General features: G+C 43.1%; 1 protein-coding gene across 2 annotated transcripts; it reads left to right on the forward strand.

The window, feature by feature from the left end:
• The first annotated feature begins 15306 nt into the window (after positions 1-15306).
• Positions 15307-209931, forward strand: LOC140209696 (synaptic vesicle glycoprotein 2B-like). 2 transcript variants are annotated; one of them, XM_072278089.1, is made up of 13 exons: positions 15307-15422; positions 130126-131028; positions 158118-158298; positions 162089-162240; positions 175353-175486; positions 177130-177219; positions 177832-177942; positions 180924-181012; positions 185540-185704; positions 186747-186880; positions 195806-196012; positions 198936-199095; positions 202834-209931. In XM_072278089.1, the coding sequence occupies exons 2-13, from the start codon at positions 130491-130493 to the stop codon at positions 203015-203017; spliced, it is 2145 nt and encodes a 714-aa protein (XP_072134190.1). In that variant the 5' UTR covers positions 15307-15422; positions 130126-130490; the 3' UTR covers positions 203018-209931. The 2 variants fall into 2 exon arrangements, with proteins under 2 accessions (XP_072134190.1, XP_072134191.1); XM_072278090.1 differs by lacking the exons at positions 15307-15422; positions 130126-131028 and adding an exon at positions 154172-154238.
• Positions 209932-288358: the final 78427 nt, after the last annotated feature.

Below are 288358 nucleotides of genomic sequence, written 5' to 3' on the forward strand. Positions count from 1 at the left end.
TGGCATCCCAATGACTCCACTCGGAGTTAAGGGCTTTCTTCTCCTTCATATTTGGACATAAGAGGTACTGTAGATGCTGAAAATCTAGAGCAGTACACACAATGTACTGGAGGAGTTCAGCAGGTCAGACAGCTTTGATGGATGGGAATAAACAGTTGATGTTTTGGGCCGAGATCCTTATTCCCGATCATAGACTTGCTGAGATCCTCCAGCAGATTGTGTGCATTGCTCTGTATATTTGGCCAGAATTGGACTGTGGTGTCAGAAGACAAGAGGACATGGCGCATGTAGGCAACATTATCAATGAAGTGGACATCTTGCAGCGATTCACAAAAGCCTTCCAGGATCAGAACCAGGCTAGCTCAGCTGCTGAACGCTGTCATCCTGCATCATTGATTTTTACCTTAAAAATGTCTGAAATACGAATCTCAAAGTCAAAGTAAATTTATTATGGAAGTACGTATATCTTTCCACATACTACCCTGAGATTCATTTTCCTACAGGCATTTAGCAGGAAAATGAGGAAATACAATAGAAGGGAGGCACAGTAACACAGTGGTTAGAACAACGCTTTACAGTACCAGCGACCTGGGTTCAATTCCTGACACTGCTTGTAAGGAGATACTATGTTCTCGCCATGACAGAGTGGATTTTTTCCAGGTGTTCACGCAGTCTAAAGACCAACTGGTTCACAGGTTAATTGGTCATTGAAAATTGTCCTGTAGTAGGCTAAGATTAAATTGGGGGGTTGAGGGTGGCTTGGTTTGATGGGCCAAAAGGCCTCCTCAACACTGATATAAACAATAGGAATTCTGCAGATGCTGGAAATTCAAGCAACACACATAAAAGTTGCTGGTGAACGCAGCAGGCCAGGCAGCATCTGTAGGAAGAGGTGCAGTCGACGTTTCAGGCCGAGACCCTTCGTCAGGACTAACTGAAGGAAGAGTGAGTAAGGGATTTGAAAGTTGGATGGGGAGGGGGAGATCTGAAATGATAGGAGAAGACAGGAGGGGGAGGAATGGAGCCAAGAGCTGGACAGGTGATTGGCAAAAGGGATATGAGAGGGTCATGGGACAGGAGGTATCTTTTTCTGCATTTTATATTTGCACAATTTGTCTTCTTCGCACATTGGCTGTTTACCTGTCTTTGTTTATGCAGAGTTTTTCCACAAAACTGTATTTTTTTATTAATAGAAAAGCTATGAAAAACTATACAAAACCAAAGATTAACGACCAATGTGTAAAAGAGTTCAAACTGTGCAGATTAAAAGACTAGATCGGGTGGATGTGGAGAGGATGTTTCCTATGATGGGGGTATCCAGAACCAGAGGGCACAGCCTCAAAATTATGGGGTGAACTTTCAGAAAAGAAGTAAGGAGGAGGAGTTTTTTTTTTAGCTAGAGAGTAGTGAAACTGTGGAATGCTCTGCCATAGACTGTGGTGGGGGCCAAGTCCATGAGTACACTTAAGGCGGAAGTAGGTAGTTTCCTGATCGTATCAAAGGATATGTTGAGAAGGCAGATGTATGGGGTTGAATGGGATCTGGGATCAGCCATGATGGAATGGCAGAGCAGACTTGATGGGCTGAATGGTCTAATTCTGCTCCTATGTCTTATGATCTTATGATCTTGTGAAATAATACTGTGAACATGACAGCAGAGTCATTGAAAGTGAGTCTGAACACTAAAATGGGGCTGTGCAACCTATCTCTGCATTTTCTGTTCCTGTTTTCTCCCCACATTAATAGCCTGTTGAACATCAGCGCCGGACTCCGGAGCGAAGGTTCCCAAGTTCGAACCCAGTCGGGCCGCTCCCGGGCACGCTTTCCATCCGTGCCGGGTTGAGTGTCGAGCTCGCAACTCAGCCTCATAAAAAAAATCTGCGCTGTGAGAGGATGTGGGGGACCACTCACAGAATCTTTCCTCCAAGACAACCACTTGAAAAAGTGGTCGCCAAGGCTCTGGCAGAGTATGGCTCACGAAACAAAAATAGCCTGTTCGGGAAACATAATACCTCAGATACAAAGTTTGTTTCCATTGGAAAGGTGGTTTTGTTGCATTAAGTGTAATGCAGTCGCCATTTAACATTACAAAGGAGATGATGCCTTGCTTCTGCAGCAAGGCAGGGAGAAAGCAGATGAACATTATTCTCTGAGAGGTCAGGTATGTCTCCGCTGATTATGCAGTGATGATCACCTCAGTCGTCAGGGATCAAGTCCACGCTGGAAACATGGTTGTGACTGATGAAATGAGTTTGCACACAAATCTGTCAACAGATTTACTGACAAGCTCAGGTTCATTCCCACTACCTCACAAGCCACTTAAGAAGTTATAAATCGGTGAAGCATTCCTTAATTGGTAGCTGATGGTCTCAAATATAAAGCACTTTTAACCGACTAGAAAGCAGAAAAGATAAGACATAAAATCAAAATAAATAAATGGACAAGGATGCATGGATCTATATTTAGGAAGCAGCTTGCTGCATAATCCTCTTTCAATGACTTATCCAGCCATAGGATTAGGCAGCTTTAGGTCCATATAAGAGTTGTACTCAATATAATGATAGATTGGACTCCAGCACGTATGCAAAATTATCAGGGGCTGAGATGTTTTGTATTATTTATTTTATTGAAGTATTTTTTTATTTGCACGATTTGTCTTCTTTGCACGTTGGTTGTTTACTATTCTCTGTTTATGCCAAGTCTTTTTTTCCATAAATTCTATTGTATTTCTTTATTTCGCTGTAAATCTCTGCAAGAAAATTAATCTCAGGGCAGTAATATGGTGACATCCCCTCTGTGGTCACTTCATTAGCTACGCCTGTATGCCTGCTCGTTAGTGCAAAAATTGAATCAACCAACCACGAGGCAGAAACACAATGCATAAAAGCATGCGGGCATGGTCAAAAGATGCGGTTGTTGTTCAGACCAAATATCAGATTGGGGAAGAAATGTGACCAAAGTGACTTTGACCGTGGAATGATTGTTGGTGCCAGATGGGGTGTTTTGAGTATCTCGGAAACTGCTGATCTCCTGGGATTATCATGCACAAGTTTCTAGAGTTTACAGAGAATGGCATGAGTAACAAAAGAAACATCCAGTGAGCGGCGGTTGTGTGGGTGAAAATGTCTTGTTAATGAGAGAAGTCAGAGGAGAATGGCCAGAGTGATTGAAACTGACAAGAAGGTGACATTAACTCAAATAACCATTGTTACAACAATGGGGTGTAGAAGAACATCTCTGAACAAATAACATGCCAAAACTTGAAGTGATGGACTACAACGATAGACCATAAACATACACTTAGCAGTGGCCACTTTGTTAGGTACTGGAAGTACTTAAATGAAGTAGCCAATGAGTGTATATGTACTTTGATAATATATTTACTTTGACTTTGAAAAGCACAATGCGTCTTACTCACAGCCTAGCAGCTTTAGAAGCTATTAGATTATTAATTTTCTTCCTCCTCACTAACAAGTAAGGAAAGACTGAGAAAGAATAATGTGAGAGCAGTCAAACTACAGACTCTCCTCTGCTCTTCTGGCTGACTGAGTTGAAAAATGTTACTCTCGTTAAATTAGAGTGAGGCAGTGCAGAAATAAACAGCAATAAAACTTTCTGGGGAAGTCCAACAGCTATCAGTTAATGAAGAAATAATTAATGTTGGCAGTAAAGTCCTCACATTTCTATGCTTTGATGAATAATTCGATGAAAGTGCGCTCACAGCAGGAACAATACAGTGGAGTTACAAATCTCAATAAACGCATCTCTTTTTTTTGCATTGGAGAGATTAAAATGGATTTTGAGTGATTGAGTTTATGTCTGTCATAGAAATAAAACTTTATCTTTTTATTTATTAGTTTCTGGATAAATTCCAAACACATTTTAGCAATGACTGCACATTCAGGACCTTGCCTTTTGTTTTCTTTCCTTATTAATTTTCTTTACTTTTGGGCATAATCTGGATGGATGATGGTTTAAATCATATTAAGAACAACCATATTTTTTAATTGTCCTTCATGAAGATTGTAACGTTGGAAATGTGAGCTGCTGTTCTCCCACTCTCGTTGTAGGAGTGACCTCTCTCTCCATCACTGGAGAGAGAGAGCCTGTCTAAGATAACAAAGTGTTGGATTATGGACTGTAGTTTTGATGAACTCTGGATCAAGGTCTCTTTGGAGGCTTTTACTGTTGCTTGCATGGTGGGGGTTTGAGGGGTGGTCAGTGCTTTTGCTGGCACGAGTGGGGGTGGAGGGAGGGGGTATCCAGAACCAGAGGGCACAGCCTCAAAATTATGGGGTGAACTTTCAGAAAAGAAGTAAGGAGGAGGAGTTTTTTTTTAGCTAGAGAGTAGTGAAGGGTGGGGGAGAGGGGCTTCTGGGCTTCAGTGTTTTATTACTCATTCTGTGGGGTCTCTTGTGGATGTCTGTGAAGATTACGAATTTCAGGTTGTATACTTTATACATTCTCTGATATTAAGGAACCTAAATCTAAACCTAAATCACGTCAAAGGAGGGGGATTCAGATGAAGAGTTAAATGAATAAGTTCCTCATGGTGCTTTGCCCAAAGTTCAAAAGAGCGTCCACTCTTTTCCCCCCAAGAACAAATCCGGTCATCTAGAGATGTAGTGGTAGTGCAACGCTCTACGGTCACAGTTACAAAATTGGGGTTCAATTCCTGCTTTGTAAGGAGTCTGTGCATTCTCCCATTGAACGTGTGGGATTCCTCTGGGTGCTCTGGTTTCCCTCCACATTCCAAAAGAAGTGTGGGTTAGAGGTCGTAAGTAGTTGGCGTGCTTTGCTGGTGCCAGAAGTATGGCAACACTTGCAGGCTGCCCCCAGCTCATCTCAGGTAGTGTTGGTCGTTGACACAGCCGACACATTTCAATGTATGCTTTGTTGTTACAATGTACATGTGACAAATAAAACTAATCTTTCTTTTCCTTTAAAAGCAGAAAATGCTGAAAAGACTCAGCAAGTCAGTCAGCATCAGCAGAAAGAGAAGTAGTGTTAAGGTTTCATCAGTTCCTCTTATCTACATTTCCAGCCCAGGGATTTGTGTCAGTAACTGCTGACAATGGGCGCTAAACTGCGACAAGGAACGACACAACATCTTGCTCTTGGTATGAAAAAAAGACTTCATGCAGAATTTTTCATGTGCTTTGGTCTTTCCAAAGCAGTTTACAACAAGGTGCTTTTGTAGTTCCCCAATGTTTTAAGGCAGTGAGTAATTAATTATATTTGCAGAATGATCCCAGTCTTTCTCCACTGTAGGAAAATGACGTGGACGACGATAATAGGGGTAATTTCATGTGAAGATTGATCAGGGTAGAAACCATTACTCCAATATTTATACTGCAACCAACACCGATCACTGGATAAATATTCATTATTACATTGTTGTTTCCAGATCGACTTTGTATGGTATCACAACGCTTTATCATATTTCCTCATTTCAAAGGTTGCTGGTCTATTATGAGGCTGTGACGAGTGCTATAGAAATTTGGGGACAATGGAAGTCAAGCATGGTTCCTGCTCGAAATTGCTGTTTAGAATCTTACTGTCAAATACATGTGGGGGGAAATTGTGTGAGAGCAGGTTTGGGTTTAAATATTGACGTAATTGGCCTAACATTTATAAACTGTTATTCACGTGTCATTGACTTCTGCTTCCATTTCCCTTCACATGTCTTAACATACCTTATAGTCTCTTCCTCCCTTTGCTTCTTTAGTTTTCCCTTTATGCAATCGCACCAGTCGATTCAAAAACTCCTTGTACAGGTCAACCTTCACTAATCTGACTACCTGTAATCCGGCTCCTTTGATAATCTGCACTGATTTCAAATTTTCCGTGCAAATGTAATTTCAAATTTTCCAGGCCACTATGCCAATCTGCTGCACATTGTTTTGGTCGTGCTAGATCTGTTCACGTGTTGGTGTGCTCTTGTAAGCACAGACAGGCGATTCCCGCTTGTTTTCCTGCATTCATTAATATCATTTGCGTGAGGCACGGCCGCCCAGCACCCGCCTGTCTCACCTGTCAGTGGTGGGGGAGCGGTGCGCGCTGGGTCGGTCCGCCTTTTCACCAGCCTGCCAGCAGTCGCGCACTGCCCTCCGGGGTTTTCTGTTTCATTATTATCTAACTTGTACTGATTTACACGAGTCACCTCTTTCTCCCTTATTAGGAGAGAGAGAGAGAGAGCCTGCAGCATGTCGAACTATCGGGTGAACAATGTAGTCTTCGGGATAACTGCAAGTCTGAGTCTTTGCTATCGCTTAGCTCTTGCTTGAGTGCTGGTAGTGGGGGCACCTTATTTTTTAACAGTGAGGAGGGGGGATTGTTGCTGCTGCTTACGCGTGGGAGGGAGGGTAGCGGGGGGTGGGAACTTAGGGGTTCTAACATTTAAATGTCATTCATTCTTTGGGGCACTCCTCTGTTTTTGTAGATGGTTGCAATGAAAAAGCATCTCAGAATGTATATTGTATACATTTCTCTGACATTAAATGAACCTTTGAATCCTTTGAATCCTTTGATGTTTTAAAGGTATAATGAGGCGGTTAGCTATTGCTTAATGTGATCCTTCTATAATTCGGCATTTTCACTAATCCGACACTCCTCAGGTCCCAATGGTGCCGGATTATAGAAGGTCGACCTGTAGTAGTGATTCCCACTATTGTCTCTGCACAAGACTTATTGCAACTATGTACATAACCACTTTCAAAGACCCTTCATCTCATGTTCTCGATAGTTATTGCTTAATTATTTATTATTATTTTTTCCTCTTTCTTTTTGTATTTACAATTTGTTGGTTTTATTTTGCACATTGGTTGTTGTCTGCCCTGTTTGGTGTGGTCTTTCATTGATTCTATTGTGTTTCTTGTATTTATTGTGATTGCTTGGAAGAAAATGAATCTCGGGGTTATATTTGGTAATATATATGTACATTGATAATAAATTTACTTTGAACATCGACCTTTCGTACATGGAGAAGCATCTACTTTATGAGGAACCTCTGTCAAGTCCATGTAAAAACCTGAAAGAATTGATCAGATGCTCAGTTTTAGCACCAACGCATTTTGGAGAAATTAAATACCGCAGATAAAAACTTTCAGGACTCATTGTCTTTTGGAATGAAACTTAATGTCAGAAATGCTTTTTGGTTGAGATGCTAGAATGATCTCTAATTATTGCCAGGGGTTCTTTTCTAAAGAAGTTAGTCAGGATTTCAGACCAATACTTTTCCTAAGTGATGGTACCACTGACAGTGCATCCCTCTCCTGGTCCATTAGGGTTCAAGTCTCTGGAATGGAAATTAAACCAGAGGGAAAAAGTAGTATAGATGTCTCCCCAGGGATCCTTGATTGATGAGGATTATTCCACCATTTGCCCTGGGACCAGAACATTAGTGCCACCAAAAGAAGGTGTGACAGTGCTTCTTCTTCCTGAGAGGTTGATAGGGATGTGAGGAAGGCATATGGTGTGTTGTGTGTTACCTTTCATTAGTCAGGGAACTGATTTCAAGAGCCATGAGGGAATGCTGCAGATCTATAATCTATTCGGCAGTCTGAGGTGCTGACCTGCTTCAAGCAGTCTTCAATCATACTGGTGTCTAAGAAAAATGTGGTAACCTGCCTTAATAACTATTGTCCAGTAGCACTTACAAACACTCTGATAAAGGGTATTGAGAAACAATTTACTCCTGCCTGAGAAGTGACTTGGATCTGCACCAGCTGGCCTACTGGCACAACAGGTCCACAGCAGATGCCATTTCATTGGCTCTTCACTCAATCCTGGAACATCTGGAAGCAAAGGTGCATACAGCAGGATGTTCTTTATTGACGGCAGCATGGCATTCAATACTACCATCCCCCCCAGAACTAATCAATAAGCTTCAGAACCATGGCCTCAAGACCATCTTGTGCAATTGGATCCTCGATTTCCTCACTGGCTGACCCTGGTCAGTTTGGATGGCAACAACATCTCCTCTACAATCTTCATTAGCTCAAGCGCACCACATCATTGTGTGCTTAATCCCCCGATCTACTTGCTTTACACTTAGAACTATATGGTTAAGCACAGATCCAATGACGTATTTAAGATTGCTGACAACATCACTAACATTGGCCACGTCAAAGATGATGATGAATCATCATAGAGGAGGGAGATTGAAAATCTGGCTGACTGATGCCACAACGGCAACCTCTCTCTTAATGTCAGCAAGAGCAAAGAGTTGATTATTGACTTCAGGAGGTGGATACCGGAAGTCCACAGCCTGTTCTCATCGGGGGATCAGAGGTAGAGAGGGTCAGCAACTTCAGATTCCTCAATGTTATTATTTTGGAGGACCTCCCCTGGGCCCAGCATGTAAATGCAATTGCGAAGAAAGCCCAGCAGTACCTCTATTTCCTTAGAGGTTTGCGAAGATTCAGCATGACATCTAAACTTTGACAAACTTCTATGGAAGTGTAGTGGAGAGTGTGTTGACTGGTTGCATCACAGTCTGGTATTGAAACATCAATGCCTTTGACCAGAAAATCCAACAAAAAGTAGTGACCTAGTCCATCATGGATAAAACCATCCCCACTATTAAGCACATCTACACGGGGCACTGTCACAGGAAAATAGCGTCCATCATTAGGGACTGCCACCATCCAGGTTATGCTGTCTTCTTGCTGCTGTCATCAGGAAGAAGGTACAGGAGCCCCATGACTCACACCACCAGGTATTACCCCCCCCCCTCCCCACCCCGCCACCCATCAGGCTCTTGAATCAGAGAGTATAGCTTCAGTCAACTTCACCTGCCCTGTCACTGAACTCTTCTCACAACCTATGGACTCACTTTCAAGGACTCTTCAACTCATGCTCTCCATATTTTTAAATTCTTATTTGCATAATTTGTCTTATTTTGTACATTGGTCGAGTGTCAGTCTTTGTTTATGTAGAGTTTTTCATAAATTCTATAGTATTTCTTCATTTCCTGTAAACGCCCACCAGAAAATGAATCTCAAGTTAATATACACATGGGTCATAGTCATAGTCATAGCCATACTTTATTGATCCTGGGGGAAATTGGTTTTCGTTACAGTTGCACCATAAATAATAAATAGTAATAGAACGATAAATAGTTAAATAGTAACATGTAAATTACGCCAGTAAATTATGAAATAAGTCCAGGACCAGCCTATTGGCTCAGGGTGTCTGACCCTCAAGGGAGGGGTTGTAAAGTTTGATGGCCACAGGCAGGAATGACTTCCTATGACGCTCTGTGTTGCATCTCAATGGAAAGAGTCTCTGGCTGAATGTACTCCTGTGCCCACCCAGTACATTATGTAGTTGGTTGTTTGTCCATCGTTGACGTTGATGAAGACCTCGACACCATTATGATGGTGTCGAGACTAGCGCGTGATTTGGATCAAAGTGAGGGAGAGTTGCGCAGCGTCAACCTCACTCTCTCTTCCGAATTCCCATCTGGATCCAGTGGCAAGACAGAGCCTAGACGGCTGGAGATGGGACTAGGCGCAATGGATGACCAGGACGTCTTCTGTGTCTTGTCCTGCTCTACACGTTCCACGACACTTGCAGAGACCGCCTTCTTGACTGTTGGACCTTCCACAGATCTCGTCCGCTCAATCCGCCGGAGTCTGTCTTCACATGCTGGGATAGACAACTCCCTATCACACCGAGGGTTTGAGACCCGTCGGCTACCCTCACCTGGTTTAGCCGGCTTGTCGAAGCCGTTGCCCGGGGTGTGGCCGCTGTCGCATGCAAACAGCTACGGGGTGCCACAGGTGAGAGCTGAGTGCCAGGTGGGGACCAAAGGTGGACTAACCGCCCTGAAAACGATGCGACATGTTCCCCCACCAGAGGTGCAACCCCTCCCTGACACCCCATACACCCCATACATTATGTAGTGGATGGGAGACATTGACCAAGATGGCATGCAACTTAGACAGCATCCTCTTTTCAGACATCACCGTGAGAGAGTCCAGATCCATCCCCACAACATCACTGGCCTTACGAATGAATTTCGTATTTTGATACTAAATTTTACTTTGACTTTGACTCCCAGTTGGAAAGTGGGAATAACAACATCTAGACCCTTTGGCCATGTTTTAAAACTTTGATGAGGATCTTCTGAAAAATAACAAGCAAAACACTGGAAGCTTCGATCCTCATTATAACAGCAAAACTCATTGTGCTGGTTTTGACTGCTTATCATTATTCCACCAGAACGATGTGATTGTCTTCCTCTCTTCCCTTTCCCATCCACTCCCCCCTTCCAATCTCCCATCAGATGATGCACATGATTTACCCGGGTGCTGAAGATCAGGCCATTGGCAAACACAAGTGATGTTTTTCAAGAAAAGGGAGCAGCAGTGTCAATAAAGTGAAGAGGATATCATTTGTCTGTCATATTTTCCATGCAGAAGCAATCAGAATCAGGTTTAATATCACTGGCATATGTTGTGAAATTTGTTGTTATGTGGCAGCAGCACACTCCGATATATAATAATAAAAACTGTAAATTACTGTACGAAGTGTATGAGTCCTGCCGAAGGGTTTCGGCCTAGAACATCGAATGTACGCTTTTTCATAGATACTGCCTGGCCTGCTGAGTTCCTCCAGCATTGTGTATGCGTTGCTTGGATTTCCAGCAACTGCAGATTTTCTCTTGTTTGTAATAAGAAGTATGTGTTTGGTTAAAAAAAATAGTTAAATTATGTATGTAGCCCCCGGCCAGCCTCAGGGTCGCTCATCTCGCTGTTATCCAGGGAAGCAGCCCTCAGCCCGGCCAAACTGGGTAATTAGTTTGTGTGGATGCTGTGTGATGTACCCCACCCCGCCCAAATAACAGACAATACACTAGATATGATTAAATGAGTTACAGTTTATAGATATTACTGGAACTATATAATTAATAGAGAACAAATATAAAAAGAAAATAAAAGACGACACACTTAACAAAGTTCAATCTCTTCGTGCACAAACAGTTGGAGCTCAGGACCCTCCTTCTTCACCCTGCGTCTCCCCTCGGACCAACAACAGTGGTCGACCAGACACTCCACACGAGTCCACCTCCATCTCCTCTCCTCGCTGAACACCCTGGACCTTGGACTCTTGCTCGGGGTCTGACCCCGCTAGTGGACTCACAGCACCTGGTCCATCCTCCGTCTCTCTCTCTCTCTCCTGCCTTCTCCCAAAAACCCGCGCATCACACTAACTTACAGACACACAGAAAGAATAACATCTATCCCGTTTGGTTTGTTCACCCTCTTATCAGTAACATGATCCAAACAAACTGCTAGTGGGAGGACTTTCTCAGCAGTTAACATAACAAGAAGCCATTTCAATTGTAACATAACAAAGAAGCCATTTTAATTAGACTACGCAGTAACATAAAAGAAGAAACCCCTTACATGTAAATGAGTAGAGAAAAAGAGAAAAAAATTAGTGAGGTAGTGTTCATGAGTTCAATGACCATTCAGAAATCTGATGGTAGAGGGGAAGAAGCTGTTCCTGAATCATTGAGCGTGAGCCTTCAGGCTCCTGTACCTCCTCCCTGATAATAGTATTGAAAAGTGGGCACGTCCTGGATGATAGGGGTACTTAATGACGGATGCTGCCTTTTTGAGGTATCACTCCTTGAAGATGTCCTGGATGCTAGGGAGGCTAGTGCCCATGATGGAGCTGACTAAGCTTACAACTTTCTGCAGCTTATTTTGTTCCTGAGCAGCGTCCCCCTCCCACCAATACCAGATGGTAATGCAGCCAATTAGAATGCCTCCACGGTACATCTGTAGAAGTTTGCAAGTGACATACCAGATCTTCTCAAACACCTGACAGTGCTTGAGTAAAGAGGGCGAGGTGAAGAGTTTCTCAATGACAAACAGCCAGTGTGTTGTTATAGTGGGCTGTACACTATTTGGTTTGAACTCCACTGAGTTAACTCATCTCTGCCTGGTACTACTGTTAGGCTCAACTGGAGTACAGTGAGGAGAGAAAACCAACCAGACATCCTATTCCCTTTTATAATCTTGTCCGTCTCGTTGAAGGTACATGAATACTGATGGCACAAAAGACGAGGATAGAGATTGCGAGTGAAAGTGTCAGTGTCAAAGATGTCAACAAGATGTAAACAAAGGGAAAACATCTCTTTATATAAATAAGTTGTGTGTAAAGTCAACGTTGTATGAAAAAATATACTGAGTGGCCCATTTATTACATATCTTCTGTAACTGAGAGGCCACTGAGTGTACGAATGTTCATTGTTTTCTGTTCCTATAGCCAATCCACTTCAAGGTTTGATGTGTTGTGCATTTAGAGATGCTCTTCTGCACATCACTGTTGTAATGCGTGGCTATTTGAGTTATTGTTGCCTTCCTGTCAGCTTGAACTAGTCAGGGCATTCTCCTCTGATCTCTCTCTTTAATGAGGTATTTTTTGCCTATAGATCTGCGACTTGCTGGATTTTTTTTGTGTTTTCGCACTATTCTCTGTAATGGATGGTGGGGTGGAGATACGTCTCTACCAAAGGAAATGTAAGATGCTCCTTCCCACTACTAGCCTGCCAGTTCACCCTTGGGCAAAGTGTAGCACCTGCTAGCCACCCACCGTCGGGGTCACATGAAGCCATGGGAGCAGATGGTGGATGGTCATATGAGCAGCTGGTGCATATCACAAGTCCTGGTTATGCGACCACTGACACCAGGCAGACAATCTCTCAAGAGTATCGATAATGGCTGGGGTCACCCACCTTCTAAAGGCACTGCCCAGGAGAAGGCAATGGCAAACTACTTTTGTAGAAAAATTTGCCAAGAACAATCATGGTCAAAGACTATGATTGCCTACGTTATATGACACGGCACATAATGATGATGAAGATAATGATTCTCTGTAAACTCTAGAGACTATTGTTCATTTAAATCCCAGGAGGTCAGCAGTTTCTGAGATACTCAATCCACCCCATCTGGCACCAAAAATCATTCCCTGGTCAAAATCATTTAGATCACGTTTCTTCCCTATTCTGATGTTTCTTCTGAACCTCTTGATCATGTCTTCATGCTTTTATGCATTGACTTGCTGACATAAGATTGGCTGTCTTCTTCTTCTCCTTTTGTGCAAATAGTGGCTTCCACCTACCAGCAAGGTGCATTACCACCACTCACTGCAATGGGGTATGACAGGTGCCAAAACAGAGATCAGATCCTGCCTCCCAAACCTGTTTTAATTAAAAAGTTCACCAGGGCCCTACATGACTTAACGGTCCCTGCCTCAGGTGCTAGAATATCCTGCGCCCTAGGCACCCCAGATCTACACAATAATTGCTTAAACTGCTTCCCATGTTCCAATGAATGTCTCTGGCACACTATGATCTCACTTTCATCTGTCTCTGGTCCCTTACCAAAGTCACACCGTGCATCCCCATGCTTCCGATCTAGTGCCAAAGTGGAAAGTAAGCCCATATTTTCAAACCTAAACCGCCAACTACACATCTTCCCTCCTATTCCTTCCCAAAAGGTGCCTCCACTGAACCGATGGAACCTAATAGCAATGCCACCTCCCTGTCCCACTGCTATCCCACAATTTTGGCCATTTTCCAATATACGATTAGCTAATTGGATGTTTGCATTAACGAGCAGGTGTACCTAATAAAGAGGCCACTGTGTGTATATTATTCTGCTCCATCAGTTAGATATAATGTTATCCCAGACCTATGTTTCTGTGTTGCTGCTGCATTAGAGGTTGGTATAATTTGGAGAGAGTGTAGGTTTACTGGGATGCTATCTGAATTAAAGAGCAAGAGTTGTAAGGAGAGGTGAGACAAACATGGATTGCTCTCTCTAAAGCTTTGGAGACTTATTATAAAATCATGAGGAGCATAGCTTTTGGAACAGAGACAAGGTTCAAAGGTTCATTTATTATCCAAGTATGTATGCAGCATACAACACTGAGATTTGTCTTCTCCAGATAGCCACGAATCAAAGAAAACCATGGAAGTTGTTCAAAGAAAAACATTAATTTCCCCCCTCCGCATGACCCAACCAAGAAAAGTTACAAACCGTGCTAACTGGTAACAAGAAAGAATGGTTATACAATTTTCAGCACCCCCCCATGAGAAAAAAATGTGCAAATGGCAACAAGAGTATCAACCCCCACACAGAAAAACAAATTGAGTGAATTGCAAGAACATCAAACCCCAACACCCCCCCAGCCCCCACACCCTGCAATAAAAGCACTTACACCAAATTAAATTGCTCAAATGGTGACAAGAAAGAACAGGCAAAAACATAAAATATAAAAGGTATAATAAACTCAGAAAGATTCCAGTCCATTCCATAAACTGCAGAAATTTGGGAACATCCCCTGACAGCCTCGAGGGAGAGAGACACCACTCGAACTCAGGCAGAGGAGTGAGGGAGATCGGCTGTCACACATGACATCTTTAGCCAGAGGGTGGCGAATCTGTGGAATTCATTGCCACAGACAGCCGTGGAGGCCAAGTCATTGAGTATATTTAAAAAAGAGGTTGATAGGTTCTTGATTAGTCAGGGCATCAAAGGTTACTGGGAGAATGTAGGAGAATAGGGTTGAGAGGAAAGACAAATCTGATGAAGTAGACTCAATGGGCTGAATGGCCTAATTCTGCTCCTATGTCTGATGGTTTTTTAAAAGTGAGAGTGAGTAAGTTTTATAGGGGATGTGTAGGGCAATTTTTTTTTATGCTGAGCAGTTGGTGCCTAGAACTGCTAGAGGTGGTGGCCAGAAACAGCCACCATCATCCCAAGTGGAATTTATTGTCAGCAGCATAAGTACATGACTGCACAGGTGTAATGAAAAACTTACTTGCAGCAGCATTACAGACACAAAGTGGTGTCTAACAGGCTGTTGGGTAGGCAGGGAATGGAGGAATATGGGTGATGTGCAGCAGAAGAGATCAGTTTAATTTGTCATTATGCTCGGCGCAGATACTGCGGGCCGAAGGGCCTGTTTCTGTGCTTCCCGTTCAAACTCCACCCTACATCCCCACTTTATGCAGGTGCAATCTAGATTGCAGCATTTGGGGCTGTCTGCCCGCGTCGAAGGAGTTAAATGTGAATAAGCCTCTCACTAATATGTGAGTTATGTCAACACGCTTCGATACAGCGTCCTAGATCTCCTATTTATCTTCCCGGATCAGTTGTGGAGCTCGCATCCTCTTTTCCCTGCCCTGCCTCCTCCCCTCGCTCCTCCTCCTCCTCGGCTGTTGCTTGCGGAGGCTGTGGCGAGAGTGACCTAGCAGAGCGGATTCCGCAGTCCGGGACTCGGGTCGCTGGCTGACCTCGCCTGACAAGAGCTTTATTACCATCCCCACTCGACCATTTTTAGTCCGTGCGGCCAAGTCCGTCTGATCCGAAGTGGGAGATGCTGTCATCCTGTTTATTGCGGTGAGTTCGCAGCTGCCTCGGGCTATTTACCACGTATTGTACACTCGAGTTTAATTGGGAGAGATATATACATTTTATTAGGTTTTAAAACAGGACCTCTCTCACTTTAAAACTTAAAGAGTTAGAATAGAGGATGCTAACTTGCTTTATGAAGTGTGCGATTTAGTAGAAAGGTCCAAGAATTTATTTCAGCGGCTGACAATTGTATTCTATGATTGAGTTGGAAAAATAAGCCTGGAGATAAGCGCATAACTATTTGTGGTGTGTTCCTCTGTAGCAATACATTTCAGATTGGCTGAAGACGCCGTATTCCTCACGATAGCGGAGGGTCACTGAGGTTAACTCTGCTCTATTACGCGCAGACTGCAAATAACAGGTGAAGTTCGTGGTGGGAAGCTGTCCTTGGGATTGGATGCAAGACCGTGTGCGGCGGGACCTCAGTCACTGACTGCAGCACAACCCACGCAAGGGGGAACCTCATTCTCTTGCGAGGTCCCCCCCGCCGTTTTCTGCAAGTCAGGGCGCAAATGCTTACCCAGTGCGAAATTGTCGCTTACCGCTTTGGAGAAAGCCGTTCTCCCTTTCTGTGCAGAAGACTGTTCAATGAGCGAGCCAGCATAGCGCAGGAGGATCACAGAACGGTGCGGATGATTTTGTTCCTAATTCATCCCGGCATGAACGTACACTCACTGGCCACTTTATTAGGTACCTTCTGTACCTAATAAAGTGGCTACTGGGTGTCTGTTCGTGGTCTTCTGCTGCTGTAGCCCATTCACTTCAAGGTTCGGCGTGTTGTGCGTTCAGAGATCTCTTCAGCACACCTCTGTTGTAAGGGACGGTTATTTGAGTTATTGTCGCCTTCCCGTAAGTTTTGAACTCGTCTGGACATTCTCCTCTGACCTCTCATTATAAAGGCGTTTTCGCCGACAGAACTGCCGCTCACTGGATGTTTTTTTTTGGTTTTACGCACCATGCCCTGTAAACGCTAAGAGACAGCTGTGCGTGAAAATCCCAGATCCGCGTTTTCTGAAATACTCAAACCACCCCGTCAGGCACCAGCAATCATTCCGGGTCAAAGCCACTTAGATTGCATTTCTTCCCCATTCTGATGTTTGAACTGAACCTTTTGACCATGCCTGCATGCTTTTTTGAAATGAGTTACTGCCAATTGTTTGGTTGATTAGATATTTCTGTTAACTAGCAGGCGTACGTAATAAAGTGGCCACTGTTTGTAGGTGTGGCATTAAAAGGTGATAAAACTGTTTATTTCCTTTAAGGAAGAATATCAATGTTTATTAAAGAGAAACATGCTTAATGTTTCATTGGCTTCTTCACAAATGCTAACTGACCCCCTGAGCTTTTCCTGCATTGTTTTGCTTTTGATAGAGAGCATTTGCAGTATTTGGATTGGGACAAATATTGATTTTCCAGTTTTGCTAATTGGCCCATTGCTTCACCCCACCATCTCCAGTCCTATACACAACCTAACGTGCAATGAAATACTGGAAGTACTCAGCATGTCAGGCAGCATTGTTACTCTGGATTTCCAGCATCTGCAGAATCTCTTGTGTTTATGATGCTATACATAGGCTTCTTACTTACACCAATGAACTGCACTAACAGCATCATCTTGTGCTTAAACATTGGAAATAAAATCGGGAAATGTTGCAAATACACTGCAGTCCAGGCAGCGCCGGTGGAGAGGGAAGCAGCTAATGTTTCAGGTCAACCACCTTTCATGAGTCATTGAGGAATACAGTGTCGAAACAGGCTGTTCAGCTCAACAGGTCCATGTTGACCACAGCATCCTCCCTGTTAGTCCCAGTTGCCTAAATTTGGCCCATAATCCAACAAACCCCTCCCTCTACGTACTGATTTGAATGTTGGAATTGTTCCTGCCTCAACAACTTTCTCTGCCACCTATTCCAGGCACTCACCATCCTCTGGAAATTACCTCTCAGGTCAATTTTAAACCTTTCTCCTCTTCCAGTGAAAGTTCTGTGACATTAACTCTGAGTCCTGCTCCGTAGATGCGTCTGACACTGTGTTCAGTTTCTATATTTATTTTGTGTCTGCTACAGCTGTAGTTTTCTGCTTTTTGATTAGGGTGGCTGCTCATCCAGGCATGGGTACAGCTCTGATATACAAGCAGACCTGGCAGTGGTCCCACAGATGTGTTTATTTATTCATGGGCAAAGCCATTTATTGTCCTCGAACTGAAGGCTTTGCTGGGCCATTTCGGGGAATATTTAAGAGTCCTCAGCATTGCTATGGGATTGCAGGTCACAAAACTCAGATTATTCAAAGTACATTTGTTATCAAAGTACATACAACCTTGAGATTCATCTCCTTAAAGGCAGCCACAAAACAAAGAAATCCAATAGAACCCATTTAAAAAAGAAGGCCATCAAGCACCCAATGTGCAGGAAAAAAAACAAATCATGCAAACAATAAAAGAAAACAAATAGCATTCAGAACTGAAGCTCATGAATGTGATGAAGCTAGTCATCACTGCAGCCTATTCAGGAGAATGTATTTGAAGATAGATATAGAACATATACTGTAGGCTCTCCAATCCATAATGCTGTGCTGAACTTTTAATCCAATCTAAGACAAATCTTACCCTTCTCTCCCACAAAGCCCTTATTTTTCTGTCATCCATGTGCCAGATTGAATATGGGCAGCAGAATTATTTTTGTTTCACTGAAACATGCAGGATTTTGCAAAAAAAAGAACAACATAAGGGCGTAACCTTAAACCCAAAACTTGCAGACTGCCCCAAGTACGTCTCAAACTGTGTTGGTTGTGGATGCAAACAAAACATTTCACTGTGTATTTTGATGTACATGTGACAGATAAAACTAATCTTAAATCTTGAAGCTGGGGTCAGCAGAACGTCAACAACATTGCAGTGTTTTCTTGCCACTGTCATGAAGTGTTAGCCTAGAGTGGGCTGAAATTTTGTCTTGATTCAACTGCTTCCAGGATTCTTTCAAAGATGCACAGGCCCAAGGGTCTGGGTTCTCTGTCTCTGTCTCTCTCCAAGAGAGAGCAGATGGCACGTTAGTGGTATTGTGGATAGTGTAGAAGGTTGCTGTAGATTGCAACTGGACATTGATCAGTTGCAGAGCTGGGCTGAGAAGTGGCAGGTGGAGCTCAATCTGGAAAAGACTGAAGTGATACAGGTTGGAAGGTCGAACAAAGTCAGAATATAAGGTTAATGGCAAGGTTCTTAACCTCAAAGTTGCTGTGCTAGTTGACAGGGTTGTTAGAAAGGTGTATGGTGTGTTGGCCTTCATTAGATGGGGGGATCGAGTTCAAGAATGTGAGGTAATGTTCCAGCTCTGCTTAGACCACACTTGGAATACTGTGTTTGGTTCCGGTCACCTCATTATAGGAAGGATGTGGAAACTTTAGAAAGGGTGTAGGGGAGACTCACGAGGATGCTGACTTGATTGGAGGGCATGTTTTATGAGGATAGGCTGAGCAAGCTGGGGCTTTTCTCTTTGGGGTGTAGGAGGATGAGAAGTGACTTGACAGAGATGTACAAGCTAAGTGGCAGAGATAGAGTGGACCGCCAGCACCTTTTTCTTCAGGGTGGAAAAGGCTAATACAAGGGGTTATAATTTATTAGACATCTGTTAGGGCCAGTAGGTGTACTTGAACAGCTGTTGCCAATACTGCATTAACTTTGTACCTCTGGCATTGTTCAGAGATCTCCGCATGAATGCATTGTCAAGACTGCAGCTGTGTCATGTTGCAGGTGTTGAACCAGGCCACCATCTGAGCCACGCCTAAATATTTGGTGTTGCATTGGGTTTTATGGTGCTGCATCAGCGCTGTTTTCAGACCTATGCCACTTGGCCAGTGATGCAGTGACCTGAGGATTTGGTAATCCTGAGGGAAATAGGTTAAAAATTGCACCGGGGTTCAGGGAGCTGAAATGTAATTAATTACATAATTCTGTAATTAAAAACTAGCACCAGTAATATTAGCAGTGAAATAATATCAGCACTGGAGGAAGTCTGAAAGAGATACTCTAAGGGAGTCATAAACACAAAAGGTTCTGTGGATGTTGGAAATCCAGAGCAGCACACACTGAAGGAACTCAGCAGGTCAGGCAGCATCTATGGAGAGGAATAAACAATTGATGTTTTGGGTTGAGACACTTCAGCAGGACTGGAAAGGAAGGGGGAAGATGCCAGAATATGAAGATGGGGGAAGGGGAAGTAGTACAAGTTGGAAGACAGTAGGTGAAGCCAGATGTGGTGGAAGTTAGGTAGACGGGGGAGGGTGATGAAGTGAGAAGATGGGAGGTGATAGGTGGAAGGGCTGAAGAAGAAGGAATCTGATAGGAGAGTGGACCACAGGAGAAAGCGAAGGAGGCATCTGAGGGAGACGATAGGCAGTTGAGGAGAAGAGAAAAGATGAGTGGAGAGCCACAATGGGCAGCGAAAAAAGAGAGAAGGGGGAAGGATATGAAATTATGTTGGAGGCTACCCTGAGGGAAGGGGGGGGGGTTGCTCCTCCACCCTGAGGGTGTAACATCGTGGCAGTAGAAGATGCCGTAGACTGACATGTCGGAACGGGAATAGGAGGGGAATTAAAATGATTGGCCACCAGGAAATCCTGCGTGTTGCATATGGAGCGAAGGTGCTCAACAAATCTGATATCATTCTCTCTCCCTGATCTCTCGTGTCCTGCTGACTTGTCAGTGTTTCAGGATTAGCAGTGGCAGAGGAGACCATGGGGGGACCTGAAGATTTTGAGAGCTCTCCAGTCTGTTCTGCTTGATCCACCAGCAGCGAATTGTGGAGAACAGTTGCAGGTCTAAACTGCTTCTCAACTGGTGGGGAATGACAGTAGGAAGGAATTGGAAGTTGTACAGAATAATCCAGAGAAAAGCATAAAAAAATCTTTCAAAAATGCTTCCTTAGGGAAAACTCCTGCAAATGTGTAATCAAGGATTGTGTCATTAATCAAAAGCTGACTATTCCTAGAAGCTGGCAAGAAAAAAGTGCCTGGTTAAGCAGTAATAAAATATGGCTATCATCTCTCCAGAGGAAACCAGTTACTTTCACATGAAAGGCATCAATAGTACCTTTCAAGAATGTTAAAGTGGCCTAGAGCATAAACGTGTACTCTGGTATAATGCCTCCGGAATTAAGGTAGTATAATCAAAATGCATATCGACAGTAATGTGTTTCAGATTATTGTACCCAGTAGATAAAAACACAGGATCTCATTGCAAGTAATAGATTTCATGCTAAACCATCAATGCCAATTTCCTTTAATGTGTTGGAGAACAAATAAAAGAAAGCTTGTATTTATGTACTGCTTTTCACAATGTATTGATCTCCTGAAGTATACTCCAAGCAAGTGATGTAATATTTGGAACCGTGCTAGGAAATACAGCAGTCAATTTGTGCAAGCCATGCTCCCATAACCAGCAATCTGATAATAACCAGATAAGATGCACTTGTGGTGTTGATTGATTGATAAAGCTGGGTAGTAGGCCAGGGGCAATGCATTTGCTGTTATTCAAAGTAATGGCATGGGACTTGGGTTGCCCTGAGAAAGCAGACAACTTGAGAGTGATGAGGATAGGGCAGTGGTTGTTGTCTGCACAGATTTTAGTAAGGCATTTGACAAAGTCCCTCATGGGAGGCTAATCCAGAAGATTAAGATGCATGGGGTCTGCATTGAATTGGCTGTTTGGATTCAGAACTGGTTTGCGCATAGAAGACAGAGGGTAATGGGTGAAGGGATTTATTCGAGCTGGAGGTCTGTAATTAGTGGCATTTTGCAGGGATCTGTGCTGGGACCTCTGCTGTTTGTGATGTATATAAATGACCTGGATGAAAATGTAGATAAGTGGGTTAGTAAGTTTGTGGAAGATACCAAGATTGGTGAAGTTGTGGATGGTGTAGGAGACGGGTAAAGAATACAGCACAATATATAAACGTTTGTAGATCAGTTGCAGATATGGGCACAGAAATGCCAGACGAAGTTTAATCCAGATAAATATGTGTTGCCCCTTGCTAGGGAAAATGCAAGGAGATGGTACACCGTTAAGGGCAAGATCCTTAACAGTGTTGCTGAGCAGAGAGATCTTGGGATCCAAGAAGGGACAGAGTCGTCTCTATTTCCTGAGGAGACTGAGGTCCTTTAACATCTGCCGGACGGTGCTGAGGGTGTTCTACTAGTCTGTGGTGGCCAGTGCGATCATGTTTGCTGTTGTGTGCTGGGGCAGCAGGCTGAGGGTAGCAGACACCAACAGAATCAACAAACTCATTCGTAAGGCCAGTGATGTTGTAGGGATGGAACTGGACTCTCTCACGGTGGTGTCTGAAAAGAGGATGCTATCTAAGTTGCATGCCATCTTGGACGATGTCTCCCATCCACTACATAATGTACTGGGTGGGCACAGGAGTACATTCAACCAGAGACTCATTCCACCGAGATGCAACACTGAACGTCATAGGAAGTCATTCCTTCCTGTGGCCATCAAACTTTACAACTCCTCCCTTGGAGGATCAGACATCCTGAGCCAATAGGCTAGTCCTGGACTTATTTCATAATTTACTGGCATAATTTACATATTACTATTTAACTATTTATGGTTCTATTACTATCTATTATTTATGGTGCAACTGTAACAAAAACCAATTTCCCCCGGGATCAATAAAGTATGACTATGACTAAGTTCATAGCTCCTTGAAAGTAGCTACACAGATCGATAAGGTGGTTAAGAAGGCTTATGGAATGCTTGCTTTTATTAGTCGAGGTACTGAGTTCAAAAGTCAAGAGGTCGTGTTGCAACTTTACAAAGCTTTGGTTAGGCCACATCTGGATTAGTACACAACAGTTCTGGTTGCCCCAGAATAGGAAAGATGTTGAGGCTTTGGAGAGAGTGCAGAAGAGGTTAACCAGGATGCTGCCTGGTTTAGAGGGCATGTGCCATCACGAGAGATTGGATAAACTTGATTTGCTTTCTCTGGAGCAGTGGATGCTGAGGGGAGATCTGACGGAAACTTATAAGATAATGAGAGGCATAGATGGAGTAGACAGGGAGTATCTGTTTCCCAGGGTTGAAATGTCTAATACCAGAGGGCATGCATTGAAGGTGAGGGGGTGGGTTCAGAGGGGATGTGAGGGGTCAGTTTTTTTTACTCAGAGAGTGGTGGATGCCTGGAATGTGCTGCCTGGTATGGTGGTAGAGGCAAATACATTAGAGGCTTTTAAGAGATAGCCACATGGATGTAAGGAAGATGGAGGGATATGGACATTGTCTACGTAGAAGGGATTAAAGTTTGGGTGATCTTTAATTTGTTTTTTTTAGCTGGTTTGGCACAACATTGTGTGCTGAAGGTCCTGTTCCTGTGCTGTACTGTTCTATGTTTAGATTACATCTGTTTGCTGGTGCAGAATTAGCCACATGGTGTCAGCCCACAACCTAAGAGATGAAGAAGAATATGAAGAAGACAACATCAGGCAGGAAATAGTGATCAGCTTGTATCTTCAAAGCCTGTTATTTGAAGAACTGTTTGGAGAAGGTTGTCAGTGGTTTGTAGACAAACCACAGGGAGCAGGAGATGGCTAGAAAGAAGGACGAGATAGATCATCTGGTTAAGTGGAGTGGCAACAAAAAGCTTCCACTCAACATCAGTAAGACTACAGAGTTGATTGTGGACTTCAGAAAGACTAAAACGAAGGAACACACACCAGTCCTCATTGTGGGATCAGAAGTGGAAAGAGAGAGCAATTTCAAATTCCTGGGTGTCAACATTTCTACTGATCTGTCCTGGGCCCAATATATAAATATGGTTACAAAGAAGGCATAGCGATGGCTATGTTTCATTTGGACTTTGAGGAGATTTTGTATGTTACCAAAGGTACTTGCAAATTTCTACAGGTGTATCATGGAGAGCATTCTAACTGGCTGCCTTCCCATCCGGTATGGGGTGGGGGACACTACACAGAATCGAAATAATCTCCAGGAAGTTGTAAACTCAGTCAGGTCCATCTGGGCACTGGCCTCCCTAACATCCAGGTATCTTCGAGGACCAATGCTCCAAAAAGGCAGTATCCTCATTAAGGACCCCCATCACACAGGACATGCCCTACCATCAGGGAGGAGGTACAGGAGGGTGAAGGCACGCACTCAATGATTCAGGAATATCTTCTTCCCCTCTACCATCAGATATTGAATCCATGAACACTAACTCACTACGTTTTCCCCCCTTTTGCACTATTTAGTTATCTCTTTAAATATACTGTATATATACTTGCTGTAATTTAGTTATGTTTTGCAATGTAGACCATAAGACATAGGAGCAGAATTAGGCCATTCGTCCCATTGAGTCTGCTCCACCATTCAATCATGGCTGATCCTTTTTTCCTTCTCCTCCTCAGCCCCAGTTCCCGGCCTTCTCCCTGTAACCTTTGATGCCATGTCCAATCAAGAACCTATCAAGCTCTGCCTTAAATACACCCAACAACCTGGCCTCCACAACTGCAGGTGGCAACAAAGTCCACAAGTTCACCATCCTTTGGCTAAAGAATCACTGTTTTGAAATGGCGCCCCTCTATCCTGAGGCTGTGGCCTCTTGTCCTAGACTCTCCCACCATGGGAAACATCCTTTCCACATCTACTCTGTCTTGGCCTTTCAACATTTGAAAGGTTTCAATGAGATCCCCCCCTCATCCTTCTGAATTCCAGCGAGTGCAGACCCAGAGCCATCACATGTTTGTCCTATGATAACCTTTTCACTTCTGGGATCATCCTTGTGAACCTCCTCTGGACCCTCCCCAACGCCGGCACATCCTTTCGAAGATCAGGGGCCCAAAACTGTTCACAATACTCAAGGTGAGGCCTCACCAGTGCCTTATAGAGCCTCGGTATCACATCCAATGTACTGCTGTGGCATAACAAATTTCATAATGCATGCCAGTGATATTAAACCTGATTCTGAAGATTAATAAAAACAGTGAGTGTCAGAAATACTCAGTAGGTCAGGCGGCATCCAATGGAAGAGAAATGGAGTTTTACCTTTTCCATATGTCACCTCTCAGTTTCTCACTTCATCCCACCTCCCTTCCCTCTCACATGGCTTCATCTATCACCTCTACTTTGCACTTTATACCCGCTTCCCCCCACACTCTGATTCTGGATTCTTCCCCACCCCCCTTTTCCAGTTCTGATGAAGGATCTCAGGCTGAAATATCAACAATTTATTCCCCTCCATGGATGCTGCCTGACCTGCTGAGTTCCTCCAGCATTTTGTGTGTGTTACTCTAGATTTCCAGTATCTGTAGAATCTCTTGCGTTAACAGTTTCAGGTCAAGAACCCTTCAACAGAGCTGGGAAGGAGAGAATAGAAGCTGGGAAAGGTCAGGGAGGGGAGACAATCTCTGATAAAGCCAAAACCAGGATGACCATGGTGATAAACTGTAAACAAGGTCATCTGTGCAATGAGTGAATGGGAACAGGTAGAGAACATAGAAGCTTGATTTCAGTAGCACATGAAAAATATATTTACATTTAAAAGATTATTGGATTTTGGGTGTAAGAATATTCTTTTCAAAGGCTTTTCCTGATATTCATTTGTTTCTCATTTCACATCAGTTTAGAGCAGATTTTCAATGTTATCTCTCTTCAATAAATGCAGGCAGATTGCACTTTGGATTTGAGTGGCGATTTGGATGGAAACTTCCATCAAAATTTGGATGGGTTTGGGCAGTGATTTTTTTTTATGCCCATTTCACATGGCATTCACCAAATGTAAAATCTGACATCCATAATATATTAATAATTATAATATATTATCATATCAAAAAATAGCAAGTTCTCAGACTTCAATTTCTTTATTAAAATGTATTGAAATTACATTAAAACGAGTTAATAGAATATTTACGAACTGTGTTGTAGTATAATAGGGGAGTCTAGGACCAGAGGGCACAACCTCAGAATAGAAAGATGTCCCTTTAGAACAAAGAAGAGGAGAAATTTCTTTAGACAGAAGATGGTGAATCTATGGAATTCATTGCCACAAATGCCTGCGGAGGCCAACTCGTTAGGTTGTTGATTAGTAAGGTCACCAAAGTTCATGGGGAGAATGGGGTTGAGAGGGATAATAAAACAGCCATAACTGAAGGGATGTGCAAACTCAATGGGCTGAATGGCCTAATTTTTCTCCTTCGTCTTATAATCATATGATAATTAGAAACTTAAGATTATATTCAAAAACTTCTAGAAAGTATTCTTCTGTATCTTTATGGCCAGAATTTTAAGACTCTCCTCACAGGCCTGTAAACAATATCTTGATGAATAAATCAATTTAGGAACACGTCAAATCAAGTTTATTGGTCACATGGTGAGGTAGAGGTACAATGCAGCAGCATCACAGTGTAGTATATTCAAAAAGTACACAGAGCCTCTGCTTTACACAATAGTGAAGAAACCAATTGTGTAAAACAAGACATTATAGTAATAAACACAATTAGAAACAAGTCCATGGTAGTGCAAGAAGTGATTTGCAGCGTTCTGTTGTTGAGGTAGAATTAAGGTTTTGCAGGTTGCTTCAAGAGCCTGATGCTTATCAAAGTGGAACTGTTCCTGAGCCTGGTGGTGTGGGACTTCAGGCTTCCATGTCTCTGGCCCATCAGTAGCAGCAAGAAGGGGCATGACCCAGATGGTGCGGACCTTTGATAGATGCTGCATTTTTGAGGCAGAGACTCGTGATGCTTTTAGTTAGATCCAACTTTTGAGACTATGTTTTATTAACAAATCAGAAGATTACAGTAGCTATCTTTGGTTTCGGTGATTTTGGGGAAGTATGACTAGATTTAAAAAAAATAGTACGTCCAGCAGTTCCTGCTCATAAACACACAAGATTCTGCAGATGCTGGAAATCCAGAAGAACACACACAAAATATTTGAAGAACTCAGCAGGTCAGGCAACATCTATGGACATAAATAAAGAGTCTGATGAAGGGTCCCTGGCCCCTAAAATCAACTCCTTATTCCTTTCCATACATGCTGCCTGACCTGCTGAGTTCCTCCAGCATTTTGTGCTTGTTCCTGCTCATTACCCTTTTGAAACTAAGGTCTATCCCAGTCAGTTGCTAAATCGTTGTAAGATTGTAATTTGTTGGTTCAAAATAACCCATCGGTTGATGTTGAAAATTGCACAGTTGTGGGATTTTTTTTTCCCCATTTCAGCATACTGTATTGAGTCTGTGTGCAGTTCTGTCCTTTGCATCATCCCTTACTCCCAGGCATCCCACCTCTCCCATAAGTTCCTGGAGTCTCCTGCAAATTGATGGTGCTACCTCCCTGAAATGAGATTTTGCAGGGTGGGATGTCTGTACTCCCATATGTTCATACATTGCTTATCCCACTTGCACTTTGTTTTACTTGCACGTGTCCTCCTGTGCATTTCAGAAATGTCAAAAGCATGGACTACTGTGATTAGTAACTCCAATCCCTCTGTTCTGAATTTTGCAGTAATCCTGAACCTGTTGCTATTTCCTTTTGCTATGCTGTGAGTCTGCCAACGACTTCAAAGATTCAAGATTCGACAATTCAAAGTGCATTTATTATCAAAAAATACGTACATTATCCAACTTTGAGATTTGCTTGCCTACAGGCAGTTGCAAAACAAGGAACACAAAAGAACCCAATTTAAAAAAAAAGACCAACCCCCCCAGTGCCCACAGAGAAAGGGAGAAAAAACACAAATCAAATCATGCAACTGATGGAAATGAACAATGGCAATAGCATTCCAAACCAAATTGAGTCCTTCGATCCAAATCCCTGGAGCAGTCCCGAGTAGGCCCAAAGCCTCAGTATTCAGTTCATCATATTAGTGGGGCAAATCACTGCAAAGTTCACAGACACGAAGCACAGCAACTGGGGGCAGCCTCACAGCCTTACCGTTGTGGAGAGAGGAGCCCTCAGACTACCAAACCCTCACTAATTTTCATAGAAGCACCGTAGAAAGCATTCTTCTAGGGTGCATCACAACCTGGTATGGAAGTTGTCCTGTCTAAGACCAAAAGAAGCTGCAGAAGATTGTGAACGTGGCTCAGCACATCACACAAACCAATCTTCCGTCCGTGGACTCACTTTACACTGCACGCTGTCGGAGCATTGCTGCCAGGATAATCAAGGACACGACCCACCCAGCCAACACTCTTCGTCCCTCTTCCCTCCGGGAGAAGGCTCAGGAGCTTGAAGACTCGTACGGCCAGATTTGGGAACAGCTTCTTTCCAACTGTGATAAGACTGCTGAACGGATCCTGACCCGGATCTGGGCCATACCCTCCAAATATCCAGATCTGCCTCTTGGTTTTTTTTGCACTACCTTACTTCCCATTTTTCTATTTTCTATTTATGATTTATATTTAAAATTTTTAGTATTTACTAATTTTAACTTTTTAATATTTTTAATATTTGTAATTCAGGGAGTGGGAAGCGCAGAATCTAATATCGCTGTGATGATTGTTCTAGTACCAATTGTTTGGCGACAATAAAGTATAAAGTATAAAGTATCTGGGCCAGCGTTTAAATTGTCTGACCCTTGCACTAAGACCTGGCTTCACCGTGGCAAATTGCTCTGGGCCTAGATTTTGCTGCCGAAGGAGCCGTTCTTGACCTCTCCATATCAGCTTGGAACAATCCACCCTCACACCCAGGCCAGCTGGACAGGCATCAGAACTCCTCTGTCCTGTCTTCTCCCCTCCAGGTTGTTCACCCCAACCAGCATGGCTCCAACTCTAAGTGCATAGATTTTGCAGTGTACCAGCAGGGCACAAATCGCGAATTTGCTCTGCCTTCACTCATCTTTTCATTGTTTGTGGTGATAGCTTACCACAATTTACAACAAAACAAGCATTATTAATAATGTTTTAAGGTTGAAATCCCAAAGCTGCTGTCGGCAATCCATCCCTCCTCCAAGGTTATGCTTTTCCAACCAAGGGAACTCATTTGAGCTGATGTGAATTAAGCGATCCGTAAATTAGTCGCACTGGAAAACACCCTGAAAATATTTTGCTTCAATAAATTTGTAATGGTTTCCTAAAACGTAATTACTGCTTAACAAACTATATGTACCTAACAAAACAAGTATATCCATGTCTTGCATCTAATGAATTTTACAAAATATAAGAAACTTTCCAGTTTTATTTTCAGATACCTTTTGCTTATAATATGTAAGCTTCTATCTTAACCATATGTGAATGTATGAAATGTTACTTTGGAGGGTTAACTGAAATGGTGCTCCTTTGCAGTCTGAGATTTCATTAGTGAAGTTGGATGGTTCTGCCAGTTTCATGATTTGACAAATAATACAGTACACACAAAATTATGGAGGAACTCAGCAAGTCATGCTATGTGGGGGAGGGATAAACAGTCAATCTTTCAGACTGAGATCCTTTATCAGGACTGGAAAGGAAGGGGGAAGAAGCCAGAATGTGGTAGGCCGGGGGGAAGGAGCATACCTGGCAGGTGATAGGTGAAACCAGGTGAGGGGATGGTAGGTGGGTAGGGAAGTGGGGATGAAGTAAGAAGCTGGAAGAGGTAAGGGACTGAAGAAGGTACAGGTCAGTGGACCATGGAGGAACAGGAAGGAGGAGGGGAAGAGGAAGGAGATGAGAGGGGGAGCAGAATGGAGAAGAGAGAAAGAGAAATGGAGGCCAGAGTGAGAAGTTACTGGACTGAAAAAATTGATGTTTGTACCATCAGGTTAGAGGCTACCCAGATGGATTATGAGGTGTTGTACCTGCCAGCCATCCAGCTTCCCCTTCACTTGGTCCCACCTATCACCTGCCTGCCTGTACTCCTACTCCTCTCCCACTTTCCCATTCTCGCTTTTCCCTTTCCAGCCCTGATGAAGGGTCTCCCCTGGAAACATTGACTGCTTCTCCGCCTCCACAGATGCTACCTGACTGCTGAGCTCCTCCAGTATTTTCTGTGCGTTGCTCTGGATTTCCAGCATCTGCAGAATCTCTTATATTGATCATATCACAGCGTCCAAATGAACTAATGTCAGGTAGCATCACAGGATTCAGAGAAAGAGAAACATTCTGTTGGAAGAACTCAGTGGGTCAAGCAATATCTGTGGGAGGAAATTGAATTGTTAATGTTTACAGTTGAAACCCTGAATTAGGAGGGAGAAAGAGAAATCCCTGTCAGAGAATTAAATGATTCTGGGTCATTATTTGCTTTGTGTACATCATTATTACCCTACCAGACCTTAGAGTTTAAAATTCACTGTGATTAATGTTGTGAATTTACAGCCATTGCTTGAAATGTCAAAAATCAATAATGAAAGTACCTCAGACCATAAGACATAGGAATAGAATTAATCCATTGGGCCCATTGAGTCTGCTCCACCATTTGAGAAAAGCTGATTTATTTTCCCTCTTAACCCCATTCCGCCCCCTTACCTTTGCCCTATCAATCTCTGCTTTCAATATACCCAATCACTTGATCTCCACGGCCACTTGTGACAATGGATTCCACAGATTCACCACCCTCTGGCTAAAGAAATGCCTCTTCATTCCTAGTCTAAATGGACGTCCTTCTATTCTGAGACTGTTCCCTTTGGTCCTAGACTCCCCCACCACAGGAAACATCTTCTCTATATCCACTCCACCCAGGCCTTTCTATATTTGATAGATTTCAATGAGATCCCCTCCTCATTCTTCTAAACTCCAGTAAGTACAGGCCCAGAGCTATCAAGTGCTCCTCATACTTTAACACCTTCATTCCCAGGATCATTCTTATGAACCTCCTTTAGACTCTCTTATATAGTTTGCTTGTTGTTAATGATGTGTTCCTTTGTTCTTTGAGCCATGTCATGTGATGTGGGTGATCGTGGTCTATCCCTGACCATGATTGTTCATGGCAAATTTTTCTACAGAAATGGTTTGCCATTGCCGCCTTTTTGGCAGTGTCTTTACAAGAAGGGTGACCCCAGCCATTATCAATACGCTTCAGAGACTGTCTGCCTGGCGTCAGTGGTTGCATCACCAGGTCATGTGATATGCACTGGCTGCTCATATGAACATTAACCACCAGCTTCTATGACTTCATGTGACTTGATTGGGGAGGGGAGGTGCTAAACAGGTGATACGCCTTGTCCAAGGGTGACCTGCAGGCTAGCGGAGGGAAGGAGCACCTTACAACTCCTTTGATAGAGGCGTATCTCTACCCCAACACCCCGAATGATGTATTACTAGACCATATTACTGCATGCAGGAAATCAATTTGATAAATAAAGATAAGCTCTCTGTTTGGAGTTTGAATGTTTTCCCTGAGAATGCAGGGGTCTTTCCCAGTGCTATGGTCCTCCCTACATCCTGTAGATCTGGAGGTCGGTAGATTAATTGACCAATGCCCCTGCGTGTAGGTGAGAGGTTAAACTTAATGGATGGTAGTTGATAGGAATGTCAGGAAAATTAAATGAGATTAGTATAGGATGTGTGTGAAGGGCAAATTAGTAAATGTTTGGTTAACAAAAATCCAATGAACCATAGCGCCTGTTTCTGTGATGTATGATTCTAAATCTGGAAGCAATAATTCCCAGTCAGTAGCCTGTACTCTGTTGTACTGTTCTATGTTCTAGATGGATTACATACAAATGTATCTGAAATGAAATTCTGAGCCAATACAACAAGGGTTAGTGTGGATCAGTGCAAATGGGTGCTCAATGGTTGGAGGAGACCTGCTGGTTTTGAAGTGTTATTTCCATGCAGTATGACTTCATGACTCTAAGTGGGCGGGTGCATGGAACGCCTGTGGGGTTGGTGGGGGAGGCGGATACATTAGGGGCATTTAAGAAAGTTTTAGGCATATGGACGATAGAAAAATGTGGGAGGGAAGGGTTAGATTGATCTAGTATGTACGGAAGGGCCCGTACTATGCTATACTATTCTATGTTATATTTATTTAGAGACATCAGCCTCTTCCTATATTGGTTCATTTGAAGTTCCTCTGACATTTGGCCAGTCCCTCAGTGTGCATTGGAAGAGGGTTCAGTTACTTGCTTCTGAACTGAAGCTAAGAACCATGCAAAATGTGACAGAAAGAAAGATGTTCATGATTCATTTTGGATTTTTTAAAAAAAAAGCACCAAAACCGGTGGAAACGACCAAAATGACATGTCACCGAAAACTTTGATGAACTTTCCTGGATGCATAATGGAGAGAATCCACACAGGTTGCATCAGGCCTGGTATAGAAACACCAATGCCCGGAAATAGAAAATGGTGGATACAGCCCAGTCTATCAGAGGCCAAACCCTCCCTACCATTGTGCACATTTACATGGAGTTCTGCCACAAGTAAGCAACATCCATCTTCAAGGATGCCTACCATCCAAACTAGATCCTCTTCTTGCTACTACCATTGGGCAGGAGACACAGAAGCCTCAGGACCCGAACCACCAGGTTCAGAAGCCGTTACTACCCCTCAACTGTCAGGTTCTTGAACCAGAGGGGATAACAGCACTCACCTTCACTCACCACAGCACTGAGCTGTTCCCACTGAACTGGACTCACTTTCAAGGACTTTTCATCTCCTGTTCTGGATATGAACTGCTTATTTGTTTTGTTATTCTTGTCTCTTTCTTCCTTGTATTTGCACAATTTGTTGTCATTTGCACATTGGTTGTTTGTCCATTTTGATAGATGCAGTCTTTTATTGTGTCTTTTGTATTTACTATGAATGCCTGCAAGAAAATGGGAGGTATATGGTGACAAATATATACTTTGATAATAAATTTACTTAAATTTTTAATTTCACAGCAAAATTCTATTATCAAAGTGCCTATGCTGTATGCTGCCATATATCACCTTAAATTTCATCTTCTTGCCAGCATTTACAGGAAATTAAAGAAATGGAATTTATGAAAATCAATACATAAATAGAAACTGACAAAGAACCTTCTTCCTGATGGAGCTAGAAGAGAGCATGGCCCTGGTTATGGGATCCTTGATGATGGATGCTGCTTTCCTATGACAGCGCTCTATGTAGATGCACTCAATGGTGGGGAGGGCTTTACCTGTGATGGACTGGGCCGTATCCACTACTTTTTCTGGGATTTCCCCTACAAGGCCAGTTGTGTTTCCGTATCAGGCTGTGATGCAACCAGTCAGTATACTCTCCACCACATATCTATAGAAGTTTTTTCAAGATTTTAGACGTCACGCCAAATCTTCGCAAACTCTGAAGGAAGTAGAGACACTGGCTTGCTTTTTTTTCATAATTGTATTTTTGTGCTGGGCTCAGGACAGATCCTCTGAAATGATAACACCAAGGAATTTAAAGTTGTTGACCCCCTCTATACCTGATTGCCTGATGAGGATTGGTTCAAGGACTTCTGGTTTCCTCCTCCTGAAGTCAACAATCAGCTCCTTGGTCTTGCTGACTCTGAGTGAGAGGCTTTTGTTGTGGCACTGCTCAGCAGATTTTCATTCTCCCTTCCATATGATGATTCATCACCACCTTCTATTCAGCTAATGATGGTGGTGGTGTCAGCAAACTTAAATATGTCATTGGAGCTGTGCTTAGCCTTACAGTCTTAAGTCATCATCTATCCCGATGGAGATTGTGGAGGAGATGTTCTTGCCAATCTGAACTAACTGGGGTCTGCAAGTAAGGAAATTGATGATCCAGTTGCACAAGGAGGTATTGAGGCCAAGGTCTTGAAGCTTATTGATGCGTTTTGAGTGGACAATGGTATTGAATTCTGAGCTGCAATTGGTGAAGAGCATCCTGATGTATGCGTTTTCACTGTCCAGATGTTCCAGGCTTGAGTGAAGGGCCAACGAAATGGCATCTGCTGTGGACCGGTTCTGACAGTAGGCAAATTGGAGCAGATCCAAGGCACTTCTCAGGCAGGACTTGATATGTTTCTTCACCAACCTCTCAAAACATTTCATCACTGTGAATGTTAATACTATTGGATGATAGTCAATGAGGCAGGTTACCATGTTTTTCTTGGGCACCTGTATAATTGAAGCCTGTTTGAAGCAGGTGGGTACCTCGGACTGCTGAAGTGAGAGGTTAAAGACATCAGTGAACACTCCAGCCAGTTGATCAGCACAGGTATTTAGTACTCAGTCAGGTACCCCATCTGCAATGGATGATTTCACTGGGTTCGCCCTCCTGAAGGATACTTTCCCATTAGATTAGATTATGAGGACACGCAGTCCTTTTTTATTGTCATTTAGTAATGCATGCATTAAGAAATGATACAATGTTCCTCCAGAATAATATCACAGAAACACAAGACAAACAAGACTGAAAAACTGACAAAGACCACATAATTATAACATTATAGTTACAACAGTGCAAAGCAATACCATGATTTGATAAGAACAGACCATGGGCACGGTAAAAACAAGTCTCAAAGTCTCTTGAAAGTCCCATCGTCTCACGCAGACGGAGAAGGAAGAAAAACTCTCCCTGCCATGAGCTTCCAGCACTGCAAGCTTGCAGATGCAGCACCCTGGAAGCACCTGACCACAGCCGACTCTTGAGTCCGTCTGAAAAGTTCGAGCCTCCGACACTGAGCACTGAGCACCATCTCTGCCGAACGCTTCGACCCCAGCCCTGGCAACAGGCAACAGGCAAAGCCGAGGATTTGGGGCCTTCCCCTTCAGAGATTCTTAATCGCACAATAGCAGCGGCAGCGAAGCGGGCATTTCAGAAGTTTCTCCAGATGTTCCTCCGTGCTTCTCACATCCGTCTCCATCAAATCAGGATTGTGCACGGCATCCTACTTACAAATACGATATCATTTCGGACGGCCGCTTGTGCTGTGTCACGCCGCCATCTTCTCCTCCCCTCCTCATTAGTCTCAGAAACTGAAATCACAGGGTCATTGGGGCCTGTGGGAGTTTGTGAAGGTGGCTCCATGTTTTGATGGTCAAAATGAACATTAAATGCATTGAACTCATCTGAAAGCAAAACCATGTTATTACCTATGTTAACAACAGGAATTCTGTGGATGCTGGAAATTCAAGCAACACACATCAAAGTTGCTGGTGAATGCAGCAGGCCAGGCAGCATCTCTAGGAAGAGGCGCAGTCGACGTTTCAGGCCGAGACCCTTTGTCAGGCAACTTTGATGTGTGTTGCTTGTTATTACCTATGTTACTTGGTTTCACATTGTAAAAGGTGATAGCACTGAAGCCCTGCCACAACCGTCGAGCATCATTCAGTGACTCAAGTTTGCTCCGGGATTTCCATTTGGGTGATCTCGCTTTTTTTTGGCAGCAAAGCAGTCTCCCAATCTGTGTTGGGTTTCACCGATATACAGGAGGCCACATCTGTGCTCCCAGGATCTCCCAGTGACCACCCATTTTAATTCCACTTCCTATTCCCATTCTGACATGTCAGTCCATGGCCTCCTTTACTGTCATGATGACGCCACTCTCAGGTTGGAGGAGCAACACCTTATATTCTGTCTGGGTAGCCTCCAACCTGATGGCATGAACATCAATTTCTCAAACTTCCGATAATGCCCCCCCACCCTCACCATTCCCTTTTTCCCTCTCTCACCTTTATCTTTTTACCTGCCCATCACCTCCCTCTGGTGTTCCTCCCCCTTCTCTTTCTTCCATGGCCTTTTGTCCTCTCCAACAGATTCCCCCTTCTCCAGCCCTGTATCTCTTTCACCCATCAGCCTCCCCGTTCTTTACTTCCCTCCTCCCGGTTTCATCTATCACCTTCTGCTTCTTCCTGCCCATCCCTCCACCTTCTATCTCTGACTCCTCATCTTTTTTTCCCTTCAGTCCCGATGAAGGGTCTTGGCTCAAAACATTGACTGCACTCTTTTCCAAAGATGCTGCCTGACCTGCTGAGTTTCTCCAGCATTTTGAGTGTGTTGCTTGGATTTCCAGCTTTTGCAGATTTTAGTTTGCTTTCGATATCTGTTGCAAATCAGTCAACATGCCAAAGGAAATCAGATAAGTTAGAAACAAAACTGAACCTTTTTTTAAAACCTTTGTGCTCTAAATCCCATGATTTTGGACACTGTTCAGGATGATATTGAAAGGTTAAGAATTGTTTTGATCTGAAATATAGTGTTAATCACATAGGTAAATGTTATGGTCTCTTACATTTGATGGGGACTGATATCCATGTGAGCAGATTTGCTAGAGCTGTTGGGGAGGGTTTAAACTAATTTGGCAGGGAGATGGGAACCAGAGTGATAAGTCAGGGTATGGGGCAGCTGGTGTACAGGTAGATGCAGTGGGTAGAGTTCAGGTGTACAGGTAGATGCAGTGTGTAGAGAGTCCGGGTGTACAGGTAGATGCAGTGGGTAGAGTTCAGGTGTACAGGTAGATGCAGTGTGTAGAGAGTCCGGGTGTACAGGTAGATGCAGTGGGTAGAGTTCAGGTGTACAGGTAGATGCAGTGTGTAGAGAGTTCAGGTGTACAGGTAGATGCAGTGTGTGAAGAGTTCCGGTGTACAGGTAGATGCAGTGGGTAGAGTTCAGATGTACAGGTGGATGCAGTGTGTAGAGAGTCCAGGTGTACAGGTGTAGTGAGAAAGGGTAGACAATTTATAAGGCAAAATTGCAGTCAGTTGGAAGGGTTGAAGTTGTCTTTTTTTTAATGCAAGAAGTATCAGGAGCAATGGTGATGAACTTAGATCATTGGTCATTATCTGGAACCATGATGATGAAAAATGGAGGGCTATGTAGGATGGAAAGGCTAGATTGAATTTAGATTTGGGTAAAAGGTTGGCACAACATCATGGGCTGAAAGGCCGGTCCTGAGCTGTAATGTTCTATGTTCTAATGGTCCTTTGCCAACCTTTCATCTGCATTTACAATATTGACTTCCTTTTTATCTTTTCAAAGTCTGATTTGAGCAAGTTTCTCCATAACAACTTGTCGCCTTTACTCAAGTGTGCTCTGTATGTGGTGGTCTTTAATGCAAAAACCTTCATTTCACACTCTCCACCCTGCGTGTTATCTGCATGTCTGTGCTTGATACTTCATAAAAGGATGCAGCATTCTCTGTATTACAGACCCAAGTGTAGAACCCAGAACAGAGCACAGGGAGAGTTGTACTTGAGTGCAGGACAATCTATGCAACCTTAAGCCTCAGAGTACATAGATCACTGATGTGGAAGCAGCTGAAATCCTTCAGACTTTTACCTTGTTAGCAATAGCCCAGACCACCAGTAATTACTTCATCTTATACAAAGAATACACAAGAACAGAGAAATGTCTAATGTGAAAGCCTTGCAGTGCAGTAGGCTTAAATATGTTCATACTACAGCGACTTACAGGAAAAAATATAAATGATCGGCATTGGAGAAGTAAAACAGGTTAGGTTTGCCAATTGACCATATTCTAGCTGGTGATTTGGATGCCTGGCACTGCTCTTGTTGAAGGTAGGCTTAGTTGGAAAAATCTTGTCATTTTGTTGTACAGAATGGATGCCATCCTTGTGCCAGTCCCTGAGGGATGTTAACATGCATTTTAAGAGGACTAGACTATAAAAGCAAGGATGAGGCTTGCTGAGGCTTTATAAGGCATTGGTTAAATTGCACTTAGACTACTATGAGCACTTATCTAAGAAATGATGTGCTGGCATTGGAGAGGATCCAGAGGTAGTTCTTGACAATGATCATGGGAGTGCAAAGGTTAATATATGAGGAGCATTTGATGGCTCTGGACCCATACTTGTTGGAGTTCAGAAGAATGGGGGGGGGGGTCTCATTGAAACGAGCTGAAAATTAAAAAAATTAAATATATTTATTGAGGTACAGAAAGACCCAGATAGAGAGGGTGTGGAGAGGATGTTTCCTGTAGTGTGTCAGTCTAGCACCAGAGGGCACAGCCTCAGAATAGAAGGATGTCCCTTTAGAACAGAGATGAGGAGGAATTTCTTCAGCCAAAGGCTGGTGAATCTGTGGAATTCATTGCCTCAGATGGCTGTGAGATCATTGGGTATACTTAAAGCAGAGGTTGATAGATTCTTGATTAGTAAGGGTGTCAAAGGTTTTGGGTAGAAGTCAAGAGAATGGGTTTGATAGGAATAATAAATCAGTCATGATACATTGGCAGAGTACTTGATGGGCCGAATGGCCCAATTCTGTTCCTTTGTCTTGTGGTCTTATGCATGATAAGGAGAGATTTAGAGAGTGGAACTAGTTACCTAATTCTAGGTGCTGTCACGAGCGCAAGAGCCAAATAGGCTTCTTCTTTGGTCTGTGACCTTTTGCTATTCCAGAATCATAATGCTGCTTATTATCACCGTGTCATGCACAATGAAGTTGGTTATTTTGCAGCGACAGTACGGTGCAAAGGCATAAAAGTACTACAAATTACAAATAAATAAATCGTGCAAAAAAAGAAGAAATAAGAAAGTAGTGTTCATGAGCTCACGGACTGTTCAGAAACCTGACGATAGAGGGGAAGAAGCTGTTGCAGAATTGCTGAGCAACACACACACAATGCTGGAGGAACTCATTAGATGAGGTAGCGTCTATGAAAAAGAATGAAGAGTTGGCTTTTTAGACTGAGAATCTTCATCCAGGCCAAAAAGTCTGTTTATTCCTCTTAGCAGATGTAGTCTGATCTGCTGAGTGCTTTCAGCATTTTATTTATCTACTTAGAGATACAGCATGTAATATGCCCATCTGGCTCTTCGAGGCACACTGCCCAGCAACCCCCGACACCCTGATTTAACACTAACTCAATCACGGGACAATTTACAATTAACAAATCTGGTACATCTTTGGACTGTGTGAGAAAACCAGAGCACCCTGGGAACACCCATGCATTCCATGGGGGACAGAGGCTCCCAACCTAGGGTCAATGGGGCCCCTTGCTTCATGGCATTAGTCAATGGCATAAAAAACATTGGGGACCCCTGCATGGGGAGCTTGTACACACTTCATACAGGTGACACTGGGATTGAACACCGAACTCTGATGCCCTGAGCTGCAATAGTGTCAAGCTAACCAGTAATGATACGGTGGCTTTTGTGTTACTCTGGATTTCCAGCATCTGCAGAATCTTTTATGTTCCTGAACTGCAGAGTGTAGATCTTCAGGCTCCTGTACCTTCTCCCTGATGGTAGTAATCAGAAGAGGGCTTGTCCTGGATGGTGAGTGTCTTCAGTGATGAATGCCTCTTTCTTGAGACACTGCCTCTTGAAGATCCCCTTGGTGGTGGGTAGGATTCCATCAGGATAAATGATTCTATAATTCTATATTATTCTAAGTGGTTCTTGGAGATTCTATGATATATCATTCTATGCAATTTTTGCGATTTAATGAATCTTTAGGTTCTTATGGGGTTCAGATTTATTCAAAAATGGAAAATGCTGGAAACACTCAGCAGGTCAGGCGGTATCTGTGGAAAGGGGAAGAGAGTTGATGTTTCAGGTCTAAGACTTTTCATCAGATTTGGCTGTGAACCTGATTTTTCTTTCAACAGATGCTGCCTGGCCAGCTGAACAGCTCCAATATTTTTAGTTTTTATTTCAAATTTCCAGGATCTGTTTTTTTTACTTTTCAATTGGATTCCATGAATTTGTGTATTTGTATGAAATTCCTGCATGACCTCTCTCAGTCACAAGGCATTTTTGCCCACAGACTTTTTGCTCATTGGATGTGTTTTTTTTTTTTGCACCATTCTCTGTAAGCTCTAGAGACGAATGCGTGTGAAAATCCCAGGAGATTAACGGTTTCTGAGATACTCAAACCATCCCATCTGGCACAGTCAAAGACACTTGGATCACATTTCCATAAGACCATAAGGCAAAGGAGTAGAAGTAGGCCATCTGGCCATTAAGTCTGCTCCGCCATTCAATCATGGCCAATACTTGTTTTCCTCCTCCTCAACCCCATTTCCCGGCCTTCTCCATGTAACCTTTGATGCCATGTCCAATCAAGAACCTATCAATCTCTGCCTTAAATACACTCAATGACCTGGCCTCCACAGCTGCATGTGCCAACAAATTCCACAAATTCACCACTCTGTATTTCTTCCCCATTCTGATATTTGGTCTAAACAACAACTGAATCTCTTGATCATGTCGGCATGTTTTTATGCATCGAGTTGCTGCCATGATTGGCTGATTAGATATTTGCTTTAAGGATCTCATGAAATGACCACTGTGTGCATGATATAGAATTCCACATTTCTAAACAATTTTATGAACTTGTATGTCAGTTTGAGGTCATTCAATTCTGCACAATTCCATATAACTCTGGGAGTCCATTTGTCTGTGGATTTTATGATTACCCATCTAAGTTGGTCCCATTGCCTGCGTTTGGCTCATATACCTCTTAAACCTTTCTTATTGATATAGTTCTTGATTCATTAGTCACGGGAAAATGAGATTATTCTCTTGGGTACATTTCCTTTGCTACTGTGATCATAATCTCTTCTAACAATTAAAGTTGCTCATGATAAGATTTGTCTTATTACCAACATGAGTGACTGGATAGTTGCAACAGAATGGGGTAACTTTAACAGGAGCATGCTGACTTGTGTATTACATTGGGCTGCTGCCAATTATCTTCAAGATCAATGTTTCAGCCCCGAATCCTACTTCTTTCCCAAGCCTTAAAGAGAGAAATAATCAGTTGACATTTTGTGCTGTGTCACAGATTTCTACTGATGTACTGTGGAGAGCATTCTAGCTGGCTGCATCACCGTCTGGTACGGGGGACAGGGTGTGGGATGTGCACTGCACAGGATCAAAAGAAGCTGCAGGAAGTTGTGAACTCAGTCGGCTCCACCATGGGCACTAGCCTGCTAGCATCCTGGACATCTTCAAGGAGCAATGCTTCAAGAAGTTGACATCCATTTTTAAGCACCCCCATCACCCAGGACCTTACCTCTTCTCATTGCTACTATCAGGGAGGAGGTACACGCTCAATGACTCAGGAACAGCTTCTTCCACTCTGTCACCTGATTTCTGAATAAACATTGAACCCATGAACACAACCTCACTACTTTTTTTTTGCACTATTTAATTTTACTATTTAATATATGCTTGCTGTAATTCAGTTTTTACTATCATGTATACCATTGTACTACTGTTGCATAACAACAAATTTCATGATGTGTGCCAGTGATATTAATTCTGATTCTGATGAGGAGTCCTGATGAAGGTCTCTGCCTGAAATGTCAACTGTTTATTCCCCTTCATAGATGCTTTCCTAATCTGCTGATTTCCTCCGGTATTTTGTACGTTGCCTTTCAAAAGGGCTTGATTGCTTTTGATTTGAGGAAAGATACTACCCCTACATCATTTTAATCACAGAATCATTTATTTTTGACTCTGCCTTTCATTCTGTGTCCACCAGCAACTGCGAATTTTGCTCAGTGCAACATATTAAACCATCTGTTTAATGCACTCCGATGCATTTTGTTACAAACGTGTAATCAAATTAATTACATTGAGATTTAATTAGCTATATATTCCATTATCTAATTCCCAGTTCCAACCTGCTCAGTGCGCTCCTTCACACAATTTCTCAAATCCACAATTCTAAAGCAGCACCAGCTATTTATATTTCAAACATTAAGAATTCATGCATTTTCTGTCAGCCTCATCAACCTCCGCTGCAGTTCCTGTAGCTTTTTCATTCTTTGGGTTGTTCTCCTTTCACGGTGCGCTTTCACTTTTTGGAAGCAGCAGGGGAGTGTGAAGATACGTTTGTTTTAAAGAACCATGCAGATAAAATTTTTCCTTGTCACTTTACACTCAATAGCAAAGGACACCTTTGCATCTGGCAGCATAATGCAGGAGGAATCTCATAACCCATTTGTCTAAGTATTATGTGGCAGCCGGTTTTGATAAAGAGAAGAGTAAGTAAACTGGCAATGCACTCGGGACACTTGCCTTTATTGAACCTTCTGGAGCTGGGCAAAACACAATTTGCTGGAAGCTAGGGTGTCACATCTGGTGGTGGCTCCTGCCTTACTATTCCAGCAACTCCAGTTTGATCCTGATCCCAAAGCTCAGAGTTCAAAGTATATGTACTATCAAAGTACATATATGTCACCATATCCTACCCTGAGGTTGAGTTTCTTGCTGGCACTCACCGTGGACAAAGAAATACAGTACAATCAATGAAAAACTGGAAACGAATGTGCAAGCAGAGAGCACACTGCTTTCCGTGTGGAGTGTGCATGTTCTCTCTGAGTTCATGGATTGCCTGTGGGTGCACCAACTTCCTCCCACATCCCAAAGGTTATCTAAATATTGATTGAACTCTGTATATCGCCTCTACTAGGCTGCAGATTGAGCACTTTCAATTATAAATAATCTTTGTAGTTTCAATTTTGACCAATATGAGTATGATGGATCGGTCTCTATCTGTGCTATCACTCTTTTGGGACATCTGGCCTTTTCCTCTTTATTTCCGGCATAATTATTTCTCTAGTACAAAGTTCAACACACAGTACAGCACCTCATGTAATCTCACACAAATAAGCTTGGTGAGACTTATAAACATTCTGAAATTCCAGAATCCCAGTCTGCATGAAGTTGTGGCTAGTTTTCCCCCTGTGATCCAAATTTTCTGCTCAGTGTCCAGCACGTTCCATATACGTCCCTCAATTTTTTTACCTTGGCATTCGCATCCACGTTCTGAGCCAAGTTATTAATCAGAGCAGCATCAAATTTAGTTATTTATTGAGATACAGTGCAGAATAGGCCCTTCCAGCCCTTCGAGCCATGCTACTCAGCAACCCCGAATTTAACCCTAGCCTCTTCATGGGACAATTTACAATGACCTATGAACCTACCAACTGGTATGTCTTTGGACTATGGGAGGAAACTAGAGCACCCGGAGGGAACCCATTTGGTCTTGGGGAGAACGTATAAATTTCTTACAGGCAGTAGCGGGAATTGAACCCATTGTGCTAACCACTACACTGCCATGCTGTAGCAGTACGTTTATAAGAGTATAAGAGCAAAGAGGTCCTTCTACAGCTGTATAAGAGCCCTGGTGAGACCACACCTGGAGTACTGTGTGCAGTTTTGGTCTCCAAATTTGAGGAAGGACATTCTTGCTATTGAGGGAGTGCAGCGTAGGTTCACAAGGTTAATTCCCGGGATGGCGGGACTGTCATATGTCGAAAGATTGGAGCGACTGGGCTTGTATACTCTGGAATTTAGAAGGCTGAGAGGGGATCTTATTGAAACATATAAGATTATTAAGGGATTGGACACGCTGCAGGCAGGAAGCATGTTCCCGCTGATGGGTGAGTCCAGAACCAGAGGCCACAGTTTAAGAATTAGGGGTAGGCCAGTTAGAACGGAGTTGAGGAAAAACTTTTTCACCCAGAAAGTGGTGGATATATGGAATGTTCTGCTCCAGAAGGCTGTGGAGGCCAAGTCTCTGGATGCTTTCAAAAAAGAGATGGATAGAGTTCTTAAAGATAGCAGAATCAAAGGTTATGGGGATAAGGCAGGAACTGGATACTGACTGTGGATGATCAGCCATGATCACAGTGAATGGTGGTGCTGGCTCGAAGGGCCAAATGGCCTACTCCTGCACCTATTGTCTATAATGATGTTTATGAATGTTTAAAATGGTGCTCATTTCACAATTCCCCATGTCTACCCATGAGCACTACCTCACTATTTTTTGCTCTCTTTTTACTTATTGAATTTATTTATATTTACACTCTGAGGCCACATTATTAGGTACAGGAATGGGACCTGGTGTGGTCTTCTGCTGCTGTAGGCCCTCCACCTCAAGAATTGACATGTTGTACATTCAGAGATGCTCTTCTACACACCACTGTTGTAACCTATGGTTCTCGGACTACTGTCACCTTCCTGCCAGCTTGAACCAGTCTGGCCTTTCACCTCTGACCTCTCTCATTAACAAGGCAGATTTTTAGCCCACAGAAATGCTGCTCGCTGGATGTTTTCTGTTTCTTGAACTGTTCTCTGCAAATTCTAGAGACTGTTGTTTGTGAAAATCCCAGGAGATTAGCAGTTTCTGAGATAGTCAAACCACCACATCTTGTACCAGCAATCATTCAACAGTCAAAGTCACTTAGATCATAGTTCTTACTTCAGTGGATGGTAAGTTGATGGAGAAGAACCTGAGAGGCAGGATTTATGAACATTTGGAGAGGCATAATATGATTCGGAATAGTCAGCATGGTTTTGTCAAAGGCAGGTCAGGCCTTACGAGCCTGATTGAATTTTTTGAGGATGTGATTAAACACATTGAAGGTAGAGTAGTAGATGTAGTGTATATGGATTTGAGCAAGGCATTTGACAAGGTACCCCATGCAAGGCTTATTGAGAAAGTAAGGGATCCAAGGGGACCTTGCTTTGTGGATCTAGAACTGGTTTGCCCACAGAAGGCAAAGAGCGGTTGTAGACGGATCATATTCTGCATAGAGGTCTGTCACCAGTGGTGTGCCTCAGGGATCTGTTCTGGGGCCCCTACTCCTTGTGATTTTTATACATGACCTGGATGAGGAAGTTGAGGGAAGGGTTAGTAAATTTGCTGATGACACAGAGGTTGGAGGTGTTGTGAATAGTGTAGAGGGCTGTCAGAGGTTACAGCAGGACATTGATAGGATGCAAAACTAGGCTGAGAAGTGGTAGATGGAGTTCAACCCAGATAAGTCTGAGGTGGTACATTTTGGTAGGTCAAATATGATGGCAGAATATAGTATTAATGGTAAGACTCTTGGCAGTGTGGAGGATCAGAGGGATCTTGGGGTCTGAGTCCACAGGACACTCAAAGCTGCTGCGCAGGTTGACTCTGTGGTTAAGAAAGCATATGGCGCATTGGCCTTCATCAATTGTGAGATTGAGTTTAAGAGCCGAGAGGTAATGTTGCAGCTATATAGGACCCTGGTCAGACCCCACTTGGAGTACTGTGCTCAGTTCTGGTCGCCTCACTAAAGGAAGGACGCGGAAACCATAGAAAGGGTGCAGAGGAGATTTACAAGGATGTTGGCTGGATTGGGGAGCATGTCTTATGAGAATAGGTTGAGTGAACTCAGCCTTTTGTCCTTGGAGCGACGGAGGATGAGAGGTGACCTAATAGAAGTGTATAAGATGACGAGAGGCATTGATTGTGTGGATAGTCAGAGGCTTTTTCCCAGGGCTGAAATGGCATGAGAGGGCACAGTTTTAAGATGCTTGGATGTAGGTACAGAGGAGACGTCAGGGGTAAGTGTTTTTACGCAGAGAGTGGTGAGTGCGTGGAATGGGCTGCCAGCAACGGTGGTGGAGGCGGATATGATAGAGTCTTTTAAGAGACTCCTGGACAGGTACATGGAGCTTAGAAAAATAGAGGGCTAAGGGTAACCCTAGGTAATTTTTAAGGTAAGGACATGTTTGGCACAGCTCTGTGGGCCGAAGGGTCTGTATTGTGCTGCAGGTTTTCTATGTTTCTACGTTTCTTCCCCATTCTGATATTTGGTCTGAACAATAATGGAATCTCTTGACCATGTCTGCATGCTTTTCTGCATTGAGCTGCTGCCACATGAATGGCTGATTAGATATTTGCATTAACGAGCACGTGTACCTAATAAAGTGGCCACTGAGTGTATATTTCTTATTATATTTTATAGTACTTTTAATGTATTACAATGTATACTGCTGCAAACTTACCAATTTCACAACACATGTCAGTGATAACAAGTCTGATTCACTAGGAAGGGAAAATCCTTTTATTCTCAAGTTTTGCCTCAGGATGGTTGATCATGTGTGAACATCTACCATTCCCTTCTTGAGTCAAATTAAATCTCATGGCATGCATTTAATTATCCATTTCTGGGTATTTTAAAACCTTAATGGTAGCAGTGGTTACCAGTTATAGTGTCATGGAGTCTGGGAATCAAAGCGTCACATGGCATGAAATTATGCTCTTTGGTCCAGCAGTCCATGTAGGACAACTTTCTCCAGTAGTTCCCACAAACTCCCCTCAAGGTTCGACTGAGGCATGGGATCCAAGCAAAGATTTGGCTTTCCCATGGAGCGTATTCTGCCTGGAGGTTGGCGACCAGTGGTGTTCCGCAGGGATCAGTTCTGGGACTACAGATATTTGTGATTTTTCTTAATATATAAATGACTTGGATGAGGAAGTGGATGGGTGGATTATTAAGGTGACACAAAGATTGGTGGTGCTGGGATAGTGTTGCAGGTTACAACAGGCGCAGAGCTAGACTGAGAACTGGTTGATGGAGTTCAATGCAAAAAAGTGTGAAGTGATTCACTTTGGAAGGTTGAACTTGAGGGCAGAATACAGGGTTAATGGCAAGATTCTTAGCAGCGTAGAGGGACAGAGTGATCTTGGCGTCCAAGTCCATAACCCTCACAGTTGTCATGCAAGTTGATAGTGTGGTGTGTTGGCTTTCATTAGTCGGGGAATTGAGTTCAAACGCAGTGAGGTACTGTTGAAATGCCATAAGCTCTGGTTAGACCACACTTGGAGTATTGCATTCAGTTCTGCTCATCTTATTACGGGAAGGCTGTGGAAGCTTTAGAGAGGGTGCAGAGGAACTTTATTAGGATGTTGCATGGTTTAGAGAGCATGATGTATTAGGATAGGTTGAGTGAATTAGAGTTTTTCTCTTTGGAGTGAAGGAGGATGAGAAGTGACTTGATAGATGTGTACAAGATGATGAGAGAGTTAGATAGAGTGGACAGCCAGAAACTTTTTCTCCCCAGAGTAGATATTGCTGATATGAGGGGGCATAATTTTAAGGTGTTCGGAGAAAAGTATAGTGGGGATGTCAGAGGTAGGATTTTATACAGAGAGTGGTAGGTGTGTGGGGGGAGAAAACTGCCGGGGTGGTGGTAAAGGCAGATACATTAGGGACATTTAGGAGACCATGGAAGAAAGAAAAACAGAGGGTTATGTAGGATAGAAGGGTTATATCGAACTCAGAATAGGTTAAAAGGTCGGCACAATATTGTGGGCTAAAAGGCCTTTACTGTCTAGGTCTATGTTTTGTGGTCTACGTATCTTAGTCCTCTGTTTGGGCCAACAGATGCATTTGAACAACTGTTACCAATACTGCATTAACTTTGTGCCTCTGGCATTGTTGAGAGATCTCTGCAAGAATGCAGTGTCATGTCATGCTGAACCAGTCCTTCATCTGAGGCCTGGCTAAGTAGTTGGTGATGTATCCATTTTCATGTACAGTACTGTACCCAAACTTATGTCTCGACCGGTAATGTGGTTACCCGAATTAGTGATCCTGTGGTCCTCTCTACCCAACACGTGCCCTCTAAGCATCCTTAATGATGATGATATTCTTAAGGTATCGCCTTTTGGAGATGTCCTTGATGGTGGGGCGTTTTGTGCTACGAAAGAACGGGTTGAGTCTACAACCGTCTGCAGCCTTGTTTGATCCTGTGCTCTGGCCCCTTCCATACCAGGCGGTGATGCAACCAGTCAGAATGCTCTCCACTGCACATTTGTAGAAATCTGCTGGAGTCTTTATGACATACCAAATCTCCTCAAACTCGTAATGAAATAAAGCCTTCCTTGTGATTGTATCAAAATGTCGGCCCAGGATATGTTAGGAAGTGACATGTCATCAAAGTTCTGAAGGGAGGACTTGAACCTGATATAGTGGCTCTGTTTCTTTGTTAGCAGAAGCTCCCTAACCTACTGAGGTTCCCTGGCTTTTTTTTTCTGTCTTTATTTCAGATTTCCAGAACCCATAACAATTCTGTAAGCACCCATTAGAAGCTGTAGCAGGCATGACTCACAGTCTTTGACATACTTCTTTTCAAAAAGAGGTTTATTTGCATATATTCAATACCCTTCATGATTCTTAGCTCATATTTTACGAACATATATGCAATCAAGACATAATCATCCTTGTCCAGAATGCACTCCTGGTCCTGGGGCACCCACCGGTACTAGAAGGCCAGTATCAGTAGACACCACGTTCTCTGCCTCTAGGGACCTGAAACACGGATGTATCTGCAGTGGGCTCAGCACATGCATCAGTACGACGAAGCAACCTTGTATAGCTTTCTTGTGGGTTAATTCAGCTTAGCTGGCAATGTGTGTGCAAAGACAATTAGTATCCTTCAGGTCTTTATAACAACAGTGAAGAGTGATTTTTGTGTATTATGTGTATTTTACTAGAGTCACAGATCCGTCCATTGATGGGCACTAAGAAAAGACTGCAAGTTGGTCTTGGTAAAATTTTCAGCAGTGCAGTGATCATCATGGAACAGTAGACTATTTCTTAGTCTCTCACACAAAATACTGGAGGAACTCAGCAGGCCAGACAGCATCTATGGGAAAAGAGTAAACAGGCCACGTTTTGGCCCGAGACCTTTCTTCAGAATTGAAAAGGAAGGGGGTAGACACCCAAATAAAAAGGTGCGGGGCAGGGAAGGAGGATAGCGAGAAGGTGATGGGTGAAGCTAGGTGGGTTAGAAAGATAATGGGCTGGAGAAGAAGGAATCTGACAGGAGAGGAAAGTGGAGCATTGGAGAGAGGGAAGGAGGAGATGCACCAGGGAGAGGTGATTGGCAGGTGAGAAGAGGTAAAAGGTCAGAGTGGGGAATAGAAGAAGAGGAGAGGAGGAGGGAAATAATTTTGTACTGGTGGGAGAAGCTGATATTCATGCTATCAGGCTGGAGGGTACCCAGACGGAATATAAAGTGTCGCTCCTTCACCCCGAGCGTGGCCTCATCTTGGCACAGGACGAGACCATGGGCTAACCTGCTGGAATGAGAATGGAAAATGGAATTAAAATATTTGGCCACTGGGAAGTTCCACTTTTGGCGGTTGGAGCGGAGGTGCTTGACGAAGTAGTCCTCCAATTTACTATGGGTCTCACCAATGTAGAGGAGAGTGCAGTGGGAGCATGGGATACTGTGGGCAGCTCCAGCAGATTCGCAGGTGAAGAGTTATCTCACCTGGAAGGACTGTTTGGGACCTGGAATGGATGTGAGGCTGCCTTTCGTAGAACATGGGACACAGCTCAGTACAGGTCCTTCAGTCCACAGTATTGTGCCAACCTTTTAATCTACTGCTCAGCTAACCTGGTTTGGTGTTTTATGTTCTGTGTTTTGCCACCTGTTTTTTTTGCTGTTTGCATGATTTGTTCTTTTTTTACCATTGGGGTTTGATGTTTTACTTTGAATGAGTTCCATGGTTTTCTTTCTTTGTTTCATGATTGTCTATGGGAAGATGAATTTCAGGGTTGTATACTCTATATTTACTTTGATAATAAACGTAATTTGAATGTTGGAATCTGTGGAAATGAATACACAGCCGATGTTTTGGCCTGAGACGTTGATTGTTTATTCATTTCCATAAATGCTGCCTGAACTGCTGATTTCCTCCAGCATTTTGTGAGAACTGCTTTATGCTGCCTCCTTGTAACTCTGTTCCTTTACGTTCCTCCCCAATACTTCCTTCCTTAACCAACACTTTCTTCCTCTGTGCTAATATCTCCATATGTGGCTTAATATCAAATTTTGTTCAATAACCAACTCTGAAGTACCTCAGGATATGTTATTATGCCAGGAATGTTAGATTATCAAAACAGCATGGTAGTGTAGCGGTTAGTACAATGTTTTGCAATGCAACCAATCAAGATTCAAATCCTTATAGATGGCAGCAGGAGTTTGTACATTCTCCCTGTGACTGTGTGGGCTTCCGGGTTCCCCGGTTTCCTACTGCACTCAAAAGATGTATGGGTTGGGTAGTGAGTTGTGAGCATCCTGTGTTGGCACCAGAAACATGGAAACATTAGTGGGCTGCCCCCAGCACATCCTCGGACTGTGTTAGTTGTTGACGTAAATGACACATTTCACTGTATGGTTTGATATACATGAGAGACATAAAGCCAATCATTAAGATCTTTATTTTGCACTTGTGTAATATATGTTAATGTTATCCTAATATTTATCTGTATAATGAACTGTGCTGCTGCTGCAAAAAGCTGATCTTCATGGCTTTTATGTCAGCGTATATATGCCTGCGAGAGTAAACTTGAACTTGCAGCTTGGTTGCCAATTTTGAAGGGTATTAGTAAAGAGGAAACAATGGCTTTATGTTTATTACTGCATTCTGACAGAGTTCGGTATAAAAGTCTGGTTGGTCAAACTGAAAGGTGGAGTGTAACAGTCATTGTCATTATCATCATCATAATGTGCTGTGTCATATGACGTAGGTGATCATGGTCTATAACCATGATTGTTTTAGGCAACATTTTCTACAGAAGTGGTTTGTCTTTGCCTTCTGGGCCGTGTCTTTACAAGACTGGTGACGCCAGCCATTATTAACACTCTTCACAGACTGTCTGCCTGGCGTCAGTGGTCACGTAACCAAAGAATAGACAAAGAATAAAATATCTTTATTGTCATTGTTGTGGAGCAATGAAACACAGTTTAGTAGCTCAACGTTTTGCAACATGACAAAGAATATATACATAAAATAAACTCTAAAACCTCAGGAATGCAGTCCAAAATTAATAATATGTGGATGGGGGGGGGTAGGACTATTGCACACCTGCCATTCCTGGAAGTGTGATGCATTTAGCTGCTGCCGTCTTAGGAGGGGGACAGGAGAAGGGAAGGGGGTGTTATACATTTCACTGCTTGTGGGTAGAAGCTGTTAAGGAGTCTCTTCTGTCTTCGTCCTTAATGCTCTGTATCTCTTCCCAGAAGGTAGAGGGGAAAACAGGTGATGTCCAGGATGAGTGGGATCCTTTGAAATACAAGTAGCCTTCTTTTGAAGTCTGCCAGTATAAATGTCTCTGAGGGAGGGTAATGTTGTGCCAATAACCTGCTCTGCTACCCTCACCACCCGCTGCAAGTCCTTCCTGTTCTGTTCTGTGCAGCAGACTTGTGATCTGCACCGGCTGCTCAGACGACCATCCACCACCTGCTCGCATGGCTTCACCTGACCCTGACCGGGGGGCTAAGCAGGTGCTACACCTCGCCCAAGGGTGATCTGCAGGCTAGCGGAGGGAAGGAGCACCTTGCTCCTCCTTTGGTAGAGACGTATCTCCACCCCGCCACCCAGTAACGGTATCTCGGAGAGAAAATGAAGTGTGAGTTATGGAAGCTTTTCTTTAGTCACCCGCAGTACCAACGGGTAAGAGCCATTGCTATGGCCCGGGCTGCAACACTCCCATCCATGTTTTGTGGCTGAAGCAGTCAGTGAGCAGACCGATACAGTGAGTGCTCTGTGAGTGTATGTGAGCCAGAGCAGATGGCCGAGGAAGAAGCTAATAATTACTGTTGGGTTTACTGAAGAACAAGAACATGGAAACAGTGTGTGAGCCATTCCATTCCTCGAGCCAACTTCATCATTCTTCCCTTTTTCGATCCAAGTTTCATCAAGTTTTTAATATCCTTGGTTTCTAAGCAAGATATATTTCTACACGCATATATCATTCTGGGAAGTGTACATGTCACAATCTCTACCTTGTTTCTTGTTTATTCCAAAATTCTCTTTAACTGACTTCAGTGAATTTTAGGATTTTCTTCCCTACCACCATTTCTTGCAAGAGGAGAACCCCCTGCAGGCTTTACCTGTTCCCCGGTTACATGGATGGTCAAAGCCAGGAACTTCTGTTCATTTTCCGGGGGACTGATCGCTTTCAATTGGGGGGATGGGGTAGCCGACTGAGCGAAAGAGAGAGAGTGAGATAGAAAGAGGGAGTGATGTGGGGAAAGAGAGTGAGAGTGGTAGAGTGAAGGATGGAAAGTTGGAAAGAGAGGGGAGAGAAAGGGAGATAGGTAAGAGAGGGAGGACAACACGGATGAAGGTGGGAGGGAGAAGGGTGGAATGTGGGTGAGGGGGAGAGAAAGGGGTGATAAAGGGTGATGGAGAGAGTAATACAAGGGTTAAAGAGAGAGAGAAAGGGACAAAAGGATGGAGAGTGAGGGACAGAAAAGGGGTGATGGAGGGGGAGAGAGGAGTGAGAACAATACGTGTGGTTAAGGACAGAGAGAGAGAAAAGAAGAATTGAGTACGGGAGAGATGAAGACATTGTTGTACTTTGGGGCGGCACATTAGCATAGTGGTTAGCACAACGCTTTGCAGTACCAGCAGCCCAGGTTTCATTCCCGCCGCCTTCCTGTAAGGAGTTTATGTTTTCCTTGTAACCACATGGGGGTTTCCTCCAGGTGCTCCGGTTTCAAAAATATACCAGTTGGTAGGTTAATTGGACATTGTAAATAGTTCCATGATTAGGCTAGGGTTAAATTCTGGGTGGTGAAGCTCAGGATGCCAGAAGAAGGCCTAGAAGGAGGAGAGAGAGCAGCACACCATGCGCGCGCAGCTCTCTGGTGAAAAATGATGTCGTATCTGTTAAATAGGGGCCGTGGGCAATTCTGATTTGATGGAGAATGGATGTGAAATCACAGAGGACCATCTGGAGAAATTTCTGAAACGCCCGTCCGCTGCTGTCGTTACTGTGTGGTCGGGAATCTTCCGGAGGGTAGGTCTCAAAATCTCCGGCCTTGCCTGCTTTTGGCGACCGAGAAAGAGGTTGAATCGCTCGGACAGAGATGGCGCTCAGTACTCGGTGTCGGAGAGCTGATCAGAGCTCGAAGTTTTCGGATGACTCAGAGTCGGATTGTGGTCGACATGGCAGGAAGCGTTTTTCTTCCCTCTCCCGACTGCGTGAGATGTGGGACATTTGAGAAACTTTGAACTTCACTGTGCTCACGGACTTTCTTCATCAAGTTATGGTATTGTGCTCTTGTAACTATATGTATAATTATGTGGTTTTGTCAGTTTTTTCAGTCTTGGTTTGTCCTGTTTTTGTGATATCACACCGGAGGAAATAATGTATCATTTCTTAATGCATATATTACTAAATGACAATAAGAGGGGACTACGTGTCTTCATAATCATATTCCAATCATATTTCACACTTTATAAATTAAAGAATGGGGATAATGGAGGGGGAGGGAGGGGTGAATGGGGAGGTGGAGGGGTGGGAGGGGAGAGGGAAGGAGAGAGAGAGAGGTGGCAAGAGGGAGAACGTGTGCATGCATGTGCTGATCTATAGATCCTAATTATGCCAATAAAAATACCACAACACTCAAAGATCACCACTAGAATGGAAATGTTCTTGCACTTGATTGTGTATATAACTCACAAAATGCTGAAGCAACTCTGCAGGCCAGGAAGCACCAAGGAAAAGGGTGCAGTCGATGTTTCGGGCTGAAGCGTCGACTGTGCTCTCTTCCAAGATGCCGCCTGGCCTGCTGAGTTGCTCCAGCATTTTGTGTGTGTTGCTTGGATTTCCAGCATCTGCAGATTCTCTCTTGTGTGTAATATAACCATATGTTTGGGTGAGTGTATTGTTCCTGTTGTAATGCGGGAAACAGCAGCAGCAAATTTGCGCACAGCAGGATCTCACAAGCAGTAATGTGACAATGACCAAATGATTTATTTAAAGTCTGACAAATACTCTCAGGAGCCACTTCATTAGGTACAGGGTGTAGTGCATTTAATATTTCAGTACTATTTGAGTAATATTGTAAATATGTTGTTTGATTCAGCATTCTTTGTTTGCATAATTCATTACAGCTTCATTATGGCCACATTTTGCATGTCACATCCTCTGCAATAGAACCAAATGAAAGCAAATTAAGAAAGGTACTGGATAATGCCACAGCAGTGTTCAAGGGTGGCATTAGAAAACTCAAACATATCAAGGGTAAAATAGTATTAAATGAAAATGCCACACCCAAGTTTTACAAAGCTTGTCCTGCTTCTTATACCATCCATGATAAAGTAGCCAGTGAGCTAGATTGGATGGGTGCTGAAGGAATTCTTTCCAAGGTTGAGTGGAACCCATGGGCCATGCCAGTAGTCCCAGTAGCAAAAACAATGGGTCTGTCAGGATCTGTGATGATTTTAAGGTCATCATCAACCCAGTACTGAGTGAAGATCAATACCCTTTGACCAGGATAGAGGACCTCTTTGCAAACCTTTCTAGAGGAAAGCCCTTCAGCAAAGTGGACTTAGCTGAGGCCTACCTATAGATGGAGATGGAAGAAGATTCCAAAGTGTTTCTCACCATAGATACTGAAAAAGATGTTATGGCTATAATAGGCTTATTTTTGGAGTAGTGTCTGTACCTGCACTCAGGCAGAAAGCTATGGACCAGACACTGCAAGGCTGCCCCGGCACTCAGTGTTACCTGAATGACATCATTCTTACTGGTGAGGTGACCAGGATCTTCTTCAAAGTCTCAAGGCAGTGTTAAATAGATTGGAAGATTACGGGCTCAAAGAACAATGTAACAAATGTGACTTCTTTAAACCAAGCATCATTTACTGACGTCACACCATTGATGCACAAGTGTGCTGAGAAAACTCACGCAGTGGTGGATGTTCCAAGGTCAAAGGGCATATCACAGTTGCAATACCTTTTAGGATTTGTTTAATTACTAAAGCAGGATCCTGCCAAACCTGGCTACTGTGCTCCATCCCTTGAACACATGACTACAGATCAGGAAGAAATGGCATGGGCAAAGCAGTGTGAGGTGGCTTTCCAAAAGGCAAAGAAAATAGTGATGTCAGACACTGTACTCACACATCGAAGGGTATGGGGAGATGGCAGGGGAGTGGGGTTGACTGGAAGAATTGGATCAGCTCATGATTGAATGGCGGAGCAGACTCGATGGGCCAAATGGCCTACATCTTCTCCTATATCTTATGGTCTTATGATCCATGATATAGGTGCAGTGATATCACATGTTATGAGTGATGGAATGAACACCCACAGCCATTGCATCATGTTCCATAACTGTGCAGAGAAAAGTTGTGCACAGATTGACAGATAGATCTTGAGTCTGTTTTGGTATGTAAACCATTTCAACCAGAACTTGTATGGGAGAGAGTTTACTCTGGTTACTGATCACCATCCACTAGCGCCCGTTTTCAATCCACAGAAGGGTGTTTCGCTAGCAGCAACAGCACAAACGTGGAACTGGGCTCTGTTTCTTGGCGGACACGATTGCAAGATTGAATTCAAGAGGACAGTTAATCATGGAACTGCTGATGGATTGTCCTGCTTACCCTGGGGAAAGGAAGTATCTGAAAAAGTTACAGAAGAGAACATTCCTTTTAATGTATTCTCCCTAAGGCAAATTAAAAGTATTTCTATTACAAATGTATTACAGTAGAGATGATCCAAGGGGAAACTAGAAAAGACTCCACACTATCTCAGGTCTACATGACTACCCAAAATGGCTGAAATGTACAACAGTAGTTCTAGTTCCCCCATTTTTACCGGTGCCGGGATGATCTTGCCCCTGACAGATGTTGCTTTATGTAGGCGTTGAGAGTTGTTGTACCATCCAAGCTTAGAGCTGAATTGTCAGCTATGGGCTGGTTTCCTCGGCATGGTCAAAATGAAACCTTTGACTGCTGGCCTGGAATAGATCAGCAGATCGACAGCTTGTCATGCTCTGTTTGGGATGCCAGCACGTCTGGAAGATGACAGGATAAGCGCCCCTCCATCTCTGGGAATGGCCTGGAAGAGGATTTATGTGGATTTTGCTGAATGAAATTCATGGGCACAAATTTCTGGGTAGTGGTGGATGCAGCTACCAAGTGGCCAGACGTGTTCACAGCGGCCTCCACTACAACCTCACACGCTATTGTTGTGTTGAGAAGCCTCTTCTCAAGTGCTGGTGTTCCGGAACACTTGGTCAGTGACACTCGGTCACAGAATGTTGTAGAAGAGTTTCAGTCATTCCTGAAAATGAATAGAATAAGAGAGATTACATTTGTACCATCCAGCTACAAATGGCCCGGTGGAAAGGTTTGTCCAGAGTCTAAAGAATACACTGCGAGCAATGTCAGCAGAACACACTACACTGACACTGAATTTTCAATTTTCCTCCTTGCACAATGCAATGTATCACACCCCACAGCCAACAACTCACCAGCTATGCTGTTCCTGGGTAGTACCTTCCACTCACGTTTGGATCTCCCCAGAACTAATCTCAGAAGATGTAGAACAAACAGCTGAGACAAATGGAGGGCTCCTCAGACAAGAAAGTTTGGTGTTTTCACTCCTGGAGAAACTGTCCTGACGAGGGACTACATTGAAGTGGGTACTTAAGGTCAGAACTGGACCACCGAGATAGCATTTGATGTCATCTGGAGACACCGCATTGATTAGCTGAGGAGAGCAGAGACAATTGTTAGAGAAGAAAGGTGTCCAGAGTTTACAGCTAAGCAGGGAGCAGTGTATTTAATATTTCAGCAATATTTGAGTAAGATTGTAAATATATTTGATTAAGCAGTCTTTATTTACATAATTGATTATGGGTTATATGTAAAAGTAAGTGATGGCATGCGTAACTATGCCACCACGTCATATGTGAGCGACTTTCTCAAGTAAAGTGAATCCCGGGCTCCTGTGCCTTTCCTTCGATTAGTTTTGGAGTTGCAAAACACCGTACAGGAGTGGAACCCAGTGTGGGTCTTCTGTTGCGGTAGCCCGTGAATTTCAAGGCTTGACATGTTGTGGATTCAGAGATGCTGTCTTGCACTGTTGTAATGCGTGGTTATTTGAGTTACTGTCATATTGCTGTCAGCTTGAACCAGTCTGGTCATTCTCCTCTGACCTTGCTCATTAACAAGGTATTTTTGCCCACAGGACTGCTGCTCCCTGGATTTTTTTTTTGTTTCTCGTATCATTTTCGTGAACTCTCCATTCTGTTGTGAAAATCCCAGGACACAAGCAGTTTTTGAGCTACTCAAACCACCCAGCAATCATTCACAGTCAATGTCACTTAGATCACATTTCTTCCCCATTCTGATATTTGGTCTGAATAACAAATAAATCTCTTGACCATGTCTGCATGCTTTTATGCATTGAGTTGCTGCCGCATGATTGGCTGAGTAGATATTTGCATTAATGAGCAGGTGTACCTAATAAAGTGACTACTGAGTGCGTGTCAAACTGGGGGTGTGGTGAGGACAAAACTTCACACCAAATATTCAATTGCACATAAACAAAAACTCAATTGTCTGATACTTCTGTCTGCGCCAAACCTATTGTGCGTTAAACAACGCTTCTGATTTACAGTGTGGCCTAGAAATTGTTATTTCTGGGTTCATTGCCTGAGCTCCAGAGACCATTTGTGCATTGGCATCGATTATGGCCAGGTCCTTGTCCCTTGCCAAGCAAACTGCTGATAATTATGCTTCAAAATGGTTTTGAATAGAAAACTGTTATCACAGGAGTCAACATCTTCTGAAAAAGAAACTAGCGTTATTTTAAAGAAAAGTAAAGGCTAACTCTACTATTTAGCCCATGATGCCTGTGTGCTAATGACAGGCAGTGCTCTCAGAAGATTAGATGAAACCTATTTAGCCTCCATCGTATACAAACAGGCCATCTGTCTCACACATTAACAAGGTAGAATCCAAGCTTGTGCAGAAAATGTGAATGGTATTTCAGGTTGATGGATTAACAATTGAGTTTGGAATCTGTCATGGATACAGCAGTATTCAAAGACTCACCGAGTCAGAGAGCACTACAGCACACTAACAGGCACTAAAGACCATAAATCCATGCTGAACTGTTTATTCTGCCTAGTCCCATTGACCTGCATCTGGACATTGCCATCAATACCCCAACCATCAATGTACTTATCCAAACTTCTCTTAATCATTGCAATTGAACCATCATCTACCACTTCCACTGGCTCCTTCGTTCCACAGTCTGAATATGTTCCTCCTCAGATTCCCCTTTTTTTAAAAAAAAATTACACCTTTCACCTTTAACCCACGACCTCCTGTTCTAGTTTCACTCAACTTCAGTGGAAAAAGCCAGCTTGCATTTACTCTAGCTGCGGAAGAGAAGAATGCCAGCAGGAAGGTGAGCAGGAAAGATTTCTGGACAAGAAGTTAATGGCTTGAAATTTTCCACAAAGTCCAACAAAGAACAGTGAGTGGAACAGGAATAGAGATGGGAATTTTCGGTTCAGTGGTGAGTAAGCTGAACAGAGGAGATGGATGATAGATGAACATCTTCAAAGCTCTAAATATAAATTTGTCCGATGGATAGACCAAAATAGGGATGCAAGTTGCTTTCAAAGAATTTCTTGTAAGTACAAGAGATTCTACAGATGTTGCATATCCTGAGCAACACACATATAGTGCTGGAGGAACTCAACAAGTCAGGCAGAATCTATGGAAGGCAATGAACTGTCGAGGCTTTGGGCCAAACTCTTCATCAGGAATGATACAGAAGGGGCAGAAGCCAGATCATGCCATCAGGTTGGTGGCTACCCAGATGGAATAGGAGGTGTTATTCCTTCAAACTGAGTGTGGCCTCATCGAAGCAGCAGAGGAGGCCATGGATAGGTGATTTGAAAAGATTGGCCACTGGGAATTTTTTCTTTTGGAATCTGGTTTGCATGTTAAGAACTTCCAGGTAACCCATTCTAAAGCAAGGCAATCAGACCCAAAACTGGGTCAATGTCAATGCTTGACTATCATCAGAGAACATGGAGCAAGCATTCTTGATCTTAGTCCTGATGAAGAGTATTGGCCCAAAACGTCAACTGTTTATTCCTCTCTATAGATGCTACCTGATCTGCTGAATTCCTTCACCATTTTCTGCGCGCTGTTCTGGATTTTCAGCATCTGCAGAATTGCATGTGTTTTTGCCTTAAGTATTGTAACAATTAAGATCATAACTGTAGATGGAAAAAGATTGTAAATGCAGCATTTGTAACGATGTTGGCTATTTTGGATTAAGCTGTTACTGAGTGTCAGACAGAGAGATTTTTCAAGGAAACTCACAAGGTTGAAGTGGCGGGTGGGGGAGGAATGAGTTGTTGGAAGCTGTACTGTACTGCGGACATTCTCTGCCAATGACTTACTGCAGCATTATCGTTTAGCCCTCCTGAGATTTGTTAGCCTCCTTCCTTTTAAAAACAGATAAAACCTCACTTTCAACTCTCCCACTATGATTAAAAACAAGCACGTTGCTGTCTTTTATGCTTCCACTGTGTCTTCCTCTGAATATTTTAATCTCATACCCTTGCCCATATGATTGCACTCTTTTATGCTTCGTCTCTTTTTAATGTTTCGCAGAAGGAGTCAAGTTGCATTACACTCTGATTCTGCTGCTGTGGACCAGATGGAATAGAGCCTCTTTGTCCCATTGAGTCCATGTTAACTACTGAACACCCATTTATGCTAATCCTGTACTATGTCTTCTATATTCCCATCAGCTTCCCCCCTCCAGGTTTTACATATTGGGACAATATATTGGGTCAAATTGATTTGGTAATCCACACAGATCTGTGTGGATGGAAACCAAAGCACCATGTGCCCTTGGTGGGGAAGGCATTATTGGGGGGGGGGGGAGATATTCTTTGCATTTCTGGTTAGATGCTAACTGCATTTCATTGGCTTTGTATCTGTACTCGGCACAATGACAATAAAGTTGAATCTAATCTAAATGGATCAGCCTTGATGAAATGGCCTAATTCTACTCCTATATCTTGTGGTCTAATGGCCTTGGTGTGCTCCCTCTACACAAATAGCACTGACAGTCAGGATCGAACCCAGAGTGAGTCCTCATGAAGTATCTTGGCCGGAAATGTCGACTGTTTATTCTCTTCCCTCGATCCTGCCTGATTTGTATAGTTCCTCCAGCAATTTCTGTGGGCTGTTCTATGTTTCCAGCATCTACAGAGCCACACTTGGAGTATTGTGTTCAGTTCTGGTTGGCTCTTTAGCGGAACAATGTGAAGGCTTTGGAGAGGATGCAGAGGAAACTTACCAGGATGCTGCCTGATCTCGAGAGCATGTCTTTTGAGGAAAGATAGAGCAAGCTAGGACTTTTTCTCTTTCGAGCAAAGGAGGATGAGAGAGAATTTGATAAATGTGCACAAGATGATAAGAGGCATAGATCGAGTGGATAGCTAGAGACTTTTTCCCAGCACATAAAATGCCTAATATGAGGGGACATAATTTTAAGGTAATTGGAAGAAAGTATAGAGGGGGATGTCAGAGGTAAGTTTTTTTTTGTACAGAGAATGGTGTGTGCATGGGACGCCCTGCTGGGGTGGTGGTAGAGGTAGATACATTAGGGGCATCTAAGAAACTCTTAGATAGGCACATGGATGATAGGAAAATGGAGGGCTATGTAGAAAGGAAGGTTTAGATTGATCTTAGAGTAGGTTAAAAGGTCGGTGCAATACCATGGGCTGAAGGGCTTGTACTGTGGTGTAATGTCCTCTGTTCTCTGTTCCATCCACAGAATCATAGAACCATAGAAACTACAGCACAGAAACAGGCCTTTTTGGCCCTTCTTGGCTGTGCCGAACCATTTTCTGCCTAGTCCCACTGACCCGCACACGGACCATTTCCCTCCATACACCTCCCATCCATGTATCTGTCCAATTTATTCTTAAATGTTAAAAAATAACCCATATTTACCACCTCGTCTGGCAGCTCATTCCATACTCCCACCACTCTCTGTGTGAAGGAGCCCCCCCCGTAATGTTCCCTTTAAACTTTTCCCCCTTCACCCTTAACCCATGTCCTCTTTTTTTTTCTCCCCTTGCCTCAGTGGAAAAAGCCTGCTTGCATTCATTCTATCTATACCCATCATAATTTTATATACCTCTATCAAATTTCCCCTCATTCTTCTATGCTCCAGGGAATAAAGTCCTAACCTATTCAACCTTTCTCTGTAACTGAGTTTCTCAAGTCCTGGCAACATCCTTGTAAACCTTCTCTGCACTCTTTCAACCTTATTTATATCCTTCCTGTAATTTGGTGACCAAAACTGAACACAATACTCCAGATTCGGCCTCACCAATGCCTTATACAACCTCATCATAACATTCCAGCTCTTATACTCAATACTTTGATTAATAAAGGCCAATGTACGAAAAGCTCTCTTTACGACCCTATCTACCTGTGATGCCACTTTTAGGGAATTTTATATCTGTATTCCCAGATCCCTCTGTTCCACTGCACTCCTCAGTGCCTTACCATTAACCCTGTATGTTCTACGTTGGTTTGTCCTTCCAACGTGCAATACCTCACACTTGTCTGTATTAAACTCCATCTGCCATTTTTCAGCCCATTTTTCCAGCTGGTCCAAGTCTCTCTGCAGGCTCTGAAAACCTTCCTCACTGTCTACTGCACCTCCAATCTTTGTATCATCAGCAAATTTGCTGATCCAATTTACCACATTATCATCCAGAATCATTGATTAGATGACAAATAACAATGGATCCAGCACTGATCCCTGTGGCACACCACTAGTCACAGGCCTCCACTGGAGAAGCAATTCACTACTACCACTCTTTGGCTTCTTCCACTGAGCCAATGTCTAATCCAATTTACCACCTCTCCATGTATACCTAGCGACTGAATTTTTCTAACTAACCTCCCATGCGGGACCTTGTCAAAGGCCTTACTGAAGTCCATGTAGACAATATCCACTGCCTTCCCTTCATCCTAGTAACCTCCTCGAGAAACTCCAATACGTTGGTCAAAAATGACCTACCACGCACAAAGCCATATTGACTCTCCCTAATAAGTCCCTGTCTATCCAAATGCTTGTAGATTCCGTCTCTTAGTACTCCCTCCAATAACTTACCTACCACCGACGTTAAACTTACTGGCCTATAATTTCCCGGATTACTTTTCGTTCCTTTTTTAAACAACGGAACAACATGAGCCACTCTCCAATCCTCCGGCACCTCACCTGTAGACAGCGACATTTTCAACATTTCTGCCAGGGCCCCTGCAATTTCAACACTAGTCTCCTTCAAGGTCCGAGGGAACACCCTGTCAGGTCCCGGGGATTTATCCACTTTAATTTTCCTCAAGACAGCAAGGACCTCCTTCTTTTTGATCTGTACAGTTTCCATGATCTCACTACTTGTTTCCCTTAATTCCATAGACTTCATGCCAGTTTCCTTAGTAAATACAGACGCAAAAAACCTATTTAAGATCTCCCCCATTTCCTTTGGTTCCGCACATAGCCGACCACTCTGATCTTCAAGAGGACCAATTTTATCCCTTACAATCCTTTTGCTCTTAATATACCTGTAAAAACTCTTTGGATTATCCTTCACCTTGACTGCCAAGGCAACCTCATGTCTTCTTTTAGCCCTCCTGATTTCTTTCTTAAGTATTTTCTTGCACTTCTTATACTCCTCAAGCACCTTATTTACTCCCTGCTTCCTATATCTTTCTGCATCAGCTGAGTCATGAGGGGTATATAACCCACTACAGTTCATATCTGTTATATTGGCATCTTCTTGGGTTATACTTGACCTCAAAATGATTGATACTGATTTTCCGCATGTGTTTTTGTGTATAAAGATGTCAGAATAAGGACACTTGAGAGCTTTACGTTATTGATCTCTGCAGTCCTGGTGTGAGATGCAACTCAGTCAAGGGTTGGGCACTGATCTCAGGTGATGAAACAGAGATTCAGAGAGAGAGTATTATTATTTTCATTTCAAAACTGTCTTATTCATTAAAAATTTATAAATAAGCAATATAGAAAACTATACATGGCATTTTTTCCCTTCAAGGTGTCACCCAGTCTCTATGTTCATATTGTTATTGGGTTGATATATTTGTAGTGTTAATACATTCTATGTAAAAGGCCGCATTGCCTCTTATGAGGTCTCCTTGGACCATTCAATTTAAAGAGTTTGAGAAGCTTTTGCACTGGGTTTGCCCCCTCTGTCTCGAGGCAGCAAGACTTCAGACTGCAGTCCTTCTGCACAAAGCCTTTGCATTGGCTGAACCAAGCCTCAGCGCGTTGCTCGGCAAGCACTCTGCAGCCTGGAATGTGCCAGTCAGCAACATTCCCTTATGGTCCGCTCAGTGTACGGGAAGAACAACAAGTTTGTACAAACCAAAGTTTCAGTCCTGATGAAGGATCTCAGCCCAAGTCATTGGCTGTTTATTCTCCTCCATAAATGCTGCCTGACCTGCTGAGTTCCTCCAGTGTTTTGTGTGTTTTGCACTGGATGAACCAGAGTCTTTTGTTGAGTTGATGGTCTTGTAGCAACACCTGATGTTTGTCTTGGAATGTGTTCTTAGCAACAACCTATAGATCAAAGTGTTCTATGTCACACCACTGAATGGGATGGACTGTGACAAAGAACCTTGCATGCTTTTCCAGACCCTCTTTGTGAATACAGAGTCTGCAAAGAGGTGGGTAACCATCTCATATTCACTACAGCTGTTCTATGACAGTGTGCTTTTGTTGGTTTGTTACGTGCCATTTTGTATGACACAGGCGATCTTGGTCTTTTGATCATGATTGTTCTTCGCAAATTTTTGTACACAAGTCGTTTGCCATTGCCTCCTTCTGGGAGATGTCTTTACAAGACTGATGACCCCAGCCATTATCAATACTCTTCAGAGATTGTCTGCCTGGCGTCAGTGGTCGCATAACCAGGACTTGTGATATGCACCAGCTGCTCATACGACCATCCACCACCTGCTCCCATGGCTTCACGTGACCCTGATCAGGTAGCTAAGCAGGTGTGACACCTTGCCCAAGGGTGACCTGCAGGCTAGCAGAGGGAAGGAGAGCCTTACACCTTCTTTGGTTGAGATGTATCTCCACCCTGCCGCCCAGACCTTTAGGTAGTATAATGTAAAAACAATAACAGAGTGCTGAATATAGTGTTATAGCTACAGCAGTGCAGAGCAAGGCCATGATAAGATAAATTGTGAGGATGATAAATTGCCCATATAAAGAAAAGAGGGCAGGGCAGAAACAAAGACCAATACATGATAGCTAGACCAAGGAAGGATGAAAGATGTTGTGCAGATTCAGCAAGGTGGGAGGGGTGAAGTTGGGAGACAGATGATTGTGGAAATTGGACAGGAAGATGAAGTTTAGGCCAGTGATCAAGTGAGACCATAATCTTAAACAAGAGATTCTGTGGATGCTGGAAATCCAGAACAACACACACAAAATGCTGCAAATCAGGCAGCATCTGTGGAAATTAATTACAAGTGTCGGGCCAAGACACTTCATTATAATATGACAGAGTAGGCTTGAAGGGTGTGTAACCTAATAATGCTCCTCCTCGCTATATGATTATCATCTTTGGTTGTATTTGATACAAAGTACCCAGGACATCTTCAAGGAACGGTGTTTCAGAAAGGTAGCATCTATTAATAAGGACCTCCAGCACCCAGGGCATGCCCTTTTCTCAATGTTACCATCAGCTAGGAGGTACAGAAGCCTAAAGGCACACACTCAATGACCCAGGAATAGCTTCTTACCCTCTGCCATCCGATTCCTAAATGGACATTAAACCCCTGTACGCCACCTCACTTTTTAAATATATATTATTTGTTTTTTGCACGATTTTTGATCTGTTCAATATATGTATACTGTAATTGATTTACTCATTTATTATTATAATTTTTCTTTTTTCTTCTATATTATGTATTGCATTGAACTGCTGCTGCTAAGTTAACAAATTTGACGACACATGCCAGTGATAATAAACCTGATTCTGATGTCCGAATATTCATCAGTGCACAGAGCTCTGAGCTTAATCATCACAGAAGTCCCCAAAATAAACCAAAGTGGAGATCCAATCACACTGAAGTGTCATGTTGTCACTTTGATTTGAACAGGTTAGGAAAATGCATTGATGCAGAGCTGCTAGTCGAGTCCTGGCGGTCCATTTAACTCTGCATTTGACTTACAACAGTCTTGGCAGTACACAAGAATGGTCAGATTGATGGAAGTCTCCAACCACAGCCAAAAAAAATTGTGCAAACTCCGAGTATTTTATAAGAAACTGTGAATCCAGAAGGAGTGAACACAGCAAAATTCGACCACTGTTATGACCTCTATGCCTTTCATAGATCAATGTTGCGTTCAATAACTGTCGCATGGAATTAAATCCTTTGACAAAACCTCTACCAGACCTTTGGCACCAGTAAGGATTTGGCTGGTAACTGGTTGGCAAGTATCCGTTGTGGCAAAAAATCAGCAGAAAAAGTCATTCTGCATATGAAAATATGAAGGTGAAACTCATCCAGGCCAAACTAAATATTTTGCATGCCAGGAGTTTCAAGAAAGCAAGGCTTTGACAAAGTCCCATATAGGAGGATGTTCAATAAGGTTCAGTTACTTAGCATTCAGGATGAGGTAATAAATTGGATTAGACATTGGTTTTGTGGAAGAAGCCAGAGAGTGGTTATAGATGGTTGCCTCTCTGACCGGAGGCCTATCATTTAGTTTTTTGTTGTTTGCCATCTATGTTAATGAGCTATTTGATAATGTGGTAAACTGGATCAGCAAATTTGCAGATGACACTGAGATTGGAGGTGTAGTAGAGACTGAGGAAGACTGTCAAAGCTTGCAGCAGGAGCTGGACCAGATGGAAAACAAATGGGCTGAACAATGGCAGATGGAATTTAATGCAGACAAGTGTGAAGTGTTGTAGTCACCTTCCTGTCAGCTTGCACCAGTGTGGCCCTTCTCCTCCGACCTCTCTCTTACCTAAAGTCTGACTTCTACATTGTTCAATAGTGTCTTGAACCTATAATTTATTTTTATCACTATGATGCCAAAATTCCTGTATTTTGCACTTCTCTAAGTTTGTTCTCTTCATTCAGAATCAGGTTCATTATCATTGACATTTAGCAGTTCCTAAAATGTTGATTGTGTGTCACCAGGCTGCTGTACCTCCTCCCCGATGGTGGTAATGAGAAGACTGCGTATCCTGCCTCCTTTGTGAAGCATTGACTTTTGAAGATGGCCTCAATGCAGGGGAGGCTAGTGCATCAAGACAGTACAAGGCAATGGTGGAGCTGGCTGAGTTTACAGCCCTCCGCAGCTTTTCTGATCCTGAGCAGTGGCCCCTCCATACCAGACAGCGATGCTCTCCACAGAACATCTACACATCTTTGTCTGCACATTTCCACACCACCATTCCCTTCCCCCACATTATCCCACCACCTCAGCCATTTAGATCTTCATTCTCCAGCCTATTTTACCCCTCTATGCAAAGAGGAATGTCAGACTGTTTCTAATCTGGTGCTACTTGTAAATCTACTGGCCCCAATGGAGTAAAAAGTAATTGTCAAAGCAGGACAAGGAAGATCAAAGAACTCGAACTTTATCGCAGCTCTCCCAAGCATTCAGAAGCAGCTTAGGTCAGATGAATTATTGTGAAATGCACTCACTCCTGTTAAGTAACACAGAAGAAGAAGATATATGGTTATATATCCATAGAAGAAGATTATATGGTTATTTATATGGTTTTATATTTTTCATAAAGTAATAATAAGACTGAGTTGTATTTTAGAATGCTGTCAACATAGAGAAGGATGCTGTTGGTCAAGACTGTAGGGTAACACCACAGACAGAGTTGTTGTTAGGATAACTCCCATTTTGAATGAATGGATAGAGCCTTGATGTTAATATTGCCTCTTAAAACTGGAACTTCTACAATGCAATCATTCCTCATTATCTTCCTCTCCCTAGCTGGTACTTAGGCATCAAAGATCACTTACTGCTGTTTTAGTTACACATGCAAAATGCCAGAGGAACTCGGCAGGTCAGGCAGCATCTATGGAGAGGATAAATAGTTGATGTTTTGGACCAAAAACCTTCTCCATCTGCAGAATCTCTTATGTCTATGCCACTTTAGTGTCTGTGGGCTCTGAGCTGCTTCACAAAGCTGTCATGGGAGCCATCAACTCTTCCATAGGTAGGGGCAATAGATGTTAATATTGCATCTTAAAACTTGAACTTCTACAATGCAGCTGTCCCTCGTTAGATTCTGGACTAGTTCCTGAGGATTGGAGGGTGGCTAATGTAACTCCACTTTTTAAAAAAGGAGGGAGAGAGAAACCGGGGAATTATAGACCGGTTAGCCTAACGTCGGTGGTGGGGAAACTGCTGGAGTCAGTTATCAAGGATGTGATAACAGCACATTTGGAAAGCGGTGAAATGATCGGACAAAGTCAGCATGGATTTGTGAAAGGAAAATCATGTCTGATGAATCTCATAGAATTTTTTGAGGATGTAACTAGTAGAGTGGATAAGGGAGAACCAGTGGATGTGGTATATTTGGATTTTCAAAAGGCTTTTGACAAGGTCCCACACAGGAGATTAGTGTGCAAACTTAAAGCACACGGTATTGGGGGTAAGGTATTGGTGTGGGTGGAGAATTGGTTAGCAGACAGGAAGCAAAGAGTGGGAATAAACGGGACCTTTTCAGAATGGCAGGCGATGACTAGTGGGGTACCGCAAGGCTCAGTGCTGGGACCCTAGTTGTTTACAATATATATTAATGACTTGGATGAGGGAATTAAATGCAGCATCTCCAAGTTTGCGGATGACACGAAGCTGGGTGGCAGTGTTAGCTGTGAGGAGGATGCTAAAAGGATGCAGGGTGACTTGGATAGGTTGGGTGAGTGGGCAAATTCATGGCAGATGCAATTTAATGTGGATAAATGTGAAGTTGTCCACTTTGGTGGCAAAAATAGGAAAACAGATTATTATCTGAATGGTGGCCGATTAGGAAAAGGGGAGGTGCAACGAGACCTGGGTGTCATTATACACCGGTCATTGAAAGTGGGCATGCAGGTACAGCAGGCGGTGAAAAAGGCGAATGGTATGCTGGCATTTATAGCGAGAGGATTCTAGTACAGGAGCAGGGAGGTACTACTGCAGTTGTACAAGGCCTTGGTGAGACCACACCTGGAGTATTGTGTGCAGTTTTGGTCCCCTAAACTGAGGAAAGACATCCTTGCCATAGAGGGAGTACAAAGAAGGTTCACCAGATTGATTCCTGGGATGGCAGGACTTTCATATGAAGAAAGACTGGATGAACTGGGCTTGTACTCGTTGGAATTTAGAAGATTGAGGGGGGATCTGATTGAAACGTATAAGATCCTAAAGGGATTGGACAGGCTAGATGCAGGAAGATTGTTCCCGATGTTAGGGAAGTCCAGAACGAGGGGCCACAGTTTGAGGATAGAGGGGAAGCCTTTTAGGACCGAGATTAGGAAAAACTTCTTCACACAGAGAGTGGTGAATCTGTGGAATTCTCTGCCACAGGAAACAGTTGAGGCCAGTTCATTGGCTATATTTAAGAGGGAGTTAGATATGGCCCTTGTGGCTACGGGGGTCAGGGGGTATGGAGGGAAGGCTGGGGCGGGGTTCTGAGTTGGATGATCAGCCATGATCATAATAAATGGCGGTACAGGCTCAAAGGGCCGAATAGCTTACTCCTGCACCTATTTTCTATGTTTCTAAGTTTCTATTATCTTCCTCTTCCTTGCTGGTACTTTAATAATAAATGAACTTTGAACTTTGAGTCAGGAGGAATATCGACCACAAAACCACTGGATATTGAAATGTTGCTATTTCTTTAATGTCCGTTAAAGATATTCTTACATTTTCCTTTGTTCAAACTACAAGAGACTGACTCTCTTCCCCACTACACTTCTGATACAGGGTCTCAACTATGTCTCTGCTGAACAAATAAGGGAGATGGGTCAAAGTCGAAGTAAATTTACTGTCTAAGTATGTATAATTCTGTGGCATCCGTAAGTCTGATGAGACCATGGATTTGTGCCTGGAAAGTCTTGCTTCAGTCTGTGAAGCGACACTGGGGTATCACCTGTCCATCAAACTTCAAACAGTTCAGGTTCAAAGCAAGCGGTCTGTCAATATCTGAATTGTGTTTCTTTCTGGTTAATCTCTCTCTTCTCTCTTATTAGCATTTTGAATGTTTCTCCATTGTCTTCCGTTATCTCTCTCATTAGCATCATCCGTCCGGTAGCTCTGCTTGGCGTCACACATGACAATAAACACATATGTCTTTAGTAAACCTTTACAGTGAAGGTGATTGGAGGAACTGGTTTCCATGATTCCCTTGTTGATCCCTTGCATCCTGTTTCCATAAGGACTCCATCCATTCTTCCAAATCCTCACTTTCTAAAGGTCATCTTTACTTCTTGCCTTAGTCATGGCCCCTCTTCCACTGATGACAGGAATCAGTCTGTTCCTTTTTCCACAGGGATCAGAACAAACTGATGGACTTAGCCCTCAATCTGTACTTAGTCGTAGAATCAGACAGCACAGAACAAGGTCCAACTGGTCCACGTAGACCAAGATGGCCATCCAACATAATCCCTTTGCCCCACAACCTTCTAACCTTTCACAATCTATGTACCTATCCAACTGTCTTGTAAAAGTAATTATTGTACTTGCTTCAAAATTCAAAGTACATTTATTATCAAAGTATTTGTGCCATATACAACTTGAGATTTGCTTCTTGTAGGTAAACACCAACAAAGAAACACAATAGAACACTTTATAAACCCACACAACAAAGACCAACAACCACCCGATGTACAAAAAAGAGAAGAAATGGTACAAACAATAATAAAACAAAAACAGTCTCCAAAGGTGAGTCCACAGCCACGGAGGCTCCTTAGCACTGAGGGGAGTGCTGATGGTTGCAGGCCACAGCTGCAGAGTCAGTTCAGCACTGAGGATAAAGCCTCACAGGGTAAGTGAACTGATCACCAGTTTGTCCTTCACCCCAGGCCTCAACAGCTCGATCTATTCAATCTGGCTCAGCACGTAAATCAGCTAACCAATAAGTTCATTTTTCGATCTTGGGCTAGGGCTCCAGTGCTCCGATTTGGCCCGGCGTCCATTCCAGCGATGGTTCCCCGGCCCTACCAGCGCTTTCAAGAGTCTAGTTCACCAGCAGTCTTCAGCATATGGCAAAAACACCAGGTCGTACAAGCGCAACTTCCAAAGGGAAATTACAAGCTGTGTATTACTGTGATCATAGTCCTGAAGACGTGTAATAAATAAAATAATTAGTAGTTTTGTTTGCTGCCTATAAAAGCATCACTGCATCTCACCAGCACCATCTCATTAGAACCATCCCCTCAGTCTGTCCATTCCACATACATACCACCCTGGATAAAAGACTGCTCCTCAAGGTCCTATTAAATCTTCCCCTCGCCTCTTAAACCTTTCTCCTCTAGTTAATGATTTCCCAACCCTGGGATATCTACGTCCCACATGATTTTATACATTTCAGTAAGATTGCCTCTTGGTCTCTGACACTGCAGGGAATAAAGTCCTAGCTTGCCCAACCTCCCCCTATAGCTCAGTCCTTCAAATCCTGGTAACATCCTGGAAGTCCTGGACTTCCACGTTGACTGTGTAACATGCCACCGTTTAATGGAGTCAAGAGGTGAGGTGCTTGCTACAGGATATTCATCTTCTAATTACTTTTAACCATCTCTAATTGGTAGCACGTTTCTACAGATACACCGTGGAGGGTATATGAACTGGTTGCATCACTGTCTGGAGAAGACTACTGAACAGGATCAGAAAAAGCTGTAGAGGGTTGTAAACTCCGCCAGCTCCATCACAGGCACTAGCCTCCCCAGCATCGAGGACATCTTCAATAGATAATACCTCAAAAAGGTAGCATCCATCAGTAAGGGCCCCCACCACCCAGAACATGATCACTTCTCATTACCACCATCAAGAAAGAGGTACAGGAGCCTGAAGACACACATGCAATGTTTTTGGAACATATTCTTCTGTTCCTACCTCCACCATCAGATTTCTGAATGGTCCATGACCATACTGTATATATGCAGTACTGTGTAGAAGTCTTAGGCACATATCTATAGTTCGAGTACCTAAGACTATACCAGTATATACTATATATAGCACTATGTAAGTCTTCGGCACATAAATATAGCGAAGGTGCCTAAGATTTTTCACAGTACTGTAGTAATTTTATTTATTACACTGTACAGCCACTGTTGCCTAAAAAAAGCAAATTCAATGACATATGTGAGTGATGATAAACCTGATTCTGATATGGGTCTCTCTTATGGGCTGAGGGTGGGAAGGAGGTCGGGAGAGGAGAATCATGGTTGAGAGAGGGGAGGACCAGAGAGACATTCTGTAATGATCAATAAACCAATTGTTTAGAATCAAATGACCTTGTCTGGAGCCTCAGGGCTGGGTGTGTCTGCACCAGCACCAGCACTCCCTGCAACCCACCACCCTGGCACTTCTTCTCTGCCACCCGCCCCACACCCCTCCCATGGCACTCTACCCTTGTCATTCCCAACCTCCTTTGCTCCTGCCAGATTTACAAATTCACTCTGTGCTCCAGTACTGAGCAGAAGTCTTAGGCACCCTAGCTGTAAATATGTGCCGAAGACTTTTGCACAGCACTGCATATACAGTGTGTCTGCACATGTATATAGCTGTGTAACACTGCACAGTCTCAAGCTGAACAAAGCCTCTGAGAGCTAGCTGAGTGTGGAAATACAGAAAGGCAAGAATTGCAATGATGAACAAGAGAAAATCTGCAGATACTGGAAATCCAAAGCGACACACACAAGATGTTGGAGGAACTCAGCAGGTCAGGCAGCATCTACGGAAAAGAGTACAATTGACGTTTCAGGCTGAGATTCTTCGGCAGGATTGGGAAAGAAAAGATCACAATGATAAGCTGACAAATACAGTCTGCAGACATAGTGCGGTCATCCGGGCGGAACATGACCATCGAAACCCTAAGTCTCCTTTGTACAGCTTTTCTGTTCAAACCTCAGAACCAAATTCACCAAGCATACCAATGCAAACAAAATGCAAATGAAGGATACCAGGGCAACACTTAAAATTTGCCAGGTAGTTTACTAATTTGCAAGTATTATTGGCCTTTAACACATTGATTTAATTGGTTATTAGCACCTGAAATATGTACTATGATACATACTTAAATATGTAAATGATGGGATTCAGAACTGCATAAAGATTCTATTGGATCAATATCTACATCCAACTAGTCAATTTCTGTATAAAAATGGCATTTCATTGTTCTGACTTCAAAGCAGCCTGGTGGCAGGGGCCAGGCCATTTTCACTGTGCATCAGTGAATAAAGTAAGACCGACAATCAAGTGTCAGTTGTCAGAGTCCAGTTAATTAGTGATGACAGCATTTGATGATGAAAATGATATTGAATATTATGGAGAGATGAGTATACGCTCCAGCTGGAGATACCGATTGCCACTACTTACTCTTGCCCATACTAAACCAAAATAGGTGGATCCCAGATTGGCCTCTACAGCCACCTGAGGAACCACCAGTAGGCAGTCCCTCACACTCAGCATTACTAAAGTAATAGAATAACATTTTCATGACTCTTTTAGATTGATAGGCTGATCTCACATTTATATGTGTGCGTGCGCAGACAACCACACACACACACACACACACACACACACACACACACACACACACACACACACACACACACACACACACACACACACCACACACAACCCTGAGGTTTAGGTGTGGCCCCAGTGTTCAGAACACCAGCTGATCCTGGGTCTTCAGCCGTCTGCTACACTTATCTCTCAAAGTCAATGACAAAAGCAGTAGAATTTATGAAAAACTATATATAAATAATAACTGACAAATGACCAATGCATGAAAGAAGAAAAATTGTGCAAATAAAAAAAAATACTGGGAAGATGAGCTGTAGAGTCCTTGAAAGTGAGTCCGTAGGTTGTGGAATCAGTTCAGTGTTGAGGTGAGTGAAGTTATCCACGCTGGTTCAGGAGCCAAAGACTCTGTTGCCCGGTGGTAGTGGCAAGAAGAGAGTACGGCCTGGACGGTAGGGGTCCTTGATGATGGATTCTGCTTTCTTGTGGTCGGGCAGTTGGAATTTCCCCTCCTCCCTTATTTGACTCATTGGGTTTGTGTTGATGCCCAGGGGAGTAATCCAATTAATTCTAATCCTGTTCGATTTATTTTCGTATATCTCTGCAATTTATTCTCTCCCACACATACCTTTCGGTATCCTATGATTTTATCTTTTAGCTATTAACCAGTCATTCCGACTTGATAGATTGGTTAGTTTAAGCCTTGTTAATCCTTTTTAATACTTACAATTATAAAACTGCATTTCATTATAATATTAATAGGGTTCTGCCTCAACTTCTCATTACACCCCACAAGCCTTCTTTCACCTCTGGTATTCATGGAAATTTGTTTCTAACACTGCGAACTGCAATGTAGGAGTTAGAACCATAGTATTATCTTTCAGCTGAATGACAGTATCTCCTGCATTGGAATATCTATTTCAATAAGACATGATTTCGAGGAGCTAAAGAGACACTTCACCACCACTCCCATTCTCCGCCATTCAAACATCTCCTGAGCTTCTGTTGTTGAGCTGGACGCATCTAACATGGGCACCGGGCCCACCCACTCCCAGTGAGGACCAGTCAGGAAGATATACCCTTGTGCCTCCTTCTCGTACAGGTTCCACTCTACGCAGTGCTGTTATGGAGTAAGAGACCCGGAGCGCCTCACCATTAAATGGGTCTTGGAGGATTGGAGACATTGGCTGATGGGGAAGCACCGAGCCCTTCCTGTGCTGGACTGACCGCCAGAACCTTATATCCTAACAACAGACCTGCAAGCTCAAGCCGTGACAGGCTCGTTAGGCCCTCTACTTCAGGAAGTTCAACTTCAGCTCCAACCAACCCGGCTCCAGGAATATCAAGGCAGGCACCCTGTCATGAGAGTTCAATCCAGCCAAAACAGAAATTGACCTTTCAGTCTCCCAGATCCTTGCCGCAATCATCTGGGACCTTGATCTGTACCTTGAGAACTAGATCTGCCAGGACGTACAGCATAGGCCTGATCCAGCCAACACCCCTGCCAATCGCATGCACATTCTGGCTGCCATGCACTGAGGCACTCCAGTGGGCACCCTCCTCCCCCCTGATCAGCTGTCCAGGTGCACGATGGATTTTCTGTGACGCCAGTTCTGGTGGCTCACCATGATTGCAGATATACAACATTTCATTGCTTCCGGCCCTCAATGTGCCCAGTCCAATTACACCAACCAGTGGCCCCTCTGGGCTCCTGCGAGCTCTACTGGTCCCTCGACACCTGTGGTCCCACATCGCAGGTTTGCCACCTTCCAACGTGGCTATGATGATCATGACAATGGTGGACCAGCTCTCCAAGTCATCCCACTTTATTGCCCTCCCCAATCTTCTGTCGGCTGTTAAGATAGCAGACCTGGTTCTCCCAACAAGTGGTTTGCCTCCACAGCTTCCCTCAGGACACTGTGTTAGACTGGGGCCCACAAATCATCTTCTGCTCCTGGCGAGCCTTCTGTTTCCTCCTCTGCATCTCAGTGAGTTTGTCCTGTACACGTCACCCGCAGACCAATGAGTAGTCAGAAAGAGCCAATTTGAACGTGGGAGAAGTTTCAGTGATGCTTCACCACCTCTAACTCTTCCACATGGAAGAAGTATCTGCTCTGGGCTGAACTGTCCTACAATTTACATACCTCCTCTGCCATGGGTATGCTACCATGCTACCAAGTGCTTCATTGCTACCAATCCCATTGTTCTGGGTGGAGGAGACAAGGTGGAGGTCCTGTCTACCAGGGCCCTGGTTTCCTGCTAACAGAATGCTTAGAAAAGGACATAACTACCAACCATACCTACTGCTGCTAGGCCGATCACTGGCAGCACCCAGCCAGACTATTCCGGCCTGAGGACCATGTCTGGCTGTCTACCCGAGATCTGCCCCTGTGCAACGACTCCCGTAGACTCTCACTCTGGTTCATCGGTCCCTTCAATGTTGCCCATTGCATCAATCCAGTCACTTATTATCTCCAGCTGCCACTATCCCTCAGGATCATACCAAGGCTTGGGTGTCCTCACCTCGAAGAATCTATCCTGGACCAACCCATTAATGCAACAAAGATTCTAGTGGCTCTACTTCATTAGGGGTTTGGGATGATCTTCCATATTATCAAAGACTCTAAGATACTTGGTAGTGAGCATTCTAACTCATTTAATGGCAGTCTGCTGTGAAGCCTCTGGTGTACAGGATTGCAAGAGGCTGCGGAGGGTTGTAGAATTGGCCAGCTGCATCAAGGGCATGACTGATATCACCACCTAGGACATCTTCAAGAGGTGGTGCCTCAGGGAGGTGGCAGCCACCATTAAGGGCCCTCACCATCCAACACATATCCTCTTCTCATTATGTCCATCAGGGAGGAGGTACAGGAGCCTGAAGAGCCGCACTCAGTGATTCAGAAATAGCTTCTTCCCCTCTGCCATCAGGTTTCTAAATGGTCCAAGAACCCATGAATACCACCTCATTACTTCATTTTAAAACCATTTCTTTACTTTTGTATTTCAAGTCAAGTCTTTTTTATTGTCATCTCAACCATTACTGCTGGTACAGTACACAGTAAAAGCGAGGCAACGTTTTTCAGGACCATGGTGCTACATGAAACAATACAAAAACAACACAAAAACTACACTAGACTACAGACCTACCCAGGACCGCATAAAGTACACAGAACAGTGCAGGCATTACAATAAATGATAAACAAGACAATCGGCACAGCGGAGGGCAGTAGGTTGGTAGCCGGATGACTTGAGGGAAAAACTATTACTGAAATAAACAGCTGTACTTCCGCCGAGTATAACCTTACAGAGTATGAATAAGAGAAGAATTAATTATTAGCTCCTTGCAGTGAGATAGAAGCTATACTTGAGCCCTGTGGTATGTGGTTTAAGGCTTTTGTACCTTCAGCCCAGTGAGAGCGGGGAGAAGAGAGAATGCCCAGGATGGGTAGGGTTTTTGATTATGGGCAGATTCTATAGAGGGAGCTTGGTTTCTGTGAAGTGCTGAGCTGTGAACGAAGCTGCCAGCTTTCATGGATGCCTTATTACTGATGGGCGTAAGTGCAGAGAAATCTCCTGTGGCCTTGCGGCGAGAGATTGGTTCACTTGATTCCTGACAAGTATACTTTGAATAGTGTTTCAGGAAAAATCTTCTCTTGGAGACTTGATTGTGTAGCTTTCTTGAAAGTGAGTATGAATTGACTGCATGAGGCTAACTGAATCTGACAGGGTGCAAGTGCTTTGGTGGGAGTTGTGTTTTACAAGAAATGGGGGTAATTTTGTGTGTAAAATATCCAACCAATTTTCCTTTTATATATCTTCCCTATTTTTACTTTTGACTATGATTGGGAGCCCTACATAGTCAATGAATTACTCAAGGCTGTAATATTGGTTTGTCAACTACAGTAAAAATTACCCCAATTTTCTAAAAATTGACAAGCCCATTATGCAAAATGCATCAACAGTTTTTGCTCTTTGCAGAAAGAACTGAGATACATTGTTGGATGAAACAGTGCAATGGTGCACCAGACCTGATCCTACAACCTACAGACTCACTTTTAAGGACTCTACCACACATGTTCTCAATATTACCTGTTCCTTTTTTGTTTGCACAATTTTTCTTCTTTTGCAGATTGGTTGTTTGTCAGTCTTTGGTTTTGTATAGTTCCTTCATAAATTCTTTTGTATTTCTTTATTTTCCTGTAAATGCCTGCATGAAAATGAAACTCAAGCTAGTATGGTGACATTTATGTTCTTTGAAAATAAATTTACTTTGACTTTGACGTGTAAGAGCTTTTGGAGGCTTATTGTCTTGAATTTTCATGATGGTCTGTTATGTCAGGCAGAGGACGTTCAAATGATTCATCCCAGTGAAGTTAAGGTCTTGAGCTTACGATTTGTTCCTGAGACAGATGGTTACGTATGTTATGCACTGCCAACTACTTGCCATTCATTCTTCATGTCACTATTTAACCACGTACACAAGAAGGTGTTTTGGAACAAAGTTTGCTCAAAGATCACAAAGAAACATGCTATAGCAGTTATTGTGAAGAATTTTCCACCTATAGCTGTGATTTATTTGCCATGTGTATTTTAACTGGCATATGACCTCAGCTATTGAAAGTTAATTTGTTGCTTTCAGGTCAATGGCAAGGCTCACTAAAGACAATTAAATGCAAATTTGTTCCACAATCAGTATGCATTGGTCTAAACCTCTTAAAAAGCATTGCAATCATGAAAGTACGTAGATATTTCACAAATGATTATGTTGACTGAGTTCCAGTACCAGAGTGGTGTGAACTGACACTTCCCTGGTGTGATTTATGTTATCACATCACGTACTTACTGCCTAATGTCAAACCCGCTGCTTGCAAAGGTGGCAGAAGTGCAGTCACAAGAAACTTTCAGAGGGGATTTATATTTAGAAAACAAAATTCCATTTCTATTAAATAGCAGATGGTTGAGGAATAATCTTGACAGACCTGGCACGGACTGGATAGAGCCCTGTTTTAGGGTTGAGTTCAGGAACGGTTATTATCCTACAACCATCAGACTCTTGAACCAGCATGGATAACTTCACTCACCTCAACACTGAACTGTCTCCACAACCTTACAGACTCACTTTCAAGGACTCTACAACTCATGGTCTCAGTATTATTTATTTACTTTTGTTATTATCTGCATGATTTGTTTTCTTTTGCACGTAGTTTTTTGTCAGTCTTCATTATTTATGGTTTTTCATAAATTCTATTGCACTTTCTAGAAATGACTGTAAGAAAATGAATTTCAAGTTAATATAGGGTAGTTCTTCCTCAGCTGGGGAAGAATGTGCATCGAGGATAGAGGTAGAGAACATAGGGACATAAGATATAGGAGCAGGAGTAGGCCATCTGGCCCATCAAGCCTGCTCTGTCATCCAATAAGATCATGGCTGATCTGGCCATGGACTCATCTCCACCTACCTACCTTTTCCCCATAACCCTTAATTTCTCTACTTTACAAAAATCTATCCAACCTTGTCTTAAATATATTTACTGAGGTAGGTTCCACTGCTTCATTGGGCAGAGAATTCCACAGATCCGCAACTCCCTGGGAAAAGCAGTTCCTCCTCATCTCCGTCCTAAAGCTATTCCCCCAAATCTTGAGGCTATGTCCCTTAGTTCTAGTTGCATCTTCCAGTGGAAACAACTTTCCTGCCTCTATCTTATCTATCCCTTTCATAATTTTATATGTTTCTCTAAGATCTCCTCTCATTCTTCCGAGTTCCAGTGAGTACAGTCCCAGGCGACTCAATAGAGGGTAGAGCATAGATCAGAGAATATAGAACACCACAGCACAGGACAGTACAAGCTATTTAACCTATGATATTGTGCTGACCATTTAATCTACTCTAAAATCAATCTATCCCTTTCCTCCTACATAGCCCTCCAATTTTCTATCATCCATATGCTTATTTAACAGTTTTTTAAATGTCCCTAATGTATCTGCCTCTAAAACCGCCCCTGGCAGGACATTCCACTCATTCACCGCTCTCTGTGTTTAAAAAAAACTTCCCTCTGACATTCCCCCTATACTTTTCTCCAATCGCCTTAAGATTATGCCCTTTGGTATACCAGGGAAAAGGTTTCTGGCTGTCGACTGGTTCATATGATGTACAGGACTTGATGGCAATAAACACCAGAAGGAGCCATGCTCCCTACAGAGTAATGTGTGGATAAACTAACTTAACATCAGATTTGTTGTTGTAAGCTATTGCTTGAAAACTAGGGCTATTAAATTTATGTGAATAAATAAAGTGAATCAGGTTGAATTATTAATCTCCCCATTTCAAATTTTATTGGTACCTCCCAGCTTTCTCAGCCTGCTTTTTTATAATGATAAATGAGGCAAAGACTTTGGTCTGAACAGTATAAGCAACCCATCAGTCCTTTTCCAAAATAGTCTGACACCTGCTCAAGCTAGCACCTTCCAGAATGGTGGAGCAGTCTTGAGAAACCATGAGACCCAGTCCTCCTGCTCTTCATGTTCTTAAATGCTGGACTGAGAAAGCAATTGAGCTAATCTGAAGTAGTAGCCAATGTCGCCAAGGTCAGGTCGGTTCCTCCCATGATGCACTCTCACATCTGGGTGGACACTCTCTAGACCCTGCACCATTTCAGGCCTCCCTCTCTCTCTCACTCAGCTTGGAAGAAGAGGTGGTTCAGTGTCATGACACAGAGATCACACGCGCAAGTGTGAAATCACGGTGTGGTAGCGTAGCAGTTAGCATAGCGCTATTACGGCATCGGCGGTCACCGATGGGGGTTCAATTCCTACCACTGCCTGTAATGAGTTTGTACATTTTCCCCTTGACTGTGTATATTTCCTCCAGGTGCTTCAGTTTCCTCCCACATTTCAAAGACGTACGGGTTAGGGTTCGTAAGTTGCGGCACGCTATGTTGGTGCGCCAGAAGCATGGAGACACTTGCAGGCTGCCCCCAGCACAATTCTTGCTGATTTTGATTTGACGCAAATGATGCATTTCACCGTATATTTTGACATTTCCCATATATAAATAAAGCTAATCTTTAATCATTATGTGGACACTCTCTAGACCAGAGGCTCCCAACCTTGTTTATTCCATAGACCAATACCATTAAGCAAAGGTGGACCCCGGGGTTGCAACCCCTGCTCCACACTTGGCCCTTTCTCACCCAGTTTATGAGTGATGCGAGTTATGACATTTTAATTCTTCAGCTGAGATCACAAGTTCAAGTGTGAGATCATGATCAGAATGAATAAATTCTGCAATGAACAGCTAGCTCACTTACCAGCAGGTTTCAGATCTCAGTGCAGTCTGTCCAAAAGCCACACAACTTCAGGAAAACTGGCGGGGGTATTCAAAGACATTTTGTATCTCTCTCTCACTGCTACAGAAGTTCCCGCCAGCTTCAAGTTGGCAACAACTATTCCAATGCCAAAAAAAGCTGTGTCAGCTGCCTTAACGGCGATCTAGGACATGCCCTCTTCCCATTGCTACCATCAGGGAAGCCTGAAGGCACCCACACACTCAGTGATTCAGAAACAACTGCTTCCCCTCTGCCATCCGATTCCTAAATGGACATTGAACACATGAACACTACCCCACTGTCTGTCTGTCTAGGTACCATACCCGATGCGGACTTTGGTGACCATGGTTTTCCAGATAGATCTCTCCTTCGTTTTTTGGATGACTTCCATTTCCTCGATGTGTAGTCACCTGGCTATGCTTTTGATGTACACAAGCTGAGGTCTTCCTCTAGGTTTGCTTCCTTTAGTCTTTCCAGAGAGTATGAGTTTTTCTAGTTCATCTTTCCGCATGATGGGTCCTAGGAATCTGAGTTGTCTTTCTCTTATTGTTGGTATGAGTGATCGAACTGCTTGGGCTCTTCTTTTATTTTATTTCTGTTTTTACACTACTTGTTTAAATCAAGCTACTTAATAAACACATATTTGCTTACTATAATTGAGTTTTCTCTCTTATTTATCATGTATTGCATTGTACTGCTGCTGCAAAGTTAACAAATTTCATGACATATGCCAATGATACTAAACCTGATTCTGAAAATCACGACATGCTGAGTAAGGGTTGTAGTTACTAAATGGATGGAGATGTCTTCCAACAGAAAGAATATTGGATTTCCCCAGGTTAGCACAGCCAGAAATTTTCAGTGAAATAAGCTTTATTTTAATAGCTACATTTCTTAAGAATGACATAATTTTTCTGGAGGATGGACGTCTGTCAAGCTAAGAGATTAACATATTTGTGACTTCCACAATTTCTGCAAGACTAATGTTTAGCTTTATTGTTTCCATTTTCCTTTTTGCTTGTAGCTTGGGGATGTGAATTGATTTACAGCATGTGCAAAATGTTTGAGGAACTTAGCAGGGCAGGCAACATCTATGGTGGGGAATAAACAGTCAAAGTCTTTGGCCAAGACCCTTTATCAGGGCTGGGATGGAAGGGGGAAGAAGCCAGATTAAAGAGGAGGGCGTGAAGGTGAGAAGTACAAGATGACAGATGATAGGTGAGACCACTTGAAGGGGATCGTAGGTGGGTGCGGTTGTGGCGGGGGGGGCGGTAGGTGGGTGCGGTTGTGGGGGGAGGTAGACAAAGTAAGAAGCTGGGAGGTGATAGGTGAAAGTGGTAAAGTGCTGAAGAAGAAGGAATCTGATAGGAAAGGGCCAGTGGACAATGGGAGGAATGGAAGGAGGAAAGGCACCAATGGAAGTGATGCCTTTTGATGCCTATCACCTATCATGAAGAGAAGCGGCCTGAGGGAAATGGAAAAAGAGAGAAGGTGTGGGGGTGTAGAGATTACCAGGAGCCAGAGAAGTCAATGTTCATACCATCAGTTTGGAGGTAACCCTGACAGAATATGAGGTGTTTCTCCTCCAAACTGAGCATGGCCTTGTCGTGGCAGTACAGGAGGCCATGGACTGACATGTTGGAATTAGAATGGGAAGTTGAATTGAAATGGGTGGTCACCTTGGATATTGGACCTTTAAAACTGTTCAATATGAGTAAAGTATTAGATATGGGAGAAGCATGGAGGTCAGAGTGAAATCTAATTGAAAAATTCACTGGGAACATGTGCGTAGGGTAATGGTTAGCTCAACGCTGTTACAGCTCAGAGTGTTCTGGAGCTCAGAGTTCAATTCTGGTGCCATTCTGTAAGGTTTCTGTACATCCTCACTGTGGCTGTGTGGGTTTTCTGTGGGTCCCCAGTTTCAGTCTACAGTCCAAAGACGTACCAGGTAAATTTAATTGGTCATTGTAAATTATTCTGTTTTTAGGCTAGGCTTAATGGGGTTTGACGGGGTGGGGGAGGGGTGGGGTTTGACGGGGTGGGGGAGGGGTGGCATGGCTCAAAGGACTGGAAGGGCCTACCCTGCTCTGTATCACTAAAATAAAAAATAAATCTGAAAAGGACAAGCAAGCTATTTGAGAGTGTCAGTAGTAACGTGAGATTAGATTGCAGTCACTTAGTCCTTCCATGTGGTCCATTCTTTCAACGATATATTAGACAATTCACAAATGAAATTAAGTCCTCATCTTGTATTTAAATCAATTTCAGCTTGGGATGACAGTTGATAGTTGGTCAATATACAGTTCACAGAAGTGCACTCTGCTTTGCGTCAATGTCTCTCTCTTTGTTTATTCAGCGCTATCTATAGCTCTGCAGCTCTGAATTTATCTTTGTCCCTGCTGCACATGTCATATTGCTTTCTAGGATGGGATGAATAAAAAAGTCAGAGGGCTTTTGCTTCTGTGCTGTAAATTCAGCCAGATTCTAAATGCCATTGGCTCTCTCCATCTCTGTGGTGTGCTTTCAACACATCTCCTGTTCTCTGTGGACACAATGGAAGATCAAACATGGCATGGGGAGAAGGTGAGAGGACAGACAACTGTAAACAGGGAGTAGAATGTGTCTCTTCCCCTTTTCATGGATGCCCAGTTCTACATCCATGCTCACGAAAGATCCTTAACCTAAAACATTAACTGTTTCTCACTCCACAGATGTCACCTGATCCACAGAGCACCTCCTCCGTTTTCTGCTTTTATTCCACATTCCTCTCCCTCTTTATGGTTGTCTGCCCTCTCCCCATTTTTGCCACACCATTTTGTCCCTCGAAAATGTACACAGCATGACTGCTGAAGATTGTTTGCATTCGATTACTGAAGAGATCATACAGTCAAAAAGAAAACCAATCGCTTTACCACATTGACTTAAAGACGGAATGTTGCGGTGTTAAAGTGCTTGGTAAATTATTTACTGATGCTGAAGGGTAATGGGTAGAAAAAGTGCAGATCGGCATTTTCGACTCAATAGCACTGTGCTCAAAACTTCGTATTACCTGTGTTTATATTAGATATTGAGATAGAAGGAGGGACACTGGCAAAAGGTTAATTGGAGGGTTAGATCGAATAGACCTGTTGTTACATTTTCCCTGCCAGGTGTCTGAACATCAACACTGGCTTGGGATCTTTTGTACCTTCTCGCATGGACAAACCAAAAAAAAAGTGGGGACTGGAAAGTTATGTGGATTTAGGATACCCAAGATTAACTTCTGAACAAATACCTGCAGAATATATCTTGAATTCCTGTAAGAATGATGCAATGGGCAATTGGAAACTGAATCAGAATCAGGTTTAATATCACAAGCATATGTTGTAAAATTTGTTGTCTTTGCAGCAGCAGTAAATGCAATGCATAACAGGAAAAATGTGAATTACATTAAGTATATATATTAAAAAGTTAAATAAATAGTGCAAGAATAGAAATAAAGAAGTGGTGAGGTAGTGTTCATGGGTTCCATGTCTATTCGGAAATCGGATGGCAGAGGGGAAGAAGCTATTCCTGAATCATTGAGGGTGTGCCTTCAGGCTTCTGAACCTCATTCCTGATGGTACCGATGAGAAGATGGTATGTTCTTGGTGATGGGGGTCCTTAATGATGAACACCACCTTTTTGAGGCATTGCTCCTCGAAATGCATTTGGATTCAATTGAACTGCTAGAGGACAAATGCCTACAAGACTGCATCTTATTTGCTAATGATTAAGATCAAAGGTACAAACTCACACAGACAGAAGAAAGCTAATATTAGACATGTCACTCTTTGGTTATAGCTACCACAGGTCATTAGGGCAGTAATGAGAGATTATGTTGCTTCTAAACTATGCTGGATAAAAACCTTGTGGTTCTTTCTGCTGAGAGTTGCAATACAATCATGTTTATTCCCTGACAGTGACATTCAATGGACTCCATTATCTTTTCACCGTGCTGCTCACTCTATTCCAACCTAACAATAAAATCGAATGATAATGGCCAATAACATAAGAAATTACAATAAATTGAATATAATTCTATTGCTTATAAGTTTTCTACATCATGATAAAGATCTTTCAAGTGCATGAAAGCAAGGAAACAGTCTGAGAGGATGGTAGGTAGTTAGTTGCCAGGTTACCTGACTGACATTTAGAGATTGGATTACTGATGCAGCTTTGTGAGTTCAAGTTCCACCAGAGCATCTTTGAAATTTAATGATAAAATAAATTTTACTTAAGGTAAATAAATTTGGAATAAAAACAACACTGTTATTAATGATTGCAGAATGGCCAGATAGTCATAAAACCCCATCTGTTTCACTATTGTCCTTAAGGGAAGGAATCACCCAAACGTTGTCCATGTAACTTCAGAAATGCAATTGTGATTCACCCTTAACTGCCCTCTGAAGTTGCCCAACAAGCCACACACTTCAAAGAGCAAGTAGGGTCAGATAACAAGGCTCATCTTATTAAATAAAAAAAAACAAAGAAAGTTAAATGTTCAACTTGTCTCATTTGAGTGGGATTCTTGCATTGACTCAAAAGATCCTGAATCAAAAATCACAATCAGGTTTGGTACGATAGGCATACGTCATGAAATATGTTGCTTTGCAGCTACAGTGCATTAGAAAAGGTAATTAACAAATTATAAATTAGATTAAGATGTCTTAAAATGTTCAGTGCATGTCCTCAGGCTCCTGTCCCTCCACCTTGATGGTAATAATAAGAAGAGACCATGTTATTGATGCTGGGGGTTCTTAATGATGAGTGCCATCTTTTTGAGGTGTTGCCCTTTGTCCTCGATATTGGGAGGCTAGTGCCCATGATGGAGCTGGCTGAGCTTGCAACCTTCTGCAGCTTTTTCCAACACTGTGCGGTGGTCCCTCTGCACTGGATGGTGATGCAATCAGTTGAATGCTCTCCACGGTACATCTGTTGAAATTTTCAAGGCTCTTCGGTAACATACCAACTTTCCTCAAGCTCCTAATGAAATGTGCCTTCTTTGTGATTGCATCATTATGTTGGGCCAGGATAGAACTTCAGAGGTGTTGACCTCCGGAACTTGAAACTGCTCACCCTTTCCACTATTGATCCCCCGATGAGGACAGGTATGTGTTCCCTTGACTTCCTCTTCCTGAAGTCCACAATCAATTCCTTGGTCTTACTAATGTTGAGTGCAAGATTGTTGTTTTGACACCACTTAACCAGCTGACTTATCCCACACCTATATGCCTCCTTGTCACCATCTGAAATTCCGCTAACAATAGCCGTGTCACCGGCAAATTTACAGATGCCATGTGAGTTGTACCTCCGGTTGTGGGTGTAGAGAGAGCAGAGTGCTGGGATAAACATGCATCCTTGACGTGCACCAGTGTTGATTGTCAGTGAGGAGGAGATTTTATTTCTGATCTACACTGACTGTGATCTCCTGATGAGGAAGTCAAGGATCCAGTTGCGGAGGGAGGTATTGAGGATTGAGGATTTAATTTTCTGGACAAATGTATAGAGCCATCTGAGTGTGTAACTGTGGGAGTACTACACTATTGAAAGGCCCTTCTTTCTGATGAAACGTTAGTTTGAACCTGATTGCTTATCATTATAAAAGATCCTTAGCACATGTCCATGGAAGTTTAAGTGAGTATTCCAGTGCCTTGGACAATATTTATTTTTCATTGCTTGCAAAACTTTGTGGCAACTTGCTGCATGCAAATTGTCTGCATGTTTCTTATGAGTACATATTTTAATATTGCTAATTTACCAAATAAAGCTATTAATCATGTTCATAAAGGAGGACAAGTGAACCTTTAATCATTGCGTTGTCTGTGGAAGGGTTCATGGTGCTGAAAGTGACTTTAATATTCCTTCAATCAGAATCAGAATGAGATTGAATATCGCTGACTTATACAATGTGAAATCTGTTTCTTCATGGCAGCTGTACAGTGCAAAGCCACAAAAACTGATGTAAATTACTGGTTAAGTACTCCTTATCCAAAAATCCAAAATCTGAAAACCTCCAAAATCTGAAAATATTTGAGCACTGATATGACATCACAAATGGAAAATTCCACAAGACACAGGGAAGGTTCCCAGGCAATGTGCAGGTCTCTGCACACCACAGACAATTCTGAGAAGTGACCTCATATATGCAATGAACATAAGTTAATGGAAAATAGAGAAACACTCCATAAGGTGAAAAATTAAGTTCTCGATCGTGTATTGAAAGAATGGATTTGTCAACGTTGGAGTGAACATATGCCACTTAACTGTTTGATGGTCATGAAACAAGCAAAGATCTATCATGATGAACTGAAAATTAAAGGCAATTGTGAATATTCAGTGGGCTGGTTGCAGAAATTTAAGAAAAGGCACAAAATTAATTCTTAAAGAGTTAAAAAAACTAAAGATAAGGCTTCTGTTGATCACAAGGCAGTAGAGAAATTTATTGTTGAGTTTGTCAAGATTGTCTCTGGTGAAAATCTAACATCAAAACAAGTCTACGATGCTGTTTGTTTTTATACCTTACATAAAACCTAAAAAGAAAGTAATTTCTTTAGCCAGAGTATGGTCAATGTGTGGAATTCATTGCCACAGATAGCTTTGGAGGCCATGACATTGAGTATATTCAAAACAGAGTTAGATAGGGTCTTGATTAGTAAGGGCATCAAAGGTTACAAGGAAAAGGCAGGGGAATGCGGTTGACAGGGACAATAAATTAGTCATGATTGAATGACAAACAGACTCGATGGGCTGAATGGCCTAATTCTGCTCCTATGTCTTATGTCCTGGATGGGGAGGGTTCTTCATGGTGGATGCTCCCTTCTTGGTTGCCCTTGATGGCAGGGAATTCTATCAATGCATTTAAATAGCATCAGAATTTTATTATGTGCCTCTGTGCCTTCTCATCTACTGCAATTAATTCAGTCTAATCAAAAGGAGCTTTCTTTGACCTATTTATCATCATTAGTATGCCAGAAAAATTGTCTGCAGATTAATTTATGTACAATTTGGAGGGATTGAGGAGTTGCATTGTTGATATGTTTGCAGATTCCCTTTAGATGTGAATAGATTACGTGCAGAATTGTTTCTTATGTGATAAATCAATAAAAGTCAGGATGTGTACTAAAGGATTATCAAAGACTACTACAGCAAACATTATTTGTATCCATACTGTACTTTTGATCCTCCTGTCGATCAAAGTGGATAAAAAAGATCCCATATTCTCAATGTACTATTTAAAAATAATACAGAACTTTCCCATCTACCTACAAGCAGTTCTCCATTTGTAGAAATGTTGGTAGAAACAAAGGTCTTTTTTCCATGGATATAATATATTTGAACATTCAACCTGGTGGACACATGGGTAATCTTGTTAAGAATATAGTGGAGATCCAAGTAGATTTCTGCCCATGATATTTAATGTTTGAAGAATTAGTTAAGAACAATGAATATTAAATGTAAATGGCACTGTCAACTTCTGCTTTGGAGCAAAGCATCAACAAAAATATAGTCAACGCCAATGCCTAGGAATGTAAAAGGCTATAGAAACAGGTGGGTGCAGCCTCGTGTACCACAGGCAAAGCCTTCCCCTCCATTGAGTACCCTTACATGGAGTGCTGCCACATGAAAGCTGTATTCATCATCAGAGACCTCCACCACCTAGACCAGGGGTTTCCAAACTGGGATCCACAATTGAACCATCAAGCTTGTGGATGACACAGCAGTGGCTGGCCTCATCAACAATTATGATGAGACAGAGAAGAAAAACCTTAGCCTGAATGTGGAGAAGACCAAGGAAATCAGTGTGGTCTTCAGGAAGATGTAGATGAGCCATTCCCCTCTGCTAATACAAACAACAGGAATTCTGCAGATGCTGGAAATTCAAGCAACACACATAAAAGTTGCTGGTGAATGCAGCAGGCCAGGCAGCATCTGTAGGAAGAGGTGCAGTCGACGTTTCAGGCTGAGACCCTTCGTCAGGACTAACTGAAGGAAGAGTGAGTAAGGGATTTGAAAGTTGGAGGGGGAGGGGGAGATCCAAAATGATAGGAGAAGACAGGAGGGGGAGGGATGGAGCCAAGAGCTGGACAGGTGATTGGCAAAAGGGATACGAGAGGATCATGGGACAGGAGGTCCGGGAAGAAAGACAAGGGGGGGGAGGGGACCCAGAGGATGGGCAAGGGGTATAGTCAGAGGGACAGAGGGAGAAAAAGGAGAGTGAGAGAAAGAATGTGTGTATAAAAATAAGTAACAGATGGGGTACGAGGGGGAGGTGGGGCCTAGCAGAAGTTACAGAAGTCGATGTTTATGCCATCAGGTTGGAGGCTACCCAGACGGAATATAAGGTGTTGTTCCTCCAACCTGAGTGTGGCTTCATCTTTACAGTAGAGGAGGCCGTGGATAGGCATGTCAGAATGGGAATGGGATGTGGAATTAAAATGTGTGGCCACTGGGAGATCCTGCTTTCTCTGCTAATATATATCTTCTCCTCCATAGTGAGTTAAGTGCTCCAAGTTCCTGCGAGTTCACATCATGGATGACCTCACCTGGTCCCTTAATATCACCTCCCCGAATAAGACAGCATCACAGTACCTTCACTTCCTGAGGAGACTGAGGAAAGCAAGGATTCCAGCCCCCCACCACCACCATGTTAACTGCATTCTTTTTATTAAGTGCAATCGTGAACAATAGCCAGATCAGAAATGCTGATCAAGGCAACTAGTTCCCAAAGAGAACTCTGATAGGCCAGTCAGATGGTTCACTACAGTTCAGCGATAGAACACAAAAAAATCACACATACAATTAAGAAGCATTAAAAAATAGTAGAAATACTGGAGTCACGATGATCATGATGCAGTCCGCTGGAGAGAGTCGTTTATACACATGCTGTCCTCCATAATTCAAAGAGATTGAAGGATAAGGTTGCAGGGTGACAAGACGTGGCAGGAGCACTTGGAATTACCGGGATTACTGTTGTCCAGCAGTTTAAGGACTAAGTCCAGCCGGAACATAACTCACAAGTGCTCTTGAAAGTCAGGTATTAACCCTACCTACCAACAACCAAGCATTGCCATCCCTGTGCCCTTCATGATAGCTTATGAAGAAGCATGTAACTTCCCTCCCAGAGGTGATAGGTGTTTGTGCACTCGACTCTTGAAGGCTTGGACCCCATCGTCGCAGATCTTTCCAACCACGGCATCTGGAAGGCTGTTCCAAATTCTGATAGCACAGTGAAGGAAGCTTCTATCCAGTGTGTGGGTTCTTGCTTCAGGCATAGAAACAGCATGAGCAGGCACAGATAAACTTGATCGTGTGGTGTGCTGTCTTTTACAGGAACACCAATGAGAGCATCCTGACAAGCTGCATCTCCATTGGGTATGAGAGCAGTCAGGCATTGGACTGTGAGAACAAGTGAGAGGATTATAGGGGTCTCCCGACCATCCATATCAGGGACATTTTCAGGAGTGTATGCAGGGTTATTACTAAGGATCCAACCCATCTATCCAGCATCCTCTTTGACTTTCTACCATCAGGCAGGAGACTACGAGGCATAAAAACAAGAATTGTCAGGAAGGGAAACAGTTTCTTCCCTCAGGCCTTTAGGATTCTGAACTCCCTGCCGCATCACCTTCAAAGAGACAGTGGTTAATCTGTTCCATACCTTACAATATTTAATTTATGCAGTTTAGTATGTCATTTATGAGTGATTCATCTATGGATTTTATCCTTACCTTCATAAGTTATTGCGTAAAGTGAGTTATGTGTACTACCGTGCTTTACACTCTGGTTCGGAGAAATATCTCGTTGCTATATGCGATACACAGTTATATATATGGTATGCATGTATATAGTTAAATAACAATAAACTTGACTTGACTTGACAGACCCTTTGCTTAATAGTATTTGTCCATGGCATAGAAAAGGTTGGGAATGTCTGATCTAGAACATTCCCTCTTTTTGCTTTTACCATTATGCAGTAGGTAGAGAAGCTTTAGGTCCCACACAACCAGGTTCAGGAACAGCTCTTACTCTACAACCATCAAACTCCTGAACTAGCGTGGATAACTTCAATCACTACGACTCTGAACTGTTTCTGCAACCTACAGACTCACTTTCAAGGACTCTTTACAACTTATGTTCTCAGTATTAATATTTTATTTGTGCCCTTTGTCTCCTTTTGAACTCTGATGTTAGTTGATCTTTGTTTAAGTTTACTGTAAACTGGTTTTTCATAAAATTCTATTGTATTTTTTTCTGTAAATGCCTACAAGAAAAGAATCTCAAGGTAGTATATGGTAACATATATCTTCCTTGATAATGAACTTACTTTGGACTTTGGTAAAGTAATGTGGTTATGAATTATTTTACTGCAAAGCTCCAGTGACCACATATGATATGTGGCCATGAAATTAGGTGATTTTGTTGAAGGCCTTCAGCAAAGCTGCCTAGGCCTGCCTGGTGGTTGTCAGACACATACCTGGAACTCCAGGGTGACACACATTTTGATTACTCCCCTCTCTTTCTTAGTGCACTTATCCTAGTTTTATTGATTGTCCTCCTTGGCATTGGTCTAACAGCTTTCGGAGATTGACTGAAGAAAGTTTTGAGGTTGCTGCACTCATTGCTTTGGCAAGGTGAAAAGCTCTCCCAAGGTGCTGTTGCAACAAATTTATGTGGGTTTAATGTGCTCTGATATATTTAACCCCATCACCCCTCAGTTATGCCCAGCCCTCCCCCTTTCGCAGTCAGGCTCGACACCATCTACGGCAGAGTTTTAATAAGCTCTAAAAAGACATTTCCTGAGTTATTTTCAAGTCATAAAACATTCTTTATAGAGCTACTATTTTTCCTATTTCAGGGTGATACAGTATAACTTTCTATATTACCATTTGGTCTTTTATGCCCCAGTTGGTTCTATGAAAGATCCACTAAATTTGTCCTCTGTCGCTGCTTCTTTTCCAAACATCCATATCCTTTTCCATTTGTCAATTATTTAAACACTCCTCTTTAAACATTATTACAGTTACCGATTTCCCCCTCCATTTCTGATTGAGTGCTTTCTGGTTAAGCACTTCTTCGGGTAAAATAAAGCATCTATTTGCTGTACACCATTCTTACAATTTATTCCCAGTGATTCATGATTCATTAACCGATGGGAATGGCTCTCCTGATTTACTCGTTTAATTATAATTCTCATAATTTCCCGTCTAACTGCATTTTATATAGAGCTGTAGATCACTTAACGATAAAAAAATTTCTCCATTCATGATATCTGAAGGTGCTAAATTTCTATCAGTGATGTAAGCCAGACATTATGTTGAATAATATATTTAGCAAGAGGTTCTGCTGTTGTGTACATAATTGCTTTTGCCAAATAAACACTGAAATTTCACTTGAGGACAGAGAAAATTGCAATAATAAGTAATCACATTAAATAAAATCTAGTTCCCTGCTGTGGCAGTGCCAGCAGCTGTTCAGAAACATTAACCGTAGAGGCTGAGTAAGTGGAGTAATGTTCAGGCAGATGTTCTTCATGATGCACACGCAGGAGATAGGGGTGTTATATGAAACCTATCCCACCACTTCGGGTGTCACGATGGCGTCGCAGTTGTTCCTTTCCGCACCTTGTGGAGCATAGGGTGGCAACCTTGCCGTTTCTTTGCGAGGTTGAGTGGCTGGCTCGACATTTAACTCAGCACAGACGGAAAGCCTGCAAGGAGCCTGCAGGATTTGAACCCGTAACCACTTGCCTCGAAGTCTGGTGGAGGATGCCACTTTGCCACTGGCTGGGACGTCGCAGTCAGCATAAGACTATTACAGCACAGTGAAGCAGGTTATGTTCTGTAATGAGTTTGCTGTTCTCCCAGTGACCGTGTGGGTTTTCTCAGGTGCTCTAGTTTCTTTTGTAGGATTTTGTGAATAAAACATGCAAGAGTCATTTAATGTGCTTAACAAAAGCCACAGCCCTTTACTTCCAACACGAACAAACCAAAGCAATCACCTTACACTGGCGTCATTATGTCAGACACCATTTCTTAAAGTGAACACAACCACTCAATGACGGTGTTTGTGAATTACGTACAACAGTATGTGTCATCTAGTACACAATACATTACCCTACATCTTTCACATTCCAAAGGCGTAGAGTCCACCATGCTGCAACTCTAAACAAAACAAAATTTAAAAACTAACAATCCTTTGATAATCAAATATCACAATGCAGCTATGACAAACTTTGATAGCCTTCCATTAAATGGGAGGCATGTCTTCATGAAAGCAGGCAACAATGATAAAATTCACTGCTCCTTCCACTGTATTAGCACAACTTTGGGCTGATTGAGGAAAAGAGGACTTGGAGGTTCATAATCTACCAGAAAGCAGTGAATGCTGCTCTCCTGTACACTTCAGAGAGCTAAAGATAAGGATTATCTTTATTTGTCACATGTACATAGAAACATACAGTGAAATGCGTTGTTTACTTCAATAAATCCAAATATCTGCTGGGGCTTGCTCACAAGAGTTGCTAGGCTTCTGGCGACAACATAGTATGCCTCAAACTTGATAACTCTAAGCCGGAATGAGGGAGGAATCTGGAGCTCCTGGAGGAAACCCACTAGGTCATGGGAAGAACATACGAACTCCTCACAGACAGAGACAGGAATTGAGCCCTGATCTTCTGATTGCTATTACAGTAGCTGCTACGCTACTGCTGAAGCGACTAACTGCAGCTGGAACCTCCACGTGCTCAGGATGTATTGCCAATACTGTCTACACAAATACTTCCAAATCTACTGGCCGGGGAGATGAAGCAATGTAAGTGACCACTGCATGTCCAGCATCTTGAGTCCTGAAGCTCTGATTAAATGTCAACAGCTCCAGTATGTGGACCTCCTCATCTATATGCCTGGCAAGCATTCTGTCTCAAGCTTCATCATCATCATCATCGTCATCATCATTATGTGCCGTGTTATACGATGTGGGCGATCATGGTCTCATGACCATGATTGTTCTTGGCAAATTTTTCCACATAAGTGGTTTGCCATTGCCTTCTTTTGGGCAGTGTCTTTACAAAATGGGTGACTCCAGCCATTATCAATACTCTTTAGAGATTGTCTGCCTGGTGTCATTGGCTGCATAACCAGGACTTGTGATACGCAGCAGCTGCACAGAAAACAGTCCGCCACCTGCTCCCATGGCTTCACGAGAACCTGATTAGGGGGGCTAAGCAGCTGCTGTACCTTGCCCAATGGTACTTGCAGGCTAGCAGAGGGAAGAAGTGTCTTACACCTCCTTTGATAGAGTTATATCTCCACCCCACCACCCAAACCTCATGACAAGATATAACTCCCAGACTACTACTACTATGTCGACTCAGGCTTAGGGGGCCGGTGTTGGGCATGATGACAGACTCTCCACTTCTCCCTCTCCCTCATCAGTGTGTTCAGTTCATCTACATTAGCCGCACCGCTGTCTTCTAGGAGCGTGTTGACCATAGTCTTGGGAGGGCGCCCAGGGTTCATCCTCTCGTCTTGGGCTCCCATATGATGACTAAGCTGGCAGGTAGCTCGGGGTGGCATAGACAGTGCCCCGCTAGTTGCAGTCTTCTCGCCTCGATTTTAGTGGAGAACATCAGTAGGTTGTTATAGAGCTCAACGTTCGTCATGTGCTGTTGCCAACTCACGTTAAGAGCCATCTGGAGCATTCGTGCATAGCAACCATCTAGAGACTTCCGCATCGTCTTGGTAAGCGTCCACGTCTCCCATCCGTACGTGAGAATGGACTCTATGACTGCTATGAAAATCCTCTTTTTAAGCCCTCTGGTCAGGTTCGACCAGAGGATAGTGTCAAAATTCTTCTGATAGGCTTCTTGAAAAGATATGTCATTCTCTCTGATCTGCAGGAATCCTGGTTAAAATGGAGAGGGTAGTTATTGGATGACAAGAACTTATGTGAATGATCACTGGATGAAAGGATTAATGTAGGAGGAGCATTTGATGGATCTGAGCCTGTAATCACAATAGTTTAGAAGAATGGGGGGGGAGGTGGAATCTCATTAAAATCTATTGATATTCAAAGGCCTCGATGGAGTGGACATTTCCAATAGTGGGAGAGTATAGGACCAGCAGGCACAGTCTCAGAATGGGACGTCCTATTAGAACAGAGATGAAGAGAGATTTCTTTAGCAAGAGGGAGGTGAATTCTTGGAATTGGTTGCTACAGACAGCTGTGGAGTTCAAGTCATTGTGTATATTTAGAGCGAGGTAAGGACATCAAAGTTTACAAGGAGAAGGCAGAAGAATAGGGTTGAGAGGGAATCATAAATCAGCCATGATTAAATAGTGGAGCAGACTCAATGGACTGAATGGCCTAACTCTACTCCTGTCTTTTATGGTCTTATGATACTGAGTGCCTGAAGTCAGTATGAGCTGACTCTCTATGATGCGTGTATGCTTTGACCCTACTCAAATGGTGAAACATTTGCACAACAGCCTGAACTGTTAATCCACCCATCCCACTGATTGCAGACACTCCAGGTCCCACATAGGACACTTCAGTCAACTCATATCCCACAGAGCTGGAGTAGAATGGGTTAGTCTACCCAAAGCACTGCCAGAGAAGAATAAGCAGAGCAGAAGAAGTAATGATTAAAAACATAATGCTGGAGGAACTCAGCAGGTCAGACAGCATCTATGGACAGAATATAAGTTGATAGCATCGATAAACAATCGACATTTTGGGCTGATACCCTTCATCTGGACTGGAAAGGAAGAGGGTAGAGGCCAGAATAAGAAGGCAGGGAGAGAGGAAGTAGAGCAAACTAGCGGGCAATAGGTGAGAAAAGGTGAAGGAGAAGGTGGGTGGTTGGGATAGGGGGAATGACGTGAGAAGTTGGGAGGTGATAGGTGAAGTGGCAAAGGGCTGAAGAAGAGAAATCTAATCAGAAAGGAGAGTGGACCATGGGAGAAAGGGAACCAGAGGGAGGTGACGTGCAGGTGAGGAGAAAAGGAGGGGTGAGGTGATAATCGGAATGGGAATTTGAAAACAAGAGAAGGAAGAGGTGGGGGAAAATTACCAGAAGTTAGAGAAATCAGATTGGAACTTACTCCGACAGAATATGAGGCATTGTTCCTCTAACCTGAGATTGGCTCATCATGGTATAAAGGAACACTCACAACACGCTGGAGGAACTCAGCAGGTCGGGCAGCGTCCGTGGAAATGATGAGTTGACGTTTCGGGCCGGAACCCTTCGTCAGGACTGTAGAGGGAAGGGGTAAAGGCCCTATAAAGAAGGTGGGGGGAGGGTGGGAAGGAGAAGGCTGGTAGGTTCCAGGTGAAAAACCAGTAAGGGGAAAGATAAAGGGGTGGGGGAGGGGAAGCAAGGAGGTGATAGGCAGGAAAGGAATAGGGGAAAACACAATGGGTAGTAGAAGGAGGCGGAACCATGAGGGAGGTGATAGGCAGCTTGGGGAGGGGGCAGAGTGAAATAGGGATAGGGGAAGGGAGGGGGAGGGAATTACCAGAAGTTAGAGAATTCTATGTTCATACCAAGGGGCTGGAGACTACCTAGGCGGTATATGAGGTGTTGCTCCTCCAGCCTGAGTTTTGCCCCTTCCCTCTACAGTCCTGATGAAGGGTTCCGGCCCGAAACGTCGACTCATCGTTTCCACGGATGCTGCCCGACCTGCTGGGTTCCTCCAGCGTGTTGCAAGTGTTGCTTTGACCCCAGCATCTGCAGAGTATTTTGTGTTTATGGTATAAATGAAGCCATGGATGGTAACGTCAGAATAGGAATGGGAATTCAAATAGAAGTGCGTGGTCACTGGGAGATCCTGCCTTTTGCAGCAGACAGAACAAAGGTTTTGGCTCTTTTTCTATCTATCATTCTGGTTAGCCTCTTAACCCCTCACTTCTCACCTCCCTCTGGTTCTTCTCCTCCTTCTCTTTCTCCCATGTTTCCCTCTCCTCTCCTATTAGATTCATTCATCTTCCGTGCTTTACCCCTTCCACCTATCTCCTCCAAGATTCTTAGCTCGTCCTCCTTCCCCTCCTTCACCTTCTTATTCTGGCTTCTGCCCCATTCTTTTCCAGTCCTGATGAAGGGTCTCAGTCCAAAATATTGTCTGTTTATTCCCCCGTATTGATGCTGTCTAAATTGTTGAGTTCCTCCGGCATTTTATATGTATTGCTCAAGCCTCATTGCCTCCACAACTGGGAGGTAAACTTTTCCTCACCGGCTGTTGGAACTATCACATCATGTGGTTACACCACAAAATATGTCTTTGCCTTGTTGGCAAACATTTTCTCACAAGAAAGCCATCAAACATGTCCTCCTGTGCGCAAGATAATAATTAATTAGCAGCTTCCAAAGCGGCACTGTGATCTCAAAACACATTATCTATTCTTGGGAGCATATTTCTGTGCGTAAAGAAAAAAAGACAATATTTTCATGCAAATTTCTTTCCTGTGTGGAGAACATAAACCAGAGTTGTGGCTACTGATTGGTCTTTTCAAATTAATTGTTACTCATTATCTGTCATTGTGTAGTTTTGAGTTGTACATTCTGTACATTGCAGAAATAATCATCAAATATTTTCTTCTGCAAATTGCCTCTCACTGTGAATTCCTTGGAGCCTATTGTTCCTCGTTAAATATTCTGTAGAATTCACCATCTGTTCTCCAGCATCTTTTATACCTTATTGTCTCATATTTTTTCATTCTTTATGTTCAGATTTGTCTCTGTTATTTATTCCTCATACAATACTGTGCAAAAGTCTTCAGCACATATGTATAGCTAGGGTGCCTAAGAGCATTTTTTTTTACAGTACTGCATTTGTCGATGTAGAGCGGAGAGCGAGTTTGTAACTCTTGTAGGAACGAATGATGCTGGGAATGGCGAGGGTGGCAGAGAAGGAGTGCCTGGGCGGGGAGTGACGCCGGTTCAGACACACCCTGCCCTGAGACACCAGGCAAGGTCAATTGATTCCAAATAATTAGTTTATTGATCATTACCGAAAGCCTCTGTGGTCCTTCTCGTTCCTTCCAGTCTCCGTTTACCTCTTCCCGACCATTATTCCCCTCTCCCTGCCCCCATCCCACTCTCAGTCCACAAATAAAGACCCATATCAGAATCAGGTTTATCATCACTCACATATGTCATGCAATTTGCTTTTTTTTTGTGGCAGCAGTACAGTGCAAAACATAAAATTACTACAGTACTGTGCAAATGTTTTAGGCACTCTAGCTATATATATGTGTTCCTAAGACTTTTGCACCATATTGTAACACACATAAAAGTTGCTGGTGAACGCAGCAGGCCAGGCAGCATCTCTAGGAAGAGGTGCAGTCAACGTTTCAGGCCTCTGACCACCATGGATAACTTCACTCAGCTGAACTCTGAACTGATTCCGCAACTTCCAGACTCACTTTCAAGGACTCTGCGACTCATGTCTTAAGTGTTTTTTTCCTTGTGCAATTTGTCTTCTTTTGCACATCAGTTGTTTGTCAGACTTGGTCTGTTTATGGATTATTTTACATAAAATTTTATTGTAGTTCTTTTTCCCATAAATACCTGCAAGAAAATGACTCTCAAGGTAGTATATGGTAATATATATATATACTTCATGTTAACAGTTTATGTAAAAATGTAAGCATAAGTAAAATAAAATAGGGAAAAATTGTCAAAATCTTGCATGTCGTAGAGTCGTGAAGTTATACAAGATGGACACCATCCTTTTGATCCAAGTTGCCGACCTGGGTTAGTCCGATTTGCCTACTCTCGACTCATATTCCTCCAAACCCTTCCTATCCATGCGCCTGTACAATTGTCTTTTAAATATTGTGAATGTACCCACCTCTACCACTTCCACCAGCAGTTCGTTCCATGCACTCTTTGAAGAAGTTGCCTTTCAAGTGCCCTTTAAATTTAGCTTTAAATCTTTAGTATTAGATGCTCCCTAGCCTGGGAAAAATACATTACCACTCCAAGAGTGTCTCTATGCATTGTCTTTTCCAGCTTGACCAAAGCCTGTAGCCCTGTAGCTCATCAACTGGAAAGGACTGAGGAGCACTGTTCACACATTTGATAGCCATAGCAATTCTATGCTTTAGCTTTGCTTCATAATCACTTACAAATTTAGCCAACAGGTCCACAGCTGAACCACTGTCAGCGGTGACCAGGTGTTGTCGTTCAAAGATTCAAAGGACATTCATTATCAAAGTATATATGCAGTGTATATATATATGGGTGTATGGGGTGTCAGGGAGGGCGGTTAGTCCACCTTTGGTCCCCACCTGGCACTCAGTTCTCACCTGTGGCTCCCTTTACCTGTTTGCATGCGACAGCGGCCACACCCCGGGCAACAGCTTCGACAAGCCGGCTAAACCAGGTGAGGGTAGCCGACGGGTCTCAAACCCTCGGTGAGATAGGGAGTTGTCTATTCCAGCATGTGAAGACAGACTCCGGCAGATTGAGCGGATGAGACCTATGGAAGGTCCAACGGTCAAGAAGGCGGTCTCTGCAAGCGTCGTGGAACGTGTAGATCATCCACTGCGCCTAGTCCCATCTCCAGCCGTCTCGACTCTGTCTTGCCACTGGATCCAGATGGGAATTGGGAAGAGAGAGTGAGGCTGACGCTGCGCAACCCTCCCTCACTTAAATCCAAATCACGCGCTAGTCTTGACACCATCATAATGGTGTCGAGGTCCTCATCGACGCCAACGATGGACGAACAACCAACCATATATGCAGTATACAACCCTGCAATTCATCTTCCCACTGACAGCCATGAAACAAAGAAACACCATGGAAGCCGTTCAAAGAACACATCAAACACGTAACGCAATAAACGGAATGAATCGTGCAAATGGCAAAAAACGAATATAAAACATTAGACCCCAAAGTCATTGAAAGAGTCTCGTAATGTTCAGTTTAGTTCAGGTCAGCTCAATTTAGTGGTGTGTCATTTGCTGACTTTGCCTAGTTCTTAATCTTTCTCACGTCAGTGATGCACCCATACCTTCAACAGGTCTCCCACTGCAGTGGAGTCATGTACATGCTTAATGGGAACAAGACAATCATAGGTTTTCAGTTGAATGTGCCATTGAATTGGAGATACAGGAGACTGCAGAAGGTAAAATCTGAAGCAGTAAGTAATCTGCTGGAGGAACTCAGTTGGTGGAGAAAAGTCTGTGGAGGTGAATAGGAATGCTCAATAATTTGAGTTGAAACCTTATGAGATCTGAAGGAGGCTTTTGACGTGGAATATTGATAATCCTGCTTCCTCCCCAATGCTCACCCCCACCAAAAAGCACTGTTTGAGTCACTGAGTTCCCCAGCAGACTTTATTAAACTGTCTTGCTCTCTGGTTCTTGAAGCTGTCGGCTGCTTGACTTAGTGAGATGCATTATTTTGAACCTTATCTCATCCTGATTAGGGGAGTGTCAGGTCGGATATTAAGCATTGCTTCGCAAAAGCAAACCCACAGTGTGCTGCTTATTAACAATAGATCAGATAGTGTTCGTCCTTTTTCCAATTATAAAAAAAAAGGATATTGGACAGAAAATGGGAAATTAAATAAATACAAAAGGACATTTGATACAAAAACATAACAATGGAAATAACGATAGATAAAATTAAACTTAACTCTTAGTTTATTGAGATCATCTAGTGCAGGGCTTCCCAACCTTTTTTATGCCATGAACCCCAACCATTGACAGAAGGATCTGTGATCCCAGGTTGGGAACCCTTGGTCTCTAGTGAATTTTTTTGTTAAGTTGATGGAGATTTATATAACTTCACATTGGACATTGTGACATGGATAAGCATGACATTGATAAGCATGAACGATATTGCTACACAAAGTATTTTAATGATGTATTAATAATGAACAATTAAACATTTGTTTATAAACTTTGGTCACTCTACCTACATATCTGAAACTGACCTTTTCTTGTTCTAATTGTGTTTTCTTGCAAGTAGTATGTGTAGTATATGTTTAATTTATGATTTTCCCTGTGAATATTGTTCAAATGATGCTATATGCTTGTTTTGCTGCTGCTAGTAAGTTTTTCATTGGACTTGTGCACATAACAATAAATTTAACTTTGACTTCTCCCCGTTAACTTTAACACTTTTACTAATCATGGAAGACCTATTCCACCCCTCCCCTCGTTTTAAATATATTCAATGACTAGGCCTCCACAGCCATATGTGGCAATGAATTCCACAGATTCACCACCCTCTGGCTAAAGAAGTTCCTCCTCACCTCTGCACTAAAGGGATTGATGCACCATCGATAACTCCAAAAGATTGGAAGTAGAGTAAATACTGAAAGGCTTTTATTTGCAGTAAAATGTGACCTCCAGCATGCTGACTGTCTGCCCCTGGACTGATGGAGGAGCAATGGCGCTATGGCCTTTATTCAGGGGTCTGTGGGAGGAGCCACAGGGGCAGTCAGCAGAGGGGCGTGTCCAGACAGGTAACCCAGTTACAACATATATATATATATATATATGGTTTACCACAGGGATGCCCTTCTATTCTGAGGCTGCGCTCTCTGGTCCTAGACACTCTCAATATTGGAAACATCCTCTCTATGTCTACTCTGTCTAGGTCTTTCAATATTCAAAAAAATTTAATGAGATACCACCCATTCTTCTAAACACAGTTATGTACAGGTCCAGAGCAATCAAACACTCTTCATTTGTTAATCCTTTCATACCTGGAAACAATTTAGTGAACTTTCTGTGTACCCTCTCCAATGCCAGTACGTCCTTTCTTGGAGATGGGCACCAAAACAGCTCACAATACTCCAAATGTGGTCTGACCAATGCCTGATACAACTTAATTCAGAGATTTTAAAAAGGTATGCAATATTGCTATTGTTTAAGAATGGGTTGTTTTCTCCAGATCTTGAGAAGCTGAGGGGAGACCAGACAGAAGTGTATAAATTATGAAAAGAATGCATAGAGTACACAGCAGCTATCTTCATCCCAGTGTAATGCTACTGCAGAGCCAGCAGCCCAGGTTGAATTGCACTGCAGTCAGTAAGGAGTTTGTATGTTCTCACCATAACCATAGGGGTTTCCTCCTATATTCCAAAGATTTGATGTCTTGGTCTTATGGGTGTATTTGGACAGCATGGGCCCATTGGGCCAGAAGAGCTGTAATCTCACTGTATCTCTAAAGAAATACTGGAGCACAAGCATTTATGGATGACAGGGTGGAGATACATCTCTACCAGAGAAGGTGTAAGGCATTCCTTCTCTCTGCTAGCCTGCAGGTCACCCTTGGGCAAGGTGTAGCACCTGCTTAGACCCTCAGTTAGGGTCACGTGAAGCCATGGGAACAGGCCGAGACCCTTCAGCAGTCCTGGTCTCAGCCCAAAACATCGACTGTTTACTCTTTTCCATAGATGCTGCCCGGCCTGCTGAGTTCCTCCAGCATTTTGTGTGTGTGCCTGGATTTCCAGCATCTGCAGATTTTCATTTATTTGCAATGTTTAAGCCCTCTAGTTTTCAACAAGTCGTGCTGCAGTATGAAGAAGTGTTTGGCAAACTTTATTTTATTGTTTTGAGTGGGAAAAAACAGTTTAAAAATAACATCTGAATTCTGACATTGTCAAAAGAAGTTAAACAGTTCTAGAAAGAACAGCAGAGAGAGGAGACACAGTGAATTGCATTGTCAGATTCTGTTTAATTGGCTTCAGAATATTCTGTTTAACATAATAGTGTAAACTGAAGCAAAAATTAACAGTGAGCAGCAAAGATGTAATTGGATTGCTGATGTGTGACTTACCATCAATTTCTATAGTCAACACATCACCGGCATCAGCCTACTCCCCATCAATGATGTAGTTAAAGGTTCAAAGTACATTTATTATCAAAGTATTTATGCAGTATACAACAGTGAAATTCATCTTCTCCACTGACAGTCACGAAACAACAAAGAGCTATGGAACCAACGTGTTCAAAGAAAAGCATCAAACACCCCTCCCCCACACGCAAAAAAAATCGTGCGAACGGCAAGTAAAACAAAAAAAAAGAGTGTAAACACAGAATATAAAACACAAAAGGCAGATACAGTTCAGCTCAGTGTTCATGATCTGCAGGCTGCCCCAATTCAAAAATCGCCAAAATGTAGTCACAAAAAAGAGCAACCAGAACTAGAACTAGAACTAGAACACATCATCAAACTGAATTAGAATCCAAATCTACAATCCGCGTTGATATATACAGAAAGGTGCTGAGTAGAGGCCAGCAATATCATGAAGGATCCCACCCTCCTGCTCGTGGACTGTTTGTCCTACTCCCATCAGGGAGGAGGCTACATAGCATCCACACCAAGACCACCAGACTCAAAAGTAGTTACTTTCCCAAAGCCATAAGTCTGATCAACACCTCCACCCACCAACTCACCCCTCCACACCCCCAACCACCACTACTTTATCAGAGTCACCTTATGTACAGATACTACTATACATTGTATCACGCTTTATACATACAATCAATATAAGTTATCGTATGTATTTATATTTATTGTGATTTTTTAAAAATTATTATTGTGTTCTTTATCTTATTGTGTCTTTTTTGTGCTGCATCGGATCCTGAGTAACAATTATTTTGTTCTGTTTTACACTTGTATATTGGAAATGACATTAAACAACCTTGATCTTAAAGATACTGTTTTGCCTTTAAACGCATCAAATGCACATGCAGCTGTTCTGTCTGATGTTCATTCGGGAAGCAGATTAATCTGTGATAGGAAATTATTAATATGGAAAGTAAAGCAGTGGGCACAGTTAAGTGGAAAACTAATCTAAATATAGCAAATAAGAAAAACAGTTTTGGCATGAAGAGTAATTAACCTTTTGCATTTTCCAAGCTACTGTTGGGTCTATTTCAGCTCACATCCTTCTGCTTAATATAGTTTGCTTTCCCTGGAGAGATCATACAAGGCTAGGGTTACGCAGAAGTCTTTTAAAGTTCAGAAACACGGCAACATATTTTAATCAAGCAACAACGCTTGTGGTTTTCAAAAGGTTCACCTGGTTGCTATGACTACAGGAAATCAGCCAAAGAGGGTAACCTTTAGGGAGCTGGGGAATGCTGAACCACTATAGGTATATACTCCTTTTATATCTGGACTTCCCTGTGCAAAGGCTGGCCAGTAGTATAGTGGCATCCCCACCAGACTTCAGAACGAAATGCAGTCGGCTCCTTGCACGCTTTCCGTCCATGCTGAGTTGAGCATCGAGCTAGGAACTCGGCCTCATAAAACAGACGAATGCTAAAGAGACAGCAAGGCTGCTGCCTGATGCACCAAAAAAAAGGCACGGGGAGGAACTTCCCTGCACAAAGCACGTCACTGTAGATGCCAATGAGTTGGACTGCCCTCTCCACCTTTAACCCCTGACATCTACAGAGGCATGGGCAGTGCCGTCATGGCAATGAATAATCTTCAATTCCCGCATGTCTTTGCCTTTCAGTGTAAATACTGCTGTTGCAGCCACTTGTACATAGCAAGATTCCACAATGAGCCAATAAAATAAGCAGTTAGATATTCTGCTTTTAATGATGATCTGAGATAGGCAATTAATCAGTGTCAGAATCAGGTTTGTTATCACTGACATACGTTGTTAAATTTGTTGTTTTGTCGTAGCAGTACAGCGCAAGACATAAAAGTAAATAAATAAATAATACAAACCAGGGGTAGCAAGGTAGTTTTCGTGGGTTCATGGACCATTCAGAAGAGTGGAAGATGTTGCTGCTTAAGTATTGACTGTGGATTCTCAGGCTCCTGTACAGCCCCCCTGATGGTAATAAAGAGAAGGAGCCGTGTCCAGGGTGGTGAGGCTCCTTACTGATGGATGCCATGTTCTCGACGCCTTTGGAAGTTGTCTACGATGCTGGGGAGGAATTGTCTGTGCCTGTGATGGAACTGGATCAGTCTATAACCCTCTGCAGCAGGGCCTCCCAAAATTTTTTAGGCCATGGACCCCCTCGCCATTAACCGCTGGATCCACGAACGCCAGGCTGGGAACCCCTGTCACACAGCCTTTTTTGATTCAGTTCATTGGAGCCACATTCTCGGTGGTGAGGCAACCGGAATTGGGTCTTAAACCCATGACAGGAATTTTTAAACCTGAATAAACATCAGGGTCATTGGCAACAAACCAGGGCCTGGTTTGTCGAGTGGTCCCACATCTTCATGGAAACAGAACGTTTTCGCATTAATTTCATGCGCACCCAAAATATTGCAAGATTTTTCTCTCACCTTTATTGAAGTTCCATGCAGGGAATATGGAATACTGTAGGGGAAGGGTGACATTTACACACAGTGGCCACTTTATTTGGTGTAGGAGGTACCTAATAAAGTGGTTGCTGAGTATATTTCTGTATGTTCCTGATCTTCTGCTGCTGTAGCCCATCCACTTCAAGGTTCACTGTGTTGTGCATTCAGAGATGCTCTCATGCACATCACTGCTGTTAATAGTAATAGGCATCCGTTCGTGAGACAATGGATTTGCGCCTTGGAAGGTTTCCAGGGCGCAGGCCTGGGCAAGGTTGTATGGAAGACCAGCAGTTGCCCATGATGCAAGTCTCCCCTCTCCATGCCACTGATATTGTCCAAGGGAAGGGCATTAGGACCCACACAGCTTGGCACTGGTGTCGTTGCAGAGCAAAGTGTGGTTAAGTGCCTTGCTCAAGGACACAACACGTTGCCTTAGCCAAGGCTCGAACTGGCAACCTTCAGATCAGTAGACGAACGCCTTAACCACTTGGCCATGCGCCAACACACACCACTGCTGTAATGCATGGTTATTCACCTTTCTGTCAACTTCAACTATTCTCCCTGTTCTCCTCTGACCTCTCTCATTGGCAAGGCATTTTCACAGAACTGCTGCTCACTATGTAGGTTTTGTTTCCTCACCATTCTCTGTAAGTTCGAGGGACTGTTGTGCGTAAAAACAGGAGGTCAGCAGTTTCTGAGATCCTCAAAGCTCCCCATCTGGCACCAACAATCATTCCACAGTCGAAATCACTTAGATCACATTCCTTTCCCATTCTGATGTTTGGCCTGAAAAACAACTGAACCTCTTGACCATACCTGGAGTGGAAGTGCTGCCACATGACTGTCTGATTAGATATTTGTCCTAATAAAGTGGCCACTAAATGTATGTCACAAGCTGTGTAAAGCAGCTTAGACTTTCTGCGCTAGAAATGAAGAAGATGAAAGATGATAATGGATACAAAAATTCATTTTCATCTCAAGATTCATACTTCCAAAGCATAATATAATATTCACATTGCACCTTTCACTGTGAAAGCTCTATATTTAGCTCCAGTGTCATTGGAAAGAAGATAATTATTTATTGATTAAGTGGATCCTGACTTTACAAGAAATATTTTATCTCAGCTGCTTCTCCTTAAACCTCCTGCACTATGGTGTTCAGATTACTGATCCCTCCATATTGTTCCATCTGGGGAAAAAAATTAGATTTACTTAACTAAATCTGTGATAACAATCTAGAATCCCACAGCACAATACAGGTCCTTCGGCCTGCAGTGTTGTCCCCTCATAATTTTGAATGCAAAGTTATGAGGGGTATAGATGGGGTAAATGCAAGCAGGCTTTTCCATTGAGTAACGCACATAACATGCTAGAGGAACTCAGCAAGTCAGGCTGCATCTATGGAAACGAATAAACAGTCAACGTTTTGGGCCGAGACCCTTCTTCAGATCTGAGGAGGGAGGGGAAAGATGCCAGAATAAAAAGGTGGGGGAGGGGAAAAAGGCTAGCTGGAAGGTGATAGGTGAAGCCAGGTGTGTTAGAAAGACAAAAGGGCTGCAGAGAGGAAGAAATCTGATAGGAGAGGCGAGAGGACCATAGCACAAAGAGAAGTATGAGGGGACCCAATGGAAGGTGATTAGGCAGGTAAGAGGAGGTCAGAGGGCCAGAGTGGAGAATAGAAAAAGATGGGCTTCCGTACCTAATAAAGTGGCCACTGAGTTCATGGTTTTGTGGCCTATGTTAATGTAACTCATTCATTTCAAGTTTAAACGTGTTGTGCATTCAAGATGTTGTTACACATGTTTATTTGAATCAGAATCAGAATCAGGTTTGTCATCACCGGCATGTGTCGTGAAATTTATTAACTTAGCAGCAGCAGTTCAATGCAATACATAATATAGAAGATGAAAAAAAACAATAATAATAATAATAAATAATTCAAATACAGTATTTGTATATTGAATAGATTAAAAATTGTGCAAAAACAGAAATAATATATATTAAAAAGTGAGGTAGTGTCCAAGGGTTCAATGTCCATTTAGGAATGGGATGGCAGAGGGGAAGAATCTGTTCCTGAATCGCTGAGTGTGTGCCTTCAGGCTTCTGTACCTCCTACCTGATGGTAACAGTGAGAAAAGGGCATGCCCTGGACGCTGGAGGTCCTTAATAGTGGACGCTGCCTTTCTGAGACACTGCTCCCGAAAGATGTCCTGGGTACTTTGTAGGCTAGTGCCCAAGATGGAACTGACTAAATTTACAACCCTCTGCAGCTTCATTCGGTCCTGTGTTGTAACCCCACCATACCGGACAGGGGTGCAGCCCGTCAGAATATTCTCCATGGTACATCTATAGAATTTTTTGAGTATATTTGTTGACATACCAAATCTCTTCAAACTCCTAATGAAGTATAGCCTCTGTCTTGCCTTCTTTATAACTGCATTGATATGTTGGGAAGGTTAGGTCCTCAGAGATCTTGACACCCAGGAACTTGAAACTGTTCACTCTCTCCACTTCTGATCCCTCTATGACAATTGGTATGTGTTCCTTCGTCTTACTTATCCTGATGTCCACAATCAGCTTTTTTGTCTTATTGATATTGAGTGCCAGGTTGTTGCTGTGACACCCTTCCACTAGTTGGCATATCTCATTCCTGTACACCCTCTCGTCACCATCAGAGATTCTACCAACAATGGTTGTGTCATCAGCAAATTTATGAATGGTATTTGAGCTATGCCTAGCCACACAGTCATGGGTACAGAGAGTGTAGAGCAGTGGGCTAAGCACACACCCCTGAGTGTTGATCATCAGCGAGGAGGAGATGTTATCACCAATCCACACAGAGTGTGGTCTTCCGGTTAGGAAGTCGAGGATCCAGTTGCAGAGGGAGGTACAGAGCTCCAGGTTCTGTAACTTCTCAATCAGGATTGTGAGAATGATGGTATTAAATGCTGAGCTATAGTCAATGAACAGCATTCTGACATAGGTGTTTGTATTGTCCAGGTGGTCTAAAGCCGTGTGAAGAGCTATGGAGATTGCATCTGCTGTTGACCTATTGTGATAACAGGCAAATTGCAATGGGTCCAGGTCCTGACAGTGGTATAATTGATGCTTTTTTGAAGCAAGTGGGAACTTCCGCCCGTAGCAGTGAGAGGTTGAAAATGTCCTTGAATACTCCTGCCAGATGGTTGGCACAAGTTTTCAGAACCTTACCAGGTACTCCATCGGGACCTTCCACCTTGTAAGGGTTTACCCTCTTTATAGACAGCCTAATATCAGCCTCTAAAACAGACGATCACAGGGTCATCAGGTGTAGCAGGGATCTTCACAGCTGTAGTTATATTCTCCCTTTCAAAGCAGGCGTAGAAGGCACTGAGTTCATCTGGTAGTGAAACATTGCTGCCATTCATGCTATTGGGTTTCGTTTTGCAGAAGTAATGTCTTGCAAACCCTGCTAGAGTTCTTGTATATCCAATGTCGCCTCCAACCTCGTTCGAAATTGCCTCTTTGTCCTCGAAATAGCTGCTGTCACCTTCTTGTCAGTTTGAACCAGTCTGGCCATTCTCCTTTGACTTCTCTTATTCACAAGGCATTTTTGTCCACATAACTGCCTTTCACTGTTTTTTTTGTTGTTTTTTGCGCCATTCTCTGTAAATTCTTTGGACTGTTGTATGTAGGAATCCCAGGAAATCAGCAGTTTCTGAGATATTCAAACCACACTGTGTCTGGTGAGACTATAACTAAAGGTGCAAACACGAGGAAATCTGCAGATGCTGGAATTTCAAGCAACACACATAAAAGTTGCTGGTGAATGCAGCAGGCCAGGCAGCATCTCCAGGAAGAGGTACAGTCCATGTTTCGGGCCGAGTCCCTTCGTCAGGACTAACTGAAAGAAGAGCTAGTAAGAGATTTGAAAGTGGGAGGGCAGGGGGAGATCCAAAATGATAGGAGAAGACAGGAGGGGGAGGGATGGAGCCAAGAGCTGGACAGTTGATTGGCAAAAGGGATATGAGAGGATCATGGGACAGGAGGCCTAGGGAGAAAGAAAAGGGGGAGGGGGGGGAAAGCCCAGAGGATGGGCAAGGGGTATAGTGAGAGGGACAGAGGAAGGAAAAGGAGAGAGAGAAAAAGAATGTGTGAATATAAATAAATAAATAACGGATGGGGGAAGGTGGGTCATTAGCGGAAGTTTGAGAAGTCAATGTTCATGCCATCAGGTTGGAGGCTACCCAGACAGAATATAAGGAACATAACTAGAGGTCATAGGTTAAGGGTGAAAGGGTGAAACAGAGGGTTGTGAGAGTGTGGAATGAGCTGCCAGCAGGTTAAATTTCAACATTTAAGAGAAATTTGGGTAGGTATATGGATGTGAGAAGTATGGAAGGCTATGGTCCAGGTGCAGGTAGATGCAACTAGGCATATTAATAGTTTATCATGGACTAGATGGACTGAAGGGCGCATTTCTTTGTTGCAGTGTTCTATGACTCTATGATCTTTTAACCTACTCTAACATCAATCTAATACTTTCCTCCTATGTAGCCCTCAATTTTCTGTCACCCATATGTCTATCTAAGAGTCTCTCAGATATTTTACCTTGAAACTTGAACCTTGAACCTACCGTGTTGGGCACGTGGCCAAGCGGTTAAGCCGTTCGTCTAGTGATCTGAAGGTCGCTAGTTCGAGCCTCAGCTGTGGCAGCGTATTTGTGCCCAAGGCACTTAATCACACATTGTTCCAGTCTGTGCGAGGAGTGGCGTCCCACATAGACTTCCAATCTGCGCCTTGAAAAGGCATGAAAATGCCCGACGCAGGCCTCTCATGGTCTGAGTCGACGTTCCCCACCCACCCCTGTACCTACCTTAAATGCCCCTAATATACCTGCCTCTACCACTACCCTGGTAGGGCTATCCACCCACCCACCATTGTCTGTGTTAAAAAGTGTTGCTCTGACATCCCCATATACTTTCCTCCAGTTACCTTGGGCGCTATGGTAGCGTGGCAATTAGTGCAACACTATTACAGTTCAGAGTGTCAGAGTTCAATCCTGGCATACTCTTTAAGGAGTCTGTACATCGTCCCCATGGAATACGTGGGTTTTATCTGGGTTGTTCGGTTTCCTCCCATAGTCCAAAGACATACTGGTTATTGTAAATTGTTCCATGATTAGGTTAGGGTTAATTGGGTTTGTCAGTGGTTGCTGGTATGGCGTGGCTGGAAGGGCCAGAAGGACTTACTCTACGTGGTATTGCTGATAAAATAAATAAATACAATTATGTTCCCTCATATTAGCAATTTCTGCTTTGGGTTAAAGTCTCTGCCGATCCTCTCGATCTATGTCTCTTATCATCTTGTGCACCTCTATCAAGTTAATGTTAAGAATAACCGTACTAAGCTGCTATAAAACCCCATCTGGTTCACTTCTAATCATCTTTACATCATCTGGCCATGTGTGAATCCAGATTCACCAATGTTGTTGGCTTTTAGTAATGAGTAATTAGTTTATTATCGTCAGATGTACTGAAATAGCAAGGATGTAATTTTGAGGCCTTTCTAAGGCACTGGTTGGGCCTCAGTTGGAGTATTGTGAGCAATTTTCAACCCTTTATCTAAGAAAGGATGTGCTGGCATTGGAGAGGGTTCAAAGGAGGCTCAAGGAAATGATTCTGGGATTGAAAATCTTATCCCATGACGAGTGTTTGATGGCTCAAGGCCTGTGCTCACTGGAATTCAGAAGAATGAGGGAGGATCTCATTGAAACCTATCAAATGTTGAATGGCCTCGAAAGAGTGGATGTGGAGCGGATGTTCCCTATGGTGGTGGAGTCCAGATCACAGCCTCAGAATAGATGGACATCCATTTAGAACGGAGATAAGGAGAACTATCTTTAGCCAGAGGGTGGAGAATCTGTGGAATTTGTTGTCACAGGCAACTGTGGAGGTCAAGTCATTAGGTATATTTAAAGCAGAGGTTGATAGATTCTTGATTGGTCAGGGCATGAAGGAAAGGCAGGAGAATGGGACTGAGAGGGAAATGATCAGGCATCATGAAATGGCAGAGAAAACATGATGTGCCAAATAGCCTAATTCTGCTCCTATATCCTATGGTCTTTGCTGTCTTACAAAGTTAAATCTTGCAACATAAGAGACAGCAGAGCTTCACTTCCACATTAGCTTAATGTCCTCTATGCTTGCTTTGATCACCAGAACAGGGAGGAACCATCGTGCACCCCCATGTCTCCCGATGATTCTTTGGTCTCAGTATCTGAAGGTAACATGCAGGCTGCCCTCAAGACAGTGAATCCAAGGAGAGTATCTGGTCCGGCTGGAGTACCAGGCCGAGTACTGAAAACCTGTGCCGCCCAACTGTCTGGAGTATTCACAGATAGCTTCAGCCTCTTGATCCGGCAGTATGCAGTACCCACTTGCGTCAAGTAGGCTTCAATTGTACTGGTGCCCAAGAAAAGTATGGTAACCTGTCTAAACGGCTATTACCCAGTGGCACTTACAGTACATCCACAATGATTAAATGTTTAGAGAGGCTGATGTTGAAGCATATCAGTTCCTGTCTGAGTGGTGACTTGGATCCACTCCAGGTCTACAGCAGATGCTATCTTGTTGGCTCTTCACAGAAGTCTGGAACATCCGAACAGCAAAGATGCATCTATCAGAATGCTCTTTATCAATACAGCTCAGCATTTAATACCATCATCCCCTCTAAATTAATCAGTGAACTCTAAGTCTGAGCCTCAATACCCCCTTGGACAAATTGGATCCTGGATTTCCTCATTTGTAGAACCCAGTCAGTTCGTATTGGCATCTCCTCCACAATCTCCATCAGGAGTACCACGGGGGTCTTATTGACATTGAGTGAAAGGCTGTTGTTAGAACACCATTCAACCAGATTTTCAATCTCCCTCCTGTATGCTGATTCATCACCACCTTTGATACAGCTGACAACAGTGGTGTCGTCAGCAAACTTGTATATGGTGTTGGAGCTGTACTTAGCCACACAGTCATAGGTGGAAAGCAAGTAGAGCAGAGGGCTAAGTACACAGCGATATGGTGCTCCTGTGCTGATGGAGATTGTGGAGGAAATGTTGACAAGTACGTACTCTGATAATAAATTTTACTTTGAACTTCACAGAGAAAAAGCTTTGTTTTACATGCTATTCAGACATATCATTCCAAGAATAACTACATTAAGATACAGCAGTACAAAAATTAAAACAATAACAAGATGAGAATATAGTGTTACAGTTACAGATAAAGTGAAAAGCAGGAGGCAATAAGGTGCAAGGACTATGACAAGGTAGAATGGTAGATGAGAAAAATGAGGGGGGGAGGATTTTATTGAAACCTACTGAATATTGAAAAGCCTAGATAGAGTATACGTGCAGAGGATATTTCCACTAATAGGATAGTCCAGGACTAGAGGGCACGGCCTCAGAATACAAGGACATTCCTTTAAAAAAGAGATGAGGAAAAATTTCTTTAGCTGGAGGGTGATTATTCTGTGGAATTCATTGCCACATAAGGCTGTGGAGGCCAAGACATTAGGTATATATAAGGCAGACGTTGATGGGTACTTAGTTAGTCAGGATGTTAAAGATTGTGGGGAAAAGGCTGGAGAATGGAGTTGAGAGGGAAGATAAACCAACCATGATAGCAGTCTCAAATGGCTGAATTGCCTAATTCTGCTCCTTTTTCTATTGGTCTTCTGGTCTTATGGTCTTTAGGTGAGGTATTTCTTGCTGACTGTCTTCGGTAGACTACATCTTTCCCACAAATGGAAACATTTCCTCACAACCACTTCATCAAAACTCTTTATAAATTTAACAATTGTTTAATTAAAAAATAAATATTTAAGGCCTATCAGATCACTCATTACTCAATGGAAGAGACTCAGACTATTCATTTTTTTCCTGAAGTATACTGTATATCCTGGCATTTCCAGTGTTAACCATATAAATTCTCTCTACAGAGAATTCAGTGCTTCTACAGTTCAGAATGGACAAAATGGGCCAAAGGGCCTGCTTCTGTGCTGTAGTGCTCTATGACTCTAACAGTCGATATCCTTTCTATGATATAAATTGTAGAGAAAAAAATCCATTATCAGTAAAATTATATTCCCTACAAAGAGCTCACTCGTTTGATATGGGACATGATGTAATTACGGTATTGGTTCTGCAGTGAACATATCTCCAATACTAGTATAGAACTGTTTTCTTAGATTAGATTATGAGGACACGCAGTCCTCTTTTATTGTCATTTAGTAATGCATGCATTAAGAAATGATACAATATTCCCCCAGTGTGATATCACAGAAACACAGGACAGATCTTGCAGGTAGCGTTGAAGAAGCTTTAGAAGATGGAAGTCTGCAGAGACGAAAGTCAAAATAAATATCGAGTTTATTGTTATATGCGCTGTACATGCTCAGGCACAGGTGAAATTAAAAACCTGCAGCAGCATCAGAGGCACATGCCATTCACAAGAAAAACATCAATTAATGATAAATTCTATTAAAAACACAATTAAAGACTATTGAAATGCAAAGTGTTAATAGTGCAGTTATATTGAGATAGTGAATAGGGTTGTGCAGATTGGTTCAAGAAGTAGCCATTCCTGACCCTAGTGTCGTGGAAGCTCAGGCTTCTGCACCTCCTGCCTACAAGAAAGTGGCATTGCCTGGGTGGTGGGGATCTTTGATGATGGCTGATTGGTGAAATAACATTTCCCACATAAAGCTTTTGTTTCTAATGTCCTAACCAGGTAATTCCTGCACAGATGGGTGGAACATGTGCAGGAACGTGTGCAGGAAGTAGTACAGCTGGATTTCCAAGTTAGAACATTTTGGATTCTAATCAGGAATTTTAATGACCATCCTTCGATGGATTGGAAGCTGAAAAACTACAGAAGGATCATGCAATGAAAGTAAATGAGTGAAACCTTTTCCACTGGTCTCCTGATAAAGGCACTACTGATTAGTGGAGTGGGCTGGTCGTCTAAGAATTCTGCTCCCTTCGCCCCGTCTAAACGCAGGGACATTGGACAAAAGCAGGAACCATAAACACGTGAAATTCTGCAGATGCTGGAAATGCAATGCAACACACACCAAATGCTGGAGGAGTTCAACAGGTCAGGCAGCATCCACGGAAATGAATAAACAGTCGATGTTTTAGGCCGAGACACTTCTTCAGGACTGGAAGGGAAGGGGGAAGTCACCAGAATAAAAAGGGGTGTGGGGAGGGGAAAGCAGATAGCTAGAAGGAGATGGGGAGGCCAGGTGGGTAGGAAAGATAAAGATAATGGAATTTGAGAAGATGTGACCACAGGAGAAAGGGAAGGCGGAGGAGACGCATAGAGAGGTGATAAACAGCTGAGAAGAGATAAGGGGCCAGAAGAAGGGAGAGAGGAGAGAACATTTTTTTTTATCCAGTAGGAGGAATCAACATACATGCCATCAGGTTCAAGACTAACCAGATGGAACAGAAGGTGCTGCTCCTCTACCCTGGGAGTGGCCTCATCTTAGCACAAGAGGAGACCATGGACCAACATTTCAGCAATTTATTTATATTTACATTTGCACAGTTTGTTTACAGCTTATAGTTCCTGATGTTTACAGTTACTGTTCTATAGATTTGCTGAGTATGCCCACAGAAAAAGGAATTTCCAGGTAGAATGTGGTGACATGTATGTACTCTGATAATAAATTCTTCTTTGAACTTTGCACTTCGACCAGCCCAGTGGTCGTAACATCCTAGTGGCCACTGTAGCATTATGCTTACAGAGCCAGTGATCGGGATTCAGTTCCCCACTACTGTCTGTCAGAAGCTTGTACATTTCCCCCATGATCGTGTAGGTTTCCTCCGAGTGCTCTGGTTTCCTCCCGCAATCCAAAAAGAGAATGGTATGCTGGCAGTTATAGCGAGAGGATTCGAGTACAGGAGCAGGGAGGTTCTACTGCAGTTGTACAAGGCCTTGGTGAGACCACACCTGGAGTATTGTGTGCAGTTTTGGTCCCCTAATCTGAGGAAAGACATTCTTGCCATAGAGGGAGTACAAAGAAGGTTCACCAGATTGATTCCTGGGATGGCAGGACTTTCATATAATGAAAAACTGGATCAACTAGGCTTATACTCACTGGAATTTAGAAGATTGAGGGGAGATGTTATTGAAACGTATAAAATTCTAAAGGGATTGGACAGGCTAGATGCAGGAAGATTGCTCCTGATGTTGGGGAAGTCCAGAATGAGGGGTCACAGTTTGAGGATAATGGGGAAGCCTTTTAGGACCGAGATGAGGAAAAACTTCTTCACACAGAGAGTGGTGAATCTGTGGAATTCTCTGCCACAGGAAACAGTTGAGGCCAGTTCATTGGCTATCTTTAAGAGGGAGTCAGATAAGGCCCTAATGAATGGTGGTGCAGGCTCGAAGGGCCGAAAGGCCTACTCCTGCACCTATTTTCTATGCTTCTATGTTTCTAGAGTGTTGTTCATTAATGCAAACGATGCATCTCACTGTCTGCTTCGATATACATGCGACAAATAGAGCTAATCTTTATCTTTAAACTGAACAACCCACAGGCTCTTTTGTTTCATTTCAAAAATAGTCTTCATTCCTGATAAAAAAAAAAGAAACAATGCAAGAAAAAAACTTCAGATTCATGGTCAGTACATTATGTAGTGTATTATATAGCTTTACTTAAAGCTAGGCATGAAGGATGACAAAATGAGGGTAAAGCACCAGTGAAGTGAACTTGTGAAGTGAGCACCTTTGATTCTGTAGTGAGGAGCACATGGCAAATTCAAAATTAAAATCAATGAAATTATAAAGATATATAGATTAATTAGATTCTATAATAAGCTCTTGTGAGAAATGAGGGTTATAATTAAAATTTCTGTGACTGGAGAGATTGTTCACTGACTTCAGTGTAAGAACAGATCAATCAGATGTTATCAACAGTGTTTGACATCTGCTTGCAAACTCTTGTTTTGAGATTAATTACATTGTGTGCATTAGCTTTTTGAAATATCCTTTTTCTGGGTCTATCTGGATTGAAAGAGAAGTTGATCAACTGATATCAACCGAAAGACTGGCTTTAATGGGCCACGTCTGCGTGCTGCGTCTCTCCAGTGCTGCGTCTGTGAGACAGAGCTGGAGAGGTGTAGATGTCACAAGCACACAAGTTTCTGCAGACACTGGAGATCCAGAGCAACATGCACAAAATGCTGGAGGAGTATGGCAGGTCAGGCAGCATCTAGGGAGAGGAATAAGCAATCGATGTTTCGGGCCGAGACCCTTCATTAGGACTGGAAAGGAAGGGGGCAGGAGCCAGAATAAGGGGGTGGGGGAAGGGGAGGAGCACAAGCTGGCAGGTGATAGGTGAAACCAGGTGGGGGGGGTGGGAAGAAGATGACGTAAGAAGCTGGGAGGGGATAGGCTTTAGAGATAAAGGGCTGTAGAAGGTTATCCCTTTCCAGTCCTGATGAAGGGTCTCTGCTGGTGATGTTGTCTGTTTATTGCCCTCCATAGATGCTGCCTGACCTGCGGAGTTCCTCCAGCATTTTGAGAGTTTCTTTGGATTTCCAGCATTTGCAAAATCTCTGGTGTTTACGATTTCACTGCTGCAGCCTTCCTCCACCTTCACTGCCAATCTGATGTGTCATCATCTTCTACTAGCTCCATCGTTGAGGTCTTGCAGTAGCTCGCTTGGAGTAGCATTGCAAGTATAGACAACTTACTGAGTATAAGCTTGCATAAATTATACAAGGTAGAGAGAGAAACGACTGTGCAAACCGAGACATTAAAACCAGAGGAAAGATACAGAAACAAGTTTGTGGTGGTGCAAAAGTGATATCTAGCGTTCTGCTGCTAAATTAATGTGAATTATCCAATGAGCCCAGGTCCTAAACCTCTTCTGATGTTTCCACTGGAGCTGTGCCAGCAGTCTGGTTGAGTACTAAGTGAATTTGTTTGCCTACTCTCTTTTGTTTTGGAATGGCGGTACAGAGGATGCTTCCCTGCTTGTTTGTCATTGGATCACCCTCATGTCTCCTTGGCTACCCTTCATCAATGCAGCCCCTGAGGGGTTTGGCGGGTGGAAGTTTGTTTTGTTGGCGGAGCATCGATGAACAGACAAACTGTTGATTCGTGATCCAAAAGCATACTTGGACAGGCAATCTAACTGCTCAGTTGTAAAATCTCAGAGCTTGGCAGACCCTTCAGCCCATCAAACCTGTGCCAGCCTTTGAAGAAATGTCCAATTAGTCCAATTCTCTTGCTCTTGCCTCGCGCTTCTTCACAATTTCCCTTTAGAAAGTTACTACTGAGTTGCCTATCTTGCTTTTGTATCCCGAATGAACCTCTTTTATTTATCTATCTAGCTATCTAGTTAGTTAGCTAGTTGGTTACAGAGCGAAGTAGGACTTTCTGGCCCTTCAAGCCGTGGTGCCCAGCAATCCCCTGATTTAATCCAAGCTTTATCACAGGACAATTTACAATGACCAATTAACCTAGCAACCGGTACGTCTTTGGACTGTGGGAGGAAACTGGAGTACCCAGAGGAAACCCATGTGGTCACGGAGAGAATGTCCAAACCCCTTAGAGGCAGTGGTGGGAATTGAAGCTGGTTTGCCTATACTGTAGTGTGTTTTGCTTACAACTATGCTACTAGGTTGCCCCTATTTAATGCTTTTATCCCATTTCCTTTGATAACATGTCTCTGAGAAAACATTGTACACTAATAAGAACCTTGTTGCCGGCCGGTGGAGTAGTGGTATCAATACCAGACTTTGAGGTGAATGGTCCCAGATTCGAATCCAGCTGGCCCCTTGCACGCTTTCCATCCGTGCTGGATTCAGCATCGAGCTAGCAAATCGGCCTTGTAAAAAACAGACCAATGCTAAGAAAACACCAAAAAATGCTGCCACAAGTCGTGCGAAGGAACAACAACAACAACAAGAACCTTGTTAAAACCTCTGATACCTCGTCCATTATAAGCTGGGTTTTTGCAACAGTGGAAGGCTTCATAACACTGCCTTGCTTAGATACTAATGCACACGATTCAATCCATTAACTGCACCACTCTTTTTCTGACTAGAACATGAAAACGTTTGCTAGAGATGTCCTTAAGCGGTTGCCAGTTTGACACTTAAGCATTTGTGCTGTAAGCAGCTTCTATATAGCACATCAGTTGTGGTCAATTATCTCTCTGTGCTTTACAGGAGAACTATGGAATAAAAATTGACATCAGCTCTTTCAGAGAAATGAGATGTATCGTGATAAGATATATTCGTAACGTATAGTTGCTTCAAGAAGGTGGTATCCGTCATTGAATACCCTCACCATTCGGGTCTCTTCTCATCACTACCATCAGAGAGAAAACAAGAGTCTGAAGACCCACACTCAACAATCTTACCCTCTGCCATCAGATTTCTGAATGGTACATGAACCCATGAACACTATCTCATTACTCTCTTTTTTGGATTATTTATTTATTTTGAAATTAATAAATTTTTGTGTCTTACACTGTACAGATGGCACAAAAGAACACATTTCATGTTACATGGCAGTGATAAAAAATCTGATTCATATTCTGAAACTTTTTCAAACCAGTGGGTTTTAAGGAGAATACTGAAGGGGAGGAGGCAGATGGCAGGAATTCCCGAGTTTGCTACCAAAGTACCGAACACTTGGATGACATGAAGACATAGGAAGGGTGTAGAGGGGATTTACCAGAATTAGAGAATAGGTCTTAGGAAGGTAGGTTGAGTGAGCCAGGTATTTTCTCTTTGGAGAGGAGGAGGAAAGGTAATTTGATAGAGGTGGATAAGATGGTAAGAAACATAGATAGAGTGGACAACCAGAGGCATCTTCCCAGGGCAGAAATGGCTACTACAAGTAAGCATAACATTAAGGTGTCTGGAGGAATGTATAGGGTGGATGTCAGAGATCGACTTTTACATGGAGAGTGGTGGGTGTGTGGAAAATGCTGCCGGGGGTGGTGGTACAGTCAGATACGTTAGGTACATTTCAGATACTCTTTGATAGGCACATGGATGAAAGAAAAATGGAGGGCTACAGTATGTGGGAGGGAAGGGTTAGATTGATCTTGGAGTAGGTTAAAGGGTTTGCAGAACATTGAGGACTGAAGGGCCTGTACTGTGATGTACTGTTCCCTGTTCGTTGTTCCATGGCTGTCAATGGAGAAACAGTTGAAATCAAGGAGGCACAGGGAGTAAGAAGTTGATGAGAGCAGAGTTTCAGAAGGGTATAAGAAAGTTACTGGTGTGGGATTTAAAAGCAACAGGAATTTTAAAACTAAGACCATGATACAATCAAGAGGAATTCTGCAGATGCTGGAAATTCAAGCAACACACATCAAAGTTGCTGGTGAACGCAGCAGGCCAGCCAGCATCTCTAGGAAGAGGTACAGTTGATGTTTCAGGCCGAGACCCTTCGTCAGGACTAACTGAAGGAAGAGTTAGTAAGAGATTTGAAAGTGGGAGGGGGAGGGGGAGATCCAAAATGATAGTTTTATGAGAGGATCATGGGACAGGAAGCCCAGGGAGAAGGAAAAAAGGCGGGGGGGGGAACCCAGAGGATGGGCAAGGGGTATAGTCAGAGGGACAGAGGGAGAAAAAGGAGAGTGAGAGAAAGAATGTGTGTATAAAAATAAATAACGGATGGGGTACGAGGGGGAGGTGGGGCATTAGCGGAAGTTAGAGAAGTCAATGTTCATGCCATCAGGTTGGAGGCTACCCAGACAGAATATAAGGTGTTGTTCCTCCAACCTGAGTGTGGCTTCATCTTTACAGTAGAGGAGGCCGTGGATAGACATGTCAGAATGGGAATGGGATGTGGAATTAAAATGTGTGGCCACTGGGAGATCCTGCTTTCTCATCTCCCCCTCCCCCTCCCACTTTCAAATCTCTTACTAACTCTTCCTTCAGTTAGTCCTGATGAAGGATCTCAGCCTGAAACGTCAACTGTACCTCTTCCTAGAGATGCTGCCTGGCCTGCTGCGTTCACCAGCAACTTTGATGTGTGTTATCATGATACAATGTAGGTCTCAGCTGAATCACTGATGTGGATAAAGGTAAACGGTCACACCAGGGACTGTCTCCTGTAGCTTTGCCCTGTCTGCCATAAAATGTAGGATTTCCCTGAAGCCACCCAATTCAATTCAGTTTCCAATTCCCATTCCGGCATGTTGGTCCATGGTTTTCTCTACCTCCACAACTGCACTTAGATTGAAAGACTCTCTAAGGAGAGGCCATCTCTCTGGGTAGTCTCCAACCTGATGGCATGAACATTGATTTCTCTAACTTCCGGTAATTTCTCCCACTTCTCCCCTCTCTTTTCTCGTTGACCATTGTAGTTAGTCTCTCATCCATTCCCATCATCTCCCTCTGGTGCCTCTTCTCCTTCCCTTTCTTCCATCATCTGCTGTCCTATCTAATTAGATTTCCCCATCTTCAGCCCTTTACCTTTTCCACCAATCACCTCCATTCTCCTTACTTCATCCCCACCTTCCCCTTCACCTGGTCTTTCAGACTTGCACCCCTCACCCACCCTCACTTGCCTATTCTGCCTTCTTTCTAGTCCTGTTCAATGATCTCAGCCCAATACATCAAGTGTTCATTCCCCTCCATAGATGCTGCCTGACCTGCTGGGTTCCTCCAGCATTGTGTGTGTGTGTTACTCTGGATTTCCAGTCTTCGCAGAATCTCGTGTGTTTACTATCTCCTGTAGGTGGTTTTAAGGAACATTGTCGTTGTAGGAAAGCAGGAGATTATCTCTAAACACAATATTCCATTCCTGACTTAGACACAATGTTTGCTGATACTGAGCTCAAGGTGTGGATCGGGTTTCTTTCAATCTAATTAATATATCTGACTTTAACAAAACAAAGAATGAAAAAAAAAGCAAAACCAGCCACTCTGCAGGAACAAAATAACCCACAGCAGCTCCTGTCAAATGGAATAAATTATGAAACCATTTGGGGAGTTGGAATAACGTCAGCAGGCTGATGGAGAACTCCTCATGGGATTCTCTCATAAACCCAATTAAAGGGATTGCATAATGAAACTATATTTGGCTTTTTGTTTAAAAAAGAAAACAAGGAGTTCTCTTTGGCGTGAAGGAGGGTGAGAAGTGACTTGTTAAGATGTACAAGGTGATAAGAGGTACAGGATGGACACGGCAAATATTAAGTTGGACAACTTTAAGATGATTGGATAAAAGTGTTGGGGGGGGGAAGTAGAGGTAATGAGTTACACATAGAGTGGTTCAAATGGTTCAATTTAATGTCAGTGAGTGTAGACGGTATGCAACTTGAAATTCTTACTCTTCACAGACCCAAGAAACAAGAATCTCCAAAAAATGAATGATAGAAACATCAGGACCCCAAAGGCCCCCTCCCAGCATCTGCACCAGCAAAAGCACTGAACTCCCGCCCCCACCCCGCTCCACCATGGAAGCAATAGCAACCCGCCCCCCTCCCGCCCAAAGAGACCTCGATCTAGAGTCCATCAAAAGCTACAGTCTAACCTAGCATTTTAGTATCTTAGACCAGTGGGTACATGGAACGTGCTGCTAGGGGTGGTGGCAGAGACTCCGAGATAGGCTTGTGGACGAGAGAAAAATGGAGGGCTTATGTAGGAGGAAGGGTTAGATTAATCTTATATTAGGTTAATAGGTCAGCACAACATCATAGTCCGAAGGGCCTGTAGAGTGCTGTAATTATCAATGTTCTGTGTACTTTCTAGAACGATTGTTTATGTATGCCCTAACACATTCTTTCTCTTTTTTCTATATATCCCTCTCTCACCTTCTCTTCTTCTGCAAATTAATTTGCATTTCTTTCTTATGTCTATCAGAATCAGGTTTAATATCAATGACATATGTTGTGAAGTTTGTTGTCTTTGCAGCAGCAGCTGTATAAAGCAATACATAGTAAGAGAAAAAAACTGTGAATTACGTTGTATATATATATATGAAATAGTTAAATAAGTAATGTAAAAACAGAAACAAAAAGGTAGTGAGGTAGCGTTCACGGGTTCAATGTCCATTCAGAAATCTGATGGCAGAGGGGAAGAAGCTGTTCCTGAATCATTGAGTGTGTGCCTTCAGACTTCTGTACCTCCTTCATGATGGTAGCAATGAGAAGAGGGCATGACAAGGGTGATGAAGGTCCTTAATGACAGACCCTGCCTTTTCGAAGCATCGCTCCTTGAAAGATATCTTGAATGCTGGGGAGGCTAGTGCATATGATGGAGCTGGCTGAGTTTACAACTCTCTGTAGCTTATCTCAATCCTGTGCATTAGCACCCCCACCCCCCAACCAGACGGTGATGTAGACAGTTAGAATGCTCTCCACAGTACAACTGTAGAAATTTGCAAGTGTCTTTGGTGACATACCAAATCTCTGCAAATCAAGTTTATTGTCATGGGCTCAAGGATGGTGAGGTACAGGTGCAATGAACAGCAATCAGATGAACATTCTCGACCCAAAATGTCAACAGACCATTTAAAGTCTAAAGAAAACATTAGCTTTATTTTTATATAATTTTCTATATCATTTGACTCAGGCAAATGTGAAGTGTTGCATCTTGGTTGGTTAAGTGCAAAGAGACAGTCCGCTGTTAAGGGTACAGAGGGGTCTTGGGCATCCAAGTTCATGGCTCTCCGGAAGTGCCTATACAGCTTGATAGGGTGGTTAAGAAGCCACATGACATGCTTTCCTTTATCAACCAGGGCTTTGAGTTCGTATGTCAGGAAGTTATGTTGTAGTTTTATAAAGCTCTAGTGTGGCTGCATCTGAAGTATTGCATACAGTTTTGTTCGCCCATTATCGTCATGGAAAGCAAACATGAAATGGTTCAGCTCTCAGAAAGAAATGGGACAGATGCACCTGCATGCTACAGCATAAGACTATAACATATAGGAGCCGAATTGGGCTATTCAGCCCATCGAGTCTGATTTATTTTCCCTCTCAGCCTCATTCTCCTGCCTTTGCCCTTTAACCTTTGGCACCCTTACTAATGAAGAACCAATCAAACTCTTATTTTTTTTATTATTTGTTAGTTTGTTTGTTATTTAAATATACCCATTGACTTTGCCTGCAAATCCAGCCGTGGCAATGAATTCCACAGATTTATCACCCTTTGGCTAAATAAATTCCTCCTCTTCTTTGTTCTAAAGAGACGTCCTTACATTCTGAGGCTGTGCTCTCTGCTCCTAGACTCTCCCACTATTGGAAACATCCTCTTTATGTCCACTCTATTTTGACCTTTCAATATTTGGTAGGTTGCACAGTCTGTCTGTAGCCACATCAGCCCTGTGAATGTGGGGAAACAGCAATAAATCTGACAAGCCAAGCTGAATGCATGATACTGATATTAAGATTGCTTTCAACGTAACACGTTTATCCTGCTCCTGGAACAGATTTTGGAATTCTCAGCTTTCTGACTTGCAATCATTGACATTCCACAGTTGATGTTTCCTCCTTCCAAGATTCAATAAGGGGCGTCTGTGCTCCAAAAACTAATATTTCTGTTCACCGCAAATATCTGCTCTCCATTCATCTCCCATGCTATGGTACGTCAGGATACTTGTTCTCACTGCTGCCATCAGGATGAAGGCACAGGAGCCTCAGCACTCACGGCCAGGTTTAGGAACAGTTACTACCCCTCAACCACCAGGCTATTGAATCAAAGGAGATAACTTCACTCCTCCTCCATGTACGATAATTATTTATTGCAAAAGTATTAAATATGTGAGTACCATTACAGTGATGTAGTGGAGATGTATTTGTGGCACATAAATTGTTCTTTATCTGTCCAAAATAATGAAATAAGAAATAGAATACAATTCTAAGACATGTGATATTCTGTAATGAACTGATTGATGGAGACAATATTTCTCTTGCCTGAACTATAATTCCAAGACTTCATTGCTTTTTCCCCTAAGATCACTTTTAGTGATGGTCAAACTGAAAAGGTTGTTTCACTATGACATAACTTCTTGGAGAAAAGTCATCAGCAGACATAATTCTGCAAAAAATTGCTTTTGCCCTTGTATGTTACTCTATATATACTTATATTCTCATCAAATCAGGTATTTTGACACCAGGTCTCTCTTCCTCCACTTTTTTCAGGCCTTCTCATTAATTTATAGTCAATTACTACTCCTGCACAGGTCCGTGATTAGTAGGGGCATCAAAGATTACAGGTATTTCATTGAAACATATAGAATATTAAAAAGCCTACATAGAGTAGATGTGCCGAGGATATTTCCAATAGCTGGAGAGTCTAGGACCAAAGGGAACTGCCTCAGAATAGAAGGACGTACCTTTAGAACAGAGGTGAGGAGGGGTTTCTTTAGCTAGATGGTGGCCAATCTGTGGAATTCATTGCTGTGGAGGCTAAGGCATTGACTATAGTTAAAGTGGAGGTTGATCGGTTCTTGATTAATGGAGTATTAAAGGTGATTACAGGTGATTAAAGGTGATTATTATTAATCCCCTTAAAGGCATAACAAGGGGAGAAGGCAGGAGAATGGTGTTGATAAGGAAAATAAATTAGTTAAGAAGCACAAACACAAGAAAAACTGCAGATGCTGGAAATCCAAAGCAACACACACAAAATGCTGGAGGAACTCAGCTGTCCACGCTGCATCGGTCCTGATGAAGGGTCTTGGCCTGAAATGTCGACTATTTACTCCTTTTCAAAAATGATGCCTGGTCTGATGAGTTCCTCCAGCATTTAATGTGTGTTATTTCTGTCTTATGGTCTTATGAAATACATGATCTCATTCTGTTAATTCTATTAAATTGTGTCCTCCTGATATCTTATCCTGTCTGTCAGGTCGCTAATTCTTTTTGGTGTTTTTGAAAGCAGTTCCTCGGTTGCTAACCGCTGCTGATTTTTCACAGCCAGACCGGAAGCCAAAAAAAATAAAACACCAGATTGTGACTGTTGGCCAACTGTGCGTCATTGGCACCAAGATGGCAATCCCATAGAGAGACCATATGGATGTTGAGATAGGAAATAGAAATATCACACCAGTCCACGAGGGCAGGAGGTTATCACCGTCTAGGTTGGAGTTAAAGCATATTGAGACAGCGGAGACTTTCTCCAGCAAAGCACAAACTACACCTGAAATGGTGCATTTTATCATAGTTTGTTTGAGTGAGGAACATGCTGTAATCTCTGGCTCATCAGGACTGACATCTCCAGCCTTACAGGAAAACAAGAAACATGACTAAGTATCTGAGAGTACATTTGACAACGTAATTTAATCCAAGGGTCCAGACAATTTGCACTGATTGCATTGCAGTTTGGTCTTCAGTGCAGCATAATAATTGTACAGGGACTCCCTGTTAATGTAAAACAGTGGACACATGATGTCAGTATAGGTCAGCTGACAGCTTAGCAACTAGCTGATCATTTGTAGAGCACAGTTTTTTTTCTAACTTTATTTGTCAGATGTACATGGAATTATACAGTAAAATTTTTTGCTTTTGTCAAATTAAATCGGCAAGGAAATTGCTAAGCAGACTGCAAGTGTTGCCAACGGCAACATAGTATGCCCACAATTTACTAACCCTAATCTTTGGAATGTGGGAGGAAACCAGAGCACCCGGAGGAAGCCCATGCAATCATGGGGAGAACAGAAAATCTCTTTACAGACAGTAGTGGGTGCAGCGGTTATTTGAAAACAAACCAAAACCACTGAGACGCAAAGCCAGGGTATGACACGCTTCCAAATAATGAAGTTCCAAATCGAAAAAAGTCTGTCCGATTCTTTATTACTAAACCAGCAAAGCTGAACAATTTTATAGTGATAAAATCTAACAAAACAAATTAGTGATATAACAGTCTAATTAGCAGTCTAATAGCAATATCAGCATTCGAATAAGGTAACTAAACTTTCTAATGGCATTCCAGTTAGCGATCTAGTTAGCAAAATAGTGATGTTAGGGTAACTACTTAGAGTATTTAAGCAGCCTAATAACATTCCACTCAATGGTCAACAAAAAATATTGTTCACTGTGGCTTACTCACTCTCCACTAGACTAAACAACTAGCAAAACGAGAATATGTAGCTATACTCATTTGTTTCTAGCACGCCTGTACCTTCTTCCTGATCGGATGAAGAGACAAGAGGGCATGATCTTGGTGGTGGGGGTCCCTGATGAAGGATGCTGCTTTCCTGAAACACCACTCTAGGTAGATGCGCTTTAATTCTGGGGTGGGCTCTACCCATGATGGACTAGGTTGCATTCGTTACATTTTGTAGGATTTTCTGTTCTAGGACATTGGTGTTTCCATACCAGGCTATGATGCAACCAGTCAATATACTCTTCGTCACACATCTGTAGAAATTTTAGATGCCGAGCCAAATCTTCTCCACCTTCTAAGGAAGTATAGGTGCTGCTGTGCTTTCTTCATAATTGCACTTTCAAGCCGGCCCCAGGACAGGTCCCCTGAAATGATAACACGAAGGATTTTAAAGTTGCTGACCCTCTTCATCTCTGATCCTTCGATGAGTTTCCTCCTCCTGAAGTCAATAATCAACTCCTTGACCTTCCTGACATTGAGTAAGAGGCTGTAGCTGTGACACCCCTCAGCAAGATTTTCAATCTCCCGCCTTTATGCTGATTCACCACCAGCTTTGATTTGCCCTGTGACAGCGGTGACATCAGCAAACCTGAATATGGCATTCGAGCTGTGCTTAGCCTTGCAGTGATAAAGCAAGCAGAGCGGGGTCTAAGCACACATCTGGTGTTGCACCTGTGTTAACTGAGATTGTGGAGAAGATGTTGTTGCCAATCCAATTGCAAATGAGGAAATTGAGGATCCGATTGCACAAGCAGATATTGAAGCTTACTGATAGTTTTGAGCGGATGATAGTATTAAATGCCAAGCTGTAGTCGGTAAAGAGCATCCTGATGTTTGCACCTTTGCTGTCCAGATGTTCCAGGGTTGTGTGAAGAGCCAATGAGACGGTACCTGCTGTGACCAATTTCGCCAGTAGGCAAATTGCAGCGGATCCAAGTTGCTTTTCAGGCAGGAGTTGATACGTTTTATCACCAACCTCTCAAAGCACTTCATCACTGTGGAAGTAAGTGCTACTTGATGATAGTCATTAAGACAGGTTACCACATTCTTCATGAAACACTGGTGCATGTGAAGGCTGCTTGAAGCAGTGGTACCTCAGATTGCTGAAGTGACCTGTTAAAGATCTCAGTGAACACTCCAGCCAATTGATCAGCACAGGTCTTTAGTACCTGGCCAGATTGTTCAAACTGCTTTGGATAGAGACATAAGAATAGAATACAGATAAGTAACAACCTAAACAAATGCTAGAAGAGATTCAGATGGGCTGAATAGTACACTCCATTCCAGTGTTGGAGAAGTTTAGAGGCAAGAATGCTGTTCCTTCACTAGAGGTGTCAGATTAACACAACGTCCATTACTGGTGTGAACACAGAACAATAGTTCTTAGGTCATTCCCCTGGGATTACGAAAATCAGAATCAGAATCATGTTTAATATCATTGACGTGTAGTGAACTCTGTTATGTATTTTCAATACATAAAAATTGTTATAAATTGCAATTATAAATGCATATAATATGCAATACTGTGCAAAGGTCTTAGATACATGTATATAGCCAGGGTACCCAAGACTTGCACAAAACTGTATTTGTCATTGTGGAGCGGAGGGCGAGTTTGTAAATCTGAAGTGAGCAAAGGATGTTGGGAATGGTGAGGGTGGAGCGCCACGGGAGGGTGTGGGACAGGTGGCAGAGAAGGAGTGCCAGGGGTGGGGTTGGCATTGATGCCGGTGCACCCATCCCTGAGGCACCAGGCAAGTTCGTTTGATTCCAAACAATTGGTTTATTGATCATTACAGAATGTCTCTCTGGTGCTTCCTGTTCCCTCCCCTCTCCCTTCCCCCTTTTCCCAACCATGATTCCCCTCTCTCTGCCCCCCTTCCCACTCTAGTCCACAATAGAGACCCATATCAGAATCAGGTTTATCGTCACTCACGTGAATTTTTTTTTTTTGCGGCAGCAGTACAGTGCAATATATAACATTACTACAGTACTGTGCAAAAGTCTTAGGTCACCCTTGCTATGTATCTGTGCTGAAGACTTTTGCACAGTACTGCATAAAATTAAATTAATTAAGTAGTACTAAAGAGAGCAAAAATAGTGAGGTAGTGTTTACGGGTTTGTTCATTGTCCATTCAGAAATAGAGAAGAGGTGGAAGCTGTTCCTAAAATTTGTTGGCAGCGGGGTAGAAGCTGCCCCAAAAGCCCCTTCCTAAATGGGGCAGAGAGAGGTGGAAAAGAAAGTCTATCACATTGCATCCTCCACAAAATTCTGGAGGGACTCGGTAAATCTGGCAGCATCTATGAAGGGGAATGAACAGTCGATAATTTGGTCCAAGACCCTCCATCCTCTCCTGGTGAAAAGTCTTGGCCTGAAACATCAACTGTTTATTCCCCTCCATTGATGACGATGACCTGCTGAGTACCTCCGGCATTTTGTGTGTGTTGCTCAGATCTCCAGCATCTGAAGGTTCAAGATTGTTTAATGTCATTTCCAGTACACAAATGTAAAGGACAACAAAATAATAACGGGCTTTCTTGCAGCACGAAAAATACAGTATGATAAATAACACAATAAATATAAATACATGAGATAACTTATATACATAAATTGATTATACACTATGTCCATAAAGTGATGCCTCGCACAGGAGTGTCTGTACATAATGTGACTCTGATAAAGTCGTGGTGGTTGGGGTGTGGAGGAATGGGTTAATGGTTGGAGGTGTTAATTAGCCTTGCTGCTCTGGGAAAGTAACTCTTTTTGTGTGTGGTGGTCCTGGTGTGGATGCTGTGTATCCTTCTCCCGTATGGGAGTGGAAGAAGCAGTCTATGAGCAGGGTGGGGAGGATCCTTCATAACGTGAACTGGCCCTTTTCCCGCACCTTTCTCTGTGTATATCCTTGGTGGTGGGTAGGCTGGTGCCATTGATTCGTTGGCCAGTTTTGGCTACTCATTCTAGAGCCTTCCTGACCGGCTCTGTGCAGTTTCCGTACCATGCAGTAATGCAGCATGTTACGATGCTCTCTACTGCGCTCTCAGTAGAATGACATGAGCATAGATATGCACAGTCCAGCTGTCTCCACCCTCCTCAGAAAGTACAGGCATGGGCGAGCTTTCATGGTTGTGTAGAATGTGTTACGGGACCATGCGCTGTTGCACGGCCAGGATATGAAATTGCTCGCAGATTCCAGTGCTGTGCTGCCGATCTAAAGAGGGGTGTGAGTGGTTCAGAAGCTTTTGAAATTATAAGTCACAGTGTATTCGTTATTCAATATAGACACGCACACACAGGTTACAGTACGGATGGACCCCATTTGGCAATGAGTGCTCTATGCAACAGTAATTCAGTTTATCTTCTTTTCCTCACATCCCTGTGTACTCAGTTCCACTATGAATGCATTATTAAAACTGCCTTCATTATCCAGTGCGGTACTTTCCAAATCCTAACCACACACTGGGTTAAAAGGCTTTTATCCTCCATTACTTTTGATACCAATTCCGTTCATTTTACAATATTGTGCACATATATAAGTCTTAGGCACATGTCTATAGCTAGACTGCCTGATACTTTAGCACAGTACTGTAGTCATTTTATGTATTGCACTGTACTGCTGCCACAAAAAAAAACAGATTTCATGACATACGTGAGTTGATGATAAACCTGATTCTGATATGGATCTTTATTGTGGACTGAGAGTGGGAAGGGGGCAGGGAGAGGGGAATCATGGTTGGGAAATGGGGAAGGGAGAGGAGAGGGAGCAGGAAGCACCAGAGAGGCATTCTGTGATGATCAATAACCCAGTTGTTTGGAATCAAATCACCCTGCCCGGTGTCTCAGGGCTGGGTGTGTCTGCACCTGCACCACCCTTCACCCCTGGCACTGCCACCTGTCCCATACCCCTCCCACAGCGCTTCACCCTCGCCATTCCCAACATCCATCAGGTTTACAAATTCGCTCTTCACTCCATTTTGGCAAATACAGTACTGTGCAAAAGTCTTAGGCATCCCAGGTTATTGATCATTTTGGGGAGTTTCTCTCTGTTCACTCCGTTTAAAACCTTCATGACTTTAACCAGCTCTATCCAAACCCCTCTCAGTCTGCTCTATTCCATGAAAAACTTCAAAGTCTACCCAGATAACTAAGATCTATTATCCCTGCAATCAGTCTTGTAACAATTCCGGACTCATCTTCACTGACTTCCTCTGTGCTGGCTGCCTATTCCACCTCTAGTCGAGTTGATTGGTGGGTAGCCTTTGGCAGACTTAGTGAACAAATTACCTGGATCCTGATGGCTGGTTAACTGTCCGGGCCAAGTTGGTTGCTGGTTTGCTCTGGCTAAGATCGTCATGCAGGGGAGAGGATATAGAATGAAGGGGTTGTTTTCTATCTCCACAGAACAAACTCTTTCATAATCAGAATCAGGTTTACTGTCACTGACGTACAGTAGGTCTTGAAATTTATTACTTTGTAGCAGCAGGTCAGTGCAATATATGAAAAAATATGTGTTACAATAAAATAATTAAAAATAGCAAAAAGAGAGTAAAATTGCGAGGTGGTGCTCATAGACACACGAGGTACTGCAGATGCTGGAAATCTAGAGCAATTCACACAATGTGCTGGAGGAGCTCAGTAGGTCAGGCAGCATCTATGGATGGGAGTAAAGAGTCAACTCTGATGAAGAGCCTTGGTCCAAAACCTCAACTGTTTATTCCCAAGCATAGATGCTGCCTGATCTGCTGAGCTCCTCCAGCACATTATGTGTATTGAGGTAGCAGTCATGGTTCATAGACCATTCAGAAATCCAATGGTGGGGGCAGGGGGAAGAAATTGTTTCTAAAATATTGCGTGTGTGTCTTTAGGCTCCAGTGCCTCCTCCTTGATTGTAGCAATGAAAAGAAGGCATATCCTAGATAGTGAGGGTCCTTAATGATGAATGTCATCTTCTTGAGGCCCCTCTTTTTGTAGGTGTCCTCGATGGTGTGGAGGCTGGTGCCTGTGATAGAACTGGCTGAGTCTATGACCCTCCACAGCCTTTTCCGATCCTGTGCATTGAAGTCTCCACATCGGGGGTGTTGACCAATGCGGTTTCCGTTTACGTTGCAGCAGGCACGGCAGGGCGTCCCGGCTACACAAACATGGGAACAACTGGTCATGAGGGAGTCTGTCAAAAAATGTTGCAACATGATGAAAATTGTCATCTTCAACCCAAACACGATGGAAATAGTAAACACTAGAAATTCCGCAGTTGCTGGAAATCCAGAGTGGCACACGCAAAATGCTGGAGGAACTCAGCAGGTCAGGGAGCATCTATTGAGCAGAATAAACAGTCATCATTTGGGGCCAAGACCCTTCTTCAGGATGACAAGGAAGGGCGAGGATGCCAGAATAAAAAGCTGGGGGTTAGGGAAGGAAGACAGCTAGAAAGTGATTGGTGAAGCCAGGTGTGTTGGAAAGATGATGGAAATAGTCACCTTCAGCACATTTAATTTAAAGCTTCATAGTTAATAAACCAAATACTGGGATTCCACTGAGCATTGATGAAGTCCCTAAGGACTGTAAACAGTAAGCCAGACATCCGTAAAAACAGCAACCCAATTTAAAACGAGATCAAAAAGAGACATGTTGCAAAATTAAGTCATTTCGTTTCAATTCATGCCTTTGAGAAGTCAAATTTTATTTTCTTTTTTGTCTTCTTTTGCAGAAATTTACCATTGGGGCTGATCAATGAATCCTGCTAAAGGTTATTCATCACTTCAAAGCACCAACAGAGCTCGAGGGCTGTGCTTTTTAGAACTGACTGGAAGGATTGCCTTGCTCTCTCCCTGATTACACCCGTCTCCCTCTGGGAGAGATGCAGTGACCTCATTGTGGAGCTGAAGAACCAGTTAAAGGATTCAGTGTTATTTCTTCAACTGAGTTCTCCTGGGAAATCAACAGAAGAACATCTATCACTTGCCATTATATTGATTGTGCCTGTCTTTTAACAGTGGAAATACGTTGTTGATAAGACCATGTCCCTGTAGTCGAGGTGTACGTCGGAAAAAAATCTAGTTTTTAGAAAGCATAATGGACGACAGATTTGGGAATAATTCAAACTTCTTCCAAGGAGCTAAGGACATTGCCAACGAGGCCAAGAGGCATGGAAGGATGCAGGATTCCTACAATCGATATGATGGCGGTGGGGACTATGCCTCCTACGATGGGGATTATTACAACAGTGGTGAGCCTCAAGTGCAGGAGGACGCTGACAGCGATGCCACGGAGGGGCACGACGAAGATGATGAAATCTATGAGGGGGAATATCAGGGAATCCCCCACCCCGATGACATTAAAGCCAATCGGATGGCAGCAGCTCAACCCATTTCAGATGAGTACAGGGACCAAGCAGACCTCATGGCGGAGCGCATGAAGGATGAGGAGCAGCTGGCGCACCAGTACGAGTCGATCATTGAGGAGTGCGGGCACGGGCGTTTCCAGTGGATGCTCTTCTTTGTCCTCGGTTTGGCCCTAATGGCTGATGGAGTAGAGGTGTTTGTGGTAGGCTTTGCACTGCCCACAGCGGAAAGAGACATGTGCATGTCAGACTCCAATAAAGGAATGCTGGGTAAGTGCTGGAACATTGGCACTCATGGGTACATCTTCTTAAAGTTCTGATTAAAGCAAAGAAATGCATTTCTGTTCCTTCTTAAAAATAATGCAAGGTCAATCGTGATGCAAATATGAAAATAGTCAGCCAGCAATTTACTCTTCATCTCATGTTCTTGACTTTTATTGCTTACTTATTTATTATTATTATTTCATTCTTTTTGTATTTGCACAGTTTGTTGTCTTCTGCACTCAGGTTGAATGCTTGAGTTGGTGCAGTCTTTCATTGATTCTGTTATGGTTATTATTCTATAGATTTATTGAGTACACCCACAAGAAAATAAATCTCAGGGTGGTATATGGTGACATATTTGTACTTTGATAATAAATTTGAACTTTCAGTGCAGTGCAGATGTCATCCATAGAGTTAGAGAGCCATGGAATGGAATGAGGCCCTTCGGCCCATTGAGTCATCACTGGCCAACAGCAATCTATTTCCACTCAACCTACAGAGAAACATAGAAATCTACAGCACATCACAGGCCCTTCGGCCCACAGTGTTGTGCCGACCATGTAACCTACTCTTAATCCGTTTACCAGTCTGAGATGCATGAAAATATCCTTACATTCTGGTGTCCATCGTTAATGGACAATTTCTCAGTCGACAGGGAAAAGCATTGACTCACCAGACCCAAGACCCGTTTCCATGTTGAGTTACTCTCCCATCCAGTGAAATGTTCATGCTTTTCTGGAGGGACCAGCCTTACGTTGTGGGGGAGGGGAGGGTTTTCTTCTCATTTTAGGTCGTGACCCTGGGATGCAAGCATAGCAGTCAGCGCAACACGGTTAGAGCTTGGGACGCTACTGAGTTCAGAATTCAATTCACCCCCTGTGCGTTCTCCTTGTGCGTGCATGGGCTTCCTCTAGGCGCTCCAATTCCTAGTCCAAAGATGTACTGGTGAGTAGGTTAACTGGTCATTGTAATTTGTCCTGAGTGTTATATAGTTGGGTTGCTGAGGAGTGTGGTCATTGGGCTGGAAGGACCTGTTCTGCTCTGTATCTCTAAACAAGTACAGTAAATAAATAATTCCTACCCAGTCACAGGCACTTAGCATGCAGGGCCATACCTACCTTTTGTTACATTTTATTTCCAAAATCAACTCCTATATACTGGAGATTTGGAAATGGTAAATATAAAGCTTTTACCTTACTGCATGAGTGAACATGGACTGAACGGTTTTATTTATTGAAACTTGGTAAAATTCTTCAACTGACTAAAGCCCAACATTTACAGGATTCGATTGGTGTCAGGCCATATTAATTTCCCTCATGTTTCAAAGTTCAAAGTAAATTTATTAACAAAGTATGTGTATGTCACCATATATCACCCTGAGGTTCATTTTCTTGCAGGCATTCACAAAGAAACACAATAGAGTCAATGAAAAAACTACACACAAACTCAGGCAACCAATGTGCAAAAGAAAACAAACAGTGTAAATACAAAAACAAAACACCCAAATAATAATAAATAAATGTAATAAATAATAAATAATATTGAGAACATAAGTTATAGAGTCCTTGAAAGGGAGTCTATAGGTTGTGGAGTCAGTTCAGTATCGAGGTGAGTGAAGTTATCCAATCTGGTTCAGGAACCTGATGGTTGTAGTATAATAACTGTACCTGAAACTGTTGGTGTGGGACCTAAGGCTCTTGTACCTTCTTCCCGATGGCAGCAGCGGAAAGAGAGTTTATCTCCTCCTGTGGTGGCAAACGTGATTTCATCAGCCCCCACAACTTATTGCAACCTGGCCCATTGTCCAGCCTTCCTGTATGAGCTGTTAGACCAGGGGTGGCCAACCTTTCACATTCCATGCGTCAATTTTTTTAACGCACGAGTTCCGATGCGCCATACAACTCTTGTACCTCCATTCAATTCTTGTAAAAATATGTTAATATAGAATTCGTACGTGAAAAAAATCACATCTGAACTCGTACGTGAAAAAATTGACGCATGGAATGTGAAAGGTTGGCCACCCCTGTAGACCAATCAGCCTGCTGAGACCTCCTGTCTGCCTTCATTCATCTGGTGCCCCAGCGGGTTTCCTGTAGATTCAGAACACCAGCGAACACACACACTCACTCACTCCCACCTTCCATAGAACTATAACAATATGACAAAATCGGGCAGCCTCATAGCCTCCATGGTTCAGATCATCGGACATCTGGGTTTGAAGCAGTAATCTTCCTGAACAATATGGTTGAGTCCCTAATTCTCTTGATTCAATACCAATACTGCTCCTTCAGCACAAAGTCTCAGCTCATATCCCAAGAGAATACTGAAGATTTCAAGGGAAGACTTCTAGTGATGCAGGCTTTGCAAGCTGAGTCACCTGCCCACCCCTTGGTGCTCTTGAGAAGGGGGTGATAGTGAGTTGGGTTCCTAAATCGCTGCAACTCCTCAGATGCAGCTATACACAGAATACAATTAGGGAGAGAATACCAGGATACTGACCCAATGTTGGAGAAGGAATGGCAATATTCTTCCAAGTCAGGATGTTGTGAGGCTTGGAGGGCAACGTCCAGGAGGTAGAGATTGTCAGAAGAGCTGTCTTTTGGTTGAGACATTAAAACGATGCTCCAGGTAAACAAAGAACATAGATCATAGATCATAGAACCTTACAGCACAGGAAGGGTGTTTAGCCACAGTGTTGTGCTGCCCTTTTAACCTATTCCAAGATCAATCAAACCCCACCCTTCCGAATAGCCCTCTGTTTTTATTTAATCTCTGTGCCAATCTAAGTCTCTTAAATGTCCATAAGCCTTCATTTTTCTTACTATTGAGATCTTAGAGTCTTATGAACGTCCCTATTGTATCAGCTTCTATCACCATCCCAGGTACTGTGCTCCAAGCATCCAGCTCTCTCTCTCCTGTAAAATAAAACTTCCTCTGACATCTCCGCTAAACTTTCCTCCACTCACCTTAAATAGATGTCTTCTACTATTGGCTATTGCCACCCTAAAAGAAAAGGTCTGGCTGTCCACTCTATCTATGCTTCTCATAATCATATACACCTCCATCAAGTTGCCTCTCATCCTCCTTTGCTCCAAGGAGAAAATTCTTAGCTAGCTCAACCTGTCTTCATAAGGCATGTTCTCTAATCCAGTCAACATTCTGGTAAATCTCCTCTGCAACCTTTCTAAAGCTTCCGCATCCTTCCTATAATGAGGCAACTAGAACTGAACATAATATTGCAAGTATGGTCTAACCAGAGTTTTATAGAGCTGCTCATATCGTTACATGCTTCCAGGTGTCTCTAAGAGTTAATGCATTTGGTTGCCTGGGCTATTCTGACACACATTCCAAACCAGCAACCTCTACAACTGAGAAGAACAAGGATGATATTGGAACACCATCTACTGCGTATCCTTCCAACCCTCTTCACCTTCTTGGGCCCTTAGCTTCCAGCAGAGCAACAGGCCATTGGTGACCTCCTGCCTCCATCATCCAAAGTCAATGGTATGGTTGGAGTTCATCAACATTTCTGTAATTCATTGTATCTCACAACTGGGATGTATAGTTGGACTTAGAGAGGCTCAAGCCCTCTACCCTCAGCTATACATCACCCTGACTTGGAACTATGCTGCCATTCCATCATTGTCCTCAAGTCTAAATCTTGAAATTCCCTCCCCTACAACATTAAGGAAATACTTTCACCGGCGAGACCTCAATGATTCAAGCAGGTGGTTCCCCATCACCTTCTCAAGGGCAGTTAGAGCTGAGCAATAAATTTTAGCCTCACCAGAAATGCTAAGGTCCCAAAAGATAAAACATAGTAAGTAAAAAGGGCTGAGGAGATATCTTGGGTGATAGGGAAAATATTTATCATTAATTAGTGCTTGGGATTGGATCATTATTGTCATAGGTACTGAGATACAGTCAAAAGCTTGTCTTGCATTTTGTTCATACAGATCAATTCATTACAGAGAGCATTGACGTAGAACAATATCAGAATGCCAAATAAAGTTTAATAGTTTCAGAGAAAGTGCTGTGCAGGTAGACAATAAGCTGCAAGATCATAACGAGGTAGATTGTGAGGCCAAGAGTCTATCTTATCATACTAGGGAACCAATCAATAGTTTCTATAACAGTATTTTTGTTAAGCTCATTTATATGAGGGCTTGATGAAATTAAATTCACTGCTATATTTTTACATTGTAGAAGAGAATTAGAGCTTTGATTTAATGCTGACCCACCTATACTAATCCCATTTACCTGGACCTGGTCGATTGCCTTCTCTGCTTTGGAAACTCAAGTGCTCATCTAGATACTTTATAAATGTTGTGAGAGTCTCTGCCTCCACCAGCCAATCAGATATCAGCCATCTTCCAGGATAGAAGTTTCCTGCTTAGTTCCCAGCTAAGTAGTTTCCTCCTTAGTTCTTGGCAAATATTTCTACAGAAGTGGTTTGTCCTTGTCTTCTTCTGGGCAGTTTCTTTACCAGATGGGTTACCCCAGCCATTATCAGTACTCTACAGAGATTTTCTGCCTGGCGCCAGTGGTCACATAACCAGGACTTGTGATAAGCACCAGTTACTCATAAGACCATCCACCAGCTGATCCTATGGGTTTACATGACCCTGATTGGGGGCTAAGCAGGTGCTGCACCTTGCCCAAGGTGACCTGCAGGCTAGCAGAGGGAAGGAGCACCTTACACCTTCTTTGGTAGAGACGTATCTCTACCCTTCCGCTCAAACTTTAAACCTATGTCTGCTAACTTTAGGTACCTTTGCTATGGTGAATAGTTTCCTAATATCAATCCTATCTATGCACCTCATAATTTTGTGTACTTTTATCAGGATCTCTCAGTCTCTTTCACTCCATGAAAAACAAACCCCACTTATTCAATCTCTCCTTGTGACTGAAACACTCCATCCAAGGCAGCATCAGTACGGTGATAAAGAACGTGAAGTGGGATTTGCACGTGCAGTTTCCTAATTCCACACTGGACCACATTCCAATGCAGTTAGTCACCTCTACTAACTAACTGTCAACTCGGACTTCAACTACTGCACAGAGTCTTGTCATCTCCAGAAGTTTTCTGATGACTCTGTCACAGTTGCATGCATTAGCAAGGGAGATGAGGCTGAGTACAGGGCTACGGTAGGAAACTTTGTCACATGGTGTGAGCAGAATTATCTGCAGCTTAATGTGAAAGAGACTAAGGAGCTGGTGGTAGACCTGAGGAGAGCTAAGGTACCAGTGACCCCGTTTCCATCCAGGGGGTCAGGGTGAACATGGTGAAGGATTACAAATACCTGGGGATATGAATTGACAATAAAGTGGACTGGTCAAAGAACACTGAGGCTGTCTACAAGAAGGGTCAGAGCCGTCTCTATTTCCTGAGGAGACTGAGGTCCTTTAAGATCTGCTGGACGATGCTGAGGATGTTCTATGAGTCTGTGGTGGCCAGTGCGATCATGTTTGCTGTTGTGTGCTGGGGCAGCAGGCTGAGGGTAGCAGACACCAACAGAATCAAGAAACTCATTCGTAAGGCCAGTGATGTTGTGGGGATGGAACTGGACTCTCTGACGGTGGTGTCTGAAAAGAGGATGCTGTCCAAGTTGCATGTCATCTTGGTCAATGTCTCCCATCCACTACATAATGTACTGGGTGGGCACAGGAGTACATTCAGCCAGAGACTCATTCCACCAAGATGCAACACAGAGCGTCATAGGAAGTCATTCCTGCCTGTGGCCATCAAACTTTACAACTCCTCCCTTGGAGGGTCAGACACCCTGAGCCAATAGGCTGGTCCTGGACTTATTTCCTGGCATAATTTACATATTACTATTTAACTATTTATGGTTTTATTATTACTATTTAATTATTTATGGTGCAACTGTAACGAAAATCAATTTCCCCCGGGATCAATAAGGTATGATTATGACTATGACTACGACTACCGAGTAGCTTAATTATCCATTGTTATTTCAAGCCAAGATTGTTCTAGACAGGGGTTCCCAACCTAGGGTCCAAGGGCCTCTTGCTTAATTGTATTGGTCCATAGCATCATAACTGTTGGGAACGCTGTTCTAGAGACTAGACAAACCGTAAGCAGAGAAAGGCAGCAGGATAAGATATGGGAAGTTTCACAATGCACCCCACATGAGGTAGGAGAGGGAAAACAGGGCAGAGGGGGGGATGGAACTATCAGAAGCCCATGATCATAAGTTTTCATTAAAAATATTATCGGCCCTTTAAGAATTTTAAACTCCAGCAAGTTATTTTAAATGGAAATGTAAGAAAGGCAGCTTGAATAGTTAATACAACCAAATAATATGGAATACAATATTTTGCTGTTCCTGCAGAGCCTCATTAAAATGATGGCTAGGTGCCCAGAATGGTATCAGATTGCACGGAAGTCTGTGATGTGAGTTTGCAGCAATGTATTGATTGAGGACTTTAATGGAAACTGCTTCTTAAAACACTGTCTTTCATTTTGTGCATTGGCAGTGAGGAAAATATATTCATGAGACTGCAATGCATTAACAGAGTGTCCTGGAGAAAAGGAAAGTAATGATGTTCCAAATGCACTCATAAGTTTTGAAGAGGCTTTGCTAGCCTAGATAATGGTTGGCAAAGCTTATTCTTCTCGAGGAATGGCAGGTGATAGAAAATAGAACATAGAGCAGTATATCACAGAATCAGGCTATTCAGCCCACAATGTTGTGCTGATTAATTAAGCTAATGATGCCTGATTATGCTGATCGCTTCTGCCTGTATATGAACCAAATCCCTCCCTTCTCTACATATTCATATTCCTATTTAAGTGCCTCTTAAATGCTTTTGTCGTATCTGTCTGGCAGTGCATTCCAGGCACTCAACACACTCTGTGTAAAAAAAACTTGCCCGGCATATCTCCTTTGAACTTTCCCCTCTCACCTTACATGCATTACCTCTAATATTAGACATTTTGACCTGGGAAAAAGATGCCAGCTGCCTGCTCCATGTATACCTCTCACAATTTTATAGACTCCAGTCAGGTCTCTTCTCAGCCAAAGGAATCATCCCAAGTTTCTCAGAACTCTCTTATAGAACCTGCCCTTTGATCTAGGAAGTATCCTAGTAGTAAACTGCTTCTGCACCACCTCCAAAGTCTCCACATCCTTCACTAATGGGGTGACCAGAATTGAATTAAGCACTCCAGTGGCAGTCTCACTAGTGTTTTATAAAGCTGCAGTATAATTTCCTTACTCTTGGGGTCAGTACCTTGACTAATAAAGTTAAGTATACCAGCCTATTAAATTATGTGACCATTTTCAGGGAGCTATGGACTTAGATCCCACGATCCCTCTATACATCAATATTGTTACGAGTCCAGCCATTAATGGTCACTTTGCATTTGATCTCACTAAGTACAATACCTATGTGAAATTGTGACTGTTCCCTCAGCTCTTGATCTCCATTGCAGGCTGATCCCTTTCTCACTTATAACAGCTTTGAGGTTCCTACATGGAACATTGATTGTAAGGCCATAAAGCCATTTGACATAGGAGTAGAATTAGGCCATTCAGCCCATCGAACTTGCGCCACCATTCCATCATGGCTGATTTATGATCCCTCTCAATCCCATTCTCTCACCTTCTCGCTGTAACCTTTGATGCCCTGACTAATCAGGATACGAGCTTCATTTTAAATATGACTTGGCCTGCACAGTTGTGGAAATGAATTCCACAGATTCACTACCCTCTGGCTAAAGAAATTCCTCCTCATCTCTGTTCTAAATGGATATCACTGTATTCTTAGGCTCTTCCCTCTGGTCCTAATTTTCCCAACTGTAAGAAACACCTTCTTCATGTCCACCCTATCTAGGCCTTTCATTATTTGATACGTTTCAATGAGAACCCCCTCATTCTTCTAAATATCAGTGAGTACAGGCCCAGGGACATCAAGCGCTCTGTATGCATTCACCGTTTCATTCCCAGAATTGTTCTTGTGAACTTTCTCTAGGCCCTCTCCAATGCCAGCCCCTGTTTTCTTAGGTAATTGGCCCAAAGCTGCTCACAGTACTCCAAGTGCAGTCTGACCAATGCCTCATAAAGCCTGAACATTACATCCTTGCTTTTGTACTCCAGTCCTCTTGAAATGAATGCTAACATTGCATTTGCTTCCTTACTACTGACTCAGACTGTAAAGTTGAATCCTGCACAAGGACTCCCAAGTCCCTTTGCAACTCCGATTTTAGATTTTTCTCTCCATTTAGAAAACAGTCTACTCCTTTATTCCTTCTACCAAAATGCTTGATCATAGACTTTCTTATGCTATATGCCACTTCTTTACTCATTCTCCCAATCTAAGACCTTTTGCAGACTCCCTGCTACCTCAACACTACTTGCCCCTCCATCTATCTTTGTATCATCATCATCGGCAAACTTGGCCACAAAGTCATCAATTCCATCATCCGAATCGTTGGCATACAACATGAAAAGAAGTGGTCCCAACATCAACCCTTGCAGAACACCACTAGCCACCAGAAGCCAACCAGAAAAGACCCCCTTTATTCCTACTCTTTGCCCTTTGCCTGTCAGCCAATCTTCTATCCATGCTAGTATCTTTCCTGTAATACCATGGACTCTTAACTTGTTAAGCAGCCTCATGTGTGGCAGCTTGTCAGAGACCTTGTCAAAGAATTCTGGTAAACAACATTCACTGACTCTCCTTTGTCTACCCTGTCTGTTAGTTCCAACAGATTTGTCAGCCAAGATTTCCTCTGAAGGAAACTATGCTGACTTTGGCCTACTTTATCATTCATGTCCAAGTATCCTGAAACTTTATCCTTAGTAACGGACTCATATATCTTTCCAACCACTGAAGTTAGGCCAACTAGCATAATTTCTTTCTTCTGCCTCCCTCCCTTCTTAAGGGGTGGAGTGACATTTGCAATTTTCCGGTTCTCTGGAACCATTCCCAAATCTAGAGATTCTTGAAAGATCATTACTAATGCCTCCACAATCTCTTCAGCTACGTTTTTCAGAACCCTGGGGTGTAGACCATCTGATGCAGGTGACTTATCTACTGTCAAGCCTTTCATCTTCCCAATTACCTTCTCCTCAGTAATAGCAACCACACTTAATTCTGTCCCTGACAATCTTGAAATTCCAGCATACTGCTAGTGGTTTCCACAGTGAATACTGATGCAAAATGCTCATTAAGTTCATCTGCTGTTTCTTTGACCCCCCCCCACCATTACTCCCTCTCCAGCATTCTTTTCCAGCAGTCCAATATCCACTCTTGTGTCTCTTATTCTTTATATATCTGAAAAAAAATACTTTTTATACCTTGCTTTGTATTATCGGCTAGCTTACCTTCATATTTCATCTTTTCTCGCCTAATAGGTTTTTTAATTGCCTTCTGTTGGTTTTTAAAAGCTTCCTAAACCTCTAACTTCCCATTAAGTTTTGCTATATTATATGCTCTCTCTTGTACTTTTGTGCTGTCATTGACTCCTCTCGTCAGCCACGGTTGCCTCATCCATCCTTTAGAATACTTCCTCATTCCTGTGGCCCTGAATTGCCCCAAGAAAATCCAGCCATTGCTTTTCTGCCATCATCCCTGCTACTGTTCCCTTCCAATGAACTTTACCCAGACCCTCTCTCACGTCTCTGTAATTTCCCTTTCTCCACTGTACACTGAAAAACTCAATATGCAAATACATGTAATTTACACTAATTGTTCATCCATATCACTCTATTCCTTTCATATTCATGTGTCTATCTAAAAACTTCCTAAACTCTACCAGACTGCTTGCTTCTGCTACTACCCCTGGTAGCCCATTCCAGATACAGCCACTCTCTCCGTGATAAAATTGCACAGCACATAGCCCTCAAGCTTATTCCCTCTAATGTTAAAAGCATGTCCTCCAGTGCTTGATATTTCTACCAATGGATTCTTAGGATTCTAAGCAGTATGGAAGAATGGAGGGACTTGGAGGTCCAGAACTATAGATCCCTCAAAGCTGTCACACAAGTTAATAGGCTGGTTAAGAAGGTGTTGGGTATGTTTGCCTTCATGAGTAGGGGGCTTGGGTTGAAGAACTATAAGGTAATGTTGCAATTCTATGAAACTCTAATTAGAGCACAATTGGAGTATTGTGCTCAGTTTTGGTTGTCCCATTACAGGAAGGATGTAGAAGTTTTAGAAAGGAGGTTTATCAGAATGTTAGAGAACATGTCTTTTGAGGAAAAGTTCTGTGACCTAGGGTTTTTCTCTTTGGTGTTGTATGAGATTATGTGTTGCGTACATATGGTGGACAGTCGTCACCTTTTTCCCCATGGTAGCAGTGGCCAATACCAGAGGCATTTGTTTAAGTTGAGTGGAGGAACATTTAGGGGAGATGTCAGAGGTACATAGAGGTATAACAGTGAGTGTCTGGAACACATTGCAGGGGGTGGTGGTAGAGTCTAATACATTAGGAACCATTAAAAGACTCTTAAGCACATGGATGTAGGAAAAGTAGGGCGTTATGGGCTGTTAATGTTGGAGATGGATTGGACACATGATGAGAAGAGAGGCTAACTCAGTCATAAAGACAAGACTTCATTGGGCCCCTGAAGGCAGAGGAGACCAAAGACAACTTGGCGCCATTCTGTAGAGGTAGAAATGAGGGCCCTGAACCACACCTGGGCACAATAGTGAAGATGGCCAAGGACAGACAGAGATGGAAGACCTTCACTGCTGCCCTAAATGCCAGCGGTGTAATGTGCAGTAAGTAAATATGGGCTGTGTGGAAAGGACGGATTCAATTGATTTAGGTTTATATAGGTTGGCACAACATGGTAGGCCAAAGGACCGATACTATGTCGTACTGTTCTATGTCCCATATTCTATCCTGGGGAACAGATTCTGACGGCTCCGTCCTATCTACCCTATACCAGGTCTAGTCTGCTCAGTCTTCCCTTATATTGCAAACACATCATCCCACTTCTTCGCGCACCTTTGCTTCATCTGCCACAAAAGGCGGGATTTCCTATGGCTGCCCATTTTAATTCCACTTCCTACTCCCTTTCTGACATGCTAGTCCGTGACTTCCTGTAAGGTCATGATGAGCAACGCTTCATATTCCTTCTGAGAAGCCTCCAGCCTGATGGAATGAACATCAGTGTGGCATGAATATTGAATTTTTCTAATTTCTGATAATATCTCTCCATCCCCCATCTCGCTTTTTCTTTTCCCCTTTCTGGCATCCCTCTACCCCTTCTCTTTTCTTCACCTGCCTGTCACCTCCCTCTGGTGCACCTCCTCCTTCCCTTTCTACCAAGGTCCACTGTCCTCTCCTATTAGATTAATTCTTACAACACACACAAAAAATGCTGGTGAACGCAGCAGGCTAGGCAGCATCTATAGGAAGAGGTACAGTTGACGTTTCGGGCCGAGACCCTTCGTCAGGACCAGCTGAAAGAAGAGATAGTAAGAGATTTGAAAGGGAGGGAGGGGGAGATCCAAAATGATAGGAGAAGACAGGAGGGGAGGGATGGTGCTGAGAGCTGGAAAGTTGATTGGCAAAAGGGATACGAGGCTGGGGAAGGGAGAAGATCATGGGATGGGAGGCCTAGGGAGAAAGAAAGGGGGAGGTGGGAGGAAGCCCAGAGGATGGGCAAGGAGCTATAGTGAGAGGGACAGAGGGAGAAAAAAGAGAGAGAGAATTAGCCTTTTCACCTATCACCTCCCAGCTTTTCACTTTATAGCTCCTCCCTCACTCATCCAGCTTCCCCCTCACCAGGTTTCCCCTGTCACCTGCCAGATTGTCTTCCTTCTCCTCTGCCCAGCTTCTTATTCTGGCTTCTCCCTGCTTCCTTTCCAAAATGATGACGGGTCTCGACTCTTTATTCTTCTCCATTGATGATGCCTGACCTGCTGACTTCCTCCAGCATTTTGTGTTTGTTATCCTGTACCTCACATAATTATGAAAACCTCCATCAGGTCTCCCCTTTGTTTTTGTTCCTCCAGGAAGACAACCTAACTCTATAAGAAGAGAATTCTCATTTCAGTGTACATGTTAGACAAAACAGTACAAGTTTTAGAATTATATCTATTTTTACAAGGACAGCAGGACACAAAGGGAACAGACATAGAGATTAAATTTGAATCCTACCATGGAACAGAGAAAGTGGAGCTTTGTTCTGCCCCTAAACAGATTGGATTAAACGTCCAAGTTGTTTGAGTTTCATCGCTTCTGAAGGTTTTGTTTCCCTTGCACAGCACTGACCTACTGCAGACAGGACCTTTGTAGTGTCGCAGGCATTATATCGGACAGCCACTCCTTTTATAATCCTTAAATCTAGCTAAAAGGAGGGGTTGAGATTTGCCCTGAACCAATCACCCAATGAAACTCAAAGCACAAATCATTCATTCTGTGCTGTGTCGTATGATGTAGGTGACCATGAATACACTCTTCTTGGGCTTCCAGCCTGTACTTGGTTGGAAGCCTGAGAAAAGTACATTCGTCATATGCACCAGAAAAGCATTAGATTCCAGGTGATCATAGTCTATCTGTGACCATGATTGTACTTGGCAAATTTTTCAACAGAAGTGGTTTGCCATTGCCTTCTTCTGGGCAGTGTCTTTACAAGATGAGTGACCCCAGCCATTATCATTACTCCTCAGAGATTGTCTGCCTAGCGTCAGTGGTCACATAATCAGGACTTGTGATATGCACTGGCTATCCACCACCTGATCCCATGGCTTCATGTGACCCTGATCAGGGGGATAAGCAGATGCTACACCTGCCCAAGGGTGACCTGTAGGCTAGCGGAGGGAAGATGCGCCTTACACCTCCTTTGGTAGCGAAGCATCCCCACCCTGCCACCATAAAGCACAAATACAGATGCTGAAAATCTGAAATAAAATGCTGGAAATGTTCAGCAGATCAGACAGCATCTGTGGAGGAAGTAATGTTTCAACTCGATGATCCCTCATTGGAATTGGGAAAGACAGAAACAAGCAGTAGAGTTTGTGAGGTGGTGTAGTCATCTTACTGCTGCAGATGCCAGTACTCGAGGTGCTCAATGCCATCTTGATTGCCCCTTCTCCAACTTGAATAATCACGGACTGGGAGACCCAAGGGTTAGTACAGATGCTGCATTTCTTTGAGAAGCTTCATGTACATCCTTGAATCTTGTTTCAATCTGCTTGATTATTGCTTCCCATAACAGATCTTGTCAATGATGGTCCAAAGGTTTAATGGTTCCTTTTAATGTCGGAGAATGTGTACAGTATGCAACTTGAAATTCTTACTCTTCACGGACATCCGCAAAACGGAAAGAATGAATAACAGAAGAATGTTAGATCCCAAAAGCCCCCCATCCACCTTCCATGCGTAAACAGCAGCAAAGCATCAAAGCTCTTGTTCCAGCAGGAAGTGCCAGTTCTTCCCCCACCCCCCACCACCATGCAAGCAATAGCAAAGCCCCTAAAGAGATCATGATGTAGAGGCCATCAAAAACTACAGTCCATAACTCAGCATTTCGACATGTAACATACCCTCCTCTCTCTATAGAGGGAGAGAGAGGTATCTCCCCTTCCACTGCGAGAGGGGAGACCAATAGCTCACTGTTTCAATGTTAGAGCCAGCTGCGCCTCTTATTCAAGCTCACCCAACTAGAGAATCAGCAGACTTCTCCCCGCCCCGCCCACCGCTCCCCCTTCAAGAGAGAGAGAGAGCATTGTGGGGTTTGGGAACAGGCGTACAAGGCAAGTGGTCATTCCAATTCAAACTCAGTGCTGGGAAAAATGTCCTCAGACAAACCCTAATATTGGTTCACTTATCGTTTCAGTGAATCAGATGCTTGTTCATTGTTTCTAAGAGTTATTTCGGTCCCTGTGTAATCATCAGATTCAAAATTGGCCAGCACTGTAGTGTTCTGTTATCATTTGCAGGTTTAGGTCACAGTTGTTGATATCCGGAGTCACTGAGATACACATGTCCCCCTGATATTCACATAGACACAGTACAGGAACATAGTGCCATTTGCCAAACAGTCTATTACAATAACAGTACAACCACAGGACCACGGTTTAAAGTAAAATGCCAGGCACAACCAACAATCTGGGCACAAATTGAAATCAAAGTTTGATGTTGAGAAAGGAAGTTTTCCCCCCAGTATTTCACAGCAGCAGGTGAATCATCAGTGATGAATGCAGATGTCCTATTGTATGAAAGAAAGAGACAAGAATTCTCTCAGCATTCTTCCAATATTCCTTCTTCAGCCAGGATCCAAAGGAAACAGGTTGCAGTTGTTACTTTATGTATTGTTTCTGGAATCCTGCTGTGTACCAACATGCCAAAAGTGACTGCATTTGAGAATCACAAGAATGATCTGGGAATCAACAGAAAACAGAAAAGGTGTGTCAAAAGGGTGATGTTATGGTAGTGATGGGAGATTTTAGCATGCAGGTCGATTGGGAAAATTAGGTTGGTAATGGATCTCAAGAGAGTGAGCTTGTTGAGTGCCTAAGAGATGGCTTTTTAGAGCAGTTTGTCGTTAAGCCTAATAGGGGATCAGCTATACTGAATTGGGTGTTATGTAATGAACCGGAGGCAATTAGGAAGCTTAAGGTAAAGGAACCCTTAGGAACCAGTCATCACAATATGATTATGTTCCACTTGAAATTTGATAGGGAGAAAGTAAAGTCTGATGTAGCCGTATTTCAGTGGAGTAAGGGAAATTACAGTGGTATGAGAGAGCAGTTGGCCAAAGTAAATTGGAAGGAACTGCTGGCAGGGCTGTCAGCAGAGCAGCAATGGTGTGCATTTCTGGAAAAAACGAGGAAGGTGCAGGACATGTGTATTCCAAAAATGAAGAAATACTCAAATGGTAAAATAGTACAACCATGGCTGACAAGGGAAAGCAAAGCTGTTGTAAAAGCAAAAGAAAAGGCATACAACAAAGCAAAAATTAATGGGTAGAAAGAGGATTGGGAAGTTTTTAAAAACCTACAGTGAGCAACTAAAAAAATCATTAGAATGGAAAGGATGAATACGAAAGCAAGCTAGCAAATCGTTGTCGTGGCTATCCCTTGAGGCCAAGGATGATGGTCTTTGTTCTGTTGATCTACTTATGGGCTCTCAAGTGGCTTATGAGTCCAATCTTGGCTTTGAAAGTTCTTCCGCATTCAGGACAGGTAGTTCCAGGTGGCAGATCGGGCTTTGGTTGTTGCTGCCTCTCTTTCCATTTTCTTCTCTTTTCTTCTAATTCTGCACATCTGTTGGCTTTGAAAGTTGCTGCTCCTTTTCAGATGATGGCTTGCCAGAGTTTCCTGTCCTTGGCATTGGTTTCCCAATTGTTGATGTCGATGTTACATTTCTTCATGTTGGCTCTTAAGACGTCTTTGAGTCTCTTCTGTTGTCCACCTCTTTTACGTTTGCCTTCTTTAAGCTGGGAGTAGAAGATTTGTTTCGGCAGACGTTCAAAACAAATCTTCTACTCCCAGCTAGCAAATAATATCAAAGTGGATAGTGAAAGTTTTTTCAAGTATGTTAAAAATAAAAGAGAAATGAGTGGATATTGGACCACTAGAAAATGAGGCAGGAGAGATAATAATGGGGTCAAGGAAATGGCTGATGAACTAAATAAGTATTTTACATCAGTCTTCACTGTAGAAGACACTAGCAGTATGCCTAATGTTGTAGTGTGTGAAGGAAGAGAAGTGGGTGCAGCTACTATTACAAGAGAGAAGGTGCTTAAAAAGCTGAAAGACCTAAAGGTACATAAGTCACTCGGGCCAGATGAACTGCACCCTAGGGTTCTGAAAGAGGTAGTGTTAGAGATTGTTGTGACATTAGAAATAATCTTTCAAAAATCATTGGACTCTGCCATGGTGCCAGGGGACCGGAAAATTACAATGTCACTCCACTCTTTAAGAAAGGAGGAAGGCAGTAGAAAGGAAATTATAGATCAGTTAGCCTGACCTCAGTGATTGGAAAAGTGTTAGAGTCAATTATTAAGGATGAGGTGATGGAGTATTTGGTGACAGAGGTCAAGATAGTACAAAGTCAGCATGGTTTCCTTCAGGGAAAATCCTGCCTGACAAACCCGTTGGAATTCTTTGAAGTGATTACAAGTGGGATAGATAAAGGGGATGCAGTAGATGTTGTATACTTGAACTTTCAGAAGGCCTTTGACAAGGTGCCACACATGAGGCTGCTTAAGTTAAGAGCCCATGATATTACGAGAAAGTTACTAACATGGTTAGAACATTGGCTGATTGGTAGGAGGTAGCGAGTGAGAATAAAAGGATCCTTTTCTGGTTGGTTGACAGTCACTAGTGGTATTCCGCAGGGGTCGGTGTTGAGACCACTTCTTTTTATGCTGTATATAAATGATTTGGATGATGGAATAGATGGCTTTGTTGCTAGGTTTGCAGATGATACGAAGATTGATAGAGGGGCAGGTAGTGTTGAGGAAACAGATAGGATGCAGAAGGACTTAGACAGATTAGGAGAATGGGCAAGAAAGTGGCAAATGAAATACAGTGTTGGGAAATGCATGGTCATGCACTTTGGTAGTAGAAATAAATGTGCAGACTATTTTCTAAATGGTGAGAAAATCCAAAAATCTGAGATGCAAAGTGACTTGGGAGTCCTCGTTTAGAACAGCCTAAAGGTTAACTTGCAGGTTGAGTCGGTGGAAAGGAAGGCAAATGCTATGTTAGAATTCATTTCAAAAGGTCTAGAATATAAGAGCAAGGGTGTGATGCTGAAGCTTTATAAGGCACTGGTGAGGCCTCACCTTGAATATTGTGAACAATTTTGGACCCCTCATCTTAGAAAAGATGTGCTGGCATTGGAGAGGGTCCAGAGGAGGTTCACAAGGATGATTCCAGGAATGAAAGGGTTATCATACGAGGAATGTTTGATAGCTCTGGGTCTGTACTCGCTGGAATTCAGAAGGATGAGGGGGGGATCTCATTAAAACCTTTTAAATGTTGAAAGGCCAAGACAGAGTTGATGTGGAAAGGATGTTTCCCATGGTGGGAGAGTCTAGGACAAGAGGGCACAGCCTCAGGTATGAGGGCGCCCTTTCAAAACAGAGATTTGGGGAAATTTCATGAGCAAAAGGGTGGTGACTTTGTGGAATTTGTTGCCACATGCAGCTGTGAAGGCCAGGTCATTGGGTATTTTTAAGGTGGAGATTGATAGGTTCTTGATTGCACATGGCTTCAAAAGTTATGGGGAGGAGGCCAGGAACTGGGGTTGAGGAGGAGAAATATAAAGTATCAGCCATGATTGAATAGCAAAGCAGACTCGATGGGCGAGAAGGTCTAATTCTGCTCCTATGTTTTATGGTCTTATGGTCTTATTTAATGTAGGAGGAGTGTTTGATTGCTCTGGGCCTGTACTCACCGGAGTTTAGATAAATGTCAGGGGATATCTCTGAAACCTAAACAATATTGAATGGCCTAGATAGAGTGGATATGGAGAGGATATTTCCTCTAATAGAGGAGTCTAGGGCCAGAGGGCACAGCCTCAGAATTCAAGGATGTCCCTTTAGACAGAGTTGAAGAGGACTTTCTTTAGCCAGAAGGTGGTGAATCTGTGGAATTCACTGTCACAGACAGCTGTGGAGGCCAAGTCATTGGGTATATTTAAAGAGGAGGTTGATAGGTTCTTGATTAGCCAGGTCATCAGCAGTTACTTGGAGAAGGCAGGAAAATGAGTTTGAGAGCCACGATTGAACTGCAGAGCAGATTTGATGGGCCAAATGGCTTAATTTTGCTCCTATGTCTTAGGGTCTTATGGGTCACTGGAAAGATAATTAATTGTTCATAAAGTTTCCTGAAAAGGCATTGTTATTCGCATCTTGGTATCTTGCCAACTCCTTTTCCACCACGGATTTCCCCTCACTGAAACATTTGGAAGGCCTAATTATGTTAACAGTATTAAATAAGTCCACATGCTTGTCCTGCATTCTAATAAGTTGCTGCCAGGATTGACACAAGTGTGCGGTTATGGCCCCAATGCAGAGGGAGAGCCACTGAAGCAGATGAACACTTTACCGACTTTTAATTAGAACTGTGCAGAATTAAAACATAAACAATAAATGCTTGGCCCACGGGGCCATTAGCTAAAACTGTCAAACTGAAAGCCAATGCCAATACTGTGGCTAGGAAGCAGTAACTTAACACTAAATGGATACAGCTTCTTTATTTTGTAGACCTCGGCTGGTATTCCATCGAATCCAGTGGCCTTGTTGTTTTTCAAGGTTTTGATGGCTTCCTTGACTTCTACAAGTGTTGGTATTTTGCCTAGGGAGTCATCAACTTTGGAATGTTGTTAATCACATTCCTGTCAAGTGAGATGGTTTGATTTAGAAGATCTTCAAAGTGCTCCCTCCATCTAGAATTGATGTCAGCATTGCTCTTCAGGATGGTTGAACCATCTTTGCTTTTGAGAGGGGCTTGACCGTGAGTGGATGGACCAAAAATAGCTTTAGTTGTGTTGAAAAAACCTCAAGTGTTGTTGGCATTTGCTAGTTGTTGGATTTCCTGAACTTTCTTCCTCCACCATTGGTTTTTCAGGCTTTGGGTGCTCTTCTGGACTGCAGCCTTGCATTCTTGATAGCATTTCCTTTTGGTAGCCGAATCTTGGTCATTTTGTAAGGTAATGAAAGCTTTTCTCTTTTTAAATGTTCGTGTACAAAGCAGTGGTAATCCCAATGCTCCTGTATGCATCTGACGACATCTGAAGGCACTTGAAAAGTTCCATCAATGCTGCCTTCGAAATTTCTTAAATATCAGCTGGGAAGATAGAAGAACCAATGTCAGTGTGCTAAATTAAGCTAAAACAACAAGCATTGAAGCCTATATCATCAAGAACCAACTAAGATGGAGCGGTCATATTGTTCGGATGAAAGATGAACATCTGCCGAAACAAATCTTCTACCCCCAGTTTAAAGAAGGCAAACGTAAAAGAGGTGGACAACAGAAGAGATTCAAAGACTTAAAAGCCAACATGAAGAAATGTAACATCGACATCAACAATTGGGAAACCAATGCCAAGGACAGGAAACTCTGGCAAGCCATCATCCAGGAAGGAACAGCAACTTTCAAAACCAACAGATGTACAGAATTAGAGGAAAAGAGAAGAAAATGGAAAGAGAGGCAGCAACAACCAAAGCCCGATCTGCCATCTGGAACTACCTGCCCTGAATGCAGAAGAACTTTTAAAGCCAAGATTGGACTCATAAGCCACTTGAGAGCCCATAAGTAGATCAACAGAATGAAGACCATCATCCTCGACCTCGAGGGATAGCCACGACAACACAGCTTCTTTACATCATCAATCTAAATGGTAGTCTTCTTTCCCGCAACAAGAACAAGGGTAAGCAAGGAACATAGACGTTGCTGTGCTTTTGGTCGAGTGTTGACAAGACTGGTGTGAGAGGAAGGGAGTTAGATACCACCACAATGAAACACTAATCAGCTGGAACACTCATACACACGAATGTGATTTCTGAACCTGCTCTGTAGCCCACGTGTGAGGGCGCGCAGACCCTGCAACAGAGCCCGTAGTGGTTGTTATGGTTTGTAACTCCAAACATTAAATTAACTGAAAGGAAAAGCCAGACATCCGAAATGTGAGCCTAACTTTATTTTTACTTTAAACAAGGCACACACATATCACATGGTAGTATTGTGACAATTAATCTCACTTATTTTTACATATAACACATAATGAATTATTTAAATAAAGAAGAATGCTTAATCAAATAATATATTTATAATATTACTTAAATACCATGAAATATTAAATACAAAACATTCCTCCCTGGTAAGCTATAAACTCCTACTCAATATAGAACGGTTTTCAACTATATACAAAGTATACTATAAAGCATAGAACGTAGAAATCTACAGCACATTACAGGCCCTTTGACCCACAATGATGTGCCGACCATGTAACCTACTCTAGAGACTGCCTAGAATTTCCCTACTAAGCTCCATGTACCAATCTAAGAGTCTCTTAAAAACCCTATGTATCCACCTCTACCACCATCGCTGGCACCTCGTTTTAGCCATTTCAGCCTTGTGAAAAAGCCTCTGGCTATCTACACGATCAATGCCTCGTGTGTACATAATATTATATGATGCAACTGCTATACAGGCATGTATAGCATTGTCAATTTTTAAATTGCCTACAAATGTAATTGCTGTGAAGGATTTCTTACTGTTGTGGGATAATGTCTTTCCTCATAAGGGAAGCGGTCACTCTGCTTGGCAGGTGAGACTTGTGACTGTGAAACCATCTCAGGTTCTGGGCCCTGCTCTGTGGTGGTTGTAGGAGCTGACTCCAGGACTGCAGGAAGTCGCTCTGATAGCTTTGGATACCTTTCTTCTATAACAATTGACTCTGCTTGCTTCAACTGATCGATGTGTCATCCCCAGAAGACACCAAACGCAATCTCCACTGTGTAGGAGAGTGGTCCAGTTCTGTCCTTAATCTTTCTGAGAGCCCACTTTTGATCACCTCTGTAGCCCCTTCCCACGACTGCTGTTCCAAGAGTGAAACATTGAACCTCCTTGCTTGAGGAGTCCCCTATTTGTCTCCACTGTTTATCCTGCATATTCCTTCTGAGATGGGATTGAGCAGATCCAAGTGTGGATATAAGGGACAATCCAGGAAAAGCATCGTTAGTGAGTTGTTGGTTGTGGAGTGTGCTGCATTACGATATGCAAGGAGGAAATTGGCAGTCTTCTGGTTCAGTATCAGTGTAGTGTGTTCTGCTGACATTGCTCGCAGTGTGCCCTTTGGACTCTGGACAAACCTTTACACCGGGCCATTCGTAGCTGGGTGATACGGTGCAGATGAAATATGTCTTCTCCATTCATTTCAGGAATGACTGAAACTGTTCTGCCACAAACTGTGGTCCATTGTCACTGGCTAGGTGTTCTGGAACACCAGTCTTTGCCAAAGAGCTACTCAACACATCAACAGTGTGCGAGGCTGTGGTGGAGGCTATTGGGAACACTCCTGGCCACTTTGTAGCTGCATCTACTAATACCAAGAAATTTATGCTGATAAATGGTCTGGTAAAACCCACGTGCATCCTTTGCCAGGGTTGGAGAGTCACTGCTCTAGGCATGTACTGAATGTGTTGCCATCCCGCACAACGCATGGCAAACTGCTCAATCTGCTGTTCTATCCCAGGCCACCAGACAGAGCTTCTAACCAATGTTTTCATTTTAACTGGCAAGTAGCTTCCACAAAACTTTAGCTGTCAGCTTGGATGGTACAACAACTCTCAATCCTCACATAAGGCAACCTCTGTCGAGGGCAAGTTCATCTTGGAGCCGGTAAAGATGGGGACACAGGAGTTTTTGATGCACATTCCAGCCATTTTGGGCGGCAATGTGGACCTGAGACAGTGTGGTGCTTTTTCTGGTTTCCCCTTGGATCATCACAGCCGTATTAGGGAGACTTCCAATTTGCACTACGGACTGTCCTCTTGTAAATTTCCAAGTATTTCCCTTTGCAAAAGTAAACAGGACAATCCACCAGCATTCCCATGATTGGGTTTTGTTCTTGAATTCAGTCTTGTGATTCAGTCCTCCAAGAAATAGAGCCCATCTCTGCATTCGCACTGCAGCTGTAGGAGAACACCCTCCTGTGGATTGAGAAGGGACACTAGTGGTTGATGATCTGTAAGGAGAGTAAACGCTCTCCCATACAAGTACTGGTTGAAATGTTTTACACCCTAAACCAGACTCAAGGCCTTTCTGTCAATCTGTGCATAATTTTTCTCTGCAGCAGTAAGGGAACATGATGCAAAGGCTCTGCGGCCATTCACTTCCATCACTCATAACGTGTGACATGACTGCACCTAGACCATAAGGTGAGGCATAACAGGCAAGCTTCCACCACTGTGTGAATTTTCTCAGCTCACTTGTGTAACTCTTGTGTGCTGATTATGTGACCACAGTAAGTGATATTTGGTTTAAAGAATTCACACTTGGTCCATTATGCTTTGAGCCTATCATCTTCGAATATTTTTAATACTATCTTGGGATGGATGCTTCAGAGATGTTCTTTGTCATCTTTACCTGTAACATTGATGTCATCAAGGTAACACTGAGTGCCTGGACAGCCATGCAGCACCTGGTCCATAGCTTTCTGCCAGAATGCAGGTGCAGATGCTACTCCAGGAATAAGCCTATTATAGCGATTAAGCCCTTTGTGAGTTCTTTTGGTAAGAAACATGTTGTTCGCTTCTTCCACCTCCATCTGCAGGTAAGCCTCAGCTAAGCCACTTTGCTGAAGTGTCTCTCTCGAGAAAGGTTTGCGAAGATATCCTCTATTCTGGGCAGAGGTATTGACCTACTTTCTGTATTGGGTTGATAGTGACCTTAAAATCACCACTGGTCCTGACAGACCCATTCTTCTTGGCTATCGGAATGACTGGCATTGCCCATGGGCTCCACTCAACCTTGGAAAGAATTCCTTCAGCCTCCGGGTGATATAGCTCACTGGCTACTTTATCACGGATGGTATAAGGAACTGGATGGGCTTTGTAAAACTTGGGTGTGGCATTTTTATTTAGCACTATTTTCCCCTTGATATGTTTGAGCTTTCCAGTGCCATTCTTGGACCTTGCTATGGCATCATCCAATACCTTTCTATTGCAGGGGATGTGGCATGCACATGGCGGATGGATCTTCAATCTCGTTGTAGTTGCCTCAGCCAATCAGAACCCAGACGGCTGGCCCTCCCGATTTTTACCACATACAAAACACTGGAGCTCACTGGTTTTTGTATTTCACTGTTATGAATGTCAATCCCATGGGAATTGTCTTTTCTCCAGTTAAAGTTCCTAACTAGTTATCTGCAGGATTCAGTTTAGTAACTTTGAAATGATATTCAAACATTGTATCATTTCTTAATGCATGCATTACTAAATGACAATAAAAGAGGACTACGTGTCTTCATAATCTAATCTAAATAAACTCATTTTGTGGAATGACAGAAATACCCAAGCTCGTGTCCAATTCCATTTTAGTTAATTTGCCATTCACTTCTTGTGTAAACCATATTGCTTATGTATTGTTAGTTTTCACATTTCTGTTCTGTTTTTTTTTACTTGATTGTCTTTCCTTTTGCGAAGAAAATGTGTTGTTGCAAAGAAAAAAAAGTGCTGTGCTTTTTTTAACTCGAACATCTTGCTGTGCTTCAACAGGTAAGTAGCTGTCTCGGGTTTGTTTTAAAAATACCTCATCACCACTGTTATGTTTTGTAACTCCATAAAATTAAACTAATTGAAAGGAAGAGATGGGAGTCTGAAGTGTGAGTCTAACTTTGTTTTTACTTTAAGTGAGGCATGCACATATCACATGGTAGCATCATGATGTATGCAATTCACTAATTTTACATATAACCCATAATGAATTATTTAAACAAACAAGAATGCTATGTCACAAACAGAATCAGGTTTAATATCACTGGCATATATTGTAAAATTTGTGTGCTTATATTTACAATGTTACACTATATTTACAATATTGTTCAAATACTACTGAGGTATTAAATACACACGGTTTTGACAAGGATCTTGAAAGAACATTGTGTCTAATTTGCTGCTGAGTCTGAGAGAGGTCTGCTTCACTAAGTACTGGCTGAATATCCATCTGATTTTAGACTTATGTCTTTGAACCCCAACATTGCCTTCTCTATTAAACTTTATCACGGACCAAATAATTACCTCTTGGGTTTCGTCTTCTTGGCGTATAAAGAAAGGATATGAAACAGAATTCTATATCAGCATTGAAAAGAGCCAAGAGTTTTGTATGAAATCAAAGCCAGTCCTCAGTGTGGATGTGAACAGTGTGGAGCCACAGGATTGCAGCATTGATCTCTACCGCACATCATGTTAGCTAAAGCCGTGTGCAACAATCCCAGGACGGAGGGGAGAAAAGTGCTGGAAATTCAACTAACCTGAATTTAGCAGGAGGACCTTGTTTAAATGTATCTGTAAGTCAAAGAGCACAAAGGCAGGCTTTAGGACCACCAAATTTGTTCTGACTCATTTGCTGTAATTTTATGCTAATCCCATTTTATTCTCCCCAATTTTCCTACACTGCCTCTCAGATTTTACTAATTGCCTACACACAACATTGGGGAATCAGAAACTAGAGAACATAGTCTTCAGGTTAGAGGTGAAAGTCTGAATAAGAACCTGAGGGGCAACTTTTCTTACACAGCAGGCGTTAGGTATATGGAGGAAGTGGCTGAGATGAATACATTAGACACGGTGAAGAAGTGGACAAGTATTTGGATGACACGAATTAGGGGCATATGAACCAAGTATTGGGAAATGGGATTAGACAATAGACAATAGGTGCAGGAGTAGGCCATTCGGCACTTCGAGCCAGCAACTGCCATTCACTGTGATCATGGCTGATCATCCACAATCGGTATCCAGTTCCTGCCTTATCCCCATAACCTTTGATTCCACTATCTTTAAGAGCTCTATCCATCTCTTTTTTGAAAACATCCAGAGACTTGGCCTCCGCTGCCTTCTGGGGCAGAGCATTCCATATATCCACAACTCTCTGGGTGAAGAAGTTTTTCCTCAACTCCGTAATGTGCCGTGAAATGCGTTGACAATGTTGGAACCCATGTGCAGAGGAAAGACAGACTCCGATGTAGAGATGGTGGCTAATGTTTATTCGTAAGAATTCCAACAGAAAACCAATGGTTCAGCCAAATGGTACCGCAAGATGTAACATTCTCAAAACTAGGATTCTGTGATTAGCACTAAACAGGCACGCGCTTATATAATACAAGTAATATGGAATCCTCAAACCTATCAAAATAAATTTAACAAGTTCAAACAGTAAGCACCAAGGCTCTCTGGCTTCCCACAGAAGTCTGAAGAGCTCATTATAAGGGATTATCTGGAATATACATTCTTGGTCAGCTTGGATGAGTAGGGGCCAAAGGGCATTTTTCCATGTTCTACAACTCTATGACTCGAAGAGCTATGCTATTTGGGCAATCTGGCCAACTTTCAGATCTTTGGGATATGAGAAGATACCAGGTCATGCAGAGGAAACCTATGTGGTTACATGGAGAATGTGCAGATTCTACACAGAGAGCACAGAAGGTCAGGATTGGAGTGGTGAGACAGCTGCACTACCTGCCACATTACTGTGTTATGCACAGCTCTGGGATGACAATCCAGCCATTTGGGAGGGTATCTGACTACCTGGCAGCAAACTCTACACCAGAATACAGAGCAATTGAGGTACAGAGTTTAGAAGGCACCATAATCTCTTGGATGGAAAGAGGAGGCACAGTAGAAGTGCCTAGTAGTGTGGTGAGTCCACCCAGCACAGAGTGAGTTTTGACGATACGTGGAGAGGTTCTTGCAAGGGCATGAATGAGGACCTGCAAGATACTGGCTGAAGGTCTAATCTCGCTGGCAATGGCTACAAGGAATGGAACAATGGAATGCAAACCTCCTGCTGTTGTTAGTATCGCCTGCCAGCAGAAAAGAGTGGAAGAGACAGGCTTGAGGCATATCTGTCTGGCAGAATCTATGGAGAGAAATGAACAGTTGACATTTTGGGCTGAGACCATTCACCTGTCCTGATGAAGGGTCTTGGCCCAAAATGTCAACTGTTCATTCCTCTCCATAGATGCTGCCTGACCTGCTGAGAACCTCCAGCATTTTGTTTCTGTTGCTCTGGATTTCCAGCATCTGTAGAATCTTGTGGGCTGATGATTTGTGCCCAGTATGTTTTTAAAGAGCTTTTATACCTTTTTTTAGAGGAATTTCTGAAAAATGCCTGAACCGGTAACTTTATGATTGATGTGATGGCAGGGGGGGCACATAAGGAGTTCAGGTCTTAAAACTGAGCCTGAATACATCTACTTTACTTCCCTACGTTGATGGGAATGTGGAAAGAATAACTAATGGGACTAATACAGGGGTTCCCAACCTTTTTTATGCCAGGGACCTTTACCATTAACCAAGGGACTAAGATGATGATTATTATGATGATTATGAGGGCACGCAGTCCTCCTTTATTGTCATTTAGTTATGCATGCATTAAGAAATGATACAATGTTTTTCCAGAATGATAACACAGAAACACATGACAAACCGACTTAAAAACTAACAAAAGCCACATAATTACAACATACAGTTACAACAGTGCAAAGCAATACCGTTATTTGATAAGAACAGGCCATGGCACAGCAAAAGTCTCAAAGTCTCTCAAAAGTTCCATCATCTCACTCAGACAGTGAACCTCCAGCGCCGCCAACTTGCCGATGCAGCATACCAGAAGCATCTGACCACAGTCTGACTCCGAGTCTGTCCGAAAACTCCGAGCCTCCGACCAGCTCTCCGATACCGAGCATCAAGCACCATCTCTGCCGAGCGCTTCGACCCCGGCCCCGGCAACAGGCAATAAGCAAGGCCCAGGATTTGGGGCCTTCCTCTCCGGAGATTCTCGATCGCACAGTAGCAGCGGCAGCGAAGTGGGCATTTCAGAAGTTACTCCAGGTGTTCCTCTGTGCTTCTCACGGCTGTCTCCATCAAATCCGGACTGTGCACGGCCCCCCTAGTTAACACATACGATATTCATTTGGAACAGCTGCGGGCGCTGCATCACGCCGCCATCTTCTCCTCCCTCCTGGTCATGATGATGCGGACTCTGGGGTCAGTTTCTTTTTCGTGTGGTTCTACGGCTCACTGTCTATTTTTAAAATGCTCTTTGACTCAGCTTTCAGTCACCTACAAAACATCTCCTCATGGAGCTACGTCTCAAATACCATTCAATTATCATTTTTGCAATTTATATATATTTATTTGTGATGCTGCTGAAAATCAATTTGTTGTAACGAGCAGTCTGTAACATGGTCCCATTCAATTCCTGATCCTCTCTTGCATCTAGTATCTTTATATCTGTACCTCATCGCCTGATGAAAAATTATTCTTGGAGAACTCGTGGAATGAAATGCTGAGAGGCTGTTGAAGTGTTTGAAATTTGGGACATAATGTCAGGATGTAGTTGGTTATGTTACTAATTTTCTTCTTACTTTCTTGCAGGGTTAATAGTGTATTTGGGAATGATGTTTGGAGCCTTCATTTGGGGAGGTCTGGCAGATAAAATGGGCAGAAGGTATTGTCTGATCATCGCCTTGAGCATCAATGGAGTCTTTATTATCTTCTCATCGTTTGTCCAAGGTTATGGCATCTTCCTGTTCTGCCGACTACTTTCAGGAGTTGGGTAAGTGAATTGCAGAACAACTAAGTTAGTGCTATCAAGGTAAACATGCTGCAAAGCCAGCCTGGATGTCTAAGCCCCTTTCTTCTCCTTCACTTAGATGTCAATGCCAAGACTTGGGAAGATAACGTGGAGTGACTTTCAGATGCTAAAATGAAGGGAATATTGGGAGCAAATTTGTAAGGCTCTGGGTGAAATGCAAGCCAGTGGACTAATTTGTCCTACATGATTATTATTTGATGTCCCAGATAGCGACTGCGTGAGAATGGTTGGCGCATAGCTCAGCCAGCCAAGTGAGGAGTATGCCATCGCATCTTCTCCGAGGATCATCAACTTGTTGCGGTGGAGAGGCTTGTGATTTCCTGAGATCACGAGAGTGATGCTCCCAGAGTTTAGCTATCTGGCGCTTATCTCCTGTTAGGGTCACCCATGGCAGTAAGGTCAAGGGAGAGATTCCAGACAAAAAGCCTTCCAACCAAGAACTCAAAATTGGAGCTGGTGGAAGATGATGACATATTAGATTAGATTATGAGGACACATAGTCCTTGTTTATTGTCATTTAGTAATGCATGCATTAAGAAATGATACAATATTCCTGCAGTATGATATCACAGAAACACAAGATAGACCAAGACTAAAAAACTGACAAAAAATCATATAATTACAACATATAGTTACAACAGTGCAACGCAATACCTTAATTTGATAAAGAACAGACCATGGGTACGGTAAAAAAAAGTCTCAAAGTCTCTCGAAAGTTCCATCATCTCACGCAGACAATACAAGGAAGAAAACTCTCCCTGCCATGAACCTCCAGCGCCGCAAACTTGCCGATGCAGCACCCTGGAAGCACCCGACCACAGCTGACTCTTAAGTCCGTCCGAAAACTTTGAGCCTCCGACCAGCCCTCAGACACCGAGCACCGAGCACATCTCTGCTGAGCGCTTCGACGCCATCCCCAGCCGTCAAGCATCAGGCAAAGCCGAGGATTCGGGGCCTTTCCCGCCAGAGATTCTCGATCGCACAGAGCAGCGGCAGCGAAGCAGTCATTTCAGAAGTTTCTCCAGATGTTCCTCCGTGCTTCTCACATCTGTCTCCATCAACTCATTCTTGTGCACAGCATCCTACTTGACAAATACAGATATCATTCACTGGAGAGGCCGCGTGCGCTGCGTCGAGCCGCCATCTTCTCCTCCCCACCATATCACAGCAGCAGTGAAGGTGCAGGAAGGTTGTAGCAGTGAAGAGACCCAGCTAGCTGTTTTGCATTCCATGCCACTGAATCCTGGCACCAGTCTGTCATGAACTGTGTGGTAGCAGTCCATACTACAGCCTACACACATTAGACCAAGTCACACTCAGGCATTAACCATTAGCGAATCCAGCCTCCAGAATATGTGAATCCCAGATTTGCCTCTACAGCCTCCTGAAGACACCATCACCCCACCCAATAGACAATCCCTTAGGAGAACATCATATTTGACTTAAGTGTTTGCTTTACGATACCATCACAGAATTATATTGTAGGCATTAGGGAAATGGAGTTTACTGTTGACATTAGTAGACTGCAGACCATGTGCCCATCTGCTCTTCCCTCCCATTGAATAAGGCCACCTCAACCCCTCCCACAATTATTTGGTGTTGTGTAATAATATAGTATAATGGAAGATCTGCTGTCTTCCCACCCAATACTTTGAGGAGTAGTTGGGGAAGCATTGGTATGTGCATTTGAGTTATAAATTTATTCTGTAATAATTTTTAAAAAACAGAAAATCTGAGAATACTCACGTGGGTTAGGCAGAATCTGTGAAGATACAAACAGAATTATTGTTACAGGTTGAAAACTTTTTATCAGACCCCTGAGTCGTAATGAAAAGTCATCCATCTAAGATGGTTCTTTCTCTACTGGAGCTACCTGACTTGCAGCGTACTCCCAATATTTTCTGGTTTTATTTCAGATTTCCAGTATGTGGACTATACTTTTCCAATGAGAAATTTGTTCACTTGATTCATGGCAATCCACAATTAAATAATTAAACCAATAATTCCATTAAAATTGTGCACAGTAGCTCATCTTCTCTTACAGCCTCCTTCCCTCTGCAGTGCGAGTCTGACCTGATTTATTTGCTGTCTAGTAACAATTGCTGAGGGAACTCTTCTAAATAATTTGGAATGAGTGGTTCCATTTTTCACTGATTCTTATAAGCCTGAATTTTTCAGCCGTTATCTCGACATTTGGAGATCTGTAACTGCTGTGACTTTATACTAAGCTAGTTTATCTTCAATGCAAGAATCAGTGGTCTCCCATAGTTGAATAATGAATCTGACTATATTTCTACTTAATATGGCTGAGATATGAGAAGTTGCCATATTTCTAAATTGTACCCCATGCTTAGAACTTCAACATTCCCTAGAGAGCCATAACACACGGCTGTTAGTGTCATCAACTCATTGGAACCTTTCTGTGATTGTTATATATTTGATAGGGGGATCAGGGCCACTATTATTCTGTCCTTGATCATGAAGGATCCCTCCCACCTCCTCCCATCAGGGAGGAGGCTATGCAGCGTCTATGCCAGGACCACCAGACTCAAAAACAGTTATTTTCCCCAAGCAGTAGGGCTGATCAACACCTCTACCCACTAACCCGCCCCACCACACTCCCAACCACCAGTACTTTATCATTTCCTGTCAGAGTCACCTTATGTACCGGCACTCATACACCTAGAATAACTTTATGGGCATACAATCAATCTAGGTATATACACTATCTTATGTAATTATATGTATTGTGCTTTTATCTATCTTGTTGTATTTTTTTATGCTGCATTAGTTCAGAGTATCAATTATTTAATTCTCTTTTACACTCATGTACTGAAAGTGACATTAAACAATCTTAATTCTTGAATTTTGAATCTTGAAACAATGATGGTTTCTTCATGGAATCTAAGATAGGTTTTACATGAGATAAAATCTATCTTAGATCCATTAAAATCACCTTGATTTTAGCTCAAATTTACTTTGAACTCAACTTTGAGTTAAAGACTTCACTTTAGCTCAACTTCAACAATGGTCAACTTTCTTATTCTGTGCATTCTTCTGCAAGAACACAAGTAGGCCATCATGTTCCTAAAGCCCTTCCCACCATTCAGTATGATCATGGCTGATTTATGAAGACCTTAGGTCCTCTTCTGAACCAGTTCCCTATACCTCTCAGTTCCTTGATCTTTCTCTGTTTTCCTGAAAACACATGTCTAGGGTTTGCTAGGGAACAGAGTCTATCTGAACAAATGATGGAGAGCTCAAGAAGACTTACACATGTCTAGTATCATTCAAATTCTTTAGAAAGTTTTCTATTCTTGTTCCTCTAGTCCAGGGGCTCCCAACCTTTTTTTATGCCATGGGCCAATACCTTTAGGCAAGGAGTCTGTGAACCCCAGGTTCAGAAACACTGTGGAAATAGGATGTCTCAATGGACAGTGTCAGTAGAAAAGCTCTGATGTGAAGATTGAGAATGTGCCAGAATCAGAATCACATCACTAACATATGTCTTGAAATTTGTTGTTCTGTGGCAGCAGTTCAATGCAATATATAACTATTTAAAGTTATAATAAGAAAGGTTAAAAAATATAAATAAGCAGGAAAAAGAGACCAGAGTCTTGTCAACATCGGTAGGTTGACCTTTTCCTAGAGATGCTGCCTGGCCTGCTGCGTTCACCAGCAACTTTGATGTGTGTTGATCGGTAGGTTAATCTTGCATTCTGAAGATTATCTTCTTTCTTCCTTCCCTCAGCATTGGTGGCTCCATCCCCATTGTCTTTGCCTACTTCTCTGAATTCTTGTCTCGTGAGAAGCGAGGAGAACACCTCAGCTGGCTGTGCATGTTCTGGATGATCGGTGGGATTTATGCTTCCGTGATGGCCTGGACCATCATCCCACATTATGGTGAGTGTGGTGAACAATTTCTCTTCACTTGGCCCATTCAATGAGCAGGCAGAGTGTATTATATAAATGTAATCTATATATTACAATAAACACAAGGGATTTTGCACATGCTGGAAATCTATAGCAACACACAAAATGCTGGAGAAATTCAACAAGTCTGGCAGCATCTATAGGAGGAAATAAACAGTCAACATTTCGGACTGAGTCTCTGATTGTTGGTCTTGCCCCAAAATGTTGACTCCATAGGTGCTGCCTGACTTGCTGAGTTCCTCCAGTATTTTGTGTGTGCTGCTCTATATAATATATGGTTTATGTCTAAGACTTTGTTTAGGCTGCATTTGAAGCATTGTGTGCAGTTTTGTTTGCCCCATTCCAACAGGGATGTGGAGGCTTTGGAGAGAGTGCAGAAGTTGTTGACCAGGATGCTGCCTGGATTAGAGGTTATTTCTTAGATGGGATTGGACAAACTTGAATTGTTTTCTCTGGAGTGTCGGAGGCTGAGGAAGTTTCTAAAATTATGAAAGACGTAGATAAGGGAGACAGAATCTATTTCTCAAGATAGGACTGTCTAGTACTAGAGGACATGGATCTAAGATGAGAATGGGAAGTTTAATGGAGATGTATGGGGCAAGTTTTTTTTACACGGAGGGTGGTAGATGCCCAGAATAGGCTGCTAGGGTTAGAGGTGCAAATAGTTAAGTAGCATTTAAGATGCTTTGAGATGGACACATGGACATTGAGATAGACACATGGATATGGAGGGATGTGGATCAAGAGCTGGCAGAAGAGATTTAGTTTAATCTGGCATCAAGTTTGGTAAAGACATTATGGGTCAAAGGGCTTATTCTTAAATTGCAATGTTCTTTGTGTGCTCGATAAGTGTTTGTAGATGGTGCTGAAGTCGTTGGATGTTTCGGGTCTTTCAACATTAGCCACTCTCTCCCCGGCAGCCCATCCAGGGTTGATCAGGCCCTGGCTTGTGTCCCAGCAACATTGGTCCACAGGTTACACCTCTTGATCCATAGCCATCTGGAGGCTCGCTCAGCAGTCCTCGTGGCTCTCTTCTTTGCAGCCTCCATAATACCAAGCAGAGAGTAGGTTCTGCAGAGTGAGCATCCAGCAAAACTTCTGCACCCCACCTGTACAGGCTGGCATTGTGCCCTCCACCCCTGTCTCTGGCACTGCACTACCAGCTCCTGGTATTTGGCTTTCCTACATTCGAACACCACTCAATTTGGTCTTTCCAAGGCACTGTCAATTCTACCACAACCACCTGCTTCAAGCTGGAAGCTTTTTGGCTCCAGATGACAAAAATGATTTGTTATTAGTTTTGTCACACCCTTTTGGAGTAGCCTGGGTGATGAAAACACCAGCTAATTTGTAACCATCCAAACCAATGTGCCAGACACAAGTCTAAGTCAAATTGTTCTGTTTCGTAATGAACGTGAATGGAAATGAGGATACTGAGTGAACTCTAATGCCAAAACAGGGTCTTTAATATTGTACCTGAGAAACTAGAACCAAGTACGACCATGGGCTTATTTTTAAGCAAAGGCTGGGGACCTGTCTCTTGCTATCTTTGTGCAGCACTGTACTACAATTGAAGATTCTGCATTGTAACCCTGGACCTCAATGGCTGATAACCAAATATGCATTCGCAGTTGTCATTCTAGGGCAGTGTGGGCTTCAGGCTCCTATGAAGCTAGCAATGAGAAGAGGGCATGTCCTGGGTAGTGAAGGTCTTTACGGCTGATGCCACCTTCTTGTAGTCCCACCTTTTGAAGATATCTCAGTGGTGGGGAGGTTTGTGCCCGTGATGGAGCTAGCCGAGATAACACTCCTCTGCAGCCTTTTGCAATCCTGTGGTTTGGAGGCTCCATAACAGGCTGTGATGCAACCAGTCAGAATACTCTCCAACGTAGGTAGGTACATCTGTAGAAATTTGCAAGAGTCTAGCTAAAATGCCAAACTAAATCCATCCCTTCTGCCTGCAAAATGTTCATACCCCTTCATTCTCTGCACGTCCATCTGCCCATCAAAGAATCTCTCAAGTGCCTCTGTTATATCCACCGCCAATCCTGGCAGCATATTCCAGGCACATCTCCTTTAAACTTACCATTTCTCATCTTAAATACATGCCCTTTGTTATTAGACAGTTTGGCCCTGGGAAAAAGGAACCAGCTGTCCAAAGTATTCAAACTATCTATTCAAACCTCTACCAGGACTCTCCTCAGTCTCTGCCACTCCAGAGATAACCACCCAAGTTTTAACTTTATGGCCAAGCAGACTTCTACCACCTTTCCCTCTCACTCCACATACTTAACACAACTAGCTGATCCCACAAAGTTGTATTGAATTTTGTGACACAGCAGCGTAGTGGTTGGCGCAACGCTTTGCAGTACAGGCAATCTGGGTTCATTTCCTGTGCTACCTGTGAGGGATTTGTACGTTCTCCCCAAGACCGCGTGGGTTTCCTCCGGGTGTCCTGGCTTTCCTTCAACAGACCAGAGATGTACTGATTAGTAGGTTAATTGGTCATTGTAAATTGTCCCATGATTAGGCAAGGGTTAAATTCAGGGATCGCTGGGCCGCACGGCTCGAAGGACCGGAAGGGCCTACTCCAGGCTGTAACTCAAACAATAAATGAAAATTTAAAAATGAAATCCATATCAAACTACCATGCACAGTGAAGGAATGAAGAAGCAAAAAGTGAATGCTGGTGTTGGATGATACACATAGTGGTTAACTTGGCTCTTTCAGAGTGTAATTATGTGGCCTAAGTAAGTGGCTGAGGCTGGAGGACCTCTCTAATGTGGGATTCGCTTATCACTGGTAGACGGTCTCCTGGGGGAGTGGAATGGAGAAATTGCTCCTCTAATGAAAAAATAAATCAGAGAAATAGCACATTTCTGTAAGCTCAACAGTGTTGTATTATTTAAAGAGCTGGCAAGCATTCTGCCATTTCTCAGAAAATAAACTCCCTGGCTCTGTATTAAAGATGCCCAAAGCTCAAACCACGACAGAACCCATCACAGGGTTTTGAGGGAGGGAAGCTGATGGTGAGAGACACAACTGATGGAATGTAAAAATAATCTGAATCTGGCTGTATTTATGGTTTATAATGTAACTTTTATATTATATACAGGAAATGAGATTGGAGGCAGAAACGCACTAAGATTGGTTACATATGTTAAGTATACATGTCGAACTCTGCTTTTGAAATTCAATTCCACTGAAGCCCATGGAAGTGAATTTCCCAGACTAACTACAAACTGCACACATTGCTATATCACAAGTTAGCTGCATGCAGTGAAAGATATATTTCACCCTCAAGATCTCTAGCTGCAGGAAACTCATGAAGGAAAAAAACATTGTTGTGCTGCTTGGGGAATTGTCAAAGTTGTTATTATTCTGCAATTGTATTGATTTAAAATTTATGGCACTGTGCAAATCCATTCAGCCCTGGTATCCTTCAGATGGAATCCCACATTCTGCCTTTTGGTCCACAGTCACGATATCCAGTATATATTTTTTTAGATGCTAAAGGATTTTTTGCTTCCTACACTCTTTCAGACATAGCTTCCAAGTTCCTACCATCCTTCTTTCCCTTAATTCCTTTTCCAATTGCAAATCTATGCCCTCCAGCTTTGCTAAGGGGAAACATTCATTCCTTCACTTAAATTTCCCCTTTGGCCTCCCCTGTTCCAAAAGAAATAACCTCAGCCCAGCCAATCTTTCTTCATAATTAAAATTCTACTGAGCTTCTAATAACCTCTTCAATCTCTTTTTTTTTCACTCGCTTTGGGATAAGCACATCCTGCTTGTAAAGCAATGACCAGAACAGTACAGAGTGCTCTAGCTGTGACCTAACCAATGTTTTATACAATTTGAGTATTGACTCTTTGATTTATTAAGACTTCGAGATATTTATACTTGTTTTCTTGTGATTATCAATCATGATGTGCCAAGTGTTGCTGTGAACAGTAACCAGAAAGGGTGAAGTTCTTTCAAAACAACAGATGCCAATTGTTCTTCACCTTGAACTGACATTCTCTTATTCTTATCACAAGCCACCTGACAAACTACCTCACACTCAGCGGCAGGAATATCACTATAGAGCAAGCACTAAACCACAGCGTTAGCAACACTGTACTGCAGCACTTCGAAACATCTTGATAATGAACAGCTTTTAAGGAAAAATGAATAATGCATTTTAATCCTGTTAGGTTAAACCAAATACAAAATCAGCATTAGCATGACGACAAGAATGGGGTAATTGACCTGAGAGGATTTGATATTAAACAATGAAGCATGGGAATAACACATAAACCAATGCATTCTTTAAAAGGTGGAGGGCTACATCGGAGGGAAGGGTTAGATTGACCTTAAGGTAGGTTAAAGAGTTGGCACAACATCATGGGACAGAGGGCTGTAACTTCCTTTAAGGACAGTGGATTGAAATTCAGAAGAATGAGGGGGTCCTCATTGAAGCCTATCAAATGTTGAAAGGCCTCAATAAAGTGGATGTGGAGAGGATGTTTCCTGTGACGGGGGAGTCTAGGAATGGAGGACTCAGCCTCAGAATAGAGAGGCATCCTTTCAGAATGGAGATGAGGAGGAATTTCTTTGGCCAGAGAGTGGTGAATCTGTGGAATTCATTGCCACAGGTGGCTGGGAGGCCATGTCATTGGGTATATTTAAGGCAGAGGTTGATGGGTTCTTGATTAATCAGGGCTTGACAGGATATGGGGAGAAGGCAGGAGATTGGGACCAAGAGGAAAATTGGATCAGCCTTGATGAAATGGTGGTACAGATTCAATGGGCCAAATGGCCTAATTCTACTCCCATGTCTTCCGGTCTTCTGGTCTATGTTTTATGATTTTAAAAAATCAGTGTTCTTGAGGTTCTAGTAACTTGTGGAGTAACATTTTGGGGAAGAATATGGTGTTCTGCATTGTGTCTTATATTTGAATCCAGCACAATTTGGAAGGAAGATGTTCTTGCCATTTGCAAGAATCCTGAATTAAACTAGTCTCAAGACAAACATAATAATAATTGACTTAAATCAGGTTAAATCTTTAGATCTGTAGCAAACACCTTCATACCAAATGATGCACATGTTTACTGCCCCGAAGCAGGGTCTCGACCCAAACATCGACTGTTTATTCCTCTCCACTGAAGCTGCCAGACCTGCTGAGTTCCTCTAGCACTTTTCATATGTTGCTCTTTTTTCCAGCAACTGCAGAAACTCTTGTGTTATATGATTTACTAAGCTTGAACTGGTATGGTTATGGGATTGAGAGAAGTTTGGTTTCCCATTACAGTGACCAGCAGCTCATGAATTCATACCCCTGCAGTTGCTTTCTGCAGGAGTCAGTGTATCAGCATTGTCTCATATTTCTGCTGAAACTAAACTGACCTTTGAGGCTTCAAGGAGAGAGTTTCTTGTCCCTGTCCGGGTGTACTGCTCTGACTATAAGACCAAAAGACATAGGAACAGTATTAGGCCATTCGGCCCATCGAGTCTGCTCTGCCATTGTTATGGCTGATTTATTGACCCTCTCAACCCCATTCTCCTGCCTTCTCCCCACAACCTTTGATGCCCTACTAATCAAGAGCCCATTAACTTCCACTCTAAATATACCCAATGACGGCCTCCACAGAGGTCTGTGGCAATGAATTCCACAGACTCATCACCTCTAGCTAAAGAAATTCATCCTCATTTCTGTTCTATAGGGATGTTCTTCTATTCTGAGGCTGCACGCTCTGGTCCTAGACTCCCCTACTACAGGAAACATCCTCTCCATGTCCACTCTATATTTTAGATTATGAGGACACACAGCCCTCTTTTATTGTCATTTAGTAATGCATGTATTAAGAAATGTTACAATGTTCCTCCGGTGTGATATCACAGAAACACAAAACAAACCAAGACTAAAACTGACAAAAACCACATAATTACAACATATAGTTACAACAGTGCAAGCAAGACCATAACTTGATGAAGAACAGGTCATGGGCACGGTAAAAAACAAAGTTCAAAGTCTCTCAAAAGTCCCATCATCTTACACAGATGGGAGAAGGAAGAAAACTTTCTTCCTGCCATGAGCTACCAGCGCCGCAAACTTGCCGATGCAGCATCCTGGAAGCACCCGACCACAGCCGACTCTGAGTCGTCCGAAAATTTCGAGCCTCCGACCAGCCCTCCAACACCGAGCACCGAGCACCATCTCTGCTGAGCGCTTCGACGCCAGCCCCGCCGCCAGCAACAGGAAAAGCCGAGGATTTGGGGTCTTCCCTCCGGAGATTCTCGATCGTACAGTAGCAGCGGCAGCGAACCGGGCATTTCAGAAGTTTCTCCAGATGTTCCTCCATGCTTCTTACGTCTGTCTCTATCAAATCAGAATTGTGCACAGCCCCTATTTAACAAATACAATATCATTTCACCGGAGAGGCTGCGCGCGTTGCGTCACACCATCACCTTCTCCTCCGGCCTTTGCGTTAAAGGCAGGCATATATCAGCAACTATTCCCCACATCAATTGCACTCATTTGAGTGTTTTAAAATAATTCTTTCTACTTCTCCCAAACGGGAAACATGGAGAATTTACCTGCAGCAAAGTACCATGAACTTTGGGTTGGGTGGTGGTCACTTTATCCAACAGATGATAATGAGTATGTTCAATATTTTTATCTGGATGACATAATGGTACATGGTGAAGAAGGGAAGGAATTCAAATCTTTTCACAAAGGGGCTTGTTTCGCAGCTTGTCAGGAACATTGTGGCTCAGAATGGGACAGGGTCTAGTACAGGCTGACAAGAATAATTCCAGGAATGAAAGGCTTAATAACAGTAGTGTGCAAAAATCTTAGGTGCACGTAAAAAAAATTCTGCAATGTGAAGATGCTTTCAAAAGTAATGAAATGAAAAGTTTCTAAATATCAAAAAATACTATAAGGAGCAGTAAGCAATAAAAAACTAAATCAAATCGATATTCGGCATGACCATTTTTTCTTTTAAAACTGCATCTTTTCCCTTAGGTACACTGTCATGCAGTTTTATTAAGAAAATCAACTGGTAGGTTGTTCCACTTATCTTGGAGAACTTGCCACAGTTCTTCTGCAGACGTTGGCTGTCTTGCTTGCTTCTGTCCCTCCAGGAAATCACAGACAGACTCAATGATGTTGAGATCAGGGCTCTGTGATGTCCATGCTATCTGAAACCATATAAAATATGGTTGATTAAGGTTTAATAATATGGTTTAACCATATAAAATAAGACTTTTGCGCAGTACTGTATGAGGAGCACCTGAAGGGTCTGGCCTTATACTCGGTGGAAGGACCATAAGATCATAAGATATGCATTTCTCTCTAACCCCCAATATAGAATCTATCAAACTCTGCCTTAAATATACCCAAAGAAATGGCCTCCACAACCATCTGAGGCAATGAATTCCACGAATTCACCACTCTCTGTCTAAAGAAATTTTGCTTCATCGCTGTTCTATGTGTATGTCCTTCTATCCTGAGGGGTGAACTCATTGAAATCTACTGATACCGAAAGAGTGGACATGGAGCAGACACTTCTCTTAGTGGAAGGAATTGGACCTTAGGGCACAGCCTCATAATAAAAGGACGTCACTTTAAAACTGAGGTGAGGAGGAATCGCTTTAGCCGGAGTTTGGTGAATTGGTGGAACTCATTGCCACAGATGTGAGGGGAGGCCAAGTCATCTGGTATATTTAAAGTGGAGCTTAATAGATTCTAGATGAGTCAGAGTTTCAAAGGTTACAAGGAGAAGGCAGGAGAATGGGGTTAAAAAATCCATGATTGAATAGCAGGGAGGATTTGATGGGCCATATGACCTAATTCTGATTTTATATTTTTTGATTGTATGTAATGAGATACAGAATGTTTGCATTGTGTTATTGTGAGCGCTGGCACTATACAGACTATCCTGGGTGGTTTTTACTTGGATGACAGTATTTAAGTTGTACAAGTCTGCAGCAAAAGGAACGGGAAGGCAGCAAGACTGGCTGGGGTATGCATTCAGATGTAAATGATGACAGAGCTTGGCTCTCCTTGAATCTCATTTGCAGGACAGAATTTTCTTGTTGGCTGAATTAAATCATTTTCAAAGGTTTTGTTACTGATTTGATAACTGGTAACTGAACTCCTACATATTATTTATAGCATTTCAGGCATGTTTACCATTGGTTTGCATAAATTGGAATTTGTCTGAATGAGCACTCAAAACACCAATGATTTTCAGCTGTTCCTGTTATTACTGCAGTTTGAAGATAAATCACAGCAAGGAGATCTATGTCCTGAGCTCCCAGCACAGTGCATTTAATTTTTCCTGGTTTATTTAAACTTAGTTGAGTGTGGATCTATGCCAATTGCTTGAGAAGTGACAGATGTTCAGTATTTTCTCTGCTGCTGTATTACTTTGGAGGGCAATGGTCTGGGTGCAGGTCGATGGGACCAGGCATATCAACAGTTCAGCATGACCTAGATGGGCCAAAGGGCCTGTTTCTGTGCTAAAGTGTTCTGTGAGTCTATGACTATAAGAATTGAAGAATTAGAAGCAGGAGGCTTGTCGAGTTGTAAAGCACTGTGGATGTAGACCAGCAAGGATGAGGGATTTTGGTCCCCCTCAAGTTAAAGAGACCCCCAGACCCGTGGCAGCTGGAGGCACAAGGTATGTGAGTCTGCAAGTCTGGAGTTTGCGGTCCTGTCATTGCCGAGTCCTGGGACTGAGACCAAAGATTGAAACTTGGTCGATCGGAAGTCCTGAAATTGAGCTCCAGTGGCCATGGCCCCAGGTCTCCAAGTCCATGTCCACTGGGAAAGTCGGAGGCCTTATATCTGCAAGACTATGTGTCCACGGGAGGCTGGGAGTCCGGAAGCAGCCTGTCTTAGGTTGGAAGGCTGTCTGTATGTCTGAGTGTGTGGATGGATGTTTTGCTGTTGCTGTTTTGTTTTGTTGCTGTTGTTGTCATCCTGCAGAAAATGATGGGCTGGTTATGTTGGAGCTGAAATCTATGTTGACCCTTGCGGACTGCCCCCAGCACATCCTTAGGTTGTGTTGGTTGCTAACTTAAATGACATATTTCAATGTATGTTACAATGTACATGTGAAAAATAAATGAATTAGAACCTGAACCTGAGGGGAGGCTTAACGGCCCTTGAATCTGTTCTATAATTCAATCTGTTCACAGCTGATCCTGTATCTCAACCACATTTCTGCCTGATCTGCATATCTGTTGTATTTTGAGTTCCAGTGGCTGCAGTGTTGCTTCTCTGGAATGACTGAACATCCAAAGCTCCCTGGGACAAAGGTTCAGAATGCTATGAAGGAAGAGATTTCTTTTCACCCGAGTCGCAAAAGGTCAGGTGCTGACCCCTGTGTGCTTCTTAGTCAAAGCTTCTCCAATCTGAGGAAACAATCCCTCTCAGATTCTTCAGTGTGGAAATGAGACATCCACGGTCAAAGGGAGTGATGTGTTCTGGGCCTCGGACAATGGCTACCATCCCTCTGGGCACCAGGACAACCATCTTCCACCTTCTAAAGTTATGCATGCAAATGAAGATGCACTAACCATGCAAGATGGCTAAAAGGAAATTGAACATGGGCAAAGTGCTGGCACATCCAACACTCAATGGCTACCAAGGCACTATAAAATTATATTCGGACCTAGAACCATAATGCATTGGTTCATAAATCAGAGTTCTTGCTTTCTTGAAAATTCCGTTACTGAATGCAAAGCTGCCACTTACACAGACTTTATTTGTTACCTCCTGTACGCTAATAAAGTGACCGCTGAGTGCATGTTTGTGGTCTTCGGCTGTTGTAGCCCATCCACTTCAAGGTGCGATATGTTGTGCCTTCAGAGATGCTCTTCCGTACACCACTGTTGTAACATGTGGCTATTTGAGTTACTGCCACCTTCCCTGTCAGATTGAACCAGTCTGGCCATTCTCCTCTGACCTGTCTCATTTGCGAGGTATTTTTGCCAACAGATCTGCCACTCATTGGATGTTGGTTTTTTTTGGGGGGTTTTTTTGCACCATTCTTTGTAAATTCTAGACTGTTGTGAGTGAAAATCCCAGGAGATCAGCAGATTGTGAGATACTCAAACCACCCCATCTGGCACCAACAATCATTCTGAGGTCAAAGTTATTTAGATCACATTCCTTTCCCCTGGTCTGAACAACAATTGAACCTCTTGACCATGTCTACATGCTTTTATGCATTGAGTTGCTCCCACAAGATTGGCTGATCAGATGCTTGCAATAATGAGAAGCTGTACAGGTTTACCTAATAGGGTGGACATTAAGTGTATTTACAGTGGTGCTAGAAAGTTTGTGAACCTGGTAGAATGTTTTTGATTTCTTCATAAATATGACCTAAAATGTGATAAGATGTTCATATGTCCTAAAACTAGATAGAAAGAACCGAATTAAATAAGTAACACAAACATTATACTTGTTTATTTATTTATTGAGAACAATTATCCAATATTACATGTATTTGTTGGAAAAAGTATATGAACCTTTGCTTTCAGTAACTGCTGTGGTCCTCTTGTACAGCAATAACTTCAACCAAATATTTCTGGTAACAGTTGATCAGTCCAGCACATCGGCTTTAAAGAACTTTAGGCCATTTCTCTTTACAATACAGCTTCAACTCTGGGATGTTGGCATGATTTTTTGCATGTACTGCTTACTTCAAGTTCTTCCACAGCATTTCTACAGGATTAAGGTCAGGACCTCGGCAACTCCAAAACACAATTTTCTTCTTTTTAAGCCATTCTGTTGTTGATTTACTCTTGTCTTTTGGGACATTGTCCTGTTGCATTATTCAACTTCTATTAAGCTTCATGTGATGGACTGCTACCCTGACATTCTCCTGTAAAATGTCTTAAGAAAATTTGGAATTAGTTGTTCCTTCAATGATTGCAAGCTATCCAGGCCCTGAGGTTGCAAAGCAGCCCCAAACCATGATGCTCCTTGCACCATGCTTCACAGTTGGAATGAGGTTTTGGTGTTGGTGTGCAGTGCCCTTTTTTCTCCAAACATAGCAATTTCTGCCAAAAAGTTCAATTTCTGTCTTATCTGTCCACAGGACATTGTCCCAGGAGCATTGTAGAACATTCGGGTGGTCTTTTGCAAACTTGAGATGTGCAGCAATGTTTTACTTTGGAGAGCAGTCGTTTCCTTAATGGTGTCCTTCTATGAGCACCATTCTTATTCAGTTTTTTCTTATAGTTCACACATGAACAGAGACTTTAGCAAGTTCTAGAGATTTCTGCAGGTCTTTTGCTGTTACCCTTGGGTTCTTTTTCACCTCCTTCAGCATTGCACGTTGTGCTCTTGGTGTGATCTTTGTAGGATGCCCACTCCTTGGGAGAGTAGCAACAGTATTAAATTTCTTCCATTTGTAGACAATTTCTTTTACTGTGGGATGACGAACACTCAGGTCTTTAGAAATACTTTCTTAGCCTTTTCCAGCTTCATGCATCTTTACAATTCTTCTTCTGAGGTCCTCTGGAAGTTGTTTTGATCGAGGCATGGTGCATATAAACCGATCTTTCTTTAGAAGAGCAGGCTCTGTCAGTAATCTGACTTCGTGTGTCTTTTTTATAGGGCAGGGCATCTCTACAACCCACACTTCCAATCTCATCTCGTCGATAGGAACACCTGACTCCAAAAAGCTTTTGTAGAAGGTATTACCCCAGAGGTACACATACCTCTTCCAACAACTACATGTAATAATGGATCATTTTTCTTAATAAATAAACGGACAAGTATAATGTTTTTGTGTTATTTGTTTAATTGTGTTCTCTTTATCTAGTTGTAGGACTTGCATGAAGATCTGATCACATTTTAGGTCATATTTATGCAGAAATAGAGAAAATTCTACAGGGTTCACAAACTTTCTAGCACCACTGTACCTTTGAACAAAATGGCTAGCCATCTATTTCAGAAGCTAACCATGTATTGTCCAGACCAGGTAAAGATGACTGTTTACCTTCCTTTGCAGAATAGTGGTAAACCACAATGCAATAATTTCACGCATTTATTCAATCAACTAAATTTAAATTTTCTTAACTGATAGGATATGACTTCACTCCTCCACACTACTAGCTGAGTTTAATTGGACAATTCAATAGAATATGACTGAAATCATAATTAAATTCAGTCCTCTGTTGATTAATCTGTTTGCTCGAGCAGCAAGTCTAATACGCTCAGCGGTGTCAAATCCGAGCTTTGAGTCTGCTAGGCTACACACGCACAGACACACAGACACAACACACACACAGATACGAACAGATACACACAGACAGACAGACACAAAAATGCACAGACAAACGTAGGCACAGACACACAGGTATATTTATTTAGAGATACAATGCAGAGTAAGACTCTCTGGTCCTTCAATCCGTGCCATGCCAGCAACCCCTAGCAACCCCTATTTAACCCTAACCTAATCACAGGTTGCAATGACCAATTGGGACTCCTAACAGAGGACGCCAGAACTGAACTCTAGTCTCCAATGTCCCGAGCTGTAATAGCATTGCACTAATTGCTGTGTTGCCGTGATGCCCAAATACACACACACACACACACACACAATCATCCCCCCCCCAATGCATGACCAGAATGTTCTCTACTTGTATAATTATTCTGTTGTATTTCTTTATTTTCCTATAAATGCCTGCAAGAAAATGAATCTCAAGGTGGAATACGATGACATATAATAAATTTACATTTGACTTTTTTTTGACTTTTCGTACTTATTTGGAAAAAAAAACTTAGAGTGTTCTTTCTGTTTCTGATCTGTGCCAAGCACTTTGCAATCCTGAGATTGTCCATATGGTCAATGTTTCTACTGACACAAGGTGTCCAGCCCACGTGAAGAGCCATTACATGAGTCAGATCAGCCACAGTCTGTCGAGCTCCAAATCGGTACTCTCAGGAACTCGGGCTGTGGATTTTCTGGCAAAGGAAAATCTCACAAACGCATAGAGTATTGCAGTTCACTTTTATCCTTCACCTTAGCCAGCACAGGTGGCAGTGTCCATTTACAGACCTCTCCCTCTGTTGCAGGCTGGGGCTTCAGCATGGGTTCGTCCTTCCAGTTCCACAGCTGGCGCCTGTTTGTCGTCATGTGTGCTATTCCTTGCCTCTCTGCCCTCATTGGTCTTGTATTCATGCCGGAAAGCCCACGATACTTACTGGAGGTAAGCACCCAAGAAGCTGCTGCTCTTGCACAGATCTCTAAGAGAGGATCCCTAGACATGTTTCATTCTTGAAAAGTTTCACTTCTGTCCTGGGATGTCTTAGCCTATGTTGTACATTAAAACACAGTACTGTGCAAAAGTCTTAGGCACATATATAGCTCGGGTGCCTTAGACTTTTGCACAGCACTGTATCTACTAAATGTTTACTAATATTAACAAAAACTTGGACTCAGATATTGCTGTTTCAAGGGCAAATAAAGAGAGGATGGAGATGGATGTCTTTCCATCATGTGCTTCAAATCAAATCACAATTAACCACTCAGGAAATGATATAAAAATGGCTTACTGTCCTCTGTAAAGGTCTTAGTGCACACATACAGTATATAGCTTGGGTGCCTAAGACTTTTGCACAGTACTGTATATTTAATCATACAAGCAGCATTTGATGGCTCAGGGCCTATACTCACTCCAGTTCAGAAATATGAGGGGGGAGGGATCTGGATAAAACCTGTTTAATATTGCAAGGGCCAGAGAGAGGATATTTAGAGGATGTTTCCTATAGTGGGGGGAGGGGGGGTCTAGGACCAGAGGACACATCTGTAGAATAGAAGGATGCCCTTTTAGAACTGAGACGAGGTGAAATTTCTTTAGCTAGGTGGCAGTGGATCTGTTGAATTCGTTGCCGCAGATGGCTCTGGAGGCCAGGTTATGGGTATATTTAAAGTGGGGCTTGATAGGGTTCTTAATTAGTCAGGGTATCAATGGTTACAGGGAGAAGGCAGGAGAATGGGGTTGAGGGGGAAAATAAATCAGCCATGATGGAATGCTGGAGCAAACTTGATTGACTAAATGCCCTAATTCTGCTCCTGTGTATTCTGGTCTTTAATATACAGAGAGTACGGATGGTCTAAAAATGGTAATGTGCCTGGAAATGTACCTTTATGGCATTGTTTGACAACTATTGGGTTATCAAGGATCTGTCGCTCCACAGTTCAGTTGATCACAAAACATCATGATGCGTCCCAGTGAATCACCTGACATTTGCAAAGGTGTTTCCTTTTGCACACATGTGGTGTGTGGTGTGTGGTCTGTGGTGTGAGTCGGGAAGCTTGTGGTCCACAAGATGAACAGGGAGATCAAGTGTCTCAGTTGGGCCAATTAGGATGTTATGGGACATGGAAGATCATTCAGGATGGGTTACAATTGTCTGGGATCAGTAGAGGTATCCCTGACAAGTAAGGATATGAATCACATTAAGTTAGGGAGTAGGCATGCTAGCTCAAGCTGGAGATTGTGCAAGTGAGACCAGTGAGCCATGGGGGAAAGCTCACCGAAAAGGCAAAGGTTTTACATGCAGTGCTATACAGCTGTCACATGTGTTGGAAGAATGGATTCCCACCATTGATGGAGAGGAAGAAGCCATCAATGTCCATTTGACTTGAGTCAGAAGTGTGCACGGTAGGACGTGAAATTGGAGGAGGTCTCTGAGATCAGAATGTATGTCAGTGAAGACTGAGGGATTAGCAGGAACTGGGAACAACAAGATGTAGTGAATCCCACAAACAACAATAGGAAGAAAACAGAAGTCTTTTGATAATGCAACTTTCTAAAGTTAATGGTTCGTTAAATTTTTTGTTTGATAGATTGGGAAGCATGATGAGGCCTGGATGATCTTAAAGCAGATTTATGACACAAACATGAGAGCTAAAGGCCATCCTGAAGCCGTGTTCACGGTGAGATGAAATAAGCCTCAGCCAGGAGGGCTTTGAATGTGGTGATGTTTTCACTTTGTCACAGGAATCTTCCCCTTCTCCACACCAGTACTGTTCTCCGGGGATGAGAGCTCGTACCCTCACTCTCTACCAACCCGTGCGCAGCGGTGGCTTGGGATGAATTGCATTCTCTCCATCTCCTCCCTTCCCTGTTCCTCTCTCACTCTAGCCACTCGCCCCCTCCTTCCTCCTGTCCACTATTCCCACTCAGCTATTGCAACAGCCCCTTCTCCCCATCCCTCTTCTCTCTCACACCTGCCTCATTTTCCAGCAGACTTTCTCCCTTGCTTCTCACTCTACATCTCTCTTTCTAAACCCTCTCTTTCTTGATCATCCCCTCTTTCTTCCCTTAATTTCAAGTCCCTACTTTCTTTCTTCTCTCATACTTTCTCTCCTTCCACCAAAAATCATCCTTCCAAGTGTGGACCAGTCTTATAGACCTTTCTAATGTCACTTCCAGAAACACTTGCTCACCACGTCAATCCTTATGTGAACTGAGGGGTGTTGAAAGGGGCCGGAAGGGATGGCGGAATATCAGCACCAATAAATCAATAACTTTATGGTTTTTTGCAGGTATCCCATATAAAAACCCCAATACAAATGGATGAGTTCATTGAGATTCAGAGCTCCACGGGCACTTGGTTCCAGCGCTGGCTGGTCAGGATTATGACTGTAGTGAAGCAGGTCTGTATGAATCAAACACACTATGATACAACAGTTCCTCTCACTGATGAGTTACTCAGGGAGTGAGAGAAAGTTTATCTGCTTGTTCAGTGGCCTGGTTACAGACTTGAACCTTTCTAGTTTAGAGGCCAATAAGGTTGGTTTGTGAAAGAGCAAGATCCACAATGACTTTCGGATAACAGCTCTCAGATTTCTTCCCATGAATCCAATCATGACATTATGATCATGTCAATGCTAATTAAGCTAATGCTGTATTTGAACTGATGAAAGGTTGCGGCCTGAAACATCGACCCTTTATTCCCTCCATAGCTGCTGCTTGATTTGCTGAGTCTCCAGCACTTTATGTGTTTTACTGTGTATGTGTGCCCAAAAGCATATTCACATTAAAAATCAGATACCAAAGCAGTAATTGAAAATGTAGTCACTGATTAGTGAAACTTCTGGAAGTACAGCACACTACTGTATTTGTCAACATGGAGTAGAGAGAGAGTGAATTGGCAAATCTGGTGGGAGCAAAGGATGTTGGGAATGGTGAGGGTGGCGTGTGAAGGAGGGGTGTGGGACAGGTGGCAGAGAAGGAGTGCCAGGGGTGGGGGTGGAGGGAGTTGGTGTGGTGCAGACACACCCAGCCTCAGATACCAGGCAAGGTCATTTTAATTCCAAGCAATTGGTTTATTGATCATTACAGAATGTCTCTCTGGTGCTTTCCACTCTCTCCACTTTCCCTTCCCCTTTTCCCAACTATGATTCCCCTCTCCCTGCCACCTTCCCACTCTCAGTCCACTATAGAGACCCATATCAGAATCAGGTTTATCATCACTCACAGATGTCATGAAATTTGCTTTTTTTGTGTGACAGCAGTATAGTGCAATATATAAAATCACTACAGTACTGTGCAAAAATCGTAGGCACCCTAGATATAGATATGTACCTAAGATTTTTGCACAGTACTGCATATATTTCTAAAATAAAGACATGCATTTGTTTAGTGCCTTTCATCTGTATGCCCAATTACAATTTTAAACTGCTGTCCATCTAACAAAGTAGAACGGGTGACAGCCATTTTGAACACAGCAACTCCCCACACAACCATGTGATAAACACCTGTTTTTTACATGGTTTGGTCACATTGTGAAATCAATGTATGTTCGTCTAGAAGGTGGTGCTGGATCCTGGATGCTTTTGCAATCCAAAGGTTCTTTGGTAGTCAAGACAAAGGCATAAAAATTGTTGTTTACGGCTGTTTTAAGTGCTTCAAGAACAGGAGATGAACAAAGAGGGAGGAGCTGAGAAAACCAAGAAAAGGCATGGAAAAAGTAGTTGTGGTCATATGCAAGTTTAGAGATAACAAAATCCCAGTGACAACTAGTCAGATCAGATTCAAGTGACGTGACACCCTTTACAGAAAACTAAGAGGCTTCTAGAAAAACACAGAAGCAAACTGTACCATAATTGTTGGAAAATTAACTGGACATACTTATATCAAAATTCAAGCTGACAGAGGAAATTTAAACTACAAGAAAAAATAACAATTTTGCACTCTAATCCAACAGTGCACATATAACAATTTTGTGGCATTTTTTGGAATCATCAGCATTCCATTCACCACTTCCACTGCAGCTCATTCCACACTCTTACCATCCTCTGAGTGAAGAAGTTTCCCCCTCAGGTTTCCCTTAAATATTTCACCTTTCGCCCTTGAACTTAAGTGCTAGTCTTACCCAACCTCAGCACTCCCCCTCTCTGGGTTTCACCTATCACCTGCCACCTTGTACTTCTTCCTCCCCTCCGCCACCTTCTCATACTAACTTCTTCCCCCTTGGTCTCACGTCCTGATGAAGGGTCTCGGCCTGAAACATTCACTGTTTATTCCCATCCATAGATGCTGCCTGACCTGCTGAACTCCTGTATTGCTCAGTAGAAATAGCCTGCTTGCATTTAATCTATCTTTGCCCCTCATAATGTACATTCTTAACTCACTGACTGAGCATCGGCACTGAAGAGAGTATCATCATCATCATCATTATGTGCCGTGTTATTTGACATAGGCGAGCATGGTCATTGGCCATGATTGTTCTTGGCATATTTTCCTACAGAAGTGGTTTGCCATTGCCTTCTTCTGGGCAGCGTCTTTCCAAGATGGGTGACCCCAGCTATTAACAATACTACTGAAGAGAGTAGCATGAATTAAATCCAAAGCAGTTGGAAGTACTCAGCAAATCAGGCAGCATCATTCCAAGGAAAATACAGTTAATGTTTTAGGTCAATGATGTTTCATCAGAAATGAAAAAGTTAAAGATAAAATATTTTTGATGTGCCAAATGCTTTATCTATAACTTTTCCCAGTTCTGATGAAACATGAACCCTGTTTTCCTTCTCCAGTATGTTTAGGCTTAAAAATAAAATCTGACTGCAGGAAGCCCAATCTACTGAACTTAATAGACTGTAACATTTCAGTTACCTAAACTAACCCAATATATGTATTGCTCCAATCCTAACAGGTTTAGTTGCTTCCCGTCAAGATGGAGTCATGAAAGCAGGCTCTTCTCTAGAAATATTTCCTCTTATTTACTTACAGCCCGTTATGCCACTGGTGTTTAGAGCAGCAATGAAGGTCTTCCATCTCTGTCTGTCAGTACCGTCGCACACAGATATAGAAGGATTCTTCATTGCTGCTTCTGTAACAGTTTTTTTAAACAGTCAGGATTGTTACCCTTGATCTAAATCCCCCGAACCTGGACACTCTTAGTCCGACCTCTACCCTTTGACCTGTTTGGCATGGGTGACCCTAACAAGAGCCAAAGCATAAAGGCCTGATTCCAGGCAACACAGCTCTCCAGGCCTCCAAACCCTACAACAAGATTGTGGTCCTCTTGGAGGAAATATTTCCTCATCTCCTGAGTAATTCTAGCATCCAAGGGTTTTTGTTTTTAATATCCGTGTGCATTTCTCTGACATTTGATATTCCTTTTTGCTTGCAGGTCTGGCAGAACATGCTGCTGTGCTTTTTACCAAAGTACAGGATGACAACTCTTTTCCTGGCAGTGGTTTGGTTTACCTTGTCCTTCAGGTTAGTGCTGATCAGAAGCAGAATGTTTACAGGGAGAAGTAAGTTTGATGTGGTTTTATGGGCTCTGGAACAATGGATTCTTTAGTGCTTCTGCTGCTGTTTGTATGGTTGGGGTGGGGGTGGGAAGTTGGTGTTTCTGCTGGTGTGGGTGGGAGTGGAGGGGGGACTTTGGGGCTTTGATGCTTCTATCATTCTATGGGGTTTCTTTGTTTCATGGACTTCTGTGAGGAGGACAGATTTCAGGCTGTGTACATACTCTGTAGAAGTAGAGCTACTAGAACTTGATGTTTCAATCCCTATGGTAAGTCGGCACCCTCGATGTTGGCAGTGGGCTTGGAGTGGTGACAAGGAGGGAGGGTAGGTACGTCATTGAGGTCATCAGGTGGGCACCCTCCTTCTTTGACGTTTTGTTGATAAGCCCACGACGTCTCAACGGTGCTACGTGGCGTCCCAGATACACACCCCTCAGTTCCATACCCTCCTGTCTTCATCTTGCAGCCCAGTTGTTGTCTTTCCTTTTAATCCAAATCCAATTGCTGCTTTCTTCTGCTGAGTTTGACAAGGACTTGATTGCTTGTTGGAGGGAGTGACCCCTCACCCCTACCTTCTTCAATAGACTGGTCGTAGATGTAGCAACGAGTCCCTTGCATCCCACTCCTACAGGGAAAATCTTGGTCTTCCAGCCACTCTGATATTAAATGTACCTTGAAACATTGAATTTTGAAGTTAGCTTTTCTGTTTTGGCAAATGCTGTGCTCACAGAGGGATTGGATATTCCGAGGTAATGGAACACCATCCCATGAGTTCACTTTCATCTGCTCTATCAAAATTAAGCAGGAAAGGATAGACTCAAGGGTGACCCACAAAGATCTTCAACATTATGAAAGGCTTTGATAGGGAGGTATCAGGAAGATATTTCTATCTGAGACAAAAACTTGGGGGCCCTAGTTGTACATTGGCCACCAATAGATCCAATAGTTTATTGAGGAAAAATTTCTTTTCCCTAGTATGATTCGAATCTTCGTCATGATGACATTGTGAAATAAGATGGCTAGTTTTTGTAACACTCAACAGGAAGATGTCCTCACTGGCAGCAAAGAGACAATGGAATGATTAGAACAGTTTTGAGGAGATGTTTTTATCAGCCAGGGAGTGGTAAGAATCTGGAACTCACTGCCTGATGAGGTGATGTATCTATATACAGTATTTATAGATGTTGGTTGTCCATCATATCCAACAATGACAGGAGACCTGTGCGGGGGAGAGTTTTTAAGGTGAAAAAGCCATTGTACTGGAGCAGTTCCACTTTCTCAATCTGGGAAGTCTGGGTCCAGTGGTATGAATAGATGTCACAACTGGGGTCTTCTCTGGTTGCAGTAGAAGACTATGACTTCTTCTGTGCCTTGTCATGCTCTTTGCTCTTCATGAAACATTACAGAATCGCCTTCCTGGCCATTGGATTTCACTGTTGATCTCCTCCACTCAGTCTGCCGGAGCTAACTTCACATGCTAGGACAAGTATGTCCTTATCTCACTGGGATATGAAGTCCACCAGCTACTCTCACTAGGTTTAACCTGCCTACTAGGGTGTGGACACTGTCACATGCAAACAGATACTTGGAGCCATAGGTGAGAGCTGAGTGTCTGGTGGGGTCCAAAGCTGAGTGAGCCTCCCCAGAAATGGCACAAGTATTGGTATAGTATATACCCAAATATATATACTTATGGAGAGCAAAGAGCAAGACAAGGCACAGAAGAAGTCTCGGTCATCCACAGCAAACAAAGAAGACTCCAGATGTGATGAATTTTCGTATCACGGATTCCGGATTTTTGAGGTTGAGAGAGTGGAACCGTCCCAGTGCAACTGCTTTTCCTCTTTAAAAACCTTACTGCACAGGTTTCCTGTCATCGTCAGATACAACAGGCAACACACACACACATATATATATATAGATAGATAGATAGATATAGACAATATGATATTGTGTGTGTATATACATAAAATACATGCACTACGGTACTGTGCAAAAGTCTTAGCTGTCCTAGCTACAGGGTGCCTAAGACTTTTGCACAGTATAATATATATTTTAAATATGCATGTACTGTATATTATTTATATTAATGTATACATTTGTGCCATAATCCATAAGATTATTGAACAAGAAATGGGAAGTCAGATCAGCTGATTTTCTATTTCTCAACTAACATGGACATAATGGAGCAAATTGTCTCCTCCTTCATCACAAACCTCTGTGATCCTATGATTGTGTTGTGTACAGGGAAAAAAATCCACAATATCCACAGATAATCTTCAAGTCTTCCAATTCGATAAATGCATAAAGAAAGACAGTAGTAAATGATAGAAACTTTACAGAGGATTTCACAATAAAAGGAAGATTTGTGAATTAACCATTAATTTAATTTTAAAATTCTGAAGAAACTTTTAATTGCAATGTTATTTTTAAGAAACTGGAGTGTCAACTGCAGTTTGGTGCTATTAGTTTCACGTGCATTTATAAAACTAAACCTATGATTAAACACAGGAGATTCTGCAGATACTGGAAACCCAGAGCAACACACACAAAATGCTGAAGGAACTCAGCAGGTCAGGCAGCATCTATGGAAATGAATAAACAGTTGACATTTTAGGCTGAGGCCCTTCATTGGGACTGGAAAGGAAGGGGGAAAATGCCAGAATAAAAAGGTGGAGGGAGGAGAAGGGGGACTATTCAGGAGACTTTAGGTGTAGCCAGGTGGTTTAGAGGGGTAAAGGGCTGGAGAAGAAGGAATTTGATGAGAGAGAAAGGTGAACCTTGGGAAAAAGGGAAGAAGGAAGGACACCAGGGGGAGGTGATAGGCAGGTGAGGAGAAGAGGGAAGAGGCCAGAGACCAGAGTGGGGAATAGAAGAAGGAGGAAGGGGGGGTGGGGAAAAGAAAAGAAAGAACCAAAAATTACTGGAAGGAGAAATCAATATTCGTGCCATCATGTTGGAGACTACCTTAATGGTGTTGCTCCTCCGCCTTGAGAATGGTCTCATTGTGGCGGAAGAAGAGGCCTTGGACCAACATGTTGCAACGGAAATGGGGATAGGAATTAAAACAGTTGGCCACTGGGAAATTACGCCTTTGCAGATGGAGCAGAGGTGCTCAACAAAGCGGTCCCTCAATGTACCTCGGGTCTCACCAATGTAGAGGAGGCTGCTTTAGGAGCACTGGATACAATAGATTGGCTGGGGAAGTGTTTCCTCACCTGGTAGGATTGTTTAGGACTCTGAATGGAGGTGAGGGAGGAGGTGAATGGATAGGTGTAGCTAACCTGTGGCTTGCAGGGATATGTGCCAGGAGGGAGATTTAGTGGGGAATGACAAATGGACAAGTGAATCACAGAGGAGTGATCCCTGTGGGAAGCAGAGACTGGGGAGGAAGTAAAGATGTGTTTGGTGGTAGGATCCTGTTGAAGATGTGTTTGGTGGTAGGATCCTGTTGAAGATGTGTTTGGTGGTAGGATCCTGTTGAAGATGGGAGAAGTTGTAGAGGATGATGTTTTGGATGTGGAGGCTCATGGTATGATAGGTGAGGACAAGAGGAACTCTATCTCTGTTTAGGTGGTGGGAAGAAGTAGTGAGTACAGATATCCAGAGATGGAGGAATTACAGGTGAGGGCAGCGTCAATGATGAACCTATAACTCACCAGAGGAAGCTCTCACGTAAGCGTAACCTTTCCCCTCCCTAATTTGCAGAAGGCCACCCCAGGAGGTGCAGTTAAAAACTCTCACCCTCAGCTTCTTGAGCAATTAACTCCCAGAGCACTGGGTGTCAACAAATAGAGAAGAAAATGAGATGAATAGGGAACTGATTAGTGGCTCACAACCAGTGTATTCACACTCTGTAAAAGATACCCTTGTGTCACCCTCACCCCAATGACATCATCACATGCTCCTTTTAAAGAATTGTAGATGTCTTGGGGATTCCAAGTCACTGCTAGCAACCACACAGCTGCAGCAGATTTTAATTTTATTTAGTTTTGTCAATGTAAAATTGGTTTCAGTGTTTGTGAGAGGTAAGATAGGTTATAAGGAAGAATGAATGAGGGAATGGGATGCTTTGTTAGCCGGCATAGACTCGATGGGCCAAGTGGCTTCCTTCTATGACAAAAGGAGTTCATTACTATTAAGCTCCTCACACGATGCCCAATGTTCACCAACCCTTCCTTGCAGGTAATCATTGTTTTTGAACTTAAAAATATGTACAGTCTTTTGTCACAATAATGTTCATGTCAATAAATCAAGCTAACCGATATGTGAAATGAGTAACGATTCCAGGCTGGCTGTGGTTGTCAAAACTCGAGGGAGTTAATTAGAGGCTGTAGCTCCTTTTAGAACTGCTTAAATTTAAAATATTCATCCTTCATGTTCCTTTTCCGTTAACGTGCCTCTATTGGACAGGCAGTGTCACCTGGGAGAGAGCTAGTAACTAAGGAAATGTGTTTAACTGTGTGCTGAACCATGCTTGATTTGGGCTCCACAGCTACTATGGACTGACTGTGTGGTTCCCAGACATGATCAAGTACTTTCAGAATGAAGACTACGAATCCAGAATGAAAACCTTCCACCAGGAGAGAGTTGAGCACTTCACATTCAACTTTACACTGGAAAACCAGTTACACACAGAAGGAGAGTACATTAATGTCAGGTGAGCCCACTGGATGAATGTCACTCACGCTATTATGACTATCTTAGCCTGCTCACAATAATGACCCAATTCATTCTGGACTAATATTCAAGAGGTTCATCACTGCCTTCTCCAAGCAAAGCCATTGGTCAATTAAGGAAGAGGGTGCTTGGAGACAAAACTTTGGCCTTTGTGATAACTTATGATCTTCTGGGGCATCATCTTTATTATGTACACTTATGCAACTCACAAACAAGAGAAAATCTGCAGATGTTGGAAATCCAAGCAACACACACAAAACACACCTATACAACCGCTCATTGTTGCAAGTATCTAATCAGGCAATCATGTAGCAACAACTCAAGGCATAAGAGTATGCGGGCATAGTCAAGAGGTGCAGCTGTTGTTCAGTCCAAACATTAGAGTGGTAAAAACAAACGTGATTTAAGTGACCTGAGCATTGAAATGATTGTTGGTGCCAGATGGGGTGGCTTGAGTATCTCAGAACCTGCTGATCTCCTGGGATTTTCACATACAACATTCTCTAAAATTTACAGAGAATTGTGCAAAAAATAAATAAAAGCAAGATCCAGTGAGCAGCACTGTGGATGAAAATGACTGGTTAATGAGAGAGGTCAGTGGAGAATAGTCAGACTGGTTCAAGCTGACAGTAACTCAAATAACCAAGTGTTGTGCAGAAGGGCATCTCTGAATAGATAACATATTGAATATTAAAGGAGATGAGCAACAGCAGCAGAAGATCTTGAACATTGTACAGGAGGCACCTAATTAAGTGGTCACTGAGTGTAGGTTCAAATCTACCAGAGCAGCTGTGGAATTTAAATTCAAATTCAATAATTTTGAAATCATAAAAAAGACATACATTTGCATCCAGTTCCCTGTTGCTCCTGCAGGCAGGAACGCTGTAATGTTATTCAGGCAGGTGGTCTCTATGTAATTCCTGAGCCACCTTATGATTTATTTATCCCTTCTTCAGTTCAGGAGTAAATGGAGGTAGTCAAAAAATATAAGTGATCTTTTTTATTGACTTCTTTCTGGATAGATTCATTGGGATAAAGTTCAAATCTGTGACCTTTGAAGACTCTCTGTTTGAGGATTGCTACTTTGAAGACATCACATCAACGAACACTCATTTCAAGAACTGTACCTTTGTGGCCACCATCTTCTATAACACAGGTCAGTCATCTGCACCAAGTACATTTTAGGCAGGAGACCTGATATTAATTTGCAACTAGTGCACGAAATGTGGGTGGATTTTATTCTGATCTTGCTGAATAGAAGTTTATTCCCTAGTAGATCAAGACTCATGTTGACTAGTTAGAATGAAAACCATCCCTTTATCCCACTCCCTTTAGGGAAGGGTGTGCATAGCATCAGCGTATGGACACCAGTCTCAAACACAGTCACTTTCTCCAAGCAGTAAGGCTGATCAACACCTCCATCCACTAACCGGCCCCACAGCACAGCCCTCCATCACTACTTTATCATTTTCTGTCAGTCACTGTACGTACAGACCCGCTTTAGGGTCACTTTATGGAAATACAATTAATCTGTTGTATATAAGCTAGTCTTATGTATTTATATTAACTGTGCTTTTTTATTATTGTTTTATTTATCTTATTGTTCTTTTGTGCTGCATTGAATTTGGAGTGACAAGTATTTTGTTCTCCTTTATACTTGTGTATTGGAAGTGACTTTAAACAATCCTGAATCTTGAATTTTGAATTTAAATGCTGGAGTGATCCAGTACATTTGGAAAGGTAGCAGCAACACAAAAGGCACTGGAGGAACTTAGTGGCCAGGCAACATCTCTGGAGGGAAATGGACAGTTGATGTTTCGGATTGAGAAACATCCAAAACAGCGACAGTCCCTTTCCCTCCACAGATGCTTCCTGATCCATGGAGTTCCTCCAGCACCCTTTGTGTTGCTCTGAATTCCAGCGTATGCCTTCTCTTGTGTCTCCGTTTGGAAAGGTAACAGTCATATTACAAACAATAATCCCTTCTAGGTAGTTGAGGACTTGAAAATGTTATTTTATTTATTTGTTGAGATACAGTGCAGAACAGGCCCTTCCGGCCCTTCAAACTGTGCTGCCCAGTAACCCCCAATTTAACCCTAACCAAATCAATTTAAATGACCAATTAACCTACCAACCAGTACACCTTTGGATTTTCAGAGGAAAGCGGAGCACCGGGAAGAAACCCATGTGGTCACGGGGGAGAACATACAAACACCTTAAAGGCAGAGGCAGGAATTGAACCTTGGTCACTGGTACTGTAAAGTGATGTGCGGACGACTATGCCACTGTGTCAATAAAAAATTATGTCAATAAAAAAGATCACTTATATTTTTTGACTACCTCCTATCTAGAACCTAGAACTTAACAAAAACATAATGCCAGTGTTGGTGACCACATAACAACTAGATGGCAAAGATGACATGTCTGGTACTTTGACATTCTTTAAGGAATAAAATTAGGGCCCTTAATCCATGATATCAAACCATATAACCATACAACAATTACAGCATGGAAACAGGCCATCTCGGCCCTTCAAGTCCGTGCCAAACTCTTACTCTCACCTAGTCCCACCGACCTGCACTCGGCCCATAACCCTCCATTCCTTTCCTGTCCATATATCTAATTTAACTTTAAACGACAACATCGAACCTGCCTCAACCACTTCTGCTGGAAGCTCGTTCCACACAGCAACCACTCTCTGAGTAAAGAAGTTCCCCCTCATGTTATCCCTAAACTTTTGCCCTTTAACTCTCAACTCATGTCCTCTTGTTTGAATCTCCCCCACTCTCAATGAATCTCACCCACTCAAAATTCGAAGTCAATTTATTATCAAAGTGTTGCAAAGAACGGGCGAACCCAAACACAGGACACTAGAATGGAAATTGAGTTAGGATGCAGACAAGGGTGTGAGCTGAATGGCAACAGGAGACAGGCGGCAGGCAACACTTATCTTGACACAGAGAGACAGAGTTACACAGGTAAACCTCGGTACTGAAGTAAGACTTAGAATACACAATCCTAAGCGGCTGGGAACGTGAATTACCATACTGGCTAAAACAACGATCTGGCGATGAGTGGATGCAAAGCCAGGATATTTATGCTGCACGTCTAGATGAGAATCAGGTGTGCCACAATCAAAGGGAATTAGGAGAATATGGGGAATTAACGGCCGGGACCGTGACACAAAGTATATAAATATCATCATATACTACCCTGAGATTCATTTTCTGGCAGAAATACAATAGAATTAATGAAAAGCTACACACATACAATGACTGACAAACAAACAATGTGCAAAAGAAGACAAACTGTGCAAATATAAAATATGCAAATAATAATATTAACAGTAACAAATAAATATAAATTTAGAATACTGAGAACATGAGTTGTAGAGTCCTTGAAAGTAAGTCAATAAGTGGTGGACTCCTTTGTGTAATTTCACACCACAGTAAAATGCCATAGAGTCAGAGAACACTACAGCACAGAAAAAGGCCCTTCAGCACATCTAGTCCATGCTGAGCCATTAATCTGCCTCGTCCTATCAAGCTGCACCCGGACCATAGTCCTCAATACACCTCCCATCCATATACCTACCCAAATTTATTTTAAATGCTGAAATCGACCTTGCATTCGCCACCTGAGCTGGCAGCTCCGTCCACACCCTCCCCATCCTCTGAATGAAGAAGTTCCCCTTAAACATTTCATCATTCACCCTTAACACATGCCCTCCAATTCTAGTCTGACCCAACCTCAGTAGAAAAAGCCAGCTTGCATTTCACCTATCTATACCACTCATAATTTTGTATACCTCTATCACATCTACCTCCAGTCTTCTACGATCCCGGGGATAAAGTCCGAACATGTTCAGGCTTTCCCTATAATTCACATCCTCAAGTCCTGGCAATGACCTTGAGAATTTTCTCCGCACTATTTCAATCTTACTTAAATCTTTCCTGCAGGTCGGTGACCAAAACTGCACGCAATAGTCCAAGTTGGGCCTCACCAATGCCTTATACAATTTCGGCATAACATCCCAATTCCTGCACTCAATACATTGATTTATGAAGACCAATGTGCCAAAAGCTTTCTTTACGACTCCATCAACCTGTGACAACACTTTAAAGAAATTATGGATCTGTATTCCTCGATCTCTCTGTTCTACCACACTCCTCAGTGCTCTACTGCTCACCATGTATGACCTACCCTGGTTTGTCCTCCCAAAGTGCAGCACCTCACACTTGTCTGCATTAAATGCCATCTGCCATTTTTCAGCACATTTCACCAGCCGGTTCAGATCCCACTGCGAGCCATGATCATCTTCCTTGCTGTCCGCTACACCCACAATCTTGGTGTCAGCCACAAATTCAACTTACCACGTTATTATCCAGTTCATTGATTGTGGGCACGTGGCCAAGTGGTTAAGGCATTGGACTAGCTACCTGAAGGTTGTGAGTTCAAGCCCCAGCCAAGGGAATGTGTTGTGTCCTTGAGCAAGGCACTTAATCACACATTGCTCTGTGACGACACTGGTGCCAAGCTGTATGTGTCTTAATGCCCTTCCCTTGGACCACATTGGTGTCGTGGAGAGGGGAGACTTGCAGCATGGGCAACTGCTGGTCTTCCATACAACCTTGCTCAGGACTGTGCCCTGGAGAGTGAAGACTTTCCAGGCGCAGATCCATGGTCTCGCAAGACTAACAGATGCCTTAATGATTTACACTACTGTGTGAAAGTCTTAGGTGTGTGTGTATATATATATATATATACACATATAAATTTCATGACATATGTGAGTGATGATAAACCTGATGGGGGTCTCTATTGTGGATTGAGAGAGGGAAGAGGGTGGGGAAAGGGGAATCATGGTTTGGAAAAAGGGAATTGAGACGGGAGGGAGTGGGAAGCACTGAAGAGACATTCCGTAATGATCAACAGACCAATTGATTGGAATCAAATGACCTGGTATCTCAGGGCTGGGTGTGTCTGCACCCATGCCACCCCCCCCCCCCCACCCCTGGCACTCCTGCTCAGCCACCTGTACCGCACCCCTCCCGCGGCACTCCACCCTCACCATTCCCAACATCATTTGCACCTGCCAAATTTACAAACTCAATTTCCGCTCCACATTGACAAATACAGTACTTAGGCACCTGAGTTATATAAACGTGCCGAAGACTTTTGCACAGTTCTGTAGATGCCAAACATCAACAGACCCATCACCGTTCCCTGCATTACACAACTAATTACAGGCCGCCAGTCAGGGAGGCAACCATCAACAACCACTCTCTGACTTCTTCTGTGAAGCCAATATCTAATCCAATTTATTACCTCATCTTGAATACCAAGCGACTGAACTTTCTTGACAAACATCTCATGTGGGACCTTGTCAAAGTCCATATAGACAACATTCACTGCCTTGCCTTCAACTTTCCTGATAACTTCCTCAAAAATCTCCATAACATTGGTTAGACATGACTTTCCATGCACAAAGCTATTTCGACTATCCCTAATCGGTTCCTGTCTTTCCAAATACTTATATATCCAGTCTTGTAGAATACCTCCCAATAACTTTCTCACTACTGATGTCAGGTTCACTGGCCTATAATTTCCCAACTTTTTAAAAGAGCTTTTCTTAAACAACTGACATGTCGTTAACTATCTTCCAATCCTCCAGCACCTTACCCATGTCTAAGGATGTGTAAAATATCTCTGCTAGGGCCACTGCAATTTCTGCACTTGCCTCCCACAGGTCCGAAGGAACACATTGTGGATTCATCCACTCTAATTTTCCTCAAAACAGCAAAAACTCTTCTCTGTAATCTGTATAGAGCCTACGACCTCACTGCTACATTTTCTCACATCTATAGACTTTGTGCCTGACTTCCAAGTCAATACAAATGCAAAAAATCCATTTATGATCTCTCCCATCTCTTTTGGCTCCACACATCGATTTCCAAACTGATCTTCCAGAGGACCAATTTTGCCCCTTGCTATCCTTTTGCTCTTAATATATCTGTCCTTAGAAGTCCTTAGGACTCACCATCATTTTGTCTGCTAGAGCAACTTCATGCCTTCCTGATTTCCTTCTTAAGTGTTCTTTTACATTTCTTATACTCCTCAAGCTCCTAGCTTGTTCCTGCCTGCCTCTACCTGCTATGCTGCTCCTTCTTTGTCTTAACCAGGGCCTCAATATCTCTCAAAAACCAAGGTTCCCTAAACCTGTTATCCTTGCCTTTTATTCTGACAGGAACTCACAACCTCTGTACTCTCAAAATTTCACTTTTGATGGTCTCCCACTTACCAAGTACACCTTTGCCAGAAAACAGCTTGTCCCAATCCACACTTGCCAGATCATTTCTTATACCATCAAAATAGGCCTTGAAAAGCACGGGGAGGTTGGCAGAGCGAATTAGGCAATGATCAGTTCGATGGTCATTGGTGCCTCCCTAGGTAATGCAGACGTCCTTGTGGTGGCATACTCATGTGATGCCAGTACCAAATCAGGAGTGTAGCCATGAAGTCTTGTGTGTGCCACACTGATAAAACAGTTGCTGGTTATGTCCAAACATTTTACCAGGAGCTGGACTCTGTGGAGTTAATTTTCTCTACTGCCCCCATACCAGTTAATTCCAGAAAATTTCTTATATGCAAAATCTGGCACTGACTTTGATGCCATCTCCTGCCCATTGTGTCTCACTGCAATAGCAGTGTCAAAGCGTCTGATATTCTGAATGACATGTAGGAGAGCTATATTCATGCCAGCCACTCTCAGGACTGTCCATGAGGATCTTCATACTCTATGTCCTAAATTAATATTGAGTGGGAGTTACCTAAGCATGACTTCATTGAATCTGGGATGGGCAGTGCACACAGACTTGAGAGAGCAGTGACAAGGGAAACCACGACCACAAAGCAGGCTTTGCCTCATGTGTGGAACATGGATGCACTTGTGTGTAGGTGTCTGTTAGCGCAGAAACATTTGTACAAAGACCACTGGACTCAGGTGTGGAAGCTGTTACCCACAGACTCCTTCTTGCTTCCCCCAGCCTCCCCCTTCCTCAATTCCATTGTTCTCTTTGACTTTTGTACCTTGGAACCTTTGGACAAAGTCAAAGTAAATTTATCATCAAAGTACATATATGTCATCATATACTACACTGAAATTCATTTTTGCAGGCATTTGCAGGAAAATAAAGATATACAATAGAACTTATGAAAGCTATACATAAGCAGAGACTGACAAACAACCAAATTATGCAAATAAAATAAAATAAATAATACTGAAACCATGAGTTGTGGAGTCCTTGAAGGTGAGTCCATAGGTTGTGCTTCTCCGTGGATTGTCACCTTGTCGTGGTGGAGAAGCTTGTGTGGTCCTGAGATCCCTAGAACAATGCTGTCTGGAGCTATGCTCCTGGTAGGGTCACCCATGGCAGTAAGGTTGAGGGTGAGGTCCCTGACAAAGAACAATCCAACCAAGACCTCAACGGTGGAACAGGCGGACGAAGTTACTTCGAACTCAACGGCTGTGAAGGCGGATGAAGGCTGCAACAAATCCATCAGCTCCAATCGTTGTGGTTTCCATGCCATTGGAATCAGTTGGTTGATTTGTGAAGTATCGCGTGCTTCTTGGAGTGCAACATCGTACAAGTTAAACAAATACACGCACAGGCATCTTCGCTCTGTGGAGCACTTCTTCAGAACGAAGACCATCATCCTCAACCTCAAGGGATAGCGACGACGACCATAGGTTGTGGAATCAGTTCAGTGTTGGGGTGAGTGAAGTTATCCACGCTGGTTCAGTAGCCTGATGGTTGAAGGGTAATAACTGTTCCTGAACCTGGTGGAGTGGGACCTAAGGGTTCTGTACTCCTGCCCAATGGTAGTAGCGAGAAGAGATCATGGCCTTGTTGGTGGGGGTCCTTGATGATGGATGCTGCCTTCTTGTGTTGGTGGTCCTTGTAGATGTGCTCAGTGGCAGGGAGGGGCTGAGCTATATCCAGAGAGTACAGTACTGCTCATATTTTGCCACCTACACCGTCTCTTTAAATTCCCCTGTCTGATATTGAGATTGGGCAGGTTAACAGCAACAATAAAATATTGCAGAGAAGTGTTTCATTGTGTGTAGAACAACATAAGCAGCAGTCATTTTCTAAATGGTGTCTGAATGATTCTATTATAGAAACTTGATGATTAAGATAGCATAATAGATGACATAATAAAAATGTCAGCAATTTAATAATTTCCCAGTCAGGTTGGCTTACATCTGTTACCTTGTGTGACAAACTGTAATGATTTTTTAGCGGATGTTGAGGTTTAAAGTAGTTGCATTTTTTTTAGCTTGCCTATGGTATTCGTAAAGATTTGAAAAGTTGATAGCTTAAATCTGAACAATGCGTGTATTTGTCCTATTTCAATATCCCAGGGATTTCCCTGTTGTTGGACACTGGACTGCTGACCACCTTGAGTTTGGGATAACTGGGCTGGAGAGGAAAATGGAGAGAGAGGGGTGGACAGAAAAGAGAGCAGAATTAAAGGTGGGATGGTTAACAGAAAGACACAAGGGTCTGAAGTGAGGGGTGGGAAGTGAGTGTCAGTGATATTGACCTGTACTGACATCCAATACAGGGGAGTGAACATCTTTCCACCTTTTCCAAATTCCATTCCCATGGATCACTGGTTTTTGATAGAACATAGAACAGCATTGTACAGCATATGAACAGACCCTTTTGAACCATGATGTAACGTAATACCAAATTTTGCCTCCAATCCCCATAGGTGGGGTTGGAGTCTGTGTGTGAAATCTATGAACACAGTCGGTGTTGGAGACTGTGCGTGTGAGTGAGTGCGTGGATGGGAGGAAGGAAAGACGCTTGTTTTGTTGTCGTTGTTGCTTGTGTTGTTCTGCTGAACATCGTGGGCATGCTTTTTGGCGCTGGGACATGTGGCGACACTTGGCGGGGGCGGGTACTCCCAGCACATCTTTAGGTTGTGTTGGACATTAACGCAAATGATGTATTTTCTATGTTTTGATGTACAATAATAAATATTCTGAATCTGAATCGCAATATGAGATTCTTATCTAAAAGCCTCTCTAGCAGTACAATCATATCTGCTTCCATCACCTCCCCTGCCAACCCATTCCAGGAATTCACTATTCACCGTGTAAAAAATACTTTTGACCTGCACATCTCTTTTAAACTTTCACCCTTTCATCTTAAATGATATCCTCCAGTATTTGTCATTTCTACCCTGGGAAGAAATATTCTGACAGACTACACTAACTATGCCACTCATAATTTTAAAAATTATTAGGACTTCTATCTTGGATCTGGAATGACATAATGTTCCAAACAACAGTCTGGTCCATAATAGTCAAAGTCAAAGTAAACTTTATAATCAAAGTATGTACTGTATACGTTACCATCTACTAACTACTATGAGATTCCTTTTCATGCAGGCATTTGTAAGCAAAACAAAGAAATGCGATAGAATTTATGAAAAATGATACATAAACCAAGATGCCAAGCAACATGCACAAGAAGACAAACTGAATAAATAAATAAATAAATTAATTAATACTGAGAACATGAGTTGTAAAGAATCATTGAAAGTGAGTCTGTAGGTTGTAGAATCAGCTCAGGGTTGGAGTGAGTGAAGTTATCCACATCGGTTCATGGTTCAGGAGCCTGATTGTTCTAGGGTAATAACTTCCTGAATCTGATGGTGTGGGACCTAAAGCTCCCGTACCTCCTGCCTTATGGTAGTTGTGAGATGGCCTGGATGGTTGGAGTCCTTGATGATGGATGCTGCTTTCTTGTGGTGGTGCTCCATGTAGGTGTGCTCAGTGGTGGGGAGAACTTCACCTGTGATGTACTGTGATTTATCCACCACTTTCTCTGGAATTTTCCATTCCTGGGCATTGATGGTTTTTATCAGGCTGTGATGCAACCAGTTAGGACAGGATGTAGTTAGGAGATACTCAGTGAGGCTCTGCCACTATCATCCGGGGAGAATGCTTTGTGCTAAACACGAAGGGCATCCCACAGTGAATCCCACTTAACTCCTGTGTATTTTCCAGATCTCTTCAAGACAAGGTTTTACAACAGCAGGTTTGTCAACAGCACGTTCCTACACAGCAAGGAAGGCTGCCAGATTGACTTCACCGATGATGCTGAAACTGCCTTTCTTACCTACCTGGTCAGTTTTCTTGGGTCTTTGGCTGTGTTGCCGGGAAACATTGTATCAGCCCTGTTTATGGATAAATTTGGAAGGATTAAGATGATTGGTGAGTTATTGTTGGTTATCTCATTAAAGGAAGTTGACGTGGTTTCTTTTCTCATAGTAGAAGGAAATACAAAGAAATACGGAACATCAATTGAACGTAAGAGTGAGGAGCAAGAGTGGGCCACTTTACTGCTTGGGACTGATCTGTCATTCAGGATGATCAAGGCTTATCCAGGAATGGGTGATTTTTTCTCATCCAAGGAACAGGTTGACAAGGAGCTGGGGCTGTACACACAGGCTTCCCAGTGGGGATGTTCCCTCTGGATTGAGTCCTGTTTGTGTGCTGGGTGCTGACTCACTGCGAGGCCTTCAAGCTGGAACTGGATCGGCTCTCAGCTTCATCCGGGGTCACATGGTGCAGGAGGTAAATTCTCCACCAATGCTTCCTGCTGGACTGTTCTTGCATCGTCTGAGGGGATGAAGGAGCAAATTTAAGGAGCTAGAACAGAACATAGAACAGTAGAGCACAGTACAGGCCCTTCGGCCAGCAATGTTGTGCTGAACTTTTAACCTACTCCAAGATCAATCTAACCCTTCCATCCTCATTGCACTCCATTTTTCTTTCATCCATGTGCCTATTTAAGAGTGTCTTAAATGCCACTAATGTATCTGCCTCTATGACCACCTCTGGCAGTGTGTTCCATGCACTCCCCACTCCCTCTGACATCTCCCTATGCTTTCCTTCAATCACCTTAAAATGACACCCAGGCATTTTAGCTACTACCACCTTGGGAGAGAAATTCTGGCTGTCCATTCTATCTATGCCCCTTATTATCTTATACACTTCTATTGGGTTCCAAAGAGAAAAGTCCTAGTTAGCTCATAAGACATGCTCTCTAATCTAGACAGCATCCTGGCAAATCTCACCCTCTTTAAAGCTTCCACATTCTCGCTATCATGAGACCACCAGAATTGAACACAGTATGCTAAGTGGGGTCTAATTGGCATTTTATAGAGCTGCAACATTACCTCAAAGCCGTTGAACTCAATCTCCTGATTATTGAAGGCCAGGTGAGTTATTACCTGTTCTAATTTTTTGGTCAACTATCCTCCCTGGAGTTTACATGCTTGGGGGTTTAGAGGTGATAGTGGTGTGGTTAAGGTGATGTAGTAATCTGGTGTAATGCAGAAGCCTGGCCTAATTTGACAGATTTCTTCCCAAGACGTTTGAAGATCTGTTGAAATTCCAGATTTTATCTCCTCTTTCTCTGGAATTCAATGAGGTATTCCCTGATCCCAAACTGAATGGAAATCCCATCTCCAAAGTGATTTCAACACTCTGAGTATTCTTTTGATGTTCCAATGTACTTGTGACAAATAGAGCTAATCTTGCAAAAAATTCTTTACTTTTCCAGCTGTCCCTTGGGATTGAGAATAATGATTTCACTCCAGCTCTCTGCACCCAGAAGTGATTAATGAGATGGAGAGGTCATGAATTTTGGTGCATAATACAGAAGAACAGAGAAGTTTTAAATAGTGAAAGGCCAGATGGTGGGGATGGTGAAAGAGACCAAGTTTTGCTTGTGCAAAAATCACTGTAAGACAACATCAAAGTGTAACATGTGATTAGGAAGATAAAAATATTTTGTTCATTATTATGAAATAGGGGTGGCAAGGTGGAGATACATCTCTAACAAAGGAGGTGTAAGGCGCTCTTTCCCTCTGCTAGTCTGCAAGGTATAGTACCTGCTTAGGTCCTCGATCAGGGTCACATGAAGCCATGGGAGCAGGTGGTGGATGGTCGTATGAGCAATTGGTGCATATCACAAGTCCTGGTTATACGACTGCTGATGCCAGACAATGTCTGAAGAGTATTGATAATAGCTGGGGTCACCCATCTTGTAAAGACAGTGCCCAGAAGAAGGAAATGGCAAACCACTTATGGAGAAAAATTTGCCAAGAACAACCATGGTCATGGAAAGACGATGATCGTAAAATGTCATACAACACAGTACATAATGCATAAACAATTATGAATGGATTTGAATAGAGGAATAAGGAAAACAATGGAATTGCTTAAGGTTATTGTATGTCCATGCCTGGAGAACCGTGTGTAATTTGGACTCTCTACCATCAAATGGATACACTTGCTAAAGAGGGAATAGTGTGAAGATTCACTAGACTGGTTATGGGAATGGTGGGTTTTTCCGATGAGAAGGGATTGGGTCAACCATCCTGCATTTCCAAGGATTTGGAAGAATGAGAAGAGATCTCTGAATCTTAAAAAAACTTAGGGGTTGAAAGGCTGGATGCAAAGGATATGTGTTTATCTGGCTGAGGAAACTAGAACTAAGGATTACAGTCTCGGAATAAGGGAAGGGCAGTTTAGGGCAGAAAGGAAGAGAGACTTTTTAGAATGCTCTAACCTGGAATGCTGTTAAGACTCTGTTGAGTTTACTTACAGCAGAGATTGATAGATTTCTAGATATTAAAAGAATCAAGAGTTATAATTTTTATTTTATTTATTTTATTGAGATAGTGAGGAATAGGTCTTTTTGGCTCTTCGAGCCACGTGGTCCAACAATCCCTGATTTAATCCTACTCTAATCAGGAAGAAATTTACAATGACCAAATAACCTACCAACTGGAACGCCTTTGGACTGTGGGAGGAAACCGGAGTACCCGGAGGAAACACACACAGTCATGGGGGGGTGGGTGGTGGGATCATATAATCTCCTTAAAGGCAGCAGTGGGAATTGAACCTGGGTTGCCTGTACCGTAACCATTGTGCTAACCACTGTGCTATCGTGCCACCCATATAAAGATAGTGTAGGCAAAAAGAAGCCATAATTCTGAATAGCAGAGCAAATCTGAAAGGCTAGATGACCTATTCCAGCTTCTATCTCTATGTTCTGAATTGTGCCATGTCATTTGTACTGTTCCTGACGTGGCAACTGTTCCTTTGTTTACTTTGGCCTTTGTAGGGGGATCAATGCTGTTGTCAGCCATTACCTGCTTCTTCCTGTTTTTTGGGAGCAGCGAGTCAGCCATGATCGGAATGCAGTGTCTGTTCTGTGGGGTCAGTATAGCGGCGTGGAACGCATTGGATGTGATCACAGTGGAGCTGTACTCTACAGATAAAAGGTATGGCCGTTGTCCAGCACGTGACTGACCGATTTAGGACTTTATAGCACCTACTGAAGAAAATCTCCCTGTTGGAGTAACTTAATTCTTCTCATACAGAAGGATATACGTATACATGAAATTCTGCAGATTCTGGAAATTTTGAGCAATACACACAAAATTCAGCAGGTCGTGCAGCTTCTATGGTGGGGAATAAACGGTTATGGGCTGAAACCTTTCATAAACAGTTGATGCTACTTCATAAGTCCTGATGTAAGGTGTCAGCCCGTAATATTGATTGTTTACTTCCCTCCATAGATGCTGCCTGACCTGTCGAGTTTCTCCAGCACTTTTTGGGTGCTGTGAAGGATATACAGCCTGCGTTAGGTTTTTGGGGTGATTTCCTGTTGCAAGTTACCAATATCAGCATCAAACATCCTCAGCGTGGATGAGATGGAAGCTGATGAATCTCCACCTGGAATGCAGACATCCCACCCTGCAAAAACTCATTTCAGGGAGGTAGCACCATCAATTTGCGGGAGACTTCCGGGAGAGGTGCGATGTCTGCAATAGAGTAGCTCCTTAGCAGCTAGCCAGCTAGTTTAAGTAACGTTAGCTATGCTAATGAACGAATGACACTTGTTAAACTCACCTCAACATGTCTTTTACAGTCTTAACCCACCATGGGCAATAGAAAAATCACTGTTACAAACAGCGCAGCGAGCAACACTGTCATTATTTTTGACCCCTATTAGGAAGGGGTACACTTTAGTGTAGTCTGGGGTGACGTACATTTTATATTTTCTTTTTTTGGAACACTCTCCCATGGCGTGCTCTCGCTCGCTCGCGCTCTTTCTCTCTCTCTCTCTCGTGGTCGCGCTCACTTGCTTTCTCTCTCGCTTGCTTTCTCTCTCACTCTCGCTTGCTTGCTCTCTCCCTCTCTCGCTCACGCTCGCTCTCTCGCTTGCTCGCACTCGCTTGCTTTCTCTCTCGCTCTCGCTTGCTCTCACTCGGTCATGCGCTCTTGCTTGCTCTCGCGCTCTTGCTTGCTCTCGCTCTCTCTCGTGGTCGCTCTCATGCTTTCTCTTTTGCTTTCTCTCTTGCGCTTGCTCGCTCTCCAAAAAATTGATTTCCATCATATTGTATATAATTTGCAGGCATCAGGGAGCCACTATTAATATGCGGGAGACTCCCGGAACTTCCGGGAGAGGTGGGATGTCTGGAAATGCACCCACCCACACACTCACTCTGTCCCAGCACCTCTGCTTGGCAAGTCACACAGTTCAAGGACAATTCTGGATGGTTGACAAATACTAACCTTGCCAATGACATCCACAATTTGTGAACAAATCAGAAACTAAGTATCTGCCACATTTCCCTGATTACATTAATGGTATTGTTATTGGTTTATTTTTGTTACATCTACCAATGAAAACCTTCTGTTTTTGTGTCATCCAGGAAGATCATGCCATACATTGATGTAGTAGAAAGAGTTAATTATATAGAACATGGAACAGAACCACACAATAAGGGCCCTGTGGCCCATGAAGCTCTGACAATTTTAACTTACTCCATGATCAATCTAACCCTTCCCTCTTGTGTTGGTCCATAGCCCTTTATTTGTTTTTCATCCATGTGCCTATCTAAGATTCTATTAAATGTCCCTCATATATCAGACTCTATTACCACCTCTGGCAGTGCATTCCAGAAATTTACTACTCTCTGTGTAAAAAAAAATCTGTCTCTGACATCTCCCCTAAATTTTTCCTCCACTCATCTTAAAATGATATCCTCTGGTTTTAGCCATTACCACCATGGGAAAAAGGGTCTGGTTGTCCGTTCTATTTATGGCAGGGGTTCCCAGCTGGTGTTCTCGGACCCCTCGGTTAATGATAAGGGTCCATGGCATAAAAAGGGTTGGGAACCCCTGAACTATGGGTTTTATAACCTTATACCACCTGCATCAATTTGTCTGTCATTTTCCTTCGCTCAAAAGAGAAAAATCCTAATTCGCTAGACCTTTTCTCATAAGACATGTTCTCGAATCCAGGAAGCATCCTGGTAAATTCCCCATGCATCCTCTCTAACACTTTCACATCCCTGCTGTAATGAGGTGACCAGAACTGGACGTAATACTTCAAGTGTGCCTAATCAGAGACTTATAGAGCTGTGACATTGTATCGTGGCTCTTGAAATCAATCCGCCAACTAATGAAGGCCAACACATGATGTGTCTTCTTAACCACCCTATTAACTTGCACAGCAACTTCAAGCGATCTACAGATCTGGACCCTAAGATCCTCTGTTCCTCCTGCCAGTAACATTGTACTCTGCCTTCAAGTTCAATCTTCCAAAATATATGATTTCGCACTTTTCTGGATTGAAGTCCATCTGCCGGTTGTTAGCCCAGCTCTGCATGCTCTCTATGTCCCGTTGTAACCTATGTCAATCTTCTACACAATCCACAACACTATCAACCTTCTACTCTATCCAAAACGCGACCAGCCTTTGTGTAATCTGTAAATTCACTGTCCCACCCTTCCGCTTTCTCATCCAAGTCATTTATTAAAATTAGCAAGAGCAGCAGTCCCAGAACAGATCCCTGCGGAACACCGCTATTCCAGGCAGAATAGGCTCTATCTACTACCACGCACTGCCTTCTATGGGCATTATGTTATAGATACTGAGAAAGTGCAGTGCACATGGACAAATGAAGCGCAAGGCAAGGGCCACAACAAGGTAGGTTAGGAGACCAACAGCTCATCATCAGCGATATGATTAGATTAGATTATGAGAACACTCAGTCCTCGTTTATTGTCATTTAGAAATGCATGCATGCATTAAGAAGTGATGCAATGTTCCTCCAGAGTGATAGCACAGAAAAACAGGACAAACCAAAGACTAACACTGACAGAACCACTTAATTATAACATATAGTTACAGCAGTGCAAAACAATACCATAATTTGATAAAGAACAGACCATGGGCATGGTAAAAGAAAGTCTCAAATTCCCGAGTCGATCGACTCCCGAGTCCCCAATAGCAGGCGGCAAAAGGGAGAAACTCCCTGCCATAAACCTCCAGGCACCGTCGACTTGCCGATGCCTTGGAAGCAGCCGACCACAGCCGATACTGAGTCCGTCCATCCGAAAACTTCGAGCCTCCAACCAGCCCCTCCGATACAGCCTCCCGAGCGCCATCCTCTGCCGAGCGTCTTCAACCCTGCCCCGGCCACCAAAACAAGCAAAGCTGAGGATTCGGGGCCTTCTCCTCCAGAGATTACGGTTACCATACAGTAGCAGTGCCAGTGAAGCGGGCATTTCAGAAGTCTTCTAGATGTTCCTCCGTACTCTCACGTCTGTCTCCATCAAATCAGGATCATGCACGGTCCCCTACTTGACAAATAACAGACAATACCACCGAAGTGGCTGTGCGCTGCGTCGCGTCGCCATCTTCTCCTCCTCCTCAACAGTCTGATAACTGCAGGATAGAAGCTGTTCTTGAGCCTGATGCTCTCAAGCTTTTGAATATTCAGCCCAACAGAAACAGGGAGAAGAGTGCATGATCAGGGTGGGAGGTGTCCTTGATTATGCTGGCTGTTTTCCCAAGACAGTGAGGCGCATAAACAGTAATAGCTACAACTTCGATAAAATACTTTGGCTGAAAAGCATTTACAATGCAGAAAGAGTGGAAAGGCTGTGAAAACATGCGTGTCTCCATGTGTTAATGGAACTTAATTTTTTTGTTTTTCTTTCCTCAGAGCAACAGCATTTGGAATTCTGAATGGACTCTCCAAGTTTGCAGCCATACTGGGTATATCTATATTTGCCTCCTTCGTGGAAATAACTAAGGTGATCCCCATCTTGCTGGCTTCTATTGCGTTAGTGGGAGGCGCCCTGCTCGGCCTCCGGCTTCCCGAGACCCGGGAGCAAGTTCTGATGTGAGAGGCTTCTCCAACCCATTCTGGACTCACAGTATACGCACAGCTGCTAACGACATTTCTTACAGCCTGAAGCATCCACTCCACCATCTGTGCTTTCTGAGACTGGACATACTTGTGGTATCTGTACACTTAATACAGTTTCATGTAGCTAGTCAATGTGTATTTACAGAAGTTGTCCTGTACAAATACTCTTTAGGCTGGGATGGGAGAGGTCAGAAACCATTGGAAGTGTTGTCTTTGGTCAGTGTTGCACACCCTTAATTTTAATTTCTCTTTCTTCTTTGTTAAAAATCTTCCTACATCTAGACCTGACCCCATGAAGGGTCAGTACCCCGCTCTCAGTTAATGGATCCATCCATGGAATTTCAGCCATGCATATTTCATGCCAACTTGATAAGTTATTGACATTTGTGGCAGGGGAGAGGAATTCATGTCCCTTCCCACTGCAGATCACAACTAGCAACACTGAACTGGGTTGTCCCTGGTGAGATGGCACGCCTTTAAGGGCCGTACCATCAGTCTGACCGTTAACTCTTAGCTTCTCCTTCAGAAATGGAGCACCATTAGGATATCCTGAGAAAGCCTGCCAAGGGGTGCACTGGGCCTTTGCCGTAGGACCTCGAAGGCCCGTCAGTGCCGCGTCTGTGTTCGCAAGTGAGTGGTGGGGCAAAGTGGCAACTCTGGTGGCCCAGATTCAATCTGGACCGGCGGTGCTCTCTGTGTGTGGAGTATGCACGTTCTCCCTGTGTCCGCGCGGGTTTCTTCCAGAGAGTCCTGTTTCCTCACCCATCCCAGTGACGTCGGGTTTGGCAGGTTAGTGATCCGCTGTGAATTGTCCTTTGTGTAACCCCAACGGGGAGAATGAAGTAGAATTAGAATTGGATCAGTATGAATGGGTGCTCAATGGCTGGTGGGGGCCTGCTGGGTTAGAAGGGCCTACTTCTATGCAGTTTGACTTCATGACTCCATGTGAGTGGATCTATGGAATGCCATGTGGGGATTGTGCTGGAGGTAGATACATTAGGGGTATTTAAGGGATTATTATAGAGGCATGTTTATTTATTTATTTATTGAGCTACCGCATGGAATAGCTCCCTCCACCCAGCAACTTCTGCTTAATCCTAGCCTCATCAAGGGACAATTCTACAATGACCAATTAACCTACCAACTAGTACATCTTTGGGCTGTGGGACAGAACCAGCTCTGCCCCGACAATACTCAGTGAGGCCCCACCTAACTTATTGGTACCAGACGAATGGCACCAACCTCACTTCCCCCGGGCCCAACAGGCTTGGTGCTTTTGTGGGAATTGGGTTCATGACGCTGTCCTTTGGAAGAACGTTAAATCAGACTCTTGCTTGTTTTTCATGTGGGCATGAATGGAGGGTGTCGCCTAGAAACGAATTTAGTTCTGAAGAAGGGTTTCAACCTGAAATGTCGACTGCACAGATGCCATAAGACCATAAGCATGGGAACAGAATTAGGCCATTCAGCCCATCAAGTCTGCTCCACCATTCCCTCGTGGCTGATTCATTAACCCTCTCAACCCCATTCTCCTGCCTTTTTCCTGTTACCATTGATACCCTTATTAAACAAGAACCTGTCAACCTCTGCTTTAAATATACCCAATGACTTGGACTCCACAGTGTCTGGGGCAATTAATTCCACAGATTTATCACCCCCAGACTTAAGAAATTCCTCCTCATTTCTGTTCTAAAGGGATATGCATGTTTTCTGAGGCTGTTCCCTCTGGTCCTATTGGAAGCATCCTTTCCACAACAATTCTGTCTAGGCCTTTCAATATCCAATCAGTTTCGATGAGATCTCCCCTCATTCTTCTAAACTCAATTGAGTACAGGCTCAGAGACATCAAATGCTCTTTATAGTGGAATGGTAGTGTAGTGGTTAGCACGACACTTTACAGTACCAGTGACGTGGGATTCACGGGGGTTCAATTCCCGCCGGTGCCTGTAAGGAGCCCGTACCTTCTCCCCATGGCCACATGGGTTTCCTCCAGGTGCTCCGGTTTCCTTGCATAGTCCAAAGACGTACCAGTTGGTAGGATAATTGGTCATTGTAAATTGTCTTCTGATTAAGCCAGGATTAAATTGGCAGCACACCTGGAAGGGTCTATTCCCAAGGGCTGTATCTCAATAAATTTATTAAAAAATTAACCTTTTCGTTCCCAGGATCATTCTCGTGAACCTCCTCTGGACCTTCTCCAGAAGGATGTCAACCCATCCTTCCTTCGAGGCAGGGCCCAAAGGGACCCATAAGGCTTTGATACACGAAGAGTTCTCCACTCTGCTTCAACTCCCACATGCAATGGTGTGGTGTGTTTTCCATTTCCTATGTTATTTTGGAGTGCAACTGGTGGTAAATGAAGAGAGCTGTTGCTCTTTAAGGGTCCTTCAGCAGCTAACAGAATTCCATCTGAAGTAGAAGTCAGCTAACTTGCCCTGTCCTTCAACACTATTAAGGTTTGAGCACAAAATGATTTCCATCTTCTGTAGAATCTCTTGTGTTTATCAATAAGGCTTATCAGCCTCAGGCATCAATTCTTCTTCTGTGACATCAATTTTCAAACTTTATCTACCTCCTCTTGAAGTACCTCTATCGATCTAGCCTACACAGCCCTCCAGGGCAGCAAATTCCAGAGATGCACCACCCACTGAGAGAGACGCAAATGATATTAATTTTAGTTTTAAACCACCACACCTTTATTGCAATTATTGTGGGTTAAATTGAAATAACATTATTTAACTAAGGCAGCAGATCTCTGATCTCCTGGCACTGACCAACAGACAGAGTTCTGTAAGCTGCTGTAGGAACCCCAGAGAGCAACAGATCCCTTCATATGCTATTAATTCCACTCCAGGGTACCACCACAGAAAATGCAAGTAACGTCACATCATTGTATGAGATGCCTTGTAGCAGAGCAATGAATTAGTTGTATTTTCAATCATACAATAGCTGACCAGGGGACACTCCCTGTTCACCGAGGAATGGGGACAAAGAAGTATTCTATTCCTCAGCTTGATAAATACCTTGATAAAAACGACTATGTATACGATACACACAAAATGCTGGAGGAACTCAGCAGGCCAGGCAGCATCTCTGGAAGCAAGTAAGCAGTCGAAGGAAGGAGGAAGATGCCAGAATAAAAAGGTGGGGGGAGGGGAAAGAGGCCGGCTGGAAGGTGATAGGTGAACCCAGGTCGGTGGAAAGGTCAAGGCCTGCAGAAGATGTACGCGACACCTTGACCTGCAAATAAGTTGCCATTCCTCACTGTCACTGGGTCTAAACCCTGGAATTCTATACCCAACAGCACAAGGATTGCAGTGGACCAAGAACGCAGTTCACATCCATCTTCTCAAGGGTAACTGTGGGGAGATAGTAAATAATGGCCTTACTGATGACACTATACCTTTATGAAAGAAAAATATCATCATGCAGCAAGCAACACTCCATCATCCTAATGACAACTATTTCAATGTATCTAATGACTCTCTTTTCCTCAGCCCTATCCACAGATCTCTGCAAACATTTTTCTTAAGCATATATTCAATTTGTCAGCCTAAAAATGATTATTGTGTTGAAATTGAAAATGTAATTCCATAGAGTATCTGCAGTACAGATGCCAAGAGCTAACTGCACCTCACAATTTTTACTTTAATGGTATTCTGACAAGAAAAATCCCACTCCAAAATAGTAATAAAGCTTTATTTATCATTGATGAGCCATTAATATTTAGCAGTCTCAGTCCAACCGCGAATATCGTAAAAGTTTTCCTTCCTATGAGCTTTGCAGAGATGCTGTACTCTGGATTGCCTGCAGATTCACCGGCCTGTTTGCTGATTGGAATCCACCAGGCGCAAAATGTAGAAAATAGAAGGTGAAACACCTTGGAATACTCTGTGCAGACAGTAAGCACTTGGAAGAGAGCAGAAGCAGAGTTGTTTTAGGTGTGAATCCTTTGCCAGGACTGCATCCAAGCTGTTCCTGTCACCGCTCCATCTGGCAAAGGAAGGGAAGCCATTTACATCACGTTTTCCACATCTCCAACACTCTAGTGGACTGAATTATTTGTTCTCGATAAGCCTAGTGTCCATTATCCAGCCCTAGTTACCCCCCGAACCAAGTGACAAGCTAGGCCATTTTGGAAGGCAGCAACAAAACGCATTCTGATTGGTTGGTTTGGAGTCACATACAGTCTCAATATGTAAAGAGGGATTTGTTTTCCATCCGGAGAAGTACGAGTTAAGTTGATAAAGTAGGTAGAAAAATGGCGGGCTCTCTGTAGGAGGGAAGGGTTAGATTGATTATAAACCGAAAGACCTGTATTGTGATGTTCTCTTCTTGTCATGGTCCCTTCTGGCAATCCCCCCACCTTGCGATTTACCTGAGGAATTGGGCCTCAATCCCCTCATTTAATTTCCAATCATTTCGTGGTGCCACTAACTACACACGCCTGCTTTCCATCAGAAAATGCAGGATAAAGACCCTGTGATCACAACAAGGACTTGCCAGTTCGTTGGTCGACCCTGGTGTGAGTAACCTCATTTTATGGGTCTCAGGACTATCAGTTCTAAGTCTAACATCACTTCTGGATTCTCTCCAAACCCAAGGTTTTGGGTAAAGACTCTCCCGGAAACCAATTCCACGCCCGCTATGGCAGTAACGCCTCCCAACTCTGCCCTGCGCCCGAATTCTGCACTTGGGTTTGTCCACTGCCACACTTGTGTAACACTTCTATGTTTTATAAACCCCCAGAAAGATACTACTAGGATGTTAGGGGAGAACACATCAAAGAAGTTCTGGAAGCCTCTCTGAAAAAACTGTAACACCCTTATTGACTCTGGAGAAACCTTCATATGTGGCTACTCAAAATGGAGGAGAGACCTCCAGGATGATGGTGAGGACCTCTTTACTGGAAGTACTGTATGTAGAGACCAAGGGCAAACACTCGAAGGAAAACGAAACCTCCCAAACCCTGCCCAGCCACAGTGCGGACCCTGTTTTAGAGTTAGTAAATCCCACAGAGGTGTCTTCAGCTACCTCAGATCCACAGATGTGGGACTGAGGGAATGGCCAGGGAGAAGAAGAACTGTTCTTATCAATATTTAAGGAATTTCATAGTCAATATTACTAACATAAGCTTTTTTTAAAAGATTTCTTTAAATTCACCTACCAAAGAGGGAATTAATTCATGCTTCTGGATAAATATTCTAAGCCTCTGCATTTTGGTTCACCTACTTGACTCGCTACCTTGCACCCAATGAAAACTTTGATGTGAAGTCAGTGTTTTTGAGGTGGAAATATAACGGACATTATGCACACAGGAAGATCCCACAAATAGCAATAAATAAATTCATGGGCATTGTGAAGCAGCTTGAAGGATAATTCCCCACCCCAGGGAAAAATGTAGAGAAAAGAGAAGCAAATCACATAAATGGCAAAAAAAGCAAGGGAAAAACACAGAATGTAAAACACCAACCCACAAAGTCCAGATATATATTCAGTTCGGCTCAGTTCAGTTCGATCTAGCGCTGTGCCTTTCGTTATCTGCAGACTGCCCCGATCAAAGTCACACAAAATAGCAACAAAAATAGACTTAGATGCGGAATGATCCATTTGGATGGTGAAAACTTTAGTCTATGTGCCACCTGAATGGATCATCCCATCGCTAAGTACATCGAAGTAGTACAAAGGGAAATGAAGAATATAGTGAAAGTGCACTACAAGGGCCTTGAAGAGGTAGACTGAGAGATCAGGAGTCTCTCTTTGTTGTATAAGTGATCCATCTAAGGTTCGGTTGGATAAAAGCTGTCCTTGAGCTGGTGGTATGTGTTCTCGAGCTTCTGTGGCCTCTGCCTAATGGAAGAGCTGGGAGGTGTTGGGGGAAGAGAGAATGACCAGGGTAGGTTGGGTCTTTGATTATGTTGGCCACTTTCCTGAGAAGGGAGTCTGGATTTTGTGATAGGCTGGGCTGTGTTCACAGCTCTCTGCAATTTCTTGTGGTCCTAAGCAGAGCCATTGCGGTACCAAGCTGTGATGCACCTGGACAGAATGCTGTCTTTGGTGCATCGATAGACATTGACGAAGGTCCTCGGCGATAAGCCAAATTTGAGAAAGCAGAGCAGTGGCATGTTTACTTGGCCATAGCGTCCACCTGGCCAAACCAGGACAAATTGTTGGTGATACCTACCACCAGAACGTGAAGTTCTGAACCATATCCACCTGACAGAGTTGTGTGCTTTACCTTGCTTCCCAGAGGTATCAATGACAACTCTGCGCGCGCGCACACACACACACACACACACACAATATCACCACAGAAAGATGGAACCTGTGGAGATCATGGACTCAGTGATGGAGAGCAACTCAACTACATTTCTTTTCCCAAGCTATTCACACTGATAGCTTCACTGACACAATAATTGCAACACAAAGGGCTTCAGTATTAAATGATTGTATATGGGATATGAAATGTAAAAGAAATATCTGTGTTGTCTAAATGTGCATGCTGCTTTGCCAGTCACATGTTGACAAATCATTCAGTGCAATATAAATGCGTCTAATTTATATGCGTCTAGAGATGTGCATGCTGCAAGGAGAGTGGCTGCTTCCGTGGGTTGTAGAGGCCACTACCTTTTAAATGTTCACTGCTAGGCACATCAATGAAAATAAAATGGAATATTTTCCCATCCTGATCAAAGGCAATACCCCTTTCATTTCAATGTTTGCAACTCTGTCAGAAACTTTTACGATCAGTCTTTAGGCAAACAGCTTCATTGTGATAGGCTTATTGTACTGCTGATGTCAATCTCACACCATGTTCATGGATGTTAGTTTAGTCTCCCTGAAACCCGGCATATTGTTAATTATAAATAAAACATTGTGTACCCACTTCGAAGTGAGAATAAAAAAAATATTTCTTTCTCATGTTTCATTTAATCGCAGTCATATCTACCAATTATTTTTCTACAAGTTTGTCTGGCTGTTCTTTGGCGAATCAGATAGGTCCATGTCTGCCTTGTTTTGGTGTATGTTATATTAAAAAAAATTGATGTTTTTATTGCGTGACCGGAATTTAATTTAAATGGATAAGAAAGTGTTACATCTGTGCACACTTCTTGTCCAACTCTTTATCTGGGTCTGATAATTATGGGAATAGCTGGCTGTGAAAACAAGCCTTGAAGACATAAAGTCATAGAAGCAGAACCTTTGGCCCATCAAGTCCATGCAGAATTATTATTCAGCCTAGTCCCATCAACCTGCACCTGGACCAATGCCCTCCCACCCATGGACCTATACAAATTTCGCTTAAATGTTAAAACTGAGCATGTATCCACGACTTCTGCTGGCAAACTCTCACCACCATCTCAGTGAAGATGTTTCCCTTCATCCTTAACCCAAGACCTCTCGTCTCACCCAACCACAGACGAAAGACCCTGCTTAGGATTCACCCTATCTATACCCCTCATAATTTTGTATACCACTATCAAATCTCTCCTCATTCCCCTATGATCCTAAAATACTAACCGGTTCACCTTTCTCTATAACTTAGTTCCTCAAGTCCTGGTAACATCCTTGTAAATTTTCTAGGCTCTCTTTCAATCTTATTGATGTCTTTCCTGTAGGTGGGTGACTATATTAGGCACATCTGCTCATTAATGGAGATATGTAATCAACCAATCATGTGGCAGCAACTCAATGCATAAAAGCATGCAGACATGGTCAAGAGGTTCAGTTGTTGTTCAAAGCAAATATCAGAATGGGAAAGAAATGTGATCTAAGTGATTTTGACCGTGGAATGATTGTTGATGCCAGATGAGGTGGCTTGAGTGTCTCAGAATTTGCAGATCTCCTGGGATTTTCATGCACAACAGTCTCTATAGCAGGGGTTCCCAACCTGGGGTCAACGGACCCCTTATTTAATGGTATTGGTCCATGGCATAAAAAATGTTGGGAACCAGTGCTCCGGAGTTTACAGAGAGTGGTGAGAAAAACAGAAAAGAATCATCCAATGAGTGGCAGTTTTGTGGTTGAAAGTGCCTTGCAATGAGAGAGGTCAGAGAAGAATAGCCCGACTAGTTCAGGGTGACTGCAAGGGGGCTATAACTCAAATAATCACATACTACAACAGCGGTGTGCGGAAGAGTATCTCTGAAAGCACAACATGTCAAACCTTGAAGTCGTTGGGCTACAGAAGAGGAAGACCATGAACATACACTCAGTGACGACTTTATTATGCACAGGTTCTGAGTAAGTATATATTTCTGCCCTACAGCTACAATTCCATTGCGTGGAACTTGTCCAAAGGGTTCTGCCCATGATTTTGAAGACCTTGTTGATTTTTTTCCTCAATGAAATGATCAGTTTTACCTCATCTGCAGCTTACTGAGCTGGGTGCTGATGGGTAACTGTACGTTGGGTAAGGTGTGGTCAGCTATCAACATATTTATAAAAGTTGTCCTAAAATAGAAAGTAGGACTATCATTAATATTTAAACAATTAAGTTCCTGTTTCATTCCCATGTTTTGATAATGAACTACATATGTGAAAGGTAGTTCAGTAGGTTCAGGGCACTTCAAGATGTGATTAGGCCATAGCTGTGTTACCGCACCATAGGAAGAAAGTTATTCCAGGGAGTGCACAGGGTGTTAACTGGATTGGACCATTTAGTTATGAGACTGGACAGGCTGGATTTCTCCCCCAGACCAGAGGAGACTGAGGGATGAGGTTGTCACTGACTAACTGGACTCTGTAAACTTGCACTCAGTCCACAGTCGCTCTTTCCTTTCTTGTGCACAAGGAGAACAGCACCGCGCCTGACACCACACTGCTTTGAAGTCTTAACAAAGAAATGCCATTCTTATACAGAAATTGAGCAGTTGGATACAGATACTGACTAATTGGTAACCTTGTGTATGTTGAAATACCTTATTTGCACAACCAAGCACCAATCACTTTATGGTAATACACTCTATGGTGTGGCATGGTAGCATAGTGGTTAGTATAAAGCTTTAAAGTACAAGTGACCAGGGTTCAATTCCCGCAGCTGCCTGTAAGAAAATTGTACGTTCTCCCTATGACTGTGTGGGTTTCTTCCGGGTGCTCTGGTTTCCTCCCACAGTCCAGAGATGTACCAGTTAGCAGGTTAATTGGTCATTGTAAATTGTCCCATGATTAGGCTAGGGTTAAACCAGCAGTTGCTGGCTGGTGCGGCTCAAAGGGTTGGAACACCCTGTTCCACACTGTATCTCAATAAATCTCAATAATAACAGACAATAGAATTTCCTTGTTAAATGCCAATAATCCTTCAAAATTAGCAAAGTAACTGATCAATAGTAGGTGCCACAGTGACCTGATAGAAGTGTACAAAATTATGAAGATGATAGACAGGGTAAATTGTAGGAAATCTTGCTGGCTTCATTGGTTCTTTCCATGGCCATGATGGTTCTTGGCAATTTTTTTCTACAGAACTGGTTTGCCATTCCCTCCTTCTGGGCAGTGTCTTCACAAGATGGGCGACCCAAGCCATTATCAATACTCCTTATAAATTGTCTGCCTGGCATCAGTGGTCACATAGCCAGGACTTGTGATCTGCAGCAGCTGCTCATACGACCATCCACCACCTGCTCCCATGGTTTCACATGACCCTGATTTGGTTGGGGGGGGGGCTAAGCAGGTGCTACTCCTTGCCCAGAGGTGACCTGTAGGGAGCGGAAGGAAGGAGCGCCTTACACCTCCTCTGATAGAGGTGTATCTCCACCTCACTACCCCTGGTGGTGTCCAAAACGGGGACATAGATACAAGATGGGAGACAGGAGACTCAGAAAGAATTGGAGGAGAATTGTTTTTTTTTTCAGCCAGAGGGTAGCTGGAATCTGGAATACACCTCCCTGAAAAAGTGATGGAAAAATAATCTCACACCATTGAAGATGTACCTGGGCAAACAATTGAATCAACAAATGAATTGGAATTGGAATAGTTTTTTTCATTATTATTAAATTATTAAAGGTGGTAGAAGGTAAAACTCTAACAGAGTGCAGAACAAAGTGAAACAGCTACAGAGGAAGCACAGTACTGGCAACGATAAGGTGCAAGGTCAATTTTGAGGTCAAGAGCCTCTCTTATCATAGCAGGTGACCATTCAGTAAGTAGTTTTCTAACAGTTGGGTAGAAGCTGTCCTTGAGCCTGGTGGTATGTGCTTTCAGGCTTTTGCATCTTGAGACCATAAGACACAGGATTGGATTTAGGACCACCTTCTGCCTGATGGGAGAGGGCAAAAGAGCGAATGGCTGGGGGTGAGTGGAGTCTTTGCTTGACCAAGGCAGAGTCCATAGAGGAGAGGTATTGATGATCTACGGGACCAGTAGAGTCAACTACAATGGCCAGAATGGACCAAGGTGAGCTGCAAGGCCTGTTTCTGTGCCGTGTGACTCTTGACGTCCTGAGGTCATGAACAGTGTTAACCGTGACCCACTGAGTTCCTCCAGTATATTGAGTATTCAGCTTTGTACACAAGTGTTTGTGGGCAAGAGTTCAAGATCAAGTTTTTGTCATTCAATCATATACATGTCTACGGCTAAATGAAACAATGTTCTTCAGTGACCAAGGTGCAAAACACAGTATATATATTAACACAGTAATAATAATATTCTGTAGGTGTACAAATTGACGCAATGTGCATATAGATAGATGTACAACCGCTACTGGTGCTGTCGTAAATATTGTGCAATGGGTGGCAATAGGGTGTTCAGAAGTCTCACAGCCTGGGAGAAGAAGTTGTTGCCCAACCTAACAGTCCTTGCAGTTATGCTGTGATACCTTCTAAGAGGTCAAAGAGATTGTGAGACGGATGGGAAGGGTCTCTGACAATGCTGAGGGCTCTGCAAATGCAGTGCTTTTGATATATATCCTAGATGGTGTGGGGGAGGAAGACAAGAGCTGTACAACAGTGGCATCTGCTGGTTGTTGAGAATCACAACACAATGCCGACTCTTGCACCACATTCCTGCTGGAGCCAGCGATGTTGTAAGTGGGGATGTCAGTACTTCCTCACCTCACGATGCTCACAAGGTACTGGGGTCAGAAACTTCCATCTGATGTATCATAGCAAAACCCTGACCATTTTCCAAGGATCAGCTACAGAATAAAGAGATGTCTGTTTAGAAGAGAGAGGATGAGGAATTACTTTAACCAGAGAGTGGTGATCTTGTGGAATTTGTTGACATAGATGGCTGTGTATTTTGGTGTTTTTAAAACAGAGATTGATGAGTTCTTGATTGGCAAAGGATTAAGGGTTACAGGAAGGAGGTGAAAGAATGGAGGTGAAAAATAAGACCATTAGATCATAAGATATAGGAGAAGAATTAGGCCATTCGGCCCATTGAGTTCACGTTCCCTCTTAACCACAGATGTATTTATTTACTTATTTATGATGGAAAGGGAAAATACCTTATGTATTATGGTCAACTCTATTCTCTAGGTTCTCCCCATAATCTTGACCACCTTAATAATCAAGAACATATAAATCTCTGCTTTAAATATACCCAATGACTTGGCCTCTACAGGCGTCAGTGGCAATGAATTCCACAGATTCACCACCTTCTGGCTAAAGAAATTCTTCCTCATCTCTGTTCTAAAGGGGTGTCTCTGTATTTTGAGGCTGTGCCAAGATTCAATGCTGGAGCAGATGTGATGGGCTGAATGACCTAACTCAGCTATATGGTCTTTCCTAACTATCAACTTCTGAACTCTCACCCAGTAATTCCAGCGATCATAGCTACATTACAGAGACACTATGCACTTGGGTGGCATGGTAGTGTAGTGGTAAGTGCCCACTTTACAGTACCAGCAACCAAGGTTTCAGTCCTGCTGCTGTCTGTAAGGAGTTTGTACGTTCTCCCCGTGACCGCATCAGTTTCCTCATACATCCCAAAGAAGTAACAGTTGATAGGTCAATATTTTTTGAGATTATGAGAACACTCAGTCCTCGTTTATTGTCATTTAGAAATGCATGCATGTATTAAGAAATGATACAATGTCCCTCCAGACTGATATCACAGAAAAACAGGACAAACCAAATACTAACACTGACAGAACCACATAGTTATAACATATAGTTACAGCAGTGCAAAACAATACCATAATTTCATAAAGAACAGACCATGGGCATGGTAAAAAAAAGTCTCAAAGTCCCAAGTCGATCGACTCCCGAGTCCCCGATAGCAGGCGGCAAAAGGGAGAAACTCCCTGCCATAAACCTCCAAGGCACCGACAATTGCCGATGCCTTGGAAGTAGCCGACCACAGCCGACACTGAGTCCGTCCGTCCAAAATTTCGAGCCTCCGACCAGCCCGTCCGATACAGCCTCCTGAGCGCCATCCTCTGCCGAGCACCTTCAAACCCGCCCCGGCCGCCAAAACAAGCAAAGCCGAGGATTCGGGGCCTTCTCCTCCGGAGATTCCGGATCACACAGCAACAGCGGCAGCGAAGCGGGCATTTCAGAAGTTTCTCCAGATGTTCCTCCATACTCTCAAATCTGTCTCCATCAAATCAGAATTGTGCATGGTCCCCTACTTGACAGATAACAGACACCACCACCGAAGTGGCCACACACGCTGCATCACGCCGCCATCTTCTCCTCCTCCACAATTATTGTTGTTTCTTTCCATGCCTTGTGGTGCACTGGGCAGCAACCTTGCTGCTTATTATCAGTTTGTCTGTTTCTAGCTCAACTCTCAACCCAGTGCAGATGGAAAATGTGCTAGGAGCCAGCCGGATCTGAACCCGGACCACTTGCCTTAAAGTCCTGTGCGGATGCCATTACACTACTGGCCGGCTTATAGGTTAATGGGTCATTGTAAATTTTCAATCAGTCTGGGGTTGCTGTCGGCATGGCTCAAAGGGCTGGAAGGGTCTGTTCTGTGCTGTGTCTCAATAAGTAAAAATAAATCTATGACCCTAAATAAGGATTGAATGTTAAATGCTGCTGTGAAGGTTCTGCAGCCTGCCGCCCAGCACATCACAGGTTACTGGGATGAGGGAAGAGTGCGAGAGCTGCAGTTCATTAGCATTCTAGGTCATGTGGCCACTGCAGTTGTCTCACTGCTGAGCCAGAAAATTAAACATTTAAGTTCCATTTCAGAGACTCGAGCACATAATCTAGGCTAAGACTCCAATGGATTCTGAAGGGACAGCTACACTGCTAACTGCCATCTTTCAGACGCGATGCTCCACTGAACCCCCAGCTGCCCCCTCAGACCAATATAACACAGGGCACTGTTAGCAAGAGAGGTATGAAAACAGCCCCCTCTATGTATTGCATAGCTATTTACTCCTGACGCGCATCATGTTGCATTATCTGATTTAGGGAAAAGTCTCAGCGTGAAATGGCGACTGTTTATTCCCTTCCATAAATGCTGCCTGACTTGTTGAAGTCCTCCTGCATTTAGGCACAGATAAAGTGGACAGCCAGCGCCTTTTTTATCACACCCCCCCCCCACCCCAGGGGCAGAAGTGGCTAAAATGAGAGGGCATAATTTTAATGTGATTGGAGGAAAGTAAAGGGGGGGGGGTAGGTCAGAGATAGTTTTTGTTTACAAAGAAAGTAAAATTTGAGGAAGCACATTCTTGTTATTGAGGGAGTGCAGCGTAGGTTCACAAGGTTAATTCCCGGGATGGCGGGACTGTCATATGTCGAAAGATTGGAGCGACTGGGCTTGTATATACGTGGAATTTAGAAGGATGAAAGGGGGTCTGATTAAAACATATAAAATTATTAATGGATTGGACACGCTGGAGGCAGGAAGCATGTTCCCACTGATGGGTGAGTCCAGAACCAGAGGCCACAGTTTAAGAATAAGGGGTAGGCCATTTAGAACGGAGTTGAGGAAAAACTTTTTCACCCAGAGAGTGGTGGGATATATGGAATGCTCTGCCCCAGAAGGCAGTGGAGGCAAGTCTCTGGATGCTTTCAAGAAAGAGATGGATAGAGCTCTTAAAGATAGCGGAATCAAAGGTTATGGGGATAAGGCAGGAACTGGATACTGATTGTGGATGATCAGCCATGATCACAGTGAATGGAGGTGCTGGCTCAAAGGGCTGAATGACCTACTCCTAACACCTATTGTCTGTTGTCTATTGAAAGTGGTAGGTGTGTGGAACATACTGCCAGGACATTTAAGAGACTCTTAGATAGGCACACGGATGAAAGAAAAATGGAGAGTGACATGGGAGGGAAGGTTAGATTGATCTCAGAGTAGGTTAAAAGGTCGAAACAACATTGTGTGTCAAAGAGCCGGTACCGTGTTGTACTGTTCTCTGTTCCATGCTTAAGCTGGACGCCGAGTTCTCCACTCTGCAATGGTGGCTACCTCAATGCACCGATATAATGAAATAATTTGTTTGATGACATGCAACAGAAAGTGTTCTTCACCTGGGACGTGTCAAAGCTGTGAGAGATACTAATCAAAGGTTAAGACCTTAATCTTTACTGCTTGCGTCCACAGAGGGATTTTTGGAAGTGCCAGAAGGCAGGAGAACGTGAACAAATGGAGTCGGAGAGAGATACAGTGCAGAATCAGGCCCTTCATTGAGTCCACAGAGACCGTCAACCACCCCTTCACAGTAATCCTACATTAATAACATTTTTATATTCTTTCCCCCATCAATGACCCCCAAATTCTACCACTCACAACAGAGAACAGTACAAGACAGGAACAGGGCCTTTGGCCCTCAATGTTGTACCTAACCAAATGAGTTAGATATCAAATGGCCAGTTGAACTAATCTAATGTCCATATTCTCCCATTTCCCTCACATTCATATACCTATCTAAATTTCTCTTAAAAGTCCCTAATGTATTTGCTTCTACCACCACCCGAGGCACCCAACACTTTTTGTGTGTTTAAAAAAAACTTGTCCCTCACACCCCCTTTTAAATTACACCCCCCCAACCACCTCTTTAAATGCAGGAGGAAACAAGAGTACCCAGAGGAAAGCCACATTAAGGCATCCATTAGTCTTGCAAGACCATGGATCTGTGCCTGGAAAGTCTTCACTCTCCAGGGCACAGACCTGGGCAAGGTTGTATGGAAAACCAGCAGTTGCCCATGCTGCAAGTCTCCCCTCTCCACGACACCAATGTTGTCCAAGGGAAGGGCATTAGGACCCATACAGCTTGGAACCAGTGTCGTTGCAGAGCAATGTGTGATTAAGTGCCTTGCTCAAGGACACAACATGCTGCCTCGGCTGGGGCTCGAACTCACGACCTTCAGGTCGCTAGTCCAATGCCTTAACCACTTGGCCATGTGCCCACAAAAGCCACGTGATCACAGGGTAAACGTGCAAACTCCTCACAGACAACAGCAGAGGTCAGGATTATACCTGAGTCTCTACCTCTCTGGGGCAGTGGTTTCAGTAGCTGCATCACTGTGCCCCTGTAGACTTCAATAATGTACCCTAGAAAAAATACAACGTTCTATCCACTAAATAATGACTATTAATAGCCAAAGGATTATAGGGGTTTAAAGATTAAAGTTTGGCTTCATTTGTCACAGGTACATTGAATCATACAGTGAGATACATCATTTGCATCAAAGTTCAAAGTAAATTTATTATCAAAGTACATATTTGTCACCATATACAACCCTGAGATTCGTTCCCTTGTGAGCATACACAGTAAATCCAAGAATCAATGAAAGACCGCACCCAACAGGACGGACAGCAGTGAATGCGCAAAAGACAACAAACTTTGCAAATACAAGAGAAAATAATAATAGTAATAAATAAATAAGCAATAAATATCTAAACATGAGATGAAGAGTCCTTGAAAGTGAGTCCATTGGTTGTGGGAACAGCTGAGTGAAGTTATCCCCACTGATAGCTGAAGGGCAATAACTGTTCCTGAAACTTGTGGTGAGGCTCCTGACAACAGCAGCACCAAGAGAGCATGTGCTGGATGGTGGGAGTCCTTGATGTTGCTTTCCTGCAACAGTGATCCACGTAGATATTCTCAACAATAGAAGGGATTTTATCCACGATGGACTGAGCCATATCCACTACTTTTTGTAGGATTTTCCATTCAAGGGCATTGGTGTTTCCATACCAGGCTGTGATGCAGCCAGTCAACATAATCTCCACCACACCCATAGAAGTTTGTCAAAGTTTCAGATCTCATGCCAAATCCTCACAAACTCCTAAGGAAGCAGAGGTGGCGCTGTGCTTTCTTCATAATTTCAGTTATGTGTTGGACCCAGGACGGATCCTATGTATTGATAGCATCGAGGAATTTAAAGTTGCAGATCCTCTGCACCTCTGATCCCCCGATGAGGACTGGCTCACAGAGCCCTTGCTTCCTCCTCCTGAAGTCAATAATCAGCTCCTTGGATCAAATCAAATCAGCGAGGATTGTGCTGAGCAGCCTGCAGATATCACCACACTTCCAGCGTCAACGTAGCATGACCACAAATCACCAACCCTCACCATACATCTTTGAAACATGGGGCAAAACTGCACCAGCCAGAGCAAACCATATGGGGGTCACAGGGAGAATGTACCAGCTCCTTACTGACGGTGGTGTGGTGGAATCAAACCCTGCTCTTACGGCTGGCATGGAACAGCATTGCATGACCGTTATGGTAAGGGGTAATTTGAAGAATAACATGAGATTACTGTAGGATTAAGGGAAATACGTAAGAGGAATCTGAGGGGAAACTTCTTCGTCTAGAGGGTGGTGCAAGTGTGAAACAAACTGCCAGAGGACGTGGTAAATAGGGTTGCCAACTGTCCCATATTTGCCGGGACATCCCGTATATTGGGCTAAATTGGTTTGTCCCATACGAGACCACGCTTGTCCCATATTTCCCCTGCTAAGGTAGAGCGTTCCTATGAAACCTTTTGTGAGCCGAAATGGCGTAAACCGAAGAACCAATTACCGTTAATTTATATGGGAAAATTTTTTGAGCGTTCCCAGACCCAAAAAATAACCTACCAAATCATACCAAATAACACATAAAACCGAAACTAACACTAACATATAGTAAAAGCAGGAATGATATGATAAATACACAGCCTATATAAAGTAGAAATAAAGTATGTACAGTGCAGTTTCACTTAATGGAATCGGGAAGATTAAACCAAAACCGATTTGTGGGGAAAAAATCAGCACGTACACGCATGCGCACACAGGTGCCCGCGCAAGGCTTCATGGTCATGGTAGTCTTTCTCGGGGTAAACGCAAGTGTCCCGTATTTGACTGCTACTTTGTCCCTTATTTGGGAGTGAGAAAGTTGGCAACCCTAGTGGTAAATGCAGTTCAATTGCAATATTTAAGAGAAGTTCAGATGGGTATGTAGATGAGAGCAGTGTGGAGGGCTACGTCCAGGCACGGGAAGATGGGACTGAGTAGAAGTTGGGTCAGCATGTACTAGATAGGCCAAAAGGTCTGTTTCTATGCTGTATAGTCTATGCCTCTATGGTTAGTGTAAATGGGTGCTTAATGGTTGGCATTGACTCAATGGAGCAAACGCCTTGCTTCTTTGCTGAATGAGTCTGCAGTCTCTTCTTGTTGATCGTTTCAGCAGCTGTCAAACTACACAGCATTTGTAACACTGCCTCTGCAGTGGGAACTAGCAGAAGTGGGCGAGTCCTTTGTATCCAAAGTGGGTCAGGGCCGGATAATGGCTGGGCTAGCTGTCAACAACAGCTCCTGTAATCTCCCAGCAGTCTCACCCCTGACCTCATCTGGCCTACCGAGGAATCGAGTCCCCTACCCCCCACCACATCACTGCTACTTAATAATAAACCTGAGAACTTCTGCAGATGCTGGAAATCTAAAGCAACACACAGAAAATGCTGAGGGAACTCAGCAGGTCAGGCAGCATCTAGGGAAAAGAGTAAACAGTTGACATTTCAGGTCGAGCCACTTCTTCAGGACTGGAAAGGAAGAGGGAAGATGCCAGAATAGAAAGGTGGGGGGTCGGAACAAGGATAGCTAGAAGCTGAGAAGTGAATGGAGCTGAGAGAGTAGGTGAGTGGGAAGGTGAGTAGGTGAGGGAGTAAGGAGTAGGAAGTAGGTGAGGGAGTAGGTCAGTAGGTGAGTAGGTGAGGGAGTAGGTGAATGGGAAGGTGAGTAGGTGAGGGAGTAGGTGCGTAGGTGAGTAGGTGAGTGGGTGAGGGAGTAGGTGCGTAGGTGAGGGAGTAGGTGAGTGGGTGAGGGAGTAGGGAGTAGGTGAGTGGGTGAGGGAGTAGGTGAGTAGGTGAGGGAGTAGGGAGTAGGTGAGTGGGTGAGGGAGTAGGTGAGTAGGAGAGGGAGTAGGGAGTAGGTGAGTGGGTGAGGGAGTAGGTGAGTGGGTGAGGGAGTAGGTGAGTAGGTGAGTGGGTGAGGGAGTAGGTGAGTAGGTGAGGGAGTAGGGAGTAGGTGAGTGGGTGAGGGAGTAGGTGAGTAGGAGAGGGAGTAGGGAGTAGGTGAGTGGGTGAGGGAATAGGTGAGTGGGTGAGGGAGTAGGGAGTAGGTGAGTGGGTGAGGGAGTAGGTGAGTGGGTGAGGAAGTAGGGAGTAGGTGAGTGGGTGAGGGAGTGGGTGAGGGAGTAGGTGAGTAGGTGAGTGGGTGAGGGAGTAGGTGAGTAGGAGAGGGAGTAGGGAGTAGGTGAGTAGGTGAGTGGGTGAGGAAGTAGGTTAGTAGGTGAGGGAGTAGGGAGTAGGTGAGTAGGGGAGGGAGTAGGAAATAGGGAGTAGGTTAGGGAGTAGGTGAATGGGAAGGTGAGTAGGTGAGGGAGTAGGTGAGTAGGTGAGGGAGTAGGGAGTAGGTGAGTAGGTGAGGAAGTAGGTGAGTGGGTGAGGGAGTAGGTGAGTGGGTGAGGGAGTAGGGAGTAGGTGAGTGGGTGAGGGAGTAGGTGAGTAGGTGAGGGAGTAGGGAGTAGGTGAGTGGGTGAGGGAGTAGGTGAGTAGGAGAGGGAGTAGGGAGTAGGTGAGTGGGTGAGGGAGTAGGTGAGTGGGTGAGGGAGTAGGTGAGTAGGTGAGTAGGTGAGGGAGTAGGTGAATGGGAAGGTGTAGCACTTTGTCTGCTTGCAGGAATATACCCATCATAAACTGGGGGGACCGCTTCATCAAGCACCTCAACTTCTTTCACCAAAAGCTTTCCAGTGACCCATCATCTTAATACAGATCCCCATTCCATTTCCCATTCCGACATATCGGTCCATGGCCTCCTCTTGAGCTATGATGAGGCCACCCTCAGGATGCAGGAGTAAGACCTTATATTCCATCTTGGTAGCCTTGAACCTGATGGCATGAATATCAATTTCTCCTTCCAGTAAAAAAATTCTCTCACCCTCCCTTTTTTTAGTCTCTACTCTGGCCTCTTACCTCTTCTCACCTGCCTATTGCACCCCCTGCCCCGGATCCCCTCCTCCTTCCCTTTCTTACAGTTCATTCTCCTGTCCTATCAGATTCTTTCCTCTCCAGCCCGTTATTCTTCCCACCCACCTGGCTTCACCTATCACTTTCTACCTATCCTCCTTCCCTTCCCCCCACCTTGTTATTCTGATATCTTCTCCCTTCCTTTCCGTCCTGAGGAAGGGTCTCAGCCTGAAACGTCAACTGTTTATTCATTTCCATAGATGCTGACTAACCTGCTGAGTACCTCCAGCATTTTGTGTGATTTGCTTTGCTTCTAATAATTCCACAGCAGGTAAAACTTCTCAATAAATATTTTGCAGCTCTATCAGCAACATCACAAAATGTGTCATCTTCAGAAGGGACTCAACGATCTTCTGTTTTGCTTCTGTTATGAACCTTAATAATCAAGGAATCGATGAGCCATACCTTTGTTTCTGGAGGAAAGTATTAATAATTTCAAGTTTCCTGAGCATCTCATCCATGCAATTGTAAGAAGCTTGGGCACAAAGGAGGCCATAAAGCTAATGGCTCCAATGCAGGCAGAGCTCTTTGAGGTAGTCATGTATACAAGCTCTCAACCTGAAGCCTAGAGAGCTATGGGGTTCAAAGCAGTTTATCCAAGTAGTTTTTATATGTGGGGAAGGTTTATGTGTCCCCTCTGCACCCTCTGGGCCCACTGATCCTCAAGAGAAATATCTTTTCCTTATTATAGTGGCAAAACTAAGCCAAACTCGAAACAAAACAATTGCTTCCAGACTGCAACTACTACAGAGTTTATACTTGCATGACACGCTCTCAGCTCCGATGAAATGACTGTTACAAAGAGTCAAATCCTTTATTTGATCCTTTCTTAGCAATCGGCAAACATACAATCCTGAAGCAATGAACTTAGGTGTATCCATGTAAGCTAAGCATTATGAAGCGATGACACTGGTGCCAAGCTGTATGGGTCCTAATGCCCTTCCCTTGGACAACATCGGTGAAATGGAGAGGGGAGACTTGCAGCATGGACAACTGCTGGTCTTCCATACAACCTTGCCCAGGCCTACGCCCTGAGAAGTGAAGACTTTCTAGGTGCAGATCCATGGTCTCGCAAGACTAATGGATGCCTCCAATGAAGTGGTCATTAAAAGACATGACCTCCTACAGTCCCAAGCTACAAACTGCCCTGAAATAAGCAAGAATGCACAACTTATACCCTTTACCTTCACCACTCATGTGGCTAGTTACCATAATAAACATATTAACTGTGCAACAAAGCAGATAGAGAACAGAGGCATGGCTCCTACACTTATCTTCTCTCTAATTATTTTATTAATTACTTATAATTTAAATGGTTTAAACTAATTTGGCATGGTTATGAGAATTGGAGTGATAGTGCTGAGGATGAAGTAGTTGGTTCCGAGGGCGCAGGATATATACATCCCAAAGAGGAAGAAGTATTCTAAAGACAAGATGACACAATTGTGGTTGACAAGAGAAGTCAAAGCCAACATAAAAGCCGAAGAGAGGGCATATAATAGAGAAAAAATTAGTGGGAAGTTAAAGGATGGGAAGCTTTTAAAAACCAACAGAAGGCAACTAAAGATGTCTTTAAGAAGGTAAAGAAGGAATACGAAAGTAAGCCAGCCAATAATATTAAAGAGGATAGCAAAAGTTTCTTCAGCTACATAAAGTGTAAAAAAGAGGTGAGAGTGGATTTTGGACCGCTGAAAAATGATGCAGGAGAGGAAGTAATGGGGGACAAGGAAATGGCAGACGAAACTGAAGAAGTATTTGGCATCAGTCTTCGCTGTGGAAGACATTAGCAGTATGTTGGAAGTTTGATAATCTCAGTGGGCAAAAGTGTGTGAAGTTGCCATTACCAGGGAGAAGGCTTTTGGGAAACTGAAAGGCCTGAAGGTAGATAAGTCACCTGGACCAGATGGTGTACACTCCAGGGTTCTGAAAGAGGTGGCTGAAGTGATTGTGGAGGCGTTAGTAATGACCTTGTAAGAATTACTCGTTTTTCTTCATCAGAACATTCACTCTACAGATGGCACATGGTTGAGGACTTTTCTTTCCATAAATACTGGGGGTAAAACCCTTCTGTTCATATACCTCAGAGAATATGTCAATGACAGCTTGAAATTTGGCCTTCTGGCGCACAGAAGTGGAATAAGCATATGCATATTGCAACACAGCCATTGAGGTTTGACTGACCTTAGCTTGACAGTGTAGTCACCATGGGTTGAATTATTTCATCATTTCTGAGGATTAGCTTTCATTCAATGGAGGAGGCAAGGTGAGACATTGCAGTGAGGAAGACTGTGAAAGGTGTGGGGGCAATCATCCAGCCTTGTTTGATAACAGTCTTCACTGAGATTGGCTGTATGGAGATATAGATATGGATCATGGATTACATATTTTTCTGAAGCAATTGTAAAATGCAGGTGATTTTCTGTGGGCCACCGAATTCATGAAGAATTTCGGGGCAATTTACAAATTTTGGCATCTTCTCTCCTAAATTTAAATCCAAACCTTCGATATCTAACATGGGAGACTAGAGTCCTACAGAACTCACTTGTGTATAGACTCCAAGATTTTCAGCCAGCAATTTGTCTCCTATTGGGCTACCTGTCTACATTTTATTATTCTAGATGCAAGAGATTCTGCAAATAGAGATATTAGTTCAGAGGAGGAAGAAGTGTTAGAATCAATGGGCCTAATAGGATACTTAGGTTTGTGGACCTTGGTTAGGATGTAAAAACGAGCAGAGCAGGACACAGGAACTGAGGTTCTTGACAGTGGATAGGACCTTTTATTACTCTGCTTGGTGAGCCTCAGGGCGCCACGTAGCGGTTAGCGTGACGCTATTACCGCTCGGGGCTTCAGAGTTCATTTCTGACATCATCTGTATGTCCACCGTGGGTGGGTTTTCTTCAGGTGCTCCAGTTTCCTCCCACAGTCCAAAAATATACCAGTTAGTAGGTCAATCAGTCCTTGTAAATGGCCCCATGATTAGGCTGGTGTTAAATCAGGGGAGATGCTGGGCGACACTGCGGCGTATCTCAATAAATAAATCAATCACGCCTGACGCGCTTGATCTTCCTCATCAGTTCCTCAACAAAATTTATTAAAGTTGATTGGACGTTGGTTCCTTTAATAAGTCCATGTGGACTCCTCGATTAATCTGTGCTGCTCTAAAAGATGATTTACACGGTTGTAAAAGGGTTACTTTTTGGAACATTTTTGGCTATTTTCTTCAGAAGATTAGTAATTTTCCCCTCAGAATTCTTAGCAAGGATTCAATTTAAAACTTCCTGCTTATAAATAACATCATTTTTCCGGTGTATGTACTCCCGGCATGAGTAATTAAAGTTTCTCCCTTCTTTCGGTGCGACCTAAGTAATTCCAGATCGTACCACCAGATGGCGCTTTGGACAGGGTCTAATTCAGCTTCACTCCAGAGATCCGTATTTCGACCGTAAAATAGAAAAAGGCCGAAACGTTTTATCAGTGTGCACCTGGAATCGTCAATCTTAATCAGTTCTCTTTGAACCCTATCTATCCCTGCCCATCCTGCCCACCCACATTCAAGCACTTTTATTCTCTGCTCTCCCGTGGGAGCGACTGGAACCAAGACATCCTGCTAAATCTTGTCAGCACATTCTTCATGCACTGAATTGAATACATAGAACTGCAATGGGTTATTTGACAATAGTGGCATCATAACAACCTAAACACAAGAGATTCTGCAAATGCTGGCAAGCTTGAGGAACACACACAAGTGCAGGAAGAACTCAGCAGTTCAGGCAGCATCTATGGAGAGGAATAACCAGTCCATGTTTCAGGATGAGACTCTTCATCAGGAGTGCAAAGAAAGGGGGAAGAATTTAGAATAAGGTGAGGGGAGGGGGAGGGAGTACAAGCTGACAGGTGATAGGTAAAGTCAGGTGAGGGGGAAGATAGGTAGTTGGGGGAGGGAAGATGAAGTGAGAAGCTGGGAAGTGATAGGTGGAAAAAGTGAAGGGCTGAGTAAGACTGAATCTGATAGGAGAGGACGGTGGACCACTGGAGAATGAGAAGGGGGAGGGAAACCAGAGGGCAGTGATAGGCAAGTGAAGAGTGGAGAAGGGGTGTGAGGGGAGTCAGAGTGGGGAATTGAGAAAGAAAGAAGGGTGGGGGGGGAGAAATTACTGCAAGATAGAGAAATCAATGTTCGTGCCATTGCGTTGGAGGCTATCAGATGGAATATGAGACATTGCTTCTCCAACCTGAGTGTCACCTCATTGTGGTTGTAAAGGAGGCCATGGGCCAACGTGTTGTAATGGAAGTGGGAAGTTGAATTGAAATGGATGGCCACTGGGAAATCCCGCCTTTTGTAGTGGGTGGAGCAAAAGTATTCGTTGGGTCTCTCCAATGTAGAGAAGCCCACGCTGGGAGCATCAGATACAATAGATCACCCCCGCAGACTCACAGGTGAAGTGTTGCCTCAACTGGAAGGACTGTTTGAGGCCCAGAATGGTGCTGAGGGAGGAGTTGTAGGAGCAGGTATAGCACCTGTCGCTCTTGTAGGGATAAGTGCCAGGAGGAAGATAAGTAGGCAAGGGAATCACGGAAAGAGTGATCTCTGTGGAGAGTCGTGGGGAGGGGGTTGTTGGAGAAGGGATAGAGGTGCTTAACGGTAGGATCCCACTGAAGGCGTTAGAAGTTATGGAGGATGATGTGCTGGATCCTCCAAGAGGAGGCTTGCCTGCCTTAGTGACCTGGAGAGCTGTGTTGGCTGGAGTCCGGGCTTTATGCTTCAGCTCTTGGTAAGGTCACCCATACCAAACAGGTCAAAGGGTAGAGGCCAGACTAAGACTGGTCCACCGATCCTCCAGCTTTGGGAGTTCAGTTCAGGGCTAACAACCCTGACTGGTAAAACAAAACTGTTATGGAAACAGCAATGAAGAATCCTTCTACATTCTTCAGAATGTATTCCTGAGTCTCCACCCGGGACTTGCATGACTGACAGTAGTGAAAACCGAGGTACTGACATGATGAAGGAAGCCCTGCCAGAGATAAAGGCCCTTCATTTCTGCCCTAAACGCCAGCGGAGTAACGGGAAATAGAGTAGAGAACATGCTTGACACAGAAGCTCGTTGGGGTGATAGAGAAGGACAAGGGGAACCTATTGCTTTTATGATGGCAGGAAGACATTGTGAGGGAAGAATGTGTGGGAAATGGTGGAGTCAGCTGTGAAGCCCAACTAATGATCTGATTTTTGGTTGTGATGTCCATCATCATTTGATAGAAATAAGAATAATGCCAGCCTATTTGATTATTGTGGATCACAACCAATGACTTGATTGTGATAGACTCACACCCAGCAGTAGGATGGCCAAGGTGAGTGTACAGTGTATTGTTATTTAGAACTACAGTGGAAAAGTCGCTTGCAGCAACACATGGGAACAGACAACACAGTGCGCATGAATTATACATAAATTGTATGAGACCGTGAAGAGAGTGGGAGCAAGAAAAACAAGACTTTAATGCAAATAAAAGGCAAAGTCAGAGAAACGTCCATAGTAGTACACAAGCTGGTTCATCCCGTGTTCGTTGTTGACGTAGGATTGGGGTTGTGCGGGTCAGTCGAAGAACCCAATAGCTGGAGGGGAATTGCTGTTCCTGACCCTGGTGGTGTGGGACTTCGGGACTTTGTGTCTTTTCCCCTTTCCTTCTCAGCCCTGATGAAGGGTGTCTGCCCGAAACGTCAACCGTTTATTTGTTTCAACACGAACCAATCCCCATAGAGGGATTAGAGGTGGAGAGAGTGAGCAACCTCAAGTTACTGGGTGACAAGATCTCTGAGGATTTAATCTGTGTCACATACCCCGTGATGGGTTAAAGAACCAGCAGGAATGGAAAACACTTTGGAGTCCAGTATTGCTATTAACTAATGATATTTATTACAAACGTTTGTAGAAACTACGCAATACAGTAATATAAATGCAGATAAATCAAACAGGTTAGCAATGATTATATATACGTGAGTGTGGAATATATATGAAAACCAAGCTTCTTCAAGTCTAGGGGAAAATAGATAGTCTTACGATGATGAGTAAAGTTCAGTTCATTTCGTGGTATTGAGTTGAGTAGTGATGGAGAGAGAGAGAGAGGCAGAGATTTGAGTCTTCAGATGAGCTGATGCAGTCGACCTTCCCGTTGTCCTCTGAAATCCTTTAAAAGTCACCGACTGTGACTTCAACAAAGGGGACCATTCTTCTGTGGTGGAATTATCAACCTAGGCAAGGTTTGGAAACATGGGCAACTCCCCACCGGTCACTCCCTTTTCTCACTGCAACAGCCACTGATCAATCCACCTGATCGATCCTCCAAAAACCCACTTTTTCTGTGGGCATAACAAAGCACATTCAGTGTCCAAAAATGTGTTGTAGGTCTATCATCTGACCTCCGATTTATCTCACCGTACTGAGTACCAACTGTCATTCAAATAACTCCTCCCTTCTCTGTCTGTGTAAGAATGCCCTAGCAGGCCATGTCCTTGGGAAGTATAAACACACTCCAGAGAAGCCATAACATCAATTGTCCATCAAATAATGTCACGCTCGGTCACCATAGTGACTTACGAGCTGCTTGGTGCCCTCTCTCTCCGAACTCAGCAGAAATCCTAAAGTTAGTCTCAGTTCTTCCTCGTGCCTTAAAGTGACAGTCCACAGGAAATATGAACCTTAGGGGTTCATAACACCATCTGAAAGCAGTCTTCGTCTCTCTCTCGCTTTTTTTCTCTCTCTCTTAAAAACAAGATGTCGGTGTTAAATAACTCTCTCTCTCTCTCTTTTCAAAAGCACTGTTCATGGGGTAATCGAGCACAGTTCATAGGGGTAATTTAGGACCCCATCACATCTGGTTCCTACATACAGTATCGATACAGCTATAAAGAAGGCAAGACCACGGCTATATTTCATTAGGAATTTGAAGACACTCAAAAGCCTCTGTAGATGTACTATGGAGAGTATTCTGCAAGCTGCATCACTGGGAGTGGGGAGGGGGCAAGCGTTACTGCACAGGACTGAAAGAAGCTTCCAGAAAGTCATAAAATTAGTGAGCTCCATCTTGGCTACTGGCCTTTGTAGTATCCAAGACATCTTCATGGAGTGGTGCCTCAGAAAGTCAATGTCCATTATTAAGGACTTCCCTGACCCAGGGCATGCCCTTTTCTCACTGTCACCATCAGGTAGGAGATACAGAAGCCTGAAGCGATTCAGGAACAGCTTCTTCCCCTCTGCCATACGATTCCTAAATGGGCATTGAACCCATGAACACTACCTCACTTTTTTAAATTATATATTATTTCTGCTTTGGCGGGAGGAGAAGATGGCACGCACAGCTCTCCGATGAAAATGATATTGTATCCGTTAAATAGCGGCCGTGGACAATTCTGATTTGATGGAGACAGACGTGAAAGTACAGAGGAACATCTGGAGAAATTTCTGAAACGCCGGTTCGCTGCCACTGTTACTGGGCGATCGAGAATCTTCCAGAGAGAAGGTCCCAAAATCCCCAGCGTTGCCTGCTACTGGCGACCAAGATTGAGGTCGAATCATTCAGATAGAGATGGTGCTTGGTACTTGGTGTCGGAGGGCTGATCGGAGGCTCGAGGTTTTCCGACGACTCAGAGTCGGACTGTGGTCGGGCATGGCAGGGAGAGTTTTCTTCCTTCTCCCGTCTGCGTGAGATGTGGGACCTTTGAGAGACTTTGAACTTTTTTACTGTGCCATGGCCTGTTCTTCATCAAGTTATGGTATTGTTGCACTGTTGTAACTATATGTTATAATTATGTGGTTTTGTTAGTTTTTTCAGTCTTGGTCTGTCCTGTGTTTTGTGATATCACACCGGAGGAATATTGTATCATTTCTTAATGCATGCATTACTAAATGGCAAAAAAAGAGGACTGCGTGTCCTCATAGTCTAATCTAATCTAATCTACATATATACTTACTGTAATACAGTTATTTTCTATATGATCATGTATTGCATTATACTGCTGCTTCTAAGTTAACAAATATCACAACACACACCAGTGATAATAAACCTGATTCCCCTAGATGCTGCCTGACCTGCTGATTTTCTCCAGCATTTTGTGTATGTTGCTCTGTACCTCCTGCCTGAGCAACACAGATTATTTGACTGTGATCAAATCACTACTGACAAGATCTCTATGTTTTGTTTATTCATTATGTTCTGCTGTCTATGACTTGGGTGATCATGATCTCTCCAAGATCATGATTGTTTTTGGCAAATTGTTCTGCAGAAGGGCTTTGTCTTTCCCTTCTCTGGGCAGTGTCTTTACAAGATGGATGAATCCCAGCCATTAACAATATTCTTCAGAGATTGTCTGCCTGGTGTCTGGGCACATAACCAGGACTTGTGATATAAGACCATAAGACTTAGGAGCAGAATTAGGCCATTCAGCCCATCGAGTCTGCTCTGCCATTCCATCAGGGCTGATCCTGGATCCGACTCAACCCCATGCACACGCCTTCTCGCCATATCCTTTGATGCCTTGACCAATTAGGAGACAATTCCGCATTAAATATGCCCACGGACTTGGCTTCCACCACAGTCTGTGGCAGAGCATTCCACAGTTTCACTACTCTCTGACTAAAAAAAAAAATCCTCCTAAACCCTGATCTAAAAGGTCACCCCTCAATTTTGAGGCTGTACCCTCAAGTTCATCATAGGGAACAGCCTCTCCACATCCACTCGATCTAGTCCTTTCAACATTCAGTAGGTTTCAATGAGATTCTGCCGCCCCCCCCCCAACATTCTTCTAAATTCCGCTGAGTACAGGCCTAAGGCTGCCAAACGCTCCTCATACATTAACCCCTTAACTCCTGGAATCGTTTTTGTGAACTTCCTCCGCACCAGCAGCTCATGCCGACCATCCGCCACCTGCTCCCCCATGCCTTCATGTGACCTGATTCGGCGAGGGAAGGGGGATACTAAGGGGAGGGGAGGGGGGGTTGCTAAGCAGGTGCTACACCTTGCCCAAGGGTGACCTGCAGGCTGGTGGAGGGAAGGAGTGCCTTACACCTCCTTAGGTGGAGACATAACTCAACCCTGCCACCCTGTGGTAGCATGGTAAAAAGCTTATTCGGTGGGCTTTGAAATTATGCTCAAGTATTTGACTGTGGGAGGTTGGCGACAAGCAATTGACTGTGGTAGAATTAAGGTTAACTATTTGATTGTAGTGAGATAACAGTGGTAGAATTATGACTGACTGCTTGACAGTGCTCGCTGGCAATATGTTATTTGAATGTGGTGAAATTATAACAGACTAGTGATCGTCAGAGAGTTGCTCAGCACGATGTTTGTACAGGGTCTTCAAGAGCGCTTTGGTTAAGCAACACCAGGAGATTTAAAGTCACAGTTACACAACACAGACACAAACTTTTTGGCCCTGGTCATCCAGGCGAACCAAACTTTCGCCTTGAGTTAGCCCCATTTGCCTGCATTTGGTCCATATCCCAGGGGTTCCCATCTTGGGGTCCAAGGAACCATCTGTAAATGGTATGAGTCCATGGCATAAAAAAGGCTGTGAACCCTCACTCTAAACCTTCCCTATCAATTCACCTGACTACTGAATAATACTGAATGTGCCCATGTGCCTATTGCAGGAAAGCAGTCAGAATAATCCAAGTTCCTCATTTCCGCCCCCCACTCCAGACATTCTCTCTTCTCCCTTCTTCCAACAGGCAGAAGATGCAAAAGTCTGAAAGGACATACCACCAGGCTGCAGGAAAGTTTCGATCCCACTCCTTCCAGACTCTTGAACAAACCTTTTGTACAATAAGATGGACATTTGTCAATGGACTTCCACCTCACTGATCTTGTGCTTTAACATTTATCTGCATTGTGTTTTTTCAGTCGCTGTTAAACTTTATTCGGCATTGTTGTTGTTTTTACCTTATTCTAGCTCAATGCACTGTGTAATGATTTGACCTGTGTGATCAGTATACAAGAACAGCTTTTCACACTATCTTGGTACATGATAAACCAATACCAATATTTAAAGAGGATAATACGCTGAACACATGGATAACATTACTTGGAAGGAAGATGTCTCATGAAATGTTAATTTTTAAAATTTTATTCTGCACCGTTGTCATTCACAAATGTATATGTTGGAAGAGAGACCCAATAACAAAGAACAGTTAGAGAGTATTGCAAAGTTTGCCCTAATTTCTTTTACAGCCATTGCTCTGAGTAGGAATTTTTACACCGCCTGAAAACTGCGTGGCACTTTAAATGTGATATTTTTGTAATATGCATACTATATTTAGAATGAAAATTGAAAAATCAAATACTTTTGATTTTACTTATTAATTGTGTGGCATAATGAAGTACAGAACAACTAAGAAAATCTCTCACATTTCACAAACCTTTTCTAGTTATCTCCAATTCCAGCTCCACGGTATCAAAGGCTATGTGCACGGGAGCATTTCAACTACTGCGAGCCCGCGCACCCATGCAGCTTAGAGGGAACAGTGGGAGTGAGACACCTGGGATCTTACAGGACAATGGGAGCAAAGATCTAGTTCTGTACCTCACAGTATATAATGATGGATAACGAAAGAGACGCTGAAGACCAAAGCTGAATTAAATGAAATCAGTTACAGAACGAAATAAAAAAACATCAGGTCCTTCAACTGACCTGCACAGCGCTAACGCTACTTCAGCAATAGAACAGTATGGATCACCTGTTGCACAACCATGGCCTTTTATCTGATTTTGTCTTCTACTTGCTCAAGGGTCTTGTTTCTCTCCCTCTCTCCCTCTCTCCCTCTCTCATTCTCTCCTTCTCTCCCTCTCTCCCTCTCTCTCTTTCTCCCCCAACTCTCAACAATAGCACTGGTGGTGACCTAGCCCTCCCTCTCGTTCCCTCCCTTTCACTCTGACTCTGCCTCTCCCCTCCTCTCTCTCTTCACTGTCTTGAACAATTCATGGATAATTTATGCTCTGTGTGCTGTCTGTATCTGTGTGCTTGTAATGCAAATGCAAGTATTTCTTTGTACCTGTACCTCACTGTACTTGAAGACAGGGAGACAGGCTGGATTAAAAAAGGGGTGACTGGGAAAAGCAAGAGCAGATATAAATAATTAAAAGCATATTAAAATAAAATTCCAATAACAATTTGCTATCTTAAAGACACCAGCTTTAGTGTTTCCATTATCTGTGATGAAGGAACATAAATTTTGCAGGAACATAAATCTCATCATTACATAGGCATTTTTACAGTGATAAAAACCTTCGCTTGTTATGAACCAGCCTTGACTTTCTCAGATTGCACTGGGGTAGGTTTTACTCCTGTAACTCAGTGGAGGCTTGTTTGGAGTTTACTCTTCATTCTGTTATTATTTTACCTCGTACCACCTCAATGCACCGTGCAATGATATGATCAGTTTGAAAAGTATGCAAGACAAGCTTTTCACTGTACCTTGGTACGTGGTATACTAATCAACCAATTCCAATTCATTTGGTGATTCATGTGTTTGCCCAGATACATCTTCAATGGTGTGAGGAAGATCCTCCACTACCTTTTCAGTAGATGCATTCCAAATTCCTTTAAAGAATATCTTCCTTGGGAATGCCTGGTTCAGAATGTCTGAACCAGGCATTCCCAAAATTTTTTATGCCATGGAACTTTACTATTAACTGAGGGATCCACAGACCCACGGTTGGGAAATGTTGCATTATATCTTTGTCCTCCTGTCTGCGACGACACTGGTGCCAAGCTGTATAGGTCCTAATGCCCTTCCCTTGGACAACATTGGTGTCGTGGAGAGGGGAGACTTGCAGCATGGGCAACTGCTGGTCTTCCATACAACCTTGCTGAGGCCTGCGCCCTGGAGAGTGAAGACTTTCCAGGCGCAGATCCACGGTCTCGCAAGACTAACGGATGCCTTTATCAAGACCTTCCTACCAAGCGAGAAAGGTTCTTACAATCTACTCAGTCTATCCCCCTCATAACATCGTTAGGCTCTAGCAGGCCACAGTGGAAGCTGTAGCAAGGTTAAGGTAATGTCCAGGCAAAGATAATTTATAGATAGTGCACAGGCAACACAGGCCTTTGAAGAAACTAGCTCCCCTTTGCACAGCAGGGGACTGGAGCCGTTTGGCATGATTTGATCTTTATGAACAGTATGCAAGACAAACTTTTCATAATGCCTCAGTACATATTACAATAATTAACCAAATCCAATTCTAATTCTAGATATAGCATCATAGAAAGGTACAGCACAGAAACAGGCCCGTCGGCCCATCTACTCCGTGCTGAGCCATTTAAACTGCCTATTCCCATTGAGCTGCACCGAGCCCAGAGCTCTACATACCCCTTATCGTGTACCTATCCAAACTCCCCTCAAACATTGAAATCAAGCTGGCCTACACCACTTGCACTGGTATCTTCAGAAGGGCAAAACCTAAGAGTCTTGAAATCTCTTCACAAACCTCCACTTTATCTTAATAACTCACTGTTGGCCGTGATTTTCACCATCTGGTCTAACAGCCTTTGTGTGGCAGAGTGCAAATTTTATTTGATAAGATCCCTGTGAAGAACCATAATTTGATTAAACTGCATTAAATGTGTATAAACATAATATTGTTTTGCCATTTTATAATTCATATAATTAGACACGAGACCATTCAGCCCATTGGATTGATGTCAGCTCCCGGGGATAGACCATTCCTACTCCCCCTCCTTATTTCCCTGGTCCTTTTCAATTTATTCTTTCTCACAAGCCCATTGAATACATGTTGCTCCTTCTGCTACTTACACTCAGTGGCCACTTTATTAGGTACACCTGTACACCTGTTCATTAATGCAAGTATCTCATCAGTCAATCAGGTGGCAGCAACTCAATGCATAAAAGCATGCAGACATGGTCAAGAGATTCAGTTGTTCAGATCAAACATCAGAATGGGGAATGAAATGTGAACTAAGTGATTTTGACTGTGGAATTTTTGTTGGTGCCAGATGGGGTAGTTTGAGTATCTTAGAAACTTCTGATCTCTGGGATTTTCACGCACAACCGTCTCTCTAGTTCACAGAGGATAGTGTGAAATACAAAAATAAGAGATCCATTGAGCAGCAGTGCTATGGTTGCAAGCACCTTGGTAACGAGAGAGGTCAGAGGAGAATAGCCAGACTGGTTCAAACTGACAGGAGGGTGACAGGAACTCAAATAACCACGTGTTCCAAGAGTGGTGTGCAGAAGAGCATCTTTAAATGGACAACACATTGAACTTTGAAGTGGATGGGCTACAGCAGCAGAAGACCATGGCCATACACTTGGTGGCCACTCTATTAGTTACAGGAGATACCTGACAAAGTGATCACTGTGTACCTAAACTAAAGGACAATTTACAGTGGCCACCTAAGCCATTTGCCTTTGGTATAGGCATGGAAACCAGAGTACCCAGAAGAAATCTGTACAGTCTTGGAGAGGAATTTCAAACTCCACTCAGACAGCACTCAAAGTCGGGATTGAACCTGGATCCCAGCCACTGCAAGGCAGTGGCACTATCCGGTGCAGCCGCCATGCCATCCATAAAGTTATCAAAAGCCGAGGGGTTTATTTGTTCTTACATTTCTATTTATCCTGGGGCTAGCTGCCGTATCACTGATATGCTGATCTACTTTGGTGTTTCACAAGTAATGTCGTAAATGCATCTTGAGGACATTAGAATGTGAAGACACACGCTCAATATTTTAGGAACAACTTCTTCCCCTCCGCCATCAGATTTCCAAATGGACAATTAACCAACCCATGAACACTACCCACTACCTCACTATTTTAGCTCTATTTTAGCACACTAATTTAATTTAATTTATGTATATGGGGCATAGGCCCTTCTGGCTCTTTTGGCCCAATTTATAATGACCTATTGACCTACCAACTGGTTCATCTTTGGACTCATTGGAATTTAGAAGAATGCATGGGGATCTCATTGAAATGTACTGAGTGTTGAAAGGATGTGGAGAGGATGTTTCTTATGGTGGGGGTATCCAGAACCAGGGGGCACAGCCTCAAAATTGAGGGTCAACCTTTTAGAACAGGGTTAAGGAGGAATTCTCTTAGCCAGAGAGTAGCGAATCTGTGGAATGCTCTGCCATAGACTGCGGTGGAGGCCAAGTCCGTGCGTATATTTAAGACGGAAGATGATTGTTTCCTGATCGGTCAGGGTATCAAAGGATATGGTGAGAAGAAAGGTGTATGGGTTTGTCGGGATCCTGGATCAGCCTGATAGAATGGTGCAGCAGACTTGAAGGGCTGAATGACCTAATTCTGCTCCTACGTATTATGGTCTTATGGACTGTGGGAGGAAACTGGAGCACCTGGAGGAGACCCGCATGGTCACGGGTTGAACATACAAACTCCTTGCATGCAGCCGTGAGAATTGAACCTGGTTCACCTGTACTATGAAGTGTTGTGTTAGCCACTATGCTCCTGTGCTGCTCTAAGGACTGTACATTTCTATATATACATATGTATATATCTATCTGTCTATATACATTTTTAATTGTAATTTATAGACTATTTTGTTATGCACTGTACTGCTGCTGCAGAACAGCAAATTTCATGACATATGTCAGTGATATTAAACCTGATTCTGAATTTGTCAACCATTCATCATCTGAGAGGAACCGGTAAGTGGTCAGATAACAGTTGCTCAGTCCTGTTTTCAATGGATTCACTGAACTTTCCTTAATCTGATGTGGTCCCAGGGCACTGGAAATCAATATCTTCATGGAGACCTAATAAAAGTAGGAATAGCTCTCCCATGCGAAGCCTGAGTGGTTTTGAGTTAACACTAGATCAAACAACACGCACAAAACGCTGGAGGAAATCAACAGGTCAGGTAGCATCTATGGAAAAGAGTAAACAGTTGACGTTTTGGGCCGAGACCCTGCATCAGTCCTGAAGAAGGGCTTCAGCACAAAGCGTCGACTGCTTACTCTTTTCTACAGATGCCGCCTGACCTGATGAGTTCCTCCAGTATTTTGCGTGTGTTGCTTCGGATTTCCAGCAGCTGAGATTTCCTTGTGTTTGTAACCAGGCCTGGCAGGCTAGGTTTTGTTACCTGTCACACAACTGAAAGACTTAAGCGCAGCCAAGCGTTACTTAGTGGTGCATAAACCTAATGCAAAAAGTGCAAGATTAATTTTATTTGTACATGGAAATATCAAAACAAAAGTGAAATGCATCGTTTGTATCAAATCAAATCTGTGAGGATTGGGCTGGGCAACCTGCAAGTGTTGCCATGCTCCCGGTGCGAAGATAGCATGCCCACAACTCACTAGCGCTAGCAATATACCTTTAGAATGTGGGAGGAAACCGTAGCACCTAGAGGAAACCCATGCTATGATGGGGAGAGCATACAATCTCCTTACAGATGGCAGCAGGAATTGAACCCTGATTGGTATTTACAGCAAAGCGACGTGTTAACTGCTGTGCTACTGTGCTGCCAACTCTTTCAGTGTGCACTGATAGCAACACCCGGGACCTTCAGACCTTAATATACCATCCCTGACTGTTGTTCCCAGATTTATGCTCGGGCAGATTCATGTCCCCATCCTGAGCTTTATTCACAGTGCAGCACCCTCTTACCACAGAGGAACCAGTTCTTTGCTACAGTGAAGAACCTCAGCTCGAAAAGTCAACTGCTTATTCCGCTCCATAAACGCTGCCTGACCTGCTGAGTTCCTCTGTCATTCTGTGTGTGTGTGTAATGACACTCAGTCCTCCTTACCTGCTGGCTTACCATCCATAGATACACATACTGACAAAACATTAGCTCCAGAACCCATCTGGGACTTTTACATAAGCCAGAACCCACATTAAAAGATTGAGAACTCCCAAAAGAATGAGAATTTGTAGAGATTTCAAGGTTTCAAAGGTATATTTAATGTCAGAGAAATGTATACAATATACTGTACATCCTGAAATGCTTTTTCTTCGCAACCATCTACCGAAACAGAGGGGTGCCTCCAAAGAATAAATGACAGTTAAATATTAGAACCCTAAAGTACCCCCCCAGCTCCCCTTCCTCCTGTGCGTAAGTGGTAGCAAGCAATGATCCCCTCTCCCCCCACCGGCAAAAAAAAAGCATTGGCACCCGCCACTGTGCACTCAAGTGTGAGCAATGCAACAGCAAAGACACAGACTTGCAGTACTCCAAAGACTGCCCGTTCACCTGGTAATTTGACATACCACAGGCTCTCTCTCTCTCTCTCCCTAATAAGGGAGAAAGAGATGTCTCCATTATTCCTAGAGATATATCTCCTGCACTATGTTGTGAGATCCAAATTCCATTGCTATTCCAGTTCCTTACTTGGTATAGCTCAGTAAAGAACAGATAGTCTTTTTATAACAGAATTTATTTTTATATTATGTTATTAACTAATAAGATATTCTTTCAGGTAAAGAATGTCGTCAGCTCTGCTGTCTTGCACCTGTACTTGTTAATCTTCTCTAGAGTCGTTAAGCCCCTGTGCTTTCTCTTTAATCTTGTCAAGTTTATTACGACTGGCACGGGGTTTCAGCTGACTGTGATTACTTAAAGTGGACTCCCAGTTAGCACTTATCATGGGGTCCTTGGATGTGTGTGTTTCGAGAAGGATTCAGCTCATGGTATCACTCAGTCAAGCCACCGACGTCCTTTTGAAGTTAAGCTCTTAGTTCTGTCTCAACATTTGAGTCTGTCATTCCTCCAGACCTGGCTTCCGTCATCTGTCAGTGAACACCATGATACAAGAGATTCTACAGATGACGGAAATCTTGAGCGTCACACACAATGTTGGAGGAACTCAACAGGTCAAGCAGCACCTATAGAGGAGAATAAACAGTTGACATTTTGGACCAAGTCGTTGCATCAGGACTGCAAAGGAAGGGGGAAGAAGCCAGAATAAATTGTTGGGGGAGGGAAAGGAGTATAGGCTGTCAGGTAATAGGTGAGAGCAGGTGAGAGGGAAGATAGGTGGGAGGGGGAGGAGAATGAACTGAGAAGCTGGGACATGATAGGTGGAAGAGTTAAAGGGCTGAAGAAGAAGGAATCTGATCGGAGAGGAGAGTGGACCATGGGGGAAAAGGAAGGAGGAGGGGTGCCAGAGAGAGGTGATGGGCAGGTGAGAAGAGGAGAAAGGGCAAGTGGGGAGCCAGAATGGGGAATACTAAAAGAGAACAAGTGTGGAGAAGAAATAGCAAGAAGTTTGAAAAATGGATGTTCATGCCCTCAGGTTGGAGGCTACCCAGACAGAATATATTCCTTCAACTGGAGCGTGGCTTCATTGTATCAATAGTAGAGGAGGCCTTCAATGTACTTACTGATGTGTTGGAATGTTTTTAGAAAATTATTTATGTCTTTCATAGACAAAATGAGTGGTAGCTGTAACTTTTGTTATCCTTGAATCATCTGTGCCCCCTATCCCTTGCAGAATATCAGGATTAAATGCACATAAGTAAAATATTTCAACTTGGAGGATGAGCCAAAGAGGGGTGGAAGGGTTCTGGAGGCAGTTAGTGGCAAACAGTACTACATCATCCGATTTATGCAAACACTAGGCCATTATAGTACGTTTTCCAATTGTTTTTGGCTGACTAAGATGCTATTTTTATAAAGCTCAGGGTATCTATAAAAAAGGCAGGAAATAGAATGGAGGCAGAGGTCAGGCATTAAAGGCTACACAATTATAAATGGCTGACAGTGGGTCTCAAGATTATAACAGTAATATATTGTTGCAATCTAGCAACAGGCAATAAAGGTTAGCGGGAGGAAACAAGATGCACATTTAGCCTGCTCTAGTATACAGATATCGAGAATCCTTTCTGATTTATAGTTTCTTTCAGCACTTTAATATTCAGTGTGTTTATTGGCGAAACAGTATCAGTCATTGATCTGTGAGAGGGTCACACCAGTAGGCCTCTCAGTGAGCCGTCGATAATAAGGAGAAGTCAATTTGTTGTGGGGAAATGGAATTGTTTTCAGAGGCTGGGGGGAATAGAATTATAGGAAATGCAGTGACAGAAACTGAAACAACTTTCCATGACTAATTTCTCCACTGTAATGCAGTAAGTGGAGGATAGCTAACATATAAATTTTTTGCACAAGATCAATAGCGGACCGGATAATAGACTTGACTGAATGAATGAAGATTCGGTTGCCGATACAGGCAGTAGCTTACGACTAACACTTCTTTCTATTTGGTTTGCAGCTGCTTTCCGGCTCTCCCATGTTTCCTAGGCTCCACCACCCCCACCTCAACCCTGCCAACCCTCACTGGCATACACAGGTTCTACCATGATGTCCATTATCCCTAAAGGTCAAACTGAGGTCAAACCCTTGAAAGAAAGTGTGAGAATCTTGAATCTATCTCAAGCCCCATCCATCTTCCCGATGAAGCACTTCCTGAAGCGTGGTTATGGTTGTAATGTAGAGAAGGCAGAAGCCGATTTATGCAAACAAGGTGCCAGAATCAGCAGATTGAGACTGGAAGGCACAACCTCAGGATAGAAGGATGTCCTTTCAGAATATATATGAAAAGGAATTTCTTCGAGGAGGTGAATCTGTGGAATCCATTACCACAGATGGCTGTAGAGGCTACGTCGTTGGGTATACTTAAAGTAGAGATTGATAGGTTCTTGCTTAGTAAGCGCATCAAAGTTATGGAAAGAAGGCAGAAGAATAGGGTTGAGTGGGATAATAAATTGGCCATGATGGAATGGCCTAACTCTTCTCCTATGCCTTATGGTCTTGTGGTCCCTATATATGTTGGTACAGAAATCAATCAACCATCCCAATTTCTTTGCTCAGCTGCAGGTCCATTCAGAGTCTTCCTTTGCCTCAGCATTTTAAGTCCCTGCCTGAACTAATTCTAATCTCTCTTCTCTTCCAACATGAATGCTGATCCCAAATAAAGGCAAACAATCTGTTTGCTTGTGATTCCAACATTTCTCATTTGCTTTGTTTCTGAACTGCATTTTGTTCATCTTTTCAGAAAAAAAGTACAGCCAGAAAACTAATCATATTCAGGGGAAGAATGTATTTGTATAATCTGTAGACAATTACACCACACATAACCCAAAGGTTTTAAATTGTTTTGGAACTAACTTCATATCCTGTTGCCTAATCACTGCATGGTATGTTACAAAATCAATTAGCACAGCATCTGGCAAAAACAGATGGGGATACCTGGGAAATTTCTCCAACAGTAAAACATTCAGGCCATGGACTCCAACTGGACCCACGTGTAACCATGACTGTGGTGATGCATGCAAGGCTCTGGGGAACCATCGGGTCTGTTCAATTGCTGTGACTAGTGGCTGCTACAACCTCATCAGGAGCTTCCGTAACTTACTGAATGCTTCATGTCAGTTCAAGCGTGTTCCTGGGTAAATTAATTTCTGTCTGCATTAGATTAGGGTGTAAGTTGTTGTAGTTTATCCTTCTTTATGCTTGCTTCTTTATATTTTGTTTTTTTTCTAGTGATACAGCATGGTAACAGACCCTTCTAGCCCAATAAGTACCTGCAGTCCATTACACCCATGTGACTAATTAACCTACTAACCCATTTGTATTTGGGAGGAAATTGGAATACTGTTGCGTGCCACAACCCCAGGTAGACACCAGACTGAGCAGGGGAGGGAGAGCTTAAAAGGAGTGAGAGGGGAGCAGTCGGCACCTTTTTGCATGCCACAGTTTCCAAGGAGACATTGATGTAAGGGGTTTCTTCTTTCATGTTATTTGCTAAGGCTAATAAAATGGCTTCTTTGTTACGTTATAATAATGTTAACTGCTGAGTTAACGGTAGCAGCTTGTTTGGGTTATAATTATTGATAACGGGAATTGCATTCATTTGCTAAGCAATTGGGATAGATGTTATTCTTTCTTGTGTGTCTGTAAGCGATTGGTTTTCGCGGGCTTTGGGGCAGAAGGCACAATGTGGACAGAGAGAGGAGAAGCGATGAGAGAGGTGCTGTAAGCTGGGCGAGGATCGGACCCAAGAGGGAGTCCGAGGACCAGGACTTTTCCGGAGGAAAACCGAAGGGGAAGGACGTGCTGGATGCGATCTGGTCGACCACCGTGGTTGGTCCCAGGCAGTGGGTCAAGGAGATCGGAGGAGATCGAATGGTGGAAAGAAGACTCCGTTAATTGAGCTCCAACAGTTGTGCACGAAGTGGTTGAACTCTGATAAATTTGGCGCCTTTTACTTTCCTTTCATATTGTATCTATATTAATTACATAGTTCCAGTAATATCTATAAATTGTAATCTGTAAATCGTATATTGTGTGCTGTCTGTTATTTAGCGGGGTGGGGTACATCACACGACATCCACACAAACTTGGTTACCCAATTTGGCGGGGCCGAAGGCTGCTCCCCATAGATGAAAGCGAGCTGAGTGACCCTGAGGCTTACCAGGAGGCTACATTGGATTGCATATAATTAGGTACTTGGCACAGACCAATAAAAAGAAATTAGGTTTAATAGGAGCGGCCATTGTGGGAGCAGCCATTGTACAAGTGGCCCAGTGTTAGAACTTCGACTCTTTGAGGTGTAGGAGAGGCAAAGGCTTTAGGTAGGTTTTTTTCTTCATTGTTTAGTCTTTATTTCTTTCTTATTGCACATTCAGAGCAGTGGGGATGCCAGACAAGATACTGGAATACTCCTCTTATGGAATGTGTGTTGGGAGGGAAACCTCAAATGTCCTTGGTGACGACATCTGGATGCAGCTTTTAACAGATCATGTTAAGGTGTTTGAGATGGAACTGGATGAACTCCAGGTCATTTGGGAGGCTTAGACAGGACATACAGTGAGGTAATTACACCCAAGGTGTAGGACACAGGTAACTGGCTGACCATCAGGAGGGGGAACAGAGATAGACAGCCACTGCAGAATACCCCTGTGGTCATTCCCCTCAACAATGAGTATACCTCTTTAGATACCGTTGGGGGAAGAACTAGCCAAGAAAAGCCACAGTGGATGGCCTTGGCACTGTGTCTGGATTTGTGACTCAGAAGGGGGAGAAGAGGCAAGCAACAGTGATAGGGGATTCATTGGAAGGAGACTAATACCCTAGCAGAAAGGTTTGCTAGTGCTGCATAGGGCAGTTTAAACTAGAGTTGCAGGGGATGGCAACCAGTACACCAGAATGGATAGTGGAATGGTTGTGGAAAAAGGTGTTGTTAAGCCTACATACAAAGTCAGGAATCAAAAGTCTGAGCATGGTGGGACTACTGTTCTGAGTTGCAAAGGGTATTCTTCAATACAAAGGGTATTGTAGCAAATATGGATGAGCTTAGAGCAACACATGGAATTATGGAATTGTAGCTATTAGTGCGACTTGGAGGGGCAGGACTGACAGCTCAGTGTTCCAAGGTTCCATTGTTTTAGGTGTGATAGAGTGGGAGGAATTAAAGGGGGAGGGGTGGCATTATTAGTCAGGAAGATGTCATGGCAGTATTCAGTCAGGAAAGACTGGACAAATTGTCTGGTGTAGCTTTACAGGTAGAACTGAGGAATAAGAAAGGGATTATATTAAAGACCACCCAAAAGTCCACAGGATTTAGAGCAGCACATTTGTAGAGAGATCGCAGACTGTTGCAAGAAATATAATGTTGTGATAGTAAGTGATTTTAATATTCCATATATTGACTGAGAATCCCATCCTGTAAAAGGGCTGGATTTGAAAGAGTCAGATGTGTTCATGGAGCTTTCCTTAATCAATACATCGAAGACCCAGCTAGAGAGAGTGAGACAGGACAGGAGACAGAAGTTTGTGTAGGAGAACATTTTGCACCTAGTGATCATAATGCTATTAGTTGCAATATAATTATGAAAAAGTATAGGTCGGGTCCTTGTGTTGAGATTCTAAATCAGATTAAGGCCAATTTTGGTGGTATCAGAAATGATCTGGCATGTGTGGATTAGGACAGGTTGTTTTCTGGCAAAGGCATACTTGGAAAGTGGGAAGACTTCAAAAGTGAAAGTTTGAGAGTACAGAGTTTACATGTTCCTGTCAGAATAAAAGGCAAGGATAACTGGTTTGGGGAATCTTTGTTTTTCAAGGGATATTGAGGCTCTGATTAAGAAAAAGAAGGAGATATCTACCAGGTATAGGCAGACAGGAACAAATGAGGTACTTGAGGAGTATTGAGGTATTTGAGGTACTTCAGGAGTAAGAAATGCAAGAGAACGCTGAAGAAAGAAATCAGGAGGGCTAAAGGAAGACATGGGGTTGCTCTAGCAGAGAAGGTGAAGGAGAATACTAAGGGTTTCTACAGATATATTAAGAGCAAAAGGATAGTAAAGGACAAAAGTTTGCATCTGTATTTACTCAGAAGAAGGAACGAAGTCTACAGATGTGAGGTAAGGCAGCAGCAGGTCCCTATACAGATTACAGAGGAGGGAAGGTTTGCTGTTTTGAGGCAAATTCAGGTGGATAAATCTGCAAGTCTTGACAATGTGTTCCTTTGGACGTTGTGGGAGGCTAGTGTAAAAATTGCAATGGTCCTAGCAGAGATATTTAAAACATTCTGTGTCACGGATGACGTACTGGAGGATTGAAGTGTAACAGAAGTTCTTCCATCGTTTAAGAAAGAAGGAGCCAGGAAATTATAGGCTGGTGAGCCTGACATCACCGGAAAGTTAGTGGGAATGTTATTGAAAGCTTTCCTAAGGGACCGGATATAGTATAAGTTTTTGGATAGACAGCGATTGCTCAGGGATGGTCTACAAAACTTTGTGTGTTGTAAGTCACGTCGAGCCAATTTCGTACAGTTTTTCAAGTAAGTTACTGGGAAAGTTGAATGCATGGCTGTGGATGTTGTCTTCATGGACTTTAACAAGGCCTTTGGCAAGGTCCCGCATGGGAGGTTGTTCAAGAGGTAGTAAATTGGATTAAGCATTGGCTTTGCAGATGGTTGCCTCGCTGACTGGGGGCCTGTGACTAGTGGTGTGCCGCAGGGATCGGTGCTGGGCCCATTGTTGCTTGTCAGCTATATCAATGACTGGGTGGTGTGTAGTGTACAGCGAGGAAGACTATCAAAGCTTGCAGTGGGATCTAGACCAGCTGGAAAAATGGGCTGAAAAATTGCAGATGGAATTTAATACTGACAAGGTGAGGTGTTCCACTTCGGAAAGACCAACCAGGATAGGTCATACACAGTGAATGGTAAGGCAGTAGAACAGATACTTCTGGGAACATAGGTCCATAATTTGTGGGAAGTGATGCAGATAGATACAGTCACAAAGAAAGCTCTTGGCACATTGGCCTTAAAAAATCAAAGTATTAAGCACAGGTGATGGGGTATTATGTTGAAATTTTATAAGATGTTGGTGAGGCCGAATTTGGAATATAGTGCGGAGCTTAGGATGATGGCACCTTTGCTTGCACCTTCAGAAGCAGCTCTATTTCTATCTTTAATATCTCCTTTTTTCCTTTTCAGGGTTTTTTTGAAGACCCTGACCTGGAGTTACACGCTGACTTTGGTTCTTTGCTGGAATGCAACCCACTCTCAGGGCCTTATGACCAGCTGTTTTCGATATGCCAAGGACACGGCCTAGAAGACTACCGCACCTTCAGGGTGCCGGATTTTCGTGGCTCTGAAAGCGGGCAGATTCAAGGTTGGTGCCGCCGCAGAAAACTGGTGTGTCATGGGAGACGGAAGATCGAAAGCAGTGAGCTGGCTGCTGACTGTGTGTCCAGAGACCCGAGTTCTTTGGGCACAGAGCTTGGAAAAAGCGACACAACAGACTTTTAACACCATAAATCGGTGAGTTGTTTGTTATGTCTCCCCTCTCGCTGTGAAACGGAGACAATCCCTTTTCCCTTAGCAGGGAGAGAGAGAGCCTGTGGTAAGCCAAATTGCTTGGTGATCGAGTGGTCTTTGGGGTACTGCAAATCTGTGTCTTTCTTGATGCTTTGAGTGCTCGGTGGAGGGTACAGATGCTTTTTTGCTGATGGAGGAGGGGGTTCTTTGCTTTGCTGCTTTTTATGTGTGGGAGGGGGTGCTGGGGGGCTTCAGGGTTCTAACATTTAACTGTCACTCATTCTTTGGGGCACTCCTCTGTTTTCGTGGATGTTTGCAAAGAAAAAGAATTTCAGGATGTATATTGTGTACATTTCTCTGACATTAAATTGAACCCTGTTGAGTTTTGGTTGCTTACCTAAAGGAAAATGTAAATACAATTGAAAGAGTACAGAGAAAATTTACAAGGATATTGCCAGGACTTGATGACTGAGTTATAGGAAAAGCTTGAATAGCTTAGGACTTTATTCCTTAGAACATAGAAGATTGTGGGGAAATTTGATAGAGGTATACAAAATTATTAGGGGTATCACACATCAAAGTTGCTGGTGAACGCAGCAGGCCAGGCAACATCTCTAGGAAGAGGTACAGTCGACGTTTTGGGCCGAGACCCTTCGTCAGGACTACTAGGGGTATAGATGGGGAAAATGCAAGCAGGCTTTTTCCACTGAGGTTGGATGATACGACAAGTAGAGATCATGGGTTAAGGGAGAAAGGTGAATTGATTAGTGGAACATTAGGGGGAATTTCTTCACTCAGAGAGTGAGAAGAGTATGGAACGAGCTGCCAGCCTAAGTGGAGGATGTGGGTTCAATTTCAACATTTAAGGGAAACTTGGGTAGGTACATGCATGGGAGGGATATGGAGGGCTATGGTCCAGGTGCAGAGTGAGAGGACTAGGTTTGACACAGACTATATGAACCAAAGGGCCTGTTTCTCTTTTGTCGTGTTCTATGACTCGCAGTCATAGGTAAAACTACAAACTCAGTACATACAGTGGTGAAATTGAAACCGGGTTGCTGGCGTTGCACTAAACAATATCCTACCATATGTGTTTGTATAATCAACTGTTTGTCAGTAAATGTTCAGTGGTTTGTCAGTAATTTGTAGTACAGCTGGTTTCGTACTTCTGTGGTTCCTTTGTTTGTAAGTCTGTGATGTTATGGCAGCGTAAATCAAGACTATCCTTATTGTCTCACAGTGAGAGTGGAGACATAACAAAACAACTCGCTGATATGCGATGTTAAGGTCTGCTGCATCGCTTTCTTTTCGAGCTCTCTGTTGCTGTTCTTATCAGAGGTTTTCTTATTTACGAGAGTGCTTAACAGTGACTCCTTTGAGCTCATCTGCGGAAACAGCATAATTTCTACCTTTAATGTCTCTCTTTTTCCTTTTCAGGGTGGATGTGGTTCTGACGGAGACCCTGATCTAGAATTACTCTGACTTTGCGCCTTTGCAGTGGTGGGACCTGCTCTCGGGGGCTCAGGTTCGTCCGCTTTTCGATATCCCAAGGGCTAGGCCTAGTAGACGAGCACGCCTTCGGGGCTCTGAGGCTTGGAGGCCCTGTGGACAAGCCAACTCTATGCTGTGCCGCCGACTGAAGCATCACAGAGGAAAACGGGACATCGGGAACAGCGGATTGTCTGCCGTGGGCTCCGTAACTTGGCGAATTGCCGACTCTCTAGTCGGGGAACTCGAAACGAAAGTGATGCGGCAGACTTTATCACCGCAAATCAGCAAGTTGTTTTGTTATAGCTCCCCTCTTGCTGTGAAAGGGTGACACCCCTATGTCTCTTTGTTCGGAGAGAGAGCCTGTGGCATGTCGAGTTGTTGGGGGGAATGATTAGTTTTTGTTGTACTGCAGATCATGGTCTTTCTTGGGGGCTTTGCTATTGCTTGCTTGCTGGGTGGAGGGTGCTGGTGCATTTTTTTTGCTGGAGTAAGTGGAGGGGAGGGTCATTGCTTTGCTGCTGCTTGTGCATGGGAGGGGGCTAGTGGGGGTGTTGGGCTAATATTTTTACTGTGACTCAGTCTTTGGGGCACTCTACTCTTTTTGTGGATGTCTGCGAAGCACAAGAATTTCAAGTTGTATATTGTAAACACTTCTCTGATATTAAATGGATCTATTGAACTATTTGTCCAGCTTGAAACAGTTTTCAGTGTAAAGACCACGAGGCAGGTTGTTTGTTAGAGTGAGTTAGTTACAGTTACTTGCTCAGCTGCTTTAGTGTTAATTCTATGTTATAAACATCTAATAAGATGCCTTTAGCCACAAACTTACAGCCATTTCATTTGATTGCATAAACTCTGGCTACTCACTCAATGTTAGGAACAGTTTCTTAAATTAGATTAGATTAGATTAGATTATAAGAACACGCAGTCCTCTTTTATTGTCGTTTAGTAATGCATGCATTAAGAAATGATACAATTTGTTCCTCCAGAATGATATTACAGAAATACAAGACAAGCCAAGACTAAAAAAAACTGACAAAAACCACATAATTATAACATATAGTTACAACAGTGCAAAACAATACCGTAATTTGATGAAGAACAGACCATGGGCACGTAAAAAATGTCTCAAAGTCTCTCGAAAGTCCCATCACCTCACACAGACGGTTGAAGGGAGAAACTCCCTTCCATGAGCTTCCAGCACCCCGACCACGGTCTGACTCTGAGTCCGTCCGAAAACTTTGAGCCTCCGACCAGCCCTCCGACACCGAGCACCGAGCACCATCTCTGCCGAGCACTTCGACCCTGTCCCCGGCAACAGGCAATAGGCAAAGCCCAGGATTTGGGGGCCCTCCCCTCCGGAGATTCTCGATCGCACAGTAGCAGCAGCAGCGAAGCGGGCATTTCAGAAGTTTCTCCAGATCTTCCTCCGTGCTTCTTCATGTCTGTCTCCATCAAATCAGGATTGTGCACGGCATCCTACTTCACAAATATGATATCATTCGGAGCGGCCGTGCGCGTTTCTTCCCCTCTGCCATCAAGTTTCTGAATGTTCCGTGAACACTACCTCAGCTCTTTCTCTCTTTTTGTACAGCTGATTTTATATATGTGTTTATTATTGTAACTTTCAGTAATTTTTTAAAAGTTTTGCTCTATACAGCTGCCACAAAAATTCCACGACATACGCCAGTGATAATAAACCTGATTCTGATTCCGAACCAGATTCGCACCCGATTCTTGACTTCTGAAGAGCATTCGGAACAACATCATCTCCAGATTCAATAGCTGCCAGTGTGCTAAATTTCAGTGGAAGCTTGGCGGTTGCAATCACTCCCCATGAATCAATGGAACTCAGTAGATTGAAAGTAAGGAAGCAAGACAAGCCACACAGCAAATACATTTAGAGATCACAGCCACAGGTGAACTTCTCCTCTTTTATGAAGCATACTAGATAATTAGAGCAGATATGGGCTGATGATAGCTTAAGAAAATCCAGACACACGGTTTTGTGAAGAGAAATGAAAAAAAAGTGACGTCCTTCGGGCAGTTCGCAAAACTTTCTTTTACGTCTTTTCCTTTCAGATATGATTCTGCTACTGTTGGAACCTGCAATTTACATTTTGATGATGTGTTTTCAGGACAATTGAGTGATCTGGCGCCTTGCTGTCTCTGAGGAAGTTTGGATGAGGTTTGGACCGGAGTGTGTAGCCTGGAGGCAAGCTCATGGCCGACTCCGTTTCTCGCTGACCTCGCCGATTAAATCATTAAGCAAGATTGAAATCAACAAGGACAAGAGAAGGCGGCGAGTGGGTGTTCACTGCCTCCTGCCTGTGTTTGACCGGTGTCTCTTTCTTCCCTCACTGCTGCTGGAGAAAGGTGCCTACATTTGACCAGTCTCTCTATCACTCCTGCTGCTCCCGGAAGAAGGTGCCTGGGCTTGACCAGTGGATATATGGAATATCCCTGTGGATGTTCCTTCCCAGACAGGAGCTGTGATCCTATGAATATTCCTGGCCATGCCCCTCTCTGCAGTAGTTCCAGTTACTTGTTTACCACCTCCCACTCACAGACTATTTAGAACAGGCAATAAATGTTCTTTTTGTCAGCAACACCTATAAATAATTAAAATGTAATTGAAACGGAACAAAAGGAACTGATAAACACCAATCCCACTCTAATTCTGCCGGCTGCAATTTTGCCATAGTTTGCCTTTATGATATATCTTTCTTTTAAAGCAGTCAGTTTTCTTGCCACAAGCCTATTTTTTTTTACTTGTCAGAGTCCCTGCACTGGATAATTTTATGATTCGGCCTCTATTTGCTCTGATTGATGCCTGCTGGTACCAAAGATTGAATTTTCTCTTGTTTTGTAAAGCAGAGGGCAATGAGATGGTTAGCACCTTTGCTCAGAGCAGCAGCCAATGAAGCCTGACCCAATTTCTACCTCTCCTCAGACGGATGATGAACTGCTATCCCGTGTACTGAAGGTGATCGGCATTATACAAGCATCGAGGTTCAGCTTGGAAGTCTTACACCAGCGAAGTGAAATCAAAAGTGACATTCACACACTCCATCACCCCCCTCCGCTATCGAAATGAATAAATTTCTCGGCAAACTCATTTCTTCTGATCCATTACATTTTAATATACTTTCGGCAGAATAGAAAATATAACTTCTTTTCAGCTTCTTATTTTCACAGCTGCCACGAGATTCCGAATTGTTTTTCCCGTGTTCACCTCCTCCAGATCTTCTGAGTGGGTGACATGAACTCCTGTGACACCAATACCTTGCTCTAGCTCAGCAAAGCAGGCTTCAGGACGTTCATAATCAGAATCGGTTTTAATATCACTGGCATACTGTCAAAGTCGTTGCCTTGTGGCGGCAATACATTGCAATACATAAAAATCTATAAATTACTATAAGAAATATATAGAAAAAATGAATTCAATAAGTAGGGAGTAAAAAGAGTAAAATAGCGAGTCAGTGTTCATGGATTGGTTTAATGTCTGATTGGAAATCTGATGGCAGAGAGGGAGAGAGAAGTTGTGCCTGAAATGTTGAATCTGTCTCTTCAGGCTCCTGTACCTCCCAGTTGATGGTAGCAATGAGAAGAGGGCATATCCTATGTGATGGGGGTCCTTAATGATGGATGCTACCTTTTTGAGGCATCGTCTGTTGAAGATATCCTTGATGGAGGGGAGGTTTGTGCCATTGATGGAGATGATTGGGTTTGGAATCCTCTGCAGCTTTTTCAGATCCTCTGAAGTGTCCCCTCCATACCAGACAGTAGCAGAAGGAGAGAAAGACTTATACTTTTTACTATTTTATGAGGCCTTAATTGTTATTTGGTTATTTCAAGGTGTTAAAAAAATTGACGCAATATTTGGTGTTCTCTCTCACTGCTGGACAGCTTCATTCCATAACAAATCATGTGGCTATTGACCTACAATGACATTGAGCATATGCTGAACATTCAGGATAGGATAAGGTTGCTCAGGTAAGATGAAACAATCACGTTTATTCCTCAGCTGTCTGTAAAAGACTTGGCCAAAGACAATAAATAGATCTCATTGCATTTTCGTTTGAATTGTTAAATTTGGATTATCATTCAGTACCCCTAACTTACACATTCTGCAGGGAACATTGGACTCACTGCTAGGCGAGCTTGAATTAGTACCAAAATTCAAGATTCAAGTGATCAAAGAATGTATCAATTATACCACCTTGAGATTTGTCTGCCTACAGGCAGCCACAAAGCAAGGAACCCAAAATAATTCAATAAAAAAATAAAGACCAACCTCCAATGTGTAGAGAAAAGAGAAAAAAAAGCACAAATATGCAAACAATAGAAGCGAGCAACAACAACCATTCCAAACCAAAATGAGTCCTTAGATCCAAATCCCCGGAGTGGGCCCAAAACTTTGGTAATCAATTCATCATATTAGAAGGGCAAATCACCACTAAGTTTGCAGACACGAATCACAGCAGGCAGGGGCAATCTCATAGTCTCAGTGTTGCGGAGAGAAGAGTGAACATCATGGGGAAGCAAGTAAGCTCGGCCTGATTCAGATCGTACCTCGGCCAAGGCGAATTGCTCTGGGCCTAGAACATGTCACCCAGCGATTCACTTTGGGCCTAGATTTCGCTGCTGAGGAAGCCGCTCGGCATTTAGAAGATCCAACCTCGCACCCGGGTTGGTTGGACGGGCATCGAAACTCCCCTGCCTCGACTTCTCCTCTCTGGATTGCTCACTCCAATTTTGTCTGCGTTGATTTTGCACAGCTCATCCCTCGAATTTGCTTCACCTTTGCTCGCCCCCTTCGTCGTTTGCAGTGATAGTTTACCACAATTTACTTCAAAAAAAGTCTTATTAGTAATGGTTTTAGTTAAATTACTTTGCCTTTGCACTACCAGTAAGCTGTCGCATGCCTTTGGTAGTGCCATGTTAAACCAGAAATTAATCCTGGTATTTCTCTAATGTGCCCCTATCAGCGGCAGGCGAAGGGGCTCAGATTTCTTTCTTGCTCTACTTACAACAATGTCCATTCAAAATACAAATCAATTATTATTCAGCATTTGTACCAGGATATTAAAGCGAATACTAGCTCTCCTCTCAGATATATGTAAAATATCTCATACAATTAGTCTGAAGGAAAAGATTACCTGCACTCAGTGGCTGCTTTACGTAGACTTGTACACCTGCTCATTAACGCAAACATCTAATCAACTAAACATATTGCAGCAACTTAATGCACTAAAGCATGCAGACGTGGTCCAGAGATTCAGTTGTTCAGACCAAACATCAGAATGGGGAAGAAATGTGATTATAAATGATTTTGACAGTGGAATGATTGTTGGAGCCCATGGGGTGGTTTGAATATCACAGGCACTGCTGATCTTCTGGGATTTTCACCCACAACAATCTCCAGAGTTTACAGAGAATGCTGCAAAATAACAATAAAAAACATCCGATTAGCAGCAGTTCTGTGGGCGAATATGCCATGTTAATGAGGGAGGTCAGAGAAGAATGGCCTGACTGATTCAAACTGACAGGAAGACAGTAGTAACTCAGATAACCACACGTTACAGCAGCGGGGTACAGAAGAGCATCTCTGAACACACAACATGTTGAACCTTGAAGTGGATGGGTTACAACAGCAGAAGGCCACAAACATACACCCAGTGGCCACTTTATTTTGTACAGGAGGTACCTAATAAACTGGCCACTGAGTGTAATTTTGGGGCTAATATTTATGCTTCAACCAAGATCACTTAAGATCAGATGATCTTGAAACCAGCCCACTGGTGTCTGTGGGAGCTTGTACAAACTGGCTGTTGAATTTTCTTCATTACAACAATTTGAACTACACGTCAGGTTTCAGAGAGCCTATTTTAAAGTCACTCACTTTAAAATTTTACTGCTTCTAAGTGCATTTTGTGTCGGTGAGTCCGTGCATGCTCACCATCGTTATACCAGCCATGTGCTTTGGGACAGTTCCTGATAATGAGAAAAGGATTTTAACAGTGCAAGCCTCTCTCTCTCTCCCAGTACTAGAGAATAAACCATGCTCACAGGAAGCATTAAAATGTTACAGGAAAACTAGACGTTGTTAATGCACAATATTGAAAAAGCCATTATTGAGGTAAAATTCCATCTTCTGTTCGAACGTATTGTGCTGACCTTTTGACCCAGTCCAAAATCAATCTAACCCCTCCCAACAACATAGCCCTCTATTTTCCTTTCATCTATGTGCCTATCTAGAGTCTCTTAAATGTCCCTAAATGATTCTGCCTCAACCACCAACCCTGGCAGCAAGTTCCACACTTAAGACACCCTATGTAAAAAATCTACCTCAGACATCTCCCTATAATTATCTCCAATCACCTTAATAGGGTGTCCTCTCTTATTAGCCAATGGCACTCTGGGAAAAAGGCGCTCTCCACTCTATCTATGATTCTTATACACCTTTATCACAAACATAGTCTCTGCCACGGAGTCTGGGTGCCCTCGTGGGCGGGAAGCTGAAAGGGGTCAACAATCATTCTCCTGAGAATGCACATTCCAGACAATTAGGGTTTCTTGGTGGCTGTATTTAGCTCCCTTACTTTTGTTTCAGTCATGTTGGGTCCTGCCCAAATCACAGTGACAGCAATGCCCTCCACTTAACTTAGCCCATGTTCCAAGAAAGACGATGGCAAGTTAGTCGGATGCTGTAAAGGAGCAGTGTTAATTTAGTACTTACTGCTGCTTCTGAGCTGCAGCGATGGCATTAGATTATAGTTTGAGCATTTTAGTTAGCTACCTTGTTCATTCTATTTCTGTCTCTCTCTGTACTTGTGCTATCACTGAACTCCATGTCAGCAAGACCCAACCACCAAAATGGATCGAGCGGACAGAGAACAGCTGACCGCAGCCCTGAATTCTGCTGGTCAGATGGAGGAGAAATCAAAGTCAGTGGAGGCTGGGCTGGCAGAAATGGCTCAGGCAGTGCGACAACTACTTTCAGAGTGGCAAGCGCAGTCCAAGCGGGAAGAACAAGCGTCAGCATTCACAGCGACTCACCACGGACAGCCAGAATCAGGTGGCAGCCATCGCTGCTCTCACTGTCACTAGACAGCAGCCTTATGAGTATAGGCTGAGTGAACTCGGCCTTCTTTCCTTGGAGCGATGGAGGATGAGAGTTGACCTGATTGATGTATATAAGATGATGAGAGGCATTGATCGTGTGGATAGTCAGAGGCTTTTTCCCAGGGCTGAAATAGCAAGCACGAGAGGGCACAGTTTTAAGGTGCTTGGAAGTAGGTACAGAGAAGATATCGGGGCAAGTTTTTTTACGCAGAGAGTGGTGAGTGCGTGGAATGGGCTGCCAGTGACTTAAGAGACTCCTGGCCAGGTACATGGAGCTCAGAAAAATAGAGGGCTCTGGGTAACCCTAGGTAATTTCTCAGGTAAGGACATGTTCGGCACAGCTTTGTTTCTGCCAAGACTCCCAGCATCAGCACTTCCCACATTCTCCTCTACATCAGTCTCATCAGCCTCAGCTACTAATTGCCAATTCTCCAGGCAGCTTCCAGACCTGAACTGAGCATTCCTCCGCTAGACAGATACTCCAGTGACCCCAGTGGCTGCAGGAACTGTATTACCCCGTATGAGCTGACTTTTCAAGCCCAGCCAGATCAGTACATAGAAAAATAGAAAACATACAGCACAATACAGGCCCTTCAGCCCACAAAACCGTGCCGAACATGTCCCTACCTTAGAACTACCTAGGCTTTACCCATAGCCCTCTATTTTTCTAAGCTCCATGTACCCATCCAGGAGTCTCTTAAAAGACCCTATTGTTTCCACCTCCACCACTGCCACTGGCAGCCCATTCCACGCACTCACCACTCTCTGCGTAAAAAACTTACTCCTGACATTTCCACTGTACCTACTTGCAAGCTCCTTAAAACTGTGCCCTCTCGTGCTAGCCATTTCAGCCCTGGGAAAAAAAGCCTCTGACTATCCACATGATCAATGCCTCTCATTATCTTATACACCTCTATCAAGTCACCTCTCATCCTCCATCGCTCCAAGGAGAAAAGTCCGAGTTCACTCAACCTATTCTCATAAGGCATGCTCCCCAATCCAGGCAGCATCCTTGTAAATCTCCTCTGCACCCTTTCTATAGATTCCACTTCCTTCTTACAGTGAGGCAACCAGAACTGAGCACAGTACTCATAGTGGGGTCTGGCCAGGGTCCTATATAGCTGCAACATTACCTCTCGGCTCTTAAACTCAATCCCATGGTTGATGAAGGCCAGTGCACCGTATGTCTTCTTAACCATAGAGTCAACCTGCGCAGCAGCTTTGAATGTGCTATGGACTCAGACCCCAAGTCTGATCCTCCACACTGCCAAGAGTCTTACTATTAATGCTATATTCTGCCATCATATTTGACCTATTAAAATGAACCACCTCACACTTATCTGGGTTGAACTCCATCTGCCACTTCTCAGCCCAGTTTTGCATCCTATCAATGTCCTGCTGTAACCTTTAACAGCACTCCACACTGTCCACAACACTTCCAACCTTTGTGTCATCAGCAAATTTACTAAACCATTCCTCCACTTCCTCATCCAGGTCATTTATAAAAATCACAAAGAGTGGGGGTCCCAGAACAGATCCCTGAGGCACACCACTGGTCACCCACATCCATGCACAATATGGCCCGTCTACAACCACTCTTTGCCTTCTGTGGGCAAGCCAGTTCTGGATCTACAAAACAATGTCCCCTTGGATCCCATGTCTCCTTACTTTCTCAACAAGCCTTGCATGGGTTACCTTATCAAATGCCTCGCTAAGTCCATATACACTACATCTATGGCTCTACCTTCATCAATGTGCTTAGTCACATCCTCAAAAAAATTCAATTAGGCTCATAAGGCACAAACTGCCTTTGACAAAGCCATGCTGACTATTCCTAATCATATTATGCCTCTCCAAATGTGAATAAATTCTGCCTCTCAGTATCTTCTCCATCAGCTTACCAACCACTGAAATAAGGCTCACTGGCGTATAATTTCCTCGGATATCCCTACTCCCTTTCTTGAATAAGGGAACAACATCTTCAACCCTCCAATCCTCCGGAACCTCTCCCATCCCCATTGATGATGCAAAGATCATTGCCAGAGGCTCAGCAATCTCCTCCCTCACTTCCCACAGTAGCCTGGGTTACATCCTGTCTGGTCCTGATGACTTATCCAACGATGCTTTCCAAAAGCTTCAGCACATCCTCTTTCTTAATATCTACATTCTCAAGCTTTTCAGTCCACTGAAAGTCATCAATCGCCAAGATTCTTTTCCTTAGTGAATACTGAAGCAAAGTATTCATTAAGTACCTCCGCTATTTCTTCCGGTTCCATACACATTTTCCAGTGTCACACTTGATTGGTCCTATTCTCTCGTGTCTTATCCTCTTGCTCTTCACATACTTGTAGAATGCTTTGGGGTTTTCCTTAAAACAGTGTACAGTGATGATACATGTAAACTGGCTCACATGCTGACTCTCATAGATGGACACCCACTCAGCCTGCTTAATGCTCTACCAGCACAAGGTTTCCCTGCAGCCCAGTCTTTCCAGCAGTTTGTAGTCTAGCTGAAAAGAGTGTCTGATCTTCCAGTACGGAGTCAGGAAGCTGCCCGCTGACTCCTGGACGTGCGCTAAGGAAAAGGGGCAGTAAAGAATTACACAGTAAAGTGCTGCACTCTTGCAGTTGAGACAGGGTGAAAGAGAGATCCCTCATCATCACTTTCCAGCATGGGATAAGGAGTCCAGGATAGGGTCGCAGTGCATGATGACTGGGACAGCCTGGTTGATCTGATAAATTTGGCTATTTGAATAGACAACCAGGCAACTGAGTGGCGCAGAGAGAATGCCTTGAGTTTCCTGCTCTTTAGAACACCATCTGACTTCACCCGATTGCTCGTCACCCAGTGTACAGTCTGTAGAGTATCATGTAGTGGGGGGCCTGCACCTATCTTAGGAGGAACGAGACTGCCGCGAGAGAGCAGGTTGCTGCTTATATGTGGTTGTTGAGGACATTTCATGGCATCAATAAATAAGTAAATAATAATTATATAACTAAATACATTTCCCTCCCCTCCCCTCATCTTCCATTTCTCACTCAGGCCTCTCACCTCTTCTTAACTCCCCCTGGGTCCCCTCCTCCTTCTCTTTCTCCTGTGGTCCACTCTGCCCTCCTATCACATTCTTTCCTTTCCAGTCCTTTATCATTCCTACCCTCCTGTTTTCACCTATCACCTTCTTGCTATCCTCCTTCCTCTCTTCCCCACCTTTTTATTCTCCTCTCTTCCCCCTTCCTTTCCAGTCCTGAAGAAGGGTCTCGATGTGTTACACAAAATAGACCAGGGACCTATCCACCAGGCAGGTAGAAGGGTAAGGGAAGATGGTGGAGTAAAGGTGGAAGAAGTCACCTGCTTGAGCTGGGAAACCATGGAACACTGGGTGAATCTTCTAGACAGTGGTAGGTTTGGTTTACTGGAAGCACTGTTGATAGCCCTGATCAGCAGCCCAAAATCCATAAGATACACCTGAGGTATCCAGGGAGCAAAGTTGTCCAGTGTAGTGAGAAGACTAGAACTGAACACAATACTCCAAGTGTGATCTAACCAGGGTTTTACAGAGTTGTGACAGTGCCACAAGGCTCTTGAAATCATTTCCCCAACTAACAAAAACCAACACACCATGTGCCTTCTTAACCAATCTATGAACTTGCATGACAACTGTGAGGGCCTTGGACCACAAGATCCTTCTGCTCCCACACAATGCTAGGAATCCTGCTATTAACCTTCCACAATGCCACTAATTTTGACCTTCCAAAGTGCATTACTTCACACTTTTCCAGATTGAACTCCGGCTGCCACTTCTCAGCCCGGTTCTGCATCTTGTCAATGTCCTGTTGTAACCTATGACAATCATTTACATCTTCACAGCTTCACCAACCTTTGTGTCATCTGCAGACTTAGTATCCCACTTTGCACTTCCTCATCCAAGTTATTTATAAAAATTACAAAGAGCGGGAATCATACAACAGATCCATGAAGAACACTACTGGTCATCAACATCTAAGTAGAGTAAACTCCGTCTACTGCCACCTTCTGCCTTCTGTAGGCAAGCCAATTCTAAATCGTTTCCCTGGATCGCAAGCCTCCCGACTTTCTGAATGAGCCTACCATGGGGAATCTTGTTGAACACCTTACTAAAATCCATATATGCTACATCCACTGCTCTACCTTCATCAACTTGCTTTGTCACTTCCTCAAAAAAGTCAATCAAGCTCCTGAGGTGCAATCTGCCCCTCACAAAGCCATGCTGACCATCCATATGCTTTTTCAAGTGCTTGCAGATCCTGTCTTTAAGCATTCTCTCTAATAGTTTGTCCATCCCTGATGTAAGACTCACTGATCTATATTTCCCATGATTATCCCTATTACCTTACTTGAACAAATGAACAACATTTGCCACCCTCCAGTCATCTGATACCACTCCTGTGGCCAGTGAGGACACAAAGATTATTGCTAAGAGTGCAGCAATCTCTTCCATCATTTTGTGTAGTAACCTGGGGTCTATCCCATCTGGACCCAGGGACTTATCTATCTTAATGTTTTTCAAAACTTCCAACACTGCTTCTTTCTTAACCACGACATGTTACAGGCATGTTCTAGGCTGTTCTTACATTCATTGACATCCCTCTCACTGGTGAATACTGAAGAAAGTATTCATTAATTCCCTATCTCCTCTGACTCCAGGTACATACTTCCTCTTTTATCCCTGATTGGTCCAACCCTCATTCTAGTCATTTCCTTGTTGTTCATGTCTACGAAGAACATCTTGGGGTTTCACTTCATAATACTCACCAAGGCCTTCTCATGCCCCTTTCTAGTTCTCCTGAGCCCTTTCTTAAGCTCCTTCCTGGCTACCGTTTAACTCTCAAGAGTCCTGCCCGAATCTTGCTTCCTAAACCTTAAATATTAGGAAGTATTCCTTCTTCCTCTTGACTCACTGTTCTACCTCTCTTACCAACCGCAATTCCTTCACCTTACCATCCTTTCCCAGCCTCAATGGGACAGGGCTAACCAGAACCCCATGCAGGTGCTAAATAATACTATATTCTGCATTCTATGAATTGCTTTTCCCTTTGTACTACCTCAATATAATTAAGTTTTGAAATCACCTGTGTGGGGTGCTTATAAAACAAAGATCTTTGCTCCATTACATTACGTTTGACAATAGTAAAACAATTACTCTTTCACATCAAGTCCTTCGAAGTCAATTAATAACACAATACTTGCTTTATTTCTTCTGAAGAAAATGTTAGCATTTGTTTGGCAAGCACATTGGCCATAACTGGAAAGATCTAATTTATGAGAAATTTGGGTTTAATTTGGTACCCTTACTCAGACATTATAAAAAGGCAAGGTTTAGTCCTGATGAAGCGTCTCAGCCCGAAACGCCGACTCTTTATTCCTTTCCGTACATGCTGTTTGACCTTTTAAGTTCCTCCAACGTTATGTGATTGATAGCCAGAATTCTTAGCATCTGTAAAATCTCTTGTGTTTTAAGGTTCATTCTTTCTTTGAGCTGACCTGAGAGTCCTTGAGACTTATAGTGAATGACAAAAAACAAAATACCTATCCCACAGAACTGACATCACTCATATTCATAAATTCAAAATTACCGAGCAATTAAAATAAGTGAGCAAATTAGTTCAGAATTGCAGTAAGACTGAACTAAGAATGACAGGAATGTTTCAAATTTGGATTTATCAATTTCTGATTTATTGATAGCCACACTTAACCTCAGGATTTCATTCTAACACTAAATATCTTTATGGATAATTAATATGAGTCAGTCTGGTTTTGGTGAACCTGATATTTTTCTGCCTTATCGCTATCTTAATTTTGCAACCAACAATAACCTTCTAAGAGGCTGCATGCTGACCTTGTTAGTGTCCTCCATGTTAGTGGTCATAGGTCACATGATACTGTGGATGTCAGGATGTTTTAAAGAGTGAGAGGAACTTGAATGAATGGACACTGCTATTCCATTGGTAAGGGTGGACATTTTTAACTAAAGTGTGTACAAAATTGTCTCATGAGCGGTGAGTCTCTGGAATTCCCTTCTCACTGGAAGGATCTAATTTATGAGAAATTTGGGGCGGGAGATACAGAAGCTGGAACTTCCACAGTGCCATCTTCAAAGGGATCCTTCCACTCAACATATCTTTACCAACTCCCCCCCCCCCCACATTCTGCAGGGATTGCTCCCTCCACAATTTCCTTGTCCAGTTGTCGCCCCCACTAATCTCCCTCCCTTCACTTATCCCTACAAGCGGCCTAAATGCCACACCTGGCCATACATCTCCTTTCTCACCTCCAATGAGGGCCCCTAAAGGTCCTTCTAGGTGAAGCAATACTTCACTTGCAAATCTGCAAGAATCATCCATTTTTCTAGTGTTCACAATGTGACCTCTTCTACATGGGTGAGACCCGTTGTAAGTTGGGAGACCACTTCATCGTGTACCTCTGCACTAAATGCCAAAAGCAGGACTTTCCATTGGCCAAGCATTTTAATTCTCACTCCCATTCCTGTTCCGACATGTCAGTCCATGGCCTCTTTTTATGCCAGGGCAGAGGAGCAACACTTTATATTCTATCTGGGTAGCCCTCAACCTGATGGCATGAATATTGATCTCTCCCTTTGGTAAAAAAAATCCCTTCCCTCCCATCTTCCTCTGTTCCCCACTCTGGCCTTTTACCTCTGGTCACCTGCCTATTACTTCTCCCTGGGACCCCTCTTCCTTCCTTTTCTCCAATGGCCCACTCTCCTCTCCTATCAGATTCCTTCTCCTCCTGCCCTTTACCTTTCCCACCCACCTGGCTTCACCTATCACCTGCCATCTGCCCTCTCTACCTTCTTATTCTGGCGTTTTCCCTGTACCTTTCTGGTTCTGAAAAAGGGTCTTGGCCTGAAACGCCAACTGTTCATTCATTTCCATAGATGCTGCCTGACCTGTTGAGTTCTTCTACTTTTTATCATGCTGTTTACATTGTAAGTACATTCCAGGCATCATCATCACTATGTACCATGTCGTATGACGTAGGCGATCATGGTTCCATGACTATAATTGTTCTCGGCAAACTTTTCTTTAGAAGTGGTTTGCCATTGTCTTCTTCTGGGCAGTGACTTTACAAGTGACCCCCCCCCCCCCCCAACCATTATCAATACTCTTCAGAGTGGTTGCATAACCAGGACTTGGAGATATGCACCAGCTTCTCATATGACCATCCACCACCTGCCCTCATGACTTCACGTGACCCTGATCGGGGGGCTAAGCAGGTGCTCCACCTAGCCCAAGGGAGACCTGAAGGATAGAGGAGGGAAGGAGCTTCTTACACCTCCTTTGGTAGAGACATATCTCCACACCGCCACCATATGCAGGTATTTATGTATTTATGAATATTTTATTCCATATCTCTACTTCTAACTTTATTTTATTGCTTATAAGTTATTCTTTATTCCTCATAATTGCTGAAAGTTATTGTTCTTAGCTGTGTGTCATGCAAAGGATTCTAAGTACATTTATAATTGAAGTATAGATAAGTTATACAACGTTGAGAATTGTTTGCCTACAGGTAGCCACAAGGCAAGAAACCCTAAAGAACCCAATTTTAAAAAATAAAGACCAACACCCAATGCTCAGAGAAAGAGAAAAAATGCAAATCATGCAAAAAAAATAGAAGCGAGCAACAGCATTCTGAACCAAATTGAGTCTATGGACCTGAATCCCCAGAGCAGTCGGAAAAGGCCCAAAACCTGGGTCTCAGTTCATCATATCACCAGGGTAAATCACTGAGAAGCTTGCAGTCACGAAGCACGCCAGCCAGGGACAGTCTCACAGTCCTAGCGCTGCGGAGAGAGGAGAGAACATAGCAGGAGAGTGAGCAAAGTCAGCCTGACGCTCGCCTTTGGTCCCGACGCCCTGCCTTTCCAATCTATCTGGGCTGGCACTTAAATTGTCCAAGCACCAGATCGTGCCAACACACTATAGCAAATTCGTAGTCCATGTCAATGTGTATGCCAAATTAGGTCGATCCATGAGAGTCATCTTTATTTGTCAGCCATGAGAACTTTTCTAATCTCTCATTTCAAGCATGAGGCTCCAACACCGGGAACCTGCTGCCTTCAGTCTAAGCTTCCTTGATCTCTAATAAGCTAATAAGTTATGTGGAGCTCAAATGTCCTATCCTGCATTAATAATGATATATCAATATTACAGGTGCAGATGCTGATATATATTTTTCAAAGCAAGAACTAGAAATGGGTGGAGGGTATCAACAGGTTAAAAAAAAAGACTAACACATTAAAACTAGGAACAATGACCAAGTAATTTCTGGCTGATCACAACAAACACTAGAAAAGTTTCCAGTCACTGATGGATATTAATATTTCGCTATTTTGACAGTGAAGGGATTCTTTCTGTACTGTCAAATGGAATTTGGCTATCAAAATCTAATTTTACTACATGCATGGGCGACATGGTATTTAATCGGAGCTGTGCATTTCATGCTGAAGCTCTCCAGAGTGTTTACCGGGCTCCAGCAATCCCTAGTGTTGATAATTTATCATCAAGTAATCAGTGACCTTGCTACGCAGTGAGCCAGAACACCTTTGATTTAGTCCCATTAAAGTTACGCGCTTGGCACCTTTACAATTCATTTACACGAGCCACAGCACAAAATGATCAACTGCCTTTTAATTTGCATACATTTTAATAGCAGTTTTTGCGCCTGCCTCTCCCGTGGAGTTTGGGCTTTGAATTTTTGGCTCATTTACGGAAAAGGTCAGCAATAGCGCATCAGTCCAGCAGCCCTACTGATGATCAGGAAAGATCGGATTCAGCAGCTGCCCAAGGAAGAACTTACACCCAGTGGCCACTTTATTAGGTACCTCCTATACCTAGAAAAGCACCTCCTGTACCTAATAAAGTGGCCATACTGTATGTTCATGGTCTTCTGCTGCTGTAGCCCATCCACTTCAAAGATGGATATGTTGTGCATTCAAAGATGCTCTTCTGCACACCACTGTTGTAATGTGTGGTTATAGAAACATAGAAACATAGAAAATAGGTGCAGGACTAGGCCATTCGGCCCTTTGAGCCTGTAGCGCCATTCAGTATGATCATGGCTGATCATCCAACTCAGAACCCTGTACCTGCCTTCTCTCCATACCTCCATATCTCCTAATCCCTTTAGCCACAAGGGCCATATCTAACTCCCTCTTAAATATAGCCAATGAACTGGTCTCAACTGTTTCCTGTGGCAGAGAATTCCACAGATTCACCACTCTCTATGTGAAGAAGTTTTTCCTCATCTCGGTCCTAAAAGGCTTCCTCTTTATTCTCAAACTGTGACCTCTCATTCTGGACTTCCCTAACATCGGGAACAATCTTCCTGCATCTAGCCTGTCCAATCCCTTTAGAATTTTATACGTTTTAATCAGATCCCCCCTCAATCTTCTAAATTCCAGAGAGTATAAGCCTAGTCGATCCAGTCTTTCATCATATGAAAGTCCTGCCATCCCAGGAATCAATCTGGTGAACCTTCTTTATTTGAGTTACTGTCGCCTTCCTGTCAGAATGAAGCTGTCTGGACATCCTCCTCCAACCACTCTCATTAAAAAGGCATTTTCACCCGCAGAACTGCTGCGCACTGGATGATTTTTTACACCCTTCTTTGTAAACTCTAGAGAGTGCTTTGTGTGAAAATCCCAGGAGATCAGCAGTTTCTGAGATACTCAAACCACCCTGTCCAGCATCAACAATCATTCCACTATCAAAGTCACTTAGATCACATTTCTTCCCCATTCTGATGTTTGGTCTGAAAAACAACTGAACCTCTTGACCATGTCTGCATGCGCTTATGCAGAGTTGCCGCAACATGATGGGCTGATTAGATATTTGCAGTAACAAGCGGTGTAGAGCTGTACCTAATTAAGTGGCCACTGAGTTTGTAAATTGGAGATTACTCATTATCGCCAGTGTTACAACAATGATGCTTATCACATCGTTTGGAGCCTAGGGTACTGGTAAACAGATGACACAGAGTGGCTCAGCTGGTGGAGTTGCTGCCTCCCATCTCCAGTGACCTCGGTTCAATCGTCATACTGTCCACGTAAAGTTTATACCATCTCCTTGTGACCACCTGAGCTTCCCCAGGTGATGTGATTTCCTCTCATATCCCAAAGATTGGTTAGGTTAATTGGATACTGTAACTTGTTTCCAGCCTTTTTTATGCCATGGACCAATACCATTAAGCAAGGTGTTAGTGGACCCCAGGCTGGGAACCCCTGCCCTAGTGGGGCCTGGATGAGAATGTGAGAATGAAAATGGGTTCAGTATAAATTGTAAGTTAATAGTCAGCAGTGACTCAGTGGCCAAAGGTCTCTTCCTGTGATATATCATTCCACAGTCTGATGCTTACATTTTTCTCTTTCCAGCCTGAGTGCAGGATTTTAGTGATCATTGCTCAAAGAAACACTGACCAGAAATTTAATTCACTCAAACCTGTTCAAAAGCTCAAAGTTCAAAGTAAATTTATTATCGAAGTATGTACAGCTCCCGAAACAAATCTTCTACTCCCAGCTTAAAGAAGGCAAACGTAAAAGAGGCGGACAACAGAAGAGATTCAAAGATATCTTAAAAGCCAACATGAAGAAGTGTAACATCAACATCAACAACTGGGAAACTAATGCCAAGGACAGGAAGCTCTGGTAAGCCATCATCCAGGAAGGAACAGTAACTTTCGAAGCCAACAGATGTGCAGAATTAGAAGAAAAGAGAAGAAAATGGAAAGAGAGGCAGCAACAACCAAAGCCCAATCTGCCATCTGGAACTACTTGTCCTGAATGCAGAAGAACTTTGAAAGCCAAGATTGGACTTATAAGCCACTTGAGAGCCCATAAGTAGATCAACAGAATGAAGACCATCATCCTCGACCTCGAGGGATAGCCACGACCATGACTGTACACCATATACAAGATTCATCTTCTTGCAGGCTCCCAGGAAACTAAGAAACGCAATAGAACCCACAAAAAAAGCACAGAACAAAGGCCGACAAACATCCAGTGTGCAAAAGAAGACAAGTCATGCAAATAATAAATAAGTTAACAAGTAATACATAGAACAAACTAAAGAATCATCACCCATTTGTTGGTGTGTTTTCCATATTAGGTTTCTTTCATGGCTGGAAGATATTTGGGACTTGGCTTTTTTCAAAGCCTCCTTTACTCTCTCTCTGCAGAACCTGAGATCACCCAAAACTCTATGGACCTCAGCAACCCTGCCCATTCCACTACATACTAATGAGTTCATGGACCAAGCTGGTTCCTGGTTCTATGCAACATGAATCCAAATGTCTTCATAGTTTCACCCTAGTTATCGGTAATCTCCTCCTGCCACCTCACCACCACTCCCACCCCCCACCTTCTATGCTGGACTCCAGTCTACCCTGAACATAATTACTTCTCACACGTAACATTGACTTCAGAACTTCTTGAGCTTGCTGGCTTTGGAGAGGCACATGTGCAAGTAACAATTCAGGGCAAAGATTAGCAAGCGCATCCTTTATCTTTACAGGTTAAAGATTAACTTTGCTTGTCACCTGTACATTGAAACATCAAAACATACAGAGAAACATGTTGTTTTGTGTTAAGTCAAATCAGTGAGGTAGCCCATAAGTGCCACCACACATCCAGTGCCAACATACCACGTCAACAACTCACTAGCCCTCAACCATACAAATGAAGGTGGAAACCAGAGCACCCTGATGAAACACATATGGTCATAGAGAGAATATTCAAATTATGGGGACATAATTATGGATGACTATTGGAGACAGATCCACATCTCTGTTCATCCTCACTCAATCACTTGTTCTTTGCTTTCATAAGGTTGTGTAATATACTTAGAAATATACTGCAGACACATCTACTAATTAAGTCTCTCAAAGCTTTCTCTACACCAAAATTCCTGTTAACTCTATATCTGCACAGACATTATAAATGGCTATAATGCCAATCCACGACTCCATTTTTTCACCTATGTCCTTCATAAACGAAATAGCGTTGGCTTATCTTGAAATCTGGTTACTTGTGAGATGATACATTTTCACTACCTTCCCTTGGTATCCTTAGTCCCCCATGCACACTAATCTGTGTATGAAGGCACACCAGGGGCTATATAATTTTAGAAGTTTGAGGAGATCTGTTCTGTCGCAAAAGATAAAGTGCGAACATGTTTATACAATACTGTGCAAAAGTCTTAGACACACTCACATGTATACTGTATATCTAGAGTGCCTTTTGCACAGTACAGTACTCACCAATGTGGAGCAGAGAGCAAGTTTGTAAATCTGTAGGGAGAAAAGCATGTTGAGAGAAGCGAGGGTGGAGCACCACCCGACAGGTGTAGTATGGATGTCAGAGGAAGAGTGTCAGGGGCAGGGTGTGGCACGGGTGCAGACACACCCAGCCCTGAGACACCAGGCAAAGTCATTTGATTCCTAACAATTGGTTTATTGATCATTACAGAATGTTGCTTTGGTGCTTCCCACTCCCTCCACTCTCCCTGCCCCTTCCCCACTCTCAGTCCACAATAGAGGCCTGTAACAGGTTTATCATCTCTCACATTTATCCAGCGAGATGAGGGCTGGCTGATGAAAGGGTCACAATCTCACTTAGGGGTGTCAAGGATACAGTGGTCATGGGGATGTCATGACTGCATTTCAGTGCCCAAAGAAGAACTGCGTCAAGGGGTAATTAACTGAAAGGGCAGCCGACATTAGAAATAATGTATTGAGTTCTGGTGGGATAGATCCACTGATGTACTGCTAAAGCAGACTTTTCATTCAAAGTTATTTGCTTTGAAGGGACTCCCTCCCCCCCCCATGCAAACCTGATGTGTCACTAGATGCAACTGTGCAAGTCTGGTATCTCTATGCATTAGTATATCATACATTCCAGGGGCATAGACACGATATTTCACACTTACTAGAATACGATTTAAATACCCAATCAAATTTAATGGCCAGTTTTCTGATGAAGTTCAATTGCTCATAAAATTAGCCTACACAATACTATTTCTGGGCCAAAGCCTCAGTAGAATACCTCACCAGAATGATGATTGCTTTGACAGTGCACCACAACTCCATGGATTAGGAGTTTTAAGAATTTTTTAACTTAATAAATTCTGTCAGGTCCCAGTTTAAGTAGGCTCCTAATGATTTTCATATCTTGCAGAAAGGAACAGATTCTGATTCTATCCAACTTTAAGGGAAAACAAATAGTGGAAACTTCCTATCAAACACCTACTGAGCTCAATAGAACAAAACAGTGTACATAAACTGTCCGCCAGAGAAAGCAGGGTCTCCCGGTGGCCACACATTTTAATTCCACATCCCATTCCCATTCTGATATATCTATTCACGGCCTCCTCTACTGTCAAGATGAAGCCACACTCAGGTTGGAGGAACAACACCTTATATTCCGTCTGGGTAGCCTCCAACCTGATGGCATGAACATTGACTTCTCTAACTTCCGTTAATGCCCCTCCTCCTGTTCTTACCTCATCCATTATTTATTTATTTATTTACTTACTTATTTATTTATTATTTTTTCCTTTTTTTCTCTCTCTGTCCCTCTCACAATCACTCCTTGCCTGCTCTCCATCTTCCTCTGGCGCTCTCCTCCCCCTTTCTTTCTCCCTAGGCCTCCCGTCCCATGATCCTCCAGCCTTGTATCCCTTTTGCCAATCAACTGTCCAGTTCTTAGCTCCATCCCTCTCCCTCCTGTCTTCTTCTATCATTTTGGATCTCCCCCTCCCCTCCCTCTTTCAAATCTCTTACCATCTCTTCTTTCAGTTAGTCCTGACGAAGGGTCTCGGCCCGAAATGTCGACTGTGCTTCTTCCTATGGATGCTGCCTGGCCTGCTGCGTTCCACCAGCATTTTGTGTGTGTTACATAAACTGAGATTGGAATTGGGTTGAGTATCACCGCATGCATCATGAAATTTATCGTCTTTGCATCAGCAGTACAATACAATAAATAATAATATACAATACAATAAATAATAATAGAAAAACTGTGAATTACAGTAAGTATATATGTGTATTAAAGAGTTAAATTAAATAAGTAATGCATAAATAAAAATAAAAGTAGTGAGGTAGTGTTCATGGGTTCAATGTCCATTCAGAAATTGGATGGCAGAGGGGAAGAAACTATTCCTGAATTGTTGAGTGTGTGCCTTCAGGCTTCTGTACCTCCTCCCTGATGGTAGCAATGAGAACAAGGCATGACCTGGATGCTGGGGGTCCTTAATGATGAATGCCGCTTTTTTGAGGCATTGCTCCTCGAGCTACGTCGTTTGCTCACAAGCACTGGATTACCTGAAGGGAAGAGATGAGTGTTTAGTAACTGATGCTAAAAAAAGAGTTTTGTTTGGTGAATAGACTCATAAAGTCATACCAGCATGGAAACAGGCTCTTCAACCCATCTCATCCAAGGCGATCAAGATACCCATCTAAGCTAATGCTACTTGACCAAGTTAACCCATATCCATCTAAACCAGGGGTTCCCAAATCTTTTATGCCATGGATCCCTCCAAGGAGACCGTGGACACTAGGTTGGGAACCCCTGATCTAAATTTTCCTATCTACGCTCAGTTGCTACTTTATTAGATACATGCTTCAGGGTCCCGCACCTCCACACTGATGGTAGTAATTATTACAATTTTAGAACATAGAACATAGAACAGTACAGCACAGTACAGGCCCTTCGGCCCACAATGTTGTGCCGACCCTCAAACCCTGCCTCCCATATAAGCCCCCACCTTAGATTCCTCCATATACCTGTCTAGTAGTCTCTTAAACTTCACTAGTGTATCTGCCTCCACCATTGACTCAGGCAGTGCATTCCACGCACCAACCACTCTCTGAGTAAAAAACCTTCCTCTAATATCCCCCTTGAACTTCCCACCCCTTACCTTAAAGCCATGTCCTCTTGTATTGAGAAGTAGTGCCCTGGAGAAGAGGCGCTGGCTATCCACTCTATCTATTCCTCTTATTATCTTGTACACCTCTATCATGTCTCCTCTCATCGTCCTTCTCTCCAAAGAGTAAAGCCCTAGCTCCCTTAATCTCTGATCATAATGCATACTTTCTAAACCAGGCAGCATCCTGGTAATTTTCCTCTGTAACCTTTCCAATGCTTCCACATCCTTCCTATAGTGAGGTGACCAGAACTGGACACAATACTCCAAGTGTGGCCTAACCAGAGTTTTATAGAGCTGTATCATTACATCGTGACTCTTAAACTCTATCCCTCAACTTATGAAAGCTAACACCCCATAAGCTTTCTTAACTACCCTATCCACCTGTGAGGCAACTTTCAGGGATCTGTGGACATGTACCCCGAGATCCCTCTGCTCCTCCACACTACCAAGTATCCTGCCATTTACTTTGTACTCTGCCTTGGAGTTTGTCTTTCCAAAGTGTACCACCTCACACTTCTCTGGGTTGAACTCCATCTGCCACTTCTCAGCCCACTTCTGCATCCTATCAATGTCTCTCTGCAATCTTTGACAATCCTCTACACTATCTACAACACCACCAACCTTTGCGTCGTCTGCAAGCTTGCCAACCACCCTTCTACCCCCACATCCAGGTCGTTATTGATCAATTTTATTGATTCTTCTTTAGTAAATATGAACAAGCATGAAAAAATATCAAATTATGCCAGATTTGACTTTATTAGACCAATCCACCAGTCTAGTTACTCCAACCTATAAGTGCCTTTCAAAAATACCCTGAAAATCAACTTGTACCCAAGATTTTATGGTATTTGAGTTCATCCATTCCTATTTCGGGGGGGGGGGAGGGGCCCAATGAAAGCAAAAGAATAGTAGGGATTTGTATTCATACAGTTATCACAGAGCCTGCGCATCACAAACTGCAATAGAGCTGATATATGTTCTGAAGTGTGTTCAAAGTTCAGCGTAAATTGACTGACAAAGTACATCTGTGTCACCATATACTACCTGGAGATTCGTTGTCTCAGGCATTCACAGTAGAACAGAGAAATACAATAGAATCAATGAATAACTACACCTGAACAAAGACTGACAAACAACCAATGTGCAATGGAAGACAAGTGTGCAAACACAAAAAAAGTAAACAAATAGTACTGAGAACACGAATTGTATAGTCATTGAAAATGAGTGTATGTGTGTTACTGTGGTGGAAACATAATAGTGAACTTTACATAGCAAGCTCCTAAAGATCAGCAAAACTTATAGAGTAGATGACATGTTTTCAGACTCAGAAGACATTTGATAAGGTTCTCCATGATAGACTCATTCAGAATGTCTGGAGGCACGGTGTCCATGGAAAGGTGGCTGTGTGGGTTTAGAATTGACTTGCCCATAGAAGGCATTGTTGTAGCGTATTCTACCTGCAAGCCAGTGACCAGTAGCGTTCTACAGGAATCTATTCTGTGACATCTGCTGTTTGCATTTCTGTAAGTAACTTGGATGAGGAAATGGAAAGGTGGGTTAGTAAGTCTGCAGATGACATGGAGGTTGGTGGAGTTGTGGACAGTGTTGAAAGTCATTGTAGGTTACACTGGGACATTGTCAGGATGCAGAGCTGGACTGAGAAATGGCAGATGGAGAAATGTGAAGTGATTAATTTTGGAAGGTCAAATTTTAAGGCAGAATACTGCATGATTCTTGACAGTGTGGAGGAACAGAGGGATCTTGGGGTCCATGTCCATCGATCTCTCAAAGTTGCCGCACAAGTTGATTAGGTAGTTAAGCAGCTGTATGGTGTGTTGGCCTTCATTAGTTGGGGGATTGAGTTCAAGAGCAGCATTTTATTAGTCCACACTTGGAATATTGTGTTCAGTTCTGGTCGCCTGATAGGAAGTTTTAAGGAGGATGCTGTCGTAATGCGATCATGAAGGACTGGACCCAGGTGTGGAGGAATGGCAGGATCCTTAGGATGAGACAGAACCAAGAGGTTAGATGTCAGAATAGAGTCTCAGAGGAGCAACTGAGTGGTACCATGAGGTAATCCGTCCTCCCTGGCACAGTGACCTCATTGAGACACTGAATGGGAGTCCTCTTTAAATAACCAGAATCCGGGAAACATGTGTCAGCTGCTATTAACTTGACAAGATTAAACTGAAAACACAAGGGCTTAAAACTCTAGATTAGTAAATACAGGTGTGCCGCCTGGATTAGAGAACATGTTTTATGAGGACAGGTTAAGTGAGGTAGGCCTTTTCTCTTTAAAGAGAGGAAGGAGTAGATGTGACCTACTAGAGGTGTACAAGATGACTTGGCATAGATTGAAAGAGACTACAATAATACTAGGGATGGATGTGAGGGGTAAGTTCTTTACACAATAAGTGGTGAGTGTGTGGAATACCCTGCCAGGAGTGATGATAGAGGCAGATACCAGAGGGGCTTTTAAGGAACTCTTATATAGGCACATGAATGATAGAAAAATTGAAGGCTATTAGAAGGGATGGGGTAGATTGATCATATGTTAATAGGCAGGTTAAAAGTACCTGTACTGTGCTGCAATGCCCTATGTTTGAATATAGTGTTACAATTACTATTGGAGAGAAGTGCAGTACGGGTAGACAAGGGCCCCAGTGACAAAACTAGAGAGATCGAGAGTTCACCTTTATCATACTAGAGATTCGTGTCAGCAGTGAGATAGAAGCTGTCCTCGAGCTCAGTGTGTGGGAGAGCACAAACTCTATTGGTTTTGTAGATGGTGCTGTTGGTATATACAGTATTATGCAAAAGTGTTATGTATGTGTATATAGCTAGGTGCCTAAGTCTTTTGCACAGTACTGTAGTAATTTTATATATTGCACTGTACTGCTGCAAAAAAAAATACAAATTTCATGATATGTGAGTGTTGATAAACCTGATTCTGATATGGGTCTCTGTTGTGGACTGAGAGTGGGGAGGGGGCAGAGGGAGGGGAATCATGTTTGGGGAGAGGGGAGGGAGCAGGAAATACCAGAGAGATATTGTGTAATGATTAATACACCAATTGTTTGGCATCAAATGTCATTGCCTGGTGTCTCAGGGCTGGGTGTGTGTGTGCACCCGTGACATACCCTAGCCCTGGCACTCCTTCTCTGCCACTATCTCACATCCTACTGTGGTACTCTGCCCGCCCTTACCATTCCCAACATTCTTTGCTTCCACCAGATTTACAAACTCGCTGTCCGCTCCACATTGACAAATTCAGTACTGTGCAAAACTCTTAGGCATCCTAGCTATAGATATGTGCCTAAAACTTTTGCACAGTACTGTATATAAGGTCATTGTCACTGGACCTTGCTTATTCAGCTCTAGCTAACCAACGAGGCAAATATCTTATTAACTTTGGGATACAGTGTGGAATTGGTGCTTCTAGCCCAATGAGCTGTGCTGTCCAGCAACCAACCTATTTAACCCTAGCCTAATCAAAGGACAATTTTACAAGGGCCAATTAACCAACCAACCGGTACGCCTTTGGAATGTGGGAGGAAACCAGAGCAACCGGAGGAAATGGACGCATTCCATGGGAGGGGACGTACAAACTCCTTACAGACGACAGCTCCAAACTCTGACACAGCCTTCTAAGGAGCAGAGATTTTAATGCAAATATACTTAAATAGCATAGACTAATCTAAACTTGTGTCATCTTTAAAAAGATTACAAACCAAAAGTGCTTAAAAGATTTAACTTAAAATAATAACTACTCCACACTAAGACCTCAGAACGGAATCCCTATTTTGTAAAGTCAGACAAAGGCAGTGCCATACACTTGCCTCCAGTTTTAACTGAAGATGATAATTGATATGCTGGAGTACAACTCTTAAAGATTAACACTCATTAAGATACAATTTGAATAATAAGAATCTATGGATGCCAATCAGGTTGGGATTTAGTCACTTATGTGTAATGTATGATGCTGACAAGTGCATTACAGTCATCAACTCTATTAGTCCTCACTGCAAAACAGAGTTTCTTACAATAAAATATACTCAGTGGACACTTCATTAGTTACACCTGTGAACCTGCTCATTAATGCAAATATCTAATCAGCCAATCATGTGGCAGCAACTCAATGCATAAAAGCATACAGACATGGTCAAGAGGCTCTGTTGTTGTTCAGACCAAACATCAGACTGGGGAAGAAGTATGATCTAAGTGATTTTGACCATAGAATGATTGTTGGTGCCAGACAAGGTGGTTTGAGTATCTCAGAAACTGCTGACCTCTGGGGATTTTCACATACAACAGTCTTTAGAGTTTATAAAGAATGGTGTAAAACAAAAATCCAGTGAGCAGCAGTTCTACGGATTAAACTGCCTTATTAATGAGAGAGGTCAGAGGAGAATGGCCAGGAACAGGAGGTAACTAATAAAGTGGCCTTTGAGTATATATTTAGTTAGTGCATGATAATGAGCTGATGATTGAATCAATTAGGTAAACATGATCTGAATCAATTACTTTCTGATCCACCTTCCAGAGAACATCTAGCCACAATCAGTGATAGTTGATGGTTGAGTTAGCTGCAGATTGAGTTTGGGGCCTTTCCTGATGGATGGTCACAGGAGTGAATTGGGAAGGACGTGAGCTCAGATAGGAAGGACAGAGCCCCAATCAATGACGTTCAATCATTCTCATTTGTGATTGGACCTTGCCTGGTCATTGTGACTTATGGAGGATGGGTGTAGGGACATGGGGAATGGTGCACCACAGTGAGTTGGTGGGGTCCCTGAAGGATGAAAGAAAGTAAACATACGATCTCAGAGGTGTCCCAGACAAAGGCTGTATTGGCTCCCCAAGGAGTACCTTCTAACAACAATTGCTGGGATAATATGGTCCACATTCCCCAATAAAGCTTGTGGATTAGGAAGAGACAACAACCATTGTAACTCTGAGGAGAAACATACAGACTCTGTCCTGTGGATTATGTACTTTTTAAGGCAACTTACATTATAATTTATTTTCATCACATTTGTTGATATTTTCTTTCTGTCCTACTTAAACTAATCTTTCATCACTTTCTTTGTTTGTAGTTAATTGAAAATGAATTTGCCTTCTCTCATTCCCTCTCCATTTCAGCCCTTTGTGTTTCCTAGTCAGCCCTGATGGGTTGAGGAGATACCCGGTTGGTTACCCCACATACTTCAACTTTTCCCCTTGCACCGCACCTTAAGCCAATGTAGTTTGGAATAATTTTTCAAACTATTTTGAGGGTGGGAAAAAAAATTGTAATTGAGGTTAGATATGAGTGGAAAAGCAAATTGTACAGAGGATGTGAAGAGTCTGCAGAGGGATATAGATAGGTTAAGTGAGTGGGCCAAGGTCTGGCAGATGGAATATGATGTTGATAAATGTGAGATCATCCACTTTGGAAGGAATAACAGAACAGATTATTATTTAAATAGTGAAAGATTGCAGCATGCTATCGTGCAGAGGGACTTGGGAGTGCTTATTCATGAATCGCAAAAAGTTGGCTTGCAGGTACAACAGGTTATTAAGAAGGCAAACGGAATGTTGGCCTTTATTGCTATAGGGATTGAATTCAAGAGCAGGGAGGTTATGCTGCAACTAAACAGGGTACTGGTGAGGCTGCATCTGGAGTACTGGTGCATTTCTGGTCTCTATACTTGAGGAAGGATATACTGGCTTTGGAGGCAGTGCAGAGGAGGTTCACCAGGTTGATTCCAGGGATGACGGGGTTAACCTATGAGGAGAGATTGAGTCACCTGGGACTATACTCTCTGGAATTCAGGAGAATGAGAGGGGATCTTATTGAAACAAAATTTTGAGAGGGATCGATGAGATAGAAGTAGGAGAGTTGTTTCCATTGGTAGGTGAGACTAGAGCTAGAACTAGGGGACATTGTCTCAAGATTCAGGGGAGAAGATTTAGGATGGAGATGAGGAGAAACTGTTTTTCCCAGAGAGTGGTGAATCTGTGGAATTCTCTGCACAGGGAAGCAGTTGAGGCTTCCTCACTAAATATATTTAAGAAACAGTTAGATAGGTTTTTACATAGTAAGGCAATTAAGGGTTATGGGGGAAAAGGCAAGTAGGTGGAGCTGAGTTTATGGACAGATCAGCCATGATCTTATTGAATGGCGGGGCAGGCTTGATGTGCCGGATGGCCTACTCCTGCTCCTATTTCTTATGTTCTTAAATAAAATAGCACCGAAACAGAAGCCCAAGGTAACAATGCATATCTTTACATAACCTCCAAGAGGAACACAGCCTTTGGAAGCTTGCAGACAGCTATGTTGGCTGGAGTCAGGGTTTGGTGCTTTGGCTTTTGGTAGGGTCACCCTTGCCAAACAGGTCAAAGGGTAGAAGACAGACTAACAGTGGTCCACCGCCCCTCCAGGTTCAGAGGTTCAGCTCAGGGCTAACAACCCTTACTGGTCAAACAAAATTGCTACGGAAACAGGAATGAAGCATTCTTCTACATCTGAGTGCGATGGTATTCCTGAGTCTCCAGCTGGGACTTGATTGACTGATAGTAGTGAAAACTGAGAGGAAGCTACTGACACGATGAAGGAAGCCCTGAACACCACCAGAGATGGAGGTCCTTCATTGCTGCCCTAAACACCAGCAATGCAACAGGTAGCAAATATCATTACATCATTTACTGTTGCAGTTTATTGTGGGTCATCATTTTCAAAGCAATAGAAGGAAGTCTATGTCATTTTCATCCTTCATTTGGTCTGGGGCTGGCACGGTAGCGTAGCAGTCAGCACAAAAGACTTACAGTACCTGCAATCATGGATCTCGATTCAATTCCCACCGTTACCTTCAGAGAGTTTGTACATTCCCCCTGTGACTGCATGGGTTTCTTCTAAGTGTACCGGTTTCCTCCCACAATCCAAAGATTTATGGGTTGGGATTAATGAGTTATGAACTTGCTATATTGCCGCTGGAAGTGTGGCAACAGCGCTTCACAAACAAAGTATTTCACTGATGTTTTGATATACTTGTGACAAGCAAAGCTAATCTTTAGTCTTTAATCTTAAATATTGACCATACTCTCCCAAGAAAGAAAGAGTTAGACACAAGAGAGTCTGCAGATGCTGTAAATCCAGAGTAACACACACAAAATGCTAGAGGAACTCAGCAGGTCAGGCAGCATCCATGGAAATGAATAAAGGGACAAGCCATTTCAACTGGACCAGAAAGAGTTAATAAACATTTTTCTGGAATGTAGGTTACAAATGCAATTCTCAAAACGGTTAATTTCTCCTTGTTGCTTCAGTAATGAGTGCCACATTAACTTGCATAACTAGAAGCTGCTCCTATTAATCTTAAGAACGTAATTAGAGCTGTCGCTATAACTTAGAATCATGCCTTATGTCAAGAGCAGTCATCAGATTCAAGGCTGATGGTATTAATCTCATCCCCAGGGTTGCTTATTCTCTATAGTCAGTATTTATGAGGACAGAATGGCAATGCTCTGTTATCAGTTTCCATTTGATAATAGACACAGTGGAGAATCATTCAGTCCAGCTCCACAGAAAACACTCAATCATTCATCAAAATATGGGAGAGTCAGCATCTATCTCAAAGGACATAAACTGCTTCAATACATCCAGTGCTGTACCAGAAATAGAAGTTTGCTTAATATATTCCCTATAATAGTATCTATCCTTCAAAGATACTTCATTGGCTGTAAAGCTATCTCCGATGTCATAGATTATGATTGATTGATTGATTTATTCTCTGTGCTATCTGACAATGACAGATAGAAACCTGTGCAGAAGAGTTTTTTAAAGTGGAAAAGCCATTGCCCAGGGTAGCTTCACATCTCAACCTCGGAAGTCCGGGTCCAGTGGTACGTGTAATTGTCATAACTAGGGTTAAACTTCACTTTGACTTTGATATTTTGTTTATTGACCCAAGATGAGTGACAATATTTCAGTTACATTTGAGTAACTGTCTCTCTCTCTCTCTGTGTGTGTGTGTGTGTGTGTGTGTGTGTGTGTGTGTATATATATATACATACATATGTATATGTATGTTGATTAAGCATTCTTGTTTTTTAAGTAATTCATTGAGTTATTTGTACAAATACATAAATTGCATACGTCATCATGCTACCATGTGATACGTGTGAGTCTGTATTTTCTGACACCCCACATCTTCCCTTATATTGGTTTAATGTTTGAAGTTACAAAACATAATAATATTGGATCGTACAGCACAGAGCACTCGCCTACTTACGTTCACTAAAAGGCTATTGCATCCCAGGAGAAAGACAGGGACTCAGTTTTTATTGCCTCCTCTGATCGAAGGCACGACCAACAAAAACAGTTTCTACAATCAGGAATTCATTATTGCTTTTCGTCAGTCTTGTGCTCTGGAGTGCCAGGGAGATAAAGAGTAGGGTAGGGCAGAAAAAGTGAAAAGCCTATAAAAAGTAATGGATACAGCCCAGCTTACCTCAGGAAAAGATTTCCCCAACATTGAGCACATCCGTATGGAGCATTGCCACAAGAAAGCAGTATCCATCAAAAAGGACCCCCACCAGTCAGGCCAAGCTCTCCTCTCACTGCTGCCATTAGGAAGGAGGTACCACACCAGCAGATTCAGGAACAGCTATTATGCTACAACCGTCAGGCTCTTGAAACGGAGACTTCACTCACCTCAACACTGAACTGACTCCATAACCTATGAACTAATCTTCAAGGACTCTACAATTCTTGTTCTCAATATTACTGATTATTTATTTATTTGTTTGTTTTGTATTTGCACAGTTTGACTTCTTTTGAACACTGATTGCCCATCTTTGTGTGTAGATTTTCATTGATTCTATTGTGTTTCTTTGTACCTGCTGCAAATGCCTGCTAGAAAATGAATCTCAAGGTAATATATGGTGACATATATGTATTTTGATAATAAATTTACTTGAACTTTGAACTTGAAATGCTTGAATTTTCAAAGGGCCTAAAATGTGAAAGACTGGTACACATTCTTTGAGTTGGAAGGGTCATGGGTAAGGGACTGATTAATCCCTTGTTCATGATCCTTTCAATTCTGAGAATGTGTACCAGTACAGAGAGGGAATATGTGGGTAATTATCAGCGGCAAGGCAAGAAGGATCAGTGATTCGATCTCAGCTTTTGCAAACTATTAACATTTAGCAAGAAAGATCAATAGCAAAGTGTCCAGTTGTGCTGACAATGCAAAAGTAGGCGTAAAGAAAAGTGTGAAGGGAAAGTAGAGGTTGCAGAGACAGACCAAATGAGGAGGAAAGGAGGTGGCAGATTGTTGGTTTCCTTTCACTGACTGAAATTAAAAGAAAGTGCAGTTTGCCGCAAATTTATAGCTAAAGTAGAACAGGCCTGAAGCACTCAGTAGTGGAAAGTCCTGATGTTAATTCTGTTTCTCTTCTGACAGATGAGGCCTGACGTGCTGAGTGTTTCCAGTAAGATCTGTTTATAGTTCCTCTTCACCTGTCCCTCATGACTGAGAAATAATTTTAACATGCGATAAATGTGAGGCTGGAAATGGACAGATAACATTTCTGGCCGAGACCCTTCATCTGGACCAGGATCAGATGTACAGTTGATGTTACAAATCAAGACCCTTCATGTGGATACACCAAGGTCGTAATTGGATACGATAGAGTCTTTTAATGGATACAATAAGGTCTTTTAAGGATACGATAGGGTCTTTTAAGAGACTCCTGGGTAGATACATGGAGCTTAGAAAAATAGAGGGCTATGGGTAACCCTAGGTAATCTCTAAGGTAAGGGCATGTTCAGCACAACTTGTGGGCCGTAGGGCCTTTTTTGTGCTGTAGGTTTTCTATGTTTTTATGCTACCTCTGCTTGTCACTGCTTTTTAGGATCCAGGGGACCAACCAGTCAATATCCATGATAGTTTGTCCATTGACTTACAATCACTTGAACTACAAGTCAATGTGCTTAAGGATTAAACATAAGGATTAAAACCAAAACTCAGTATAAAACTAAATATAAATTGGAAAACCTCCAGAATTATAGCCCAGACCAATGAAATGGAAGTATCTTCTCTCTTCAAAAGTACTAGCTTCCATAGTGTGGTTTGGGTAATTGCCACTCATTTTCAAGGAAGTGCAGAAATGCATCATCAAAATAGAAGACTACTTTTACAAGGGGACGGCACAGTTAGTGTAGCGATTAGAGTAGCATTATTCCAGCGCCAGCGACCTGCGTTCAAGCAATCAATCTATGTGCAAAGAAAGACAAGTCATGCAAATACAAATAAAAGTAATAATAAATAAATAAATAAATAATGCTGTAAACACGAGTTAGTGAGTCCTTGAGAGGGAGTGCATAGGTTGTGAAATCAGTTCAGAATTAAGGTGAGTGAAGTTATCCACATTGGTTCAGGAGTCTGATGGTTGAAAAGTAATAGTTGTTCTTGAACCTGGTGGTGTGGGACTGAAGGATCCTGTACCTCCTCCCTGATGGCAGCAGTGAGAAGAGAGCATAGCCTGAAAGGTGGGGCTCCTTGATGATGGATGTTTCTTTCTTGTGGCAGTGCTCCTGGCAGATGTGCTCAATGGTGGGTAGGGCTTTGCCTGTGATAGACTGGTCTGTATGCACCACTTTCTGTAGGCTTTTCTGTTTTGGGGTATTGGTGTTTCCATGCAGGCTGTGATGCAACCAGTCAGTATGCTTTCCACTGTGCATTTATTGAAGTTTGTCAAAGTTTTAGATGACATGCCAAATGTGTGCAAACTTTTAAGAAAGTGTGCCGCCTTTGAAATGCTACCTGTACTGGTCCCAGGATAGATCCTCTGAACTGATAACACAACACCATGGAATTCAAAGTTACTGGCCTCCTCCACCTCCAGTCCCCTAATGGACCTCCAGTTTATTCCTCCGGTAATCAATACAGCTCGTTGGTTTTGCTAATGTTGAGTGAAAGGTTGTTGTTGTGGCACCATTCAACCACATTTTCAATTTCCACCCTACGTGCCAATCATCGCTTCTGATTTGGACAAGGAGCCTTGTCCCTGTTGCCTTTTCTCCACGTGTGTTCAGCGGCCTGCACTCAAGGAGAAATCCTTTATCTCATGGCGGTGCGTGACCTGCTGACACTTATCTCAAAGAAATGTTTGATTACAGTGTACCAACGCCCATCACCTTGCTGAGAACTCAAAGTCAGCATAATATATGGTGAAAATTTTTGCCCACCTTGCAAGATCTGAGGAATATAAATGAAATACTTTCAGAATGTTTGACTGGTTCATGGAGCAATGAATGGTACATTAGCTGTGTCTTAGTGCTTATGGAATACCTCATTGATATTAATGAATCAGTTAGGAAAAGTCATAAAATTGCTTGCTAAGAACAGCAAAGGTTAGATAAAGTCAAAGGAGTGGTCAGGTGGTACCAACTACTGGGAATAAAGTGGTTCAATACATATATTTCTGTTCTATAACATGATGACCGAAGCTAGAACATAGAACATAGAGCATAGAACAGTACAGGCCCTTTGTCCCATGACGTACTCGCCCTTTAACCAACTCCAAGATCAATCTAACCCTATCCTCCTACGCAGCCCTTCATTTTTCTGCCATCCATGTGCCTATCTCTGAAAATGCCCCCAATGTATCTGCCCCCACCACCAACTCTGACAGTGCAGTCCACACATCCACCACTCTGTGTGTGTGTGTGTGTGTGTGTGTGTGTGTGTGTGTGTGTGTGTGTGTGTATATATATATATATATATATATATATATATATATATATATATTTTAAAAAAAAAACACCTCTGACATCTCCCCTATTCTTCCCTCCAATCACCTTAAAATTATGTCCCCCTTGTGTAGAATGATTCTGGCTATCCACTGAATCTGCCCCCCTTTTCATCTTGTACACCTTTATCAAGTCACTTCGCACCCTCTTTCACTCCAGAGAGAAAAGCCCTAGCTCGTTCAACCTATCCTCATAAAGATATGCCCTCCAGTCACATATTAGGAATGAACTCCCAAAACGAGCAACGGAGGGCTGAGGAACATACGTGCATCTGTTTATTTTGCTGGTAAGCCATCTACCCGGAATGCCCTCTCACATTATGTTCAGTATGTAACACACAGGGAAGTTTAACCGCAATCCATATAGGTCAAAATACACATGAATACATAACACTGAGAAAACCAACATGGTCACAAGGAGAACACACAGGTGGCGCTGGAATTGAGCTCGGAATCCTGGGACACTCTGCGCTGTAATAGCGTCATGCTAACCGCTACACTACCGTGTCTTCTGGAACCTCTCTCCATCTCCGCCACAATCGCTTTCTCTCAGACTCTACTTAAATAAAATCTCTCTCTTTGACCCAAGTATTTGTTCACCCATCCCAATGTCCCTTTTCTCACCTCAGTCTTCTTATTGTGTGTTGTTTGAAGCATAATTTTGTGAAAGGCTGTTATAGTATACGAAAGGTGTAAATTAGACAATAAGACCACAGGATGCAGGAGCAGACTTAGGCTGTTTGGTTCATCGAGTTTGCTCCGCCATTCTAAAATGGCTGATTTATAATCCCTCTCAATACCATTCTCCTGCCTTCTCCCCATAACATTGCTAATCAAGAACCTATCAACCTCTGCTTTACATTCATAAGTAGTAAGGCTGATCAACACCTCTACCCACTACCCCACCCCACCACCCCACCCCACCACACCCCTAACAACCACTACTTTATTTCTGGTCAGAGTCACCTGATGTACAGGCACTCCTGTTCCTAGCATCACCTTATGTGTATACAATCAATCTATGTATTTTAGCAATCTTATGTATTTATATTCATTGTTTTTTTTGTGCTCCATCAGATCCGGAGTAAAAATTATTTCATTCTTCTTTACACTTGTGGACTGGCAAATGACATTAGACAATCTTGAATCTTGAAATACATACAAGTTAGTGATAAACCTTCGATCAGAGCTCCAGTAACACAGGCACAGACACTCATGTACTTTGCATCATTTTATGGTATAGACAATCAATCTATGTACATATGCTATCTTATGTATTTATATTTATTGTGTTTTTTAAAGTGATTGTGTTCTTTATCTTTGTTTTTTTTGTGCTGCATCGGATCTGGAGTAATAATTATTTGGTTATCCTTTAGACTTGTGAACTGGAAATGCCGTTAAGCAACCTTAAATCTTGAAATACACCCAAGTATTGATAAATCTTTGATCAGAGCCTCAATGTTATTTTCTTATCTGTTCAATATTCACTTTGCTCCTGTGTAGAACAATCTCACAGTGGAGGGGAAGCAGGTGCAAAAGGCCAAAATGAGAAAACCACAGGACAGAGGATTGAATGCTAAGCAACTTTGCAGTCTGAGGATGCTTTACTTTTACACATGGGATGCTGAAAGTGGATATTGAGCGGATGATATAACGGAAAAGTTCTCCAAATGTTTTCTGTCCCAACATAGGAAGTATATATATCACCATTCATTATTTTATGTAGAAATACAGCTTGCTAACAGTCCCTTCCAGCCCAAAGAACCTGCACCACCCAATTATACTCATGTGACCAATTAACCAACTAACCCGTACGTCTTTGGAATGTGGAAGGAAACCGGAGCATGTGGAGGAAACCCACGCAGTCACGGGAAGAATGTACAGACTTTTTATAGCCGGTGGTGGGAACTGAACCCAGCCACACTGGTGCTATCGTATCACCCTTCGCAGGCTCTAACCCTAACCCGTATGTTGTTGGAACGTGGCAAGGAACCGAAGTCCTAACCTATTCAGCATCTTGCCATAGCTTTCCCCACAATTCCTCACAGCATCCTTGTAAATGAATTAAAAATAAATAAAATTGATTTGGGAATGTCCCCAGAATTGTGCAGTTAAACTTATTTATGGAAACTATCCAAGGATTATTTGGTCGGCTGGTGGCGCAGTGAGATCAGCGCCAGGCTCGGGAACGGAGGTTCCCGAGTTCGATCCAGTGACAGACCGCGCCCTCCCTGCATGCGCGCTCTCCATCCGCGCTGGGTTGATGTTGAGCTCGCAACTCGGTCTCTTAAAATAATACGGCGAAATGTCTGTGCGAGGAGTGGCGTCCCACATAGCCTTTCGAACTGCGTCTTGTAAGGCGTGAAAATGCCCGATGCTGGCCTCTCAGGTTTGTGTCGGCGAACAAAGATGCATAGTAACAGGGTTAACGCCCAGCTATAGAGAAAAAATTTATTTTCATGAGGTATGAGCTCTCTCAGGAACACACACAAAATGCTGGAGGAACTCAGCAGGCCAGGCATCATCATGAGAAAGAGAGCAGTTGAAGTTTCGGGCTGAAACCCTTCGACAGGACTGGTGAAAAAACTCTGAGGAGTAGATTTAAAAGGTGGGGGAGGGGAGAGAGAAACACAAGGTGAAAGGTGAACTCTGAAGGGGGACGGATGAAGTAAAGAGCTGGGAAGTTGATTGATGAAAGAGATACAGGGCTGGAGAAGGGGGAATCTGACAGAAGGAAGATAAAAAAGAAGGGAGGAACACCAGAGGGTATCGATGGGCAGGCAAGGAGATAAGATGAGAGAGGGAAAAGGAGATGGGGAATGGTGAAGTGATGGGGGGAGGGTATTACTTCACTCCAATTCCAGTCTCACTCCTTCCAAAAACATTTTGTGTGTGGTGCTAGTATTTGTAGCATCTGCAGTGAGGGGAACGGACTGTGTCGGAGTGAACATAAACACTCCATTCTGTACTGAGATGGCCGATCGCAAACAGGACAGGAAATTGAATGATTTTGTTTTCAAAATAAAGGAGCCAATTGTGGTAAACCATATATATAGGCTGTAACTGGGTTACCTGCCTGGACACGCCCTTCTGCTGACTGCTCCTGTGGCTCCTCCCACAGACCCCTGATTAAAGGCGATTGTGTCACTGCTCCTCCCTCAGTCCAGGACAGATACTCAGCATGAACGTTGGTCCATTCACTGTTAATAAAAGCCTTTCAATATTTACTCTACTTCCAGTCTTTTGGAGTAATTGATAGTGCATCACCAATACCCTTTTAAGACAAGTTCCAACTCTTAAAAGAATAGGAAAAGACGAATGTGTTTCTGAGCTTCACTGTGATACTAAACAAGGTTTCACCCTCCTCTATGAAATTAAAGTTCAGAGAAAATCACTTTGATGTTAATTCCCACTAGTATTTGCTGAACAAGTGAGCGCAAAATGGCAGACACAGACTACATCTTAAGCAAACTGTGGTGATCCAGAATGCATTACCAATGTTCCCTGCCCAGTCCACCCTGTGATCGATTTTTTATACCACTGGGTAATCCGCATTAAATCATCAAATCTTCTGCAAACCATTTGCTTTGAAATTTGCCCTTCTCAGTTCATGATGAGCAGTGTGCTGGGGGTGGGGGGAGATCCTTCAGAGCTCATGGGTTTGAAACCTGGATCAGAACCAGGTGGTCTGTTTTGAGCTTCTGCCAGTTTCCTCTGTTCATCGCAAATCCACGGGCAGCCACAGCTGACCTGCAGTTCATCAGCTGTGAATTTAGTCGGCAGCTTGGAGAAGGCAGCTCATCTCTTTGTGCACCATTCTCCTGATCCCAGTCCATCTTTCAACCATGCCGATGTCCATATGCACTCTCGCTCTCTCTCTCCCTCTGCTCCTCCCTCTCACCTCCCCTTTCTCTCTCCCCTTCCTCTTCCCCTCTCCCCTCTCTCTCCCTTGCACCCACACTCTCCCCCTCTCTCTTTCTCTCTCTCTCCCTCTTCCCCTCCCTTTTCTCTTTCAATCATTCCTCTCTCCCACTCCCACTCTCCCCCATCTCTCTCTCCATCTCTCACACTCTTTCTCACACTCTTTCCCTACCTCTCTCTGACCCTTTATTGCAGCCACACCTGCACACAGGTTATTCACTTACTCATTGCCACTTGCAGAATCACCCGATCTCTTTTACATGCGCACACAGTACAAGTGTGCAAGTACCCACATTCTTCCCAACAATCTCATCCATACACATATGAACTTACAGACCCACTTACTCACATATATATGCCATCAAAACTCATACACCTATTCACTCTTATTGACACACAGTCACTTTCTCTCTCTCTCTCACACACACACACACACACACACACACACACACACACACACACTTACTTACAGATGCACCCTGTAAGTGTCAATGTATTTACGTTCAATGTTCAAGGTAAAGTTATTATCAAAGTACATGTCGCCATATACAACCCTGAGATTCATTTTCTTGCAGGCATACTCAATAAATCTGTGATAGAATAGCAACCATAACAGAGACAATGAAAGACTGCACCAACTTGGGCGGTCCTACTCTTTGTAAGGTTTTCTGCTCAAGGGCATTGGTGTTTCGATACAGGCAACATACTCTCCACTACACATCTGTAGAAGTTTGTCAAAGTTTTAGGTGTCATACTGAATCTTCGCAAACTCCTAAATAGAGACGTTGCTGTGCTTTCTTCAGAGTTGCACTTACACGCTGGACCCAGGACAGGTCCTCCAAAAAAATAACACTGAGGAATTTAAACGACACTCACAAAATGCTGGTGAACGCAGCAGGCCAGGCAGCATCTATAGGAAAAAGTACAGTTGATGTTTCAGGCCAACGTTTCCACCATTGGCCTTCGCTCGTACCTTGAGCAGAAACCCTTGCAGGTGCTACCGTTCCGGGTCAGAGCGGCTATGGGAGCAGTGAATGACTAAAGGGTAGCTCCACTTTCTCCAAAGCTCTGAAAGTCCCCAATCAGAGCCTCATCACTGGTTGCAGTTTAGAATCATAACCAGGACGGTACCTCTTCCTATAGATGCTGCCTGGCCTGCTGCGTTCCACCAGCATCTTGTGTGTGCTGCTTGAATTGCCAGTATCTGCAGATTGTCTCGTGTTTGAGGAACTTAAAGGTGCTGACCCTCTCTGCCTCTAGCCCTCCGATGAGGACTGGCTCATAGACCTCCAGTTTCCTCCTCCTGATTTCAATAATCAGCTCCTTGGTCTTGCTGACATTGAGTGAGAGGTTGTTGTTATGGAAACACTCAGCCGGATTTTCAGTCATCCTCCTATATGCTGATACACGCACCTACATGCTTGTTTAGAACGTAGAGCACTCTCCAGTTGATTAGTCCTCATGGACAAAAAATCCTCAGCAGTTAGGCTCTGATGAGAAATGACCAAAGGTCGTTGCCCTTTTACCCAGCAAAGGTGGGGAAGAGGGAAACTGAGAAATAAATATCCTGGAACTGGTCAGTTTAATTCAAGCCCTTCCCACTGAACTACACAGGGACCTGGAAAACCATTTTACCATATTCACAAACTTAAATTTAATTTACATGTAAGCAGTACTGCCACGATAATGAGTAACCTTTATGCAAACAATCAAATATAATTTGATTAGACTGAGAATGAGGGAATCCCAGAGGTAGAGTTATTATTTGGACGGTTAATCATCGACTAAACATGAAAAATCTGGTTATTAAGCATGACAAATTATATTTTTATTTTGCGTTTTAAAGGGCTGGAACTTAGTGAAGAAAACTACTACCACCTTGCTTCTGCTCAGTGGGGAAATGGATTAGTCATCGGGTTAGTGAATGGCAGGGATCAGAGAGTCCCAACACTGATTGTGCCTTAGCAACCTTTGGGCTATTTCATCATTTCTTCCCCAGGGGAGGCCACAACATGATGTTGTTCTTCTGCTACTGCACGCACTGCAGTGCTTGAATCTGTGTGATGTGGCCATCAGCGTTTTTGCTAACACAGTGAATTTAAATTCCCACGCAGTTGGTAAATGAGCTGCCTATCGTACTAGCTGCCAATGCATGACTTTGCTTTTTTTTTAGAAATGGTAATTGGTTTATTGTCGTCACACGTACTGAGGTACAGAGAAGAACTTTGCATGCCATTAATACAGAGCATTTCACAATATCAGTATATTGAAGCACAGTACTGTGTAAAAGTCTTAGGCACATATTTATAGCTAGGGTGGTGAAGTCTTTTACACAGGACTGTACTTGGCAATGTGGAACAGAGAACAAGTTTGTAAATCTGCTGGGACTGACTAGAGTGGATCACCATGGGAGCGATGTGGGACAGGTATAGGGAAAGAGTGCCTGGGTGGCAGGGGAGGGGTGGGGTAGCATGGGTGCAGACAAACCCAGCCCTGTAACACCAGATAAGGTCACTTGATTCCAAACAATCGGTTTATCGATCATTACAGAATGTCTCTCTGGTGCTTCCCACTCCCTCCACCCTCCCTTCACTATTTCCCAACCATGAACCCCTCTCCCTGCCCCTTTCCCACTCTCAGTCTCCAGTAGTGACTCAAATCAGAATTGGGTTTATCATCACTCACATATGCTGTGATTCTTTTTGCAGCAGCAGTACAGTGCAATCCGTAAAATAACTACAGCACTGTGCAAAAGTCTTAGGCACCCCAGCTGTGTATATGTGCCTAAGAC

This window comes from Mobula birostris, chromosome 14 (genome assembly GCF_030028105.1).
Source record: "Mobula birostris isolate sMobBir1 chromosome 14, sMobBir1.hap1, whole genome shotgun sequence".
Classification (NCBI taxonomy): Eukaryota; Metazoa; Chordata; class Chondrichthyes; order Myliobatiformes; family Myliobatidae; genus Mobula; species Mobula birostris.

What these genes read in the sequence shown, in the direction of transcription:
- LOC140209696 (XM_072278089.1), top strand. Translation starts at nt 130,491, where the DNA reads ATGGACGACAGATTTGGGAATAATTCAAACTTCTTCCAAGGAGCTAAG. An exon ending in TGGTTTACCTTGTCCTTCAG is followed by an intron (nt 181,013 to 185,539) that starts GTTAGTGCTGAT and finishes TGGGCTCCACAG; the next exon opens with CTACTATGGACTGACTGTGT. An exon ending in CTGTACTCTACAGATAAAAG is followed by an intron (nt 199,096 to 202,833) that starts GTATGGCCGTTG and finishes TTCTTTCCTCAG; the next exon opens with AGCAACAGCATTTGGAATTC.